General features: G+C 39.8%; 2 protein-coding genes across 4 annotated transcripts; both read left to right on the plus strand.

The window, feature by feature from the left end:
• Positions 1 to 60,722: 60,722 nt before the first annotated feature.
• LOC130605806 (protein NDNF-like) lies at positions 60,723 to 69,465 on the plus strand. Of its 2 annotated transcripts, none has more exons than XM_057421576.1 (4): positions 60,723 to 61,198; positions 63,330 to 63,525; positions 66,308 to 66,441; positions 67,436 to 69,465. In XM_057421576.1, exons 2-4 carry the CDS (start codon positions 63,338 to 63,340, stop codon positions 68,785 to 68,787), a joined length of 1,674 nt encoding a protein of 557 aa, XP_057277559.1. In that variant the 5' UTR covers positions 60,723 to 61,198; positions 63,330 to 63,337; the 3' UTR covers positions 68,788 to 69,465. The 2 variants fall into 2 exon arrangements, with proteins under 2 accessions (XP_057277559.1, XP_057277560.1); XM_057421577.1 differs by lacking the exon at positions 60,723 to 61,198 and adding an exon at positions 61,361 to 61,481.
• Positions 69,466 to 94,947: 25,482 nt separating this feature from the next.
• BICC1 (BicC family RNA binding protein 1) lies at positions 94,948 to 211,697 on the plus strand. 2 transcript variants are annotated; one of them, XM_057421540.1, is made up of 21 exons: positions 94,948 to 95,388; positions 132,162 to 132,208; positions 148,923 to 148,992; positions 182,538 to 182,617; positions 183,789 to 183,947; positions 184,882 to 184,935; positions 185,804 to 185,998; positions 186,962 to 187,213; positions 190,470 to 190,601; positions 192,166 to 192,349; positions 193,807 to 193,965; positions 194,358 to 194,554; positions 194,826 to 194,967; positions 196,046 to 196,202; positions 197,600 to 197,765; positions 199,772 to 199,811; positions 200,520 to 200,674; positions 202,560 to 202,716; positions 205,220 to 205,380; positions 207,256 to 207,355; positions 208,780 to 211,697. In XM_057421540.1, exons 1-21 carry the CDS (start codon positions 95,187 to 95,189, stop codon positions 208,908 to 208,910), a joined length of 2,940 nt encoding a protein of 979 aa, XP_057277523.1. In that variant the 5' UTR covers positions 94,948 to 95,186; the 3' UTR covers positions 208,911 to 211,697. The 2 variants fall into 2 exon arrangements, with proteins under 2 accessions (XP_057277523.1, XP_057277524.1); XM_057421541.1 differs by lacking the exons at positions 94,948 to 95,388; positions 132,162 to 132,208; positions 148,923 to 148,992 and adding an exon at positions 171,926 to 172,202.
• The last annotated feature ends 35,093 nt before the right edge of the window (positions 211,698 to 246,790 follow it).

Here is a 246,790-nt window from a genome sequence, read left to right on the forward strand (position 1 = left end):
TGATCTGCAGTCCTGTGTGACACTGCTAGTTCTGTGCTGATCTTCCAGGTACAAATTGTAGATTCAATATCAGTTTATAATATTTTTTTTCAAATATAATTTAAATTAATTCATTCTATAAATATGTTTTCTGTAGGTTCAGGATGGATATGCAAATGTTTACCATCCTCAAAAGCTTTTGCCTTAAGGACAATGAACCCACAGAATTATTTATGTTAATGTGGTCCCATAAATTTTTAACATTAGGATTTTGGTAAAGGATATACCGGAATATTTTTTATTTTTTTTTTCATTTCAAAAGACCTTTATTTAAAAAAAAAAACAACCACAAACAAACAAAAACAAAAAAAAAAAACCACCCTAATCTCTTACTACTGTTAAAGATCATAAAAATCACTCAGCTGCCTGCTTTCTTCACCAAGTTGTTGCCCAAAAGTATGTTGATACCACCTTACATACACCAAAATTTACTAAAGGGGGCCACAGCTCGTGGCAGACATCTAACAATACAAGTTAATTTGGGAGAAAAACAACCCACAGATATATTGATGAATCTTTTCAGATCGTTCCATGATTAGTAATTCAGTGGAGCATGATTTGGGCCTCTTACAAATTTAGGAAGCTATGATGATAAAGGTAAAAGATTAAGAAGCCTGAAAATTGAAATCCTGTATTTATACACAATTTAGGAACAGCTTTAAGGAATATATTGCCAACATTTTGCTACTCTAAGCTAAGAAATCCTCTACTAACATAACATTCAACTCTACAGACTAAAGGGCAGGTGGTCACAAGATAGTAATATTGATAACCACTGAGAATATGAGTTTTCACTGGAAGTTTAATCACTGTGAACTATACTAGGACTAAAACTTTCTCTGTTGCTCTTTCAATAGCCATCAGACCATGTTGTCTGTCAGAAATAATACAACATCTTCACTGAGATGTGACCCAGTTGGTGACTGTGAATTGAATCTCACTATACTCCCTTTACTGTTTCTTTGAGATAAAGACCTTATTATCCATTACCTCTGTCTTTGTAGAGCAGACACTCTTGTGTCTTCTTATGAAATTTACTAATTCAAAAGCTAATATAGAATCATAGAATCATAGAATAGTTAGGGTTGGAAAGGAGCTTAAGAACATCAAGTTCCAACCCCCCTGCCATGGGCAGGGACACCTTACGCTAAATCATATCACCCAAGGCCTCGTCCAACCTGGTCTTGAACACTGCCAGGGATGGAGCATTCACAACCTCCCTGGGCAACCTATTCCAGTGCCTCACCACCCTAACAGGAAAGAATTTCCTCCTTATATCCAATCTAAACTTCCCCTGTTTAAGTTTTAACCCATTACTCCTTGTCCTATCCCTACAGTCCCTAATAAAGAGTCCCTCTCCAGCATCCCTATAGGCCCCCTTCAGATACTGGAAGACTGCTATGAGGTCTCCACGCAGCCTTCTCTATTAGATGGTCTTTGGTTACTGGCAAGCAGGAATGAAACTAATGCAAAAAGTTCATCAATGTGTATAGTAAACAGAATAAAAACAGATTAGTGAGAATGGTTTACATTTGCTCTGCAGCACTGAGTTCTGTAAAGTAATATATACAAGCCAGGATACATTTCCATATCAAATGCCGTCAACAGCAAGAGGCTATATTTTTATTAGCATAGTAAATGCTTACAAATAAATTAAGGGGGAAGAATGAGAAGGAATGAATATACTGGTGTTCTGTCTACAGAGATGTTTCTTTTCTTACTGAGGGGAAAAAGTACCATTATTACAGGTCTGGTGCTTTCTTGTTTGTACTTAAGAATATAAACTAGATACATATTTTTGTTTTTATCCTTATTTGCATAAGCATATTACATAAGCTTCTGCCTTAATTTTTTACATCTATTTACACTTATATAAATATGTGTTGTATAGATTTATATGCATAGTTCTTGCCAGCTTGTTCTTAGAGGAATGAATTCAAGCACTCGGTCCCTTTGGCTACTCCCAGACTTGGCAGATATACACCATAGCTGAGCCATTTCAGTCATTGCTTTTCACTGCTGTGCAGATCATCAGCTTCAGGAAATGTTGAGACAAAATAAGTCATGTCTTGCAAACGGTGCTTTTTTAGTAAAGATGAGAGAATAAAAATAAGGCAAAGAAGGAAAAAGAGGACTTCCTAGATTTTGTTTGCTGGTACAGTTGAGACCACAATCTTAATATTCCTTATATCTGTTTTATCTAATCAATGTATATTTTTGGATTAGGCCCAGTAATGATGCAGTTTTGAGGAGGGTGAGGGGGGAAGCAGGTGGCCTTCTCCAAATCCCAGGGATACTAAAGATGGCAAAGATGACAGTAAAATTCCTTCCATTCTCCCAGCCTTTCTCCACAGCCACTTCCCACACTTTCTAATGGCTTTAAAACACATAAGGAGCAGAGTCATCCCCCCATTACCCTGCCAGCTAGTTAGTTCTAATTGCCAGCACATCAATTATGATCCATTAATTTCTGGTTCTGTTCCTCTCTTGTTTACCAGACGTAATGACAGTCCAGTCTGTGGGTTGTATCAGTAGATGGTTTTGTTTCCATCAGTTCAGTAAGCCATCCTCTCCACTATCTGTTTCAACAACTGTTGTTAGAGGCAAATAGAACATTTTATGAAATTTCTCTTACTTAAAAATCCAGTTTACAGGCTGGTTCAGCCCAAAAAGACCTTAGCGATGACAAAAGAAAATCTAGTGTGTGAGTGTCTCTTAAGAATTAATCAACTTTGCTCTATATAAATGCTAAAGCTAATTATCCTCCCCTCTAGACCTGCAATAACATTTCAGTAGGAAAAGTATTATGCTCTGTGTTCACTTTGACAACTGTGTCATTCCTGAGTGCTCCTGGTACCAGGAGTATTTCCACAAGGGCAATATTGGTTTTATTTACCCACTATGTGCAGGATGTCAAGTCATTCTTTTCACATTATGCACTAATTGAAAAATAAACATTTGGTATGACAAGTTAGATTCAAAAATCTCTGAAGGACAGACCTACATACAGCAAATCGGCTGATATTTTGTGCCCTTAACTATGACTTATTTCTGTTCTCTTAAATCACATTCTACTGGCTGATCAGTTCATAAAGTAAATGGGCAGCTGCAATAGAGAGCAGACATTTTAATAGTAGAGTGCTGTAGACATGGCTGACTGCCAAAGAACACATCATTAAAGCAAGTAGCATAAAATGAAAAATTAAGATATTGGCACCAAGGCCTACTGGTAAGAGCTGAGGGTCAGTAAAGGACACAGCAATAATCTAAAAGATTTTTTCCACTAGATTAAATTTAGGACAGGCAAAGCATCCTTGCTTTGGAGAAGTGTTCAGCAGTGCTGGGAACTGAGGTGAGTCTCAAAGCAAGCATAAAAGACCCTGTTGGCCATCCTGGCTACCACAGCTTCTCAGCAAATTAGCAATTTGGTACAATCCTCCTTTATAGCACAACTGTCGCAGCTGGACGTAACAACACTCAGATCAGTTCTGAAATGAACTTTGTTGGTAATCAAGACATATTTTAATGTATGTGCTTTATTTGATACTCTATCATGTTTATTTGGTAGACATTAACAATTTCATGAAATTGCCTTTTGCCTGAAACAAATGCTGAATAACAGCAGCAAGGCAAAACAGTATATTCAGATCCTGCTTCCTCAGTACCTGATGCCATTATCACCAGTTAACATACACTGCATATGAAAATGGTTTAGAGAGATTCTCTAGTGAAATGGCTGAGCATTCATTATTCAGAAAACTCCACATGTATGATTACATATCCCTTCCTCTGGCTACATACATTGTGCTCCAGTCTTTCCTTATTTACTACCATGTACAGTTACTCAAAGAGTGTGATGTTTTTTTTATTGCTGTCCTATACGATTACAACGTGGCCTGTGATGTTTTATTCCTCTCAGTAATTCTATTGTCACTATGACCTGATGCCTCTTTATTGACTCTGACTTTTTTACATAATATTTTACTCCACAGATGCTTTTAAATACTTTGTCAGCATCTGCATACCATCCCATTTATTTCTGTGCCTGAGAGTACTCCTTCCTTTGGAGCAACTGAAAGCTGAAGCAATTAGGCAAACAGCTGCAAATAGAGATGGTGAGACTATCAACTATGTCTTACAGGACCTGTGAATTAATATTACAGTATCTTTTTGCTTTTTTATGTGGAGTCTGATGATGAATATTCCCCATGGTCTGTGGAGAGAACAGCTCAGAATTAGGAGGAGGCTTCTCAACCTGTGGCTGTTCACAAGCAACAGAAAATCATAGCTACAGATTCCATTATTTGGAATCATTTAGCCAAAACTAAGGGTAAGAAATACAGCCTGTGTTTGTGCCAGGAAATGCTGTCAGCTCAACCTAGAGAGATTCTCTTTCAAGGTAGAGCAGCTCTGAAATTTCTAAGGTGAATCATGAAGAGTGTCCTTTTGTGAATTTTTATTATAAAGCAGGAGCATTATTCTTTCAATGATTTAAAAGCGTGTATGGATTGAGCCTGAACATCTTCAGCACAGTATTCATTATTCATCCATGTTAGTCAAGCATAGCTCAGCCTTCCCTATGTTGCATTGGGCAAGAAAGCAGCATGTCTCTTATTATCAGCAATGACAGAGCCAACCCTGACATGTGAGATGATAAGAGGGAAAGAGAAGGGGAGATCTACTCAACCGTGCAATGGCAAACATGTCACAAGGTATGGAAGGTTTTATGCCACATTCATGTGTGCTCACATGGGAGAAGGAGAAGTGCATGCCTCCATTGCTCCATTGGGGTTTTTTATCTTTCCTCTTCACCACACCTAAATCCATCATATTTACCTGTTGGCAGAGACTATAATTGCTATCTCACTGGACCAATTGCAATTCTTACACTTTAAGGTTAGGACTTTAATGTAAGGTATTTGTCTGACCTTGCTCCAGATTATTTTTAGACATCAGGAATGAATTACTGTTACGAATAATGGCACTTTCAGACATTTTGAATTGGGAAACTATGTAGAGGAGCTTGGGAAGCATTACTGATTTCTTTTCAGCAGCTTAATACAAGCAGTTGAAAACAATGGAAAAAACTTAGCCTTTTTCACATTACACATTTTAACTGGAATGTGAGTGACATTTGTACCATCCCCTAATTTCTCCTATGCAAATCATCTGAACAGGGTATGAAAAGTTGTAGAATCAGTCTAAGCTTCCTCGATAAAAGTGTCAGCTTGGATAACACTCTTTCTGACACCCTAATCAAAAGGTGTTTAGAAATGCAAGCCTTTAAGATACACAACCAGGCATAGGTATTTTGTAGCTGCATCCATATGGATATTTTGGGCTTATGCAGACTGGCCCTAATTGATTGTCACTGTGCACTCAGTTTATTTTAGAGCAGTCGGAGAGCCTGAGTTAATTTCTCATTAGAAAATGGAACTGCATTTGCATTATGTTAATACAAGATGAAGAAACAGGCTGAATATAAGGAAAGGTTAAAATCTAGTACAGAAAAATCAATCTGACCCTGCATATGCATGCCTGTGTTGTCTTGGGCTGTACCAATCAGGGCTGATACAAAGACAGTTATTAAGCTTCCTTCCATTTTAAGCAGCATTATTAAAAATACCTGAAAAGTGGGACAACTTAGCAGCCTAATATCACTTTAACACAATGTGGAGACTAATCTCTAATATCTTTATTCAGGACGTTCCTTCACTGGCTTCTCTGCCAAACCTCTTTCCCTTAGCCCTGTCTCAGCAAGGGAAGATCTAGGTCCTGGAGTGATTTGGGTCACTGGGACAGCCAGCCCCAGTGATATAATAACAAGACTGCAAACAACAGGCATATTTGAGTCTCCCATAGCTGACAAAATCAGCTACCAGCTGACCCACACTGGGGGAGAGAGGAGACCCAGACAGACTCACAGCTTAGCCAGCCATCAATACGGATACCCCAAAGCCCGCAAACAAACAGAATTTCTCACTGATCCTCAGTGTCTTTGAGAGCAGGAGTCATTTGTCACTAGGATTCCTGAACACAAAAACATCACTACTGGTAGTTAAGTGAATGTATTAAAAAGGATATAACAAAAGATTATTTTCTGAGGACTGTATGGAATAGTCTAATAATGGGCTGAAGATTGAAGGCTAATATGACTAATCTATCCTAATACTTCTAACACATATTATTGCTGATAAAGTTGAGTTACAAATACGAAACACAATTTTAAAGGAAAAAAAAACAAAACACAGGTATAAATTAGTGAAGCTAGAGCCAAATATAACAGTGACAATAATGAGTGCAATAAAGAATATCAATTTGTTGCACCTTCTAGAGATAAGACTCTCAGAGTAATAAAAGTAATGTACACACTAAGTATGTTCAAGGCTAAAGTAACACCAAGGCTCATTTACTTCAGTTCCTCTGCATTCTGAAACCCTTAGATTTTAAGGCTTCAGTGACATCTGCTGTTGAAGACCTATTTAATTAATTAGCTGTAATTTAACAGATATTCCCTCTAAGTGAATTCTTCCACAGAGTTTCTGATACTCAGTTCTATTCTTAAAGTTCCCTGCCACCATGGAAAACCTTTACACTGCTCAGAAAACCTCTTAAAGCATCAGAAATTTTCTCTCTGCCTTGTTTCTGCCCCCCCCCCCCCTTCCAATTTCAGTACGTGGAAATTGCATGAGCACATGTTTAACTGCCAATAAAGCTATCCCCAGTGTGTTCAAATCCATTGGTAGAATACCAAGATGTAGTTTGTGATCAAAAAGCAACCACAACAAAAGGCTCTGTGTAAAATGATCCTGAAACTTTGCAAATTCATACTTCTGTGCTCTCACAGAATACACTAATCATTACCTTCATTAATTAATCTGTGGTTCCCTTTCACATGTGACCTTAACACTCCTGAGAGCAGAACAGTAAGGCCAACAGGTTCTAATCAAGCCCCTAATCCAAACAGTTAAAGAAAGGTTAAAGTAAGGCTAAAAGTCTGATTATTTAGCTCAGAGCAGAGACAGAAGAATTCAGGATTAAACTCACTGCACTACTCAGACGACACTGCCAGTTAAGTGATATGGTGATTCATATCCATTAACAAGATATGCTACAGCAGTACACATTTGCATTTCTGGGGTATGACCAAGAAATGCAACTAACCAGAATCCTGCTGGTTAGTTGCATTTCTTCTCACTCTGGAAAAAACCCTCTTCACATTAGAATTAATGGCCAACGCTTTTTTGGTGCATTAGAGTTAAGGCCACAGAGTCAGGGTCGAGAATTTTACATCCTGTTTCTGCTATAAAATTGCTGTATCAACTTGAGTAAGCCACAAAGTTCAATATTAAGCATTCTACATTTCTACAAGGATAATCAGCTTTGTACACCAGATAAGTTTCTTGCAGAAGTACCTGGTACACCTATAGCAATAATGGAAGTGACTGGAACACACAAGTGTTTTGCACCCAGGAAGCCTTAGACCAAGGTCTACCAAGCTGCTTACCCAGAAATGGAAGCATTTAGCATTAAAGTGTCTCTTGGAAATACAGATCTCATGTCCCATTTCATAGAGTTTTTATGGTTGGTACATTAATTTCCCAGTGTTCAGGCTCTATTTATTACTGTTACTGTGAGGAGTCAATGAATAAAAAGTAAAATGTGATATAAAATCTAAACAAGAAAAATCCTGACTCCTGTCTTCAGTTGCTACTGAATATTAGACAAATATTAACGGCACATTGTCAGAGCTGCTTGCAGACAAGGCAAAAATTTACAGACCTGTGACACTTTAACATTTGAAGCCCATCGCAGGCAGTGACTTTTCAATTTTATTTCATTAAAACACTCAACATGTTAAAAGTCAGGTGAAGGAATGAAGAAGCCAAGGGAAAACTTACTATTGCCCCATCAAACTTTCAGTCCTCCACATCGTTATAAACCAACGGAATTTAAACAGTTACCAAATATAAGACTGTATTATTTATTTTGAATCTTTTTTTAAACTGTGGTTGTGACTGAAACATCCCTTCTCTTGAGCATTTTGATCTTGGGTACAACTGTAGTAAGCAGAACCAGTTCAATTTAATGGTTTTTCCTCACTGGAAGGGATACAGATCGAACTTTAGCAACCATTTGGAGATTCTTAAGAGTTTCTGTACAGCTGCCTAGGCAGGGCAGGGTCAAAGGGTATGAAAAATAATTGGGTGAGGAAGAAAGACCTCTCTACCAAAAAGAGGTAAGCATCAGCAATCCATAAACTTAAAGAACTACACTAAGTAGTAGGAAATCTAAATTCCATTTTAGCTAATCCTTTTAGGAGTAAATTGTTGCCGTGTAGAACTAAATAAGATTAAAAAAAAAAACAACAAACCCACCAAGAAAAGAGAATTCTGACTTTCCAAAATGTGTTTTCAACGTACTTTTAAGTTGGATACATTATGCATTGTTATATAGTATTACATTTTAAAACTGGTTGTCTCAAGACTTTTGCTGGTATTTATCAACTAATGAAAGCTGCTTTAATATGGAAAGCTTATTCCAAGGCTATTTCCCTATTTTTGGAATCGAAGCTGCACAAGTTAGTAAGTTTATTAGTAATAGTTAATGGTTAATATTTTTGTGAGCCATGTGACACATTACCTGAGAAATCCTCTTCCACATTTAGGCTTTATAACAAAGTCTTCCTTATCTGATTTATTTTTCCCATTCCAGAACACGTGGGATATGGATAATAATAACTACCTCTTTCAGATTTTTTTTCAGTAGAGATATATCTAGATGTTTTGCTTTTATTTGGTATACGGTGATTCTATTTTGCATAAGCTCTTACTGCTCATTTGCAATGCAAATATGATAGGCAGAAATCCAAAGCTGTACTGAAAGCAAGATGTTATGATTTTATCAATTAAAAGTTACACAGTCCAACCCCTGTAAGAGGCTAAAAATAGCACACTGCTGGAGCTCTCTCCCAGTGTGAAGCTTATGTTCTGGCAAACCTCCTGCACCAATGCAGCTTTCCTTAGGTGTGTCTCGCTTCCTCTGTGGGTCAAGTCACATGGGGGAGCATACGTTTATGCAAGAGGATTGCTGCTGTAAATAAAGTTCCTGAAGTCTGTCACAGGGGATTTGTCTTCTGCTACTTGGAATGCCAAGACTCTGAAAAAAAAAGACAAGAACTAGAATAATTAGGAAGGAGGAAAGGGGTCAGGATAGACAGTAATTAGGCTGCTGTATTTATTTGAGTAAAATCTTGGTTTTACTAACTGGATTAACATCATTTTTTGACCTTAAGTAGGTGCAGGACTGATTTTTTTTTTTTTTTTTGAGCTTCCTGATACCCAAACTAGCATTTAAATTCATAAAATAACAGTTTTCAGCATATATGAAAGTAGGGGTTTTTAATGGAATAATTTACAGTAAGTTTAAGTCAGGCTTCTGTTTATATATTCTTCCTGAAATAACTTCCATTAGAAATTAAGGACTTAATCCATAAATTAAATATTTTAAACACAAAGGCTATGATTATGTCTAAGACCTTGACTACTAATTGCACATTTAAATAAAAGTTAAACTCTCAGAGTTTAACTTGCAAAGGCTGCTGACAGACTGTAATACACTTAAATGCTTCCTTTCATTTTTTCAGGACCCTGTGGGACTCAAGCTCACAGCTAAGCACAAAAATCCTGAGACTGCTTTAGTCTTTGCTAAAAGATCAGTAGAACCCGAGTGCCAACTGTACACTATGTCCTGAAAACTGAATGGGCTAAATACAGGAGTGAGTAAAAATTCAAGTACCCTGTTTTCTCAGGTGTGTTGTGAACCTTTTCTCTGATTCATCCAGCTTTTTCAGACGTACCCTCCCTCTTCCCACATCTGCTGTAGTTGATGCAAAAAGCCTCCATGTGGTTTTCCATTACCTGGAAATTATGCTTCAGAACCTAAGCATCTCTTTTTAAATGGCTTCAACGCACTTTTTTAGTCCTTTGACTTGCACAAATGACCAGAAATATGAGAAAAAAAGGGAAGCTAATATGTTGATACCTGTTCAAGTCCAAAACATCACCCCAAACAATCATTTAGCTTGAGAAATGAAAACTCATGCATTCATCTGAATGAACTGGTAGCTTTGTTACTTGCAAGTGAATACGAAATATCTAAAATTCCCAGCTAACACAGTTATGACAGTTCCAAGTTTCCTGCCTCATGCTTGCAGATACACAAAATGCTGTGTCCTACTCAGATAAATCCAGTATATTTCAGTGGCTTTAATATAAAAATATGTAGCTCATAGGTAGCAATTGCCAGATAGCAGTCTAAATTCAATCATAGTGCTGGGAAATATGCTTCGATATCTTTTATTTAATTTGATTAATTATTTTATTAATTTTCATTTTAAATGAAAATTAATATTTCATTCGGTGAGATAAATTACATTTTAATTTCATTCGAGCTATGTAAGAATCTTAGAAGCTGTAAAAACAACAGCCAGTAACCCAATTGCTTGTTAGCTCTTTTCTATGATTTGCAAACCCACGGATGTCCCTAAAGTAAGGATGACCCGGTGATGGAGTTCATATTTTAATTTATAATCTACAGCTCTCAGGCCAGAAATGGCCAGTAGGTAGTCATCTTCTTGGCACCAATTCTGCCAGCATGATACAATTTTCCCAAACATTACAATGACTTAAATAAGAATTAAAGTGATTGCCCTCAAAAAGCGCAACTCATGAAAACACCAAAGCTTGAAACACAATAGTCCTAGAAACACCCTTGAGCATATTTCTTTTAAAGGCTGGAAGGAACAGATGGCTTTTGAACCTTGATGCTGTGGGCACTGTCTGCATAATGAAGCACTGTATTGTCATTTGTACTGATTGGGGTCAAATCAGCTCTAGCTTTTAATTCACCCTAAGCACTGAGTATTTCTTCTAATTAGAATATATGTCATTACCTATTCCTACAGTAATGATAACCTACTAAACTCTAATGGATCAATCCCATTTGCCTTGCTGTGCATATACTCAGCAATTTCACCACTCAGAATCAAAAGAATGCACCATGGCACACAAGCTAGGAATCACAAGTGCTGCTCCATGCACTGCAGTGTAATTTGAGCAGTTATTCTGGGTTGCACCATGATTTTCTGCAGTGTTTCATTACTGAAGAGTTTGGAAGGTCATTCCCATAGGAACCTTTGATAACCTGCAGAGCTAAACACAAAATACAAAAAACATGGAGAGTGTTCTTCAGCTTTTGTGAAGGACAGAAATAAAGGGTACCAAACAGATGTGGTCCATCTAAACACCAAATTTTAATGTCTGGTAGGAGTTCATACATTATAGATTGAATTCTGCTAACTTTGACACCTGGTTTAGACCAGAGGCACTTGAGCATCACCCCAATAGGTAACAGATGGGATCCTGGCATCTACTACAAAGCTGTATTTGGAGCACTAACAGATCTGTTGATGTCCTGAAATGCTGGTGCAATAGTTCATTTTATCCTACCAAAGATGCCTTCCAGGCAGGAAAGTCATGGAAGGCCCACGTGCCATGTGTTAAGCTCAAAAACAATTTAGAAACTGCTGCTTATTTAAAGAGGATTTAACTACTGATTCCAGCTCATTCTACCATAGAGAGGGATGTTTTGCAGGGGAAAGAGAAAAACAGGAGTTACATTAGTAACATTGCATCAGGTTTAAAAATAGTTTTACAGTCTACAGTTTTGGGGAAAATAAATTTGCTATTTCCCCCCTGTATCTGTCCACATTCAATATACTTTGTTGCCTTACATTTTTTCTCTTCATGCTTTTCTTCTTGCTTTCATGCCCAACTGACACTTTAGTTAGGCAATGTGTGGAAAAAAACTCAGTAACTAATAAAATTGATTTAAAATTACTAGAAACAATTGTATTTGATACATGAACTGACTACAATGCAAGAGGCTGAATTCACCTGGGAGGTCAAATTCCCTGCGCAGAGAAGTTCTGCTTGCCCCATTAGTTTGAACTAGATCATTATCAGCAGCCAGCAATGATGGAGTTTTAGGGAATATGGAGACCACGGCCATTTTATTTCAACCCAAACCAATGGCCCTGCCTTTGCCGGCCTAAACAATGGCAAAGGAAGCATTCGCATCCCTCAAACAGATGCCTTTAAATTTTTGCCCAGAAGTAGTATGTTAAACTGCACAGCAGCCATAGCTTAGCAGAGAAGCAACCTGAACTGGGAAAAGGATTCACAGACTGGGAAAATTTAGGCTGGCAAATACTAATCTTCATCCATTAACTCACAACAGATCCCAGGTGTCTGGATAAGTAGCAGCAGAGCTGCACAGAAGTTGCTTAGTTGGGCATACCAGCAGTGGCAGAAAATATCTGCTTTGATCAGCCCCACTAGACCTTTGAGGGAATATTCTTTTCTCACAAGGGTGTTTTTGACACACAGGCTAGTTATGCTGACAGAAAGGTTTGATCCCAAGATGGCTGCTCTGAGTCAGCCTGCAATTATACCAGAGGCTGAGAGGGAGGATTGATTAAATTGTTAAATTCTTTTGGGTAAAACACATTTGTGCTTACTTTATGCAAAGCTTGAATATGAAGAGACGTGTCTAGCTTTTCACGTCCATCCTAGATATCTCTATTGCTTTCCAAAGAAAATGCTTAGGAATATTTGGTTCAACATGCGAGATGCTTTCTGACCAATTTTGCTAAATTTTGGCAAGAAGCTCAAATTTAATTTCCAGAATCAGGTATTTGCTTCTGGAGCATGAAGAACTAAAGGCTTGTTTCTGGATTTCTCTACTGGCAGCCAGTTATCTGCCAATAAAATACAGATGCAGCAACACCTCCAGAGATTGCATCAGCATAAAACTGTTGCACAACAACCGGAAATCTGTACCATATTCTCACAGAAGGGCTGCACCAGGGATGAATTTCTACAGGGAGAGATGCTAGATCAGTATTGATGAGCTACCTGCTCTTAGCTGGCCTGGAGGGCCTCCTGGGGCCCCCAAGCCAAATGGTATCAGGAACACCAGTGTCCCATTAGTATTAATTATCAAAATAACAACTTGCTTTCTAACAGCAACTATACTATTTTCTTTCTAGTTTGGAATTAGCACAAAGAATAGATGCCAACTGCCAGCTTGGACAGAAAATGAAGATTACATGCTGTGTATCTGTGGAGGTGTATCAGTTCAGGAGAAGGATCGTACCACATGGTTACCTCCAGCACCAGGAAAGTAGACAGAACAGCCAGAAAGATCAGTTCTAGCCTCATGGCCTGGTATCATAGACTAGCCTGCTTTAGGCCTGAAACATCATGCTCTGTTAGCAAGTTTTTGATTGATCAAAGAAAGGATTAAATGGGTGCAATAGTCCATTAATGCGTTTTTTTCCTTATATATATATACTCTTCATGAGAGAGTATAAGTGGTCTTCCATAGGCAACATGAGCGCAGATATACAGCTCCTCAGAAAACTGCTCTAGAAAGGATTTTAAAGGTCATTTAGCAGTTTTTGGGGGGTTAGCAGGAAAAACAATCTAAAGTACTCCTGACAGGATGTGGGTCTGTGGAATTTGGATCAGGACCACAGCAGCTGTATTAGAATACATGAGATGGTATCTGGCGCAGCCTTATTCCATCTGAACTAACTGATCCTGGAGGCAGTACTCATCTACAGGATGAGCCTGCTAAATGGAAAAGTGGGATGTGACATCTGATTATGACATTACATCCTATGATGCAACTTCAGGCCAGGATGTGGTGATGTCTGTTTGCTTCTCACACAACTGAAGAGCAAGCTTAGCCTGGGACTTGAATCTTATGTTACTTTTTCTTTCCTTGGTTTCTCCGAGATTTTAAAAATGAGAATCTGTGCTTGACCATTAACTACATTAAAAACCAGTTCTAGTAAGTATGCCTTAAGAAAGTGCATTCATGTTCACAGAATAATTATCATATGATTTAAAATAAAGGTTGACCTATACCCAGTTAATCATATAATGGAAATCTCATTGTACTTGTACATCCATGTATTTATATTTTTTTGCTTTTCTGCTGTGTTGGCCCTGGCTGGACACCAGGAGCCCACCAAAGCTGCTCCATTGCTCCCCTTGTCAGATGGACAGGGAAGAGAAAATGCAACAAAAGGCTTGTGGGTTGCGATAAGGACAGGGACATCACTCAGCAGTTACTATCACAGGCAAAACAGACTCAACTTGGGAAAATTAGTTTAAAATATTACCAATCAAATCAGAGCAAGGTAATGAGAAATAAGCCCAAATTTTCAAATACCTTCCCCCCATCTCTCCCTTCTTCCCAACTCAACTTTGCTCAAGATTTTTACTACCTTAGGTCAGTTCACCACATGCTGTCTCTGCTGCTCCTTCCTCCTCTGGGCAGGACTCCTCACACTCTTTCCATGCTCTGCAAGGTTGCTCCCATGGGCTGCCGTCCTCCACAAACTTCCCCAACTTGAGTCCTTCACACAGTCTACTGTTCTTCACAAACTGCTCCAGCATGGGTCCCTTCCATGGGGTGCAGTCCTTCAGGACCAGACTTGCTCCAGCGTGGGTCCCTTCCATGGGTGCAGCCCTTCAGGAACAGACTGCTCCAGCGTGGGTCCCTTCCATGGATGCGGTCCTTCAGGAACAGTGTGGTCCCCTGCTGGGTCACCAGTCCTGTAGTAAACCTTCTCCAATGTGGGCTCCTCTCTCCATGGGGCCACAGGTCCTGCCAGGACCCTGCTCCAGTGTGGGGTCACAGCCTCCTTCAGGCATTCCCCTGCTCTGTCTTGAGGTCCTCCCTGGGCTGCAGGTGGAGTTCTGCTCCTCCATTAACCTCCATGGGCTGCAGGGGCACAGCTGCCTTTCCATGGCCTGCACCACACACTGCAGGGTAATCTCTGCTCTGGCACCTGGAGCACCTCCTGCCCTCCTTCTGCACTGACTCTGGTGTATGCAGAGCTGTTTCTCTCACATATCCTCACTCCTCTCTGGCTGAAGTTGGTTTTGTGCAGGTGTTTGCCCCTTCTGAAACCTGTTGTCCCAGAGGTGCTACCACTGTCACTGACGGGCTTGCCCTTGGCCAGAAGCAGGTCCACCTTGGAGCTGGCTGGCATGGGCTGTATTGGACCTGGGGGAAGCTTCTAGCAACTTCTCACAGAAGCCACTGCTGTATCATCCTCACTACCAGAACCTTGCCACACAAAACCAATATATCTTCATACCAGTAGCCACAGTCCTAGAAAAAATATTAGAAAAAGTGATTAAGCAGAGTATTTTTCTAGAATGTCTTGATTTTCTTCTATTGTTTTTTCTTTTTTCCCTAGGACTAAGCAAAATCTGTAAAGTCTTGAATATTTTTTTCATTAACAAGAATTAAAATAAACGCTTTGCAGCAACGGCTGGTTTCCTCTTTAGATTTTAGTTTGGAAAAATACTACCTTAATTGTTATAGTAAATATTGCATGTATTATTTACACTTATTTATCAATGGTAACACACCTATGCTCGTGTTGTACTTCTGCTTCATCTTGACAGACATGCAGATATACTAAACTAAATTCTTTGCATTCCTTTACTGACTTGAAGCCTATAATCACTAAACACATTTCAGTCAATAGGATGTTTGACAGCAATGCCGCATAGCATGGATTAAATCCAATTCAGTTAGTCACTCTTGAGAAAAAGATTCAAGTTGCTTTTGACAACTGTTCTTGCACCAAGACCAGAACAGGCCGATTACAATTTGGTCTTGAGGTAGGGATTGCATGATACATTGTTTCAAGCTGCCAAAGCAGAATACAAACAGCTTTCAGGGTATGCCCTCATAGTGTTAGAACAGCAGTAACAAGAGATGCTCTGATGTTTTGTCTACAATGTAGCCGCTGAGGTACAATTTTCCAAAGGACTCTATAAAACTAAAACATAATAGAATAGGTCTATGACCACTTGCTGAAATTCCTTGCAAAACCAAAGCTTTGGATAACAAATGAGATCAGGAAAAGCTTCCTACAAAAGTAAGAAATCCTGTCCCACTTCCTGCGCTACTGATTTCCAAATAGTTTGAAGCACCATAAAAAAGTTAGCATACTGTGGAGCTGCAAGTTTGATCAATGGCTTCTAGTATAAGCACAGACAAACATTTTGCAAGTAAACCCAGGAGCACATTTGTACTCCAAAAGCCTTTTCCTCCATCAGCTTCAGGAGTATTCCAAACATTTCCCACGAAGTAAATTCCAGTAAAGACTCCTTGTATTCACATTTTTCAATTAACATAGCTGCATATTACAGTGAAACAGAGCATAAACTTTTCTTTCTAGGCAATGACTAGTTACTGAAGGTCTAAACTATTATTTACAGTAGCATTCACTTATGCATGTGAAAACACAGATTAACTATACAAGGCCAAACTTTCAACTAGTATGAAAACTAGCTCTCTCCCATATAGACAAACAAAAGGTCTGATGAGCAGACCTTTTCTTTGCAGATAGCCTGAGTACAAAAGTCTTCTCCCTCAGACAAGTGAGGGAAAAGTCTTCTTGCCCTCAGAGGCAGAGAAATGTAGGAGAAAAGATGACAAGTAGTGGAAAAATTAGAGTAAGTGATATTCTAGCTGACATTGGGCCAGGACCAATCCTAGAGTAAAGACCTGATTCACTATCCCACACTGATGTTGAAAGCATTTAAAACAACAGCACTACTTCTAGTACATGTTAGTCAAGTGGCAGTGGGGTTACATGGTATCAGTATGGGTGATGCAGCAGCCATTCTCACATTGGTTTCATTTCTGATGTGATGTACTTTTTACTTTCATGGGACAACGTTTTACATATGTGCTAGGGGAAAGATTGATCCCACGTGTGATGTCTGACCATCCAGCTCTGCAATGCTGTCTTTGCATTGTTCACAATCATTAGGTCTTCTCCTCAGCAGAAAGCTCCTCTTGTTCTGTCATAAGAGCAGAATTTATCCATTACATGCTAAAGAAGAGCTCGGTATCAGAGCCACGTGGGTTAACAACTGAACAGGACAGAGAACTGATTTGTCCTCAGTGATACAGCAAAATGATGCATCACAGGATGATGCTGCAAAATGAGAGAGTAATATCCCAAGGGATCCAAGAGGAATTTTCCTTTCTGAGCACCATAGATAGGTATCTAAAATAAATTTTAATGTGCTCATGAGAATGAAATGGATCTGTGTAAGGACATCGAGCAAATTCTGCATCAATAAACAAAATGTTTACCACACAAGTGATAAACAAGCTTAACTTACAAACTCTACAGAATTTTCCTTATGTTTAATACGAGGGACAATAGTTACAGAACCTTGACGGAAAATTAATCAAACCTATTTTATTTCCTCACCCCCACAATTCAGTCTGTGACACTTTCCTGGCTGCAGGCTGGAATGCATTCAGCTCAACTCCCGTATGATCCGATTCATAAACCAGCTCTTCTTTTTCACTCCTGACTCTTGCTTGCTCTATAAGTAGCATGAAAATTCGAGAAGCTACATAAACTTGTATCAATGAGGTAATTTCTCAGACTTTTGGCTCTTGCTGTCATTCTAATTATGACAGTAATAAAAATCAGAACAGCAATAACAGTAATGTCTTCAAACCTTTATCCTGTGGCATCTATAAACCTCCTTGTTCCCAAGTGAGAGTCTTCCCAAGGCAGGCTGTGGAAAGGAAAGGACACAGCCATGCTCCAGGGACCCGGTCAGCTGTACAGCAAGGGACATTGATTTTTTTTGTCTTACTCATTTGTTATCAGTCTGGCAGCTTCAAGCCAGCACAGAACCAGGCCTCTTGTGCTAGAAGCCTAGCCTTACCCACTTCAGTATATGTATTACTTTCTTCATCTTGCTGGCAGGAGGGTCCTTTCTGAGGTGTACCATGTTCAGGAAGAACATAGAGTGGATAATGAATTTTCCTCCTGGCCATCTAAAGAAGAGCAAGGAGGGCAGTTGCTGCTCAGAAGCCCCAAGAGCTGGGTATATACTGAATATATGGTAACCCTGTGAAGGTACTCAGCCTCTCAAAGATCACTTTCCAAGGGCACTCTGCAACTCTGGAGGGCTGGAGGAGCACAGAGCATTGCTGTTGCTTCAACTGAGGGTACAAAGCAGATTAATGCTGCAGCTAACCTATTTTGTCATAGCACTATTGATTAATTTAAGCCTGTATATGCAGTATGGTGAATACATTTCAGGGTCAGTTCTGCCTGGATATGTGACAGTTAATAGGTGTTGCATGTAAATACCCCAAAATGCAAATCCAGCCTAAGTAAAAGGGAAGAGAAATATGCAGGATAAAAGGAAAACAAAATTTCAGCAGCTAGGATGTTGAACAGAGTATGCTGTGCATCTGCTCTTGAGTTACTGCAATAACACTCATAGCTAAATTGCTATATGTGAATGATGATGCTGTAATTATAGTTTAGGAGCCTTTTCTATTCAGAATAGCAATTTTTTTCCTTTATAACTGTCTCAAGCTGTATAATTGTCTGAAGTAGATCATGCATGTTCTAGCCAAGAAATACTAAATGCACAGCATAACTACTTTTAATTAGGTGAGTGAAAAACTACCTAATTTTAGGTACTAATTATTTTAAACTACCCAATACCAGACTTCTGTTGGTATATGCATCTACCTAACCCATCTCTGCTTCTTCCTAGCTCTTAAGCCTATTAATGACAGTACCTAGAAATGCAAGATTAATGCTTTCCATTGCATCCAAGCCCTTTCTCCTTGCACACAGGAAATCTTCAGTGCAGTCTAATCCATTTGGATCACAAACAGTAAGAGATGATGTAGGGCATTTTTATGGACTGCCTTACAAACATGGGAACACTGCAGAGCTGTTGAAGAAATCTCTTTCCAGTGTGTATTTACTGGGGTACTGATGCTCTGTGTCAGGTTTTGGAGATTTCTGGATGAGTCATCTCTTTCTATTCCAGTTTCAAGCGCATCAATGACAGGGATTTTTGCCTGAAGTAACAGATAAGATGCATCAATAACGTGGCACTTATGGCTTTATATGCAGGGGGTTGGCACACTTATAACCTTAGAGTGACAAGGCAGTCTTATGATTGGCGTATCCTGACACAGAGACTGCATCTGCAACAGCAGGGACAGAACCTGGGCTGTACTTCATAGAGACTTTACACAATGGGCACATGGGACTCACTGTGGGTGTGTGGACAACTGCCCAGCAGGACCTGGGAAAGTCCTGGGGTCAGGCCAAGTCCTGATAACAGCTTGTAGGTCCCTGGTTAGTCTGATACTATCCTGACAGGCCTGTAATTTGTAGGAGTTTTACCTGCTGGTGTACAGGCTAAGAGTAACAGCACTTCTTTATGCTAGAAGCTGCTATGGAGCCCCGTGAAGAGCCAAACACATCACCTTCACGTAGCCCTTGTGCTGGGAAGCACAAGGTGTCCATCCAACCATGCACGAGGAGATCAACATCTGGACCTCATTCCCACATTACTTTCAGGAAACCTACTCACTGAGACATACACACTGATGTACTCCTTTATTTCTTGACCTTTTTCAGTCACTTCTTCCAGCTCTACTACAATTACAAGCCCTACCCATGCTTCTTGAACTCAGTAGAAGATTCCTATTGAAGTAGTTCCTTTGAAGTTTTTTTTCCATAGTCAATTTAGATTTGAATTAACATTGCATATTTTCTACTGTGTTAATTTCATCATAAGTCCTTTTAAGCAGTTGAGTAATTAATTTCAATTCTCATTAAGGGCTTTCATTAAAGTATTGCTATTGTTGAAACCCTATTTCAGAAAAAAAATGGGGTGTTCTTTTCTGAACAAATATTTAAATTGTTGCTTAATTTTAGATAAAGTTACAGTGTGATTAAAATTACTCATTTTATATAATGTTCAGTTTAATTCTTGTGATGTTTCCAGGCCTATATCTAAAATTAAAATGAAAGCTAGCTTTTTTCACAAGTTGATACAGGAACTGCATTATTTCTGGCTCCTTGTTTTGATTTAAATTCACATAGCACATAGATATTTATAATAAAACAATTTAACAAACTAATATGCTCTACTAAGGAATTTCACTTTTTGAAATAAATGTAAAGTACAGGTGACAGCCTGCATTTTTTATTTATACATTGCCTCAGCAGCATGAGATTTAATTATTCTATTGAGTTTTATATAGAATTGAAATTTCTTTTCTTCCACTTTTCTTACATGCATATGAGGCATTAACCAGTGTTATGGCATTTGATGTACATGTATCAAAGACTGTAGGAAACCAGCATGAGAGATCCTAGTCCTCTAGGTACCACATGGGGAAAGGAGCAAGGAAGAGAGGTTGCCATGTAAAACCTTTGTGCTTTGAAGCTGTTTTTATAAACCTGGTAGTAATCCAGATTCTGCACAGCCAGTGCAAACTGGAAACAGCTTGGGGCATCTCAGCATCTACTCCACTCCTTTCATCCACTGAGGGATGAAGAACAGCAGTAGTTCAATGTTCTGACCTCCACCCTTCCTCCTGGATCTTCCACCCTGCCTTGCCAAAGCCAGGCTCAGAGAAGCCTGGTGCCTCAGTTGCAGCCCCAGAATGCCTCCCCGATAGGATGATTTCTGTGCTATTTCCAAATCCTTTATCCACTGCTAGATCAATGAGAGGGAGCCATTAAAAAAAAGCAAGCAACAACCCTGCCCAAATGTATGAAGCAGTTGACACAGGGGAGTTAACTGTCCCTCAGGGGAAAAAAAGGACCTGTTCCTAATGGGCGCTGCTGGGTGCTGTGAAGGCTGACCTCAGCTGCAGCACCATCTCAGTCTGCCTGCTCTTGGTGCTGGCTCTTACTGAGAGCTGTCAGAGCCTAGGGTTCTTCTTATGGGGCTCTGTGATGTTGGAGAATAAATATAGCATGGTACGGGGCGCTGTATAAAATTATATGATGTCTGAGCATTGACGCCCTACCTTGAAGCCTGAGAATAGGGCTTGACCTTTCCCTGCACACATGGTGGTTGCTTTGTTCAGGCTTTGGAGAACTGGGATAAATCTACATGCATATTATTTTACTTCCTGCATTGCTTTTTTCAGAAGCAAGCAATTTTTTTCATAAAGAGCGGAGCAGGTATTTATTCTGTGAGAACAAACATGATTTTTCTATGTTTTGAGAAGGAATGAAAGGACAGCAGTAAATAGCAAAGCTTCAGATTCAATAAGCTACTTAAAGCAGCTGTGCTGATGCCTCCAGCCAGCAATGTGCTCATTTCAACAGCTGCATAGCATAAATAGGAGCTGCTCACTTTTGTCTCTCAGCTAAACACAGGCCTATGTGCTTTAACCCCTGTAAAAATCCTGTACCATTCTTTCAAGGGAAAGCAATTGTTTCCTAGTTGCCCCTAACCACAAACAGCAAGTTAAATCACCAGGAGACCTGCTATAGCTTCTTCCTGTGTACATCCCGATAGTCCCTGAGGTCTGCTGAGACCCGAAATAAGGAAATCTGACCTGGTTACTTACCCCAATACGGACACTGTCAGAGTATTACATTTAACAAAATTACAGGTATTTAACTGTACACTTAGATTTCCTAAGCGTCAACAGCTGTTATGTGGTACCTTTCAACAAGATAGTTACAGACAAGGTTTTCCCATATTTACACTTTCTTGTTGCTTTAAGAGCACACCCAAGTCTCTTGCACACACGCTGTAGCAGAATCCTAGTCTATTAGCCACTTGCATGCCACAGTGGTCTGACGTTTGTGAAACATCTGACTTTGGCAAAATGAGCAATTCCAGTGTTCCTTGGTGCAACAAAGCCAACATAACAGCTTCACAGCACTGGGGCTCACTATTAGGGAAGCATTGGCAGCTCCTTCTCAAGCCCAAGTTTGTACTAGAGTAACACAGAGGCCACGACCCTCCCTAGCACAGAGCCTTGTTATACCAAGCACCAGACAAAACACATTTTATGTTGCTAGCCATCAGCAAAGGCAGTACAGTAAAAGACTGCATCACAAAAATCACAGTGTAAGTCTGCAGCCCACTGTCTCTCTTGCCATCTTTTAATTAATGTTAAATAAAGTATTTTAGATATAAGAAAACCACTTTGTAATTGTAATTCACACTTGTATCTCCCATATCTCTTATGGATTGCTTTCCAGTTTTTGTTAAATAAGAATGAAATAGTTTATTGGAACCCTAAATTTGTATTGTTTTTGAGAGTTTCCCGTTGAGGTTTACAGAAAAGAATACATGTAAAATGTAGAAGTGGCTATTGTGGAGTTATTGCCATTTCTTCCTAATGAAGGGAACTGTTTAACAGCATGCACTGTAATAGAAAGTTTTTGCATATATGAACAGTATCAAGTAGTACTTTAAGAGGACAGAATCTGCAGTGCGCCTGACACTACATCTTCAATATAGGAATAAGTTATTCTAATTATACAGAAGATAGACTGCAAGATGAAGAATTTTACATTAGAAAAATGAAAATGTGGTTTTGGGGGGCTTTTTTTCCACTCTCTGCTGAATTAATGATATTTCAGAGTATTTAATAATGCCTTGCAATCAAAAGTTGAGGCATGACCTGTGAAAGCTTCTTTTAACAGAAAAATCCCAAGGAGCTATTCATACATTATCTTCTCAGAACTGAGAAATGATAATTTAGCTATTGCTCTAAATACTGATTATGTTTTTCAAATTGAAAAATCATAGCAAAAATATAAAAGTACAACTACTTCCAGATGCAGCCTTTTAATTAACATAAACAGCTACTTAGTGCATTATGCTAATTATGTGACCCAAATACATGCAGATAATATGAAAAGGGGGAGAGGGGCCAGGGCATCCTTAGCTGACTTTACAGTATTGGGCAGTTACTCAGAGTAAAAGATGCCTCTAGGCTAATCCCTGCCTGGATGTTCAAGACAGCCAGGCATTGTTAGGAACATTACTGATTGTCTGGAAATGTAACTTATTTGTAAAACCACATGAAATTTAAAGTCAGAGCTGTAAGACCTCCCCATCCAGATAGGATGTGAGAGGTAGCTGTTAAAGAGAAAGATTTACCAGTAAGGAGAGCTGGTGAAACAGAAGTATCAGAGAATTTGTAACAGGATAGCACACTTTTTACCCTTATGTCACTGGTTCAAATCCAGTCCAGATGGGAAATTAAAGTAAATAGAGTCCTTAACAGCTGGCTAAATGGGTTTGTATTCTCAAACTAGTTTTAATGGGCAGTCTTTCTTTCAGTCTTTCCATTACTGCAGGCATGAGCACCTGCTTAGAGCACTGCAGTTATGATCTCTAATTACCAGTGCAAAGCACTTCAAGATACTAAAAAATGTTTTGCCGTGCATGGAAGAGATGCTGTATGGATCTCACCACACTAAACAGCTTCATTTCCTTTTTCTCACATTATCTCAGGAACTGAAATCACAGCTGAGGCGAAACTCACCAATTGCTGTCTCTGCCATCATTTTGATTTCATTATAATGGGAGCAGGACAGGACTGTTTCATGTTTCAGTTCCACCTCCTCAGACAGCAGACTAGCTGTAAAGTCTAGTCCAAACTGAAAAAAAAACCCAAGATTGGAGTAGCAGTATCAATTACAGAGCTGTCTGTGATTATGTGACACTAGATTAGATATCATTACTCCCTTCTCATCCTGTGCTCGTGGCACATGAAAGCTTCTAGTGTTGTGAGCTGAACTTTTCTGACATACCAGGCATATGCCATGGCCCTCAGAGTGCTTTACAATGAACCTTTATTTTGTATGTAGCTGTATTATACTGCACATGAGACTAAATAGCACAGCTGTTAAGATTTATGGCAGACTATGCATGGCTTTATGTTGCTGTTTCCTGGATGTACAGTTACACGTACAATTTCTGTCGTAGGATAGAAAGGGGTCATTTTCAGTGGTCTTATTAATCCTGAATAAATAATGATAATAGTTACACACTGCAAGCTCAGTTTATAGTTTAATTAGTCTGCATCTGCTCCCAAGAATCAAAGGCAGAAAAATATTGTTGAAGTATTAAGTAATAGCTTTGGTTACACTTTCAGGGCATTACACAGAATTGCAGTCATACAGCTGTTATTTTAGAGAGAATCACGTAGCTTAAATGCTATGTAAGGCTTTGAGAAATCTAGGAATTAGAAAAATCCATCTGACCTGCTCATGCTGAGCATTCAAGGGCACTAGTGAACACTTAGCACAAATAACTGATGGAAAACAGGTTTAAAACCAGGTTTAAAAAAAATATTGAAGCTCCTAATATGCACTGAAAGATTTGAGTTGTAGAGAGATGTCCAGAGAAGCCTCTGAAAGAAGCAAACTAAACTAGGAAATTCAATAATTATTCTAGAAAAAACTACAAGTCCTTAAGGAGGCATGTCACAGCTTAATACAAGTAATTAAGTAACAAACATAGATAAACACTCAGTGACTCAAGGCCTCACTCTGCAGGTGGGTTCTTACACAAGCTAATCATCTGTGTTATCAGAGCCAGAATGTGGCATAATGGTGCTGTTCTCTAAAGCAAGCACTGTTTTACTGTTCACTTTGTTAACCCACCTTTCAAACAGAGGGCTGTTCTATTCTAGACAGTGATGCAAAGTGGTGCAGATTATTTTCCCAATTCACACCTTGATGTACTATCTCCAGGGAGGTTGTGCTGCAAACAAGCAAAGGTAGTTACGGCTATAGAGGTTTATGGTAAGCTCCTTTGTTCTCATTTAGATGCTCATTTTATAAATAGTAGCCAGGTTCATTTATCCATTACTCTTGTGTTTTCTAGCTATCAGTTAGGCAGAAGTATAATGCAGCTAAAAACATTAAGCTATTCTGTCTGCCAGAGGGTTATATCTAGAAGAAAACAAGACATAAGTGACAGAGGTAAACATAGAAGTACAAAACAGCATTGCTCATTGTGACAGACAGTGATCTCAGACCACCAGCAGTATTGTCTAACTCTTAAACCTCTTCATTTGTTGTTGAGACAGAGGACAGTTTGGAAGAGATTCAGATAGAGATTAACATGGACACTTTTAGTGGAAGTTTTACTAATATTTCTTATGGAAAGCCCAGAGGAATCAAAGAAATCTGTTGTAGTGAAACAAAACATTTTGAGACCTCTGCAGCTAAGGGGAGGGTGAAAATTGCTGTTGTGGGCCAGTCAGAAGCAAGGTTTGATATCTTACTGCAAAGGGGTAAGAGGCACTAGACGGTGTTGAAGGAGAGACCAATAACACTTTACATGCTAGAACAGATAGTGGTGAAAGATGGGAGACTCAAAACAGACTTAAATCAAAACAAAGTCCTTGCCTCAGCATGTCATCAGGATGTAGGAAGGTTTGCTAAGGATAGAGAGGAACATGCTATAGTAAAGGAGATGTGAAAGGGTTACAATCTGAGGAAGGGGTTTAGTGTGGATGGAAAGAAAGGACTGTATCCCTTACAGCTTTCATTGAAGGTCAGCTTGTGAAATATAGACCCCTTTTGGATGTAAGGACATTTACAGAGGTCTAGATGATATCCACACTGTGGGTATTGCCCTGAGTCACAGCAAGACAGTGGTGATGCCTGCAGTAGTCAGAAAGAAAAAGCTCAAACACTGTGCTAAGGTGGACATTGACATGGTGCCAGCAAGACTTTCATTTTGAGGGAGGGATAACAGAATGAGGATGTTAAAGTGTGTGCATAAAGACACTTTTGTTTAAGGCTTTGTAGGCAAGGTTTCCCACAGCTAAGCTGTAGAGGAGGAAGAAAATGGCATCAAAATTCCTATGATCTTGGCAGAAGCTTCTCAGACCATTAGAGAAATATCTTCCAGCAAATACTGCTGAAGGGCAGACAAAGGGCTAGACAATAACAGCATCACAGAAAGAAAAAGATGGGTTTTGGGGAGGAAAAACATAGGGAGGGTTGTGAAAGGCCACTACCTGATCCAGAAGGATGAAGAGGGTGTGCTTGATATGAGCCTGAGGAGCTTTAGCAGCATGAGGAGAATTACTAGAGAGAAAAAAAAAAAAAAAAATAGAGAAAAAGAGCCCTAGAGAAAAACGCCAAGCTAGGAGGAAAGGGACTCCTGACAGCAAGGACAGACAGCAGTCACATCGCAGCAGTAAAGGGGAAAGCAGCCAGAAACAGAACAAGCAGATGGAGATCATAGGTAGGTTTCTAAAGACCATTCTTTCACATTTTATGTTACCAGCTAGCAGATGCAAGTTTCACCTTGTCAAGGTTGAGTTACAGCTTCTATTATAACACCTTTTTCACTCCTTCATCACTTTCTGAAACAAATTACTTAAGGTTTGTAGTTTTCCACATTTGGTTGCAGCATAGAGTGTGAAAGGTGCAGAGATCTGAGGCTCAGGATATGCATGCAAAGCTCATGGTCTCTCCCCATACTACATTTCTGCAGATGCATACATGTTTCACATGCTCTATACACAACTGGTAGCGATTGTTTGACAACATGCAATAGAGAGGTACTATCACATAAAATTAAAATAATTATTAAAATACTTTAAAAATTAATTATAAATTAAAAATTAGTTATAAAAATAAGTAAAAATTAATATAATTATAATTATAAAAATTTACAAAGTTCATCTGGGCTTTGACCCTGAGTTCTGCATTTTCAATCACATTGGATTTCAATGTTAAATTGTATTTCCTGATAAATGCTTGATTATTAATTTTACTAATCATATTAGAATTATCTATACAAAACATGAAAAAAGGGTAAGTACATTTATATATGAAATATACCTACAAAGTACCATTCTAGCACTAGATGGAAGAAAGTATTTCCCAGATGTAATGTAAAATTGCTTCAGATTTTATGCTGAAAAATGCCACCATTATTTCTTCCTAACCTGTTTTTTTCTAACAATGTATTCTGAAAGTCCTATTGTTTTCCTGGTAACAGCTATTTCACTTTTCCATATGTAGTTGCTCTCAAATAAGAACATGCGTTTGGGCTGGAGAAGTTAACAAAATAGCAATAAAGTATTTTCTTGAAAATATGAGTGCAGGTGACAGCTTTGCACTAAATACTGAAGTATTGACCTTCTTTTGCAGAAGGGTAAAAAAAATAAGATTCATGGGGAGGTGTCAAAATGAGCCAGCGTAGGCAGATTTGCTGCCTGCAGCCTTGTGCTCAACCCCCATTGTCACAACTCTTCAGACACCATCCAAGCTGCTTGCTGCAACAGCCCTGCACAGCAATGTGCTCAGCAGGAACACAGTACTGGTGGCACAGAAGCCCTTCTCAGGGCAGTCCATGGACTCTGATAACAACTCATGCACTATGCAAGTTCACCAGTAGTAACACTGTGCATAACTGCTGTAACAATCTTCATAAATAGCATATTAACTGGCCAATACTTCTATCCTCAGATCTGGGACAGCATAATACGGGGAGATTCTCCTGCTACAGGAAGCTGACAAGGACTGCAGCCTGCTCCAGGAAATGACCCGTACGTGTGGTATGTCCTCCCAGACAGGGACCTCTGGAGTGTCTACATGTTGAAATAGTGACTAACACAGTGAGGTCATGCCTATGGCTTATAGGAATAAGCAGCAAGAAGTCCGGAAACGCAGAGTCATCTTAATCCAAGCCTGTGCAAAATACCTGTCTGAAGAGGTGGAGTAAGAGAGACTAATACCCCTCCCAGCACAGGACAGACAACATCTGGCAATGAGAGGAGGATGTGACATAAGAGAAAGTGAAGTGGCAAGAGGATTAAAATAGTGGGTGAAAATTCCACATTAATCTTAGAGGATAAACATTTTTTATTGATGCTAAAAGCATCTAGCTTTAGATATATGTTCTTCAAAGTAATATTTTTCCAACTATGAAATCACTTTATGACTGCTTTTATGGCTTTGTTTTTACTAAAAACCTAATTATTAGCTTTTATTCATCTCTACAGAAAATGCCATCAAGGGTGTGAAACAACATACATTGTTAATGAATGCTAAATAAAACGAGTAGTCATTTACACCACTGTCAAGCTTTAAATTCAAATGTTTTAATCATAAAACAAAAAAAATTTGCACTGAAAGGTGGGGGTTTTTTGTTGATTTTTTTTTTTTTTTCCCCTGTCATAGGCCTCCTTGTCATCAGAAGCGCAGCTCTTCTCCCCCACTTTGAGCTCAGCCTGACAGCCAAACTTGTTTCGGTATTAACCTTTCATTTACTACCCTCTGCTGGCCAAAACAAGCATAGACAGGGAGCCAAAACCCCAGCCTCCAGTAATGAAAAAGATGCTGAAAACCATCAATGACCTTCAGCAGATATGACCTAATCTGTCACAGGGGAGAAGGCTAACAAGCACACTCAACCCAAAGTAGAAAAAATCAATACAACTCAATGCAATGCATCTCCCAAAGCCTAAGCAGATTTTCACAATGCAGGAAGTGACACAAGTGCTCTCAGATGTATCATCAGCTCTATTCACTTTCCTAGCATTAGCTTTTGTTAAAAATAAAATTGCTGCTTAGTCACCTGGAAGGAATGGTGAAAGCCCGGGGTATTTGTGTGCTCTTTCCTTCTCCTACTCAAGGAGGATTGTATGTGAATCGCATTGTAACTTGCTCTTCCCTTCCTCTCCCTTTCTACAGTGAAACCTTTCAGTGAGAATTTTTTCAGTAGCTATTATGTATGAAGATTTCCTGCCATGAACTGTACTGTCTACAGCTGAAGACAGTCACTGAGCAGGCAGGCAGGGAGCACCTCTGCACTCCTGCAGGCTCTCCTTCTAACTCATGAGGTGCTCTCCTTTGGGCATGCTTTCAGGCACAGGCCACCTTTGACCAGTGCCCTGCTTTGCACAGTGATTTGCAGCCCAGGACTCTTGGAGGCACATGCCTTTGCCTTCACTGATAAAGAGGCTGTACCTTGGCTATGTTCACATTCTGAACACACCTGGCTGACATACAGGGTTGACTCATCAGGGTATGCCTGCTCCGGGTTTTGCCATCAAATGACAGGAAGTCACCTCCATGCATAGCTGACTAAGAGCAGACTGAATAGCTAGCACTTATACAGCAGGCTCTCACACAACCCAAAACTATGGTCAAGGTAAACTCTGTGCACTTACCCTCAGCCTGTGCTCTTCTCAAATTTCACTGCTGCTTTTCAAGCCCAGGAAAAAGACTGCCTGCATCTTGTATTAATCCAGCTATCCTAGCCTTTACCTCTCCCTACAAGCTGCTTGAATGACAGGCTTGACTCAACAGAAAGTCACCAATCGAGCAGAGCAACACATTACTCTCAGCTCCTGACCCAGGGCTCCAGTGCAACGTAACTACTGGCCCTGGCAGCCAACATTGCAATAATGTATGCTTTCCTCTTGAAGTTGCCATCCCTGGCTCAAGTGGGTGAAGGCCAAGGCAGACCTCTCCTCTTGCATTTTCTTTCCCATTTCACGAAAAAGCTTTGCAGGCTCACAGAAAAAAGCAGCAAAGCTGCCAGGCACTCATGTCCAATAATGAATGCCAAGCAGAAGTGTGAAGTGTATGTGTGCATTCACAGGCCTGCCTCAGGTCAGGATGCAGCATGCAATTCAAACACCCCAGGGAAACCTGTCACTGTGGAACACTACCAGAAAGCTCTGCCTGCTCAGTGGCATGACATGAAATTCATTTTTGTCTACAGTTTATAATACAAAGCCAAAACACTACACCAAGAGTTAACCATCAGCACAGTAATAGGGGAAGGAGTGTCATAGGGAGATTTAACACAAAAAAAGACGAACCTTGCTTACTACTTCCTCATAACAACACCAGGGAAGTACGTTACTGGCAAGTATGTTACACAGTGGTCACCATGTCAGACAGTGGTTTTTAACTATGTCCTCCTCTTTAGGGTAAAACCCCAAAGATCTGGTTTTGGTTTCATATATAATCTTGCTAACCATGCTTTAAACTGTCATCAGACTGGCATTTTGTAACAAGGCCATGACCTTGGCAGTTGCTGAACTCCAAAGCAACCACTGGCTGAACTGGGCTCTTGAAAAGGTGCTGCCGTGACCAGGATCCACAGGGAGCCCTGAGCTGTGCTACCAGAGCCAGCAATGTGCCTGAAACAAGTCTCTGTCAGCAGAGAAGCTCTAGCAAGCAGCAAGGTGGGGGTCTTGTCACAGGCTTTGCCAGATGCAAACATTTATTCTTTTTTTTTCAACCCTTTATCCCCAGACAATGGAAGGCTTCCTGACCACCACAGGTAACTGTCAGCTCTCCAAATCTCATAGGATCCTCCACCAGAAGGACTTTGTTTTTCCTTCCCAGCATGTCTATGCCTGATTTTGAAAGGATAAGGCCCCCTAAGTAAAAGTACCTCATCTTTCCTATATCATCTTTGAGGGTGGCATGGAAAGAAGGAAAAACAGAAAGTAGGTACTGTGCATCACCTACTTAGAAGTGCCTAGAAAGACTGCCAGCAGGAGTAAGGTCAAGGAGGCTCAAGAAGTGTTAGCCCAGACAAGCAGTTCCCTATCTTTCTGCTACTGCTGTGTACCCAAGGAGGTGAACACCTCCTGACCAAGCCTGGCTCAGCAGAGGCAATGAATCAGCTCTCCTCATGCCTTCCAGGGTGGCTCTGTCCCAGTCAGGTAATGGTGATCAGTGGAGCAGACAAGCACTGCTCCACTGTGAGCTGGGCCAAAATCTGGCCAGGGCTCAAACAGCAAAGCTGTGCCCATCATTTTCCACAGAACTACTTCATCTCTAACAGCAATACAGCCACTTAAACTTCCCAGGACGATTACCAGGCCCAAATCATATCTGAGATGTACTTTAGGGTACTCAGGCAAGAAACCAGATTATAATAAATTAAAAAAAAAAGAGGGGCAGAAAAATATTCTTTCTTACTATAGTTCATCTTCTTGAAAACTCTCTTTCAATAACAGGTTCATTATGAGAGCTTCTGGAGTTCATTTCCTGCTTAAGTCCCTGGTTTCTAATTGCACTTCCCTGGTTGTTGAAGACCAAACATGGCATCACATAAGAGCACTCACATGCTGTGGGGTGCAGTCAGTCCTTTTTTCTGTCCTGTATATGCTAGTTGCTTGTCTTTTTCTTTCTCAAACACTATTTGCTGAGCAATAACCGACAATTTCCAGGCTTTTTCCTGAGTAATTACTTAATCAGTTAACAACTCTTCAGTACTGTTGCATGGTTTAAATTAATTCATTCTTCTCACTGGCATTATATAGCATTTATTGATTCTGTATTTAATTTGCAATTGGAAAGCATTGAAATCTGAAATCTCCTTAGAGTTCCTACCATCTCCATCTCACTTAACCTCAAAAACACTGTTCCTTGCATCTTGTGTAATTGAACCTGGGCTTAAAAAAAACCTTGATGTATGCCATAATTAACACACCTTTGTGCTGAAATTTAACTAAAAAGCTTTGAATCAGTTTTCAACCTGTATGTAAGCCAGGACATTGCTTAATCCATAATAGCTTAGTACTTTAATAAGCTCTTAAGAGCTGTATTGGCAACAGATATTTTTTGAGATCACAAGGAAAGTACGCCTTTGTCCACTGTATTGCTGGTGTACTTGAAGTTCAGCAAATTAGAGGAACACAATTTCCTTTGAAGAAGCCATTATCCAACCAAGTTTATAGAAGGACTTTAAAAGTAACTGTTTAACTACTATCGCAGCCAAAATGTGTGATGGTTGAAGCAAGACTTAAATCTCTGAACCTTTCTGTCGCTCTTACTTTCTCACATTTTAAAAAATACATACAATAGGCCTAAACTACCAGTATTACAAAAATGTTTTGATTCTCTAAGCTTATTCCTTCCTTCCCTTTTGGGAATATTGCAGTGAAGAACCCACACCTCAGAACATAACAGAAACCATAGATGTGGCCAGCAAAAACTGAAAAAAACATTATCTACACCTTCCCCTAGCATAGTATGCTGAAGCATTTTTCCACTAAAGCTTAAAGTGAAAATCCCCTCCTGTTAAAGAACAAACGTATCATTTCTATAAATTGGTCAGGCAGAAAGTTCTGCTTCCTCTTCCAGACGTGCTTCTCTGTTTTCACTCCTCTTAAATGCAATGTATTTTATTTTCAGGTGCATTATCTGAGACCCAGAGGATGTGAAGGTACCTCCTGAAGGTTGCATCTCTGAAGACCTCCCCAATCCTTTTCTAAGTATGGTGCTCAGCAGGCAGTAGTACCTCCTGGAACCTCAAGTTTAAGTAAAAATACAAGAGGGAACCTTCAGCTACACATTTCCTCAGTGAATCTCTGACTAGAAAGTCTGAGGAACTCAGAAAGGTCCAAACTGTTCCCTCTTCACCCTGCTGCAACCAAGATGATAAACTGTAAAAAAGGAAAATCAGGACAGCAGGGCTTAGAGGAAGCTTTGCGTTTGACAGAGAAACAGGATGTTACTAGTGGGAAGTCTAAGAAAGCTTTTTGCTGTTTTCCTCCGACTGTTGACCATAACCCCTGCCTGTTATCCATGCCTGCAATGTCTCAGTTTACATCATCCAACTAGAAGTAAGTGGAGCCCCATAAAAGTGAAACTCAAGACTCCAGTGAAGCAGAACATGCCAATACTCAATTCTGTGCACTGCTGGGCAGTCTTTGGCTATCCTGTCACCTGATATAGCTGCACTGCCACCCTGGGAGGGCATGGAGAACACTTTGAAATGTTTTGCTGTCCATGTTACAGGAAGGGATAACACAGCACTGACGCTAGAGAGTTTTACACAGCCACCCAGTTAGGTGCACAATGCTGGTAAACTAGATACTGGTTACTTATCCTGCCAAAACAGTATAGCACCTTCAAGTTTATGGATTGGACTCGCATCTCACTGAGCCAATTTTTCTAGTAGCTTTGGGGCAATGAAAGGTAGAGTACAAGATACGAAAAACAAGCTGGTGAGTTGCTTGTTAGGGTGGTGATATGCAGGTGTTCCTCAGAAGAGCCTGCTAAAAATACATAGTGCAGATAACATTACTGACAAACATTTGGCACAGTCTAATTTAGGCTCACAGCTCATATTACTATTGCTTTATTTCACTTTAGTGTTCAAATAGCATTCAAAGCCAACTTTATCCATGCTCGTTTAAAGCCATTCACAAGTTATCAGCTATCAGACACTAAATAAGATGGTATTTCCAATTTACAGCTCTAGAAGTTTGCCAGTCTCTGTAGGTATTGGTATGCTTCTCATTCCTCTGAAACTCTCAGATGCTGTAAACACTAATGACTTACCTCTCCCACTCCTGGGAGAGGCATACTGTTTCTGCTGAACAGATGCACCGAGGTCAGATTTGCCGAAGGTCATTCAGCGGGATAGTGGAGAAGCAAAATATTTTTCAAGCCTTAGTTCAGTCTCAACTTGGAAGCTTTTTAACCTACACCAGAGAAGATAAACTGAAAGATTAAACCTTGAGAACTATTCCAATCAACCAATAAGACAAAGTCTCATGTTTAGCACAGATGATCTCCCTTTTGGCCCTGCTGAGCCAGATTCATGAACTTTAAGACCAACTTTTCTCTAACAGCACAGGAGCCAGTATTATATTCTTGGCCAAATATCCATACTGGTAATATATTTCAGTCCCACAAATTCCAGCCTAGAAGTGAGGCCCCTTAAACTCTAGTCTCTTCTACACATTTCTGGAGATGAAAAGCAGAATCAATATTTTCTAGCACTGTGTATTTGAACCTAAGAAGGGGAGAAGCAGAAAAGAAGAGCAGAAGAAGGAACAGGAAAGGAATCTGGGAAACATATGAAAGAAACACCCATTGAAAAGTATGAATGGTGTAAGAATACTGTGTTTTCCCCCTCTCCTGTCTGTTTCTTCTCCATCACTCAGTTCCCTTCCATACACCATTTCTGTTACTTTCTGATTCATTCCTGGCACTGGCAAGTCTAAGCATTCCTAAATTGAAAGTCAGACCCCCAGAATTACTTGATTGACTTACAGATCACACAGATCTTGAAAACAGCCCTACTGTGATGTGCCTGCAAAGCTCATTTCTTCACACAGAGCATAGGCCCACAGGGAGCTTAGAGTAACAGCTGATACACTAAATGCCATTAAAGAAGAGAAAGAGCTCCTTATAGCTCCTGTTGGACCAGACCAAGGCCATCTATCAAAACCATAATGTTCTAGAAAGTTTTGCATTTAAACTCACACCTTAAAAGAACAGGCTTGCTTACCTGTACTAAACCATTTATTCTGGTTCCTGATTTCCAAGTTATTAGAATTTGCTCTGTTTATGTTTCTCTGCAGCCATGTGGACTTTTTTATACAGAAGCTGGAAATAAAAGCCATGAGAACTAAAAAGAAAGCCAGAGTTAGTAATACCCTGGCTGTCTTTCAAAAGTAAGCTTACTTTAATTGATATTTAGCTCAGAGGCGTGTTGCGAGCACTCAGGGCATTGCAGTGTTCCTACAATTCTTCAAAGAGAGCAAGTCTGTTATTTGCAATCCACTTTCAATCCTCTGAGTCCTGTGACACAGATGGGAACAAGAAGGTTACCCTGGATGAGTGGATCAGTTGTTTGGTAGATGGCTCACAAACCTTGTATGAGGATTTCACTTAAGTAGCAAATCCCTAAAATATTCTGTTAGCACGGGAATCAAATAAATAACCCCTGCTGGGACCTCTAGGTCAACCAAGTGCATCCTTGGAGTTTCAGTCTACAGGGTAAATTTCTTATACATATATTTAATTATCTCATAGCCAGAAGGCTATAACATTACTTGGTTGATAAGTTGCAGTTAAAACAAATAGCAGTTCATGGGCTCCCAGAAAACAGCCATTTTAAGTGTCAGCAGCACAAAGCAAAGAGAAACCGCATGGCATTAAAGAGTTATTTAGTACCCAGTAAACAAGCAGGTTGCTAAAATTGTGAAGGAGACCTTTAATTACGTGTAACATTTGTTGGAAACATTACCAGTTACATCTCTATAATAGATTTAAATTTACAAGTCATCACTGGAAGGCTGAAATCAATCCTGAATTTGTTTTGCAAGCCAGTTCAAAGAAAAGTTTAAGTATGGAAGCAAACACTATATCTTTTCCATGGAAAGAACAGAGTATTTTTTTATTTCTACCATCTCCACATTTCCATCAGATTATCTTTTAAAAAGCTTTTAAAATACAGATTCAATCATCAGGCTTGAGAGGTATTACAGAACATGGAAGCATGCAAAGGGATTAACTCCTAATATCATCCAGCTGAACAGCATCAGCTCATCTGGGCTTAACCTTCTGAATCCCTTCCATTTGTAAGACCCAAGCAAAACCAAGAAATCACAGCTAACAAGCAGGCAGGTTTTATTTAAAACATTAAGGAATAGATTACTTCCCTTGCATCTCCATTAAGGAACCAATTTTTTCCTGGAAAGGGCATATTTATCAATTCATGGCTGCTATGTTCCCATTAATGATAGGCAAATAACTCACAAGGGATCATATGAGACAGCACATCCCTTTCAGCTCACAGATTGGACACAAACATACTGTATTTCTCTCTAATTCATTTGTGAATACAGAACAAGGAGCACAGGACTGTCAGGTGGACTGCAATTCCCAGTTAGCACATGGACTTTGGGAAACAGCAATACACAGGGCACAGATCCTTTCTTGGCCCAAATGAGAGGAATTCATCAAATTGGTTGCAGTATATGATAGAGAATTAAACCCATCTCTCATTTGTACTTTAGCTTTCCTATTCATAATTCTATTGCTGTCATGTATATATATTATATATATAATTATATATACATAATTTTATATATATATATAAAAATTGTATTTCTATTCATAATTGCCTGGCCTGGCCTAGCCTAGCCTACGTGCCTGGTGTTGACCACAGGGCAGGACATGCTTCTCCGCGTAGCGTAGCCTAGCCTAGCCTAGCATTCATGCCTTGTGTTCACCACAGGTCAGGACACGCTCCTCCGCCGACCTTAGCCTAGCATATCCTACATGCCTTGTGTTCACCACAGGGCAGGATGTGCTCCTCTGCGTATCTTAGCCTTGCCTAGCCTAGCCTAGCCTGCTTGCCTTGTGCTCAACACAGGTCAGGACGCACTCATCCGCCTAGCCTAGCCTAGCCTAACTTAGCCTGCTTGTCTTGTGCTCAACACAGGGTGGGATGTGCTTCTCTGCCTAGCCTAGACTAGCCTGCTTCCCTTGTGCTCACCACAGGGATGGATGTGTTCCTCCGCCTAGCCTAGACTAGCCTGCTTGCCCTCTGCACAACACAGGGTTGGATGTGCTCTTCTGCCTAGCCTAGCCTAGTCCGCTTCCCTTGTGCTCACCACAGGGTTGGATGCGCTCCTCCGCCTAGCCTAGCCTAGCCTAGTCTGTGTGCCTTGTGTTCAACACAGGGGAGGATGGGCTCCTCAGCCTACCCTACCCTAGTCTGCATGCCTTGTGTTCAAAACAGGGCAGGACGCACTCCTCCACATATCCTAGCCTAGCCTGCTTGCCTTGTGTTCAACACAGGGCAGGACGCACTCCTCCATCTAGCCTAGCCCAGCCTAACTCATCCCAGCTCAGACTAGCCCAGCCTAGCCTAGCCCTTCACATCCCAGCCCAGCCCAGCCTATCCTGCTTGCTTTGTGCTCACCACAGGCTGGGATGTGCTCCTCCAACTAGCCTAGCCTAGGCTAGCCTGCTTGATTGATTAGATTTAGACCATTAGTTGCTGAAAAAGACACGAGACGCCCTTGACACCACATAACCAAAGGCTCCGTTTCAATTACAAGAGAGGGAAGTTGTGCATTTCCTAAGCCGCTAATAGACCGCTGTTGGAGTCACCAATTCCTATTGCACAGGCTTCCAGCTGGCAGAGGGTTGGCAACAACAGTTTTCAAACCCCGAACACCCTAGACAATTTCATGGAACCTGTATCAACTACTAACACTACGTTTGAAATCCTGGGTGGTTTCTTTGCTCTTTCTATCTACAGAGGAGCCCAGGACACCAGCATCCCACATACGCACACACCCCCCAGCTGCGGGGCAGGCGGCTGCCCAGCTCCCTCGCTCTTCCCAGGGCTCAAAGCCTCTCCTTCCCTCCCTCCGACAACCCAGCCCCAGCCTCGGCTTTGGGAAGCCTCCCGCCCCGCCAGGACCAGCACCCGCCGCCGGCTCACTCCCAGGGACCGTCTCTGCCCCTGCCCATCAGCACCCGTTAACAGTCTCCACGGACCGTTCCGCCTCAGCGGGGAAGGCCACCCCTGGGTAAAGGGCAGATGAAGCGCCCACCGCCCCAGAGGGGCTTTGCACGCCGTGTACCACGTCCCCCGCGCCGCACTCACTGACACCGCAGACCCCAGAAAGCAACTACTCCACTGCCAACAACAGCGCCACGTTACTGAGCTCGAAGGCCGGCGGGACGGGGGTGTGTGCGCCAGGCGTGCCGCTAGTGGCTGCGCGGCAGGGGCGTGATGAGGCGGGGCTCGGCGAGCAGGGGCCGGTGGGCGGGGAGCGGGAAGAGAAAGCGCGCCGGGAGGTGGGATGTGACGGGGAAAGGAGGTCCGAGGCGGGGCGGGAAATGGTGTGCTGTCTCCCGGGAAGGGGGTGTGTGAAAGAGCTATCGGGGGGGGGGGGGCAGACAGGGGGAGGGCTGCAGGGGTTGCATGACACAGAGAAACAGGGCAATAAAACGGCAGATCAAGTAGAATTCATATAAATGTGAAATGATGCATGCTGCAGGACTCCTGGCTTTATTTGTGGATGCCTGGGCTCAGAGCTGACTGTGTTCCCTCAGGAATGACATCCAGAGTGGTAATGGAGCAACAACATGAAACGGGAGGGTGATTGGGAAGTCCACAGGGATCCTCAAAGCTTGTAACATCCTATGCCCAGGCCCAACTCCCCAGCACAGAAGTGTGTCCTCTAAATGCAGGAGCACATCCCAGCCTGTGGTGAGCATAAGCCTAGGCTAGGCTAGTTGGAGGAGCACATCCCAGCCTGTGGTGAGCATAAGCCTAGGCTAGGCTAGTTGGAGGAGCACATCCCAGCCTGTGGTGAGCACAAAGCAAGCAGGATAGGCTGGGCTGGGCTGTGAAGGGCTAGGCTAGGCTGGGCTAAACCAGGCTGAGCTAGGATGGGATAGTCTGAGCTGGGCTGGGCTGGGCTGCAGTAGGCTGGGATGGGATGGGCTAGGCTGGGATAGGCTAGGGTGGGCTAGGCTACGTGGAGGAGTGCATCCTGCCCTGTGTTGAACACAAGGCACGCAGGCTAGGCTAGGCGGAGGAGCATGTCCAACCCTGCGGTGAACACAAGAAAAGCAGGCTAGGCTAGGCTAGGCTACGCTATGTTATGCTAGGCTAGGCGGAGGAGCACATCCCACCCTGTGTTGAGCACAGGGCAAGCAGGCTAGGCTAGGCTATGCTACGCTACACTACGCTAAGCTACATGGAGGAGAGTGTCCTGCCCTGTGGTGTACACAAGGCACGCAGGCTAGGCTAGGCTAGGCTAGGCTAGGCTAGGCGAAGCAGCATGTCCTGCCCTGTGTTGAACACAAAACAAGCAGGCTAGGCTAGGCTAGGCTAGGCTACGATACATGGAGGAGCACATCCTGCCCTGTGGTGAATACAAGGCACGCAGGATAGGCCAGGCTAGGCTAGGCTAGGCTAGGCAAGGCTAGGATACGCAGAGGAGCGTGTCCTGCCCTGTGGTGAACACAAGGAACGTAGGCTAGGCTTGGCTAGGCTATGCCACACTGTGCTATGCGGAGGAGCGCATCCTAACCTGTGGTGAACACAAGGCATGAATGCTAGGCTAGGCTAGGCTACGCTACACAGAGGAGCATGTCCTGCCCTGTGGTCAACACCAGGCACACAGGCTAGGCTAGGCCAGGCCAGGCAATTATGAATAGAAATAGGCTAGGTGGAGGAGCACATCCCGTCCTGTCGTGAGCACAAGGCAAGCAGGTTAGGCTAGGCTAGGCTAGGCTACGCTAGGCGGAGGAGCACATCCCACCCTCTGGTGAACACAAGGTAAGCGGGCTAGGCTGGGCTATGCTACGTTACGCTAGGCTAGGCGGAGGAGCATGTCCCGTGTCCCGCCGTGTGCTAAACACAATGCAAGCAGGCTATGCTACGCTAGGCTAGGATAGGCTAGGCGGAGGAGCACATCCCACCCTGTGGTGATCACAAGGCAAGCAGGCTAGGCTAGGCTAGGCTAGGCTAGGCGCTAGGCTAGGCTAGGCTAAGCACTAAGCTAGGCTAGGCTAGGCTAGGCTAGGCTAGGCTAGGGTAGGCTATTCTAGGCTAGGCTATTCTAGGCTAGGCTAGGCTAGGCTGGGCTAGGCTAGGCTAGGCAGAGGAGCACATCCCACCCTGGGGTGAGCACAAGGCAAGCAGGCTAGGCTAGGCTAGGCTAGGCAGAGGAGCACTTGCCACCCTCTGAAGAGCACAAGGCAGGCAGGCTAGGAGTGCACAATTCATATCAGTGAAAAACACTTATATGAATATCCGTCCCATGACACTTCAACTGCAAATATTCATGTGTGACTATGACATTCACTTGTTCAAAAAGCTTTCCTAGAAAGAACAGCTATGAGTTTATGGAGAAATCCTGGGGCATTCTGAACAAGCCTGGGAAAAAAAAAAAAAAAAAAGGTAGAAATTAAGGTAAAAGTCTAGTCAGAGGTGTTGTTACGCTCACAGCTGATAAGTGGCAGTGTTTTCCCTCCCAAACAACACTGAATGAACAATCCTGAACAGGCATAAACAGCTTCATGCGAAACACTATCCCAGTTGAAGAAAATTTCAAAGGCAACAAGCAAAAGGGACAACTGCCTTCAGTCAAGAGCCAGGCCTCTGGCCCTTCACTCCCAGTTACAAGGTAAATACCCAAAATGAGAAGCATACAACCAACAGTGTAAGGCAATGTAGCAGCAAGATTCACAAAAAATAAAAACCAGATAGATCTTTTTGAGCAGTAAGTAGTTCGAATTCACCTGCAGGACCACTGCTTGCTGCATATGTGCACAGTTGCTGCAAAATTACTTTCAGCTGAGGTAATTTGGCAAGTTGAATATCGAATTTAACTGCTATTTTGCTCTAACTAAGGCAGTACATATTCTCTGTGGAACTCTTCCTTACTGTTAGTTTTCACTGTTGATCCCACTGGAAATGGTGAGTGTCTAAGAGCAGAAGCTTGCTACAGGCCTTTTGGGAAAACAGCCTGCCAAGGTCATTGCCCTGCCTGCAGCCCTTCTGCCTGTTATTTATGTAACCTGTTGCACTGATAAGAAACACTAAGGCACGAAGGCCAAGCAGCAGACTCCAAATAGTTCTCACTCTATTGTGCGCCAAGTTTTAGGTGACAGAGGAAACATGCAGCGTTCACACACCTGCTGGACTGGCTCACAAAGCATATGTAGGTCTGCTGCTGAACAGAAACTTTCAGGAATTAGCTGTAAAGGCAGATTCAAAATGGATGTCTCTAGCTACGTCCGCACACTTCCACACACCTTTTCCATGCCTGAGCTGGAAGAGAGCCCAGCACAGCTGTAGTCATGATGGTTGAACTACATATTTGATTTTCCTTTTCTTGCTTTACTGAAAGAATTGTTAATTTCCTATTTTTCCTCAGCTATCAAACTGGGGCCCAGCAGTCTACCACATAACAGGCAGCCAGCAATGAGAAACTGAATCCACAGAAGCACAATCCATTCCCTCTTTACCATTAAGAAGAGGAGCCAGACCAAAAGTTAAGCACAACTGCTGAGACAGATGGCTCTAGCCATTTCATAGAGCCTCATCTTTCCCTGCTCCATGTCAACAGCTCTCCAAAGTTGTATGCCGTGCTCCTGGACAGTGCGTAGTTGATCACAAGTACAAAGCATTCTAAAATTGTAAACGTGGTTATACCCTACATGTCTTTCTGAAGGCATTGCAATAAGTCAGCACAAAATCCACCTTGTAGAATGCTGAAATCCAAACAGCATGTTCCAGCTTTAGCATCTACATGTGGCATGGGGATCTCAACTCCAGGCAGCCTCCTGGGGGAAGGAACATCCATAGGCTACCTCTTCAGACTCAAGCACCTTTTCCACCAATGCACAATGAAGCAGTTAGTGCTTGAGTGACAGAAACCATGTTGCTTTTATAGTTACATGCATCCTTAGCTTCAATGATCTGGGAGAAGGGGAAGTAATCCAAATTTTTAATGCTATCTGCACATTTATACTTTATTAATGGAGAGGAATTTCTTCCCAAAGCTTTCATTTGGAAAAATGTAACTGTCAGCACTAAAGATTGCCCTGGATGGTTGTTGAGCTTTGATCAGGAAGCAGCAAGGGCCATTTGCTGCCTAAGGGACAGGAAGGGAGGCAGGTACAGTGACAAGACTAGCAGGACAGGTGCCTTACCAGCCACAGCCCCATCTCATAGTACCTGAGCAGAGCAAGCTGGAGATAGCAGCCTAGATCACACAACTTCATAGTGATGAGGAAGGTCATGATTAAGCCAGTCCACAGGCATGAAGCAGTCCTGTCCACAGCCAGGCACAAGCATGGCTAACCTGGAGACCAGCATTTCTTCAACACAGCTCTGGTTAGAGCTGAAGGCCCAGGGCTGAACTTAAAAAGAGCTCCTGGGCCCATGAGCATGGGCTGTGGGTGTAGCCCCAAGGTGAGGCTGGTCAGGGCCATTAAGGCTTATTAGTGAGACTAGTAAAAACTAATTTTTCTATAAAAGGTTCGTAAAGGATTTTTATCCAACAAAAAGACAAGTGAACGATTCAGAGACTTTTTATGTGTGCCTCTTAACAGAACTGACAGAGAGATAATAGCAAAACAGGCCAAGGCATCTAACACACTGACTTATTATCTCCTGGTGCAGAGTGATTTTTCTCAACTCTAAAAATTAAGTGACTATTGATGAAAGTTATTGATTGACTGCTCTGCAGATAGATATCCTGTGCCCATCCACAAAGCAGCAACTACAAATAAAGACATGACAATATGACATCAACAGATGCAGCAAGACAGTGATGATTCTTTTTCTGTGCTGTCAGGCCTTAGAGTGGTTTCATCGTTACACAGTGCAAGCAGTGTGCTTGCTTAGGTTTTAGCCACTCAACACAATGGGACTGCATAGACTAACTACTTGAAAATCACTTTCAAAACTATTTAAAATGTTCATACAAGGTGATCCTTTCAGATCTCTCAGGGTAAGAAAGATTTCCATCCAGTTTGCATAACCTCCTTGTGCCCTTTCCCATTTCCCATGTGGCAGCAGGTTCTGCACAGTCTCTGAATCTGCTGGTGAAACATTTGTATACTCTCCTCATCAAAAGTACCAAAACCTGATTATAATGAGAGGTATATCTGTCTGGGGACAGGTGAGCAGTCAACAGAGAGTTTGTGGGCCAGGGTTAAAGGTAGAACAGCGACGGGAGACATTACTGTGGGGATCTGTTACAGACCGCTGGATCAAGAGGACTCTCTGAATGAAGCACTCTATAGATAGATAGGAACAGCCTCATGCTTGCAGGCCCTTGTCCTCATGAGGGACTTCAACCACCCTGATATCTGCTGGAGGGATGGTACGGCCCAGCACAAGCAATCCAGGAGGTTCCTCCATTGTGTGGAAGACAACTTCCTTCTGCAAGTAATAGAGGAGCCGACAAGGAGAGGTGCCATGCTTGACCTCGTGCTCACCAACAGGGAAGGGCTCGTTGGAAATGTGACGCTCCAGGGCAGCCTTGGTTGCAGCGATCATGAGATGGTTGAGTTCAAGATCCTTAGGACAGTGAGAAGAGCGTGCAGCAAGCCCACTGCCCTGGACTTCAAGAGAGCAGACTTTGGCCTCTTCAGGAACCTGCTTCGGAAGGTTCCATGGGATATAGCACTAGAGGGCAGGGGAGCCCAACACTGTTGATTGATATTCAAGGATCACCTGCTACAAGATCAGGAGAGTTGCATCCCAACTAGAAGGAAGTGCAGCAGGAGGGCCAGGAGACCTCCTTGGATGGATAAGGAGTTGCTGAGGAAAATTCGAAGGAAAAAAAGAGGCTTATAAAAGGTGGAAGGGAGGACAGGCGGCCTGGGAAGAATACAGGGATGTTGTCCGGGAAGCTCGGGACCAAGTTAGGAAAGCTAAGGCCCAGTTAGAATTAAACTTGGCTAGGGATGTTCAGGTTAACAGGAAGGGATTCTATAGGTGCATAGTGAATAAAAGACAGACTAGGGACAACGTGGGCCCTCTCTGGAAGCTGTCAGGAGAACTGGCTACTCTGGATTTGGAGAAGGCTGAGGTTCTTAATCACTTCTTTGCCTTGGTCTTCACTGGCAAATGCTGTGACCACACCACCCAAGTCTTGGAAGGCAGGCACAGGGACTGTGAGAATGAAGACCTTGCACCCACTGTAGGAGAGGATCTGGTTCGAGACCATCTTAAGAACCTGAACGTGCACAAGTCCATGGGACCTGATGAGATCCATCTGCAAGTCCTGTAAGAGTTGGCAAATGAAATTGCTAAGCCACTGTCCATCATATTTGAGAAATCATGGCAGTCAGGTGAAGTTCCTGATGACTGGAAAAAGGGTAATAAAACCCCCATTTTCAAGAAGGGGAAAATGGATGACCAGGGGAATTACAGACCAGTCAGTCTCACCTCTGTGCCTGGCAAAATCTTGGACCATATTCTCCTGGATGGCATGCTAAGGCACATGAAAATCAACAAGGTGCTTGGTGACAGACAGCATGGCTTCACTAAGGGGAAATCCTGCCTGATTTAGTGGCCTTCTATGATGGGGCTACAGAACTGATAGAGAGGGGTAGAGCAGTTGATGTCATCTACCTGGACTTGTGCAAAGCGTTCGACACTCCCACACGACATCCTTGTCTCTAAATCGGAGAGACATCAATTTGATGGATGGACCACTCGGTGGATAAAGAACTGGCTGGATGGCCACACACAAAGAGTTGTGGTCAATGGCTCAATGTCCAGCTGGAGACCAGTAATGAGTGGTGTCCCTCAGGGATCGGTGTTGGGACCGGTCTTGTTCAACATCTTTGTCGCTGACATGGACATTGGGATTGAGTGCGCCCTCAGCAAGTTTGCCGATGACACCAAGCTGTGTGGTTCAGTTGATACGCTGGAGGGAAGGAATGCCATCCAGAGGGACCTCGACACCCTTGTGAGGTGGGCTGATGCCAACCTCATGAAGTTTAACCATGACAAGTGCAAGATCTTACACCTGGGTCGAAGCAATCCCAGGCACAGCTACAGGTTGGGCAGAGAAGAGATTCAGAGCAGCCCTGTAGAGAAGGACTTGGGGATGTTGGTCAATGAGAAAATGAACATGAGCCAGCTTCAGTGTGCGCTTGCAGCCCAGAAAGCCAACTCTATCCTGGGCTGCGTCAAAAGAAGCACAACCAGCAGGTCAAAGGAGGTGATCCTGCCCCTCTACTCTGCTCTCATGAGACCTCACCTGGAATATTATGTGCAGTTCTGGTGTCCTCAACATACAAAGGACATGGAACTGTTGGAACAAGTCCAGAGGAGGGCCACGAGGATGATCAGGGGACTGGAGCACCTCCCGTATGAAGACAGGCTGAGGAAGTTGGGGCTGTTCAGCCTGGAGAAGAGAAGGCTGCGTGGAGACCTCATAGCAGCCTTCCAGTATCTGAAGGGGGCCTATAGGGATGCTGGGAATGGACTCTTCATTAGGGACTGTAGTGATAGGACAAGGGGTAACAGGTTAAAACTTAAACAGGGGAAGTTTAGATTGGATATAAGGAAGAAGTTCTTTCCTGTTAGGGTGGTGAGGCACTGGAATGGGTTGCCCAGGGAAGTTGTGAATGCTCCATCCCTGGCAGTGCTCAAGGCCAGGCTGGACAGAGCCTTGGGTGACATGGCTTAGTTGGAGATGTCCCTGCCCATGGCAGGGAGGTTGGAACTACATGATCTTAAGGTCCTTTCCAACCCTAACTATTCTATGATTCTATATCTTACCTGGAGAATAGGACCATCTCACAGAGGACAGTCATATCTCTCAATTACATTAGTAGATCCCAAGGTTACCTAGGGTGAAGAAGGTCCATATTCCATTACCAGAGATAAGGAAATTGAGATGTCATGTAATTTAACCCCTCACACAGTGGCATTTTGTCTCCTACTCAAATAACCCAGGTACTTGAAAAGTGCTGTTAAATCTTTGGAGTGATGCTAAACTACTGGCATTTTGCTGTTTCTACTACATACTGATTTTTTAATGATACTGCAATTCATCTTGCAAATCAATGCTTGAACTTGTGGGTTTATATTTTTATCAACTTGCATACTTTTAGAGAGATTATTTTGATGTAGTTCTTCACTGTACTATTAAAATCAAGTGGAATGGTGTTAAAAAACCCTAGCCATTATAGTCAGCTATTACTACTGAGGACAAGTACCCATCTGACTGCCTACACCTCCATTACCAAAGCTGCCCAGAGGCCCATCAACTTGTCCTTATTTAAATGAATGCCTTTCAGCTCTATTGAGAGGTCTATGAACTACATAAACACTCAACCATTCCTCTCCTACGCACCCAAAGGGAAATGAATGAGAGGGAAGAATGAAAGTTTTGGAACCTAAGGCCTGAATTTAAGACTTAGACTGCTCAGGCATTCCCCGAATAGGGATGTTACTCATGATCAGGTTGTTTATCCAAAGTCAGAAAAAAGACCTGAGAACTGAGGACCTGTTTGGAAACAGACAGCAAAAAAATTTGGGATTTCAGTGGAGGTCAGGAAATGGAAGACTTTTTTTTTTCTTTGGCATTATCTGATTTCTGAATGGCAGCATTGTCGTGTTAAAGTGAATCAATAACAAGAATAAAGGATGAAAACCTAAATGGACTGTCAACATTAAGCTGTTCCATATAAATCTGTCTACCAGTCCATCTCGGATGACACTGCATCTCGGATAACATTGATAAATACCCTGAAAGAAACCATAGGCAGGAATAGATTAACTGATTATCATTCATTTCAGAATGCAGCCACCTACTTGTAAATGCCAGTCTTAAGGAAATAGTCTTGCCTCCTACTTCATCTGCTCTCTTCTGAAAATCAAATCAGTGACTTAACTTTTCCGGTTGTGACTCCCCACAAAAAAGCACCATTCACAGTACTCTGGATCCCAAACAGATCTTCACACCACCCTGCTCCATTTAGCAATGCAGAAAGGCTGAAAGGGTCATGATCTGCAAACAGAAAATAGTTGACTTAAGTGTAGGAGGAGCTGCATACTCACATACTTGAAGTCTCAAGACTAATTCATGAGGGAGACAGGCAACCTGTGCTCTCGTTTATGTCCACTCTATGAAACAAGTGGCATCACTAAGTGTGCAAGTTCTCATTCCTGTCTAAAGTGAGGATTTTTTTCCATCTGTGGAGAAAAGCGCATGCTTCCCAAAGGCTCCAGAGTTGAAGACCCAAGTAAGAGGAATTCCTCCCTGAACGCCTCAGCGCAGAATTAGATGTTGCATATGATGTACTTTCTCAGGAGCTGTATTTTTATTTTGCATTTTCTGGAGGGGGCTGATATCCCTGTTTAAACTGGAGCTATTATTATTTCTTTCTATTACATTTATTTTTGATTCATTATGATGATGTATCTGTTATCCCCTAGCATGGCTCCTTTCCAGCATTATAAATACACCTTCAATCTGCAAGGGCACTGGCTGGGTAGATCACATATTACAAATTAAGTTGCTATTAATAAAGGTTCCCTCTTTCCTCATACCTGTGTCAGAGAGGCACAAGAGTCATGCTGTCTGGTATTCGTCTTTTGGTTAGCAGCAGCTCTGCAAGGAGAGAATCTTCTCCTAAAATACAGAGACACAGCAGGTGAGGCAAGAATCTAGGCTAAAATCTTTTGAATGACAGGCTGTCTGAATGACAGAATGAGAAGTACCAAATTTGTCACCAAGTATTAGTGCCAGTGTCCAAAAAGCCTACATGCCCTTCTCTTCTATTTTAATATTAAAGGCTGCTTTAGTTTAATGAGATTTCCCACATAGAAAGGGTTTCCCTCTGTCCACCCCTTTCTGCCTTACAGGGACTTTTTCTCATGAGGAATACCTCCACGTCTGGTGTAATACCGGCTTGAAATAAGCCTCATTTCTGACATTGCCCTCCACCGCTTATGTTCCCATCACTACACTGTACGTCTCATTCCTACACACAGAAAATGCTTGTAGATCTGTGCTGGGAGCTAAGAGAAGGGCCCAGCTGCAATAATCCTACTTGAAGGGTTCACACTGCAGAGCCAGGAATGGCTTCATCCATTGTCACAGGAGAGGGGAAAGGGTTATCACAGAAGAAATATGCATGTCACACAGGGATTTTGCTTCTAAAGTAAAAAATGTTATTCAAGTTTACCTAGTAACTAGATCTGATCATAGTCTTTATTTACTGTTACATTTCTTTATGTGCATGTTAAATACAAAGGCAGTACCCCCAGTAAAATATGGAGGATCATATATCTGGGCTCACACTACAGAGCATCCAGAGCCACCAGAACTTGAGCCATCTCCCAAAAAACTTTTCCTTGCTTCAGGCCAGATTGTTTTACATCCAAGGCTTGTACGTCAGTCAGTCAAGCTCTCATCATTGTCTGTCTGCCTGAAAATACCATCAGGGGCTGATGTAAAGTGTTAAAACTGAGTCTGACTGTATCATCTCCTGCCAAAGTAGTAGGGAAATATGCTGTCTCAGGACTCTCAAGGTTAAAGACAGAGGCCTAATCTGTGCTGCAGAAACTATATACATTACAATACAATTAAGAAGTTGATATACCATCTCTCACAGGTGCCTGCTGTCCATTACTGATGGACAGAAATAGAGCTAATGTCACCACACAGCAATTATCAATCGGCTTTTTAAGGTAGGCTTGATGGCAAAATTTTCAAGGGCAGCACAACCCGTCAAATGGCAGCCTAACTTCTCTACATATGGTCCAGAAATTGGTACTTTAATATAGGGAAAAGGTAGGCAGTTTCAGCCACACTATGATTATTATAAGTTATGCTTTTCTGTTGCTGTGAAACTATTGCTATTATTTTCAGATGGTTATTTAGTTGTTTTAATTTCTGGCACCTACAACAGTTTGTGGGTTTGCCAGGGTTTGCAAACATTTCTCAAACTTTCTTTAATCTTCCTGATGCTGGATTTAGTTAGAAGGCAAAAGTATTGTATTTCCCACGGAACAGAAAGGGCAGACCAAAGACACACACCTGCCCAGAATGACAGAATAGTAGTGGAGATAAAATTAGAAACAGGTAGAAAATAGGGAGAAACCTGGAAACTCCTGTACTGTACTCAGTGTTCTTCACAAGGAAGTTTCATCTTTACAAATGGTATCATAGGGCATCATGATCAGGACTGACCAAGGGGGTATGCTCTCACTTGCCAGGCACAGGGCCTGCTCACACTCAACTCAGTGCGAAGTCTCCCAGTGATGGGTATAAAAGGAAATTAATTGGAGTGGGACCATGTAGAGAGAATAGGAAAGTGGAAGAGTAAGAGAGAGGGCTCAAAGTAAATGTAACCAGCAAGGTTCCACATGTGACTTGCCTTCCTCTGTTTTGACCAGTGAATATTATGTTATCCCCATTGCTCATGGAAGGAAAATCCTGGGGAGGGCATCTAACAGAAAGTAGATTTTTCTTATTTAACCAAACAAAACACCACCATCAATAAAAGCTAAAACAGATTTTAATTAGATAGAGGACGTCTATAAGAGAATCTTAACAGCATGTACAGTTTGGAGCTTCTGCGTACTTAAATGCTTATATAAATTGTTGCTTGTGTAATAAAATAAGGGCACATCCCTCGTAAGTGCTTGGACTACATCAGCTAAAAGACCCTGAAAGAAACTGAGCTCTGGGTCTGCAGCAGCTTGGCAAGGGTTGGTGACTTCACAGAGAATTCACCAACTTTTCAGGAAAAAGAGTTTTTTTCCTTTTTTCAGGAGAAAGTTTTATCCTCTACTTCCAGAGAAGGCTCTTAGCATTCCTTGCAAAACACATTTGACATTCAACCTATCCTACAAGGAAAGAGAAGCTTCTGAACTGTTTCTTACCAGCTTCCATTCTTTTTTCTCCCTATTTAGCTGGAAGTAGTGTGGACACATCAGCAGAGCGCAGGCTGTTGTTTAGCAGGGGCAGTCAGGGAGGTAAGTTAAGACTACTGAGCCAGCCTTTGCCACCAGAAACCTCTTTCCAGTATTGTTTATGGTGAGGAGCTCAGAGGGGGCAGGTTTTCCATTAAGGTATCATAGCAATCTCTTTCTCTGAGCATTAATATAATCTGCACCTGTGATCCCTTTGCGTAGCCTTTAGACACCTCCAGCCAAGAACAAAGCTGTTCTCCAGGGCCATGCTAAGCCTCTGTGAGAATGCTCAGCATGCTCCTATTGTGGGGCTACCCAGAACACCCCAATGTTATGAGTGGCCTGATGGTTGTGACCCAGCATAACGGGCCTGGCACTTCTCCACTGTATCGCAATATACAGTGTGCACTTACATCCCTCAGGCTTTCTGGATAATGAAAGTAACTGCAGTCTCGGATCCTCTTGCAGGAGCTGCCAACATGGAAAAGGGTTTTCTGAGAAGTGGAAAATCTCAGGGAAATCTCTTATGTGGAAAGTTAATAGGTAGATACTCTCAAAGCAGCTTGGAGAAAAGGTTACACACATTTCATTTTAATAAGTGGAAACTATGTGGTCAAACTGCCAGATTTTTCAGCCTCTTTTGTGCATTAGCTATATAGAGATGATGAAGTTGTGGGGGGCTTCTGTCTCAAAGACAGGGGGCCTACCTGTGGTTAAACTGTGCTGTTTGCATCATTAATCATTTTTTAATTGGCTTTTTAAACCGTGCAATTACAAGCACACTCTTAGCACCTTTCTAAGCCAGAATGGGTTCTCTGGGCCAAAGACTCAGTTTTGTAACCACTCACCCCCATGCATAACTTCACTGGCAGGAGAAGACTTGTTAATAATTCATGAGTAATGCTTGCAGATTGAGACCCTTGAGCACTTTTACTCTTGTGAAGAAAGGAAAAAAGACTTCACTGTGTAAAGGCATGACATTTATATTAAAAAAAAAACAAAACTGAAACCCCAAAATTTGGAAAGATATTTTTGGCTTGCTCATCAGAGCACAATGGAGCTAGCTTGATCATCTGCTCTAAAGTTCAGAGAGCTCATGTGTGGGCTTCTGAAACCCAGGAACAAAGCCAGCTTGGCCCAAACAATGTCTCATTTGTCTTGATCATCTAGGCTGCTGACTTTCTTTAGCTGCCTGTTAGATTTCACATCTTCATATGAGTGCAATGTGCATTCTCTAGTTTAGCTTCCTTCTATGGCTGTACCAGATTGGCATGTTGGAGTGTGAAGGTGGATTTAATTTACTTGTGGTCTTGTAATGAGACATTATTCCTTTGAAAGCATTTCTCTGAAAACCTGCTTTGTATTTCAAAGTAGATTCTTTGAGGAAAATCTACTTTCTTTCTCCACCTTTCTCCCCAGCTCTCTTTTAGCATCTTTCTCTGAGCCAAGATGCTTTATCAGGCTTTTTCCCTTCATCATATAAATGAGTTAGGTGCATACTGCAGTGAAAAAAACATTTTTAATCAATTAACAGAAGTCCCCTGCTGGCAGCAGTGCAATCACTCAGCTAGTACGATAAAGATACTCATCAGAGGAGATTATGAAGAGATTAATTCCTTTAGGAATTGACTGTTATTTCCCTGACAATAGTGCTAGGAGCAGTTTTACCTAGAAAGGTATTCTCCCAGAGCAGACATTTATCAACGTCTGGTTTCCCAGCAGTTGCTTGTGTTTTGTCATAAGTTCCACTTATCTGATTCTTCCCATATTCCCCTGTGAAAAGGGGATTTATTAGCATAAATAGGGATTATAAATCTAGGATATAAATCTGGGATATCATGTGTCAGACAAAATCACCCCAGAAGCCAGGTGAGGGGGGACGTGTTTTTATTCTTTGGCCTGTGTAGTTCCAGGTTGTGGAAGCTAATAAAACACATCACACATTCACTCAAGTTGCTCCAGCCAAAAAATTCTGATAAGCCTGCACTGTAAAAATGCTCACCCCACCCACCAGCACCTAGCCTTTAGAGGCAATGACCTGTAGCTAAAATGGGGTGGTGGTTCCTGCTCCCTCCTCTCCCTGACCTCCTGGCTCTCTATTCATCAACTCATTCCCTTTGCTCCTCAGACAGCAGGTTCCCTCTCTTCCCTTCTGCTCCTCTTTATGGCAGAAGGAGAAGATACTGCTCCTGTGCTGCCCTTGCCATCTGGAGCAGCATACCTATTGCTTTGCACCTAATTGAATTTGAAGAGAAGCAGGGAGCTGATCTCGGGAAGAGACATTTCCTGACCCTGCCTTATGACTCCTCCAAACACAGCATCTGCTGGGAGAATTAAACACCTCCTGACACTCTGCTCCTTTCTGCCTTCACAAATTCAACAGTTGCCTGCTATTTACCCTGTGACACATCATATCTTGATTTTTTTCTCCTACAGCTGACTGGCACTATCGCTTCCTTCTAGGGTAGCCCTTTCTGTGACAGGAACATCTCGCCCTTGGCCCAGTCCCAGTCCTAGTCCTGCGTCTTCAGAAGAATTAAATCTGTTTTTTCCTATGTGGAAGGGTCAGACATAGCCCCCAGCTCCCCCCTCACTCTCCTGAGTTGTGTGCAACACAACAGACAGAAAAATGAGTTCCTAAGTTCCTAACAGCCTGGGGGAGAAACAGTACACAAACATTGAGGAACCCTCCACATGAAGCATTCAGCGCTGTAAATGTCAAAACCAAATGGTTTTGCACCCTATTGCACAAAGTAGGCCGTGCTGATAGATAACCTGTTTTACAAACCAACAGTTTCTAATCACTGCTCAAGGAAAGTAGGAAAAAGCATAAATTGACATGCAATCCAGATGCACGTACAGATGCCAAGGATCTGGGAACATCACGACATTAGGTAACTTATTCTTAGTGTCCATCCTAATATTCGACAGACATGAATTAGAATCAAGTCTGACTCAACCCAAAAGAATTCCATGCAGGGAACCAACAACGAGGCATTAAATTAAGTTTACAGAAGCTCACAGATAGAGAAGGAAAGCTCAAGAATTTCTGATGATTGTTCCTCTTTGACAACATGTTCTTCAGGCCCTTGAGAAAACTTCAGCCTGAAATGGTTTGGCATTACATTACCAGAACACCCAAAAGAAAACTGGACTTGGGAGCAAGAAACCAAGGGGTCGTCAGTGAGTGGGACTGGCAGTGTGGGCCACCACTTATGGAACAGGCTTCTGAGACCACCCCGTGCAGAAGTAGGCCCACTCTGAGCTGCTTCCTGGAAAGCTGTGCACTGGTGGGGAGCTCTAACAAGGTGGTGAAATTATATTTCATGCTGGAACCTAAGGACAAGACTCAGTAAGAAATGGCCCCTGGCCAAGTGGTAAAATAAATGAGGCCACTGTCAGGAATAAATCTGAAAAGCTGGGCAACACAAGAGCTAATCTAACGTCAGAAACAGTATTTTAACACAGACCAAGTCTGACACATAAGTAGCTGTGTCAATGAAGGGAGAATACCGAATGAGTCCCACCTGAATTTGTGGTTGAAATTTCTTTGCATACATTTGCCTTTGAATCAGTGCAAACCCAGTCCTAGTGAGCACCGTGTAAATGGTGGAATTTCCCCAAATCCTCTGCGGTCCTGCCTTTGCAGTGCCATCACTGCTTTTTCTCCTGTCATAAGGACTTTCCAGAGGCCTGTCCCTGTGTCTAGGAACTTGCCCGTGGGGACTAGGAGTCACATGAATACAGCAGAGGCTCAGAAAGGGCAGTATCTCTTATCCTTGCCGCAGATAGCTCATGTAATTCCCCAGAATGAATTTGGAGCTCTTCTGGTTTTCCCTAGTTCCCCCTGGAGCTGCAGAAGCCTCAAAGGGTGATTTGGCAGTCTTTTCCTCAGGGATGGAGATGAAGCCACATGGTTCTGGAGTCAGGACAGTGACACAGCTTCTACCCAGACCATGCTGAGGATCCAATGGATAAGCTGCTATCTGTAGAATGTGAGGACCAAACACTCAAAGGAAAAAAGGAACACAAGGAAAATGAGCTGAGAATATTGCAAAGGAAACCCTTCTTCCACCCAAGGGCTGAGCAGTGCTCAGTCACTGCTGTTAGAAACAGCCTGGAAGTGTAGGTGTTAATGCTATGCCAGATCCAGTGTAGAAACAGAGAGATTCATTCCATTTCATTATGAAATGATACAAGTACCATAAAGTATCAGCTTTCAAGTTCATCACTTATAAATTAAGTGTAAATAGCTCATATTCTGAGCTCTTCTCAAGCCAGTCATTTATCTTCCCCCTTGAAAAATTAATGAGTCTATAAAATAGCTTCTAAATTTAGATCAGTCCTTCAGCAGAGTGTTTTGATTTTTTTTTAAATCAGCAGTGTGATTTTCAGACACCCTGAAGCATTATCTGCCTCCAGTCACTGCTGTTAATCACTGCTCTTAGGTGTGCTACTATGCCACAGGAAAGCTTTTCCAGCTCCCGCTAAGATTCTTGCTGCAGACCAGTGCCAAAGACAAGATAAAGCATTCTGCAGTTATTAGGCTGTCATAGTACAGCAATCCCTGCTTTCAGCAGCCTGGCAGACTGTTTCCTTCGGGGGGTGCTTGAGGATTTAACATCTTATCCAAGACATCAGGAGAAGAATTAGCAAGACAATTTTTATAATAAAATTTTCTAAGTGGAAAATTCACCCCAGGCAAAACCTGTGGTCTGTGGGAAGGAATATGAGAAGAACCAGATCAGCTAGCTCTGTATTTCCACTAAGAGGATTCTCTAAGGGAACCTTTTAGGCTTGTCTCTGGACAAGAAGCCTTGTGGGTCATTTTCCAAGGCCCTCTGCAACTATACAAGGACCTGTATCTCTGCCCATTGGTGTGTGCTTTTACCAATCCCATGTAAAGATCAGAGAGTAGAGGATAATCAGAAGGGAGTAAGTAGGCTGAGGGAATGGGTGGAGCAGGCACAGCACTCCAGGTGTTGGGATCATGAAAGACCACAACAGAGGAGTGTAGAGAGCAGGCAACAGACTGGTCTGGAGGTGCCCATGTGGGTGTGAAGGCAGCTTTCCATACAGTTGAAGACATAATCCAGCCTACCTCCATTCTCTTCTACCACTTCTGGGGACTTTGCTCAATGCCTAAATAAATTCAAAATTCAAAACCAAAGATGTTCTTGTACAAAAACTCCATATCAAAATGAATTGTTGCTTGCTGGTCTGGGCTCACTCAGAGGTGCTGGAAGAGGGGGCAGGATTTCATGGCTGAAAATCACAGGAGGGGATGTTCTGTAGGAACATCCTGTAGGATTGTTCTGTAGGAACAGCTACTTATGTGTCAGACTTGGTCTGTGTTAAAATACTGTTTCTGACGTTAGATTAGCTCTTGTGTTGCCCAGCTTTTCAGATTTATTCCTGACAGTGGCCTCATTTATTTTACCACTTGGCCAGGGGCCATTTCTTACTGAGTTCCTACAGAACTCAGCAGGATTTCATGGCTGAAAATCACAGGAGGGGATGTTCTGTATCACAAGGGAGGGTGATATCAAGAGATGCAGGATGAGATGGCTGGAGGATGAGCGTCATGATTTTCTCTTAATTTTTATACTTACACTCAATATTTGTAGGGATTTGCTCAATAAATGATTTTGGCTTTTTTTTTTTTCCACAGAAATAAACTCTTACTGTTAAGTTTTCTCATGAATTATCCAGTTCTTTTTAATGGAACAGAAAAAAAACCAAACCAACAAAGCATATTAGAATAAACAAGGTGGAATAAACAAAGCACAGAGATTACTTTTCCCCTTCTGTATACGTATGCATGACCATGTTTTGTATTCCTTCTTCTCTACAATCATGAACAGCAAGTCACTGTGACAATTTATGACAAAAGTGGAAGATTTTATTGGATGTAATGATAACTTATTCATAAAATTCCTACAATCAAAGATTAAAATGGATATTATTCCTCTGGGGAGAAGTTGGAGAGGCAAACATAATAACTTCATCTCTGTTGCACGTAAAATATTTGTAATTGAGCAGAAAGCCTGATCCCAAATGCTTAAAAAGATAAGGCTGGGGGAGCAAATGTGATTGGATTTCTTATAATCTAATCATTTTACTCCATATGTGGCCCCCAATCTGTTTAGGATTGTTAAAATTCCTGGATATTACAGTGCCTTCCCCAGAGAATGCTGGGAAGAGCTATGGACAGCCTGGACCAGATGGGATGCCAGTGACTCCAGCCAGCAAAGGCAAAAAAGAGGACAGTGGTTAACTCCTTCTCTGCTGGCCTCCAAAGAGGAGGTCTGGACAGGAAATAAAATGCAGGCTGCTTTCCAGTACTGTAAAAGGCAATTTACAGTATAAAACTCCTGGGAGCAAACTGCTGCAGTCCATGGGGACAAAGAAACCAAGTACCGATAATCACATCCTTCTGAGAAATTGTTCAGCACTGTAGGTGGAAATTTTGGTTGCTTGCAGATTCCCCTGGGTATGTGAAGGAAGGAGGGCTCCAAGGAGCCCAAGAGGAAAATGAAATGCTGTAAGTGAAACCAGCATCCTCAAGATGAAAGGCCTCTTGATAAGATTGAGGGTGTTTTTAAAAAGCTTACAGAGTAGCACAGGATCAGAGAGTCTCTCTCCAGATGCATGGAATTTCACAAGCAAGTCTGGCTGCTCAGCATTCCCTTCCCCTAACTTGTCACTGAAAGGAGTTAAACTGGCACTTGAGAACTTCCACCGTAAGAAACACTTGGATGCTTGTCCACCAGGGTGGATTAATTCTGCTTATATGAGCTTAATCATTTGGCATATGAAACAAGCAACACTGTAGCTAAAACCAAAATATAGGATTACACTACTAAAATGGCACACTGATTACACACAATGCCACTTCTTTCCTTTCTGGGACTTTCTTAACTGAGATAATCAATAACTTTTAATTAAGCTGAAAACCTCACCTTATTGCTCCATACCTGCCTAAACTGTTATGCTGCTTTGATGCCTTGGAGGGAATTTTGTAGGTGTTTTCTAAGGCATTTTTTAACAGGACTTAACCTAAAATCCTGAAAGCCTAGGGGTATAGTAAAAGGAAAAGGAAATGAAAATAGCAGCTCAGGACCTTCAATATGTTTTCCTCTTTAATTCATAAAGAAGCTGTTAGTGTAATACTGTCTCCTGGCTGGGGACTTGAAGATTCTTCTGTTGCACTGAATGTTCTGTTGTACTGAAAGTACACTTATGGAGGAAAAAAAATCTGTCATTAAAAAAAATTAATTTTCCTGTAAGTTCAATATATTAACCTCAGAAGCAATCACTTATAACCCACGAGATCAGAGCTTTGCACAGGAAATCTCCCCTACATCACATCTATTATTTCTTGACAGACTTCTTAATTCTTAAAAATATGGAATACAGAAATAGTGAAAGGTGCTCATGTGTCCATAATGTCTCTACATTGTTGATTGCTAGAAGACCCTTCAAGTCTATCTTTAATTTCAACAGCATGAAAGAAAGGTAATCTTTAAGTGTAAAGGTGCCAGTGTCTGATCATGGAGAGGGACTGCTAAGCAAGAAACTCATGTAATTTTAGTAGATATAGCAAATACCACAATAATTCCCTGGAGAACTTCTCAGCATAGACATGCCATACCTGGGGCTATGGATCCAAAATGTAGAAGACCACTGACTTTTTACCCTATAAAACCAATAAGTGCTGCCAGGACAACCACCAGCTTCCAAAACAACCTATTCCTATACTCTCACCTGAATATATGCCGCAGGAAAATTTCAAGTCTGCTTTGGACTTATAAGCAATTCGCTGTCTCTCCTGCTTATTAATGCCTCTGAATAGGAACAGACTAGGGCTTTTCTTATCAGACAGTCCTTTGAGTGCTTGTGCATTGCCAGGATTTGACAAAACCTGGAAGAAATAGAAGCAGCTGCCCCACTACGGTACCCTCAATAGGTTTTAAGTGCCAGAATTTAGCTTAGACTTGTCTTTCACAGCTTCAAAGGAAAGTGTGATTCTTTCTGGAGCCCAGCTGTGTGTCTAAGAAGATGGTTTTTTTTCGCAGTAATACTAACCAGAAGTATGTGAACTTCTCAAGGACAACTAGCTCCAGTTGCTGTCAAGAAACGATTCAATCACTCCATTTGGGAGAGGATTTTTACAGAAATCTACTCCCACCTTCTCATAGACATAAGGACAAGTCAGAAGTTAGATTCTTTTGCCAAGAGGAAAATATTGTAACTTACAGCCATGAAAAATACAAAAAGTATTTGGATGCTGTAATTCCCCCTGCAGATCTGACATGGAACACATTTTCAAGATGTCAAACATCCATAGCCACTTCCACCCAGGGCTATGAAGATAGTTTATAAAAGCTAGTTAGTTAAGAAGGTATTTTGCAGGCAGAAAGATTAACAATTTCAATTCAGTTATTCATATGATATAAGTGTGCATGTGTAAAAGACAGAAAAGCAGAATATGACTTGCCTCATAACTGAAAGATTATATTTCTGTTTCCCCATGCATTTTTAATGTGCTTACAGAGTTTCATGGGCCAGAACTCCCTGGGCAGGGCTGGGAGTGCAGGAAAGTTGTCTGTGTTTGAGTAATTGCAGTTACAGCCAGGGCCTGATCCAGCTGGATGGTGGATGGGAAGACTGCGCAGTGCTGTTACTGCTCTCTTATGTGTCATACTAATCGGAGGGACTGGAGCTCTCTTCGCCCTTCACATAGATACAATTTCTTGATGAAGGTGACCTGACCATCTCAAGGTTGCCAGGTCAGGGGAACTGCCTCATCAGAAATGTGGTCAACTTTTTGCATCCCCCCTACCAAGTACAAAGCAGTGTGATACAGTTATCGGAGAACTGTGTGGGGCAAGCCAGGACCAGCTGCACAGCTCATAGAGGCACTCGGAGCATCTTTTTGTAAGGCATGCTGTGAAAGGAGCAGCCAAATGCTGCAGGCAGGGAGTGCTGTGGGACACTGTGCTGTCAGGAGTGCTGTCAGGACCATGGAATGCTCCTCTGACTTGCAGAATCCCTCACCTGAATACAGAAACTGGGACTGCAGTTCCAGAAGAACACATATCTGAATTGTCTTAGAGAGCTTCAAGCTAAATCCTTGATGGTTTGACTTCTTGCTGCCATTTCAACAAAGCTCCTTTGTTTTCAGACTTACTGATCTTTTAGCAGAGCAACTACATAACAGAATATAAACCAAACCTCTAGTGACAAAGGTGGTCATCTCTTGCATTTATGAAAGGTGTTGATGGCCAGCAGGGCTGGGACAAAAGTAATATCTCCTGAAGTCACTGACTGAGCTCTGAAGTGCAGCAGAGCCTATTCATTACAGATTACAGTTTTCTAGTGAAAAGTCTGCTGTATCAATTTTGTGCCAAACCGAGGGTTTGATATATCCCTGTTGTAACTCCAGTGAGTTCATTCAAGCTATATGAGTCATGAATTTAGCTCTTAACTTGCTCCATAGAGAATATTGTTTTTTCCTTTGATACTACTTCAGTGGAACTCTAAATTTATGAACAAGCATCCTGCTCCAGCAAAGCCTGTAAACACACAAGTGGGAAGTATGTGACAAACTATTGTGAGAAGAACTGGACTACTTCCATACTTAAACCATCTTGTCAGCCTCTTTCACCTGACAGCCTTGCTCATAGTTTACTCAGCAGGAGACAGAGTGCTTCTCCAAACATTTGGAGTAATGTAACTGAAATGATGGCCAACAGAAAGACTCCCGTTGCCTTCCCTAGAAGCTGAATTAGCTGAATTATGCCCTGGGAAATGGCTTGTCTTGATGTCAGTGGAGAGTTTCAGGGAGAATGAGGCACTGAGTACATCCATTCTCTAAAAAATGTGTCCACTGTGTCCATATTGACTAGGGATTTTACCAAACACGAGTGACATCTGCTCCTGAGCCCTAGCCAAAGATCTACTTTACAACACTGCTTACTTCCACCCACAGATCCCTCCAAATCTCAGAAAATCACACTGTAGTCCCTGCACTTGTGTTACCACCAATATCTTTTCTCTCATGCCCTGGTTTTAGTACACATTTTGGAAGCATCCTCTTCCGCCCTACATTTCCTTCCATCCAGGCCTGCTCTGGGAATTTACTGGACTTTACAGCACTTTTTCTCATGCTTCTCTTCTATTAGGAGAATCGTTTGCTTTTGGCTAGGTGCTTATATTTTCATTAGTTTCTATGTCTGTTACTCAGACACTACCTGTTCTGGACTTCACACCAGAATGACAGTTTAGCTGAAAGACCCTATTTGCTTACTACCCTACTTTCCCTAGTTGTCAGGCAAACATCTTGCAGTGTCCCTTCCTATCCTCACAGTGCCAACACTGTGACCGTACAGTGCCTGTATCAAAGCTCCCACACACTGTCCATTTTTAAAAAGCCCAATTGCTCAGCAAAGCTTTCCTGCAAACATTTTTAGCAGGTGTTTGGTGAACAAAATCATAATTACTCCTGCCATCTTCTGCAATGAGAGAAACAGTGCAAATATTTCTCCTCATTACATTAGCTGAGGAGAAAATTTACATTTTCATTAAAATCCGCTATGTAGAATCTGTTGAAGCCTCTTTCTACTTCTTCCTCACCTGCCCCTCTTCTTAGCAAGCTTTTCACCTCAGGAAATCTTACATAATACATCTCCAAATTCAGGGAGACAACAGCAACGGGATACTGCAATTCACTCAAACACTGAACAAGAGACTCTTGTTAAAAGCCCAGCCTCTCTCACATACTCTGTCTTTGCCCCCTGCAAAGTATCTGAATAGAAGCTCATGCAGCTTTCTGGGGCTTGCCTTTCTAAGCAGACTTGAGGCTGAGTAGACATCGCAACAGGGATGATCTCAGGGCTTCTTTCATGACATCTCAGGCCAAGAAGTACAAGCAGCACATGAACCCTGGCCATACACCATTCTCATTCAGCAGGAGCAGGCCTTTTCAGGACCATGGCTTATTACAACTGCTTTGTAACCCCAATTGTTTGCACTTGCTGTGAGCCATTTCCCATGCACACTTTTCGTGCCTGCTCCCTCAACCACAATACATTCACACCAGAAATACTGCCCCAGCCCATACGCTTTTGGAGTTTCTTTCTTACACAGCCTCTGCAAGCCAAGAAATCTGCTCAGCTCTATTCAGTAGGTTCCTGTCAGTCTTCAAAAAGTCACTAATTCCAGTCTGCTTAAAAAATGCCGAGCATTCCCTCCTTTGCAGCTTTTCAGCCTTTCCGTCTTTCTGTAAGCCAGCCAGCACCTGTTGGACCATAAAAGACACACCAGAAACACAATACACCTGAAACTACCAGAAACTTCTGCAATGCTGTGAGTGAGGAGATCTCATGGCTCCATGGAAGGGCCATCAAGCTGCTAATGCAGCACTAGTTTTCTGGAGGAGACTAGTGTGCCCCTGGCTGGTTCGTATTAAGGGCAAACAAGGGTTAACAGTGTTTGCTCTTTCCATCTCACCCCCTCCTCCTTTCTGCGCATTTCTGTCAAAGACCTGCTCTCTGGCCAGCCACCACTGGGATTAGGCTGCTCTAACAGTCTGGCTGACACTCTGTGCAGGAATAAAGTCCTGCTGTCTGGAGGCAGCACACTTGAACCTGCTTCACAGCCCTCCACAAGGAACTCTAGAACTGAAAAGGCAGAAATCAGGACTTTGAAGTTTTCAAATTTACACAAGTTTAAAATACCCTTTTAAAACACCCAACATAAGATAATACCAAAACTCTGTGTTGTTGGGTTGGTTTTTTTTCTGTTTTCTTTTCTTTTCTTGAAAAGCTGTAAGCATTTTAGTCACTATGTCTGCTCAGGAGCCATATGGAAAAATCAGTTCTGTCCTGTTAAACTGGTTGCACAGTTTTGGTTTTCATCTGCCTACAGAGATCTGAAAAGTCTATGTTGTTTTATTTCATACTTTTTCAGCAAAGAAAGAGAGCAGTCTGGGTATCATCTGGCCAGGAATACAATAGGTAAGCACAGCTTTTTTTTATGTAGCATATTTCCAAGTGTCTGAGAGTAAACTGTTTGTGTAATTGAGTGAAATCAGCCTTTAGGATGATGTTCTCTTTGGGATAAGCTGATTATAGGTTGGTTGCTTGCTTGGCTTGTTTGTTTTCCTGGTCAAGAAAAGCTGAGCAGCTGTGATATCAGCGCGGTTTGCAAGATCCTGTCATTTAAGCAGCAGAAAGGCTTTTTTTTTTTTTTTTTGAATCCTCTCTGAAGCACGGAGCAACTCAGATTCCACTGTCAAAGGTAAAACAAAATATTTGGGGTTATATTTTGAATCTGTAAGCTGTAATTAGACTACAAAAATAACAAAGTGGCAAAGTGACTCAGAGTTGTAAGTAAAGCTCTTTTAGAAGAACATTAAAAATGGAATTGATATAGTAATGTTAACTATTCTTTCAACTTGTTCAGATGGTTGTTTAATCTTGCATTTAGCCAGGGGATAAAAACATTACAATGAGGAAGATAATATCTTAACTTTATTAGGATGTCAAGTATTGAGACTTAGATAACCTGGTAGCGCTAATTTCAATAATAATCTCCCTGATACTAAAGATGTGATTTACTTTGGGAATCACAGATGAAAACAAATCTTGTAAGCAAAATCTTCAGATGTATTCAATGCTATGTTTAAATGTACATGTTTGAAATATTTATAAAAGAACTGGTCCTTTTATAAAATCACTTCAATTGTTATGGACAGCAGATCTGCTGAATTGTAGATATTTTGACTACCTAAGATCTTCTGCACATTTGCAGGCATAATGAGGAAAGGGCTGAGCTCAGAAACGAATAAAACTTACAAAGGATTGAGACTTTGTCTTTAATGTTCTCCTCTATCATTAACCAATAATCAGATTTAAACAGGATCTTTACTGCTTGCTGCTTGTAAGATGCCATGAGCTACTTTTTCCTCAAAAAAAGGATCTTGCTCACAGAGCTCCCTCTGCTTTCCAAATCCCTGAGCTACAGCTTGGCACCTGTGTTAAACGTCTATGCCTTTCTTCTCGCCTTTCTACTTTTGCACCTTACTCGCTTTCTGGAACTAGATGTGGCAGACAAAAAAGTTGTAAGGATAATAAATAATCTCACATAGTAGTGTACTGTGAAAATTTCTTGTCCTAACTGTCCTAACTATTGTGTAGCTCTGTGCAAAGTACACAGCAGTTTAAATAATGACAGCTGTGATGGTAGATGTAATGACAGAGATGATTTTTGAGACTGTACATTTCCTTCATAGATACAAAGCTAATAATAAAACCTCCTGTCAAAAGGAAGGGGCATACATGCTTTTTTAAATAAAATATCTCTTAACAGAGTGAATACAATAGAGCTGCTGTAGTTTCAGTGAGCAGCAAATGTTTAGATGGGCTGGAAGTGATGCAGGTGGGAAAGGCAAAACAAAAACCTCTAAATGATTTATCCAGCTGCCCTACAGCAATAAAGTCTTCTTTTACATGAGAAGAAGAGCTTAAAATATCCTAAATATCAGTTTAGGGATTCTTATCCAAGATTCTCCATTTTTCACCAAACAGTATCTTACACTGCTCTGAGTAAGTTATGTTGATCCCCCTCTCTATGCATACCTACAGTCACAATGGATGAAAAAAAAATAAATAATCTCTGACAGAACAGCAGAAGCAGTGTTTGGGATATAGTGACCTCCTTTGAGTCTGAAAGTGACAGTTCCATTACAAATAACCCAGCCTTGAAATTTAGCAAATTTGTTTGTAATTCAACATTATAAGCTAGGAAAAATATTTTAAATTTAATTCTTCACTCATTTTGTTAGCAGTGAAAGTAATTTTATAACTGTCATGTAATATTGCACTTGTGCTATATTGACTATATCTCTCTGTAATAAAAAACTTCATAGAAGCTTATGACATCAAATTTTCGCAGAGAAATTCTTTAAGAAATGTTTCTTTGCAAACTTCAAGCAATTTGGCAAACTGAAGACCGGCACTGTTTGAGTGTCTGGCTTGCTGTAATTATGATTCGTAGCAAGAAAAGAACAGAAAGAGAGGGTCACTGATTATTTTCACTGCTTCCCAGTCAGCCGTTTCCATTCACTTTTGCCATTTCACTTTGCAGTACTGAAGATGTCCTGGTTCTGGTTTTATCAGCCTCTCCACCTTCTCATGGTGGCTTGTTTGTGTCATTCCATAAAAGCACCCACCACCAGTTCCCACCAGAGCTTCAACACCAATCTCTTCAATTTCTACCACTCCCTGATACTGGCTGATGGTAAGGAAACTACAGTTCACCTGCTGAAGGACATACCTAAGAGGTAAGATCAAATCAATCACTTCTAGTCTCAGATACTTCTTATGACACTGATAGCTGCATGCTACCAGTACAAGAATTGCTCTGCACGTGCAAAGCTCTATCGGTGTACACTGAATTTCCAGAGAAATTCTCCACTGCTGTCATGCTTAAGCGTCATCCCATTGCCCAGAATCTGGAACGAGCCTCTGAGATGAAGTTTAGGTGCATGTACGCATTTCAGGCAGCTTTTTATGGTGTTTGTCAGAGCAGTAGCAGAGCTGACACAAAGTGGGTGGGCTCCAGCAGTAAACAGTTGTATCACAAACAGCCTGGCTTCAGAACTGCAGACATATCAGTAGTTATACGTTCACTGTAAAATACAGTAATTTTACCTAGCAAATTAACTATCCCCAAAATCAGTAGAATATCTGCCCAGGCTTCTTACTAAAAAACATCTGCCAATGTCCTGTATGCTGGAAGTGTTTAGTTGAATGGCACTAAAGCTTGCTAAAATCAAAAGAGTTTTGCATGCAGACATTCCGCAGATTCTTCACTTCCCCAAAATACCTACAATGTTTTCTGCCATATCTAGATATGTAGATGATCCAGATATTACAACTGGCACTGCATCTTGGGTAGCAAAGACCAATTTGCTTGTTTGGGAAGACACACACTTCAAGTGGTTTAATCAGACTCCGTTTTGGACAGTGACCAACATGTACAGATCCACACCCAAGTGGAGTGGCCATGGAGTAGAGGGTGAGCCAGATGGTTCAGTCTTGATATGCATTGCGCAGAAAGAAACCAGAACATGACACATGTTATATAATGTGACAATGCTCACCAGAGCAAAACCAGGAGCTCTCCTTGTTAAAAGAAAGTGAGTATTGAAATCTCAAAGAAAAGTTAATTTCACTGTGCTCTTGTGGCATAACATTAAGATTGAAATCAGGAAGCCAAACCCCCTTCAGTTTAGCATGATCAGGTAAGGACCTTTATGAACCCCAGAGCCACCCAAACAGGAAACCCAGAGATGACAAGTTTGGGCTTAAAGTAAAAGACTCAAGAATGTGAAAATGTTTCCAGTGAAGCTTGACTGTGGCCCAGTAGCCATACCCTGAAAGTAAGCCAGACCTCAAGGCTCACGTGATCTGTCCATAATGACTAGGCTTGTCTCACTACCGAATAAAACCCCTTGAATTGCCTTCATTTAACTGCAGAGTGAGTGACACAAGTGGAAACATTTCTGTGTCTGTATACAGTCCACATACACCAAAACAACAGAAATAAACAGAAAACCAAAGGAATGAGGCAGGAGGCTGGAATCAAAACCTAAGAGTAGACAGATGTCGCTTTGTACTGCTTACACGCAGCAGCTTCTGTCATGAAGGCAAGTAGTTTAGGACTGGCCCGTTCCAAAACTTCCATTGATGTCTGATAATGTTCAGGACTGGCTAAAACCATTCTGTTACACCCACTTTATCTGATACCCAGGAAGATCCAAGTATGTAAGCACATATGAGGGAAGATAGGCTCTAAGAGGTTTCACTGAACTCCAGTGAGGAAATCCTGGGGAAAAGCACACCAAATTCCCCAGAGTTAGCCAGCTGGTAGTTATCTAAAAGGTATACAGTTTAATCATATCCACCATCCAAAATAACCAGGTAAGTACTGAAATAATATATATAATATATAGAATCATAGAATTGTTAGGGTTGGAAAGGACCTTAAGATCATGTAGTTCCAACCCCCCTGTCATGGGCAGGGACACCTCACACTAAACCATGTCACCCGAGGCTTCATCCAACCTGGCCTTGAACACTGCCAGGGATGGAGCATTCACAACCTCCCTGGGCAACCCATTCCAGTGCCTCACCACCCTTACAGTAAATACCTTCTTCTTTATATCCAATCTAAACTTCCCCTGCTTCAGTTTGAACCCGTTACCCCTTGTCATATCACTACAGTCACTAATGAAGAGTCCATTCCCAGCATCCCTATAGGCCCCCTTCAGATACTGGAAGGCTGCTATGAGGTCTCCACGCAGCCTTCTCTTCTCCAGGCTGAACAGCCCCAACTTCCTCACCCTGTCTTCATACGGGAGGTGCTCCAGTCCCCTGATCATCCTCGTGGCCCTCCTCTGGACTTGTTCCAACACTTCCATGTCCTTTGTATGTTGAGGACACCAGAACTGCACATAATATTCCAGGTGAGGTCTCATGAGAGCAGAGTAGAGGGGCAGGATCACCTCCTTTGACCTGCTGGTCACGCTCCTTTTGATGCAGCCCAGGATACGGTTGGCTTTCTGGGCTGCAAGCGCACACTGAAGCTGGCTCATGTTCATTTTCTCATCGACCAACACCCCCAAGTCCTTCTCTGCATGGCTGCTCTGAATCTCTTCTCTGCCCAACCTGTAGCTGTGCCTGGGATTGCTCCGACCCAGGTGTAGGACCTTGCACTTGTCATGGTTAAACTTCATAAGGCTGGCATCAGCCCACTTTACAAGCATGTCAAGGTCCCTCTGGAATACAATAATATATCTTAAAGTGGGAAAAATATTGCCTATGGCAAGTGGATAAATATTTCAGCAAATATTTATGGATTAGAAGAAAGCCCACACTAAGTATTCTTCCCACAGTTGAAGATTTCAGACATTCATCATCCCCTTGTGTTGATGAACCTCAAGTGACAAGTAATTTCTACCTACAGTGGAGTGACCCACACCAGAATGGCTGATTCCAAGGAGTCTCAAGTAGACTTGAATTTCCTAACACTTTCCCTCTGGTTTTAATCTACATTTACAGGTATTACTTTGCTTTGGAGGAAGGCAGAGCTCTTGAACCTTTCACAATAACCGTGACCCCCTGTGATGTTCCCATCGAATGGAGCATACTTGTGCACAAGGCTTCAGCAAGTTTCCTTGGAAAAGCAGAACGAGGTAAGACCTTCAGTCTGCCTAAGGAGAGACAAAGAAAGCGTAAGCTATTCTTAAGGAGTTGTGTTACAGGAAATTCCCTGAAAGCTTAAACAACTCATGCTTTCTTCTCCTGTGAACTGACATGGGCTGAAGAGGACATCTCTGTCTCCATGAGTAAAGCATGGGGGGCCCATGGGATTTTGCAGTCGAGTCAAGTAAATTAAGGATTAAATGCCAAAGTCTAAAATTAATATTTGGGAGAAACCCTGTGTCTTCAGGGCTCCACAAAAACAGATCAGCTTCATAAACCGTTTGTACTGGCCCAGACTTCCCTTTGCTACCTCAGCTCTTTTTCTGTGGCTCAGGCCACTTCAACCTATCATTTTGCTCCCTACAGCAATGCAGAGAAGATTTGGCTGTTTATTTTTTTTGGAATGCTATCTACCATGGCACTGGGCATTAAGCTGCCTTTAGCCTAAAAGGAAATTCCATTCTCTTTCATGATTTTTTGAATTAACTTTTCAAACTAAAATCTGAAAGCTACCCTTAACAAGTTCTTACCTGTCAGGCAGGTACACCTTACTGAGGAGTTCAAATACGTTCCTTTGAAGTGATAAGTTTTCCTTCTTCACAAGAGATGATGACACAAAACTAAACCAAAGCAACCCCCTTTCACAGAAAGTATGAGTCTCCTTGAAGTAAAGTACATGAAGAGACAGCCATTGGAAGAAGAAAATTATAGGGACATCAGGGACAATGCAAGTCAAGCTTTTGCAAGTTGTGGTTTTATAATTATTGTCCTTTTGAAAACAGAATTCTACAACTGCACTGCTAAAATAAAAGCTATTCAATTTTTATTTTAATAAATTGCTAGTAGCAAAAAGAATTTTTAGTTATAATTGTCTTCAAGAAGAAAATATGATGTTCCCTGACATATGAACAATAGAAGCTATGCAGTGTGCTTCATTTCACATCTGTTTAAAAAAAAAGCTACAAGTCTGCTTTTTGCCTGCAGGTGATCATGGCACACAAGAGGTCTCAATGTTTCAGCAGGCTCCAAGCATGGTGACCACGATTTTTAACTATAAAGGAAATTCTGTAGAGACTTACATGGGTATGTCTTCTCATTCTGCCCTTTATATGCTAGAGTTCTTATCCACTGAGCGAGACACGCACATTACTGTGTACTTAACAACTGACACAACATCTGGGCACCTCTATCCAGAACTTCCAATGGATCCAAGGATAGATGTTATTGGCATTGGGCATACAACTGTGACTCTAACCTGGAAACACAGTCCCTCTGTCTTGCAACATAGAGATAACATTCAGTACTGTCTTCTGGTTAATGAAAAGCACAACTATAAGAGCTTATGTGCTGCTGAGACAGCAATCAGATCCTCTGGAATGAAACTGCCACCTACATTAGCTTTGTCTCTCTCTCCGTATCTTCTTGAACCGCAGCAGGTGATGATATTGTCCAAAAGCGAATTGAGCATCATCAACAAAGTGAGTAGTGGGGAAGTCAGGCAGATATGCATGGGTACCAAGAACACTTACACAGTGCCCAATCTCAGCCCCAGCACCCAGTATTACTTTGATGTTTTTGTTGTCAATCTCCTCACAAACGCCAGTGCTGCTTACACTGGGACATTTGCAAGAACCCTGGAAGAACCTGAACCTAAGGTGAGGGAGCTGAAAGATGGGAAAATGATTCAGGTTGTCCTAGATGGGAAAAAGCAGAAATTCTACAGCTTGCAGTACCAGGCAAGGCACAAGAAAATACAATTCACCTTTCAGTTGTGTCGTGGCCAAATACGGGTTCAGATAATTAAGAATGGTAAATCAGTGGCATCGGAAAACATCTCAGGGCTGAGGTATTTCTCACTGAAGGGAAAGCTGCTGGACACATATTTGGTGCAGCTTAGTTCCACAGAGGAGCTTAACTCTTCTGTGAAAGTACAGGTGTCAACCCATTCCCACAAGCCCTTATTCCCACTTCTTCCAGACAGCTTAAAAATCAAGTCCTTCAGTAAACTGAGGACCTGCAACTCTGTCACTATTGCCTGGCTAGGAACACAAGAGAAGAGCAAGTACTGTGTGTACAAGAAAAGGATTGAAGAACATCAGGTCTGGACGGAACTGCAGAGCGCGGACAGGTGCTCTGGGCCTGAATCTCGACCCAAGTCAGAGAAAGTGCTGTGCAAGCATTTCTATGATATAAATCTTCAGCGAGCTGTCACCACAGAGACCATCAAAGGGCTGGATGCAGGGACCCTTTACCTGTTTGATGTATATCTCTTTGGGCCATCTGGCTTCCCCATCAGATATCACAGCAAAATTGTGAAGACCAGAAAAAAATGTTGAAGGTTTTAAAGAAATGTTTTGCAGTGAATGAATGAAGACTATTATCAAAATATATGCCAATCAATGCCATAGCTTGTGCAGTTTAAATTATGCTGACACGCAAAAGATTTAAAGCTGTGAGATTCTAAGGAGGAAACCTCTTGTTTGTCTAGATTATTATGCTTACTTCTGCATCTTCTTTCCTGTTTAAGTTTTTTTTTTTCCTCTCAGCTGACTCATTCAGACATTGAAAACAGACCTGCAAGACAATTCTGTGCACATGGAAATAAAACACCCACAATGACACTCATGAGAAATGGATTGGTTACCTAAAAAGCTTCTGAAATCCAATACAGAAGTGACGGGAAATGCGTCTCAAGAAGCACACATCATTATTTTAAAGTCCCAGAGAGTTTTCTACCTTTTGTAACTGCATCTGCTAATGAGGAACTGAGTGACACCACAGTCAAGCTGCTTTTGAGAAGCTGAACTTCCCCACTGCTTGAACATGGATGGAGACAAAAAAGAAATTAATGAAAAGGAATGGAACTGGTATAGAGCTCCACGCCTTCAGTAAAGCAGGCTGAAATACATCTTCCTCTATCACCTGCATGCTTGCTTGGCTTTCATTTCCATAGAGAAAATGTGGTTGTTTAGAAACAGACAACATTCAGCCCAGGAACTAGCTCTGGATCCAGCTTTCCTGAGAAATATACACACTGCTATGCTGTTGTCCATTGAGGAAAGTAGCATGTAAGGAATCAGGCCACAGAAATGAGGTTTTTATCCATAGTCTCTGATATCAAACCCAGATCTATTACTGAGTGACTCCTGAGTGTAATATACTCACTTTTTAATCCTTAACCCAGCCTTTATCAATGAATGAATTGCTTTAGTAAAAATTAAATGTGGTTTTGTATTAAATATCATAGAAGGAAAATATTTGTAGTAAAAATCCTGACAAACACTTTTTTTGTTGTCTTTTTTCCTTTATTACCTTCCTCAGATGACAAGAGAGACACTATAAAGAAAATTTGAAAAAAAAAAAACAAACCAACAACTCTTAAAAGCCTCCTTATGCTCAATTTCAATTATCAGCAGAAAAACATTTTGAACATAAGCTCATGGCAGGACTGGAATTTACATATAAGGAGATATGATAGATCAACTGACCCAGAGGTTACCAAAGAACTCTTGCTTGCCATAATTTTCTTTCCTCTACAGTTACACTAAGCAAAGATACAGATGATTAATTCTATTAATGTATATTTCAGAAGTTCACTTGCAATTCTTTGTCATCAAGGTTCTGGTTTACTCTGAGGTAATAATTATTACCTCCCAGCATACTCAGATGCACTTCACAAGGACTGAGTCAGTCCTCTGTGCAGAGGATCATGCATTTCCTTCTCCAAAGCCTTCACAGAATTGTGCACTCTGTACAGTGCATGCTATATATTAGCAGACTCACTAGCCCAGAAGGGTTCTGGCCTTCACACAGGATCAGCTGCAATATCTGGGCTTTGGCTAGGCTTTACATTCCTGCAGGCACTACTCTGGATTGATCAGTGCCATGGCAGAAGCTGTGCACTTTGTGACCTCCCCTCCACACTCCGCAGGCCTTTTGGCTAATTACACAGGCTGGCAGCTGCACTGCCTTCTTTCCAAGCAAGCCTTCTCTTCACCACCCAATCACTCCTGCAAACTTCCTAATTTTCCTGCTTGTTGGTCTTTTTCTTAATTTGCATGAAATTTACTTCTTTAGGAAAGACTACAGAAAGAATATGAAGCCATCAAATATCCTGATGACCAACACTGGTCAGGGACTCCATTTTGCAGCCACCTCACAGGATGAGGACTGATGGCTACAGCCAAGTCACATGAGAAGTCATCATGCACTCACGTAGTCTGAGCTCAAAGAGCAACAGATGTCATCTGTGCTTGGAAATCTTCATGATTTATTCTGCTTTCCTTCTCGATTTCAAGCATCTCTATTCTGGATGAACTTCACTTAGACGCCCTACAAATGACTGTAGTAACAACAGACTAATGATAGAGGAGGAACAGGAAGATCTGTTTAACTGCAGATGCAATATATTCTTAATCCACTGCCCTCAGCTGGTCAGAGCATTAACCCTTGCTTTTGCCCTTTGTACACAAACGCCACAAAAATGTCACTTGGAAGAGGAAGATACATTGGCACCTTGCCTGATACCAGTGCCTCTAAGAAAATACATCTTTCATAACAGAACTGACTTTAGACTTCTCAGCAAAACTTTAGTTTAAGGTTGTAGGCAAGAGGTTCTCAGGAAGGGCAAAAAGGAGAGTCTGGAAGAGGGCAGGAGAGCTGAGCTGTCAGAGGCGAGCAGCAAAAGCTTGGTGTAGCACTGAGCTGACTGACAGTTAATATCTGGAGGGAAAAAAGGGCAGGTTTGGAGGTCAACAGATATTTCAGGAGGACTTTGGGAAGAGCCAAGAGATTCTCCTCCTCCTCCCAGCTTTACCAGCTCCCCTTCACCTCTCCCTCACTACTGCCACACATAGAGGACTGGCTGAGGCAGAGACCAGAGGGGAGCTTTGAAGACCGCGACTTCCCGCTCCTGCAGCCTGGGCTGTGACACGAGCAGAGCAGTGGCTGCTGCTGCTGCTGCTAGGAGAGCTGATGCTAGTCCCTCACTCACAGGAGAAGCTGCCACCCACACATACCAGCCTTTCCATCAGCAAAGGCCCCTGCGCATGGGAGGGAGAGCCTGGCTATAGGGAGGAACATGCTGTTCTGTCACAACCCATCGCCTCTAATATAAGCAGAGCAGGCAGCCTGCCCTCCAGGTATCAGCCCACTTCGCCTACGTGTGCAGTCAGCCATGGTCTGTGATACAGACCCCAGGAGCAGCAGAGAACATTCCTCTCTGTTGATATTTCTACTGTGTTTCTGCCTGTGTGCGCCAGACTGCAAACCTGTTTTCAATTCACTCATGCCCATACCCTGCTTATGAGGCAGCCTTTGTGTTAGAAGTTATTTTGAGTGCCACTTTGATGACTTCTGTCCTGGAAGTGAAGTTTCAGAGCTTTATCCACAACAAAACCATAGGCGCTGCATTATGACATTGGTGCTCTTCCTACCCCCTACCGACTGCACCTGTGTGGAGATGTGTCTTCAACAACCAGAAGTCCTTCTTCAAAGCAGTTTGGCATCTTTCCATCTTCTTGCCACCCCATTTGACTAGTGCTTGCCTGCTGCAGTCTGGTCATACATAGTTCCCAAGTCACATTTACCTTCTTTCTTAATGCTTTCTGCAGTCTTTCTTACTGGATTTCTAGGGAAGCCACTTTCTTCTGCCCAACCTGCCCTAAGCTGTCATCAGTTCTTCCCATCTGCTACCCATCCCCGTTGAATCTGAGTCACATAGAATGTGCAGATATCTTCATGAAGAACATTTCAAGAGCAATGTTTTGCTTTTGTGGATCATTTAAAGTTCTCAACATTGTTACCATCAGGCCAAAGTATTTTTCTTAGTGTTCAGTGGTAGGTGCCAGCTTTTGTGCGCTTCCAGCTATCATAGCTCTAGACCTGTCACAGCTGAGATCAAAGCCTGAGGCCATACATCTCTTCCCAGCATTTTTACAGAATTGCTCCATTGCTAAGCCACCTCTCCACATGGGAAAATGGGGTGTCAGGTACCAAAAATAAAGAGGGCAAGTAGTAAGAGAAAACAGGTTTCATATCCACATCCATTTTTGCTGTGCTCATCCTCACAAATCACTACTTACATTCTGGAAATGAGGTTCTGGTATCTGAAATAGTGAAACAGCAAAGCATGGGCTTCTAAGTTTGCCACTGTGTATGCCTGTAAGCTGCAAACCAGTACAAGGGGCTCCTCAGCATCTCCTTCCAGTATTTTATAAAACTGCTATTACTGGAAACCTTAAAATTAACTTAAGGCAGTAATTGATTGTTTAAGTTATACACTTTGAAAGATACTACTGCCTAAAACTGGTGTAGAGGTTTCTGACACTGAGTTCAAGGACTGGTAACATTTATGCGTTGATATTTAACTGACATTGAGAATCATCTGTTTCATCATTCCTTTTTCCTCCTGTATTTAACAGCCCATTTATTCATTCCCTATTACTTTTATTTTTCTAACAAATGTAAATAAACCCTTCAAAGTGGTTCTGTTAGCCTTTTAGGAATTGTTCCCTATGTGCCCACAAGTACATGCAGTGATGCAGCCACAGCTTTTCATTTATTTCATCTTTGCATGTTTTTTTCTGGCTAAAGCCTTCCCACTTGGAAGACTTGCTTCAAGCTTAAAGCAATATGTTGAAAATAGTCTTGCTACTTTAGCTGGACTGAAATCTTGCTCACTAACTGCTTTCAAAGACACAGAGATGATGTGTTTGTTTACATGTCTACACATCACCCCCATGTTGGGTTCATTACTATTAGTTGTTGGGTTTGGTGGGTAGAGTTTATGAGTTTATGACACTGCAGTCAAACATCCTGGCTACATGCAGCTTTGCACAAGGCTTAAAATCTAATTTTGAAAGTCAAATAATATTAGCACTGACAGCAAGCCCAAACCAGTGACCCCAAAATGCCAAAGGCTTTCAGGTGCTCTTAAAGCAGCTGAAGCTCTCTGGCATTTAGAAAAAAATGGATGACTTGGCAGGTGAAAATATTCAGCAAAATACAAACCCCAGGCAAAACAAAATAGATTATTGTATCTTTGGGGGTGAAGGTGAACCAAAGATGCACGGCTGCTCAGTGCTACCTATTTGGCACATGCTGGATTGAGAAATCAAAATGGTAACAAAGCACAGACAGGTGAATATATTTCTCTTGCAAAACAGCAGATTATTTCCTGGGCAAGTCTCTCAAGGAATATTATGAAATAACATCATAGAAAGCAGCTACATTTTCTAGAAGAGGCAAACAATATGCACGTCTCACTCCTGCATTGCATTCTTCTGCAAAGCAGCGTGGCACAACTCAAGGGTGAGCCCAGAGGACTCTGGGCTAACAAGCGCTGCTGGCACAAGCCACTGCCACTCCAGCAGGCAGTGCTGCCAAGATTTGGTTGAGCATCCCAGTCAGCACATAAAGTGTCGTGCTGCTGCCAGGCCTGCAAGAGGGCAGCATCAGGCTGCATGAGAGGCGGAAAGAGCTCATTTGATAAGGCTTATCAGGAGTAAATATTTCAGCAAATTGAAAAACCCAAGCGTGTTGCTGATAAGATTAAGGAAGAACAGATACAAGAAAAATCCAAGGAGCTTACATTTTATTTCTTTTAGTCTTTCAAATGTTCCAAATTCATGTGGTTGCTCTTGTTTAAAATTAAAAGTGACAGCCATAGAACAAAAGAAAATGGGCACTTGCTGAAAGCATTCTGACACCAGTATTTCCACTTCCTCCAAGATGCTCAAGACTGCCATCACTGATGGGGCCAAAACTCCTGCAAAAGAGAGAAACACAGTGGTGTCAAGGGCAGTCACAGATTTCACAAGGTTTAAGTGGGGAGTGGTAGTTCAGACACGATCTGCCTAGCAAGTTGTGATCTCAGGCATCCTCCTGACAACTCTGTATCTTCTCCTGTAGTGCCCTTGCCACAAAGGAGGTTCTTTGGAACATTACTTCCCTGCCTCACTGACAGCAACACCTGAGCAGCACCAGAGCTGGATGTCTCACCAGTCCTCTGGGACAGGGGCAAATAAACCCATTTCTCAGGGGTTTGTTCTTCAGGGAATTTGGTCACTGATCTTGAGCCCTCTGTGAGAGACTGAGGATTTGCTTACAGGGACTAAGAGCCATCCCCGAAAACTGTACTTCTGAGGAAGTTTCCATCCAATACTGCTCCTCTACCTCAAACTGATGAAAGTGTTTGAACAAAGATAGCCTTCCACTGGCTAGCAGCAGCACAGACTGAAGAAGCAAGCACCAGCTTGCTGTTTCTTTTTGCAGGTATTGGTCATGAGCGACACAGGCAGGGCTTCGCGAAGGTGACCTGGGACCTCAGTTTGAAATGCTGGTTTTTTTTCAGAGTCCTATGGTAATTTGCTCTAAAAGCAGAACCTGGTTGGAAAGAAGACCTTCAGAGGCCAGGGTGGGAACTGAAGCATGAAGAATCTGAAGGTAATGAGGTAAAATTTGAGTTTGTTAGAATCTTCTAAGGAAATGAAAGGCCCAGCCTGGATCCACATTTTGCACTGAGCTCCCATTTTTATAAGCTGCCTGCAACTCTGGGAGCCTTTTTGCGTGGAGAGAGATTTCACAAGAAGGGCATTAATTTTTCAGCAGGGCTCTGCAGGAGCCCTAATAAAGGCTGCCAGTGAGATACATCAGTCCTGACCCTTCTGTAGGATTTTCCAAGCACCAGCACCACAGTGATAACTATGATACTAATCACTTTTTCATTCTCTTTCCAGCAAAAGGAAGATTGTGCTAGATTGAGCTTCACTACTGATTCATTTCTGTCTCTGGAGATTCAGTGCCAGCATATAAACCCACTAAGCCCCTAGTATTCCTGTAGCTCGTGATTCACACAAATAGAAGAACTCAGCAGGCAGCATGTTGTCTGTACCGAGACCATGACTGTATGGAAATAATCTGAGAGTCCCCTTTAGAGGCCTCTGAAAATAACCACAGACAACACACTGTTAAGGTAATGTCCTATAAGATGAGGATTTCACATTTAACAGATTAGCTACATAAAAAACCCACAAAACCATAACTGTTCCTTGAAGCAAATAGTTAAAGTATAGCTCTTCTGCTTTCTACTTTCTTCTGGGAGGCGTAAGTTAAAACCAGCCTGGCAACAAAGTGACACTATACAGCGCAGCTGAGGTGGTGCCATGGTTGAGAAAAACATCAAATTTAAAGACAGAAAGTATTTGTGTGCGCTCCCATACTTTTCTGTGGAGACATGAAGAGCTTGGTGATGGCTTTAAACAGGTTAGATACATGTCCACTATGAGCTTAAGGCATGATCTGGCTCTTGTAAGGCCACAGAATTAACTAGAAAGTTTAATGTTGGCTATTTGAGTGGATCTTTCAGTTACAGGAGCGCAGACCTTCCTATCATGTCCAAGTGGAGAGTTTCACAGGTGTATCTCTCAGAAATGGCTGAGAAGCACAGCTACAACTTGACTGGTTTCCTAAGCCTCACTAATGAGGACTCAGGGCTCTTGAAGATGAGCACCGTCTCTTTGGAAAATTATTTCAAATCAATACTTATGCATGCACCTAACTGATAATATGATATACTAAGTACATTTGTAAGATGCATAGGTGAGAATCTGTAAAGCCTCTTCCTGAGCTCATCTTCATTTTCATAAAACCTATGCTTCAAACAACTTCATGTGAAGTTGGACAAGATATCAAGTCATCCCTGAGCAATGAGTGCTTTAGGAAATACTAAGGAACAGAGTTAAAACTGTCTCCACACATTCACCCAGCCACACACAAGCCTCCTTAACAAATAAATCCATTCTTTCAAATCGCATTGAACTTGTCTTGGAAGAAATTAACATGAGCAGGACTGGAAAAACTTGCCATAAATCATAACTCAGACGATCTTTCAGAAATGAAAAAAGTAAAGGAGACTGAAAAAAGTAGATGGTTGGAGTTTCCCATAATTTCAGGAGCTAAAGAAGCTACTGACAACATGCATAGCATTGCTTGTTCTCACTGTGTTTCCAGGATGTCTGCAACTTTGTCATATAATTAGTTGTGTGGGACACGCAGAGCTACTGCTGTTCACTGCAGTGGTACCAAGGGCTCATCTCCTAATGCTTCATCCACTGCACCCCTACAATTGTATTTAGTTAATTCCTTCCTTCACCTTTTCCCATTCTTGACATACAGGAAGTATTTGTATGCATGAGCTGCTTGGCTTAACAGTATCTCAATCTCATAACCTAGGCCCAGTTTAATGATTTTTAAGCATTTGGAGTTGAAAGTACTCTTGACTGAATTGTCAGCTGCAGATTCATGAAGAACCATGAAAGCAAGAACAGTTTGCTTACAATGTCAATCAGGAGGCCTCAGGATGCTTACTGTAAATGGTGGAAATTTTTAACTTGGAGGATTCTTTGCCCTTTTTGTCATAGAAGAATCCCAACCAAAGAGGGAACAATATTAAGCATTACTGTCAGTGACTAGTGCCTTTGAGGACAACAGCCATCCACCCACAGAAAAGGATTCCTTTCTTTATTGACAACACAGAGAAGGAAACACAATTTTATTACTCGGTTGACCTAAAAAAAAAAAATAAAAAAAAATTAAAGGTTTGTTTCAGGCAGTTAGTTTCATAAGTGGGCCAAACCCTCTGGGTTTGTAATGTGGCACAGTCCTCAAAACCAGATGCCCCAAAGCATATAGTGCCAGTTTCTCAGCTCAGACCGAGGACCCACAAATTGGCTAGACCATCAGAAGTGCTTTGCACATAATATCTCCTAGTGGGACAAAGTCTTTTCAAATCTGTCTGTAACTCAACAAAACCACAACAGTTACATCTGCAAACAATTTGGCCCATAATATTTTCCTCCCTAGTCATGCTTAAGCAAAGGAAAAAATGCTACTTTTATAACTACTTTATTCACCTTATACATAGGTACCAATTCTCAACTTTCTGGAATACTTGACAGAAAGAAGCAAGGTGTGGGTCTTTATTTTTCTCCCAGAATGGAATTTAATTAGCTACAAAGACAACTATTATCCAAAACACAGCTATTCTACAGCAAAAAGGCAGATGGTTTCACTTTGAAATGTAGCTACTCTACAAGTGATATCACAACTCTTATTCATGCAAAATAGTTTTTGTTGCAAGGGTAGCTATTCTTGAAGAAAAGATTCAAAGATAGAACTGAAAGGTGATTCAGAACATCCAGAAAACCCTGCAAGTTTATAGCTCAAAACAGGACATTAGAGTGGAAAACCACAGCTCACGTTGTGTTGTGCACAGTCAATTCTGACTACAGTAAATGACAATTCAGTTATTTAATAGTCTTTTGAGTTTCAGAAATTGGCAGCAAACCTAATATTTAAACTATTTGGATAAAACTGTTCCGTGTCTCTAGGGTATTGCTCTTTATTTGCCCCAACTCTATTAATTCCATCTTAACCAGGTATTCAGAAAATGTGTGATAGCAGAATTGATCAGTCAAAACATACTGAACATTCTTTTCCAGAGGATTGAGAAATCATTTAAGTAGAACCTTGCAACATCCTTTTGCTACTGTCCCTCCCACTAGCTTCTTGTAAGAATAAAGACTTGCATCTTTTTCTACAGACTTTAGCAAAATATGCACATACACTTTGGTACAGGAATTTATGCCCCCCCCCCCCCCCAATAGAATAGTTCCCCACCCACTCCCTAAGAAAAGTAAGTAAGTTGTCACAGCAAAACAGCATGACATCAAGAGTGTCTCAGCAAGCTTTGTAGAGTTTCCAGATCTGTTTTTGCTTGCTGGTCTTTTGCCTTGTACCAACCCTCACCTGCTACAAGTGGTCCCTTTGTATACTCGCCAGCACACTCTCTGCCCTGTGGAGTGTATTCATTATAGAGCTGCCAACTGTGCTCTGAAGCACTTAAGAGTCCATGAAGATGGTGCAAGTGAGTGGCATTATTGCCATCCATGCATCCATACTGTATTTCCCACATTCAAAGAGGCATCTTTCTGCTTCCTGGAAACCATGCAGGGCCAGGGGATAGCAACATTGTGGCAAGAACGCAGTAAAATAATCTAGACGCAAACACAGGATCCCTATCTGAATTTTGATCCCTATCTTTTGGTTCCCAATAGAGTAATGGTGAACAGCATATTGTGGTTTTTATTTGGTCTTTTACAAAATTGTGGGTTATTTTCAAAATGCAGCTTTGATTCAAATCTGAGTTGGTTTGGTTAAGGCTTGCATCCAAACCTTTTAAAAACCAGTTCAGTTAAAACAGTTAAAGGAAGTAGTATAGGGTTTACTGTACTTTTTCCTTTAACAGTAATGTTTTGACTGGAAGCAATTTGAGTCAGGAGATATTTTTTGTGCTATGTGTATTCAAGCCACAGCTCTGATCCTGACGGACCTACGTGCAATAATAAATGTAGTGAATACTTTAAAGCAAGAATAAACAATGGGTAACTGAATAATTTTACCATTAGGTGGCACCAGAGAATATTTTAACATTAATATGAAGCACCACTGGAACTGTAAACTGGAATAGTCTTAAAGCAGATGTAGCCACTATATTAAAAAAACAGTCATCTTTGCTATGCATATGAGCACTTCAATTATTTGTCTATAAGTGATAGCTTTACTCAGCTCATCAGAATGCAAGTTGCAGCTAAATCCACAATTTCTTTATTAGCAAGATTTTTTCTATTCTTAATCGCACAAGAAGTGTTCAGTATGAGATTGCCATGCAGTTTGATTTAACTAAGATGAACAGCTTTTCAGTGTTTTAATTGCCTTACTGGGGAGAGAGATATATCTCTGCTCAGAGGATTCCAAATGTAGGTAATTAAAAAAGACACTTTCAAGAGTCTCTGTGCATATCTGATACAATTCCAGCTACATCTATGAATATTTTACCCACTACTGAACTCTTTTCTGTTTATGAAACAATACTTTTAAGAACACAAAGGCAGGACCTAAGCAGTAGCCATATGTTTCTTCTCGAATTCCAGCCAGTCAAATGACCTGAAAATCGCTGTTGCAAGAACTTCTAAAACATATGGCTAAGTACAGGGAATTTGTTAACTTCTTGTGTCAGATCCAAGAGTTTCCAATTATCAACAAAAGATGGCATACCAACCCAATTACTCCCGATATATTCCCGTCGAGACAGATTCCATGTAACCATAGCTGTGTGGGTGTATGTGGTTTGAAATAACAGGAATCACTGAAAATTTAGTGTAAATAAAAAAAGTAGACCTTCTGCATATCACATCCAGACAAATGTGTCCCAGTGTGCTGAATGTGCTTTCAACAGGAAGCAGGAATTTTTAGGCATTCTACCAACGCTGATTTCAAGCCATCATAAACTATTAGAGGTACATTTACTTTCCAGCATTACAAAAAAGTCCTGAAACAGCTTATTTCATTTTTCAAAAGAGTGGAAAAAATACACGTTTCTTACATAAGAAAAAAAAACACAGCAAATAATTTTCTTCTTCAAAATTATTATTTGCAGATTGCTTTTTAATACATCATCCTTGTAGTGCTGGCTGAACATGAGGCTATAATTAACAGTCAGAACACTGGTACATTATGCACATTTCTGATATATCTGACTGAGCAACTGAGTCTGGTCCCATGGTCTTACTCACACAAGTGCTTAGACCCAGCCTCTGCAGACACAATGTGTTTCCATACCATGCTTGACTGAAGAATCTCTAGGCATTCTACTTGACAGCAAGATGAAAAAAAGATGATATATTCACAGTAATGAACCAGAATTCATAGAAACACTAAGAAAAAAGCATGAGGAACACATTTGTAAACTAAACAAAATTTCATATTTATGCAGTAAAATTTATTGCATCATCTAAAGAGCTATATAAACTGTTAAGGACTATTTCCACTTTACTATGTCACTGTGTTGATCCAGGTCAATGACTTTATATTCTTCACTAAGTATTTTTCTGGTTTAATTCTTGTTTTAATCACACATTCATCTTGCAAGGAAGATGCAGGTCCACAGGTCACTTCATGCTGCATTTCTATTTGAATTCAGCATGTCAAAAGCCACTGCATAGGTCCTTTATATTTAGCTTCCAACTACTGCAACTGTTCTAAGGTTTAAGGCATGGGTGGTGGCAAAACATAAGAAATGGCAATTATCCACAGGCAAGCCAGTTACTAAAACCCTTCTTTGCCTGCAGTCGCTTCTCAGACATAGGTCCCCTTGGGTCAAGCTGTGCAATCCCTACCAGAGCAGAATTCTCTTACTACAGTACGGACCTTTGGCTTTGCTCTAGTCAGAGTACAACCGGACTAAAGGCTGCAAAAAGAAACACATCTCGTGGGCCACTTGCTGAAGAAAAGGCCTGAAAGAATTCATGCCACTGGTGAACTGAGAGGAAAAAGCCCTACAAAGCCAGAGAACCTCATCTTCCTCAAGATTTCCAGCCAGAGAAGTTGATCATGAGGGGGACTGGTCTGTTCCAACCAAAGTAATCAAAACTAATGGAAAATGATCCCAAATATTAAGAACAGACTAAGCATTAAAATAACTGCACATACAAAATCCTTTTTAAGAGTCTAAAAATGCAATCGTCTCCTAATGTCTCAGTACTTATTTTCATGAGACTGATAATCACTCATTTAACTAACTGCTCATTTGTTGTACTGACTTTAAGAGTAGTACCTGAACTATTAGAGTAAAAAAAAGACAGATCTTTAAAAACACAACCTTAGTCTAATTAATGTGTCATGAGGAAGAAAACAAAGAGGTGAAAAATGGCATTCTGCACCTGCCTAAAGTTATCTAACTAAAGCAGGAAGGTTAAAAAAACAACCCCAGACAAAAGACCATTCTGAAATTTGCTACCTCTGTGCTATTCAAGTGTAGATGACTGATGCATTTCTCCCAAAAGATAAAAACTAAACTGTTGTTCCTTATCAGAACAAATAATATTTGGCACTGTTCATAAGAATTTCCAATATTAACCCACCTGTAAACCAAAGAAAACATTTTCTCATAGCTCAGGAATTACAGTGCCATGGCAGTTCATTTGTAAGACACAGGAATGTTGCTTGTGAAACTTAACCTGGTATGAACACATGGAGGTTTTTCAATGATTAGCTATTGTTTTATCAGTTTCATGATGCAAAAAGATGAATTTTCACCAGTGTCTTAATGGTATCTAACTGTCAATGTTCCCTCAGCACAATAAATGTTAGTAGTCAATAGGTTTTCCCAAGTGTCCTTACAGACCTTTTTTCCTACTAAACCATGGGGAAAGTGTTCAGAAGACTGTGCTGTGAATCAAAATACCTACTTTAAGTCAGCAAGAATCCACCTGCCAAAACACTAGCCCCCACTGCACAATATGATTCACTTGTCAAACTTGGGCTTTCTCAGACATATGCAACAACCAAATGCATATTTTTACCTCCTCCTTTCCATGATATTTTGTTGGGGATTGAACTTTCTCCCTGAAGCACATTGCTTCACATGCCACAGCTTAAAGTATGTGACTCCATTCCAGCAACACACTTGAGCAGACACATGAATTCAATCACATATGTAAGCCTGTTGATTTTGGTGAAGCTATTTGTACGCATAAAGCCAGAATTAAGCACCACAGTGAGTGACGGCTATTCTTTATAATCTTAATTGTCTAGAGTTACCTAGCTACCATGATGCCAAGAAATGTACGTGCAATCAATCAGCTTTAGCTATTTCAGAATAGTTATGTCCACATTTTTTACAGTATTAGCTAAACATTGATACTGTGGTACCACAGAGTGCCTACCCTACAGATCTAAATCCTTCTCACTCTCCTTCCTGAGGGACAAGATACTACAGGTGAGTCTCTTGACTACTATATTCTCAAAGGGGATTCAAGAAGTCTGTTTCTCTGCATCAACATTTGCAGTCTCTGCAGGAGCTATACATCTACCAGTGGATTATGTCTGTCATGCTTTATCTCTGGACTGTGTCTATATATAAATGATTACACATGTTTCATCTGCTCTTACCTCAAGACAGACCAACATGCCCTTTGCCACTCTACCACTATTCATTTTGTTATATGGAATGAGTTCAGGAAGGGTACAGGTTAGTTAAGTGAGCGTCATTCAGCATGCAGCATTTGTTCAGAAGCCCTAGCACTGCAACATTACATCCCATAAATGAGAACCCCCATCTCCCTGCTTTCTTACATTGCTCCAAAATTGTACCACTTTTCACTAACTCCACCAGCTCTTTCTTGTGCATGATGGCGGTTTGAAGGGCGCTGCTCTGGTTACTTGGAATCACTGCTGCACCTATTAAGATTAATTTGGTTCAGTGGTCTCAGCTAGTAGTTTTGTACTGGATATCAGAAGATTTATTTTATACATCCTGACAGAGTCAGATAAGACACACTCGGCCCATTTTAATATAAAATGCAAAACATTCTTAGAGCAAAACGTGAAAAACTCCCACAACTATTTCAGTTAATGATTAAAAGGCCTTCCCCTAGGGTTAACCAACTCAAGTTAGTGATTCATTTAATTTAAACATGTACATACTAGGACAAAAAGAGCAATGGAATACTGTTTGATTATTTTCCATTTCATCCATGCATAACTCCAGATTATTACTGCATACAGAAGTGCAATACACATCCAGGGAAGTAAAACATTATTACATACTTTAGTAGTTTTGACAGAGTGCAGCAAGCCACATACCTTGAAGCCATCCAAGCCTCTCACTGCCCCTCAGGTTGCTATAGAAGACATACCTGCATATCTGAAACTACTCCGGTGACTGCATCAGTTCAAACACTATAGCATTCACTCAGAATCTAGGAGACTTGTACATGTAAAAATACATTTGCAAAGTCACTTGTACTTTATACCTCCTGTATGGTCCATGATGACTTGTGACTGGTAATCTTAGCCAGTCACTACTCCGAACAATGCTTGAAAAGCAAATTTACTTTAATTCCAGTATTTTTTTATAGCTTTGCAGGCAGACTAAACCTTATGCAAGGAGAAGACAGCAATCAGGAAAAAACCAAACAAACGTTTCTGGGGGCACAAAAAGGCATTAGGATTGATTCCTACTGTAAATGAATCTAAATTGACTGCTAATTCCATTGGTTTTCTGAGAAACTTTTTAATGTACTCACCTACACCAACTAAATGCAGAAAGACAATAATTCCAGTAGCCCCCAGTTTGGCATTTTGTCTCTGCCTGCTGCCAGAAAATTCCTCAGCAGAAAAACAGTATCAGTGTGGTTTACCTTACACGAGTATTTACCTGATCCCAGCTGATAGTAACATGAAGCTCCAGGAAAGAGACTAGAAGCTGCCTCCATTAGACAATAAACAGTGCATTCATGCCAAACCTGACTCTCTCCCCACACCCCCCATCCACAGGAATCAAAGCATTGTGCAGAACAAGAGAAAACAAGCAGCTCCAGTTATCAAAGGTGCTGTATTTCCCAAAGGGGATATATAAAAAGAAAGTGCAGCACCAAATCCAAAAACAGAAAAAAAAAATGTAGAGACTGGAAAGAGAATCGATGATACTAGAACAAAGTATTAGTACGTGATTTTTTGAACACTAATGACAAAAAATGTCCAGATTTCTTATGAATATGTCATGGCTTCAACTAGCAGATATAGTGCATATTAATAGCAATGTAAGCCTTTAACAAAGTTCCACATATCATCCTTGTAAGTAAACTAGAAACTTGCGGTCTGGACAGAGTTTCTGGACTAAGAACATATAATGGTTTGAAATGTAAATTCAGAAAAAAACCCAGCATATTTCATATAAGAAAATAGAACCACAGACTCAATTAAAATAGAAGGTCATCAAACCCAGCCCAACAGTCAAAGCAGGGCCAATTAGATTGGGTTGCTCACAGCCTTGTCCAGTCAAGTTCTGGTATCTCCAATGATGGAAAACCCACACTCTCCCTATGTAACTGTTCCAATATCTGACCAACCTTAAGGTGTTCACATCCTAAATAAAATCTGTTCAGGACTTTGCGTGCTAACCTGTGTCCGGTACCTCCATTCTGTCATCAGCTGACTGCTGTTTCAAAGAAGAAGGAAGACTGGCTATCAATCAGGCAACCTTGTGATCTGCAGCCACAGTAGCAGTAGAGATTGTGCTGAGGACAACATCAACTGTTCAGAAAAAATACTGTTAAATCAATTGTTTGGAAATAAATACTAAGTTATGGTTTAATCCATTTTTCAGATGAATTCTCTGACAGCATACAATCTTAGTAATTACAGCAGAAGCCCAGGTTTGGCTTTGCTATTTGTAGCCCATTCATGCAGCAAGATAGCAAGCATTCCTACAAAATCAGTCTTGCTAATAATTGTGTTAAGAAGTATCTTTTTTGTTGTTGTTAAGAGCAATATATACTTTTGAAGTTTTCCAGGCAAATGACAGGATTTTTTTAAAAAGTAACATTTTAAAAGTTAGCATATTAGCAAATTGAGAGTCAGGTATTTATTAGGCAAACTAAAGAACATGCTTCGTGGTACCTCCAAAGAGTATTCATTACACTAAGATCTCTGGATCAAATCTTTATCTGTTACATGTGCAAATTCATTTACTCCAACATGGCCGTGTAATAATGTCCAAAAGCAAAATGTATTCTTTCACATCCATTGAAGTTCTTGGCCATTTACAGTTACCAACCTGATAAAACACTATTACAGACTTGTTTTAGGAATGTAATTCAGTCATTTCAGTGCTTCCTGTCTCTGCCTCTGTGGGCTAGTAAACTTGACTTCAACAGTTTGGTTACATTAACCTAGCTTTTCTTGCCATCACTATGATGTTTTTATTTCTTCTGAGTACTATGAGTCATTTCCTTAAATCTTTCCTGGTTTGGCTGTAGTGTTTAGGACAGTAGGAACTGCCAATGCTCCTCTTCCACTTCTAGCTTTAATTCCGCTGTGTGCTAAGAACCATTTCTTTATTACATTGGGTTTATCTAAGGTATTTTTGATGAAAAAATTAGATTTTCACCTGATACAAATCACTCAAGCTCAGCTGACAACATGGCTTCTTGGAAGCCACACAAGTTTAGAGTTGTGGAGGGTCTGAGCCCTATGTTTTATTATCATCCTGATAAAGCAGGTGACTAGCTTGTTTAGGAACATGGCTGTACCATTCCATTCTTTCATATCCCAATTTAGGCTGAATGAATAAATGGAAAGAAATTTTCATCCCTATGGAAAGTCTTCTGATGATTTTGATGGCTCAGGTAGTTTTTTATGTATTCCTAAGCCTTGGATAAAGGAAAACATAAAAAAAAAAGCACAAGAATATCAATACATATTTGATTTTTTTTTTTTTTATTCATCTATTTCCTTACTGGATCACACACAGAGTTCAAGCAAACTCTTAATAAATAAATTCAGATGGAGAGTACAGATTTTTTAAAAGATAACACCTCAAAATTATAGGTCTGGAAGAGTCCAGGTAAAGGTGATTTGCATCATCTTTGGACTGCTTGGGCTCAAGGCTGTTAACCATTACTGAAATGTTTTTTATTGATAGAGGACTTTAAAAGATTCCATAAAAGTATAAACTACCAAATAGCATTCCATAGGAAGTGTCTCTTTCACCAAAGTGTTACACAGATAAGGAAGAGAAAAAAGGATGACTGCCCAAAATACCTCTGTCCTCTAGTAACCTTCTTACTAGCACCAATGGGAATGGCGAACATGTCTAATATCGCAGGAGCCAGTAGGAGCTGCTGCTGCTCCTCTTTTCTCCCCTATTTAGATCATATCTGCATTAGCTTTAGACTGAAACACATTGGAAAAACTAAAGCCACTCTCTTCCCAGTCGTGGTCCATGTTTAATATGTGCATTGAAATAAGCTAGTTCTACAGAAAAATTGATCACAAAATAGTTCTTTACCATTGGTAGACAAAGCACCCCAAAAGGGAAGAAATTTTTTTGTCACTCCTAAATTAGATACTTAAATTAACAAATTGCACAGCAACTAATAAAGTGTAAGATCTGAAAGAAAACAAAAAAGGATGGCTCTCATGTATCCTTAGAATGTAATTTTTACAGCTTGGTACTGGTTTACACATACCTATATTTAACATTCAGAGAGGTATTATGCTGAATTTAAGGTAACCCCTATACAAATAGGAAATAGAGCATTAATATAGTCTCCTGAAAATTCTGCCTGTTCTGAATTACTACAACAAAACTAAGTTTCTGTAGTTCAGAGCTGAAAAAAATCATGCAAAAGAAAAGTTATTTTCAACTCTCAGCTTCCTTGTGCTTATGATGAGGCACTCTGCTTGCCTCCTGCTGAGAATTTGCATGCCTTCTCATAGGGACAAGAAATTTCTTGCTTTCACAGCCAGTTCTGTATTAAAAGAACATGGACTTCTTGTGTCCCTTCCTTTACCAGAGGTCATATGTTTATTTCGTCTTTGATAACTGAACAAAAAGTTCTTCAGGAATCATGCAAAACCAAGAACATCAAAGCTACTAGAAGTATTAGGAGGAAAATGGAACTGAACAAAAAGTAAAAGAAGATGTTTTCTAGACATCTTATTTTCACCTACAGTTCTATGATCCAAATAAATATCATGTCTGCCTAAGTCAAATTACTTTTGATAAAACAAATTAGACAAATTCAAGTTCTTCGATTTCCAAAAGGAAAGTTAATCACCCCTATTTTTCACGTGACTTTTTACTTCCTATATTTTGTTAAACTACTTATACCTACACAAAGTAGACATCAGTGTTACTTTGGCAGGAAACCACTGGAAATTCTGAAACAGTAGCACTTGACCCTGGCAGAGTAAGTAACTACACAGAGCAAATGGAATTGGAGAAACAGCTGCCTGAAGTTCAGACTACAGCTCCTAAGGTTCTTTCTTTTTTCTGATACCACATCCATACCAGTCTGTACTGCTGAAAAGCCTGATCTAAAACTGTGCGCAGCACCACCAGCAACACCTCTAACATTTCAATCACAGTTAAGCAATTCAAGTTTGCAGCATTGACACTTTCCTACTCCGAGTTGGGCTCCTTAAAAAAAAAAAAAAAAAAAAAAAGAAGCTGAAAAGAGACATTCTATGACAAGAGGAAGTTCCTACTAGGGAACTGCAAGAGCAGGGCTACTCCACAAGGCAGGAGACAAGCCAGGAATATGGGACAACAGTGCCTTACCAGCCCAGATGCAATTCCACACTACCTCAACAGATAAGGAAGAAAAGGGTGCTGATAACAAGTCCTATAAACAGTCCCAGACACCAGTCAGTAACAAGTCATTAAGACCCATGCAGGGAGCCCATGCAAGAACAGCAAGAGACAGAACAGTACATCAACTACCCGCAACACAGGCCCAATATTCAAATATGTCAGATAAGAGACAAGACAAAAACCTGAGCTCCAGCATAGGTTAAACCAAGAAAAGTTCTTTGAGGCCAAGCTTAAATAGAGCTTCTAGGACCCTGGGTGATGAGTTTAGGAGGTGCCCCATGTGAAACTGGTCAGGGAAATTAAAGCCTATTAGTGCACTCAGAGTCTTGACAACGCAAAAGTGTGTTTATGGAGGACTGCCAGATGAGTAGCTGTGTGGAATAAAAGCAAGCATGTTTTAATCACTAAATCTATGTTGGTGTTTTGTTGTTGGTTTTTTTGTAGGTTTTTTTTGGGGGGGTTTTTGTTTTTTGTTTTTTTTGCAGAATAGTGACTCACAAAGTGCAAGCAATTTTACAGTAAAGAAGTCAAGTATTGCTCTTTTATGATAAAACAAATAAACAAAATCTTCAATCCCATTTTTCTATTTGGTTTCTGCTAGACAACCAAAGGCTGATCTCAGTGGCTATTAGGTTTTACTATCGAAGTGGAGATGCGTTTTTGCACAATATGAAAGCTTTGAGTGACCGAGGGTCACCTGTGCAGTGTAAAGGAGATTTTTTCTTAGATGAGGGACTGCTACAATAACTTAGTAAGTCTTATTTGCCAATACAGATGAAATAATAGATTTTTAAAATGCATCATTGTTAAATGTGTTATTTTAGCTATGCAGGGTGCCAAGAATGTATGCTACATGTACAAATACTAGCAAAACAAAAATTACCAGAATATTGTTAATAAAGATAGTTGATCCATTTGGAACTTGACCCCAGAAAACACTTTAACCTTTCTTTAATTTTATTTGTATTAATTTGGGAATATAGAATAAAGCTGTTTAAGTATATATTTGACTTCACATGAACAATTAATTCCCCTCAGGGATAAAGTCAGAAATTATTAAAGATATCCTCTCCCTCTTCAATAGACATTTTTTACTGCCTGCCACCTTATTTAATCTTTTTTTTTTAATGAAATAGGAAGAATGTGAAATATCTAAAAATCACCTATGAAGATTACAGTGGCAAGAGGGCAGTTTGAGAACAGGAATAATTTTTCTTAATCCAGGAGGACCTTTTTCCAGTGCCTTCTAAAGAAGAGAGTCTTTCTTGCTCTTAAGTAACAAAACAACTTGGTTATCAAATTCAGGATCTAGTATTTCAACTCTAATTTACAGAAAACATTACAAAACAACTTTTCCTAATTTACAGATATGTAAAGCAGTTCCTTTGATAGCAATGCGGGATTTTACCTGACAAGACAAGGAGATTGACAGTGCAGTATTCATGTTCTCAGTCTTTCTGGTTCCTTATAATGCCATCTCCAATTCTAATTCATGCTATTATTTATTAATTACTCTTCTTACAAGTTAGACAATATCAATATGGTTATTTTTTTTCTAATTAGTAATATATAAATCTCTCTTTATAGTTGTTTTCTAATTAGATTTAGAATGCAAATTTATTATTTCGCTTCTGAGAGCCAAAAGAGACAGGTTGCACTCTTGCCAGAAACTGCCTGTACAATTTCCAAGAGTGGAAATTCCTGGGTTTCTGAGTCTTGTGCATTTGTTTCTAATTCTCCTAAACATTTCAGCAAAGACGAGGTTCACGAAGTCCATCTGTTGAAAAGTCTTGCAGAGATTAAGATGTTTAAAACTGCATGGCTATAATAAATAACAGTGTATATATAAGGTTATATAGCGCATTGAATGTTACCAAATGTTAACACCTTGTGTGTGATCAGTCAGACTTTTAAGCCTAGATCCTATGGTTTTCTGTCAGGTTCACCAAGGCTATATTAATTCCCCTGCTCTTTCTCACAACCATTAATGGTTTTCTTTAAAATTCTTTGTTGATGGGTAAGGTACCAGAAAAGGTCAACTATGGGTCAAATATAGTGGTGGTCTCTAAAAGAGGGCAGGAAAGGAGCCAAGAAATTTTAGCCTAGTCATTTAACTTCAGCTCCCAGAAATATTCTGGGGAAAAAAAGTGTCACGCAAATTGGAACAGGTGACTCACTCTAGCAGGTAACTTAAAAAGGAGATCTGTACACAGTCAGTACAGATCTGGCAAGATTAAATCCTATCAGACTAATACGCTACTATAATAGACCAGGAATGTCTGCAGATAGAGGAGTAGCAGCAGAGGCCATACTTCAGGACTTGAGCAGATTTTAGACCCTATTTCCTGTAACATTCCCACAAAGTATAACAAAAAATGTCAGCTGATGACATAAGCATCTCCACACAGGATTGTTATGATTGTTTCACTGTCAGAATGGAAGGATGTGATATATGACTGTGATATTCTTTTCTGGGCCCATATCTGTCCCATGTCTCACTGATGATCTGGATGAGGAAACTGAAAGTATGCTTCTTAGAGGCATAAATTGAACTGCAGAAGTGCAACATTAGTGCAAATACATGTTAAAAAGTAAGGAACACAGTCTTTAAGAAAACCAGGATGAAATTCAGTAGGGACAAGACCATGAGACTATGCTGAGCAAGAGTAATCAACACCAAAAATATACAAAAAGGAATAATTAGTTAGCGAGTAGTTGGGGTTTGTTTTCTGTTTTGTTTATTTGGGAGTGTTTTTTGTTTGTTTGTTTTATTTGGTTGGTTGGCTGGTTTTGTTTTTTATTGGTTTTGTTTTGTTGGGGCTTTTTTTGGTAGGGTTTTTTTCTGTTGTTGTTGAGGTTTGGTTGGGTTTTGGTTTTTGTTTTTTTTTTTGAGGGGGGGTGGTGTTTGTTTGTTTTCCAGAAGAGGACATAGGGATCATAGTACTTCAATATAAACCAGTAAGGTCATGGTGAAATGAATAAGCAGGAGTACAGATTGTGAGATGCCTGATAAGATCATGCAGTTCTGTTCAGCACTGGTAAGACGTCAGCTGGGGTACTCTCCAGTTTTGTTCTTTGTATTTTAAGGAGGATGTAGACTATTGTGGAAAGAGTCTGTTGGAGAACAGCAAGAAACATGACCTCTGAGAATGACCTAAAAGACTTAGGAGTGACTAGCTTAATGACAAGAACACTTAAGGATTGATCAGTGCTTGATAAAAGTATTCACAAGCATCAAAGTTTGATACAAAGAAGAAATAATCTGTTCACTGTGCCCATGGTGTACAGGGCAAGAACTAATGACTTTAAGTTACAGCAAGAATAATTCAAGTTACTTATTAAGGGGAAAAAGTACTTCTGGATGGTAACTGAAGCATAGGAATTTCCTGGAAAGGTCATGGAGACCTCATCTTTAGTAATTGTAAAGGAGTGGATAAACAAATATCTGTCAGGAATGAACTCAGCATAGTTAGGAGATGAATTAGATGACCTTTTTGAGATCTCTTTCTATCCTTTTTTTATGGTCCCATGATTCAGTATAGCTAAAAAGATGTTTCAGAATCTGTCTGCTCTTATGGTTAGAAAAAGAATTTATTTTGAGAATTTCTAGGGGTGGAAAAGTTTTTATAACAGCTGTGGAGGACCTTTTATTTATTTGCTGGTGGGCCTTAAGTTCACAGTACTTTAGTACAAAGAAGGCCACATTATACCATTCTGAGAAATTGGAGCTAATGGGACCTACTTGGGGAATATGGCACAACATCATGAAAGACAATATTACAGGCTCGCTCTTCTGCAAAATAAATGAATGCAATAAAGCCTTTCAAAACATCTCCAACATTAATTTTCACCAGTAATAAACCTCTCCTAAGCAACTAAAACCAAATTCACCACGATCCCCAGAAAAGCATTTCTAGATGCCACAGATCACTAAAGATTCCGTGTGCCTCCTTCCCTTTCCCCAATGTCACTTTGTAGCCTTCCAAGCTGATCTTTTTGCACATGGCTCCCACCTCAGAAAAATACAGATAAAAGCACTTTGATCATAATGGTGTTGTGAAGTAGGTAGATTTGAGACCAAGCATAAAAAATAAATGCAAGCTCTGGAATACAGACCATGCTGTATTAACAATAAGTTACACTGTGTCACTCTTCCATTTATAGGTAACGTCTACATCTTGCGCTCATGCAGGGCAGAGAGAGACAGCTATCACTTTAACACTTGAGCAGCAGCCCTCAGGCAGACCAGAAACCATCTAATGGCGCTCTCCATGCTGTCACTTCTTGTCTTCAGGCCCAAGGGCAGACCCACATTCTTCACAGGAGAGCTCCTATACTACTCTCAATTTGAGGGTTTTATGCAGTCCCAAAGAAATGTGACCTATTACAGTAGATCAACCAATTAATAAATCTTAAAATTCACAGGATTTGTTTCACCCCGATGAATTTTATACAATAGACTTTACATACAGGCTGAGTGTGAGAATAAAACACTTTTATATTCAGTTATGCTTTTTTCTGAGATTTGAAGATATTCTCTGTGTGTGAGGTGAGGAAAAGAGAACAGGATGAAAAAAAGGGGAGAAAATGTAGCAAAATAGGCATGGTATGCCACAATGAGAAAGATCCTGTTATTCTTTTCTTTGATCAAGCTACTGGCCACAGAAAAATGGCCAACATATATTTTATATGCCAAAGTCAACTTCAGCTGATGTTCTTTCTAGCCATTTGATCTTTTATCTGCCAACTTCCACCCAGTTTCCCCACTAGTATCCATGCTTAATATTATTTTAGCCATTAAAAATGTGGTTTTCTACTTAGTTCAAGTTTTCTGTGTAACAGTTTATTCTTCCACTGCAATATACTGGAGAAATACAATACCATTTATGCAACAGAAGTGATATTCTACTGAATATATACTACTAACTCCTAATTACTAAATTTGGGTGGATTTTTTTTTGACCATTTATATGTGTTTCAATAGGAAAACAAAGATTTTCCTTATTAGTTTTAGTCTAGAATGACACCATGAAAGTGTTATTTTCAATGAATAAAAACTAAACTGTGTACATCATTATTTTTAAGAGATCTTTGCTTTACTACATTGTTTGCATGACTACTACCAAAAAAAAAAACAAACCCAAACAAACAAACAAACAAAAAAACAACAAAAACCACTGGAAAGAGTGTTTCTGTGGCTATACTGCAGGAACTGATAAAATCCAAGGAAAGAGACCTCCTACATTGAGAATCTCTGACTGTAAATCTCACTAGTTTATGAGTGGAAAACATCCAAATAATTGTTTTCCTCAGCAGTACTAAGCACCTGTAGCTGCTGTGGACTGTAATTGGTGCTGAAAACACTCATAACATTTGGAATCTGTAACTCACTCATGGTCCTGGCATGTAGATGACAGACAACTCCAGCTGGTGCTCATCTGGGTTGAGGCAGCAGACTTTGCTGAATTTCAGGTTGTTTTGGTATGGACTGTACACTTTCCCATCTGTAAAAAAGAAACCAAAACCAGTGCTTGATAGCAGCTGTAGGGAAGAAGACTGCCAGTCTTTCCTCAGACTTCCCTGCACACCTGAAGTATTATCGTGCTACAAGCATGTTTACTACAAGCAAACTGAGATAAAGTGAGATTGCATGTTTTTTCATTACCTATATTCATATTTTGTTCTATTGGTTTTAACTTTGGTCATTTTATTTCCCATGGTCATAAGAAGTATCAGAGGATCTTGTGAGTTGTAGGTTGCCTGCAAGCCACTGTCTAGCATCTGCAGAGCCTGTGAGACCACAAAGAGAATGAAATACTACAATTGAAGACTAGACATTTCCACTAAGACTGCCTTCCTCCATGCACATAATGTTCAGTACAAAAGGAATCATGGGTGTTGTAGAATTCACACTGTCATGGCACTTAGTGTACTTAGGTAAAGATTCTGTAAGCCAAAATCTGAGCCTCTGTATAAAAGACTGCATATTGCAACTGGACATAGCTCAGTTTCCATCTACCTGAGGTTTCAGCACAGCTCCTGATGAATTTTAACACAGTCCTTCAAGCTGATGTTAGCTATGAGGTAGGTTCACCATCACCTAAATTAGCTGTAATTTCTGTATTGCTTTCCAGTGTGCATACAGCAACCTGGTTTGGCCATCATAAGAATATAGTTGCTTCAGTACTAGACAAATGACAGGAATCTGCAGTACTGCAGGTGTGGTGTGATGATCTCAGGGTGGGATACCTTGAAAGACTCCAGACACATTGTTGCTGGAGCATCTTGTAGTAGACTTCTTTTTCACTGGAAAGCTTTAATTGAAACAAAAAGCTTCTGTTGGAATGTGTGATTTGCAGCAGAACTTTTTTGTCAGAAACGATTTTTCACATTCAGGAGAAACAAGCTGACTGAGAGACCCAAAAGAGAGACGAGTGTGCATGCCTACCCTCACTGAACTGAGTCAGGCTGCCAAACTTTGGGCAGTGATGGCCTCCCGAGTGATGTGTCCGGCTGCAGGAATAGAGAAACAGCGCTGCTGCAACTGAACAAGCATGCCAGTGATTCCTCTACACTAGCGTGTGCTTTTGGCCTTAAAGTGTTTGTTTGCATAAGTGGTATAAACTGGGCAGTTGCAAAACCTAGCACTGGGATGCTGGGCGCAGAGTAACACAATTATGCCCGGAAGGCGAGGGATGCTTCACCCGGTTTCTTGCAGTACTGCGCAGCACGACGCACTTAGCCTTTCTGCGGCTCCGTACGGAGCTGAGCTGAAAGCCAGGGTCCCCATTGCCATGAAGAAATGCCTCAGCCACTCCAAGCGAGCTGTGTTTCCAGGACACGCCGGCGAAACCTTGTCTTGCTCGCTCCTGCCGCGCAGACAGGCACGTTTCGGGGAGATCGTTTTTGGTCAGGAATGTTTCTTTGGGGCCGTTTTCCAGGGCCTCCACGCCGCACGATCGCTGCCGACACTCACTGAGCCGGCGGAGGAGCGACGGCTGAGGGGGCCGAGGCAACCCCGCGCCTTCCGCCCGGGCACCGCTTACCTTACAGCGGGGCCCACCCCGAGCGCAGGGACGGGCTGGAGCCTTGCTGAGAAGCACCCCCCGCCCGCCGGCCCCTAGGCGGAGGCGGTGCCTCTGGGGGCGGCACCTCCCTACCCCGTCCCTCCGCCCGCCGCGGAGCGCTGCTGCCCCCTCCTCCCGGGCAGGGACCGGGGATATCCCGACCCCTCCCCGGCGGGCCGGTGGCGGCCCAATGGAGGTGGAGTTGTTGTGCGGGCTGCGGGCGGGCTGGGGGCGCCGCCGAGCCGCGGACGCCGCCGGCTGCCCGGGGACGCGCTCACTTGGTGGGGAGCCGGAGGCAGAGGCGGGCGCAGGCGGCGGCGCCGGGGCCGGGACTCTGGCAGGCGGCGGCTGGGATGAGCCGGGGGGGTGGCTGTGGGGGCAGATAGCGTCCCGCGGGGAGGCAGCCGAGTGGGGCTCGGAGCTGCGGCGGGGTCCGCACGGCAGCGCCATGGCGGCTCAGTGCGACCCGCTGAGCGGGTACCTGCAGCAGCCGCTCTCCGACCCAGGCTCCAACAGCGAGCGCAGCACAGACTCGCCCATGCCCGGCTCCGAGGAGGACTCGGCCGGACCGCCGAGGCCCCTGCACAGCCCTGAGTGGGGCGAGGAGCGATTCCGGGTGGACAGGAAGAAACTGGAGGCCATGCTCCAAGGTGAGGGCGGGGAGAGGCGACTGCGGTCCCGGGGGGCGTGGGGCGGCGGCCCGGGAGGGGAGGGGGCCGCATCCCCAGCCCACCATTCCCAGTCTTCTCCGTCGCCGTCGGGCCGCGGGTCCCCTGTCAGCCGGATGAAGCCTCCGGTGCCGCAAAGGGGATGGAGCCGGTGGTCGGCCGGGCGCTGGACGCGGCCGGGGTCGGCGGGAGCCCTGCGGGCTGGTCCCAGGCTGCCGGACGCTGTCGTGGCCTCCCGGGCTGGGGCTTTGAGAGGCGCGGGGAAGGAGGAGGAGGAGGAGGCTCCTTTCCTCCCTCACTTCAGACCAGAGCCGAGCTTCGCGATCCGGGCGACGGGGGTACCCCCGGGTAACAGGATGTCGCTTGGGCTTGGGGCGGTCCCGGCATTGCGGGTGGTGCCGATGCCCAGCCCCGGCGGGGCTCGTTCCCCTCTGGCAGCCGGCGCGCTGCGAGGCTGAGGCTTTGAAGGTCTTTTGAAAATCCCTCTTTACGAATCTAATATCCCGCTCAGGCACGGTGGTTCAGGCTCTCGGCTTTCGAGGAACAGCCGAGGCCGCCGCGTAGCGGGAAGGGAGCCTGTGGAGCCGGGCGTCCCGGCTGGGGAAGCAGAACCGCTGCGGGAGAGCTGACAGCGCAGCCGCTGCCTTAGGACTTGTTCAGCCTTTAGTTCTGCTTGCTTTTTATTTTGTTTTTGTTTTTTTTTTTTTTTTCTTTCCTTGAGACTACATATTTTGTACCAGTATGTTTTTAATTATCCATCGGTGGAAGTTACGTAGGCAACTTTTGACAAAATAGTGTAGGAGTATCAATTGCTGGTTTTGATGCTAAAGAGCACCTAAATACATTTAACCCAGTTGAGGGTGTTGCTGAGTGAAGCAGTTCCCTGGGGTGTTACCTGCTGTCTGATCTGAAGAGCCCATGAGAATAGAGGTGAATTTCAGGTCAAATCTCAGGGCATGTTTGGATCAACAAGGAAGGATGGTCGTGGTTTTGAGAAGGTGCTCTTGCTTTTGGGACTCCTGTAAACAGTCAGTGTTACTTGAGTTGCCTTCTTAAGTGTATTTATGTACATTTTCAACGCAAACCCTTTGCAAGTATTTAATTGTTGTTCATGTGGCATGTTACATGGAATGCGTTTCATTCACTTAGTGGAAACCGTAGGTAGTTGCTGCCTAAGCATCCCTTGTCAGAACACCTGCCTCCGGTGATGGGAGGCTGTGGGAATTGATGGAGGAACAGAAGCCAGTGCGTTGGGCTGGTCACGGAAGAGCTGCGGTTTGACTTGGTGACTGCAATGATTGGAATTCTTTTAATTGAGATTCTCTCTCCTGGGGGCGAGTTAATCTTTAATGAGTTAATACTTTAGTGCTAGTAGAAAAATCTCATTATGTAATGCAGTAAAGAGAAAGGAATTCAAAGAAACAGAGGTCTCATAAACAGCAGCAACTGTTTGTAAGATGGGCTCATCAAAAGTGTCTTAAAACCAAACCCACATGGGTATTGAAAAGAAAAAGCACTTTTGTGTATGAAGTGGTAGGAAAAAGAGTCAAAAGTTAAAGCACTCCAAGCAGATTGAAAGTGGCCTTAACGTTTTCCTGTAGTAACAATATAAATTTCCATTATCTAATCTCACGCATAGTCCTTACTTCTATTCCCTGTGCTGGTAAGCATGCAAGAGTAAACAGAAAGCTCCTAAGCGGAATCCAAATACTGTACAGGTAGTGTCATCCAGTAGTAGCAAGTGTCAAAATATGGTGGTTTTTTTATTCTCTCCTTTTAATTTTTCTTTCTTACCCTCATGAGAGAAGTAAAAAGTATATGATTGATAGAGCACAATGAGTAAATGCAAATGAATGCTGCCTGCTTTTTGATGAGAGGTTGCTATATGTCCAGTCTAGAATACACATGCTTCAGGCCATGGTTTGCAGAGTTTTTGCATCAGATAGTTATCCAAATGTGTTGGACTTTGTAGTAAGAGATTTTGTGTAGAAAACATGAACGTTCTGACTTACTGGTAATAAAAAACTACTTATTAGGAAACACAAAGCAAACATAATAGTCCTTTCTGTCTGAAAACTGTGAACCATTTGTTAAACATTATTGCTTTCATTCAGTTTCCTCTCCGTACTTTACAAGTATTTGTCTCATCTTTTGGCTTCCCCCAAGATAGGTTTTACTTACTTTTGTTTTGTTGTTGTTGTAGGAGAATACCTCAAGCACTGAGTAGCCATGCTGGGGTGTCACAGTGTTCTGAAGCCAGATCTGTAATGAGTACTCAGAAATTTGGAGTAAATTATACTGCTGTTAACAAGCTAAAGTCAGTTTTATTTTTAACGTTTTCTGTGCTCTCCTTTTTCACCCTCACTTCATAGGGTTGTGTTTCCTATTGTTTCTAATACCAGATCCTTCACTGGGAGATCTGAAGATATGCAAAAATTGCGTTGGAAAAGAAAGATCTCTGTAGTTTAAGTGGTGACAACTAGATTATTAATTCCAAAAAGTTATTAGATTTTTTTTCCTTTTTTTGAGCTGGCATAAATGCAGCTTCTTGTTCATAATAGATACTTGAAGGCTCTTCTTTAGCTTTTACCAGCTGCTATAGAGCATGTTTACTCTTGTGACTGTTACTTTTTAAATTATTTAAAAACTTAATGTCTCTTCTAGTGTTCACTATAGCTTTCTTATATTATGAGAAAGTGGGAATCCATCATCATCTTTAAGACAACATCAGTTGTCTTAAAAGCCAAGTTTGAAACAGCATCTGTTTAAGAAACCTGTCAGGAAATGTTCTCATTCTTGCTCGGGGATGCCTTATTTTTTGGGTTTTTTTTACTTCTTTTTTTTTTTCTAGTCAACATCTGTTGTTTACTGTACTAGTGATGAACTGGGGTAGGAAGAACATGAAGAAGCTCAGTTCTTCATATTCTTGTACAGAAGCTCAGTTCTGTAATTGTATTGTTGAATTTTATGTGTTTCACCATTGTTTTTCATCTTTCCTTCTCTTTATGTTTTGTAGATAGTTTTTTGAAGTACAGTACTGACTTCAGCAAGGCTCACCTGGGTATATCACAGTGTATAGCTCATGGGAGGACTGGGGTACCTTAGTGTTAAATACAGAGCCCACAGCTGGAGACAGTGGGTAGCTCTCTGTCAAGAAAGTTGATGTGGCAAGTTTGCTACGAGTTGTAACTGAAGCAGAAACCAAATCTGAAACAAGATGTAAAAAATCATTATAGCTTTGAAAGTGCTGCCGGTACTGCCCGCCCCCCCCCCCAGTTTGAAATAATTGGTTTAGTATTTTTGGTGTTTCAAAGCTTGGTTCTGAATAGCCTTAAGAGAAATATGTTAAATGAAAGGTAGGGGGAGCTTCTCTGAGAGCTTTGCTTTTTGTGCTTCGAATATCAGAAAATGCAAAAGCTGTGGTAAAACCCTTGAACATGTGGCATGTAAGCAATCTTATGCTGCATGTCTTCATCAGGTGTTTTTGTGAACAGATCTCTTTAGAATGATTGTGTTTTTTTTTTTTCCCTCCTCCCCAGGGAGCATATTTGAGTAAAATGGATCAGCTATTCTTTTCAGGTGATACCGCATAGTAGCTGTATTGATTATAGCTGCTCTGCACTAAATTCTTACGAATGCTTATGTGACTTAATACTGTGGAATGATTTACTTAATGCATATTTGAGTGCCTGTTACCATAGCAGCTGAGTATTATTACAAAAATGCAGAACACTAAACTTAGATTATGCTTTCTGGACAGCTTTTCTCAAAAAAAAAAAAAACCAACAGAAACCCAAACAAAAAACCTTCCACAACACAAAAAAAACCAAAACAACAACAACAAACCCAAAACAAACAAAAAAACATACTCAAACTCACCCCACCCCAAAACACCAGAGAAAACCCCCAACAAACAAGCCAACCAACAATAAAAAGAAGCAACAGCTTTTTCCATGGCATGTTTTATTCTTTGCTACAAAGTGTTAAGCTAGGCTTGCATTTCAAATAACTTTTTCTATTTTATGTTCCTTAACAGACATTGGGGGTTTTGATGGGATGTATGTACAGCACATGATTAAATACTTTGTGACTTTATAATGCAGTACCCCATACTACTACTTTAGTAAAAAACCAAACCCACACTGTTTTTAAATGGGTCTAACTCTAGCAGTGATGTGTGTGCCATATTATACATGGATCTTTCTTTTAAAAAAATAGCAGTGTGCCTGTTAAATTTTGTGTTTTTCTCTGTTCTGCTTTGTGGCTCTTTTTTTTTTGTGTGTGTGTGAATATTTGTGTGGGGTTTTGTTTTGTGGTTGGTTTCTTTTATGCACCGTCTTTCAGTTTGAGGACTCTTTGGGGTAATTTTAATTATGGGACCTGAAACTTTATGGGTGGTGTGTTGGATTTGTTTTGTTTTCCCCCTCATGAGATAATTCAGCAGTTATTTGACTGTTGATAAACACATGAAGAAAAGCACAGCCCCACATGCTCAGGAAACTCTGAAGAGTACTTGGCACCACAAGCACTCTGCTGTTCAGCTCGTCTTACAGAGCAGGTTGTGTTGATAGAGAGTGGGACTCTTGGAAAATAGCACTGTCCTGGGCTGGTTTTGTTCTGACTCATTAAGTGCTTTCCTATGTTGACTGGAGTAGGTTAGAAATATAGGACTCATGTGAATCTTTATCTATGGAATGTAGGCTTGGTTTCTAGAAGTAATGAAGGATCACTTATTATTTTTCAGGTGGTGAGGATAAAAGTACTGTAACTCAAATTTAGTATTGAACAGTCAGTATAAACAGTTCATTTAAATACCTTTGTGCAGCTCTCCCTCCTGCTATTGCAGTGCTGGGTGAGTGCTCCCCTGCCCTGCTCCTGCAGTTTTGGTGCTCTTTGCCTGTTATGGGGAGTTAGAGAAACGCTCAACCAGTAATTTTTCACCAAAAGAAGTGTTCCTTTTCTTAGAGGGGACGTGACATAAATACTTGGATAACTTTTTGCACAATTTAGTCCAGGTGAAACTTATTTACTTTAAATTTACTTAAAATCAATTGTTAATTCCTTTGCCTAAAGCTCACCCTTGAGGTTGTTGCCCAATCCTAAGACTGTACTTATGCAATGTCTAGTTCTGATGTTTGAATGATAATCAATTTAGTTTATTTATTGATCCATCGGATGAAACATGCTCTATATAAACAAGTATATTTTCCCCACTTAATGCATAACTATAGGGAAGTGTACTTAAAAATCTTTTCTTAGACTTCTCTACTAGTTTGTTTCAACCACAGAGGATAATAACTTGATAAGTGTGGGGTAGATGGAGAGAAGAACAGTTGTATTTGAATGTACTAAAGAAGATGGAGATATTCTAGGAAACCTGGGCCTCTGCTGAGATTTTGCTACAAACAATGGTTTCATTAGAGGCTAGACCCTGAAGACATGAGTTAATAGATTTTTGAGTTAGCTGCTTAATAGGCAATTATAACTTAGAGTGGCCCTGACTGTGTTGGGTTTTGTGTGGGGATAGCAGGCTCCGTGATAAATTTATTTTACATTTTTATGTTTAAATGGCTAACCAGGAATTGCAATTTCTCTTCTGGATTTTTTTTTTTTTTTTTTTGGTATGTGATGGTGGCAGGAATCCATATAATAAAACTAAATGTACTGTGATTCCTCAAATAATTAGTGTACCTTTCTTGCAAATGAAGTTAAAAATACTTGGTGTGCTGTTGATTTTTACTCCTGTTTAAAGTTCCTGTGTCCCTGTTGGAGCTTTAAGACATGTGAAGTATGTCTGTTGACCAGTTTCTCACTGAAATATCTTTTCAAACCCTATAGTTTATTAGGCCCCGAGCACAGTTTCTTTTCCTAGACAATACATTTTTCTTTTCTACTAAATTGTGAGATTGCTGTTGGTGTTTTTAGGTTTTATGTTTTTATTTTTGTTCATTGCAGTTTATCAGCATAACATGGACAAGGACATAGTTGTGGGGAAACTGGAATCTTTCTAATAGCATTTACATTTGGTGTTTAACTTGCATGTAGCAAAAAGAAAATAACATTCAAGTTCTTTGTGAGAGTTTCAAATCCCTAAAGTGCTGAATAGTCTATTTCTACAAAAATAAATATATGAAATGAATTTGTGTGACTTGTAGTTTAAAAATGTTCTTGCATTCCATTGTTAACAATTGTAATAATATCGCTTTCTCAAGTTTCAATAGATTTTAAGTAGTACAACGGACTATCATGGTTTGGCATGAACTGCTAAGTTAAGTATTGCTGGCTTGCACATTCCTGTTGGTTATATTGTAATCTTTACCTCCATTGGAAAATATGTCCTATTTTGAGTACTTATTTCAGTCTCTTGGCTTTATGCCTGTCAAACAATGAAACATGCTATTTTTTGTTAATTTCAGACCTTTGTGTTGAAGAACGAATAGCTTTTTTAAACTTTTTTTTTTATGGCAATATCCCGTACAGTGAAGCCTCAGTGGTGACTTTTGTAAACTTACACCAGAAAAACTAATATGATTACATATGACTTGGAGTTCAGATAGCTTGTTAGTTTTATGTACTTTCTGTGGCTGAAGGAATGAGAACTCTGTTTAAGGATTTCTTCTTTAACATGCTACCTGTTAATCAGTGGTAGTTTTTAAACTAATTTTGACTTAAGCAACTAAAAATATTCCTTGCACATATCTGCAACTTTTGTTCACTATCTGTTTCTGTTTATGACTAGGCTTTTTTGTCTGTGGTTCAGGTCAGTAATCAGTATGAATGTATTGCATTGGGCAGTGTAACTCTTCATGTTTTGGTGACTTTTGTAGCTGATTTATGTAAAAGATGTCTAGAGAGATATCCTCTTTACTGGAACAGGAATACATGATCAAAAAAAAGATAACTGTTTCCTGTTAAAGGCTCATTGTTGTGAGAGAACACTCAGGAGGATGGCAACCCCCTGCCAGGTCACTGTATATGTGGCACTATTGGGGTAACTAATCCTCAGAGTAACTCTAATCTTCAGAAAGCATAGGGCTGTATACTTTCTGTTGTTATCTCTCTAGCTCAAAGCCTTGTTGAACCTGGCATTGAACATTGCCAGGGATGTAGCATTCATAACTTCCTTGGGTAACCTGTTCCAGTGCCTTATCACCCTCACAATAAAGAATTTCTTCCTTATATCCAATCAAATATATCCTGTTTATGTTTGAACCCATTAACCCTTGTCCCTTCACAACAGTCTCTGATGATGAGTCCCTCTCCAGGAAAAGATGGGTGTGATGGGTAAGGGGTGGTAAAGAAAGAGAACAGACATAACACTAGGCGTCTGAATCGGTAAGTCACTTGCCTAGTAGCATAACTATGTTTAATTTTTCTGCTGCAAGCCAAATTTCATACAGGGGTTGATGAGCAGATAGCAGCATTGGTTTGTCCTAGCCATTGTCCTGGCTGTGTGGCTGTAGTGCAGTAGAAACCAAGGCATAGAAATCTGGAAGGCACATAATAACCATGTGTCTGCAGGACAGTTACAGGAGAGGCTCTCATACCTCTTTCTGGGAAATCCACGAGTGGATACCTCCCTGGAACACCTAATGCAGGTGGGTGTCAGGCCGGTGGAAATGGAGGTCTGCATGTAGTTGCAGGGTTATTATCTCACTGAGGTTGGAGAGTTGTGAAGGGTTATCTCTTGGGATGGGAGTCCTTCAGTGATTGGATTTAGGCTCTTTAGCATGAATAGGCTGGAATGCTGAGGAGGATGTTTTGCCCTTTAATGTGAGAGAGCAGTGGGTTGCATGGAGCTCTGCCTTGGGGCAGACAATGAGCCAGTTGAGATTGTATAGGTCAGAATTACCGGGTAGACCTATCTGGGTGGTACAGGTGTTTGCTACAGACCATCAGATTAGGAAGAAGTAGCAGATGAGGCCTTCACCCAACTGGAAGAAGCCTCGTGTCTGCAAGCCTCAGTCCCCATGGGAGACTTTATCCACCCTGCTCTCTGCTGGAGGAACAGCACAGCAGGGCACAAGCAACGTATGAGGCTTCTGGGGTGCATTCGTGACAAGTTTCAAATATAGGTGATCAAGAAGATGACAGCAGGAGGTTGTCTGCTGTACTTGCAAACAAGGAAAATGTGGTCAGGGATATGAAGATGGAGGGCAGCCATTCAGAGGGACTTTGATAGACTGGAAAACCAGGACAACGGGGAAGTCATTAGGTTCAACAAAGGAAACATGAAGTTCTGCACAAGGGGAGGAATTACTCTAGGTATCATCACAGGTTTGGGCCTGACAGGTTGGAGAACAACATCTCGGAAAAAGACCTGCAGGTCCTGATGCACAGTGATCATGAGCAAGCCCACAGTGTGGTGTTGTGACAAAGAAGCCCAACAGCATTCTGGGCTGCATGAGAAAGTGTTGCCAGTAGATTGAGGGTGGTCATCCTTGCGTGCTACTAGGCCTGGTGAAACACATCAGGATTGCTGTGTTCAGGCCTGGGTTCCCCAGTACAAGAGAGACTTGGGCATACTGGAACAAGTCTAGCAATGACCAAAAAGCTATTGAGGGGCTGGAGCATCTGACACAGGAGAGGCTGAGACATCTAGGACTGCTTTGTTGTGATCTTGAGAAGACACAGGGAAGACCTTATTAATTTTGCTTATGTGTGTCAAGGTGTATAAGCAGATGAAGCTGGACTCTTCTGTGCCAATGCATTGAGCACTGCTGCTTTGCTACCTTCAAACAGCTTTTAAAATGATCATCGTACAAGGTTATAATTTATCTCTAGTTAGTTTGTGTGCTGCCCAGCTGCTTGAGCTTAAACTGAGACATCAGGGTTCACTTATAGGAGCTGTATAAAGTATCAGGAGATTCAGCGGCCAAGTGGTGGGAGCTGGCTGTAGGTTGCAGTGGCCTTGCTGTTGCAGGTGCTGTAGTTGATGGACTGCTATGGTTTACACTATGTTCTGATGAGCTTTACATTCTTACTTGGTGGAGTGTTAGCAAGTTGAGAAAACAGGACTTCCTAATGCAGCTTAGATTGGAGCACAGTCCTGATATCTCTATCACTTGTTTTTTGTTGTGTAAACCACAAAAGAACTTGTTGCTCAATGTCCCCTTTCTAGTAGTCTCTTCCGTGCAGGTGTGAATGAAAACAAACAGGAGATAACTTGTTCCCTAGGTTTCTTTTCTTTCAAGGGTGATGGGCTGTTAAAAAATGCTTGTAAACTATTCACTTTTCGTGAGAAAGGCAATAATAGATGTTGCATTTAAAAGACATGAGATCTCCAGTCATTCTGACTACCTCCCAAATGGCCAACTGCCCACAGCTGTGTCTTTTGAGTTGATGGACAGTTTTATAAATGTTGTGGAATAAAGCTGCTATTTTTCATGCTTAGGGTTTTTGCTTTGTTTTTTTACAGTTTCCCAGGTTGATATCGCCTAGATCTTTAAAATGCAGATTTTTACTCATTATATTAGAGGCTGAGAACTGTTGCAGCACACTGTGGTGACTTGAGGAGGTGACTTGACAGGGCTTGTAAAATCTGTGGTCAACTGGAGATATTTTGAAGACATAGTTAGCACCTGATAAGTGATACATGTGTATCTAGTTAAATGCTTTAGCTGTTGCACTGTCTATAGAGAGGTACAAATGCGGCCTTGTAGAAATGTTGCTGGACTAGGAGCATTATCCTCCGTTGATCTGCCCTAAGACATCAATTAAGTTGTTTTTCTTTCTCCAGTCTTGTCTCTTGAGCCTTTTTCTAGAGGTAGGAAGCTGATCAGTATGGTGCCATCCACAATGTGGTCTCAAATTCCCTGTTCCTAACCAGTTGCAGTAGTTGTATGGTGTGTAAGGGTTCCTTATGTAGAAGAGTTGATAAACTTGTCTAGAGAAGCTTGCTCTCAAATATTAATTAAAATAAATAGTGACTTCCCATTTCTCTTTTGTCTTTTTGCTTGTTGGGAGCACTTTTAAATGCGAGTGAAGCATGAGCCACCCATTTTCCATTTGCTGATCCTCTGTGCAGGCCAGGCTTGGGAGGCTTGGCAAAATCTTAGTTATGTTTTCTGCTAAAACTATGTGATATGCATCAGGTCTCTAAGAATCGTTTTTGATTTAAAATAAGCAGCAATCTTTTTGCTTATATGGTTATTGTGAGGCTTGCAGTATGCAGATGCTGAAAAATTTCTTTGTAATCCTGTGTGTTTTATAGGTACTTTTTGCCTCTGTCCTACAGCAAAGTTTTTCTGATTTATTTATTTATTTATTTATCTGTGGGCCTGCTCAACATTTTATTTAAGAAGCTATGGGATAGTCAGTTTTTTAGGTCTTTCAGTCCTTCTCTAAAACTCGCAAAGGTAATGATCTTTATTTGTAAGAGTTACAGTGCCACAGGATGTTTCTGCTCTAGATGCAATAACATTAGAGCTTTTGAAAGCAAAAAATATTAATAAAAATGAATGCCAAGGAAATAAAAAAAGCAAAATGTCAATCCAGATCATTCAAATGAAATAGGTATATAATTTTAATATGGGTATATAAAAAAAAGATCAGGCTGGTTTTATTTCCTGATTACTTGGTGCAAAGTATCTGTAAAAGCTAGATTCATTGCCCATACTAGCAATAAGATGACAAGCAGAACAGAACAAAAATGCTGTTCTGCTGCTTGTAAAACAGGTCAGATCATGGCTTCATCTGATTAAAATTCATTCTTGGAAAGGAATTATATTTACTTGTAAGAAAAATTTGCAACATTTTTATAATGAAGTTCAGCTAAATGGTTTCTAGAATAACACATTTGGAAATATGCAGTAAGCCAAATAGATCTGGCCTGATAGAAACAATGATTATGGATAATTGGAGGTAGAAATTGGTGACACTAGTGATTTATCTTATTTTAAGAGAAAGTTGCATTTCAGTCCTTTTGAACATATGATATGTATATTTTTTTTCTTAATAGGTGCATACATAATCAGTCTGTTTTATGATCTACCTGTATGCTATTAGTATCTTGCTATATAAAGCTTTAAAATTTTAAATTGTATTGATATTCCAGAGTTTCATGGTGAGGTTACTAGATATTCAAAAGTTTTAATAATATTGTCACAATTTCCTTTTCTGTTTATAAAATTCTTTTTGGTTCTAATCACAGGTGAGGATATTTTTTTCCATTTAAGTGAAGACTGGTTTTAGGAATCTATGTTGCCACTTTGAATTAGCAGTTTAAACTAACCTTTAAATTTGCTTTTTTGCTTATTGCCAATTACTTTGTGTGAATGGAGGGCTTTGATTTTAATCTATTTTTATTGGCTCTGTTCTGTTCAGACTATGCTTGCAGTAAATTAGTGGCAGTTGAGTATATGTGATTGGTATTTGAAGACTAAGCATCTTGAGAATATAAAAAATCAAGTCTGTGATTCCAAAATAAATATTAGGTCAATTAAGTGATGTGGTGAAGCATTTCTATGTTAAAGAGAACTTGAGCAGATTGAAGTCTTGGGAAGATAATTCCCCATGACCTTTATGGTGAGATAATTGAGCTGCTCAAGGAAATATAATCTGTGATTTGTTTTTTTTGAAGTATAATTAAACCAGAAGCTATGATGTAAGGTAGCTCCTGTGCAGAATATTACACTGCACCACTAAAAGCCATGATGAGTGAAAGGTTAATTGCTGATGAAAAAACATCTGTGTTAAAAATGATCTTTCTCCATAATACATATGCTTAAACGATGGATGTTTGTATGTAACTCAAATGAAGGATGCATATGCATGTCACCCTTACTGTCATGTGGCAATACTTTGTTTGATCATGATCTGCTTCAGAGCTTGTAAGACTTGGTCTTACTCTCTCCAAATTTGTAAGTGCATCCATGGGTGAAAAGTGTTATAGAATGGTGAAATATTAAATGGCCTTTGCTTATATGCAATTAGAGCAGTTAAAATAGCATTGATTTAAAGAGTCTGGATATGGAATATGTGGGTTTCTTTTTTTTTTTAATACTAATTTATATAGTGGAAAAGAATCCTGGTACTTTTTTTTTTTTTTTTTTAATAAAACAAACATAAGTGCTGTCTTTCCTTAGTAATTTTACTTCTGGAGTGTGTGTAAAATAGTGGATAAGAGAGAATCTGTTTCTAATCTATTCCATGTGCAGAAACAGTGAATAAATTTGATCAAATCTTTAGTCCTTTATAAGCAATTGCTTTTTGAAATGCGAATGTATGCTGCAGAATTTTCTTTCCTCTCTCTGTGTGGAAGACATTACTGTCATGACAGTCCAGAATACATGGATTGTCAATATGTGTGAAATTCTTTAATGCGCTAAACAATTGAACATGTAAGGATGTTTTCTGGGTTGCTTAGCAGCAGTCAGGTTTTTTACTTTAAGTGGTCTTCAGTGACATCTTTAGATTGGCAGTGACATCAGAGATTTGGCAGAAATAAAAAAAATCATTCCAGTGTTTGAAACATAAGAATTGCTTAAGCCATGGAAAAAATAGGATTGGGTTATGGTAAAGTTGGTTGTTGTTTTTTTTTCATTTTCAAAGATTTACAAAACTTTGTATTCTGTGTTCTTGTAAATGTTTGGCAGAAGTGAATGCAAGAAGAGTCTTCTGCTGGATGTCAAGTGTAGCTTTAGGTGACTTACCCCCTGAAAGGTGCAAACTTAGATTACAGATCAATTGTGTCTGACTTTGGTTTGGTTTTGTTTTCTTTGTTTTGTTTGGTTTTGTTTGTTTGTTTGTTTTTTACTTGGTATATATCTAGTTGGAAGTATATTTTCAGTACTTATATGTAGATCTGAGTATTGCAGTGTTTTAAGAACAGAATTCAAACCAACTGAAATGTAAAATATCAAATACACCTTTTTTCATTTCCTGTATAGGATATCAAATACATATTTACAAGAATCTTTTAATTGAGTGGGTCTCCTGTATCACTGCAGAGCTTGTGTTGTCACTGCCTTCCACTGTGGCTTGGATAGCCAGCAAAGTTTGAGACTGGTTTAAATATGTGTTAAAAGGTTACGCTCTGTCAGCTTTGTGCTGCAGCTTCCTGCTGGCTTAGGATGCTTTTGGTGTGTCTCTTCCCTGCCACCTTCTTTTCTGCATTGCTCAAGTTAAAGGCATATTTATCATCTAAGTGGAGTAGTGGCTTGGGTCTACTACTGGACCAGGTAAGGTGTGGGAGAAGCAAGTGGCTGAGCTAAAGGAAAGATTTACATTGCTGCCTGTGCAGGTTAGCCAGACCAGAGTTTTAGTAGAAGTGTGTGAAGGCCAAGTTTTTGAGACGGATAAGAAATACTTTTAAAGTGGGAAATCTTGGGACCCAAGAGGCAAATGGAGATGTGACTAAGGATTATAGAAGTTCAGTAGCTTTGGGCAGGCACAGGGAAGATCTTCCCCATATGTTGCATGGTGGCCAGATGTACTATTATGAGAGGAGCTGCTCTTGGCACTTCTGGTGAGCTGCTCTTCCGCTCTGTTTCTGTTCGTACTGTTTTATGAGAGGAGAGGAGGAGAAACCACTCAACAGCTCTGTTCTGCCTCCTTCTAGCTGTGTGATGAATACAGATCAGTTGGAGCACTGGCATTTTTGCAGCTGGTACACAGACTTGGCAGCTCTTGCTGCCTAGTATGGGTGAGAGTAGATGAAGGGCAGATATGAGAAGCTGGGAACCCACAGGTGTTGGATAAGCATTCAACTTTCTTCCCTCCTCTCCTAACCTGCCATTTCAGAGGGAGTAGAGTTTTGGTGAACTCATTTTAGTGTAGACTTCAGAGTAAATACTTTCCTACTTAGCTGCCCAGGCTTGCCTTCTTCCCATGTCGTGTGTTGAGGAGAGGGACCTAGTGTGTCTGTTGTAAGAGTTACTCCAATTGATCAGATCTGCTTTACTGGAATGGAGGCAGTGGCAAGGCAGTTGGGATTAATGCATTTCCTATTTGCAGCAGTAAAGCAGATTCAGATATCTCAGTGCATATTGACTTCCATGTTAAAGACTTAAGCTGGAGGCCCATGATGTAGAACTGCCAGATGCGCTCCAGTTGTCACGGGTTTGCACCATTCTACTCTAAAGAGAAGAGCAGCAACTATTAAATATTTGTAATCTTCTAGATAATGGTAGAAAATTTAAGATTATAGCTTCGAGTACAGCCAAGTATTCAGTTGTAAGATATCAGTATTATGCTGTTTACTCATCTTCTTAATATCTCATAAATTATTGAAAATAATGTAGACAATAGAGGTATTTTTAAGGTAGATCAAATCTACCTACTAGTGTGATGGCAGTGGTAAACTTAGAGCTTCTTATTTTGAAACACTTTAAAGTCCTTAGTATTTAGCATTGTGTTGTAGTCTATCCTTTCTTACATCCTTCTAATAATTGAAGGAATAAGATTATTCATAACAATGTATCAATTTTATATCCTGCAAAGGAGTTTAGCATAAGCAAAAGTTAAAATATTATACTCTCTTCTGATTATAGAATAGAGAACTCTTTCATTGTGATCTCTTGTAATTACCAAGTGATGTAGTCTTCTCAAACTGCTCTTGGGCTCTATCTCTTGTTCAGGTTCAGAAGTAATGGAAAATGATAAACTGCCTCTGCAGTTTCTTTTATTTAAATTAGTCCTTGAGTTAACTTTACTGAATTTAAAGGAATAGTATTCCAATGTTTTTGAGGGCAGAAGAAATGAAGAGGCTGTTTTAGGAGGAAGACACCTTTTTACCCAAGTAACATAATTTTTAATTCAGTTGTTTAATGTGCTCTAATAACTCTTGTACTTTCTTTTGGTAATGGCAGTTACTGCCCCACAAGGACCACAGGTTCAAACCAGGATGTGACCAGCTTCTCTTGCTCAAATACCGGCTGGTTTGTGACTTTCTGGCAGGATCTAGTCAATTACTGCAAAGTAGGGATTGGCAGTTGACTGAGCGTCCAGACCAATTAAGGATTGATGCTTGAGCTACCTCCCTGATGCTATTTCTTCAGCAATGTAAGAATAGTTTTACTTTCTGGCGAAACCTCTCTAATCTGACCAAGCGGGCTCATGCAGGCACAGTTAGAGCTGGTAAAGGCTTCACTGTGACAGCTTAGGCAATAGAAGCCAATTTGTTTTCTAAAACAACATGCTTCTTCTGACACCTTAAATTTGATGATTATGTTTCAGCAAGTTAGAGAAGTTTTGTATCTATTTCTGCAGTTTGGCTTTCTCAAGGTTGTAGGTTCACAGTAGCCAAGTTGTCTCATGATTTCAGGGTAACAACATCCAGAAGTGAAAAGTATTTTATCGTTAAAGCCAGCTGAGCTGTAACAGGAACCCTGAATTCAACCAAAATCAAAATAAAAGGAAAAGAATGCAAACAGGAGATAGTGTCTTTTTGGCAGTCTTAATAATTACTTATGAACTCTAGAAATGAAGTAGACCATCCAAAGGTTCACCTCTATTAATTCTGTCTTATCATTATTATTAAACATGGACATTCAGAATTTTGTGAGCTTCTTTGACTTCTATTTATTCTGGTTCCTGCAGTGTTGTTTCTTCTATGTCAGGACAGCTTTGGGAGCTTTGCTGTGTATATGGAAAAATAATAATTTATAAGCATGACTTGTCCTTGCAGAGCAATCTACTAGTACCTATACAGCTTAATTACTCCTAATTCTACGTACTGCCTCATTGTTTTTAGTGATGTGCAAAAAAAAATCAAACTGGTTTAAAGGGACAGCTGGAATGGTTGAAGTAGTAATGGTAAAAATAGCATGAAGAAAGAAGTGTAAAAGCACAAATTAAGTAATAATTGCTTACGCAATAGAAAACACAGTACTGTCATCTTTATCTGAAGAACAGGTTCTAGAAAATTATTTTTCTCAGGTAATGGAACTGAATGAAGATTGGAGCTGTGTCTAATGTGTCCTACTTGTGCTATTGCATGCAGTTGATGGCTACACTTCTGTAATATTGTGATCTCAAGAATAAGTACTGATGGTGTTGAGTTTTGCATGTGGTCAAATAAATGTGCATATTGTTTTCTAATGTTTTTGTTAGAATACCTGAATTTCAGTTTTAGGAGATTATATTCTGAATATTGGGTTTGTGTTTCAGTACGTTTGTGGGCATGGAGTCTAACTAAGACACTGGGTAGTTCCTGTGAATTCCTATGAATTAATTGCAACTCCAAGAAGACCCAGTTAAAAAAGTCAATAGTAGAAGGTTCTGCTTGATACTTATGTGTGGATAGGGCTGTGTGTGCCATTTTTCTGGAGCAGCCATAATGTAGTTGTGTGCTTTTTACTCTAAGTGGGCACTCTTCCACTTTAGGGATAATTTTTCTTAATTTAAAATGCTCATTTTCTTTGTCTGCAATGTGACAGCAGAGCTGAGCATCCGCTCTGCTGCTAGTTTTCTGCAGTGACATGTCAGTTATCCTTTATTGATGCCTTTGATGTAAGATTACTGAATGAGGGCTTCTTTAAGATTTCAAGATTTTATGCAAATACCTCATTTCTGGAAGTGAAGTTCTGCTAGTATAACCTACAGTCTTATTAACCCTCCTCTTCAAGTTAAGCATTCTGCAGCCTTGAGATGCTGTTTACTCTGCTTAAAGAATCATGAAACATCACTTTTCGAACATTCAGTGGAGGAACTGGACCAGCAAGTCCTCACTTTCCCTTTCTGCTTAGTTTTAAAGCTAATCCATTTTAACTGCATGAGGAATGTACTTTTCCAGTTAGCTGTTTTGCACTGCATGAAGCTGCAGTTAATGTTGTGGAACATCTTAAAGTCTATATTATTGTAATGGAAGAGGAATGTTAGGAATCTTTTGTGGACAATTTACTTTCTTTTTTTTTTTTTTTACCACAGAGCTTTCTGCATCCTTGCTTTGGATGGTGAAGAGCAAAGATTGCAATTGGTCGTTTAATTTTTCTGTTCCTTAGTAGTTGCCATTTTCTGATGTGAGGGCTCCATGTTCTCCTTCCTGTCTTAGTTAAAAAACAAAACAAAACCAAAACCAAAACCCCAACAAAACTGTAGGATAGTTGTCCTTAAATTTCCCTTTTTCAGGTAGTGGTACACCCCTGTTTTTGTGTGTCCTGTCCCATCCTCTCCATGACTTGGTGTCATTATTCAGCATTGTTCTAAACTTTGCGTAGTTCTTGGAAACCTTTGAGAATACAGACCTGGCTTTCTCTATCCTCTGAGTTTTCTGTCTCTGAGTAGCTGTGTGTGAATAAGAAGTCTGGAATAGAGGTGAAGAGTTCAATGGCTTGAGAAGAACGCATAATTTAAGAGGGTGGTCAGTTGAGGGTTTGTTTTTTTTTTTTTTTGTTTCTTTGTGCTTTTTTGTGTGTGTTTTTTTGGGTTGTATTTTTTTGTTTGTGTTATTTATTTATTTATTTATTTTAATTAATTTATAAGAGGAAGGTGCATTAGGAGGTAAAGTTAAATGGCAGAACTTGCCAGAAGTGTAAATCTCACCCAACATAGAATCATAGGATGGTTTGGTTGGAAGGGACTTTTAAGATCACTTAGTTCCGACCCCCTTGGCTCAGGCAGGGACACCTCCCATTAGACCAGGTTGCTAAAAGCCATGTGCAACCTGGCCTTGAATGCTTTCAGGAACAGGGCAAGCATAACTTCTTCGGGGGACCTGTTCCGTTGCTTCATTGTCCTCATAGTAAAGGATTTCTTCCTTATATGTAGTCTAAATCTACCCTCTTTCAATTTAAAACCATTATACCTTGTCCTATCACTACATGCGCTTGTAGAAAGTCCCTCTCTAGATTACTTTAGGCCCCCTTAAGTTATTGGAAAGATGCTTTAAGGTCTTCCTTGAGCCTTCTTGCCAGGCTGAAAAAGCACAACTCTGTCTTCACAGGGGAGGCACTCCAGCCCTCTGATCATCTCTGTGGCTCTCCTCTGCACTTGCTCCGACAGGTCCATGTCCTTCTTGTGTTGGGGGCCCCAAAGGTGGATGCAGTATTCCAGGTGGGCTCTCATAAAAGGAGAGCAGGAGAATCACTTCCCTTGACCTGGAGCTGGCCATGCTCCTTTTTGCATCAAAGATGTGAGGCTTCTTTTATGAGTGCTCCAACAAGCCTGGAGGAAGTAATAGAGGACCTTAAAAATTTCAGATTTTTCTGATTGTGATACTTCCCTGTATGCATTGCAACTTGGTGTTGAAAAATCATGTATATGGTGTCTGGGAATGCTGACTTTGAGTTACTTTTCCCCTCTCTCAAGTGGACTCTATCTCCTTAGGAAGGTCCTTGGAAAGACCCTTGCCTGTTTGAAACAAAACTGTTATTGAATTGGAAATTACTCATTCATACTGTGTTCTTGTTTTCCCACATGTCAACTACAGATGGGATTATTGTGAATTAAAAGTAAGTAATTTTTATAACTGAATTGAAAATAGTTTCTATGTATATACTCACATTGTACAAATCAAACGCAATTAGGTACTTATCAAGAGCAAACATGGCTCCATAAATGAGTCCTTTTTCTCATACTACATACCTTTATCATTCTTAGGAAGCAAATCTCTTTTGGTATTCCCTAATTATGGCTGATTGCTGTGCTACTTTTTTAAAGGCTTTTTGGATAGTTTTCTTTTGCCAAGCTTACTTGATGTTGATAGTTTAGGTTAGTTATGTCTTGACCTATTTCAAAATGACTTTATCTGTATTTCTGCACCTGTTAAATAGAAGCATGCTTTCCTGTAGTCGGTGGTCTAACATCTGCTGCGATAGCAATCTAATATTTACATGTTCTTGGATAATACTTTATTAGTATTTGTTATGCAAGAAATACTAGTAAAGTATTTTATTTGCTATCAAGTCCTCAGAGTGACATTATGCTCCTTGATTATAAAACATATCTTAAAAAAAATAAGGCTTTTGTACTTTGTCAGCTCAGCTTCAACAGTTGGATCTGGAAGTGTGTGTGTGTGTGTGTGTGTGTGTTAATTATTTCAGTTAATTATGACTACTCCAAAGAACACAAATTGCAGGTATTAGGACAAATAAGGTTTCAAAGGAAACTTGATTTTCTTATGGGTTCACTGACATTCTTTCCAGACTAGTGGTATTTCCATTTCACTAAGAAAGCGAGTGTTTTGGCAAAAGCTTTATGCAGGCATGAAACACCTGGACAATATTTATTAAAACTGAAATGTTTTGCAAATACAACATATTAACAGATATTTTGCAATGTTTAGTACACAGGGCTTTATACTGATAGGTGGCAATGTCATTCTGTGTTTAGTGGTAAAGAATTAGGGGTTTTGTATTTGTCATCCTCTTAAAATCTACTCAAATTTGAAAGAGCTATAAGCCTTATCAGTTATATAGTGTATTGCACATAATTGCACTGTCTTTGAGTATTTTTTTTTTTTGAGGAGTAGGGTGGTATGCCACTTGAGAAAAGAGGCACTTATAACAGGACTTGGCACTAATTTTTCTTCTTTAATACTGGATATGCATACAAAAGTAAATGCAAATATAGACTTTAAGGGCACAGTTTATGCTGGTAAATGCCATGCTGGGATATGCTAAATGCTTGGTGTGATGTTTGCCATCCTTTTCTCATTAACTGTGAAATATGCCTTGTGCTGACCAGCACATACTAAAAAAAATGGGGATTTGAAATACTTCACCTTCAGTGTCACTTCTGAATGTGTATTATGATATATTCAAACTTTGTACTATAGATTACGTTTTGATTTTCTCCTATGTGCAAGTTATTTAATTACTCTAAATACTGAAAAAGAGTTGATAACTGACATAACACAGAAGAAAAAACGTGTATGAAGTCTTACTGAAAGGAGCTGGGTTGAATACTGCTGAGCAGAAATGGTAAGAATGTATTCCTGAAAACAGCATTGCATTAAGTCAGCTGCACTAACATCTTGCTACTTAATCCTGGTTTTGTTTGCAAAAATACACTTATTTTTTTTGAGCTAAATCTCCCACACAGGAACTGGAGGCAGAAGTAGGCCAAATATTAGTTCCTTACTCTATCATTTGTTTTTCTAGATTTTGGCAGAAATCACACATTCTTTGTTTTAATTTTTCACTTTCCCACACTTGACATTTTATATCTTTTAAGGTTACAAGTTTCTTTTCAGTTTATTTAGCATAAATTTAAGGGGTTTTGCTGTTGTATCATTTCTTCTAAGCAGGACCTCCTTGAGTCTTAAAAGTGGAAAAGAGGTTGTAATTTCAGAAACACTCAAGGTTACTAGATAAATCAGTTGCATAACTTAGAATTACAGTTGTCTAACCATGAAACAATGCTTTCTTGTTTACTTGTGGTCATTAATTTAGCTTAAGAATTTCCTGCACTGTATCACAAGGTTGTGTAGATGGAGTTTTGTAGAATTTCTCAGGCTTATATTTAATTCTTGTAAACAACAGTTTTAGAAACAGCTTTGTGTCCATAAAAATACAAATTAGCTAGCAGGGGGCTAGATACTTGGTTTTGAGCTCATGCACTGTAAGTAATGATTTGCTTGTGTGCAAAAAGGAGAGGAGTCTTATGATTTGAGTAACATATTTTGGGCCTGTTTGTGTAGGCAGCATAACTTCAAAACAACTCTCTGCTTCCTGACTATTTCTTAAAAGCCTCACTTTGGTTAATAAAGGTCAAATAAAAGGTTCACCAATCCACAAAGGCTGGCTTTTGCATCTTGTTATGCATACTTATAAGTCATGTTTATTTGCAGTTAGTCCGATACCTATAGCAGCTTTGTAATATTCACTTTGACTCCTCAGGCCTAGTAGAGACTTTGGTCCTCTGCAGGATTTCTTCCTAAACACTGAAAAGTGCAAATGAAGATATTTTTTTTTATTAATATTTTTTTTTCCACATCTTGCAAATGTGGCAGTTCAAAGGTGTTGCCAGGACTTTGCAGTCTCGGGGAGCATTTCAGCTATCCTGTGACAGGATCTTGCCTTCATTTAGGAGGTGGAAATCACAAGGAGTCTAATGGTTAGTAGATTTGGTTTTCTAAAGACCCATCTCTTCAGAGGGTTTGGATAAGCTTGGTATTTCTATACATCTCCCATGTAGCCGCAATAAATGGTTTGTAAAACAAGAAAACTTGATTTGAGTGCGTTTGTCTATATGAAAGTGTGGCCCAAAATACCTGGGGAGGTTTCACAGTTGGGCTACGAAGCTGGTGATAATTTTTATTCCTGTAACATGTTCATATATTTCTATTTGCTCAAGTACTTAAAGTTTTGCATCCTTGACTAATTTTTGTCATCTTGAGATCAGCTGAAATTTGTGAGCAGTCCCTGTGTTAAGATGGCTGACAGCCTAGATCTATGAATTAAGAAGAATAATGCATTTAAAACTTCTCATCAGCTTTCCACCACCTATATGTAGTCTGTGTGATACATGCATCCAGCATGTCTGCATTTAACTTCAAAGTGAGCTTCAGGATCTTTCTGTGAGACACATCTCAATAGTATTGAGCTATTTGAATATATATCATTGTATGTTCTGCCAAATAAGGTTTTGTTTTGTATTTTAACTTTTGGGTGATTAACTTACAGGCTCTTTGCTTTGACTGTCTGCAATACACAGCAGGAGCTCAACTTCATAATTCTTAACTGTCATGTATTCTTAGGAGTTACTTGGTTCCAAGGGAGTCTGGAGAAGCTTGTAAATGTACACCTAGCATTAAACTGAGCAGTTCTCAACAAAAAGATGATGAGTATGTTACTTTGCTACTTGTTTGCATAACTTGAAATTCTGCTTTTATATGCTACCCTTATAGTCAGTGTAGCAATAATATTTAGGTTTTCTGAAATAGTAATTAGTAAACTGAAGGCAGTTTACTCTATGCAAACCACTCTGAAAACATTTTATAGAAAACTTGCTTTAGAAAACATGTTGGCAGTAAAGAGGATACTCTACCAGCAGTGTGGAGCTGCATCTTTGTGTCCAGGTGAAGGCTTTCTTCTGATGCCAATTTATAGCAATTTTTTTCTGGGTATACGTGTCTACTGTGTTTTGGTCCAGTACTGTTTATCTGCAGCATTGCCTCATTGAAGATGCAGGTAGAATTTCCCAAATGAAGTAATTTAAATGAAGAGAGCAAAATAATGTAATTGTTTGTTTGTCTAACCCTCTAAAATCAGAATGCTTCTGCTTGTCTTAAGCTAAGCAATGCACAATGCTAAAGTAAAGCTAATAAATGATGCATAACAGCTGTTATGGATCCTAGCTAAATTCTACCACTGCAACGTAAACCAGTGCAGGCTTCTATCTTACGGTAAACTGTATCTAGAAATCCTAATTATACAACATGACATTGTTCACTCTCTGTGTGTGCTTGTATGTTTTTATTTATATGCATATGCATAAATGCAGTCATTTAATGCTTTGGCAGCTGTGTATAACAGTTGTGGCTCTTAATATGTAAACTGATCATAAGAAAAATATCATGTAGATTTTTGAAAATGTGGACATAGAACCAGCTGTGAAAATAAAAGTTTTTCACCTTTACACTGGGTCTAGACATCTGTTGTGCTTTGATCTCCTTACCTAAACAATTACTTCATTTCCTTAGTTTCTTAAAAGCAGAAAGATCTTGGTTTGTGAGTAAATTTTAGTTTGCCAAAAGAACTTAAATTGCTGTGGTTTTGTGCTGATACATAGTTTGAATTCTAGCAAATGTATAGGAAAATGGGTGACAAAGTAGTGCACATCTTGTTGTTATGATACATAGCTTTAAACTTGATGTATGGGTAAGTTTCTCATTTCCCCTACCTCCACCCTTTAGGGACCTCCATCCCACTCCCTCTTCTTTACACAACTAGTTTGCAATTTCCACATCAATGATATTTGCTCTGTATTTTGCAGTGCATGGAACTAATTGTATTTATTCCTGAGTGGAACAGATGAACTTGTTTTAGTCAAATGTCATCTAGATTAATGTGCTATCTAAGAATAAGCTAAACCGGGACAACTTTTTTTCTGTCTTTTAAGCTGTGAACAGTGTGAATTGAAGCAGACAATGCATTGCTGTAAGCTGGGTGACAGGTTACAATGTGATCTTTAGGTTGTTTTTTTTTTCCCATTTTTTTCAATTAACTAAACACTTTTAATACCTTGCCCCAGTGCTTATGCATGTACTTCTGTCCTGGGTTCAGCGGTAGCAGTCATTTTTCTCCTTGGTAGCTGGTGTAGTGCTGTGTTTTGACTTTCAGCCTGCGAACAGAGCTGATAACAATGATGTTTTGGTTTGGCCAAGGACTTTGTGAGCCTCATGCCCTGCCATGGAGGAGGGGAAGCTGGGAGGAAGCAGAGGCAGGGCACCTGACCCAAGCTAGCCAAAGAGGTATTCCATACCACAGCACATCATGCCCAGGATGTAACTGGGAGTTAGCCGGAAGGGCTGGGAGACTGCGGGGTTGAAGGAGGTATGGGTCGGTGCTTGGTTGGGCTGGGGGAGCGAGTTATCGGTCAGCTGGTGGTGAGGTGTTGTATTCTCTTCCCTTGTTATTTCCTTTATCATTATTATTATTATTGGTGGTAGCAACAGTGGTTTGTGTTATACCTTAGTTACTAAACTGCTCTTATCTCAACCTGTGGGAGTTGCATTCTTTTCAATTCTCCTCTCCATCCCTCTGGGAGTAGGGGGAGGGCAAGAAGGGGGGAAGTGAGTGAACAAGCTGTCTGTCTGTGTTTAAACCATGACAACTTCTTTAAATCTGTTTGCATGTTATGCTTTTCTTTTTTAAACTTTTTGTCCTTTGCTAGTTTAGACTACTTTAGAGACCGGTTATACTTTTCATGAACTATCTTCAGTGGGTTTATGTTTTCCTGCATGTAAACTTGGACTTCTGTTTTTTTTTGGTCAGCAGTAAAAGATACAAAAAGGATCTGAACTAGTTCTACCAAATACTCAAAGCAACGGTTGGTCAGTGCTTCAGAAGTAGTGTGAGTAGTGTAACATCTTATAAATTTAATCTAGAAGAATTGCTTGCAATCTTACCCTGAACTGGAAATCAGTTTGTTGAAATTTAACAGCTATCTTCTTCAGTTTTTCTATAGTCAAGTACCTAGAATCAGAATATACTAAAAATAAAACTGAATGGGATTTGATTAATACTTGAAATATTGGTAAAGGCATTTTATGCTTCTGCAAAAAGTAGATTTTTTTATAGGCTCATGTTACATATATATTATAAATAGTAGAGCCTATTTTTATTAAGACAATTACATTTAGTACAAGTAGGTATTGAACATTTACCTGAGTACTTTGTGAGGAGACTGGAGATGTGAAGCAAAAAGGCTAAAAGGTTCCGTGAATGGTATCTGAGAATTTACATCTGAGGTGATCTGTCAGTTTTTTCAAACTGGTTAACACAAAGTAGATAAAGGCAGATGCTCAGAATGCTCAGACTAAGTGGAAAAAAAATATGCCAAGCAGCCTGGATGTGTGGAGTTTGAGTGCACTTGTTTTGATACGAGGTGTTACCAGCTGTGTAGATGTGCAGAAACAGGAGCTCAGATGCCTAGAAAAGGATTTATAACATGTCCCCTTTTAAAAAATCTCTGAGGCTGTTTTTTTTTCCTTTTTTTATTCCAATAGACAGAAATGAAAAGAAAGTGGTTTTTTGGACAGAAAAAGGGAGCTGTTTGTGTTTTGCTCTCCAAATATTCTAATTGCATCCAGGAAGCTGGAGTGTGTGGGATTGGTTGGTTTTCAGAAAAGGAAGAAACCTCTGAATTCCAAATGAAGTTTTTTTTGTCCCTGTCTGTATGTAAACGCAGTGTCTCATTACTGTTTGAAAAGGCCTATTTTTTACTTTTCCTTGTAGCTCAGTATGTAACCTGCATTGCAACAGACTTAAACTGGTTTCCTGTGTAAAGCTTTGTCTTTGACTTAATCTTGGCTTCTCTCCTGTAACTCCACATCTGTGAATGACTCATAACAAGCAGGGCCATCAAAAAAATATTGTGTATGTTTTTTATCCAATTCTGTAGGGGTTTTGTTTCTAATTTTTTTACAGTCTTGCTACATTCTTCTCTTGCATGTAATGAATCATACAGTGTCTGTGTGCATACCTGACAAGAAACGTGGTTGTGCATTGAGAGGAAGTTGAATGCTAAGCAAATAGAAAGAATATCCCCAGCAGTCAATCTGCTGAGAGCAGAGCTTTTGTATTTGGCAGTTATCCTCTGTCAGCCCCTGGAGCACTTCTGATATTATGATTTTCTTTCCCCCTGTAAACAGCAAGTTCTGTTATAAATGGATGCTTTGGCTTGGGGGCAGAGTGAGATCTGTTGGGCACTGGCAGCAAGAGATATTCTGTCTCCTGAGGCAGTCAAAGGTTTTCTTTTGAAACTTCACAGCATCCAGTGACTCAAGAAGGCAGCCCTGCTACAGAGCTTTTTAGAAAAATGCCAGGCTTTACATCTCTTTTCTTACTTACATGAATGTTTTGACTCATTTCCAGATGTGTGATAGCATGGGGGGGGATGACTCAGCTGCTCTGTCCCTGCAGGACTGCTTGTGGTGGCTTCTCTCGCTAAATATCTTCCTAGGTGAACAACAGTAAATTCAAATTGTGTGAGTTAAGTGCATGTTTGCTCATACATAAATATCAGTAAGGGAGTCAACTGAGGTAGGCAGGATGAAAGTATGGCTGGAATGGCTTAAACCTACCACTTTTTGATCTCTTTGTGTCATGGAGTAAGTGTAAAGTAATGGAAAAGTCAGTTGCTGGCATAAATAAGTTTTCATTGCTGTACTGAGAAGTACTTTATAGCAGGAATAGGTCATATGGCATATTGGTGATACTTTCCTACAGCTACCAGAGCAGCCTTCTCCAGTTGTCTTCTCCAAAACTACCTCTCTTTGGATCATAGGTCAAGAGAATTGGTATTATCTAGACTGTGTTTCATGTGGGAGAGCACTCTTACTGGTTTTATGGCTGGCTGTTTACTGCTTCTGTCAGTTTTGTTCCTACGAAGGACATGGAACAAATTAATACAATGTGAAAATTACTTTTGGCTGGCCTGTTCTTTTGACCACAGGTTCCCAAATTTCCTGAAAAACTGAAATGCAGAAAGGCCCATTTGAAGGAAGGGAGGCAACTCCTGGGATAAAATAAAAGTTGAACCACTTTAGCTTTTCCTTCCTTGTCACCTCTTCCAAGACCCTTCTTGGGATGGGATTCCATTTTGCCTCTTTCTAGAGGGCAGCTTGGCCAAGAAGTGTAAGACGACTGAGGTAACAGATGCCCTGATTTTACAATTAGGTAACAAAAATGTCTTATGAACATCAGAATTAATTGTTCTTTCCTTTAGTACTGTATCCAATATATTCTCAAAAATATTTTTCTCAAAACTGGATGGGGGAAATACTGGGGTGAGCTACAGTGCATGGATGTACTTAACATTGTTATCAGGTTTCACTCGTGCTAATGACTTAGATCTTAATAAATTTCTCATTATGATTGACAGTATTTGATAGTTTCACTTTCTAAAAAGTGATTATCAGTAGCATGGATACAAGTTCTTTCTGTCTTACAAGGAAATAGAAATAGGTGGTTAAACTCAGCTACTACAATATTTAGATACTGGAAAGCTGCCTTCATCTGTTGATTGAAGTGGAAGAAAAATATTGCTTATCGTTAAATCTGACAATAGTAATCTGATAATCTCTTGGTGGAAAAAAATATCAAAATTTAGGTCTTTGTTCTTGGAAAGAAACCTCTTCACAAAGCAAAACCTCAGCCTGGCCATGTCAGCTATTTTCTCTACCTTTGTATAATATACTGGAACTCTAACAGTGCTATTTAAGTTCTCATGATAAAACAAGAAATAATTGAAGTCATAAGTTTAAATTTTTAGTTTATAAATACTTACAGTAATGTGCTGGCTCTTCTGGTTTAAGAAAATGCGTTATCTTCTATGACCAGCAGCCTTCTAGTTGAGATGTCCTATCTTGAATTCTTTGAGAATTGGCGGGGCTGTTGATTTAATCATCATTAAAATAAAGAATTCAGAAAGGTTTTTTCGAAGTGTAGGATATAGAGCAGCTTCCAAAGAGACTGTTAACTCTTTGATTTATCAAGTTACAGTTGAGCAGCTGAGTATTCTAAGGGAAAAGAGGTTTCTTTGGTTTCAAGCTACGTTTTGACAGTGAGAAAATTGAGAATAAGCATTAGAAATGCTCAAGTCAAACTAAAGAAGTTATAGAAACATGGATTAAGGAAGGGGAAGCTGAAAACTTCATTTTGAAGCATCAGCTGGCATGTCTACAGCTGGAAATGGCAGAAGTCCTTTAAAGCATCTGAAAGATGACATAGGAGGCTTCCAGTGATATTTTACCTGGTATCCTAAAGCAGAGTAGAAGGATTGACTTGTGCAGTGTTGGGATATTCTGCCAGTAATCTTTTCTGGTCTCTTCCTGATCTATGACTGCAATTCTACCAATAGCAATCCTTATCAACCTACAAAGGGGAAAGTTTTGTTACTGGGAACAAGTGTTGATCTGAGGCAGCTAATAGAGTAGTTTCTATCGGGTAATATGGTGCTGACAGCCAGGCAACTTTCCTTGTGTTGCTCTGAAGAGTAGCTGGCCGGAAGTAAAGCCTTCACTTCATTATCTTCATTAAAATCCTAAATCTTGTGTTATGAACTTGACTGTGCTCCAGTCACATAAGGAAGTGTTCTGTGGTTGTGCAGATAAGCTAGATCCATGTGTGCCTTTCAAAGGAGAGATTTCCAACAAGGAAAAAGGGGCTCCCAAAGCAACCCCAACTTCACAGCCTGCTTTCAAGCTGTGACTTCGCTATAAAAATAAATAAATAGACTTTCTCTATGCAGACATTTGGCAGACAGCTTTTTCCCTAGGATAAATTAGTTTTGCAAAATCAGAAAAATCTGTTGTTATATATCTAAAATTTACAGATTAGATTATTGGTTCTAGATAGACTTCTATGGTTTTGCAACTCTAAAATACTGATGGGGGGATTGACAAGGTAAGTAACCTCCAGTGTAATTATCTCCCCTTAACCCCCCCTCCCTGTCCCGTCCCCCCCCCCCATGGATGCTGTTAGCCACCAACTGCATGGAGTCCTCATGGAAACCAGAAGCAAATCTCTAGGAATGTTCGTTTAAAATCAATGTCTTTTTGGTCTTTAGAGTGTATGCGTTGTTTTTCCTTGCATTCTTTCTTGGCAATGTATGCAGAGGTAGTTGGAGTAAGCATAGTTTATTTTAAGCTTTCACTTGTTTGCTGTATTGTTTGTTCTTTTGTCCATTCATCACTTATGATGATAAAATTTTATGAATTCTAGTTGTAGGATGGTATTAGTTGTTTACCAATTATCTTAATTTTAATATAGTATGCAGGGGAAAGCAGGTTATTAAAAAGTAAATATTCTAATAAGTGAATATACATATATAGTCTTCATGATATTATATTTCATAAAACGTGGGCTAAAGAGAGAATGAAGAATATGGACATCTTACCTGTCTGTGTTTAATGTGTGTTCAGATGGCGTTGACCTTGATCCAAGAAAGCTCAACCATTTAGCAAGTAGTCTGAAAAGAGACCATAGATGCTGAACTTCAGGGGGCTCATAGACATTGAATTTCAGCAGCAGAGTAAAAGTAACCTCTACACAGTCTGCCTTTTTCCCAGAATTAACTATGTCTGTCAAAAGTTAGCTCACATCTGGCCTCTTTATGGGTAGCTTAGCAGTTTATGTATCAAGCTCCTTCTAACAGAAGCAGATAGTGGAACCCACCAAAAAATGTCCAGATATTTAATAGTCTCTTTATTATCTGTTCTGCCAGAGGAAGAGTGCTCCCATATAAACATTTTAGGTTTGTATCATGGGTATCTTTTTTCTGCATTGTTTTGTTGCGGTTTTTTTTTTCCTGATCTAATAAATGGTGGTACTCTAGTTCTCACCTCCAGTCCAAGGGTCCTTTTATCACAGAACATGTACACAGTGATTTTCATAATATTCCAGATATCATGTAGGTTCTGATTTGACAAATGTGTCATCATGTTATTTGGTCAGATATATTTTTTGCTCTTCTTAGTGTCAGTACTTTCTTGAATATTTTGGGGATTGTCTCCTTTTGCCCATCTCCCACTTCAAATGTTTCCTGTTGACTTTTTGGCTTTACTCTGACCTGTCTATGGTAAGCATCCTCAAAACCTAAAGGTTGCTGTATATGTGACTTAACAAAAGTTTAAATGCCTGATTTTCATTCATTGGCTCTGGAAACTTGATCATATGCATACAGCCTCTTGAGAACCTAAAATACTGAGGTTACTTTATGAAGTTTAGTATAATAAAATTAAAAGAATATGTAGTCTTACTAAAAAGCAGTATTCAAGATTATTATGCAGATTTCTTGTTAATTGTCTTGCCAGGCCCTTTTGTTTTAGCTGAGTTGTCTCTCTCTCTAACTTCCTAGTTTCTAAGCAGAAAACTGTGAGACTACTTTGGTAATTACAAGAAAAATGGAAAATTGTTTTGTTTGGATTTCAACAAATCAATTTAAGGTCAGGTTTTTCTTTTCTTTAACAATGTGTGCTCTATCTTCTTGTTCCTAAAAGCGTATTTTCAGCAATTTGGCTTGGGTCTGTGGCCACTGGGGAGGAATTCTTTATCTTGGCTTGATAGAAGCAAGCTTTCAGAGTATGTATGGGTTAGTGTCTGACTTTGTGCACAGGAAAACATAATCTTTTTGTCAGGTGGTTTCTGGTTCAATGAAAAAAGTTGATTTTTGTTTTTGTTTTTGTTTTTTTTTTGTGTAGGATAGCTGGGTAACTTCTGAGAAATAGCTCAGGTTTTCAGTATGAATAACTATCCATTTAATTTAAAAAATAATAATAAATACCATGCTACATAGCTAGCATGTTTCTGTGTCAGTTTCAGGGGAAAAAAGATGAAGTCTTAACACAAGGAAAATCTTGATGTAAATGAGTTTTCTCATTCAATTGATAGGGAAGGCAAAGGATAGCTGAATACTTCAGCTATATTATTCTAACATTTCTTGAAATCCTGTTAAAACTAAAATAATACCTTGTTATCACTGCGTTAGAGCACTTTGATGCTGAAACCTGAAGAGCTGAACATGCTTTTATGTTCTCTTACAAGTGTAGTCTTTCAATGCAGAGGAAGAAGTTTCAACAGTAATAAATATAAGGGCAAAATCACAAACATACATTATATTGTGTTTTGTAACCATTTCAAGAGTTTAGAAAATGAGACGCAAAGCTAATGTGTGAAATGAACACAGAGTTAGAATAATTCATTTAAACAAGACTTGATCGTGTATCTTGGGTTCAGTTCCTGTAAAATATGGCCTGTATTATAACAGGTTTTTTTCATAATTAAAATAATATTTGAAGTAGAAGTTCAAATTTATTTTTCCATGTGAACTGAGAAGAAACTACAATTGGGCTTTTTACGATTTGGTGATTAACTAGACAAGTGGTGTACTTCATGGGTACCATAATAGTTAACACCTGTTTCAACTGGTTTATATTTGTATTGGATGGAACTTTGGCAATCCAATATATCTTGAAAAGCAAAAATCTAATACAAAATATTTCATAGTATGGAAGAAATTACAATAAACAGAATTCAGCTTAAAATATAAAATGCTTATTATGCACATTTACATAGCCTTTCGTCTGTATTTCTGAAACTGTTACCAGTTTTGTAAAAGCAATCCTAGTTTTTGTGAAGGTCAGTTAAGTGATTATTCAATGTCATAAAATAAATACTGTTTCTAAGAAAAATATTTCCTGAGTAGCAGAGGTTGGCAGAAATGAATCAATTTTGTGAGAAGTCAGTACACTGTATTAATTACCATTTGGTTTGTGGCTTCTCTCAAATCTGATTTGGGAACAGAGACTATTGGTAAAAGAGTGGACTGGTCTCCTCAGGTGGGTAACCAGGCATGGTTTTTCAGAGCTCATCTTGAAATCCTGTCACACCACTTACGCTTTCCTATTTCTCAACAGAGATGCTGTTCAGTTGTCATTGTACACATTTAGTTTTGTTTAAGGAGTATTTTCATTGACTTGGTATCTCTTTTGGTGTAGAAAGTGCTGTTAGAAAGTTAGTGGCTCTTCTACTACTTGGGTCATATCTGTGGTGCCTGGTCCTGCTGGCAAAGGAGCCTGTGGTACTGGAGAAGACTTAAAGAAAGCTAATTTTGTCTGTTACTGCTTCTTAAGGCTGTCATTGCCTGAACACCTTCAGCTGGCATGTGCCAGAGCTGCCAGCTAAGTAAGCACCAAAAGAAAAAAAATCTTCCTTTTGCCCTTCACAGTTAAGTAAGTCTGGGGGGGCTATTCCAGTGTGTTACTTATTATACCAAATAGAGCTAGACCCGGTCCCCGCTGTTGCTGCACAGATAATTGTACTTTCAGACAAATGACAGCATCACAAGGTGGAAGTGAGCAGCAAAGGCTTTTTATTTTGGTGGCTGAAAGCTTTCTTATACAACAAAAACCTGTCTGTCTTCCACAAGTAATTACTTGGACTTGTCTTGTTAAAAACATTCCCACAGCAACTGAGGATAGTGGGGCTCTAGTGACCTGCATCTGTAGGAAAAAAGATCTAAAAGTAATTGTAAATTATTATTTGAAGTGGAATTTAGCAAGCCATTAAATAACTAAACTGCACTTGTTGACATAATATTTCCTAGATTAGGATTAGTGATGGTAGTTTAAGTGATAGGCGTTAGGGTCACTTTTTAATGTCGTTTGTTACTGATACAGTATTTTGAAATCATTAATTTCACTTAAAGTCAGAAAATGAACACTTTATTTAAATTTGAAAGCTTATTTCAAATTTAATGATGAGTGGGCTACATAGTGCCTTCCATGAATCACAGGGACAACACTGCTTGCCTCCGCAGTCTCCCACAAAAGACTTGTTCTCTTGGGTGTTCCTGAGCTTGGAAATTTACTGCTTTTTGAAAGAAGCTTAATTTGATATTTTAAGTGATACCAATAAAATTACTAAAATAATCTGCTATATATGTCAGATCTAAATTCTGGGAGCTTTTCAACATGGTATTTCAAAGATTAGTTTGGCTTGAGAATCAGGGTTAATACTCAGAGTTGTTTAGAAAAGTTGAGTTTAGGATGCAATGACCTAGTAGATGTTTTTCCTAAATACAAAGTAATCCTTGCTTTTGTTTCAGTTTATCTGATTTGAGGTAAACCTCAGCGACTTACTGAACTGCAGCTCATTGTAGTGAACACTGTAAATGGTTTCCATTTTTAATGACTTGTACATAAATTTCGTAGCTCCAAAATGCTTCTTTTGCTCATTTCTGTACAGGAGATAATAGAATCATAGATTAGTTAGGGTTGGAAAGGACCTTAAGGTCATGAAGTTCCAACTCCCCTGCCGTGGGCAGGGACACCTCACACTAAAACACCTCACCCAAGGCTCTGTCCAGCCTGGGCTTGAGCACTGCCAGGGATGGAGCATTCACAACTTCCCTGGGCAACCCATTCCAGTGCCTCACCACTCTCACAGTAAAGAACTTCCTCGTATTCAATCTAAACTTCTCCTGTTTAAGTTTTAACCCATTACCCCTTGTCCTATCACTACAGTCCCTAATGCAGGGTCCCTCCCCAGCATCCCTATAGGCCCCCTTCAGATACTGGAAGGTTGCTATTAGGTCTCCATGCAGCCTTCTCTTCTCCAGGCTGAACAGCCCCAACTTTCTCAGCCTGTCTTCATATGGGAGGTGCTCCAGTCCCCTGATCATCCTCATGGCCTTCCTCTGGACTTGTTCCAACAGTTCCATGTCCTTTTTATGTTGAGGACACCAGAACTGCACGCAATACTCCAGGTGAGGTCTCACAAGAGCAGAGTAGAGGGCCAGGATCACCTCCTTCGACCTGCTGGTCACGCTCCTTTTGATGCAGCCCAGGATACAGTTGGCTTTCTGGGCTGCGAGCACACACTGAAGCCTGCTCATGTTCAGTTTCTCATTGACCAACACTCCCAAGTCCTCCTCCGCAGGGCAGCTCTGAATCTCTTCTCTGCCCAACCTGTAGCTGTGCCTGGGATTGCTTCGACCCAGGTGTAGGACCTTGAACTTGGGATGGTTAAACTTCATGAGGTTGGCATCAGCCCACCTCACAGGCTTGTCAAGGTCTCTCCGGATAGCATTGCTTCCCTCCCAACCGAACCCCGCAGCTTGGTGTCATCGGCAAATTTGCTGAGGGCGCCTTCAATCCCACTGGTTTTGTCTTCTTTAAACAAAAATCGGTTTAGCCTTTCAATGATGAAAGAAATGGGTAGTTTCCCCTTGTGTTTGGCTACACTTAATGTTTCCGGAGGTGCTGGAACTATCTTTCCCTGCTTTGGAGAGGAAGAAAAGCTTTAAGATAATTTAATATGAATAGTAAATGTTTTGCACACATTGGAAACTTTCTTAAACATAGGTACTTAGATTAAAATGTATGTAATTGTGGTTAGCATCCCCAAATTCATACACTACTGATGAAATTTAATTTTTCTTAAATGTAATTTCTCCTCCTAGAAATAAGAAAGTAAAATTTAGGAAGCAAGTAGAATAAAAGGGAGTAGCTAACCTAAACGGAAGCATAATGTACTGCTTCATGTAGTTTGTCTTCAAATTTTTATGTTGGTGGTTTTTTTTTTTCTTTTTTAGTGGAAGATCCCATCCTAAGTGTGACTTAGTAAGTTAAGTGCGTAGTAGGGATGGTAACGATTAACATCACCTTGATATGCAAAAACTATTTTATATGAAAAATTATTAGAGGTGCATCTGTTCATGGATTAAATAGTGCTTCATCATGGAAGCAAAATGGCAAAATACTAATATGTCACAGTATGTTTTTAGTTACGTGAAAACCTTCAGTGTTTCTTTCCAAAAATGTCATACACTCTTCCCTGTCTTTTCATAGGTATCACCAGACCTGTCAAATAGGTTGTTGTAAAACATCTTACGTGCCAAAAATCTATAGTGAAAGACAATGTCTTTATAGTATGATGTCACAACTAAAACCACTGATTATTCACTCAAGATGTTTCAAAGCAGCATTTGCTCCAACTTCAGTGTTCTCTCCACTATTTTCTTATTTGGTTGTGTTTTTATTTTTGTGTGGTTTTGTTTTGGGTTGTTTGGTTTTTTTTTTCTATGTGAAGTCAGTTTAGGATGTTCTCATTCCCTTTTCTTTCTTATTTTGTCTGTGCTTGTTGGAGTCCATCTGTTGTACCGTACAGTTGTTGTTGGGGCCAAGCTGTAAATCAGTTCACCAGAATGATTCAGATTAAAAATAAGCCTACAATAAAAAGCTTGGAATTTGCTTTGTCAGCATTCTGTTTAAATGCCTTGCAGAGCATTACTGTTATTATCTAAGCCATCTCTTGTTTGTATTCAGTTTAGAAATATGTAGCTGTAGCTGGAACAAAATCTGTCTATTCTCAGAACTGTAACTTCAGCCTCACATCTGTCATGTTCTCATCTCCAGTTTATCTCCTCTGCTTTCCGATTAAAAGCACCTTGGTCCTGTGTTTCACTTGAAAAGTGTGGTGGTACTCCTTGATGCCCAAAAGTGTTTCATAGCAATTCCTGAGTCAATAGAAAACTTGTGAAACAACATGCATCTATGAAGTGCCTGCTGTCAAAAGAAAGTTGTGTTTTTCAAAAGAAGTTGTCTATTTCTGTGATATCAGTAGTTTGTAAATCTGAAAAACTGAGATCTTCCACAATTGTTTCCTCTGCTTCCAGAAAATTTTGTTCTGGTGGAAGTGCATCAGTTCACTCTTCTCTTAAAAGCACTTGCAGGTTTTGAGGGTGAGGAGGGCTTTGTTTTCTTCTCAGACTTGTGGAATTGTTGATTCTGGAATTGCTCTACAGCAAGATGACTGCTTGACAGACTTCATTCACTGCCTCTAGTCTGACTACAGTTGAGTTAAATAACAAACTTCTGAACTGTATGAGATAAAATTCTTGGTGTGTTCTTTTTCAATGGTATTCAAGTGTTGTTGATATTTTGAGAAGCCTGTTTCAAATGCAGTGCAGTCCTTCCTCTGCAGTGGAAAAAGTTGTCTTGTGCCTCTAGTTTGTATCTGCTCAGTTGCATTTGTTCTTAGATTGAGTTATCTGAGTTAACATTAAGTTTGGATTTGCTTGTGTAATTGAAAGAGTGGGGAGAGCTAAGTACCTGAAACAGTTTGGAAGACAGGGTGATGGGGCAAGCTAAGAATTTAGTTTGTACATGAGAAATAAAGAGAAATCACAATGACAGTGAGTTTCTTCAGAGATCCAGTACCATTCAGGAAACTTCATTTAAGACTTGAAGTTCTATTTGGAGGCATCCCTTTCTCTAAGGGAAATTGCCCTCTTCTTCATCAGCTTGAGCTACTGTATGTTGAATTGATTGCTAGGTCTCAGGTTGCTACATAGATAAGCTACAGTGTAAGCTATATGCGCTGTGGCTTACTAAAATCTATAATTTTAAGTGCTGCTATTTACATTAACTACATTTAAAATTATGGTTTTAAATACATGTGGGAGATAGGCAAATTCTTATTCTTGAAGTCACTGATTTATACAATTGCTACTAGGCTATGTTCTGCAATGATGTTTTGTTCTGCCATTGTGATTGTCTTAGCACTGTTCTTGAAAAGTACTCTGAAGGCTCTGTACTCCCTTTACAGCCACATGCAATTAGTTGTTACTCACTCTTCCTTTTGTTAGCGTTACCTGTCATGTAAATTCAAATGTTCCAGTATGACCAGTACAGCCCTACAGTAAAGGGAACAATTTGGTGTGCTGGCTAAATATGTACGTCTAGGTGTGTAGGTCTGTTTTCACAAAACCAAGATTTTACCTTTCCGCCTTTGATTTCCTATCCTAAGAGAATGGAAATCTTAATTTTCTCAAGTTTAATAAGTGTTTCTTACCCACAGTTGCCAAGCCCAACCAGTAGCCATGTTCATGCTGCTTTTAGCTTTGAGTCACCTGTCTTGAATGTCACTTTCAAGTGTTCAAATGCTCATATGTCTCTGGTTTGTACAATGGCACCATTTCTAGTGGAGCTATGTAGGGATACCTTTTGTCTTACAGCTGCTTTGAGTGTAATTGTTCATAAACATTGCCTGGTGGAAAGTACATGTTGCAAAATTTCACTGGATAACAAATGAGAGGAATACTTAACTGCAGTAATAACTGTTTAGATTTTTGTGGTATTTGCTCAGTCTCAGAAAACCAAATAGCAGTAGCTCTGTATTTCTCATCAATATAAAAACTAGCAGAATAGAGGAAAAATATTTTTAATGTGATTCTGGCTTACTGTAATGCTTATTCTTGTTTTGGTTCTAATTTTTAACTTCCATATAGCAAAACTTGTGCCCTCCTAGCTTTATTTTGATGCCTCTCTTGATGGTATTACACAGTGAAGCATGCAGTGTGAATATATCATTGGACTTAAATGTCTGTATTTACTCTAAGTAAAGTATGTATCAATATATTATAGCTCTAGGTTGCAGATATGAACATCTGCTTGGATTCTGTCCTGAGCAAGTGACTTGCAAAAGGTTGTTCTGGGTCTTAGTGGCTGACTAATATTTACTGTATGAGCAAAAATTACCGAGTTATAATTTTACATTAACATGTACTCACTGAAAACTTCTCTATGTAAACCTGTAAATTTCCTGCTTTATGTTTTGTAACCAGATTGCACTTTTGTTTTACAGCTGCTGCAGAGGGCAAAGGGAAAAGTGGGGAAGACTTTTTTCAGAAGGTAAGAAAGATATTTAATTCTATAACATCAGTTCATTAGAGAAGAAACTTACACCCATTGCTCATTCGTCAGCAACTTAATGAGCAGTTTCCACTGTATGGATCAAATTCCAAAAATGTTTTTGTCATTTAATGTGTCTACTAGCCGTCACTGTGCATGGAATGGGATGAGAAATGTTCTCTGGTGTATGCTGATGTCATGTATGCACAATAACTTAATTCTTCTTTAACTGAAATGTCAAAATGTATGTTATGAAAGTTAATTTTTCTTAATAGCGGGGGCTCATCCAAAAGAGGAGATGGTCTTGAGGTTTTTACGATATGTATAAACACTACATCCTGTTACTGAAAAACTGACATGAAACTTATTGTGATGTTGAAAGCGCAAATATTTGGTTGAGAAGTGTAGAGGCCTTTTAAGAGAGAAACGCACAATCCACAGAGTGATTCAATAAAGTTTGTGGTTAGAAAGAGGCATGGAAGGACTAGAAAAAATAGTCCTGCCGCAGCTAAGCTCCAAAGAGAAGCATGGTCAAGAGCAATGACTTCGAAATTAGTTTTACAAAGCAACATGGGTTGTTCTGTCGTGGGGTGTTTTTTTTCTCTTCTCCAAGGATAGTGTGTAAAATGTTATTCACAAGTTATCTGAATGAAGATCTGCATACAGTATGCTAATAAAAATGAGCTGCTTTGTCTGTCTTGCCTGTAGAGAAGTCATTATAAATGTTTGTGCTGTATACTAAAATGCCTTGAAACTCCTTTTTGATTGGTTGAGCATTAAGTAAGTTTTTCCATGTTTTCTTCATATTTGTAAGTGGTACTTCAAGAAAAGTCTCTCTTTAGATGTGAAAGAATACTTTGTCCTGTACATGGTTATCAGTTGCTTTGATGAAGGCTGGTGGGGAGGATTATGTATTTTGCTGAAATGTCTATTTTTTAATGTATTTTATATATATTTTTTGTTTATTTATATTCTTTTTATATGTATTTATAATGTATAATGTAAAAGTCTTCAGATGATGTTGCTTTTGAGTGACGTTGTTTTTCTGAGCATGATGCTTGTGTTCCACTAATATTAGTGTGTACAGAGAAGAACGTGTTAATTTTTTCTTAAGATTTTATGAAAACGCTTTTTTTTTTTTACTTGCTGAAACAATGCTAAGCCATAATAGTGCATACATCATTCTATGCATCATTTGTTTTACAACAACTTTTTCTCACACTTGTATAAATTTGCTTAGAGTTCTTGAAACTGTGGGTAAAATGTTTCCTCTGGGTGAGACTGAGTGACTCAAGTACTTGTGTATTTGAATACTTGATTGTTTACTGTAGGTATGATGCACCTGACAACTATGTACTTACTAGTGTAATAGCAAAAGATTTTGATTTTAGAGGGAAAGCAAAATGTGCTAAACTTCAAGTACATGAATAAGGGTATACTACTTGTCCGTATAGGTAATAGATGTAGTGGCTATTTTAGCATTAATATGTTGTCATTCATGTGCATAATTAGTGTAGGAGCACAGGGTGGATGCTGCGATAGGTTAAAGCTGATTAATTTTGACATTCTTTGTACAGTCTCAACAACTCAATAGTTTAGATTGCAGAAGTTTGAGTACATGTGCACAACGCTACAGCTAATAAAACCAGATGGAAACTATCTTCTTTGAGAGTTTCCTAGTTCAAAAAAAATCTTTGGACAGTTGCTCATAGCTTACTCACCGTCTCTGTCTGTGCAATTTCCTTTAATCAGAGTTAAGCTTTTTCCTTTCTCATGTGAAATGAGTAAGGCAGAATTTCTGGAGGTAGAATGAACACCCTTTTCATGTGTTTCAGATTGTCTAGTAAGGAAAAAAGTGATTTGTAGCATTAGAAACACATTGCAAACTGAGGCGGCAAGATACTTTCAGAAACTTAATATCAATTTGAAGCTGTAGTAAATGCATTTTTTAAATAGTTTTGAAAATGAGACTTCAGGGTAATATTTACAGTCTTTTGAGTGGAATGTGGAGGGAAAATGTATCATTTCAGAAGCACATCAAGGTCTGAGGGTGTAATTTGCATAAATAATGCCATGTTTATTATTTTTTGCCAAACTTTACTCTGTGTGGTGAAGGTACTATGTGGAAAGGGATGGGTGAGGTGAAGGAAGTTTACATGTGAATGCTTGAAATGGTGGAAATAACAAGGCAAAGATTCAGCAAGGTGATTCCATATGTCAAGACATGCAGACCAAGAGGGAGGATCCTGAGAGGAGGCTGGTACTGGAGGGAGTGAGACAAGGCTGACTTCTTGCAGATGGCTCTGTTAAGTGACTTCTGGGTCTTGGTGGCTGGTTAGTGGGGAACAGCACTCAGTTTTGTATTAGCTTGCCCTCAGGAGGAAGAAAAATTGTTCATATGTTCTCTGTTTTGGGCTCAAAATCAGGAACTCAGCCTAGATTGTTAAAATACATACAGTATGCTCTAATGAATCTGTCATGCTTTTGAAGAAGGGAAAGTTTAATACAAGGGTTTGGTGCTAAGTAGTCTTTTACTAGTCTTCTAACATGTGAGCAAGCAGCATTTGAATTTTCATAATCAAGCATACTCTCAGAACTGCTTCTATCAACTTCTATATTTTGGAATTTAATAATAACAATTTCAATTTCAAAATGCATTATTTCACTGAGTGTATCAGCAGAAACAAGCGCATGTTCTGTACTTGCTGGTGGAGTTGCAGAATAAGCCCCACTTCTTAGCTGCAAATGACAAATTAAGCTAATATTTCTGCCCTCTCATGGCAGGGAAAATCGAGTGAAGTACCCCTTCCTCTGCTCTTGAATTGAAGTGAAAAGTAGAAAAATTGGTTTTGGTAGCGTAACACTTAAAAAACAAACAAGCAAAAAAAAAAACAAAACAAAAAAAAACCAACAAAACAAAACCCCCCACCCAAACAAACCCTAAAGACTTTCTTCTAATATTTTTTAACTTTTAGTGTGGCTTCAAAGTGGGGAAAACCTAACACAATCTAATATGGATTTTTCAAGTCCCCTGGGAACTGCTAAGTATTTAGCAAGAAATAAGTAAATAATGTGATAGTTTTCTGTCTAAAGCTCTCCAATCTGCAGCTCAGTAACAGGTAATCCTTAAATAAACCTGGATTGGTTTGCTGATGTGTTATATGCTCTTTATGTAAAAGATCTTTGTGGACCTTCCTTTATATATTATTGTCCTAATTCATTCCATGTGAGTAATACATAATATGAAGCCATTACTACATCTTGAGGCAGCATCCATTTTCAGTTGATAGTGGAATATTTCCACTGAGTTCCATAACATCTGGTTCAAGCCTCATAAGCAAGCAAGGCCCTTCCCAGACAAAGCCAGGACATTGTTTCAAGGAACATGTAATTTATGTAGCCCTATAGATATGCATGGCAATCCTACATAAAATGTAAGAAGGTGCAGAGAGTAGTGTTTGGAACCGGTGCATGTGTGATGCTCTGCCAAAGTCCTTGACTCTAGGGCAGATGTAAACTCACTTCAGCATAATTCAGTGTGTGTGCTAGCCATGGGTGTTTTGAGTATTTCTGAAGGGCACGTTGGCTGCCCTTTCCTGGCTTTCAAGAGTACATTTTCAGAATTTGATTGAGAAGCACAGTATACTACCAGCCAGCTGTAACTTGTGGGCTTTATTGTTTCTGAATGTTTGAGATTTAGGTTTTATGGGGTTTTTGTTTGTTTCGCGGTGTTGTGGTTGTTGGGTTTTTTTTTTTTTTTATATATTATGGCTTTTATTACTTAAAGGGAAATGGTGTTTCTAGGAATATACCCATTTGCATAGTCACACATGCCTAAGGTTTTCTAAGGTATCGCTGGCTTTACTCAAAATGTATGTTTAAATGCCTGTGGTTCTCTTGACTGCAAGCTTTGTTATTCCCCAAAGGGGATGTAATCATGCTTGGAAGTATGAAGATGCAAATGGGCAAGTGTTGCATATGTGCACCAAAATCTCTTCCATTAAATATTAGGAGTTTAGGAATGTGAAGGAAGACTAAGGTTTTCTTAATTTCTTCTTCCTGTTGTTACAAATAACATGCTTCATCTGTAGCTTTGTGTTTTACTAAATGAATAGTAGCTTAAAAGATAGTGAGGTATCTTCCATTTTGGAAGCAATATTTGGTGGAACCGTCCTTTAAAATGAATTGTGTTTCCGGCATATATATTGGAAGCACTAGTAGTAAGAGGGTTAAAAATAAATAAAAATCCTGAAACAAAACAAAAAATGCAGTTATTTGGAGAAAAAGGTATATCTAATTGCATCTTTAACCAACTTTCTGTTAAATTGCTCCTCTATGCAGTAATTATAAATGGATGTGCATTATCTTTGTTTAGGAGGCTCAGTCATAAAAGGCAGCAAGGAAGGCTCCTCAAGCCCTGTTTGCTTATCTAAGACAGTGAAAGAGCTTGTTTTGCAACATCCTATTTCCACCTGTATCTTTCAAAAAGGTTTAAATTGATCTGCAGAAAACCTTGTAACTTTTGCAAAACCCTGTATGTGAATATAGTAATACAGTGTTTATATACAGGTGACTGGTTTTGTACATGTAGATAATACATACTGATGCAAATAAATGTAACAAATTATATTTCTGCCTTCAGTAGGTCAAAGCTGAAAGTTGGTCAGTCTTCCTTTTTAATCTCTGAACATGAAGCATGTAGCTAGAGCTTCAAATGTGAATGGCTTAGGGCGTTTTCAAGCATAAAACATTAATCATTGACTGGAGACTAAGATGTCTCAGGCTAATTATTATCCATGTTCAGCAGTAACTTCTGAAGTGCTTTCCATGTGTCTTCATCCATGACTTCTCTCGAACTGCCCATTTACAATTATAGTTTCCCTAAGGCTATATTCTTGTTTCTGATGGCAGCCACTCAGCTATCAGTTTCTTCCACTGCTATTTATCTTGCTAGTGACACATGGTGAGTTTGTGGTTATTATGCGTTATCGTGGGTTTTGTCTCTGTTTCAATCACGAGCAGTTTTGAACTGCAGAAACTGATTCCACACCTTCTACTTTTTCCAGGTAGAAATCAGTATCTACATTAACATTACAATAACCTCTTGATGTAGAGTTTGGCCCATAGTGTATGACAAGGATATATATGAAGGCCGTACGTTTCCTGAATTTATTTGAAATAGCTGGCTGTGCTAGGCTGTAGCGGGAATATTGGCATGCACTTCTAATTTAAATTTAGCTTCCTCTCATCTAGCTTTCTGGAAAGAGGAAGCTACTGCTCGGAGAGAATGGTATGGATTAGGGAGTTGAAAGAATATCAGTGGCACTCAACATTTGCAGGAAATCTTAGATTGGGAGGTTTGTCTCCCTTTTGGCAAAACCACACCCAGTGGAAGGAAAGAGACTGTTTAGGTTGGATTGATTTCTCTAAAAAGGTAAATCAAGAATGCTTACTTAACTTTTTGCTTAGTTCAGGCAGAGCTAAGTGGTAGGAAGGCTTCATTCTTGTAGAAAACTGCATTTATCACTCCTAGTATAGGAATCATTCTGTTAAGGGAATGGAGTAATTACAAGGCTGTTGTGTTTTCTCTTTTTATTTCATCTTTATTTTATTCTCTATTGTTATATATAATTGGGACAATCTTGAGAGTTTGTTGTATCTGTAACATGAAAATGTTCTCTGATGGACCTAATTCTTGTAGCTTCTTTCTTCTTCACACTGAAGGCAGATTAAAATGGCAACTGTCCTTGATGAGTTGCTTATGAATAATTCGCTTGGCCAGAAACAGTGGGAATTTTGATCACTAAAATTATTCTGAGTGACTCTGCATCACTGCTTAGAGGTTGGTCTGAGTTCCAAATGAATTGGAGTTTTAGGTGGTGAAGTTCCATTTTATACCACCTTGTTATACTTGACATTTTGTGCAAGATTTCTTGCATTGTAGAGCAATGGAGAAGGAGCAATTTGTCACCATGGTGTCTATCAAGATGCTTAAACCTTTTCACTCTGGAAGCAAAATCTTCTCAAAATAGCGGAGTGGTTGTGGGGTTTGTTTTTGTTTTGTTTTTTTGTACTTAAAAATGCTTGTACTCCTTCTGTTACCTCTGGAGGAAAAAAGAAAATGAAGAAAGTGGAGTTAAGTGTGAGAAGGGTACAAAATTAACAATACACTGGGTTCCTGATTTGTGGGGAGAAGACTTGCTGCTTCTAGTTTAGAGAGAAGTTTTCTGCATATTGGTGTCTCTAAAGATGTGCTGTGGGGTCCTCATTGTTAAGTAATTTTTTTTTCTTTAAGTTCCTCCTGTGTGGAATTAATTAATTCTGCATACACAGATTTATCGCTTATTTTCTTGCACGCTTAGATACTGCCTTCACATCTTTTGGTATCCTTTCAGTCATTTATTTAAAAAGAGAGTATTACCTGTGACCTTTCAATTAATATTTCCATTGAGGGTGAAGGAAGCATTCAAGTCAAGTAAAAGGAGGACTTCAATGTTTCTACATAGGTAAGGGCATTCGATAGTTCTCAACTGTATTTGCTGTATGTATAAATAAAGTACAGTTATATAAATGCTATTTTTCCCTCAGTGCAGGTTTTGGACACAGCAACAATACTAAAATACTTGCTTGCTTAAGACCCTTGTTTTAAAAATGATCTTTTCCAGTTCATTTCAGGTAAAGTGAAGGTTGAGAAAAGATGCAGTATGTGTGCATGCATGCATATGTTCTTTTCCCCTCTAAGCTTACTTACAAACTTATTAAATGGTTTTCTGTGTGTTATAGTTCTCTCTGTGCCACCACTCTGCACAGGAGATGGCTTTTCTGCCACTCGGGGAGCACAAACTACAAATTCTAAATGGTGTTTTAGTCTGGAATGTGTGGGTGCCTCGGGGCCATTTGCTGTTGCTGCTCCTGCTCAGAAATATCACCTTGCCATTACCTGCAGGAAGGTTGCATTAGTACTGTGGAGTCACACACACTGTACTGTCTTCTAAGAGTACTGGTTCTATTATAAATAGTAAATTCTACTTCTGAATTACATATGTAGACCACCTGAGGGGGGAGGAAACCTGAGAGGAGAGGAAACACCAGGGCTTGGGAAAGGAATACGTTGGTATACCCAAAATGTAGGCCAGACTTGTGAAAGAGCTAAATATTTGCACTGAGCTTTGGGCTACATTTTGTCATCTCCTCTCTTTTAACTTCTTACTTGCCCCATGTTTTCACACCAAACCCAGTAGTCCTTGACACTGTCCCATTGATGTGTTTGGCTTTGACATCTCAAGTGCTTACTGTGGTCCCAGCAGTTCTAGAGGCTGAATTCATGCTGTCAGTTCCTGGGTAACTTTACACGATTTCTTTTTGTGTCTTCATCTTCCTTTCCATCCTTGTTCGTCTGCTTTCTCTTCTTCCCCAACCCCCCAAAAGCAACAAACCATTAAATATAATACTTACTCTGGTTCTAGCTACACCCATTGCTCTGTTCTTGCTGCCAAAACTCATGTTTGGGGATTAGTCATCCTCTCAGATACTGCTTCTTCACCACTTCTGCATTAGGAGAAAAAATAAGTATTAGCCCATGTAGAATTTTGTCTACTGTGACTTTCAAGCTCAGGTCTTCTGCTCACATACAATTTTGTTGTTGTCTTGGGGTTCATACATACTGAGGGAGTCGCACTAATCAATTGCTCTGAATGCAGAAGATACAAGATGAGCACTTTGTGAAACAAAATATTCAGAGAAAAAATATTCAGAAACTGTTTTTGTTTTACAAGGCATTCTGACCTCTGGTTTTAAGCTTGTCACATGTCCCCATTTGGTTAATACTGAATTGGATTGTAAATATAATGGTTTCATTTTCCAAAACAAAATGCTCATTTGGATGTAAAGGTTTTATAATGAATGAAAACTGCAGTACTAAATTTTGACTCTTTTTGTGAGAGTTAGATAATTGGATAATGTCCTTTTGCCCTGGTACTCCTGCCTTGTTAGTTACAAGCAGATTTTGCATGAAAACTGTGACTGTCTTTATGTTGAGATTTTGTCTGTGCCTCTTTCTTCTTAGAAAAATGTTTTTTGTTATCAAATTTAGGGTAAAATTGATGTTCAAGTGGAACTTCAAACTTCCAAATATTTTATGCACAGCTCCAGTTTTCATTATGGTTCTTGAAGCTGAGTTCAGGATACAAGTTTGTGCTTTTCATATTCAGTTTGATTTAGAAATACTAGTTCAGTTGCCTTTTCGCTTCTTGTGGCTACTTTATTGAGTTAAAGCAGTTGGAGCACTTGATTTATGAAAACCAGACCTTTTAGCAGAAAGTGTTATGAAATGCAGCTTCTGTGTGTTTGTAAATGATGGTGGGTGAGGATCTGTATCTGTTAAAATGAGGATTTGTGTCTACCAACATGCCATTTTACAGATTAAGATAGTATTACATGTCAGTTCAATATTAAACAACTTTACTATTTATTTAAGATGGTCCTAGGCGTTAAGGGACATAGGCAGAAGATGAGAATGAAGGTGATCTTATAGTAAGATGAATGTGATCAGATCATTTGGATATTTCTAATGGCAATTGCAGTTACCTACTGAATTTTGTATTCTGAAGAATAATTTAGGTAATATTTGGAAAAACAAATGCTTACAAATCTGTAGGAGAACAATGGATGGCATAATGTAAAGTTCTATCATGTTTTGTCTCCTTTTTGTGAGAAAACTGGCTTTGGAGTGGTTTCGGTACTTTAAAAAAAATACCTGATGTTTTACAGCCTTTGTTTTTTGAGCTCACTTCATTATTCAAAACCATACATAAAACTTTTGCGGTTATGTCATCTCGAAGGTTATTCAGCCAGCATTGTGATTTAATCTTACTTCTTAAGTATTTTCTATTTTATCCTCGAAATAGTGTGATCCTGTGAATAATTAAGCGATTAAAATGTACCTGTGGAAAGCAAAAAGATATGTGGTAGGGTTCAGGAATTATTTGTGATGAGAGAAATCAGGGTGAGTGATGGCAGGAATCCTTCTGCTTGCGGAGTCTAGTAGGATATCGACATTATGCTTGGCTTCCTCTCTGCCACTGCAACAGCAAATGCTTTACTGTTTTAGACCTGCAAAAGTGTTACTTTTTTGATAGTGAGACTATCTTCCCATTAATACTCCATGTTTATGGAAAAATATATTAGTCACATTTTCAAAAGCCATTTACTATTGATATTCTCATGTTCCATTTTCTCTGCTGTCTTGCCCATCTTTTGTCTTTGTCATCTGTAAAACTGATGGAACAAATTTTCTTGAGGATTTGGATCGAAAATAGTCGCATTAAAAATGGGGATAGATACAGTGATGTAACAAAATCAGTCAGTCACCTTCCCTTCGGCAGCAGTGTGTGAAGTATTTCTTGGGGTTGAGTTATTCTCCATAAACATAACAAGCTATAGTGATTAATAAAGAATTGCTGGGTTTTCTTTAATCTGATGTAGATTCAACTTCAAAACAAGATTTATGAACATCTACTTGTAGAATTTCTATTATCATGACCTTTATATCAATAATACTTTCATTAATCCTTCCTCTCCTTCCATGTCCTCATCCTATATGGGAATTTCTTCTCTGGAGCATTTTTTGACTGTACGCAGTTACACTAGGAAACGCTTGTTTCTTAGTAATACATGTTGGGGGTTGTTTCTGGCTCCAGACACTTTATAGTCCTCAGGTCATTGAAGAAAGGGATATTCACTGATGCTGTGTTAAAATGGAGATTAGGAGCCATCTGGAACATGCAGATGGAATTGGTTTGGAAGTTCCAGATGGTCATGTTGTAGAAAATAGTTCTCTAGATGTGCCCTAATACTGACTGCTCCAAGGTATGCTTACAAAATATAAATGAACAGTGTCTATCCTGAATTTCCAGTTCCTCCACAATATCTGCTCGATGGGGAGCTTCATCCTTGCAATGGTTTTCTCAGGGCAGGGAGAGCTGCTGATATAACTTAGCTATCTATATTTTGTCTCTTACTTCAGTGTGTTTGTTTGTCTCATTGACGGTACTTTTCCCTTTTTCCCCATTTGCTTTTTCCCTTGTCTTGTTACATTAGCATTGCATCAAACTTTATTTGAATTTTAAACTTGATACAGCTTGGAGAAATTTCATCTTATTTGGTTATACCTCTTTGTCTTGCTGGAAGGCTATTCTAAGGAATAATCTGAGATGTGTAAACATAGGGTTGAAAATGACATAAGGAGTTTGGTTTTGGTCTGCAAACACATGCAGCTTCTGAGTTTAAAAAAAAAAAAATCTGTAAGGATATAGTGATTTTTTTCTTTTTTTCCTGTAGTGTCCTCTGTTGCTTTGTCACTTAGCCTCCTTAACTGCCCCCAGTATCTCAGGGCAAACTGGATCACTTTTAGACTGTTAAGTTAGAAGAAGCTCTGCTTGGTTGCCTCCCCTGCTTCTCATCCACCTCTCTTATGCTGCCTTAGAGACAGTAATGATTTTTATTTTTGTAGATATGATCACCTGTAGTTATTCACCTTAATCTTCATGTGTGTAATTTACCCAGCTGGTCTGCTAAAATACTTCGTGCACGATGTTCATTTCTCAGTGTTTGTCACCAGGGTCATGGACAGGATTTACAGTCGTCATACAAGAAATGGAGCATAGTCTCTAAAATATTCAGGAGTTAGGTGCTTTCTGAGGATTTACATTGTTTGATAGCTGAAAATAAGGTACCGTTCTGTACTGTGAATGTTTAAGTGTCTAGTCCCATTGTTGATGTTGATCTAAGGCTAGGTGTTTGTTTGTTGCACAGATGAAAGCCTAGGAAATCTCTCTGGAGACAAAACCTCAGCTGTTCAAAATAGGTTATGGACAGATAAATAAAAACAACTAGTGGGCATACAATTTCATTATTTTCTGGGGGTTTTAGTAGCATGAAAAATTCAGGGTACCTACAGAACCTTACTATTGTGTAATCTTAAAAAAAAGAGATCTTATCTACAGATGAAGATAAGCATCTAAAATTATCATTCAAATGTGTTAACAATTTTTTTCAATATGTACACTTATTTTCTTGGTACACTACATATTGAAGTGGTATATGTGTGCTCTGTTGTATTAAGGTTAAACTGAGGAAGCTAATTCTCCACACTGAAAGAAGGGTTTTTTCCACTGATCAAATAAAGAATTGGCTTTTTCTGACAGTTATTTTGTTATTCAGTTGGAATGAGCTTCTTCTTGTGCTGAAGTTGTGAAAATTAATTCTAGAAACATACTGGTAGATGCAGGTTCCTCTCCCATTGTTCTTTCCACTCTGAATAAGAACTGAGGCAGAAATGGCCAAGACACATGTATCCTAAAGGCAGAAAGATCAGAAATAGATAAGAACGCTAACTATAAGTAATAATACTTTAAAGTGCTTGTTTTAAATGGTGAAAGGTCTGTTTGGTATGTTGCTCTGTTTTTTACCTACTGCATGTAAAATACTTCCTTTGAATTCTGAAATGCTCATGGGCTTTTAGGGAATTTTTATTGGTTGCTTTTTTTTTTGCATTCAAAGCATTCCAATTTCCATCCAAAATCATCTAAACAAAAATTACAATGTATGTAAAAATAATACCTTCCTGTCTTAATAAAAAAACTCCCCAAAGTGCTTGAACTATATTTTCAAGCTGGAATACAAGGAAGCCAAAAGCTTTTCTTCCAGCTGCTAGATGTTTTCTGTTTGTTTTCTTCTTGAAGGCCCAATGATTTGCAACTGAGCCAGTTTTTTGGGGGTCAGGGCACAGTCTTATTTGTTTTGTTGACACAAGATACTGGAAGATACCACCTTCTCTATGTTCTCCACTGAGAATAGCTTACATATTTTGGCTGCATGAACACTACAGTTTCTCTTGGGGAAAGAGGAGGAAGGGAAGATGTAAATAGCTCATTTCTTAGGGTTTCCCTCATTTTGGGAAGAAGCATGAGATGATTTACTATGGGATTAAGTCTTGCTGCCAAATATGCCTGATACTTTTGGTCAGTTGATCCCTCAAGGCGAGTACTGATTAGTATAGACCCCATCACGCTGTATGAAAAGCAGGGAAGCCTAAGCAGAAGTGCTTGCACAGAGATCATGAACTCTGATTCAGTCATACGAATTTACTCAATGTTTTATAACTGAAGTATTAATGCAATTAAATGTGTATTATAACTGTATTACTTATAAAGTGAGTTTTGTTTTCCATTTTGTTCATTTGAGAGTGGCACTTCTGTTTTCAGGGTATGTGGCGTAACACTAAGTTTTCACTAATGAAATTGTTCCATTGCAACATGCAGTTGAGGTTTTTATGAAATGATTCCAAATCTGGTTTTGGGGAAAAAAAATAATCGTGGCACTGAAAACTGCCTGGGTTAGAATGGTAAAACAGAACTAAAAGTTGATGCTAGCAGTGATCTACTCTATGCAGAGTTTGTCACATAATTTTCAACATAACCTTTTCCTTCGAGTTTAACAACTACAGTAAAAAAAATCATGTTTTCTAGAACTTCGTGACACTCCTGCTGTTAGAGTAAATACAGAAATAAATAGCTTAAAAATAAACAACATAGTTGAAACTCTTCTTAAGGGTTCCTATGAAAGCCCTGATTTCTCAAAAATAAAACCAGAATTTACTTCCCCTTGAAACCTTTTTGGGCTGTTAAAATTCTCAAATTATGTTACAGGCAAGATAAATTATTTTCATTGGTGGAGAAAAAAGTGCTGTAGTAAAACTATTTTATTTATTTTCCTATATGATATGTGGGTTTCAAAATTGTGGAAAATATGGTTACTGCAATCAGCTTGGAATTTATCTTAAAGTTTACTGCCTGGAATTCACAGAATCATGGAATTGTGAGGGTTGGAAGGGACTTTTGAAGATCTTATAATCCAACCCCCAGCACATACTGTTAGCATTTTTGTATTTCAGTAAATGCATTTCATGTAAATGCATCCAGACTTTTTTTTCTTCCTGACTATCTAAGCCAGGAAATAAGCTTTTCTTTGTAGCAACCAAACCAAGTTGTTTTTTTTTTTCTCTAATCATAAATGTGGCTCTCAAAAGTGCTTAAGGATATTAGGTGACCAAATTTCAGTGGCTGGCAGTTTAGACTACTTTTCCTTTGAAGATCCTCATATGTATTTTTTATCATATGTCCCCAGAATGTGTGACTCTCTGAAGTTTTGGTTTGGTTTAGCATGAGAAATGTGGAAGGCTTAATGTCTTTAAGACAGAAGTCTCTAATATTGAGAAGTAAAAGACTGATGGGATGTAATACTTGTCTTGAATGACATTTGTCCACTCCTGTCTCCTGTCTTGTATTTCCTTTCATGCTGGATCTTAACCTCAGTCCTGCACCTTTCTTTGTTTTAGCATCTCTCTTCTTTTAGCTAATGTCTTCCTATTTTCTGTGTATTTCACTGCCTGTTGTGCAACTAATCTTGGCCGAAAGACCTCTATCAGACACAAGTGAATTTTTTTAAACGGATTTTTTTCACATCTGGATTGGAAAATTGTGAAAGTATGTATATGTCACTGATAGAATTTCACCCTTCTGGAAATGTCTTATTTCAGCTGTAACTTATTATCCAATAGTTGCTGAAACCAGAAATACAGTATCATGAAGGCTGGCTGACACTTTTAAGTTTTTCCACGTCGTGTACCAATCTGGCAGGTATTGTGATGTCCTAGGGATTTGGCTACAGAAGATAAGAATTAAGAAGTGTTAGAGAAGTCTGCCTTAGATCGGAATTGTACTGTTATGGGAAACTTACTGGTACTGTAACTGTTGTAACTGTTTTCTTAATGCATTCATTTTCTTCCTGGAAGTGGCTTTGCTAATTATATGAAAATATTTTTTTTTGTTATTGCTTATGTTTGTTGCAGATGATTGGGGTATAAAGATGTACTGCCTTGCTTAACCCCCTCCTCAGTTCTATTGAGGTGGCCTTTTTGGGTAGTGTCTGGGGTTTTGTATGATAATTCTCACTCGTATCAGCAATCAAAAGAACACATTTTTTTGTGCTGTTTAGTCCTTCTGAGGAAATTGAAGAAATAGTCCTTTAGAGGAGGAACCATACCCTGAGAGTTGCTATCTCTCCTCGCCTTTTCCTACCTTTTTCCTCCTTACAGCAATCAAATATTCTTTCAGTTTGTCCAATTTAAGGGTGGTTGGTTTGTTTGTTTGCTTTTCTCCTAGCTTAAAGGCTACATTTGCAGTTACCACTTGTTTACTTTTTTGTTATATGTATTAAATAATCTCCTTAATATTTAGTACTCACCCTATATATTTTTGTGTAGATTCAATATCTAAAATAGTATGACCCAGCAGATCAAGGGACATGGGTGCTCCTGTCTGCTCTCTTATTGTGAGGCTGCATATGGAATACTTTTGTCCAGTTGTGTCCCACTCAGCCCAGGAAAGATCCTGGCAAGTTAGAGTGACTTCAGTGGATGATAGCCAGGTTGATCAAGGGCCTGAAGTAATTGATGTACAAAAAGAAGCTGAGAGCAGCGCCTATTCAACATGGAGAGGTTGAGGTAAAAGTCATCCAATAGCATTCTTCAGCTTCCCTACAGGTGGTTAGAAGATAGGCTGAGTCAGGCTCCTCCTAAAAATGTACAGGTAACAGGCAAAGGTTGAGCAAAGGAAAACTCGAGATAATGAGAAAATAATTTCTCAGTGAAGGTAGCTGCACACTGGAATAAGGGTGCAGCGGTGCTGTGGAATCTCCTTCCTTAGAGGTAATGAAAGCTCAGTGGGTAAGGCCCAGGGCAACCTGACCTGCACTTGGTCCGGCTGTGAGGTTGGACTTGAATGACTTCCAAATTCCTTTTCTTCCAAACTTGTTCTGTGATTCTAGGACACTTTGTAATTGAGATAGTCAAACTGATCACTCTTAATCTCGTTTATAATGAGCTACTGAAATTTTCAAAGGAGTGGGGACCCTTTTGCTCTGCTGTACAAAATCTTGTCCATGTCTGAACAGAATTGGACAATTTGTTCCAGGTGAAAATTCATCAGGGCATTCTAGAATTAACATTTATATTGAGAAATGCCTTGTCTGTTGCAGCCCAGAATGATTTTTTAATAGATACATTCTCTCAGTATCCTAAAACCATTTAGATGCATTTTCTTTGCATCCTACAGCCATCTTGTCATTGGCTAATATGGGCAGATCATACTCATTTCTGCAGGTCCTCATTTTTTCTTCAGGTCCCTGGTTTTTTTCTTCAGGTCCATTCATTTTTTCCCTGTTAGGTACTTGGAGATTTACAGATAGGTTGCACACTGTGTTGTAATAAATGCTGTCAAATCTCCACTCTCAACTGCTTAATCAGTCTGGATATGCTTACAATGAAAAGTTGCTTTCAGGTAAAGGTGAAGCAAAAAAAAAATCAACCCATGAAGGCAAACCTGTGTATCTTGGCTTATGGAGACTTAAAAGGACTTGATTTAAATTAAGTACGCTTTACTTAGAAGTCATTTTACGATACTAAAATAAATATTTTTATTGAATTGTAAAGCTTTGAAGTGCCCTCTGAGGTGGACCTAGAGCTTGCTGTACCTAGCAGCAGTCACTTGGACTTTGTGGAAACTGTTGAGCATCTTGGTTTGCTCTTTGGATTTGTTTTGAATAGTCAGAACTCAGCTCCACCTATAACCAGACAAGAATTCTTCTCAAGAAAACAAAGTAGAATCGTAGAATCATAGAATAGTTAGGGTTGGAAGGGACCTTAAGATCATCTAGTTCCAACCCCCCTGCCATGGGCAGGGACACCTCACACTAAACCATGTTGCCCAAGGTTCTGTTCCGACCTGGCCTTGAACACTGCCAGGAATGGAGCATTCACAACTTCCCTGAGCGACCCATTCCAGTGCCTCACCGACTTGTTCCAACAGTTCTGGTGTCCTCAGCATAAAAAGGACATGGAACTGTACACAATACTCTAAGTGAGGTCTCATGAGAGCAGAGTAGAGGGGCAGGATCGCCTCCTTTGACCTGCTGGTCACACTCCTTTTGATGCAGCCCAGGATACAGCTGGCTTTCTGGGCTGCAAGCACACACTGAAGCTGGCTCACGTTCATTTTCTCATCAACCAACACCCCCAAGTCCTTCTCCACAGGGCTGCTCTGAATCTCTTCTCTGCCCAACCTGTAGCTGTGCCTGGGATTGCTCCGACCCAGGTGTAGGACCTTGCACTTGTTATGGTTAAACTTCATGAGGTTGGCATCAGCCCACCTCACAAGTGTGTCAAGATCCCTCTGGATGGCATTCCTTCCCTCCAGTGTATCAACTGAACCACACAGCTTGGTGTCATCGGCAAACTTGCTGAGGGCGCACTCAATCCCACTGTCCATGTCAGCGACGAAGATGTTGAACAAGACCGGTCCCAACACCGATCCCTGAGGGACACCACTCGTTACTGGTCTCCAGCCGGACACTGAGCCATTGACCACAACTCTTTGTGTGCGGCCATCCAGCCAGTTCTTTATCTACCAATTGGTCCATCTATCAAATTGATGCCTTGTCAATTTAGAGACAAAAGTAGTTAATGACTTGTGTTATTTTTAAGTAATAACAGTCAACATTTTAAAATGATAAATGTAATGTTTTCCAAAAATGACCTGTTGACTTTACAGGAAAACAATAAAAATGTAATTATTCATATATATGTTCTTTTTAACAGATTATGGAAGAAACAAATACACAGATTGCTTGGCCATCAAAGTTGAAGATTGGAGCAAAATCAAAGAAAGGTATTTTGGTTTTTGTTGGGTTTTGGGTTTGGTTTTAGGGTTTTTGTTTGTTTGTCTTCAGGGGTTTTGGTTGGTTGGGGTTTTTTTGAATGGGGTGACATTGGCAGTAATAAAACCAGGAAGTAAACAATTCTCTTTAGAGTCACCTTATAAATACTGGGCACATGAAGTATTTTCATTTCAGTCTATTGTTTGTGTAAGAATTTCTTGTTAAAGTTCTCTCAGCTTTATGTAGGTATTTGACATACAAACCTACTGTAAGTAGCTTGTACTTCTACAAGTACTTTAATATCAATACTATTCTACTTACTGTCTTTTAGCATGTGTGCTTTCTTCTGTATAATGCTACATCTAATCTGAACAATTTATTTTGCAGCTTTCAGAAGTTAGTCTTCCTGGTAACATTGTAGATTAGTTCTGTGGGGTTTTATAGAGAGTACAAAGTACTATATAGAGAGTACAAAGGTAGGTGTTGGTTAAGCCCAATTAGAACTATACATACTCATCATGTCTCTGATAGAGACAGTCTGCATGCTTTTTTGGTTCCTTTAAGAAATGTAAGTAGACCTATTTCTTAGGAATGGCCAGTATTATTGGGGATTTTTAAAATTGTCCTTCTTTGGAAGTACAGCCTATTAAAGTTAACCAAGTACATAATCTGGAACATCTCTTTTGATATAAGCCTTCTGGTTTCTTTCTTAAAGACTCATAATTGTAACTGAATTAAACTAAAACTTAATTTCTCTTCTGCAGGAGAAATTAAATTGGGAGGGATTTTTAACATTGCCTGTATTTCTGTTCAGGCTGATACACATTAAAAACCAAGAAAGTGGAGTTTAATAATTTCTCTGTACATTATATTTAGGATGCATAGGTGAAGATGTGGGTAAACAACCTTTGTAAATGAAGGTCTCATGGGAAGAGAAATAATCTATTTAGAAAGGTGCAGGATTAATAACATTTTTATGGTGTAAAGTGGTATTCAGTCTGTTAGGTGCTTCTCCATGTGGTATTGAAGTACAAACTGATTTATTTTTTTCCACACTTACATGGAAGAAAATCTCACTTGAGGGGGAGAAGTGGGTAAGGAATTCAGACTGGAAAAATATGTAGGTGTTGTATGTGTATATTTGTATGTGGAACTAATATGAATAGGTATTAGTAAAATACGGGAGTATTTAAGTAATATGGGAGTGACAAGGTCTCTGTTCAGACTTTTGGTCTACCTGTAGTGTTCTACATGCTTTTTGCCTGAGGTGCTGTGAATTGATATATATCTAAAGCTTCTCAGGAAATTGAGGTAGGAGCTGTTTTTTTTTTTTCTTTTGAGGGGATAAGAGAAAAAATAAGTTAGTATCTACATTTAGGTCAAATTTAAATGAGCCTAGTTCTGAAGATGAAAAGCATGGATGAAAGCCCATGAACAGAGGGCTAAGAAGGGTGGCTGGCTGGTTTTCTGGATTGGCACCTAGGGATGCATCTTTATGTGTAAATTAATTTAACCTCTTTATTAGTGATTTCAAAAATAATGTTAGATTTGTGGTGAAGCTTCATCAGTATGTGGAATGAATTTGAGTACCATGGGAAATAAACCAGCTGAAAATTATGAGCTGATAATAAAACTAAAAATTGAGGGGAGAGAACACAATACAGCTGGGCATCCTAAGTGCATCTGCAGTGGGAGTTATTATCTTGGAAACTCTTTATGCCAAAAGAAACTTTAAGTAATGATTGGCTGCAAATTAGGCATTTTAGCAATATACTGTACTTTTAAGAAAATGTTTGAAATGCCTGTGGGCTGCAGAGTACATCTAGAATTAAGCTTTTTACTGTCTGGATAGCTTTGCTCTAGGAAGTTGTGTATGTATACACCTGAGATAGATAGTAAATTACAATATGTGTACAAAGAACCCTTTAACTTAGAGGTTGCTATTTCTTGAGAAATAAAGTGTAGTTTATAAATTGTTTACACGTGGTATCAATTGTTTGCATTTCTCTAACTTCCCATTTGCAGCTACAGCAGATGTTTATATAGGGAAAATAATCTAAAGTGTTTAACATACTCTAGCTTCACTTAATGACATATTATGATTAAGAAGAGTCTGCAACAAATAATTGGCTAGCTGTCTGGGGACTTGAACTCAGAACATGCTATCTTTCTGCATCCTGTTGGCTGGGAGCAGAGTGCCTGATAAACAGTCATTCAGTGAGGGAGAAGCAGTTACAGATGGATAGTCTTATGCCCTAACAATACACTGTACCCTATTGTAATCATGTGATACCAGATTTGTCATATCTTTCCAGTATTATTTGCCAGTTTCAGTAGCTTTACATTCTGTGGATGTATGTTGTGACCTCTTGTCATTCACAGCTCTCCTCCCAAAACACAAGGGATAAAAAATAATTAGGAAGACATCTCTAGCTGTAGTGTTTCTGTCATGTTGTTTAGTCTGTTATCAAATATCTAGGGCCTAATATAGTGTTCTTACTGCTTAAAAATTGATTTTAACATCTTTGATACTAAATCAGTAAAGTCAGAGTAGGTATTTTCTTTCTAACTCATAGGTATTGAAATTTACAGACAAGGTGTGCATAATAATTTTCAGATCCTTGCTGAACCTTAAATTCTGTTCAAGACCTAGAATCTTCTTATAATTTTGTGGGGGGAAAGAAAAAAAACTTACTGTGAAGCTGAAGCACCAAGCGTAAGTGACCTGCAAGTTCACAGAATCATAGAATGGTTTGGGTTGGAAGAGACCTTAAAGATCTTAGTTCCAACCCCCCTGACATGGGCAGGGACACCTTCCCCTGGACCAGGGTGCTCAAAGCCTTATCCAACCTAAATCTACCCTCTTTCAGTTCCCCCTTATCCTTTCAGTACATGGCCTTGGAGAAAGTACTTCTCCAGCTTTCTGGTAGGCCTTCTTTAAGTTGCTAAATCAGGTGGGGTTTTTTTCCAAGTTATATAGATTATAACTTTTTAATTGATGACTGTGAGATACTACATATTAGAGTGTCATTATGATAATTCATCAACTCAAATTCGATAAATACTGTCTGAAGTTTTTTGAATTACAGAAGACTGATGTCTGGATTTAGCATATGCGGAATTTAAAAGAAATCGCTGACTAAAATTTGTTAAATATGAAATTTATAAAACAGCTCTTTGCAAAGGCTAGAATTAAAAATCAATTATCAACTCTCAACAGTTTCATAAAGAGCAAACCAGGAATTTCCTGGCTTTAATGAACACCAGATGCTGCAGTCTTTCTCTAGCAATGAGGGATGATGAGGGTTAAAGTATTTTGAAAGACATGTTCAGAAAATGCACAAACAAATATAAATCTTCCAGTAGCATCTTTAAGCAAGCCATTTGTTCAGGTCAACAAAGAAATCCCATAACATTAAGGTTTCAGAGAGAGAAGTGAAACAATTTAAAGCACTTCTGTAATGACTGATTCCTGTCCAGCCATAATGAAACAATTGGCACTGGCATGGTCTGCCCTGTTTGCATGGGTGCTGAAGTGTTCAGGGCATAACAAAACATCATTTCTGGAGATCTCAGATCTGTGGTCTAGCGAGTTAATGATTAAACTCAGAGACACTAACTTTTCTGTGCATTCCCCTTTTGCTCTCAAATACTCTTTCATTCCGTTACGGTTACTGTTCCTTAGGAATGCTATTAATTGTCCTTAAAATATATATATTCAGCAGTATCAAAGTTTAGATTAGATTGCCAAATCCTAAATGGTCAGATGCTACAGTTCCACAGACTTTCAAAGCAGGCATAAGCTAATGTGTTTTTTTTTCCCCACTCCTTTTGCCAAAATACTGACCTGTCCTGCTGTCCTTCTCTTGTTGTCCAGCCCCTTCTGCTGTGCTATTACTGTTGCTTATATTGTTGCATAGGGAACCAGGGTGGCTTAAACTTAATCATAGATAATTTTTACTATTGAAGAGGGGATTTTTGTGCATTTGCTAGCTACTTTAACCCTGTTTTAACCCAAACTGTATCCTCAGTCTGCTTCACCATATGGGTGTATGAATATATAGTGTTTAATGCATTGGGAGCAGGCAAATGCCGTGTTATTCGGCAGCAGTGCAGAGTAATCAAAGGAGTTCTTTAGGAAGCTTAGAAAATGGATATATGTGAGTTTATTTTGCCTATATTCCTTATTCTTTTTCCTTCTTTTACACCTTCTGTTCCCTCCTTCAGTATAGGTATGTGTGTCTTTGTATTTCAGCAGTCATAAAGAAGTTGGGGAATATGCATGTGCTCAGAATGCAGACAACCTTGAAATAGGATTTGGGTAATAAGCAACATAAGAATAAAAAAAAAAACCAAAAAACAAAAAACACACCTGCTTTTACTGCACTTCTGTTGCTCTTTTTTCTAGGTGTTTTTTCCCATATCTTCATGTTATTTCTGCTTTCTCTAGAGTACACTCCCCAGCTCTTTTTGATCTATGATATGTGTTATCTGTTAAGTTACCCACTTGTTTCTCATCTGTCTTTCCTAGGCTGCTCTTATTTCACTTACCTGTTCTTTCAGTTGCCAGTTCTGGCCCCCCCGTTACTGGTGCATTTTAAGGTGGTTAAGAAAAAAATCCAGTCCATGTTCTGTTTGCATATTTTTTTCTCACCTGATTTTATTCTTTAATCTTATATTTAAAAACTCAAGCCTCAGTAACCTTCAAATCTAAACTAGTTTGCTATTAAAATAATTGACATGTTATTTTGCATTAGCATCTCTCAAAGGCAAGTCAAGTACATAGCATGTCAAATTCATATCTAAGGAGAATGACAGGATGGGAGGAAACATAATGGCATTGAAGGCTTTAGAAGGAAGGCAGCAATAAATAGCAATGGGCACTGCTGGCATTCATTGCTTGGCATTTTAGTTTCACACTTTTTCCTTAAAGTTTGTCTTTTGCAAGCCATCTTGCAAGCAGAGTCCAGGATTTTCTTCTTTGCATCTTCAGCTGCTGAGACTATAAAAAATAAAGTTAGGAACTGTAATGCCATAATTGAGGCAAATTTATGAGGGATTTCAATCAAATTAGTGAAATATTTATATAAATGTTGGTTAAACACAAGGGAAGAGCGTTGCACATTCTAGGAGGCATTATGATAAAAACTAGGGAATTTTGTTAAAACAGAAATGTCATTATGTGGTGAACTTAAGGCCAAACGTGCATGCGTTTCTGCTATAAATATTAAGAGTAAGCTAAAAATGTAGTCTCTGTATATTTCTTTATACCTTTAAGTCAATTTTTAATTATTTCCCAACATTGTAATAAAAGAGGAAGTTTACATTTTGAGAGGAAGAAGGGAGGGAGAGAAGATGGGTTGTCAGGCTGCGCAGCCTTTGAATGTGTGCGAATACATTTGCTAGGCTATTTATTCTTTTGTCATAGGTTTTCTGATAAATTTTCAATCTGAGTTTTTGATTTTCAGTTAATTTTTTTCTTTTTAGAAATACTTAATGTTCCTAAATCAGTTTGTCAACCAAACCTTTAAAAGAGAATGAAAACTTACTTCGATGCTAAATCTTGGTGACATACCATGCATGAACTGGTTAACTTAAGAGCGGTTCAGCACTGTACTTGTCAGTTTTTGTCCCATGTGCAGAACTTCAAAATTTAAACATTTGTTCCATGGAGAGATATCATTTCTTAAAACATGAACGCATCCCTGACTGTTATGCAATATTGCTTTCAGTCTTGGAATTGAGCAGAGTCCCACACTTGTACAAAGGAGAGACTGCTTTACCCAAGTAAAAATTTCATGGCAAAAAAACTATGGATAACACTTCATTTTGTTTGTTCCAGTATATTAATGAATACAAATGAGACATTGTCAATGGTTATGTTCAAACCCAATAATTGATGTTAAAATACCAGCAAAAATAGGAAAGTTAATAATTCCGTGCAGCAACATTCTGTAGGAGTTACATGAGCTTTAAAACAGTACCATAAACTCTTCCAGTGTGCCTACAGGTCCTGCAATGAAAAGTGTCTGTGTGGAATAAAATAGTCTTGAACCCTCACTTAAGGAGATTCTCATTACTTTGATATTTTGTAATAAATGCAAAGTTTAGGGAAATGAATAAATTTCTCTGCTTTCAACTATTGCTGGGATTGCTGGAATACTGAAAGGATTTCAGTATATACTACTAAACTAAGTTGCATATTTCATCTTTTTCTAAATACCAGGTGGCTTGGCATATTTCAGGGGCTGTCACGTCTGCAAAGTGCAATTATATAATCTGAAATTTTCCCCAAGAAACTGGCCAAGTCTGAGTTTAGTCAAACAAGCAAGCAAACAAGTCAAAAAAAGTAAATAAAAATTACCTAATTAGCTTATTTTACTCCTTTCGTCATGTAACTCCTTGAGTTGAAAGCTGTAGAGTGTTTCCAGCAGTTTGGCATCTCCAAGACTGAAGATCTTGTAGTTTAGATATGTAATGCTATGCTATATACATGTGTGTATGTGTAGAACAAGACTGTTAGGATTGCTGTAGTTTGAAGTCTTCAGTGTTGCCCTTTTCTCAGGCTTTATATGTACACGGTGCCCGACTCAATATAGTTGCAGCCAGAATACAGCTTTGTAATTCTGGTTTTCTTTAATGACTTCATTGATTAGTTTGTTGTCCTTTTTCACAATGCATATATATTATGCCTGCTTTTAATGTTGTTAAAAAGTAATTTAAAATTGGCTGTATGTGGAAAACTGGCAATTGTTGGCCAGCACAGCCTCTATTAATTAGCCAAAACCGGGACACCCTGTTAAGCTTGAAGGTCACTTTCTCATTTTGGCTGTGGGTGAGGAGGTATGTTTCTTGTTTGCTTGGCTTCCTTGGATATAAAAACAACCCCAAAACCTGTCCCAAGAAACATAAAAGCCAACCACCAAAACAAAAAGAAACCCTGCAGCCTTCCCACAACCCAAACCCCAGTCCAGGGCTGTGAAAACCTATGATTTAAACACCAAGAGCTGTTCTGTAATAAATTCTGTCCCTGTATGTTGCTTTCAGTATTGGCTTCATTCTGTATGATATCATAAGATGCTTTCTAAAAGTGTTTCTAAATGTAAATGGTAAGGAGAAATTGGTTGGGGTTTTTTTGTTTCGTTTTAATTATCTCTGTCTATATAAGTGGCATCTCAAAACATGACTAGAAAAAAAAAAATAACCAACCTGTTGTGATACTCCATTAAAGTCAAGTTGATCATGTCAGCCGAACCTGGCTGTGTAGGAACCTTTTATGCTGTTTGCACAATGCAGTGAGGGAGTATAATATTAGCTTTTTTAACATTTGGATTGCTGAATTATTCAAGGAGAAGATCAGTAGAGCCTGGAAAGTTAAAATAAAGGTATATATGAAGGTATGCGTATATTTTTATATATAATGGAGGAAATTAACCATGCCAAGTGCAAGGTCCTACACCTGGGTCAGAGCAATCCCAGGCACAACTACAGGTTGGGAAGAGAAGTGATTCAGAGCAGCCCTGCAGAGAAGGACTTTGGGGGTGTTGGTCAATGAGAAAATGAACATGCGCCAGCTTCAGTGTGCACTTGCAGCCCCAAAAGCCAACCGTATCCTAGGCTGCATCAAAAGGAGTGTGACCAGCAGGTCGAAGGAGGTGATCCTGCCCCTCTGCTCTGCTCTTGTGAGACCCCACTTGGAGTATTGTGTGCAGTTCTGGTGCTCTCAACATGAAAAGGACATGGAACTGTTGGAACAAGTCCAGAGAAGGGCCACGAGGATGATCAGGGGACTGGAGCACCTCCTGTATGAAGACAGGCTGAGAAAGTTGGGGTTGTTCAGCCTGGAGAAGGCTGTGTGGAGACCTCATAGCAGCCTTCCAGTATCTGAAGGGGGCCTATAATGATGCTGGAGAGGGACTCTTCATTAGGGACTGTAGTGATAGGACAAGGGGTATTGGGTTCAGATTTAAACAGGGGAACTTTAGATTGGGTATGAGGAAGAAGTTCTTTCCTGTAAGGTTGGTGAGGCACTGGAATGGGTTGCCCAGGGAAACTGTGAATGCTCCATCCCTGGCGGTGTTCAAGGCCAGGTTGGACAGAACCTTGGGCAACATGGTTTAGTGTGAGGTGTCCCTGCCCGTGGCAGGGGGGTTGGAACTAGATGATCTTAAGGTCCTTTCCAACCCTAAATATTCTGTGATTCTATATAAGCAATTCTCTTCCGTGAATATAGATTCTGAGGCTAGGAATATTCTCAGACTTCTTTATATCAGTTTAGACAGATTGGGGATGCAACCTAGCCATAGAAATGTTTCAAATCGATATTTATTCTCTACACTCAGTTTGTCAAATTGAGACTTAAATATTAGGGAAGGGGAGTTTATATCTGTATGCAACCTTGAGTGACTGTATCACAGACTAGCTGAGGTTGGAAAGGACCTCTGGAAGTCATCTTCAGTGCATGTTTTTTTTTTTTTGAGGGGGAGAGAGGTTTGGATTTTTTGGAGGCATTGGGGTGTTTTGGGGGTGTGGGATTTTTTGTTTCTGTGGGGGTTTTCTTGGTTTTGGTGTTTTTTGGTGTTTTTTTTGGTGGTTTTCTTTTTTTAAAGAAATTAAAGGTTATGTTTTTGAGAGATGGTTTAGGTTTCATGAAAACCTTTTCTTACAAAGGTTAGATTTCTTAATTACACTTGATTTGATCTTAATTTTTTAATATAGAAAGAATCCAGCTACTTTTCTAAAGAATACGCCCAGGTAAATTGTGTGTTGAAAGTCTTCATATGCGTATATTCTAGAAGTCTGCTTATAATTTCATTCAGCTTTAAAATGACAATCCCTTCATTCATAACCATATGTAACCTTTAGAACTGCATAAAAATGTGATGAATTAAGGAAAATAGTACTTACTGTGCTGAAATTGCTTGTATGCTTGCCAGTACATATCTGTGTAGGTATCTTATCAGTCTTTAAGCTTAATAAGAATACTGTTTACTGTAAATTGCTGTAAAAAGTTAAAAGTTTACATTTCTGTAAATGTAATAATGCATTGAGTTACAAAAAAAACAACAAACTCAAACCACAAAAACAAAAAAACCCCACAAACCCAACCAAATGGAGTGGAAGAGAGTGAACATGGGATATAATCAACTAATTTTCCTATCCTAAATTCAATACTATGAAAAGTCACTTGATTATCTTAAAGCCTTAAGATTCAATTAAAAAAACCCAAAAGATTATGAGGCCCTTGGATACCTGCAGTGGTATAAGGAGCTTTAGGACAGAATTCAGCTTCTAATCCACTAGGGTGCTTTTGAAATTTGTACTAACTGTCCTGCAGGGCTGTATCGTAACTCTTGATAGGAACTGAAAACATATGGAGTCATGTCCACTTGTGAGCAACCACAGCCTGTTCTATCAGCTTTAACTAGGATGTAAAGTGGCGTAGAAAAGAGAGTGCCTAAGCCCCTTGAAATGTGTAGATGTGCTTAAGTGCTTGAGAGCGAAGGTAACTTTGGTTCATGATCAAGTTGTAATTCTATTGTCTCAGCATTGATTTTGGTGCAGTTGAATAGAGATACAGGTTTAACTGCCTAACACCCTGCTGCTTCTTACAAAGAATCTAACATACCAGCATACCAGAAGGAACTCTGCCGGCAGCAATGTTACTGCTGCTGATCTGAGGATTGGTTTAGGCTCTTGCAGTGCTGTTGGGTACCTCCCCATATCCATGTGAATTGCCACTTTTACAGGGCAAGGAAAACAGTCCTCTGTCAATAATGGATCTGGTAAGATGGGTGGAGCTGATGCTTTGATGACTGCTGTAGGTACCTGTTTCCTCAGAAGAGGATCTCTCCATCTGGTTACATAGGGGTCAAGGAAAAGGTACTGTTAAGATGAGCTTTGGAAGTTACTCCACAAATCTTTCCCAACCATAAGTGGAAACAGGATCCTAGTGCATCAGTTTGAGACACTTCATGTAATAGTAGTAGACACAATAGATTTTTGATTGGTGAATCCCTAGGACAACCTTATTCTGTATGTTATGAATAATGATAAAGGTGCACCTAGTGAATCATTATCATTAGTGAATCATTTATCATTATTATCATGAATAGTGATAAAGGCGCACTGCATTTTCCAAGTACTTGTAAAGGGAATGCTGGTAACCACTTACACAAAAATAGATGAAATCGGGGGAGACAACAGTTTTTACAGCCGCTAAACAGTGCAGTTTTGGTCTTGTCTCTCCTGCCTTACTGCATGTTTAAGGTCTGTCCCTCTGCCTCCATAGCTACCTGCTAGGCAGCCTAGCCCTGCAGCCTGGCATGCTCTCATGTCAAACCCACTGACGGAGAGGGAATTCAGGACTACTGGTTTATTGAGCCCTGTGCTCTTTTGTCAGCAGAATTTTTCTTAACACTATTTAATTTTGGTTCCTGAGGTATAAAGTTGTAGGTCAGACAATACCAGTTCAGTAAAGGTTTTCTCAAAAATCTTAGCATTTAAATGCCTTTTCCTTGTTGGTGCCCATGACAACAGAACCCTTGGTTTGAGTATTCTGTGCCAATTCTCTATGCATGGAGCGAAATTCTTTGCAGCTTTTAGTTGACCTCACTAAAAACAAGAAAAAAGATTCATGCTGTTATGCAGTTGTTCAGCTGGTAACTGTGTAGATGAGTAGAGTTTTTTAAAGTATGCTAGTGTTGTAGAAGCACCTGAATTTCACAATGGTATGTTTCTCCATATTCAGTAGTAGTAGTCAGAGCAGATGAAAAAGGTTGCTCTGTAATGTTTCTTGAAACTGCTAACAAGACCTGAGGGGAGTGGAAGATAATTTCTTCTATCTGCAGTTTCTTCACAAAATAAAACTTCCATCAGATCTGCCACATGATCTGGGAAATTGCAATTTTTTTTTTCCTGTTTGTTAGAATTGCATTAAACTTATTTTTGTGCTTTACCTTTCTACAGTGAAAGTAATGCCTTTTTGCATTTCCCCATAGGTAAGCATGAAATAACGATCAATGGGGTATCTTAAGTAGCTTTTTTTTGCTTGTTTTTTTTGGGGGGTGGCAGGAGAGGGGTGAATCATGCAATTTAGGTGAAATAAAACTGGATAGCTACCTAATCTGAAATGCAGAATTCCTTCATTTTGGAAATTATTTGTAAGAGTACTTCCTCAATTATTTTATGCTTTTCTCTAATAAGTCTGGAATGACTTGTGTCCTGTGAATTGCTTAAAATTTGTTTATCTGTCTTGATCTGTGTCCTGGGTTCAGCAGTAGCAGTCATTTTTCTCCTTCTTGGTAGCTGGTGTAGTGCAGTGTTTTGACTTTCAGCTCGGGAACAGAGCTGATAACAATGATGTTTTGGTTTGGCCAAGGACTTTGTGAGCCTCATGCTCTGCCAGGGAGGAGGGGAAGCCAGGAGGAAGCAGAGACAGGACACCTGACCCAAACTGACCAAAGAGGTATTCCATACCACAGCACGTCATGCCCAGGATGTAACTGGGATTTAGCTGGGAGGGCTGGGAGTCTGCAGGGTTGGAGGAAGTATGGGTCGGTGCTTGGTCGGGCTGAGGGGGGCAAGTTATCGGTCGGCTGGTGGTGAGGTGTTGTATTCTCTTCCCTTGTTATTTCCTTTATCATTATTATTATTGGTGGTAGCAGTAGTGATTTGTGTTATACCTTAGTTACTAAACTGTTCTTATCTCAACCCATGGGAGTTGCATTCTTGTTGATTCTCCTCTCCGTCCCTCTGGGAGTAGGGGGAGGGCAAGAAGGGGGGGGTGAGTGAACGAGTTACCTGACTGGGTTTAAACCACGACAATCTGATATAAATCAGCAGGCATTTTCAAAAGAAACAAGGTTGCAAAAATGTATGAATAGCCTCGCATCATCAGTGGCAATCATCAGAATACAGAAAATGCTGGTCAGATGATTCCCATCAATCACTTAAGTATTTTGGTCTGTCAAGTTTTTGAATGTAGCTCTTGGGGAGGCTACAGTCATCTGCTTGTAGTACTACATGTTATCTGCCTGTTAGCTATCACTACTTTAATACTTTCCTTTTGCAAAGGGTTTATTTGTACTGTTTAGTATTTTTCATGAGAGAAGATAAACTTTTAGTGCTAAATGTCATTTGAAGCCCACAGTATATTTTAGCTTTTGTCTTTCAGCGTGTGCTTTTTTTCCTGGGTTTGGTTGGAGAACTATTGAGAAAGGGAAAGTGTCATGTTTCATCTTTCTTAGGTATAACTCACTCCTGCTTCTGGGTATTTAAATCATAATAGTTCAGAAGGCTTCAAGGGATGTTGAGAAGTTCTGGATGCTAACCTAATACATTATTGTACACAAATGGCTGACACTAGTATGAAAATGTTATTGTAAGCCTAGTTGAGGATGCTAATTTAAACACATCAGTTATGCAATAAGAGTGAATAGTAATGATGTATTAGGTTTGTAAACATGATTAAATTTTTGTTTGATTTGGAACAAAAATGGCTTGAGTGGCGGAGGCCAGAACTCCAAAACAGCCTTCAAAAGCACAGAGAAACCAGCATGCATAACAGAAATTCACTTAAGGATCTTGTCACAGGTTAAAAAAAGCATAAGGGGGTGGCAAAAAAAGCCTACATGCAAACTAAAACAACATATACCCCAGTGTTACTGGGGAGAGCGCTGCATTTTTATACTCTGAAGGAATAATACTTAATGTGTGATATTCTGTAGCTGAAAGAAATAAGTCTTTCAGTTTTCTTACTATGGTATTTCTGTAACTACCATCCAAAGATCAGTCTTCCCTAAAGAAAGCCAGTGTCCCACCTGATGTTCCAGGTTTCATTGAAGACAGTAGCGCTTGTAGGTAGGGCTGATTACTGTATTCCCCTCTTCAAACCTGTGGAACTCCTATAAACTGTCTAGAATTACAGTGTAAGTGAAAATCATCCCATCTCTGCAAATCTTTGTGTTATAAATGAAGTTCTGACTGGTTTTTTGGTTTTAAATTTCTTTGGTTTCAAACATTCTCTCTACTGTGCATTCTAAATATAGACTGAGTCTGTGCCAAAGACCAAGTGCAAACATACAAAACCATCATTGATAGAAAGTCTCCTTAATGACTTCCTCTGGAAACTATAATTTGAATCATATGATTCTTCTGGAGTAGCTGTAGGAGGGAATATCTGAAAAATATAATATGGTTTTCAGAATTTTAAGCTTTTCATCTGTACAAACTTAACTTTGCATAAAGTGTGCTAGTTATTTTATTCCTTGATTATTTGGCAAGACTAACATTTCCTGCACACCACGTCAGATCTAAAGAGAGCAAAATTCAGGGCATAAATAGTCTTCTGGTGATTTTTTTTTTTTTTTTTTTGCCCCCTTCCCCCTTTTAGTAGTTACAGAATAGTTATTTTCTGGTAAATGCTTGTCAGGAAATCTGGTGGTAGCCTGTAGCTTTGGCTGTGTAGCCGCAACTGAAGCTGCTGAATTGGTGTAATCTAACTAGTGAGACTACTCCATCTGGCCAATGTTCATCAACCAAGCCTAGTCACTGAGGACTGCTGGCAATATACACTCCCTGTATTAACTTCTGTGAAAGAGGAAGGCAGATAATCTCTTGTTAATGGGAGGAGAGCTGTGGGAAAGGAAAAAGTTGGGAATGAAGTGGAATGGGGGAAGTTAGAGACACAGACAGGAAATGAAAGTGATTGATGAAGAGAATGAAGGCAGTTGGGAAGAGGTAGATGTCATTCAGCAAATGAATGGCAGGAAATGTGAGTTTAGAGTGGGAGTCCTAAAGAAATTAGGCTTTTGAAAGAGTAGAATAACAAAGAGCAAGTGACAAAGATGGCATAAAGATAATGGGAAAAGAGATGGAAGGTGGAAAGAAGATGATGTGGTGGGAAATAGTGCATGAAAATGTGTATGTCAAAAAGTGGAGAGGAGGATTACAGCCCAGTGTTCATAAGTGTCTAGATTTCTAATACTTACCCTTGTCTTGGAAATGAGATTCAACACAATTCAGAGGTTCCTACTTGCGAATATCATGGGGGAAAAGCTGGTCTACACCACTATATTGATGCAGACTTTCATTACTGTCCTTGCGCAGTGATTAGATATCTAACATATTACCATTCTCATCTCTAATGTCTTTGTGCTACTTCCATAAAGATGTTTAGATGACTGCAACTTCAATCTGTTAAACATTTAACAGATGTCTTGTCTTGCATCAAAACATATGTATGATTTAAAATACTGAGAACACAAAACATTTGTAGTCCGTGGGAGTTGAGGATATTGGCACTTTCTACTAAAAATCACAAAACAGTTAGAATGTGTGCAAGTAAACCAAAATGGCAATAAAGAGGATTACATTTGAATGCAACTGTCATCCAGCTAATTAGATTTGTGTCCACTGCAATGTCAAATAATGTAAACTGCTTGGTTTAACAATGTCGGAGGAGAGTGGCAGTCAAGAAAGTAAGCTGAGAAAATACTGTGTTTGAAGAAAATGCAAGCTGTTCTGTGGAACTTGCTTGAAATATTGCAATGCCAAAAAGTTCATACCAAGATTTTTAGCAATAAATTTACAGGCTTATACTAAGCTATACATGTGCAAAATACATTCCTGTGTATGTTCCTCATCTCCTTTTCTGTTGTAGTGGTGTGCAGTGAGATGTTAAACTTGTTAGCTTTTCTGCCTGGAGAGAGTAAAAAATATGAATAGACTTTCTTATAGATACATATTTTGTCACTTCAGAGAAAACTTAAACTTTCAGAATGAGCATATGCTTTCTGGGGGAGGAAAGGGGGAAAACATAACTATTTGGGTGCAGTATTTGTTGTTTACTGCTTGCAGGAAATTTGCCTGAAACCTAAGGAGGTCCTGTGGCTTCCCATCTTTAAGATGATTGAAATGTAGCATCTTTCCTTCTTTTTGGTCTGATATAGTGCTCCATACTGGACAGTGTTTTCATTGATCATTAATTGATGGGATAATATGTATTTATATAGTTTGCAACTGGCAGCAAGTTGGCAGAACAGAATTTACACTCAGAACAAAATGGAGAAACAATGCAAAATTAGTACCAACACAGTCTCCTTGGGGGAGAAAGATAAGGTGCACAGCAGTGAAGAGGTTTAAATGTCCTTGTGCATGACAGATTAAATAGGTGCAGAGTATGATGCTGTTCCCCAGAATAAAGCAAACTGGGATCTATATTCAGACTCATGGTTTGTAAATGAGTACTTATTTTGTGCAACCTGGTACTGCTGAGGTTTCACCTGTGAAATCATAACCATTACTAGTGCTGATCTTCAGAGTTGGGACAACGTTAAGAAAATCTGGGGGAAAGAAAAGGAGATGTTTGAAAACAAGAATTGGGAAGAATTTAAAGAAAATGTCATGTTGTCTATAACTAAAAAACAAAACAAAACACCCCCCCCAAAAAAAACAAATATCAAAACCACTATGTGCGAATAGGAAAAAGGTAATTGTTACCAGTGTCTATTTAGGATTAAAAGCAAAGATTTGTGTGGGAGTTTTCCCTTGGATTTTAGGGAAGACAAGGATAGCTAATTACTAGTAGTAGTTTGCATAGGCCTTGGGGTCCCTACTAGTGGAGATTCTTTGGGACAGATTAAATAACTATCAACAGTGCTGTAGCATGTTAAATCCTGCCACAAAGGTGGCTTAAATGACCATGTGTAGTAGTTCAGTTGTTGACTTCTGAGACTTCTTAAAAAGAGCTCATCCCAGTTTAGATGCTTATTGAAGAATGGTGAAAGAATAAATCCAAGTGAAAGCCATGGCAGTGTGCAAGGAGGGGAGCAGGCTGTCATCTTCTGTAAGTAAAGATGAGGTTCGTTCCACAGTGTGAGGGGGTTAGAAGAAAAATAGTCAAAATATTACTGTAGAGAAAGGCATTTGTAGCATGAATTATTGGCAAAATGCAGGATAAAGAGATAGACTTTTTATCTCTAAAGAGATAAATGCTTTTCATCAGCTGACTCATTATATTAAAAAATATTAGCAGCATAAATAGCATATCAGCACAAAGGCAACATTTTCAAGTATAAGATACTCTTGAAAATTAACTTTCTCCCCATCCCCCCAATATACAAAATATACAATTGGACATCTTTTTGCCTTCTTTCTTTTTCTTTTTCCTCTTTTTTAAAAAATTTATTTTTCATAAGTAAAACTTAAACCACAGTCATAGCTGACTTCAGCAGCAGCTGAAAATGAACATCTGGTATCACAGTATCACAGTATGCTAGAGATTGGAAGGGACCTCGAAAGATCATCTAGTCCAATCCCCCTGCCGGAGCAGGAACACCTAGATAATTCTACACAGGAATGTGTCCAGGCGGGTTTTGAATGTCTTCAGGGAAGGAGACTCCACAACCTCCCTGAGCAGCCTGTTCCAGTGTTCTGTCACCCTCACTGAGAAGAAGTTTCTTCTCAAGTTTAAGTGGAACCTCTTGTGTTCCAGTTTGTACCCATTACCCCTTGTCCTATCATTGTTTGCCACCGAGTAGAGCCTGGCTCCATCCTCGTGACACTCCCCCTTTATATATTTATAGACACTTATAAGGTCACCCCTCAGTCTCCTCTTCTCCAAACTATAGAGACCCAACTCCCTCAGTCTTTCCTCATAAGGGAGATGCTCCACTCCCTTAATCATCTTCGTTGCCCTGCGCTGGACTCTCTCCAGCAGCTCCCTGTCCTTCTTGAACTGAGGGGCCCAGAACTGGACACAATATTCCAGATGGGGTCTCACCAGGGCAGAGTAGAGGGGAAGGAGGACCTCTCTCGACCTACTAACCACCCCCCTTCTAATACACCCCAGGATGCTATTGGCCTTCTTAGCCACAAGGGCACAGTGTTGGCTCATGGTCATCCTGTCATCCACTAGGACCCCCAGGTCCCTCTCCCCTACAATTTTGAGTGCCTAAATTTATGTTCCTAAATCTGTATCTGCAGGCGGTGCTGCGTACTGTTCTGTCCCTGTTGGCTGGTAGGGAAAAGATGTGATCACACAGGTAGGGTAGGAGTTGGTGCCAGGGGTAGGAGGGGGCATTCCTGATGGGTGAGAAGTAGCAGTCTTTGGCTTTTTTTTTCTGTTTACTTCCTGCACAGCCTCAACCATGCATAGTGATGGTATTTCACAACCAGTATTCTGTCATTAGCAGTGCTCAGGTATTTAAAGCCAACTGGTGAATATTGTGCTGTCCCAGCCAGTTTTTCTCCCAGATGGCAGGGGACCCAGGTTTGTTGTGTCTTTTGAATCAATATTATGTGCAGCACCTCAGCCATACCTCCCCTGGCCCTTCATTATGTTAGTAGGTGGAGAAAAGCCCATCAGGTACAGAGCAAACATTTAGAGTAGGTTAGTGAGTGGTTATAGAGGGGCATATGACAGCTCTGTATGTCCATGCTTCACCATGGATGGGTAAATTGGGGCTTTGGGGAGACAGAGGGTTTGTGTTTGTGCCACTGAAGAGTTTTGTTCTGAAAACATTGCAAACCTCTGCTTCCTGTATTAAAATGGAGTTCTTCCTCTCTCTTGCTGACTTTCTTCAGTTGCCACTGGCTTTATCACCTCAATGACAGCTTTTTCTTTTTCTTTTTTTCTTCCTTGGCATGGACAGGTTAAAGGTTATCTAGACAGTGAGGTATGTAAGGCAAAGCCACTAATTAAGGTGTTGACATAATCTTATGCCCAGCATTGACATTCAGGAGTTAAGCTGGCATGGTAGCATATGGGCAGTGCGAAGTTATATTTTTTAGTTTCCCTCAAGCAGTGTCTTTGTTTTCTAAGTCTTGTGTTTGGAGGTAATTTTTTGAGAGACTCTCATGCACAGTAGTAGCAGTAAACAAAAGCAAGTATTAGCAATAACTATTTGTTTAATTTTGGTTGAAATTTGTCAGAGTAAAATCTGAGTTTGAAGGCAACTTTTATTATATGATATAAATTTATTATTGAATTATCTATTTTTACTTAATGGAAAATGTATCTTCACTTACAAATATTTAGACAGCTAAAATGTAGGGACAATTTTCAGCTGTCCTATCTTGTTTGTCCACAGCAAAACTTAGCACAGGGATTTTTCTTTAAACTGAATATAGAACTTGAAATAAAAATATGACTTCCTTTTAATTTCTCAGCCTCTCAAAGCAAATGCCACTGCCACCATTCTAAGGCCCAAGTTTTCCATACTTCACTATATTCTACTCCAATTTTGGTATGCTTTGCCAAGATGGCCGACATTTGCATATTTAACAGTCTGAAATATCCAGTCTGTCTTTTGTGAGTGGCTGCTCTCCTCAGGTTGAGAGATAAAGCAGGAAGAACTGTATTCTTTGTTTATGATGTTTGGCTTGTGAATATGTCAAGGAAAAGAATCTTTGTTGTTTTAATAGTTCTCCACATATTCACTTTAAGTACTCACTGCTAAGCTTCATAATTAACCTAGAGACTACCTGTTGCAATTTTTTAACTATTGCTTATCTTAATACAACTTGTAAGCGGCAAATATCTTCTGTACCATGTCCTTAAGGCAATCAGTACGTAATTGACTTAAAGATCTAAAGCAACTATCTTGCTGACATTGTGTTTACTGTTTGGAAAGCCAGATTAATTGTAGTATGTATTGCAGTTGTTGTATTATGTGCTACATCTGCTTTTAGTGAACGTTCTGTGTAAACGAGCAGCTGTCATTGCATACTGTTTCTCATACTCTGAAGAAAAATTCCCCAAACTTGTAATTGTGTACTTTAAAAATTAAAGAACTGTTGTCTTTAGATCACAAGTTCGTTTATTTCTTTTGTTTCTGGAGGAGCTGACTCAAGCATAGATGTCTCCTCCCTGTTTTGCAATAAGTAAATGAACAGAAGAGACTGTCCCAGGCCAATTGAAACTTGGCCACTGGAGTTCATGTTAATTCTCTTCAATCTGAGCAGCTAGACACGCACAAATCCACAGCATCCTGTGTGCCAGCAGCTAGCAGCAAATACTTCATTTACTGGAATTATTTGTACAAGCCTCCAGACTGCTACCATTTCAGAAACTGGGCAGATCAATTCTTTCCTTTTTGTGTGCGGTGTAGGTGACAACTGAGAAGGCTTTTAAAGGAAGTAACGTTTGCTTGAGCCTTTTCTCTTGTTTGCAGTTAGTTTGTAGTTTCTTCTGTGCTTACTGTGTGTGTGGGGGCATACAGCAGTGAATGCCAGCCCTACACAAAAATGTAAAATCATTAATTTATATTGGCTCAGGGAAAGGTTCAATATATCTGTGGTCACATTTGTGAATGATTTTAGGAAACGAATTCTAGGTAGCAAAGGAAGCCAGCAGGTGAGCATGGTACTTTAAATTTACAAAAGAGTGAAACTGCTTATTCCTGTAAGAAGAGTGGGAACAAGGGTTGGAGCTTTTGTATTTTTGATTAGGGCTTGTCATGCTTTCTGTAAAGAACAGTGATTTACTTACTCAGGCAGATAGCAAAGAGACAAAATACAAAAGCAGTTGTAATATGAAGGGAATTAGCAAGAGGCTCAACATCCAGTAAGTGTGCTTGGCAGTTAACTGTAGTAAAAACTGACATTTTGGGCCCTGGAATGTAATAAAATAGACTCTTATCATTGCAATTTAAATTACTTGTGAGTACAAACTTTTACAGTGAAAACTGGAATTAGCTGATGTATTGCGTTTGGATTTTTAGGAGCTTCTATCCATTAGTAGACACCTTGCAATGTCCCCCGTATTGTGTTTACATGTAAGCTGGAGACTGATGTAGTGTTCCATTCAGACTCCCATCCTTCTAGTTAAACTCAAGTTTGGGGCATACAAAAAAAAACCAAACATTTTATCAAGATGAGTGCTGAAATTTGCATCACACAGATGTTCAAGAGGCAATTAATTTTCCAAAGGTAAGTTTTGCTGTTGGTCTAGTACTGGAGAGAGACAGATGGAAATTAATCTGGAAATAGCTCAAGGATGATTTGTTTTGTTTTGTTTTTTTTCTTTAAAAGCCAATACTTGACATCTATCAGGTGTTTTTTTTAAGTATATCACAAATCAGTTTTCCTGCAGAGGAACAGTATGGGCAGCATTTTGTTCACTTGCTGTGAACCCCTCCCTAAAAAGGAAAGTGGAACCTTTAAGTAGGTTACTGATCTTCAGGAGAGGAAGTTCATTTCCCAGGTGAGCTGCAAAGTACCTGTCACTCTGGAGAAAATAATTTAATAACTGTGAATAAGAATAACCTTTCAGTGTAAAATAGATAAAGTGTTACAGTGCCATATGCTAATAGCCAAGCAACGGTAGATTATTATATTATTAAAATGTTTAATTCAGTATTCACATCAAAAACTCACATAAAAATCAAGATGCTGTATAAAAGCATCTTGAAGTTTTTATTCATCATAAATAATAACCACTAGGTGACTAATTCTTTTATTAGGTGCATCACACATGGATTTAGAAGGAAGGTGGAATATCACTTCCTTTATTTGCCTATTTGCATCCTGGAGACTACAGCTTGCACAGCAGTGATGCATGGAAAAAGCTATAACATTGCCATGCTGGCTTAAAAAAAAAAACAAACAACTGTGCACTTTTGCTCTTACAAAGTATGAAAAGAAATAGTCTTGTTCAGTGAATGGCAGAAACGAGTTTATAATATAACAATTTTAGAGTCAAATTTCATATGCTTATTATCATAACGTTAAAATATATATGGATAGTTCAAGTCCAAGATGTAGAAATGTTGTGTATGTAACAAGGATCTTTCTGTATCAGAAAATGGCTGCCTTCTGATAGCCTCAAAAAAGATTTATGTGCTTTTCTTCCTTAGTATCTTTCTCTTGTAGGCAATGTTATTTGTATGAGGTACATGGAAAGACAAAACAGGCAGTGCATGTGATTTGCTTCCACTTGAGTTCTCTTTCATAAGAGACTAATAAGCCATTAACTTAGTGTTAGACTATGGACCTTTAGACTAAAGTTTTACTGGATTGTCAGTAGTATAAGAAAACCCCTGTATTGCGCCCTTGTGAGTCTTTTGTTTGCATGCTCTGTGTACCAGCACCACACAGGTAGCTGGTGCAGACGTCATGCACTAGATTTTATGAACAATAAGCTGATGAATTTTCTAAATACTCAGATCTTATTTTTATTAGAAGTAAGGAAAAGTAAGTACTGTCACTAATGTGTGTTCTGTTAGAGCTCTACACTCAGTCTTTAACAATAGTTCACTATAATGCAAATAGTAAACCACCTAACAGGGCTTTTTATGCTTGGTGTTTTCAATATTTTGCTTGGTGTTTCCAGTATTTGCCCAAAACTGTTTTCCAGTGGCAACTACTGCAGCTGCTGGGCTTCTGACCTCAGCAGGCACCAGTCTGTGTTTTGCCTTGGCTCACAAACGTCCTGTTCCAGCTTTTGAGCTGCTTGTTGCTCTGCCTCCAGTATTAGCTCCTTGAGACCTGCCTGTAATCTGTTCTTGCAGAGGCTGTTTGCTGATGAGGATCTCTTCTCTTGGCATGGTCTGATTCTCTGTGGGATGTTGCATCTTGTCGCTGCGCTCAAGATCTTTACTTTGTATCTGATTATATGCTTAATGTTGTGCATTTGTATCCCCTGTGTTTGGGTTGGGGTGGGAAGCTTAGTACTCTCTGAAAGGCAGATAGACTCACAATGCATGATCTGACTATGCCTTGCTATAATTTGAAATAAGAATAATTTTTATGCACTTCATGTAATTGTTGCTACATGGTTAGCTCTCAAGAAAACATTTTTTTTTTATTATTGGACTTTCAGTTTTTCTCTTAAGAAAAAAAAAACACCAAAAAAAACCCATTCACTATGTTCATTAGGAATACAGTTCAAATAAGAACCTCTAAAAACATAATCCAGGAAAGGGCAATTTTTCTGGGGAGAACCCATTTCCCTCTGTAGAAGTGTGATACTAAAGCAGAGAATGTGGTAGACTACTTGTAATCATAACCAAAATTACCATATCTAGCTGTCTTTGGCTTTAGTCAACAGGTGTGATGTCCTGTCAGAAACCAGTTATTTCCATCTTTCTGAGAACATTTCTTTTCATACCAGTTCTCAAGAGGACAGTTTTGTCCTGTTCACTCAGGGGTACCTAGTACAGTAGTCTTTGCTAGAGACCAGCTGCATCCTCCTGTTCCAACCACATTATTAATACTTTCCCATAGTTGTATAAAAATCAGCTCACATATTGGAATGCAGTCAGTTACAGCAATCAGATATTAAAATGTGCAGCACTAATCAGGAAGCATGGAGGTGTGAAGTAAGTTTAGTTGGATTTGGATGTGGGAGAATTTGCAAAGAAGGTTCAGCCTGAGGCATGAACCTTTTCTCATTTGGGCTATGAGTCAGATGTTGTGATGTTTTTTATTTAGCAAAACGCAGCCGCAGTGATTTTTTTGCAAATGTGTAAGAAACTAAAATTACCTTGAGGCTTATGCATCAAAACTGTAACCTTGAATATGACTCTGTGTATGGTGAAGATGGTACTATTATTTATAGGATTGTTTTGGGTTGTTTTATGTCTTCTACTGAGTTGATCTTATAATACTATAGCTTTTTTCTTCACTTTATTTCATAGTTTTTTCCCCAGACATTGTGGTTCTGTGTTTGTGCTTTGAGGTGCAATGGTAACAGGCAGTTAAGTAATGAACTGTGAATTCATTGGTTCCATGCTGAAAAAATAAGACATAACGGACTTTGTGTCCCGCTGAGAGATTGCCTTGCGTTGAGTGGTTGCTTAGGCTAAAGGCTGAAGAACAACTGCCCAAGAAGTAGCAGAATTGCAGCATTACATGTGTCTTTTAGTTTCTGAATGCATTTATATAATATTTCTAATGACCTTTTTTAGAAAAAGTAAAATAAGGAATTTAAGCTGATTATGGTGATGAGAAACTGAAATTTTGTAACTGAAATGAAGTCTCTGACTACAATTAATTAATTCTTGTTTCTTCTTTTCAGGTTTTCTTCTTCTCCACCTTGGCCTTCTCCTTTCAAATCTGGTTATTTTTCCTGTTTAAGTTGCATATGTTCTGTTACTTTTTCCTTGCCTTACCTCTTTGCTTATGATTCAAGAAGTCTTTTCAACTTCATTTCCTCTGTCACTGGGTCCAAAATGAAGTCATCAATAGCTTATTTCTCCAAAACTAATAAGTTGTACAGGTAATCTATTTTTCTAAAGCTTATCTGATGCTTCTGGCTAATTTTCACTTAATTCTGGGCATTCTGAACCTTAATTTTCACTGCTCTGCTGGCATGTTTCAAGGCTATTGAGTGACCCAAATGTGGGATTCAGCTATGATTTGATGTACAAGTACACGTCATCTTATTTCTTTTCATTTGTGAGGCTACACCAAACAGATATTTCACTTTAAATAGCCATTTTACTTAAAGTAGCCTGTTACAGTTTTAGAGTTTTCTTTTAAGCTATACTGAAGTCTTTGAGAAACAAGATTCTTTGCTCTACCAAATGTTGAACAGCTTTTCTTCAGTTTTGTGTGTGTAAGGTTGGTGTTTTACCCAGTCTCTGATCCATGAATATTTGTGTGTGTGTCTGTATATGTGTCTATACATGCATTTTTATAAATGGTGCAAAGAAGTAAAGAGGAGATTGTAGGCTTCACTGTCCTGCAGTTGCTACAGTGCAAAATTGAAAAGCAATGCTTTGATGTGTCAGCAGCATGGACAGTGGGATTGAGTGCACCCTCGGGTAGTTTGGTGATGACACCAACCTGTGTGGTAGGGTCAACGCAGTGGGAAGAAGCAATGTGAAATTAATGATGTTCAAGGTCAAGTGCAAGGTCCTTCACATGGATCAGGGCAATCCCAAGCACAACTCCAGGCTGGGCAGAGAAAGGGTGAGAGCAGCCCTGATTACAAGGGCTTGAGGGTGTTGGTTGATGAGAAGCTCAACAGTAACCAGGAAGCCAACAGTACACTGGGTTGCATTGAAAGAAGCGTGACCAGCAGGTCAAGGGAAGTGATCTCCCCCTCTACTCCTGTGAATCCTCCAGTACTGCACACAGCTCTGGGACCCCCAACACAAGAGGTACGTGGACCTGTTGGAGTGAGTCCAGAGGAGGACCGCGAAGATGATCAGAGGGCTGGAGCACCTCTGCTAAGAAGACAGACTGAGAGAGTTGGGCTTATTCAGCCTGGAGGGGTGAAGGCTCCAGGGAGGCCTTAGAGGAGCTTTCAGTGCCTAAAGGGGGCCCACAGTAAAGCTGGAGTGGGACTTTTTTCAAGGGCATGTAGTGACGGGACAAACAGGAATAGCTTTAAACTGAAAGATGGGAGATTTAGGTTAGACATTGGGAAGTTCTTCACTATGAGGATGATGAGGCACTAACAGAGGTTGCCCCGAGAAACTATGGCTCCATCCCTAGTAGTGTTCAAGGCCAGGTTGGATGGGGCTTGGATCAACCTAGTCTAATGGGAGATGTCGCTACCCGTGGCATGGAGTTTGGAGCTAGATGGTCTTTAAGGTCTTTTCCAACTCAAACCTTGATGATCCTGTATTTACTGCTCCTCAGATGACTATGTAACAGCAACAAAAATGTAAAAAGAACAAAGGGTTACGTGGAAACTGCTTTCCCTGGTGCTGTGGCAGAAGCAGTGCAATAAACATCTACCCTTTCTCAGCCTCCTTGTTGTATTCTGCATAGAACAGAAATTCTTCTAAAAATGGCTTGAATTTAGATGCTAGTAAAATGGAAATTTGAGCTAAAGTTCTGAGAAGACAGTCTTTCAAATATGTGTGCAGATATAGGCAGTGATTCTAGCTCTTCCCAAGGATGTTTTGTAATCAGCCGTTTGTCCACAACAAACAAATCCCCTGGAATGCCCAGAGCCTCAGGATATGTCTCCTCTGAAGACACCGTTAATTGCTTGCAGCCATGTTGAGTTTTGTGATGCTTTGAGTAGGCTTTTGATCATGCCTAAGTTAACTAGTTGAAATCTCATTCAGAGATGATGACGCTGCAGTCCAAACTACAAAATAACAACAACAACAAAAAAAAACCCACAAGCTAAAACCACCACCTATGTTGTTGAGTATGTCGGAGGATACACAAAGAGTCAGCAGTGGTAAATGGCCCACAGCATTCTGCTTTAATACATGAGTAGCTTTTTTTTTCTCCTGTGGTTTGGATACCAGGAGGTGAAGGATGTACACTGAGCTGCATTGGAGAGAAGGTGAGAAGGCCTTTAAACTGATAAGCCAACAGCAAGAAGTGTCTGAGTAACAAATCTCCTTTTTTTTATTCAGTTGAGTTACTTTGCATATCCCTTTAATCATGAGCATTTGTTGCATGCTTTTAGCCTTAATGTTTCTTCTCCATGGGAACAAATTGAGGCTATTTCAAGACTATCTTGGCTATCATGAATCTAGTTTGGTCAATGGATATCCACTCTAACAGCTATATATGTAGTATTTCCTAATTTATTTTAAAATATTAAATTGATTCAATTCAGTTACCCATTTTTCCACATCAATAAGAAGTCCTTGACCTTTTTGATTAGCTCACTTGTTTTATAGACCTGTGTTTCATCTTGTTGTAGGATGAATGATGAACTCACATTTTCATTTGAGAACTTAGTGTGTTCTTTTGACTTTCTCTTTTTATTTTAACTTCTCATAAAGTTTAGTGTGGTTTTGCCAGTAATTTTGGGGCAAGTATTTTCACAGTTTGTCCTTAAAAATGTCAGGCCTGTTTGTGTCTTTATTTTAATTTGAGTTGTGCAAGTTCAGTAATACTCATGGGCTATTCAGATCCTAATCAGCTTCTTACTAAGAATGACTGTCATCTGCTTTGGTGTTGCCCAGTTGTCTAGCTATTTTTAGGATATTGTTATTTCTGTAACCTAAGTAAAGTCTGTTCATCCTGTAAACAAGCTAGATGCATAGCTGTGGTCTGAAGAGCTTACCCAGATGTTAAATGTGATGTCTGAATTGCAGGAGAGGCCTGCACAGTTAAATGGTTTAATTATTTTAAATACTTTTTGCCTGGCAAAAATCAGTGTAGATGCATTTGCACTGGCACAAACATATCTTTGCTTGGAGGAGTTTTGTTTTGTTTACTGAAATTTTGCACACAATAGTAGCAAAAGCTGGAGGCTTGCTTGTATAGCTGTGGACAAAGACAGAGGAGGTGGAAACTGCCAAAGTGCAGAGTGAGGAATTTGAGGGTAGGAGCAATAAAAGACCACTTGAAGACAGGAGTCTGCCAAATGAAGACTGTTGAGAAAAATTTCCAGCATTTTCTGTTGTGTAACTTGAGTTTTCTGTTTTATGTAAATATTCCCCCATTCTTGAGAAGGGGGGTGAGATCCGTTAAAATTAGTTTTACCTTTTCTATTCTTGGGGAAAATGATACTTCCCATCAAAGTCATTAAAAGATCGGTTACTGTGCAATGGCATGGGTTTTATATTTTGCAAGACACTAATCATGTTGTTTCTTATGAATCAAAATCTTTTCCAGTTTCTGATACTACACTTCTGTTTAAAGCACTAGAGCCTTACATGCTTTTAGCACACAGACCTCTTCTGAAGCCTTTGTTCTGTGTTTATAAGCTTTGATGTCTTATTTCTTCATTCATGCTAGGCATCTGTGCATTGCTGTAGCTCTAGTTTTATTTAAAGTATATTGCTGGCTGTATTCAAAACCTTAAAAATAAAAAAGGGGGAGGGGGAGAGGAGGAAGGGTGGGCAGGGAAATGGGATTTTCCCCCCAACCCACGGTAAAAATACATACCAGTGTTCCTTAGGGATGAAATATGGCACAACATCTTGATGATCGGATGGACACCTGGACAAAACTGGCATTGTTATGGCCCAAGCTGCAGCAAGAGCCATTTCTGTGGGAATTGGTTGATCTTGTTCAGTGGGTGGTCTCATGCTAGTTAAGGCTATGTGCAGGTGCTGTGGTCTGTTCAGATACTGACTTGGAGCGTGACTTTATGCTTGTCTGTAGTGACAGTACTATATATACATTACACCTGCTATACCTTTAAGTCTGGCAATCCTTGTCGTGCTTTTAATAGTGCCATTTATCTTGTTTTGGACTTTGTTGAGAATGCGTTGCAACAGTTGCACTCTGTGGGTGTTTCAAATATACGTAGAGCTTTGTCCAACAAATATTTTTGTCTTAATACTGAGGCAAGGTGGTATTTCTTGTTTCTAAATAAAAAAAAAAAATATATATATAGCTGTTAATCCATGGAATAAATAGTTCCACCTGTAAAATAGGTGGCAGGGAGAAGTTTTATGTTCAGCCCCATCTAATCTAAATACAACAGCAAACATATATCACTTGTCATATGCAAGTACTGAACACCCTAAGTTTGTGGTTCCAAGAAGTAATAAATTGTCTGCAATCGTTTTGAATGTATTTGGCTCCTTATTGGTGGCAACAGCTAAGTCAGCTGTTTTAATTACTCCCGTGTATTGATGCTCAAAGACCTTACATGTTTGTTTCATCCCTACTTGGGTAGGAATTCTAAAAACAGTTTTCAGATAGGAACGCTAAAAGCAGTTTTCAGGTACTGCCCAGTTTCGGGCTTTTCCACACAATACTTTGGATTATAACCAGAGAGCTGAAAATAAAGGTAAATGCTGATTCCATTAGTAATAGATTTTCTGTATTTAACAGACAGTTGTTTGAGGTCAAATGCAGCCTGATCTGCACTGGGTTTGCAAGAAGCTTGGGAGAAACTTGCCTTTTATTTCCTGGTAAATGTGCTTGTGGTGTAGTGCTTTAAAAACTGAAACAGAAAGTCCTGTACTTTGAAAATAACTAACTTAGCCAGGAAAAAAAAAAAACACAACCAGAAAAACAGGCAGCTTCTCTAGCTCATTTTTCTTAATGATTGGTCCAATGAGAGAGTGTTTAGAGTTGTGATCAAAAGGAGAGTTTATATAATGATAGGTAATTTAATAAGTGTATCTTGCCAGACCTTCACTGGAAGACACTATTGAAACTAAGGGTTATTTAATCTCAGGGAGGGAAAAAAAGGTAGAACAAGAACCAGTGAACTTAAGTGTTAGAAAGCAGGCACGTATCTGGGAGGCCGAAATGGAGGAACCATTAGAGCAGACAGTTCTCTGCTTTTCCACGCTTTCTAGAGGAAACTGTACAAGCAGACTAATTGATTACACAGAGAGGTATGTTTAAGAAATTTAAAGGTCTGTAATGTACAGAAAATCGGGTTACGCAATCTACTTGCCTCTATATATTTTTAATGAATTACTAAACTGATCTATTTTTTCGGTGTTTTAATATTATTTAGGTACTGTTGGTTTACCTGCAGAGCCTACATAATTTCAATGCACTTTCAACTCCTGCAAAGCCAGTTCAAAGAATTCAAAATCTGTTAGTTGCAGCTGACTCTTCTCATGGAGAATCATAGAATCATAGAATAGTTAGGGTTGGAAAGGACCTTAAGATCATCTAGTTCCAACCCCCCTCCCATAGGCAGGGACACCTCCTACTAAACCATGTCGCCCAAGGCCTCATCCAACCTGGTCTTGAACACTGCCAGGGATGGAGCATTCACAACCTCCCTGGGCAACCCATTCCAGTGCCTCACCACCCTAACAGGAAAGAATTTCCTGCTTATATCCAATCTAAACTTCCCCTGTTTGTTTTAACCCATTACCCCTTGTCCTGTCACTACAGTCCCTAATGAAGAGTCCCTCCCCAACATCCCTATAGGCTCCTTCAGATACTGGAAGGCTGCTACGAGGTCTCCACGCAGCCTTCTCTTCTCCAGGCTGAACAGCCCCAACTTCCTCAGCCCGTATTCATACAGGAGGTGCTCCAGTCCCCTGATCATCCTTGTGGCCCTTCTCTGGACTTCTTCCAACAGTTCCATGTCCTTTTTATGTTGAGGACCCCAGAACTGCACACAATACTCCAGGTGAGGTCTCATGAGAGCAGAGTAGAGGGGCAGGATCACCTCCGTCAACCTGCTGGTCACACTCCTTTTGATGCAGCCCAGGATACGGTTGGCTTTCTGGGCTGCGAGCGCACACTGAAGCTGGCTCATGTTCATTTTCTCATCGGCCACCACCCCCAAGTCCTTCTCTGCAGGGCAGCTCTGAATCTCTTCTCTGCCCAACCTGTAGCTGTGCCTGGGATTGCTCCGACCCAGGTGTAGGACCTTGCACTTGGCATGGTTAAACTTCATGAGGTTGGCATCAGCCCACCTCACAAGTGTGTCAAGGTCCCTCTGGATGGCATTCCTTCCCTCCAGCCTATCAACCGAACCACACAGCTTGGTGTCATTGGCAAACTTGCTGAGGGCGCACTCAATCCCACTGTCCATGTCACCAACAAAGATGTTAAACAAGACCGGTCCCAAGACCGGTCCCAACACCGATCCCTGAGGGACACCACTCATTACTGGTCTCCAGCTGGACATTGAGCCATTGACCACAACTGTTTGTGTGCAGCCATCCAGCCAGTTCTTTATCCGCCAAGTGTGGTTCATCCATGAAATTGATGTCTCTCCAATTTAGAGACAAGGATGTTGTGTGGGACAGTGTCGAACGCTTTGCACAAGTCCAGATAGATGACATCAACTGCTCTACCCCTGTCCATCAGTTCTGTACCCCAATCATAGAAGGCCACCAAATTGGTCAGGCAGGATTTCCCCTTAGTGAAGCCATGCTGGCTGTCACCAAGCACCTTGTTGATTTTCATGTGCCTTAGCATGCCTTCCAGGAGAACCGGCTCCAAGATTTTGCCAGGCACAGAGGTGAGACTGACTGGTCTGTAATTCCCTGGTCATCCATTTTCCCCTTCTTGAAAATGAGGGTTATATTCCCCTGTTTCCAGTTGTTGTGAAGTTCACCTGACTGCCATCAGGACCCATGGACTTGTGCACATTCAGATTTTTAAGATGGTCTCGAACCAGATCCTCTCCTACAGTGGGTATAAGGTCTTCATTCTCACAGTCCCTGTATCTGCCTTCCAAGACTTTGGTGGTTTGGTCAGAGCATTTGCCAGTGAAGACCGAGGCAAAGAAGTCATTCAGAACCTCAGCCTTCTCCAAATCCAGAGTAGCCAGTTCTCCTAAGAGCTTTCTGAGGGGGGCCTACATTGTCCCTAGTCTGTTTTTTATTTGCTATATACCTATAGAATCCCTTCCTGTTATCTTTAACATCCCTAGCCAAGTTTAATTCTAACTGGGCCTTAGCTTTCCTAACCTGGTCCCGAGCTTCCCAGACAACATCCCTGTACTCTTCCCAGGCTGCTTGTCCTTGCTTCCACCTTTTATAAGCCTCTTTTTTCATTTGAATTTTCCTCAGCAGCTCCTTATCCATCCAAGGAGGTCTCCTGGCCCTCCTGCTGCACTTCCTTCTAGTTAGGAAGCAACTCTCCTGATCTTGTAGCAGGTGATCCTTGAATATCAACCAAGAGTCTTGGGCCCCCCTGCCCTCTAGGGCTATATCCCATGGAACCTTACTAATCAGGTTCCTGAAGAGGCCAAAGTCTGCTCTTTTGAAGTCCAGGGCAGTGAGCTTACTGCATGCTCTTCTCACTGTCCTGAGGATCTCAAATTCGAGCATCTCGTGATCGCTGCATCCAAGGCTGCCCTGGAATGTCACATTTCCAACGAGCCCTTCCCTGTTGGTGAGCACGAGGTCAAGCATGGCACCTCTCCTTGTCGGCTCCTCTATTACTTGCAGAAGGAAGTTGTCTTCCACACAATGGAGGAACCTCCTGGATTGCTTGTGCTGGGCTGTACCATCCCTCCAACAGATGTCAGGGTGGTTGAAGTCCCCCATGAGAACAAGGGCCTGTGAACCTGAGGCTTTTCCTCTCTGTCTATGGAGTGCTTCATCCGCAGGTTCTCCTTGATCTGGCAGTCTGTAACAGATCCCCACAGTAATGTCTCCCATAGCTATATTCCCTTTAATCCTGACCCACAAACTCTCATTGGACTGAAGAGCCTGTAACCTTCCATTCCAACACTCCAGTCATAGGAGCCATCCCACCATGTTTCTGTGATGCCTATTATATCATACCCCTGTAGACGTGCACACATCTCTAATTCCTCTTGTTTGTTCCCCATGCTACGGCATTTATATAGAGGCATCTGAGCCGAGCTCCAACTGAAGCCGACTCATTGGCTGGAGCAGCTGGGATATCTCTACATTGCTCCAAGCATTTATTATAGGTGCTAAAGAAGTCTGAGCAGATGTCATATCAAAATTTTGCTTCCTTGAAGAGCGAGCAAGTCTCAAAAGAAGAGTGCTTAACTTAAAAATGAGTTGGCTCATATCCAGTATCAACCACTGTGTCATTGAGAAATTATTTTTTCAAAGATTTTGTAGTATATTTCAGAATTGTAACTTGCATCAGTGGATTCTTTTTTTACTTAGTGGCTGCTGCTTTACTTTTGTTTTGAGCTTTTTTTTGTGCAAAAAGAACACAGAAAGGTAAATGTAGAAAGACAGAGGGTTTTTTGCTGAAGCTGTCAGTATCGGCAAGAAAGGAATTCTGCTGAGATGAGAAATAGGTAAAATAAGTATTCTAAAATGTCTTTTCAGCCATGGCTAAACAAATAGTATTATGGAATGGTAATCATCATCTTTGTTACTAAGAAGATGACAGGCTTGATTTCAGATATTTTTCATACTTGTAACCAAATGTGTATTAAAATGTAATGTTCACAAATATGTGAAAAATCAGCCCCAAGGTGGTGGTGGTTGGATTTTGTTTTTTTCCTGGTTGCTTCTAAAAAGTGCTTTAGGCATACATAGTGTGCTAGAATCTGCTCCTGGGAATTTCTGCCTGTGACATCCACTTCAAATATCATTCACAGCTTAAACATATTAGAACCACATGGCTCACTGTCAACTTAGAAAATAATTGCTCTTAAGGCTATTTTGTTTGGGGATTGGGTTGTTGTTGTTAATTTTAGGCTTTTTTTACTTTGCTACATTGTGTAAAGGCTGAAGCAGCAGATTTTTGGAGCTTCTGTAGATGCAGTGTGCATACCATGTTTTTGCAACTACAGTTGTTCAGTTTTGTAAAATTAAATATGTTTCTCAGAACTCAAAATGCTGCATTTTTCTTGACTTTTATGAAACTTAGCAGAGAATCCTGTGTTCCTTCAGTGTTTCTGTATCTTCAGCCTAATGTGCTCAGAACTTCCCAGTGGTAAAGACTAGAGATTTTTTTTCTTCTTGGAACAAAAAGAGTATCCAGACATGGCTTAAACAGTTTCAATTTTCAATTGAATACCAGGTTTACAATCTAAAGCTGTATTTTTTGACATTTCTTTAGTAAAGTGATTTTTCAATCATTGAGATGATGGGAAAGGCAGACACATTGTGTTACAGCTATTGAGAGTATATTTATTTTCACATACCCTGACATGTGTGTATCTGCCTAGCATAATGAATTAAATGAGTTCATTAGCAGGAATAGGTTTTAGATTTTTATGGGGTTGAGAACAGTTCATCCCATCACAGGCGAAAAAGCACTGTTACACTGAAAAAGGGCAGAGGACTCAAGAACTGGGGAAAGAAATTGGCATTACCTGCAAAATTATACCCTTGATTCTAATACTTAAATATTTTTTTTGTTTGCTTTAATTGAAGCTGTATGTAATGTTTTGACAGTAATTTTGCATTGTGGCACTTTATGCTTCTGGACACCAGATGGTGCTGCTAAACTATCTCATGTGTAATTTTCACACTTTTTAGAGTAATTGATACTTGATCTAGTTCCAGAGTCAGTTCTGTACTATCCAACCAGGTGTTTATGCCAGGATGCAGAACTGTACCTGATAGCTCAGCACACTACCACCTACTGTTTAATGACAGTGGTCTGAAAATTACAATGTAAACAAATATGTTGTAGAATTAATATTTTGGATCTGGCTGTGCAAAAACTGCTATCAGCTGGTGTTCCTCCTGGTATATAGCTTAGTAGCAAATCTTAATTTTTATGAACTTGACGATTCAAATTATTAAAGTGTCATTTAAATTTGATTTAGTAAACTTCAATCAGAAAACTTCTGGTGGAGCCACCTTTGTTGAGAGGTTAAAGCTGCAAATTTCCAGAGGCTAAATATAATGATATGATGATGAGGGTTGATTTGAGTTTGCATTTTTTTCATAGACATTGTTTTTGTTAATCTTGAGTGAGGCCATGAAAAAGCTTTCAGTTGTCCTCTGTTAATATTTGTTTGGAAGACATGATGGTTTAGGTACATAATTTCATTGCAGAGAACATTTTTAGTACTGTGATGTATATTTAGCATTTGATTTTATTTTAAGTTGGTTATCATGTTTGATAAACTCATCTGGGAATCCTAATCGTGGGGCTGAAGGGATGGAACAATACATTTGGTGCTGAATACAAAAGATTGGTGGTACAGTTTATCACTGAGCTATAAATAATGCATTCAAAGTTATTTAGGCAATTAGAAAGATTTTTAGATATTTTTCTTTATTTTCCTTATGTGTCTGTCTGTCTTTTATAGATCCTCATATTAAAGTCTCTGGAAAAAAGGAAAATGTTAAAGAAGCTAAAGAGAAAATCATGTCTGTCTTGGACACAAAAGTAAGAAAGAACTTCTTTAGAATGACACCTTATCCCCCTGTTTTGTGATGACATTGTTCTCTTTAATGGGCTCATTTAAACAGAAGTTACTTATGGATGTTCTGAAACCAAGACTCCAATATATTTTTCCTGGATGTTGACATTTGATGTATACACATATATTTAAACATGCTACAACAGAATACTTGCTTAATGCATTTTTTCCAGAACAGAACTATATAGAAATAATATTTCCAGCCATATGACTAAAAGCATGCACAGTATCATCACTGGATTGCGTTTTTTTACTTCAAAATCTGAAATACAGTTTCACTGCAAACAGTAGATAATGCAGCAATTTCAGCAAAACTATAATTTTGTTTCTGTTTGAAGTTCAATTTCAGGAGCATTTATGCAGTTCTGTTTCTAACTGTTACTGCATTTTTATTCTCTGAAACATTAGGACCAGAATCATCTAGATTTTGTTCAGGGGTTTCATATATTAACCAGATTTTCTTTTCATCGAATAGCAAGACTTTTGTGGCAGTGTGTATGGCTTCTGCATAGTTGTATGCCAACTTTCTGTTTCTCTGAACAGATTGCCAAAAGGAACTCTCCAGTGATAAGCACCATTTTTTCTTAACAGCTATTAACAACATTATCATGGACTGTTAACAGTACAGTTTCTAATAACAGCTGTTGGCAGTGTTTGTGTGTTTTAAAAACTGATGTACCAGTAAAATCTGGTATGTTTGTTAACGGAGAAGAAAACCCTGTTATTTTAGGTCCCATGGCTTTGATTTGCCAGACTGCCTCATATGATGCTGTGATAGATCAGACACAAGTGAGTGACTGCAATTGAAAGAACATAGAATTAAAAAAAGTTAGAATGGATTGCCAAAGGACATGTAAACCCCAGTTGATAAAAGCGAGTATATGTTTTAAAAGCCTTAGACATTTTTTTGAAGATATATTTTGGGGTATGTATTTTTGTTATTTTCTCACTGGAAAGAAAATGTGAATGGTTTAGCATCTAAGATCTATATTAAAAACATCTTACTTGAGTAGAAACTAAGCCATAGCAAAAAATACTTTGGAAATACAATTTTGGATGTCATCCTTGAAGTTACATTACTCTAAAATACTCGGGTTCTGCTGTGAACAAATCTAATCATGGGTACTTGATTTCCAGAGCAATCGGGTAACCTTGAAGATGGATGTTTCGCATACAGAACATTCTCATGTGATAGGTAAAGGTGGCAATAATATTAAAAAGGTGATGGAGGAAACAGGATGCCATATCCATTTTCCAGACTCAAATAGGAATAATCAAGCAGAGAAAAGCAACCAAGTAAGTACTGTTTACTATTTAACTCATTTATACTGTATTCCTGAAAGTATAAAAAAAAATCTCTACATACTACTACTTTCGTCAATTTGGGCTTTTTGGCTGGGAAATAGATTTTTGGTATTTACACTCTGTGGAAAGCACGGGACTTCCAAAGTGAGCAAATCTCTAAAAACAGATGGAAACAATTTGTGAAGGCTCACAAATCATTTAAATTTTTTTAAATTAACATTATTTTGAGCATATGGAAGTCAACAACTTAGTGCAAATGGTAGAGAAGTGGTATGAAGATCACTGGTTTGTAAATGTTTTGCCTGTTCAACACCTGACATATTTAGAATATTGATTAAGTTGGTGCTTTTGGTTTATAATGTAACTTAGTTGAAAAACTAATCTTGGTGGATAGTCAATAAAATTGGATGCCCTATTATAAGACTTCAGCTTTCTTGGAATAAGCCATTGCACCAGGTTTTTACTGTTTTTTTTTTCTAATGCTGATACTACTAGAATGTTCAAGTCTTTCACTGTATTTAGAATTTCCTTTTGTGCATCTGAGTGGGTGCTGAGCAAAATGCAGCAATTTCAAAACATTCAAGAAAACCTGCTGTTGTTGAACATTAGCACTGAGCACATGTATACACAGTAGTAATTCTTCATTTGATCCAAACTACTGCTTAGTTTGCTGTATCTTTTTTTTTTGTTATTTAAGCCTATGTAACCTAATATGCTATAATATTACTTGATTACTTTTTAAACTGATTTTGGTTTTCAGCTACTGTTTAGAGAACGCTTAAGATGCCAGTGGGTGTAAAAGAAGTGTTGGGGTTTTTTTTTAATCTTATTTTTATTTTTTAAGAGAACACAGATACCTGAATAACATTTCCAATGCCTCATTTGAAAATGTGATGCTCTATTTTCTATATTCTTGCTCTTCCAGGTGTCTATTGCAGGACAGCCAGCTGGAGTGGAGTCCGCAAGAGTTAGAATTCGGGTAATAGTCTATTTCAGTATAGTGTTCCCTTGAAAACACCTGAAAGGGGAAAAAAATATAGTTTTGAAAAACCTAGGGTTTTCTGGCTCTGGCTTATGACAGCAGTAGTAGGATAACATGTGAGTATCCATATGAGTAAAATGTAAAGAGCATTGTAAAAGCAGTGATTTGCATACTGGCCAAACTTAACTAGCTCAAGGTGGACCTTGAACACAAAGTCTACAGTATAAACAAGATGTAATAAAGAATCCCACACAGTGTTTTGAATTACGTTTTAATTTAGCCTCCACAGATGGCCTGTAGACAGTCAGGCATTCTGTGTGGATTTATGACTTGAAAAAGGCAATTACTGCCTTTTGAATTTAACCAATTTTATGTATAATTTGTGTAAATAATTTGGTGGAATTTAGTTCCATTCTCTACTTGTAGCACTTTTTAATCTTTACCTTCTAGTTTTGACATGTATGTGTATTCTGCTATGGATAATTATAAATCTAATTATTAAAACTTGCAGTTGTTGTAGTCGGGTATGTCACTTGCAAAACCTTGGTCTTGACAGATATTAAAGCTGATTTGATGTTTATGTAGCTTTGTAGTTGACTTCAGGATGGGTGAAGGGGAACACAGGAAACCAACCTGTGCAGGAGAAAAGCCTGTACAAGCCAAAAAACTCTCTTCCCTGTAAGAATTGGTGACTTTTTCCAACTCAAGACATGAATAATTAATATTTTTATTAATGAACCCTGAACAGAGGATCTCTTATGTCGGAGTAATCATCATTTACTGATACATTATAATTCAGTAATAAAATTGTTGTAGTTTTAGTGAGTATGACTTGATTTTCAATATTTGCTCATCATTGTTGTAGGAGCTGCTTCCATTGGTACTCATGTTTGAATTGCCTATTGCTGGAATTCTCCAACCAATCCCAGATCCTAATTCTCCCACAATTCAGCATATATGCCAGACATATAATATTTCAGTTTCCTTTAAACAACGCTCTCGAATGTATGGTGCTACAGTCATTGTCAGAGGGTCACAGAACAACACTAGTGCTGTGAAGGTAATATGTCTTCTTAAGTAGGTTTCTGCATGTCATAAATAGATCCATAGTTTAGATACTTAGGAACTATATTGGTGTTACATCCTGCCTCATCAGTACATGTTATTGTATGGTCACTTTGGAAGCCTGAGGGTTTGGGGTTTGGGGGGTTTTTAAATAACTGGTGTAGGTGATGTCTAAAAATGCATAGAAAATAGTTTTACGTTTAGGATTTATCATTATTTGTGCTAAGCTTTCAGTCTGTTTTTCATCTCTTGTACACCTGTTCAGGTTGTGCAAAATTGACCCAAAAGATGGGTCTTACCCATATTTTAATAAAAAAAAAACAACCAAACAAAAACAACAACAAGAATAAACTACCACAAGACAAGCCCACCCAGACCATTAATTCCTCATGCTTTGATCTTCGCAATGTGCACTGAAGTATATAACCTTGAAAATTGCCCTAACATTCAATAAAACTTGTCTTGTGAAACTAGGATTGGGAGATACAAATTTAACAGTTGAGGAAAGGAACTTCCATGAGCCTATTTACCTTGATAAAATAAATTTTCTTAAGAACTGGAAGTGTGACAGATTGATACAGTCTTGGATGGGTGTATCTCAAGCCAGTAAGAACATCTTGGGCTAAAATTAAAAGACACATTTTGCAAGTATATCTACCCAAATCTCAGTCGCCTTTCTTATTGCTGTATGTGGGCACAGAAGGTCTATTAGGATCAAACCGTTTGACATTGCCTTATTGCTTACAATGATAATTAAATGCTGCGTTTGGTCACGAAATAGGAATAGCAGGTAGAGTTTAGTCCATCTGTTACCTTTAACAAATCAAATAGGTTTTTAAACAAAACAGTTTTATTTTTCTTGAATGTGGAATGTAGGAGAAATGTGGAAACATTCTGTAATGGTGGTTTGTTATGCCTGTGAGTGTTGTTTTACCACTTTCTTGCATTTCCCCCACAGGAAGGAACAGCCATGCTTTTAGAACACCTAGCTGGGAGCCTGGCCTCTGCAATCCCTGTGAGCACACAACTAGACATTGCAGCACAGCATCATCTCTTTATGATGGGTCGAAATGGCAGTAACATCAAACATATCATGCAGAGGACTGGTGCTCAGATCCACTTCCCTGACCCTAGTAACCCACAGAAGAAATCCACTGTCTACCTCCAGGGCACAATTGAGTCTGTCTGTCTTGCTAGGCAATATCTCATGGTAAATGCTTTCAGTGAAACTTCCTTGAAAAAATGCCAGATTAAAGCAAATATGCTCATTCTGCACTTATTTATGGGTCAAATATAAGTTAGATGCTTAGAGAGGAAGTATCACTACTCAAATTGCAAAAAGCTGATTCAGCAGAGTGCTCTATTTTTGTCAGTGACTTGTGAATGTTTGCAGTTAGCTAAAGTATTTCTAATACCTGGTGTCACGATTTGAAAATGACCTTGTAAAATAAATACAACATAAGTAATTCACATCTACACTAACAATATGCTTCTGGGTGAAAGGCAGATTTTTGGAGGGTTTTGTTGTTGGGTAGTGGGCTGTTTGTTTTGCCAACCTGCCTTTCCATGTTTGTCAGATAAGTAGGTTTCTTTTGGGAGGAAGTAGCAGGAATTTCTTAGTTCCTATGTAGGTGAGTTTTCAAGGAAACTGGGGAACCATAGTAAATAAGTACTCATCCTGTAGTCTTAAATTCTTACTAGTACCATAGTCTCCATATTACAAGACCTGTTATAAAAAATAGCTCTGGTGATAAATGTTATTAGTACAGATTTTTCTTCTATTGGTCATTAGGCTTCACAGGAGCCTTTAGGCATTGTTGTAGTACTAATGTTTGTACATGGATTTTTATATACATGGATATTTACAAATAACACATGAGAGGATTGGACTCAAATCTAATTCAAAGCTGGTATCAGGATAAACCACAATACCATTAAAATCCAGAAGTCCGTATCTTTTACATTGCACTGTGCCATGCTTAAGGGTGGAAAACAAAAGCATAGTGTTTATATAGTTATATTCATTATTACTATTTTCTAGAGTACAGTTGTCTGAAAATGGTAAGAGGCCCTTATTCTATGCATTTCCTTAGTGAGATTTAAATAGCATTTTTCTGGAGGGTCATGAAGTAGAAGGAAATGCAAACAAGCAATCATATGAACATCAAAGTACACCTTTACTCTAGAAACTTAGAATTATACAAGGGCTGGTTTGTTTTTTTTTTTGATGTTGAAGCTTGATTTAATCCCAGACACATCAGGACAACTTAGTATCCCCTATCTCATCCACTGTACCACCCTTAAACTGTACTGACCGGGAGACTGTCTGTTTCAACTTACAGGCATTATATGACCTGAAGCTGTTGTTTCCAGCTCTGTTTGTAAAACAAGTATTAAAAGCAAATTTTGCAAATGAGGGAATATGTATTTTTAAATCATAAAAATTTGAAAATCTGAGGGAATTGACTGATCTGATAAGAACTTGCTTTAAATTTCCAACTTAGTTAAAAAAGCAGTATTTTTCTGCTTCGGATAAAGATATGCCAGCCATGCCAATACCTACATGCTGCAGCCATTGTCAACTGCTTTTGAAGTTAATTTCACTTTTTAATTCTTGAGCATTATTCAGGGGAATGAGATTTTTTTTGTGTTCTGAAGTGATTTACTGCAAGGTGGGACTGTATATACTGCGCTTCTTGCCGTGGTCACCATTGTTGTTGCCTCCTGCCAACTCCTCTGATGCAATCAGAATAATACCTGATGCTATTTCACAGCTAGGTAACACAAGTGTTCTATGGAATCAGAGAGGGGTTTTAAAAATGGTGATTTCATCTCTACAAAGTTCTTAGAAACAGCTATCTAGAAGAGTCTGAACATCAATACCAAGGAAAGAAACAACGTTTTTTCTGAACTTCTAAGTTGTGATTGTAATTCTCATAAAAGATGAAATCTGAGCCAGAGTTTACAATGGTAACCGAGAATACAATGCAGTGCAGTATTGCACTTGTACAGTAGGACAAGTGATGTTTTAGTGCTGTCTTCAAAAATTGCTTAGCAGTATGTCTAAATGGAAACTTCTAATATCAACCAGTAACTAATTTCATTGAGAAAGCTATGAATTCTATGATGTATGAACTGTGAATAGCCCTTATTGGTGATAATCATTGCAAGTCTCTGCTTCTAATCATCAGCATATTGCTTGCAGGAGTATATTCAATGTTGTGATTAAGGCAGTACTTATAGCAGCGATCAGGGCAAGTTGTAAAAGGAAGAAAGACAACATAGTGATTTAAACTTAATACTTATTTAAGCAATAGGAGTTTGGAGTCATGTTTAAAATGTTCTATATCTAAGGCTTTGTTGGAGGAGGCTTTGGGCAACCTTGTCTAGTAGACATATCGGGTTTTGGAACCAGGTGATCTTTCAGGTCCCTTCCAAATCAAACCATTCTATGATTCTGTGGAGGTGCCTTGCTCTAATTTTCCTTAAAATTATATTTAAATTTGGGAAGTAACCATATAGCTGTAGGTGGTACTGTTGAGAAGTCCTATTTAAATATAAAATAATAGTGAAGTAGTGATCTGAAGAATAAATACTCCCATTTGTTGCTTTTCATTCTGAAGCAAAAGCAGGCAACTGATTAAACAAGACCACTTTCATGAATGTATCTTACTGCGTTTTGTTCCTGTAATACATACAATATTGTTTACTTCATTGTGAATCTAAAATCACAAAAGGTAGGATTTATTATTCACTGACTGTACCCTCTATTTTTGTTGTTTTATTAGAAGTAGCAACTTAATAATTTCTAGGTATCCTGTGACCATTGAGTTTTAGTTTTTTCTTTGGTTGGGTTTCTTTTTTTAGGGACTCTTTTGTATTATTTATAGTATCAATATTTCAAGCATTTCAGAGATGTCATCTGTATCACTGGAAAATACTTATCTAGCTGATCTAGGACTGGGGAAGAGAAAAGTGGAAGACTTGAGCAATGGTGACTTACAGAGACATTTTCTCAGAATCGTGTTTCCTTATCTCAACCATAGTTTAAAGTGAGCCATTGGAGTATATGAGAGTCCTGCTATCAATTCCTGACACCGTTTTGTTCGGATTTAATAGACAATAGTGGTTTCTGAATTTGAACCATGTGGACTCTCTGAGTCTGTATAAATAGATAATGCAGACTGCATATAGACTGATTGGAATGTCAAATGTTCAAGAAATCATTTTGCCCTTATACTGTCAAACTGTGTGTTCAGAATGCCAGAGCAGAAATATACACCTGTATTCCTGTATACAAGGAAATACCTCTACTTAGAATTTCATCTTTGATATTTTTTCAGAGCTTGCTGTATTATGATGTATTGTGTTATAATCTGTTTCACCTTACTGCTAGCATTTTCATGGGAAATGGGCAGATTACAAGTTTTATGATTTTTTTTTTTTTTTTTTTTGTACCTTTTCAGGGTTGCCTCCCACTTGTGCTCATGTTTGATATGAAGGAAGAAATTGAAGTAGAACCACAGTTTATAACACAGCTAATGGAGCAGTTAGATGTCTTCATAAGCATTAAGCCAAAGCCAAAGCAACCAAGCAAGGTTGGTGAAAAGCTAATATATTCTTTTTAGGCTTTCCTGTCAACTTTTCAGAGCTGGTGAGCTTGACACGTGTGATCCTCCTCCCTACTTTAATGGATCATAAACTTGGAAAAGATATATATTTTCTGCTTGAAATGCCAGTTTAAATGTTACAACAGCTCTCCTTAATGGCAATTTGACTTTCATTAAATATCTGACAATACAGATATTAGCTGTTATATGGAACATACTGATAAAAGAAAGAAATTATGAGGGGACAAACTGTGTCTCATTAGAACTACTCTTGAATTCTTTGTAAAGAAATTAGTCTTAAATTGCAGCTCCCCATGTAACTGCGCTGTTCTTTAGCGGTCAGAATTAAACACAAAAAAAAAAACAAAGCCCCAAAAAACACAAAACGAAAACCCCTAAATAATATGACTGAGAAGTCTGACTCTGTTCTATGCAAGATGTTGAAAAGAGCCATGTAATGCTTTTATGTAATGCTGTAACAGACAAAAGGTTCAAAATATTAAGACTGTTCCATTCTGTGAATAAGTAAGCTTCTGTGTGTAAGGATATATGAAATCGATGCAGAGAAACATTGTGTAGAGAATGTACAAGACGGACATAATGGCTTTTGCAATTTAATTTTGCAGGCGTTTTTCCTCGGATAGCTATGAATTTCGTAGCTGAATTTAATATGAACAACTTTTTGCCCACTTTGAGCTATACGCTTCAGATAGAAGATAAGATTTTAAATGGTGATTCACCTCTCTTGATCTTGGGCATCTGGAGTATTGTGTCCAGTTCTGGGCCCCTCAGTTCAAGAAGGACAGGGAGCTGCTGGAGAGAGTCCAGCGCAGGGCAACAAAGATGATTAGGGGAGTGGAGCATCTCCCTTATGAGGAAAGACTGAGGGAGCTGGGTCTCTATAGTTTGGAGAAGAGGAGACTGAGGGGTGACCTTATAAGTGTCTATAAATATATAAAGGGGGAGTGTCACGAGGATGGAGCCAGGCTCTACTCGGTGGCAAACAATGATAGGACAAGGGGTAATGGGTACAAACTGGAACACAAGAGGTTCCACTTAAACTTGAGAAGAAACTTCTTCTCAGTGAGGGTGACAGAACACTGGAACAGGCTGCCCAGGGAGGTTGTGGAGTCTCCTTCCCTGGAGACATTCAAAACCCGCCTGGACACATTCCTGTGTAACATTATCTAGGTGTTCCTGCTCCGGCAGGGGGATTGGACTAGATGATCTTTTGAGGTCCCTTCCAATCTCTAGCATACTGTGATACTGTGATTTACAATTAAGTATATTGGATAGCACCAAGGTGCAGTAATTACTTTTGTTATACAGAAAGGTCTTTCATCATTCTCAGTCAGGTGCACACAAAATCCTTAAACCAGCTATCAAAGCCAACTAATGGACATTATCTTATGCTGTCTCATACTGCTATATTACCAATAGCCATGAAGGGAGTATGAAGGAGAGTTGTGTGTTGCAGATCTATGTCATGTAGTTGTTACTCATTGGTTTCAATTTTTTGTTATTTTATTGTTTGTTTTTTCTCTCCCTACAGTCTGTGATTGTAAAAAGTGTTGAACGAAATGCCTTAAATATGTATGAGGCACGGAAATGTCTCTTGGGACTTGAAAGTAGTGGAGTCACCATAGCATCAAATCCCTCTGTCTCATGCCCTGTTGGTCTGTCTTGTCCTGGCTTGGATATCTTGTCCTCAGCAGGACTAGGACTCACTGGGCTTGGTATGCATTATAGTCTCTCTTTCTCTCTCTCTGTATATATATATTTTTTTTATCTTGTTTGAAACTCAGATCAGTTGTACTAGAAAAAAGAACCAGATGTGTGTTTTACTTAAGGAATCATGTTAAAGTATTGGAGAATTCCAAAAGCATCTGGCCTTTCAAGGGCTTGTTGCTATAAAACTTCCTCCAAGACTTTTGTCATCAGGTGTCACTCATCTCTGGAAAATCTTATAAAAGCTTGTAAAGAGTTCAGCTGAAAGTGAGAGGGAAGGTACAGTTGGAGTAGGATACTGCTTTTACAACTTTGGGAAGCATAATTTTCAAATTAAATATATGTCTTCATTAATATTGTGATGTCTTAGACTGCCCTGAATTTGGGTAGGTACTTAAGCCTGTTAACAGTACTATGAAAGTTAAGATGGCTAGCACACATTTCAGTTCTGGCAGTATCTTGCTGTAATGGGGAGATGCGCATGCCAGTAGTATAGACCTTACTTACCAGTATGAAATTTAGGACAGAAATGTGTAAGCTTTCTATCTTAATGTAATTTTACAGAACAAATGTATAGTCCAGACTTGGAATTAGACTTTCAATTTCAAGCTCCGGAAGAACCCTATTGACAGAAATGTATAGAGAAACCAAGCAGTCCCAGAGGAACTTAGTCACAAATCTTGACACTGGTTCTCATGTAACTCAAGAGTTCTCATGTAACCACTGTGCTCCTTTGTGATCTGACATCCAGGAGTGCTGTGTAATTCCATATCACATGCGTTCCTGGGAGTCACACAGGGCAAGTGTTTGTGCCATTTGACTGTGTTTTTTAATGCTGCTTTTGTGAATGTTTTTGTCATGCCTGCACTGTGGAGTTGTTTTTTCAACCTCTTCAAAGTATGGGTGCTGACCTGCCTTGTGAACGCTCGTACATGAAGAGCAGGTTTGAGGAAGTGCGTTGGGAATAAGCAATGCATTTGAGGGATGATTTACGGTCATTTTTGAAGATGCAAAAAGGAATTTAATAGTTCTTAGTATGGAAGTACTGTTTCATTCATATGCGCTTCTGAGAAAAAGATTGTCTGAAATAAAAGTAAGGTTCTGTAGTGCAGTTGCTTTCTTTTCTCTGATGCTTCTTCTGAGATAAATTGACAGAAGTAATAGAGGGGATACAAAGAGATGGTGAAGCTGAGAAGCAGCTGGTGCAGACTCTGTTATGACAATATTTGGAGTCCAGTAGAAGGACTGGATGTTCCAGTTCTTCTTCAATATGTAATTCCTAGTTTAAGAATAAGCATTCTTAATGTGCTTTGTGTACCAAGTTAACAGCAGGTTTAATGTTAAAATTTGTTTGTAAAATACATGCTGGTGCAATTTAGTGGGGTTTTGTTTGGTTTTAATTGGTACTTTTGTGAAATGTGCTCTTCAAGTTTTAGCTAAATTTGATTTGCACAATTTTTTGCAGGACTTCTAGGTCCAACAGCCCTGTCAGTCAACACCTCAACTGCTCCGAACTCTCTGTTGAATGCCCTTAATAGCTCTGTGAGTCCCTTGCAAAGTCCAAGTTCAGGCACACCTAGTCCCACGTTATGGGCAACATCTCTTGCTAACCCAAGTACCACAGGTTGGTAGATGTTAAATGTGAATTAAAGGAACTGGTCAACACTAAGTCATTAGAATGACAATTGAAAAGTTTGGAATCATTCATTCTTTAGAACTGTAATAATTCCAAAATTTATCTTAAAACAGATGAATAAATATTTATATTTAAGTTATAACTTAATATAAACTTACAACATGCTGTCACATGCAATGCTTTCATCTTATATAATATAGAAAACTGTTAACCGACAAAGTAATGGTTAGATAAAGCATTATGGTTTTAGCAGTTCTAATGGAACCTTGTTTAGTATTGTATCAAGGCTATATAAAGATAGAGATTTTATATAAAGTCCTATAATGCCTGAGAAATTTAAATGAGAAACTTAATCAGAATATGACCAAATTTTGTTACAGGTTTTTCTGCTGTTCCACACCTAATGATACCATCCACTGCCCAAGCAACCTTAACGAGTATTCTGTTGTCCGGAGTACCTAATTATAGTCAAAATACTCCATCTCCACCACCAGGCTTGACTCCTGTTGAAGTCCATGTTAATGGCATGCAATCAGAGAGTAAAAAAGGCTCACCTTCTTTAAATGGTCATGTGAAGGTAAGTGGTATTATCTCTGGAGAACCAGATTTGTTTGCTAGTACTCTACTATGAAAATCTCAGAGAAAACCAGCTATATTAGTAGATTTGTAAACCTGCTAAGTTTAGAAATAAACAGTTCTGATGTCAAAATAGGACTTAAAGATGGATAAATGAAACATTCAAACATATCATTCTCCTCTGGTGGGAATGAATTTCTTCTTTTCCTGCTTTTCTTTCAATGTTTCCTTAAGCAAAACAATCACATTCGTAATTTTGACAGTCATTTCAGACCTCAAATATCAAGTATGCTGCACTGTCTGCCACATCGCTGGGAGAGAATATGTTAAGCACAAACCACAGTGATCCAGTAAGACAAAAAAGTACTCATGGTGCCTCAGAACAAGTAGCTTCCAAGTCAAATAGTGCAGAAGGTAAGATTTTGACATTTTGTTTTTCTGTGTTTGTGGAGTCTGTGTACAGTTCATGAAACAAACGTAAATGTATTGCTTGTACATTGGTTTTGCAGCAGTGTTGAAGGAAAATATCACTGGATCTCCCAGATTTGTTGTCAAAGGAGTAAACAGAAGTTGTAGTAGCTGAGCTGTACTGTTAATAGAAACACCTTAAATAGAGTAACTGCACCTGTAGCATTCATTTGTTGGGTTGTTGTTTTTTTTTTTTGTAATTCCCTAAGAGTAGAGAGAGATAATCTTTGAAAACTTTAATGTGTTTTACATCAGCTTAACTTCATTGCTTTAAACAGTCTCTACTGATTCAAATAATGTTGTAACTATTTATTTCTATTTTTTTAACAAAAGGAAAGAATGCCTTTGAAAAGGTTATGCAAAAAGTTGTGTAGATCAAACTTGGATGACACTGGCAGATGGAATATATTTGCATGTTTTATAACAGCATTTAAGTTATGTTGCATTTTAGAAGCTAAAGGAACTAACAAATTGTCTCCGTCATTCTTGGAGGGAGGGAAAGCAAGTTCCCCTTCAAACTTGAGCAAGGGCCTTGTTACCTTCAAATACTGTTCAACAAGGAGAAGCTCTTTTATTAAGGATTGTGGTCATTTGAAATGCTGATTTGAATAAAAGGCACATTTCCCAATTACAGTGACAAATACTTGTAAAAACATACTGAAAAGATATTTGAACGTTAAGTGGGGAGCTTTTATTCCATCAAAAGTTGTCTGAGCACCTGGCGCCGTTTATTAAAACTAGATATAAAATCAAATTTGTTCAAAATACTTAGTCACTTCTAATTCTCAGTCTTCAGAAAAGGAAAATAGTATGTCTGCTATATTTATGAACACTAACACCTTTTTTTATGCATCTGAACTTACATTTCTAATGACTTAACCTTGACCAAGTTGTTATGCCTAATGACTACAATAATTCTATAAGGAGAAAGAGTAGGTTTTGTTCTTTAGTTGTCATTCCTTCAGCAAGTTCACTAGAACATAATAAGTTTTTTGTTTAACTGTTCTCTTTATTGGTCTTGTAGGTTGCAATGATGCTTTTGTAGAAGTGGGCATGCCAAGAAGTCCGTCTCATTCAGCAAATACCAGTGATCTGAAGCAGATGATGAGCTCTTCCAAACAGGCCTGTGCTAAGAGACAAACAGTTGAATTACTGCAAGGCACCAAAAACTCTCACTTACAGTAAGTTAAATATACAAATAACAGACCTTTTGTCATGCAAATATACTCAACACCTTTTTGTAGGTAGAAGGGGTGGTTCAGACATAAGATAAAGAACTGATTTAAATTGGGCTTGATTGTTAATCATATTAGGCATTAATATGCTTCCTCCAGTTTGTCTGATGACTGGAAATTTTGAATGCTTTTTGTATATTTTTCTTTGATTTAAAAAAAAATAAGTCTTTCCTCTTCCACAAAAGAGTGGAGATGTTTTTTCAGATGCACTTTCATTACCTGTTTCTAAAGGATACATTTTTGCACTTTTCTTATTGATTGCTTTAAGAACAATTCCTGACTAACAGCCTTTTCCCTTTTGTGTGTACCTGAGGCTGTTTTCTTCTTAGAAAAACGACATTCAGGACATAACAGAATGTTCTCAAAAACTTGTCTCAATGATTTTTGCTTGTTTGTTTTGGATTTTTTTTAATGAGACAGCATTGGGAAAGGCTCTTTTGAGTCATAATATGTCTTGGCAACACAGGTTTTGAGCTCAACGCAATGTTTTTCTCTAATCTACTTTAAGCAGTGTTTTTATTATTCCTTTTGGGAACTGTTTATCGTCACTCATTTGAGATGCATATTTTCTCTTACCTCATTTACACTGTTGAAACTGTGATATCTCTCTCATTAATTCTGCTCTCATCGTTTAGAAATCCAAGGATTCCTGCTAACCAGACTCAATTGTTTATATGTCAGTCAGTTGTTTGTATGTCTTGCTCTTTTTGTTGAGGCTATAGTGCTTAAAGTTTCCTTAGAGCATTTTTCTGGGTTACTGTACATCATCAAAATATGATCATTTTGCTTTGAACTAAGAGCTTATACTGTAGTTGTAGAGTAGGCATAAAATGTGGCTGGGTTTTTTTTCTTATTTTGAAAGAAAAGATTACATTAAGATGTACTTTGGCATGTAGTACTGCAATTATTGAAGCTTTAAAAGCCTTTAGAACCCCTGTTAACTTTCTTAGTCCGCATTATGCGTTTCTCTTTATCCTGCTACTATCAGTCTGGGTAGAACTGCTGAACTGCAGGCCTGAGCAAAGCTAAACAGTATGAAGTCACTGTAGGGATTGCTTGTGGTAATTCCACATACCAGACAGCTCAAATCTCTGTCTATATGCCTTATACTTGGTAATACAGGAAGCAGCAATACATGCTTTGTTTCCCTGGTGGAGAAACAGGTAAAGGGAAAGTTGACACTTTGGAAATATTTCTAGAAACACTGAGATGCTTGTGTACTGGCATTTCTTGAATTTTGCTGCCAAACTTCTCAAGATAGAGCTTCATTTTCAAAATGGCATTGAATGTTTACTGCTTTATGAGAAAGCAAGCTGGAGTTAACACCAACTTTGCTTCCGCAGTACCGCAGAGAGACTGCTCTCAGATGCAGAGTTAAGCACTTCTGAAAGTCCCATGGCTGATAAAAAGGCTCCTGGGAGTGAACGGGCAGCAGAGCGAGCAGCAGCTGCCCAGCAGAACTCTGAAAGAGCACGCCTAGCTCCACAGCCATCATATGTAAACATGCAGGTAAGCTTCTCTGAATAAAGCCAAATCTAGAGCAAAACTTGATAAATGCAAAGTGAAATTACCACAGAATGCAAAGGTGACTGTTGACTAGTAGACTGACGTGACATTACCATTTCAGTAACAGCATTTCTCAGTAAAGTTGTTAACACTTTCAACTGAAAAGACAGTTGTAAACTATAGGTCTTGAAGAAGACAAAAAAGCCCTTATGCTTGTGTTGAATAAGAAAAATATAAGTACAGAATAAATTGGATATCTATATCAATCAACACAAGCATCATTTGTATGTAAAAAAAAAAATATACTGTATCATTGCTTTGAGAACAGCAGATTAGATCTACAGAAGAATTATTTTTTTTTAACTTTTCATAAACAGTGTCAACAATTTTTTTCCAATAGCTTCAGGTTCATATATGGGGGGGGGAGGGGAGGTTACTGGAGTAACTACATTGTTTTTGCTTTACACTACATATTTGTGTCCCTGCCTGTGGCAGGGGGGTTGAAACTAGATGATTAGGGCCCTTTCCAACCCTAACTATTCTATGGCTATATATATTTTTTTTTCTTGTACTGATCCTACTCTAACTACAGCTTACTATAGACTAAGTCCATGTTACTGCATATGGACCCTAGAGAGACCTCTTTGTTTGCAAGCAGAAGGTTCAGAGTAGTTTTCAATATAAATTTATCAGTGTGTGGGCTAACTAGACTGCATGGAGTAGTGGAACAAGATTAGGGTTAGTGTTTTGCAGCCTTTTTCCTTAGTTATTCATCTAGTTGTTTTAAGTAGTGAATTAAACTTAGGCTACGCTTCAGGCCAAGTACTGCTTTTTTGTAGTGTTGTATTTGTTTAGGCTTGTTAGTCTGTCATTTAAAGAAGTGTAAGTTTTTTAACCAGGGCTAATTAAACGTCAAATTTTTTGTTTTTATAGGTAGTGCACATAATAAGGGATTTTAATTCTCTCAAAACTGAAATCCTTTTTCTTTCAGAAGATGACTGCATGGGGAACTAAACTTGAAAGATTATTAAACATAACTCTGGTGACTAGAGTTGCTGGTTAAGATAGTATATATTATGTACTTTTGAGGAATGTTTAAATGTGGCATAGTTTAAAACCAGGCAGAGGGCTCCTTCACTCCCCCCCCCCTTGCCCTCCCCCTACTCCCAGAGGGATGGAGAGGAGAATCGAAAAGAATGCAACTCCCATGGGTTGAAATAAGAGCAGTTTAGTAACTAAGGTATAACACAGATCACTGCTGCTACCACCAATAATAACAATGATAAAGGAAATAACAAGGGAAGAGAATACAACACCTCACCACCAGCTGACCGATAACTCGCCCCCCCAGCCTGACCAAGCACTGACCCATACCTCCTTCAACCCCGCAGTCTCCCAGCCCTTCCGGCTAACTCCCAGTTACATCCTGGGCATGATGTGCTGTGGTATGGAATATCTCTTTGGCTAGCTTGGGTCAGGTGTCCTGTCTCTGCTTCCTCCTGGCTTCCCCTCCTCCCTGGCAGAGCATGAGGCTCACAAAGTCCTTGGCCAAACCGAAACATCATTGTTATCAGCTCTGTTCGCAGGCTGAAAGTCAAAACACTGCACCGCACCAGCTACCAAGAAGGAGAAAAATAACTGCTACTGCTGAACCCAAAACAAAATGCTAAGACCAGATGATCAAGGAAGGGGAAATATGCTTGGAAAATGTCTTACTAAAAAAAAATCAAAGCAAAATTCTGCCTAAAAAGTTTGTAAATACTGCTGCAGCCTCACTCAAATGGATATCAGATAGATAGTTAAATTAAAATCTGTTACCTATTGTTGAGTGAACACTTTTACTAAGTCTCTAACAGGACTACTGTCAAATTATTGTTGTAGTACTTCAGATTTCTCCTAGGTATATTCATTGGCCACTTTCAAAACCTATGTTTTTACAAGATCTGAGTACTGGAATGACATTTATTCAGAATGGCAATTAAGGTGTCTTCTGCATGTTTACTTTCTAGGCATTTGACTATGAACAGAAGAAGCTACTAGCGACCAAAGGTATGTGGATGAACAGTGACTTCTGAAAAGTTTAGTATATGGCTGCAAGAATTTTCTGAATTTTCAGTTTTGCAATAGATTATTAAGCAAATCTCAAGCTTACATTTGTGTTACAGTTTTCATGTTTTCAAAAGTTTCTTAATGCCAACATAGTATAAAATACAGTAAAAACTTGTGGATGGAATGCTCTCTGTGCAAGTGTATCCATATGGAAATGATCTATGTTAGGATTGGGGTTTGTTTTTGGTTTTGTGGGTTTGGGATTTTTTTTTGGTTTGTTTTTTTTTTTTTCCAGAAGCCTCATAGCTGTAATATTTGATTTTATTTGGATGCAAATTAAGTTTGAAGATGTTTGTCATATTGCCAAAGTTACTCCTTATGTCAGGGATAAATTCAGTTACAAAATTGGTAAGGGACTTAACCATAGCTTTGGTCCAAAATAAAACCTGGAGCTCCCCTTTTTGAAACAGATAATTCATTTGGCTTCCTTGCAGCCCTATGGGGTTTAACTGTCTTCTCACAGAGTAAATTGCCTTAAGGATAGGATTCAAGCTGTGGAAGTTTTTAGCTGTAGCAGGTGGAAGTTTTTAGAATTTACTCTTTGGTGGATTGAAGTCAGTTTACATACGTGACTTTGGGATGATCATCTCAGTACCTTTTTTTAAGGTTGAGATTTACTAATTTGTCTCTTTTTTTTGTTTGTTTTAGCTATGTTGAAGAAGCCTGTTGTAACAGAAGTGAGGACTCCAACAAATACGTGGAGTGGTTTGGGGTTCTCTAAATCTATGCCTGCAGAAACTATCAAGGAACTAAGAAGAGCGAATCATGTATCTTACAAGCCATCTATGACAACTACATATGAGGTATAAAAAACTATACTGAGTGGAAATTTACTTCAAGTGAATGGCCCAGTTGTTTCTCTTGAGAGATATCTAACTTTTTTAAAAACAAGTCTTGCAGATAGGATTTTTAGCTTTCTTCCTTGTAAGTGAAAAAATGTTTGTTATGTAAATATTAAGGCATATCTAGCACATTCAGCTCAACACACAATTATGTCTGCTTTTCAAGTCTTACACTAGCTTTATTAAGAGTCTGCTCCTGATAATATTTGCTTACAGAAACTTAAAACAACATATAGGACCAAATGTCTCAATTGTTGTAGACAAGTGGTAGAAATTTTGTAACCTAATTAAAACATTGTGTATATATAGATAAACTATATAATGTGAATCACTGCATGATGGAGCAGAATGTTAGAATAAGAAATGGGTGTAGCTCATCTTATTTTCTGTTGATAAAGCTGTAGAAGTGGAAGAGTTTTCTCTGTTTGCACTATTCACTGGGCCCAGAAATTTCATAGAGAGAAGGCAGCCACAGGTCCAGCAAGTCTCTCTAGAGTGCCACCATAGGAATCTTGCAGGAAATTTCTTACTTTCTTTTTCAAAGGTGCTCTGAATTGCTTTATGGTGCTTTTACTTGCCGCAATCTTTCCCAGATCCATAGAGACACCTTTTTCTTCTGTTCTACTTATATAAAATGTAAATAGTATGTTTCTTCAGGAATGGGACTTCATACAACTCTTCTCTAGGATGTATCTAACTTTTAATGCAAAAGAAATATTCAACCATATTAACACTATGCCTTGGTGTTCCCCATTTGACATCTGATTTTTTTGTCATTCAACTATATGTAATAGGTTTGAATACACATAATATATGCAAATTATTTAAATATATATAATGAGGTTTCAGGAGTAACCAGGAGGAGAGAAAAAGCTACAACCAAAATCTGTGAATCATTGTGGGGTTTTGTTTGGTTTTTTTGTTTAATTTTACATGCTTTTCTATACTGACTGACTTGGGGTGGGGTTTTCCCCCAGACCGTGATGGTCTTCTGTAAGACTTGTAGTCAATTCCTGCTTTTCTTAATTTGTTGAGTTGTAAAAAACATAGCTCACATCTTCAGGTCTTGGCAATGATAAGGGGCTTTTGCCTTCTTACTTCAGTGGTGTCAATTTTCCTGAATAGCAGAGAAGATTGCTGCCTCCTAAGTTGTGCTTTTTTTTTTTTTCAAATTGGAATCTGATGCAAGTGTATAAAATTAACTTGCTCATTTGGTTACACAATTTTAACTCGTGTAAGTGTGTGGTATCAATAATGTTAATCTCCTTTCGGGTATGTTCCCACCCAATTCCATAGTTAAAAGCTGCTGTCAGGGAATACAATTCCCTTGTTTTGGAACATTCAGAACTGATAATTAGTACTTTATAAGAATATTAAAATGTGTTAAAAAATAATCTGAATTTACAAACCAGTGTGAAATTGTTGTTGTACTGCATACAGTAGTTTTGTCAATTATTGTGTACTTCATCCAGTTGCCTTCAGATAGATATTCTATTGTGTTCTCTTCCCTCTGAAGGGGTGTAGTTGGTAGACTGCTTTGTCTAGAATTTGTGTGGGAATTTGATAGGATGGAATGTTTCGGAAACAAACTTGGAAATACTGAGCAAATTATTTTGAAGCATGGTCTTTAAATAACTTCTGCTTAAAATCTGTAAACTGCAAATGTTTTAAGTGCACCTGCTGTTTTTGTGTCCAGTTTGTGATTACTTGGCTATTGATCAACTGCCAAAAGAATGTTTGCAAGTATTAAAGGCTGGATTTTCTTAACTAAGCTGCTTCAAAGAAAACATCTGAGTCACAATGAAACTTTTGTTTACTGCCCACATTCTGTTTTTGTGAATTGCAGGGTTCATCAATATCTCTCTCTCGGTCCAACAGTCGGGAGCACCTGGGAAATGGCAGTGAATCTGATAACTGGAGAGACCGTAATGGTCTTGGACCCGCAGCTCATAATGAATTTGTCTCTTCAATTGGCAGCCCCAAGCGAAAACAAAATAAATCAGGTGAATTTCTTAACATCTTATTAAAAAAAAATCATATTGATATCAATGAATATCTAGTTGAATGTTTCTTGGCATCACTAGGGATTCAAATTTCCAACAACTATGAAGTAAACTAGTTTTACAAATTGAAAAGTGAAAGCATATGCAGGATTATATAACATGATATACAAATAATGGTCCAAAGGAAAACTTTTAAGGAAGTCCTTTAAATGTTAAGACATGCTTGCTGAAAGCTATTTGCTGTTTTGGAAAGGGATTTTCAAAGCTTACTGAAAACAGACCTATATAAAAACTTATTTCTAGACTATCATTGTTCTGTTACCAATACAACAGGTAGGTCTTTACTGGGCTATTTGCTGCTCCCTGGTGAAGTCGTAATCTGTGCTGACACTGAATTTTAAAGCATAATTCTCTTTATGGTGATAAAAAAAGACTATCCATATGTTTGGCATGGCCTAGCACATTATTTTAAAAACCGGTTTGTGTGGTCATAGGCTATAAATTTTGTAATTACTTTTTAAATAATTGAAACTTAAATTTTTACTTCAGTTGACTTTTTTGAATTTTTTTTTTTTTTTTTAAAGCCTAAATATATACATTTCTGAAAGAGAGAAATGGAGGTAGAGAATACTAGACTATACTGAGTGCACTATGGGGAAATAATTACTATGGATGTTTTTCCTTTTTTTTATTATTTTTCTTACAAATGTGAATTAAACCTAAAGGTGAGATTAGCTGCAAAGTACACAGATAGTATAAAGTGGACATCCAAAGAAAAGATAGCTTCAATTAGAGAAAATATTCATAGTTAGTATACTTGCTTTTTAAAATCAGGAATAATAACATATTAGTTCAGCTATGAATGGCTGCATACCATATTCTGCATACCTCAGAACAAAAGAGATAAAATGTTTATTTGAAATCGATCCATTGGGGCTTCCAGATTAATTGGACAAAAATAGAAGCTCTAGGTTAATCAAAATAAATAAGGATTAAAAATGTATTTACATATGCATTAGAAGAAAATTAGAAAAGTGAATACATTTGCTGTAGGGGAAGCAGTTCTATAGCAGCTGTAGCTTTCCCAGAGTATGAAATGCATGGAGGAGGGACAAAAGAAACAGCTATGAGTTTCTCATACAAATGTATTTACCTTAACGTATAGGTGCCAGGGTACTAAAATGTAAGTCTTCATTGCCACAGTTGCATAATAATGTTGAATGTCTTTGTTTTAAAATAAAGCTTCCTGAGTGCACCAGTAAGTAGTTCTTAATATTCAGTTTTCAATTCATGACCTTGTATTGTCTGCCCTGAATTTCTGTTTGGGCTTTTTTGTTATTATCTTAATGTGATAGCAGAAAAAGTGAAACACTGCTGTTTAAAGTCTAAAAAATCATTTTAGTTATTGCTTCATTTCTCAAACTTAATGTTCACATTTTCAACATTGAATGGCTAACTGTATTTTAAAACTTTTTCCAAAATGGAACTAAGGTTGATAGAAATTCTCCAAACTCTGTAAATCTTATCCCAAATGCTTCTATCCAGTTTCTGCCCAGAAAATAAGAAATGTAGCATAACCACTTGGGAAATAGTGGTGGTTTTCACATCTTGTTAGTGCTTGATAGTGAAGGCCATAGCAGAAGTCTCTGGGGCAATCTTAATTTTACTCACCTGGGAAAGTATCCTCTGCCTCCTGCAAGCCTCTTATGTATCCACTGTTGTTCTTTCTTGTATCTGTAATGACAGAGGGAGCACTCACAGCAGCCCCGTTTGCACAAATGCCTGATACGCTCCCTGGCAGCTATCCTTTTGTTACAGCATGAGGAAAAATAATTAAGAACTATGTGTTTGTGTACTATCAGTATGTACACACCTAGGAAAGGGATTGCACTGCTAAATCAGGTTTCTTGGGGTTTTTGAGGAAACTTTTTTTTTTTTGAAGATGTACCTTTTAGACATGCAATTTAAGTTTATATGGTGATCCTATTTCTAGTTTTAGTCTTTTATAAAACTATTGCATTTATTATTTTTGTCTGTATTATACTAAAATGCTAGCCAAATGATGTAGCTGCTATGTAGCTCCTTTACCAGGAATTGCTCCGGCATGGTTTTCTCTTCATCCAGACCAAAAAAGTCTGGTTGTATTTGTGTGCAGTGGTGTTTTCCAAAATATTCACCAGAAAAGAGGAGAGGCCTTAAAAGGAGGAAAAGCAACAGCATCTCTTGCAGTTCTTTCCCCTGTATGGGTTCCTGACTTGTATCCGTGTGACATTTTAATAATGTGATTTTATTGCTTAAAAGACTTACCTGATTATCTTTTCATAGAAAACAAAAACTTTGACTTTATGCTGTTTGTTCTCTCAGACCACTGAGAGGCTTTTTTTTCTGAATAATAAACATTTAAATGTTTTGTCCATTTAAAGATCTAACTAATACAATATTGATATGACAGAAAATTGTGCACTTCTGTGATGTGTCTTAAATTGCACTTCTTCTCTTTCAGCTGAACACTATCTCAGTAGCAGTAATTACATGGACTGCATTTCCTCGCTGACAGGAAGCAATGGCTGTAACCTGAACAGTTTGTTCAAGGGATCTGATCTGCCTGAGCTGTTCAGCAAACTTGGCTTGGGCAAATACACAGATGTATTCCAACAGCAAGAGGTTAGTGTTCATTCAGAAGACACCTTTGTGTTTGTAGCATGTTTTCCAGCAGTATTCTCTTGACCAAAGACACTAAGAAGTCTGCTTTGTGACAGCATTCTCATGAGCTGTTCTTTCAAAGCTGTATCATACATCTTTCAATTTCCAGACAGCCAGCCTGGACATGAGTACTATAAACTTCCCCTGTGTGCCAGTTGACTGACTTTGACTTCCACAGTTGGCTTCCGCTCCCAACTGAGAGATATGGTCAGTCACCTGTGTGATTTCCTCCTCTGCACCAACTAATTTCAATTTAGTCAAAGTGATAGTATTTCATATCCGCAGAATACAATATAGCTAGAGTCAACTTGGTTATCCGCAGATAATTTATGCCAGTGACAAATTCAACTGCGTCACAAAAGTACAGCAAGCCCAGCCACAAGACTTGCAGGCTTAGACGTAGAGTCCCTGAGCTTGTTCTGAAAGCACTGTTGTATGTGGGAAGTGTATGTGTCACACTGCTAGAATGGGGCCTACTAAGGAGCAAAACAGAGGTCTGTGTGGGTTGTGTCCATATCTCATGTTGTACAGGGAGAGGACCATAGTTAGATTTGGCATATTCCCGTGTTCTGGACCCGTATGTCTGCTTTTTGCACCTTTATCAGCAGTGGGGTGTGCACCAGTTTCTGGTCTCATATTTTCACCTGTGTTTTTTCCTAACAGACCACACAAAGTTGGTTTTTGTACAGATTGACATGTCATTGAGCTTCATGAACATGTTCATGAAGTGCAAACTCCAAGAGAATCTTCTATTTGTATTGCTTGAGCTGCTTTGGTGTGTCAGTATTTAGCTTCAGATTTGCTTCCATGAGACAAAAAGTCTGCACACCAGGGCACATTCAAGTGTGTACTAAGCTATTTCAGGGATAGACATGAAGCAAGCTTGTACCTTCTCCTGCACACTAAGTCACATATGTATATGCTCTTACAGAATTGTCCTGAGTCCATTCAAGTGTATTGCTGCTGTCTCAGCCTGGGGGCAGTTTCCTGCTAGCGTTTCCTGTCTCTAATCATGCTGCTTAAGTGTTGTGGGGTCAATCTTCAATCTGAACAAATCCAGCTGTGTCTCAATTCTGTGTATGAATCATCAGGTTTATCTTCTTTCACCCTTGCATTTTCCATAATACCCATATTGTCCAATCATTAATCCTTTCCTGTCATCTTAGCCACTGTAGTAAAAAGGCGAGATGTCAGTTGATTTCTAACACATGATGGCTTTTGTTTGATAGGTGTCTTTTTGTTTTGGTTTTTCTTACCACAAGAGTTGCTGATTACATGTGAGATGAGTTAAGTAGTTTGGCCAGAGTGAATTTTCTATTATGTTTCTGAATTGGTTTTTTATTTTGTTTTGTTTTTTTGCAAAAACTCATAACATACATGGTTAGCATGCACTTTGGAACACTTGGTGCTGTAACTCAACTGTGTCACCAGTAGTTGAGCAGTCATCTCTCTGCTAACCTACTATAGTCTCAAGCACCTACCATATCTACAGGCACACATACCTGGCTATTCCGAGGTACGTTGTAGCAATTGTTGTGAACACTTGAAATCTCAAGTCACAGCGAAAAAAACATTATTGATCTTCAGTGCTTTTCTTAAACTGCTCACTTTTTAGTTTCTTTTTATCTGCCAGAAGTGTGGAGTCGCAAATTGAGTAACTACGTGAAGAAGCCACTAGAAAGCAACGACTGCAGTATACATGCAAAGAAAAAGTTGGCAAAGAAACTGTAAAATGCAGTAGGAAAAAACCTGAAAGTATTCTGAACCACATTTATGGCTTACTACTTTTGAGGAGAGACTTGTTTTGCATAATTTTCGTATTTCTTTTTACTCTAGATTGATCTGCAGACATTCCTTACTCTTACTGACCAAGATTTGAAAGAGTTGGGAATTACCACTTTTGGTGCCAGAAGAAAAATGCTGCTTGCAATCTCTGGTAAATAACACATTCATTGGTTTTAAGTATTGCTTGTATTCTTTTCACCTGAGTTGTGTGTTTATCGTTGGCAAAGGATCTTGGAAAGACTGAAATATAAGAGTCTAGTGCACAGAGGTCATTTTGGCTTGACCCTCATCAGAAGGTGCTTAAAACCACATTACATAGAGCTTTCACATTACCAATAATAAAATTTCAGTAAGAATTGTAAGATTTCAGTAATATTTCAGTTGCATAGTCCTATGTCCCCTTCTAAAGTTAGACCTTGGTAGAAAGTTTGTTTCACAGCAGATTGTGAACTTTGTTTTATGTCCCAAAACTATAGGTTGCAGAAGCTCTGGGATTACAGGCTCTGCAGAGTCTCAGTGGCACTGGATATCACTCAGGGCTGGCATTTTTAAGCTTTATTGATTACCAGAGTAATCATCTTACTGGGAAAAACAGCCTGATTGGGTGGGGTCTTTGGTTTTGGTTTTAGGGTTTTTGGGGTTGATTTTTTTTTGCTTGGTTTTGTAAATTTAAGCAATGCATAACTAGACTTTTTTCCCAGTTATAATAGATAGGATGAGATTCATATTATGTAGAAGTGCTCTGTCATCATTGTATAGGCAACGAATCTGTAGCAGAGGAAGAATTTTCCGGATACTTCATTGTAAACACTAGATCACTTTTCTCCCAACTGCGTCTCCTACTGATGCTGTTAGTGAAGATTTTTAATAAGTTTAAAATAGTGGCATAAAGAGCTTAAAATACAAAGTATGTAGTTCAATAGCAATCATGAAAATTATGTAATCTTTCAATGATTTCTGTTTATCATGGAGCTTGTTTACAAGAATAGAAAAGTGGGGAAAGGAAAAACATTTTGGATGAACAATTGCTAATACAAGCTTAGGGTGCATGTGTGCGTGAGAGGTGAGCATCTGTTTTTTTTTCTAGCAGTCCTTATTAAAACATTTTTCTAGTGTTGTTAAAATAAAGAATTGTGCTTTGTGAAATAAGATGCTAAAAAGCTTTTCTGTCACCTCAGTTTACATCACATGGTTGTGCTGCAGCCATATGGTCTGTGTGCCTCTTCAGGAGGATTGCAGCCTTTGAATACTATAACAGAACCTTTTTAAAGTGTTTTAGTCAGATCAATTTGATCTAAAGCAATGCTGCAAAATATTATCTACTCCACACTGTATCAGTGCCAAATGAGAATTGCACCAAATAGAGGTGCATCCCAAGCAGCTTCTGTGGGTCTTAAGCTGGCACTCTTGCTATGCTGTTGAACTTATTAAATTGAACGAGGACTTCAGAAATCTTCAGTTCCTACTGTTCTGCCTGAAATATCTTGTTTAAACAGAAGGTTTGGTTTTGGCTTAGATCAAAATATTAAAATTCATTTCTGATGAGAGCTTTTTGTGTGTGTGTGACCTTTATAGAACTGAATAAAAACCGAAGAAAGCTCTTTGACCCATCAAATATACGTGCCTCATTCCTGGAAGGTGGAGCTAGTGGAAGACTACCGCGTCAGTATCATTCGGACATTGCTAGTGTCAGCGGTCGCTGGTAGCGGTTAAATCGTGGCTCAGAAAGTCAGCTGTAAAGATGGGCATGGCAATCCTGTGGACAGCCTTCACTGCACACCACCTCTGCACTTTGGGAGTTTGGGTGTCAAGGACCAAAGCATTTTGTCTGCACAGTTCTGTGCCAAAAGAACAGAGAAAACACATTTTGTCTGTTGTCTTTCAAACACCAAATGTGGGTTACTTGTTACTCATGTAGATTGGACAGAATTTGCAATAATAATAATATAGGGTTCTTTGTTTAGTATTTTATTACCTATAACTATAATGTATGCACTGAATTTTTACCTTGTTGAATGAAGGAAAAATGAAGAGCTGGGATGCCAGAGAGCATAGATTTTGGTTTTATCAAGATGGATTTTTCTGGTACTGCTTAAAATAATTATTGAGGTCTTTCTGCACTTTACATCTTCTGATTTCTTGTCCTGTGGAAATCTACTTCTTTCATTTCCATATCAATTTTTATATTGGCACTAATCGAATTTTTTTCAGGTGTTCCTACATTAAGTCACATCTCACTATAATGGTACTAGAAACTGGTTCTTCTCCAGATTTTTCCCTTCTGTCTGTCTCCCAATAGTTATCTGAAGAGATTGTTCCAAAATCAAACCACTTGGTAGTGGACCAGTCCTATTATGCTGTTATGAAGCAGTGTAATGCTGCTTGCAATAATACTCACTGTAAGAGATGCAATGAAAGACCAAAATGGACTTTGCAATATTAACCCTTTGTAGTCATCATATTTAACTGCTACCTGTTATGCTAAAAACTGTTTTTAATGGTTGTCTCAAAGAAAAGGGCTATTTTTAGTACCTTGCCACTAAAGGACGCTTATTTATATCAGACTTTTATTTTTAGATTCTATACATCTACAGTACATAACAGATTAAACTGATCTACTGCAGATTTATGGTAGAGAATGAAAGGCATTCATCAAACTAGAGCTTTGGGCTGTCAGTTTGATTAAATGGACAACTAATCTAATTTGACAAGACAGCACTGTTGCCATTTAATAAATGACACATATTACTTACATGACTATGCATGCAGCAATTAAGTGACCTACATAAAATAGGTGCGATAGCATCTGTTTTGTTCAATCTAGATTTGTAATTGTCAGCTGCAGAAGTGTTTGAAACCCTTGAGATGAACTATTTCTGAAACAAGTTATGTTCAACAGAAAGAGTCCGTATTATAAGTGGCTAGAGCTAAGTATTGCATTCTTATACTGTGAAAGTCCAAATAATTTGGCAATATTTTCTGTCTTTACAAATGTCTTGTTATGAATTTATGAAGGATTCTGATATAATGAAGGGATTCATAAAGTGCCTCTTTCTGCAATGCAATATGAAGTTTCCAAGCATTAATTTGTTGAAAAGCATTCCCATGAGAAATATTGTGAATTACCTCTACTGTAATGTATTATTTATGTTCAGTGTACAAGCCTTTTGAGATGGACATAAACCACTGTCAAGTGCTCTTAACAGAAGGCATTAGAGTAACAATTACAGTAGTTGGGTTTTATGCAAAAATGGTGTGAAAACTAATTTTGACACTTTCCATGGATTATTCTTTCTTGTAAGGTGAAAATACAAAATGATGTCTAGAGAAATTTGCACACAGAAAGGGAATTTAAAGGAACTATTACTTGAGGGCATAGATGATCAAGCAATAATATAAAGTCTTGTTGTGATTAGCAAAAAATAACTGCTCAGTACTCATTTCAGCCATATCTACTTAATGGTGTACAACTGGGTGACTTTCCCTGTAGATCAAGTAGCAGTTAGCTTCCTGTGGTTTTAAAGTTGTCCTACAGATCTGAATGGATAAAGCTGCATCTTCTATGCACACAGTTGTTCACAGCAAAGTTACTCTGCTCAAATGCCAAAAGTCGGTATCCACATATCTCTGAAATATTTGTGTGTATGTGTGTTACACGGGTAAGAGCAACTTCATGGAAATCCTTGTGGAAGCCACAACTTCTAATTCTAAAACTACTTACACTTGTGCTTATTCCTAAGCATGTAGGTAGTTCCATGCAGATGGCCTACTTATGTGCTTACAGATAAGCTGTCATTTAAATGTTTGCATTTGCAAGACCAGTGTTTGCAAATTGAATTATATTCAGTCATGTTATTTTTATAAAATATTTTTAATAATTTCATAATAGTGAAATAAATATTCAGCAACACTTTGTACAGAATTTTCTGCAACCCCTTCTTGCTTATTTTGCCTAAACTTAAAAGCATCAAAACCCCTTTACACTCTTAGATTTATTTTTTTGTTTTTAGTCTTTTATAAGTACATACTATGTATCCAGACAGTACTATACTCGGAAACTGATTTTATTACAGTATTAAGTTGATGTGGTCTTTTGCTGAGCAGTGCTTTTATCATCTATACCAATGTGAAGAATTTCCCATTAACAACATTATTTCTCAATAGGGCTTCACACAAGAGAAGAGCACACTGGAAAAATAAAATTTCTCACTTATTCTGATTCCACAAAGGGAATATGACAGTACAGTGTACCGTATTGTTAGTGTTATATTATGCACAACTATTTGACTTGCTACATAAAAATGTTAGTTTTAAATCTGTGCCTTAATAGTGACCAGTTATCTGTAAATATAGAGCAGATACAGATTGTATTTTTGTGGGTTGTGTCCTTTTTAGGGATTTTTTTTAATAAAAGATGAAATTAAAACATTAAAAATGGGAATTTTCAAAACTAATCGATGTTGCATAAAATAAATTTATATAACTCCCTTGTATTCTGATTGGTCAATGAAATACTTTTTATATAGACCCAGTTCCAGGGATGCTTGCTTTGTTAATAAAATATAAAAAGCAGTATTTGACATAATTGCAACATGTTTCTTTCACGTGCTAAAGCTCTGTGTGTTTTACTGTTCTTCGTATATCACATACAGTGTGTTTGGCTTTTAAATAAGAATGCTTTTTTGAGATACATCTGAAAAATTAGCATGAAAGGAGCTAAAGTATCCCAGGTTCAATTCATAGCAGGTTTTAATGGCTTGGCTTACATGAGTTTTATTCTTTCTTTGGTCTTCCCATTTTCATTACTATATGTTTTGTTCTAGTTAGCAGGACAGTTATGTTTTCTGTCATAATTGTCATTATACTATCACTGCCAGTGTGGAAGTGAGAAAGAAACACCAATAGGAATTCTTTATTTGGGATGCTGGCCATGTGACCAGTCAGAATTTAGTGGGAGGCAAGGCTTTCACACTGAGGTAATATGTACATAATGTTACATTAGTCCTGTCTGTTTCCTTGACATGCAGTGGTACAAGTTTAATATTACTTACTACCTCCTTCAGTGAATTCGGGCATTTCTTTATTCCATGTGTCTTTGTTAACTATGTTATACACACAGGCCTCCACTCTAAATTACAGTATTCCTGGCTCACTGGCCTTTTAAAAACTTGTGAGTTATTTTTCTGAATACCTCCTGAGAAGTGCAGGTGCAGAAACAAGTCTGGGAAGGGATCAACAAACTCTTCTGTTGAGGGCAATTGAAGGCTCTGGTGCCGACTACCAACTTACAAGGCGTTGGCATAATATAAGTGGAAAATGCACAGGCAGGTAGACTTGCAAACTGTGTAATGTTTTTGGTGGCTGAGCAATAGTGAATTAGAGAGGTCTGAAAAAAAAGATACTTTCCTTTGTGGACTATTTTGAGAATACTGCTTCCACCTTGTGTCTTCAGTCAGCAGAGTGATAAAGATGGTGTGGAAAAGAGGAGCAATGGTGATGGAGTGTCAGAGCTAAATAGCCACTCTCCTTGTGGTGCCAGTGGCATTCTGAGCAGCTGGCATGGCACAGCATGAACAGGCTTGCTCTCTGGGCAAAGAGGTTTCACCATCCAGGTACTCATCACCTCTCTCTGCTACCAGTCAGAAGAGCAAAACTGGTGATTTCCAGTCTAAAGAGAAAGATGTCTATGAAGAAGTGTTGTCAATACCCAAAACAGATGGATTCTTCTAGCTGTGTAAAGGTTAAAAGTGTGACATCTGTCCTTACTGTTTGACCCCACTCCAAACAAATGCTTGGTGGAGGAGACTTTTTTTTCCAAACCTCTGGAAACCATGGTTGCAAAAGGTATATGAGTACCCTTGCTGGCTGGTCAGGAAAGGTGTGGTACTCAAGGATGTTCAGAAATATGTGCTTGTACTGTGAAGTAAGCTAAGAAGTATTTGATTCCAGACAAGTCTGGACACTGCTGGAGTTACCTTTTAATCTTGAAGAACCAGCTTGCTTTGTATCACAGACATGTCTGAGTAAAAGAGAAGTTTGGCTTTTGTTTGGAGCTGCTGCATTTGGAGGACTTGAGAAGATAGAAAAAAACAAATTAACTAGAAAATTTTGCAATATGGATCACTGGTGTTTTGCAGCTTTTTTGAAAGTGGAGATCTGTAGGGACATGCAGGCAGCTAGGGAGAATGTTTACAGAATGCTTCAAGTGGTTAAAAGATAAATGAGCTCTTATTTTGAGTCGGGGTAGTTGTGAGCAAGGAATATATTGTAACCTGAAAAGCATAAAATTCCTTTGATTTGCATTGTATTAAAAATATTTGGATTTTATCTTTCTGAGGGGCTTTTTATAGGGTAACCAGTTTTAATATGTTACATGCTATCATGAATCAACGAAACAAATTTTATAAATCAAAATAAAGCTGTAGAACAGTCATTTTTGCCATTTTTGAATCTTGACACTGCTGTTAAGAGGAGCTGATGGTTAATTAAGAAGATTTATTCCCGTCACTTTGAATAAAGCATACTGAGGGACATATGTATTAAGGAACACACTCGAATGTTAACTTACTGTGATAAGGTTTAACAGCGAATGATAAGGAAAAGCATAAACAACTCATAACTTCACATCAAAAAGCAAGTTTTCAATCTCAAAGGAAAAAAAGTCAAATTCTCAAGTTGGTTGGTTGGTTTTGTTTTTTAAATAGTCCAGAAAACTTTTTCTGAAATTCTTGGAGTTACATAGATGTATATTGACAATGTATCATTTTGTTACTCCTAGTATTCTTTAGAATATCTTCAGCTGTAATTATGAGAAGTATTCTATGAAGTTCTTCTGGCATGGAATTGAATCAGAGTAAGTACGAATTATGTTGGGAAATGAGGATAGTTATGAAGATACAGAACCTTGCGCACTAGTCAAAGCATCATCTAGTGTCAAGTTTCTCCACTGTTCTAAGGAGTAAGATTTGGGCCATATTTGCTCTACTGAGAAATGCAGAATGATTCCAGATGTTTGACAAAAATATGAAGATGAATATGTTGTGATGGGAATTAACTAGTTTGTGCCAAAACTGTGTTGCAACTTCATAGTAACTAACAGATGGAAAAAGCAAAACATAATATGAGAAAAAGAACCAATTATATAATGAAATAAAAATTTGTCACTTCTATAACAATGAATGATGAATATTTTAAGAAATAATGTTGCCACTAATAACCCTAGGACCATGAATTGATGTGGATGTTCTTACACTCTTTTGCTGTGATAAAAATCACTGTTTGTCATCTGTGAAAGACAGAAGATTTGAAGAAGCCTGAAATGCACATGGCACTAAGTTTTGTGGTTCCCGCAATTAAAAACACCCATGGAAAATGCAATCTCATACTGTATATATCAACTATGTAGAAGAGAAGTGGAAAAGATGTAAGATTTGGGGATTAAGGATAACATAAGAGATCTTCAGTAGACAGTAGATCTTGCTGTAAGGTCCATGTGAATGTACTAATAGAAAAGGAGAATGGAACCCATGAGTTAATCCATTTTAAAGCAAAAAAAATTATATATCTTTTAAAAGATAATAACAAAATATTCACACCCTCTTCCTCTAGCAGAAGTCTTTCCACCATGCAGCAGAATCTCAAGAGTAAACCTCTACTTTCATGCCAAAGCATGAAAGTGTGAAGATATTATTGCATGGTACCAGAAAAATCCTTACTCTGAAATAGCATGAGTGCAGCACTGGATGCTTAGCAATGACAATTCACTAATAAAAATACTGGTTCTTTTAGTACAGTAACATATTTTTGATGTAATCCAGTATCTAGATATCAGTACAAAGATAACACGGTGAGGAGAAATTGCTACATGTTTGATTTTTGTTTGGAAGCTGAATGGGAGACAACTAGCTAACTAGCTAATCCCTACTGGCCAAGAGAGATTTTTGTGCAGTTGTACTAAAATTGCTGTCCCAGCAGTGTTTCTCCTTGCACCGAGTGGGGACAATAGCCAGCAAGTTGGAATGCTGAATGCATCTGTCATGTAGGAAGGCTCCTCCTGAGCATGCCTCCAGCAGTGGTTTATCTTCCATCTTCACCGAAAGTGGTTGCAGATGCTCCACAGTTGACTCGGTGCTTTCCTTCTATTATACTTTTGGACTCCAAATGCTAGAAGGGGCTAACTTTCAGATTCTACATGCAATTTCATGAGCTTTTTTCTTGCACAGGCACAATGTTCACAATCTTCTTTTCCTAGGAGTCAATGTGGAGAGTATCCAGAACCGTAAGTGTGGATGAGAGCTTTGAAGATTTTTATTTTTTTTTTATAGTGATTTAAAAGTCATGACTGAAGACTGGAAATGACACTTCTGGCACAGCTGCCTTTCTTGGCTGCTGGTGGCGTCTGCTCACCTCTCCTAGATCTTGGCTTTCCCATACTTGGCTTGAGTTTCTGCTCTTTCCTGGTGAGAAGTCAAGTTTCAAACAAGTACTGTTGGGAAGTTTTGAAGCGTTTTAAATTTACAGGCAGACTTTGCTTTTTGTGTTGGATTTAAAAACTGTGGCAGTGAAGGTACAGATGCTGATGATCATCCTTGGCCACTGAGGAATGAAATTTCTAAGCACAACATAAAGAGTACATTGTGATTACAAGGCCAGTTTAGATGAGGGCATAGTTTTTTCACATGGGCAGCTGTTCGTGAAGAACAAGAAAAGGAATAATTTATTTACTTTGGTTTTTTTTATATATATACATTCATGTGTATGATATGTGTGTATATATATAAAGGGGCATCTGTAAGGATGCATCTGTCCTTTTTCATGGTGTTCTTATTACAGTTAAAATTATTATACAAAGTGACTCCAGGGCACTTCCTGTAACCAGTAATAAATACATAATTATTCACAGACAGACTCTCTAATGTCCACCCACTTTCTCTGCAACATTAGTTATTGGAGTACAACAGAACTCCTTGCTTTCCATCTGTCTGTAATACTTCTCCTGAGGCCAATGATCCATGCCTTTCAGCTGCATATTAATATGTGGTTATTCTCTGCCCTGGAGCTGCTGCAGAGACAATATAATGAAAACCCTGAACCAGAATTGCTTATGATCTCATTCCTAGTGCATCTTCTTGCTGTGTAAACATATTCTACCTCTCATATCAGGAGCTATGAGAGAATTTGTGGGCTAAATAGATGTGTTGGTTGTCTGAAAACTTTGAAACTCAGTATTTTCAAGTCCTCTCCCTGTTTAATCCTTACGTGATGAATTTCTAAGCTTCAAGATGTTTTACTTCTGGTTTTGTTTGTCAAATCCCTTTCAAGTGTATAGTTTTTTGTGATTATACCATTTATGATAAAACAGGCATTAAATTGGATACATCAATACATGAAAATGCATTGTATTTTCAAGGTTGTACTAGATACTGAATTTTGCAGAGGCTTTGTACCCTTGGTCTATTTTGGGTTTAAGTGGAATTTTACAGACATCTCAGAATTTGTGTGTATACATAAAACCCCAGAATGTTATGACAAAGAATCGTTGAGATTCTGTCCTTTCCACCTCCTTTCCCAATACCAGATAACAGTTAGTGTTTCATCTTACATAATTTTTAATTTTTTTATTTTTTTTAATCAAATTGAGATTTTCCAAGTGCACAAAATTTGGCAGGAGACAAATCGGTTCCTGAAGGCAAATACTTTTCTGATAAACATTCTGGTGTGTTTTTCGTGTGCTATTCAACATGGGAGGTGTGCAGAAATATGAAAGAGGTCTTGAAAGCTTTCCTGCTTGACCTTTCATTCTTCACCAGGTCAGCTTTTCCTTTTGCAATGGTTTTGTGTTTAAGGACAGAAAAGAAATCCATGGTAGAGCAGTACTTCCTTTGTCTGTGCATACTGTAATCTTGCCTACATTTTTTTGAAAACAAATTCTTCAGGCTTTTAGTCCTGGTAATATGTTGTAAGAAATCTTTAGGTGCTGCATGTTCACCTACTCAGAGATAAAAGCTTGTGCTTCATGATGAACAGGCTCTGAATTTGTGTACTCAAGGGAACAGATTTATGCCCGCATTTCACACTTAATAATGAAAAGGCAGAACTCCAAGACAGTATAAATTTTCAGGTCTTGTTTTTCCCATGTAAGCTACCTCTTGCTAAGCTGATGCAAGTAGAGCTCTTTCAATTCCTGTTAAATGCACTGCCCCCTGGTAAGAAGTTATTTGTCAAAACAACTGTTACGGTGTATCTCCTGGTGGCTACTCAAGCCTTCATAAGTAAGTTTTAATTCATTGGGTCCCAAAACTGAAACCAGTTATGGTGAATGCTTGGTTAATGTTTTTTTTTCCTTTTGCAGCATTCACAACTTTCATTATGTAATATTCTAATGAAGAACTTTTCCAGCACAATTTTCTTCTCATTGTCAAGGTATAATATTGCCATATTATAAACAAAGTGAGAAGTCAGGTAGTCAAAGATTAATGTGAACAGCTATTAGGAAAACTGTGGATGAAATATTCCCATATTTGACTTTGGGAAGAGGTGCTGCAACAGCTCTTGAAGGAACAAAAAACAGTGCAGACCTTTGCTTTGCCATTGCTCATTAGCTGCAATGATAGTGATTAATGGTTAGAGGAGGAAACCAACTGCATGGTTCACGGTGCATTTCCAGGAGCTTTATCTCAGCTGAAAATGGTCAAAGGGAGCATGATGCACCTTATAAGAAACCTAACCAAAGCACTGCTCTGGAGAGAGAGAGGTAGAGTTTCATGAAAGTTTTCAATATCTCATCGTGAAGTTATAAGCCCTTTTTTTGACCAGTGTTCATACCTCTACTGAGAAAGTCTTTGAAAGTTTTCAATTATTGACAACAACAACAACAACACAATCACTCTTTGTTGTCGTTGATTTGCCAGTTTTTAGCAGGGGTTTCAGTGGTGGTTTCCCTAACCTGACTTTAAATGTAGATGAAGTCAGAATATACTTCCAGCCACTTCTTAACATTTGCCATAGAAATTAAATTAAATCCTACCTCGGATTTCCATAAGGAGATGCTTAGGTTGCAATCAAATCATGCTTTGATTTTGTTGAGGGTTTTGTTGTTGTTGTTTTTGTTGTTGTTGTTGGTTTTGTTTTTTTGTCCCTATAAGTTGTTAAAGGTTTTGGGATGTCTGTAACCTACTTTCCACTTTTTTCATGGGTTGCCATTTAGTTCTTCAGCATCCCTCTGGAAGCGGATACACACTGCTGCAGGAGCACAGGTGCTACCTAAGACAGCTCTGAGGGCAGCTTTGCTGCTTCCTTGTGTAGGTGCCTCTCCACCAGCATCACTGTGGAGCTCCTTCTCTGCTGATTCACCTTGCCTCTCACTACTCACCTTTGTCAGTGCTTCCAAATAATCTGTCTGGATCACAGTCCCAAGCTGGGTATCTCACAGGACAATGCTACGCACTGGTTCTATTGCTGTAATTGGTATTATTAAGTAGGCAAGAAGCACCCTTGTGGTGGGTCAGCAGTGGCCATGTGTCAGGTGCCAACCCAGCTGCTCTCACTCACCCACCTCAGCAGGGCAGGGTGAAATAAGGTGAAAAATCTCATGGGTGGACATAAGGCTAAGGACAACCTTACTGATGGCTGTCACAGGTGAAATGGTCTCAACTTGGGGAAAATATCTTTCATTTATTGACAATTCAAATAAGTTTGGGTGGTGAGCAACAAAGACAAATTAAGCCCCTCTTTACCCCCTTTGCCCACCTCAACCTCCTTCCTTTTGTCCTGACTCCACCTCTCCCTGCTCCTGATGGCCAGGCAGTGTTTTCCTGCCCCTCATCTCTGTCTTGGGAAGCACCCGTGTGGGGCTGAGGGTAGCTGGAACCTGCTGTAACTGGCCATGTCCCACCTGAGGCAGCCCTAGCCTCTCTTCACAAGAGTCTCCTCAGCCCTGCAACTGACCCAGGGTGTGGGTACCTGCCCCAAATCACTCCCTGGCCCATCCTAGATTCCTCTTCTCAAGGTGGGTTTGGGAGCAGCCCCAGACAGCATTTACAGGAAGGTGCTGTCTTGGTGACGATGTTGCCTCCAGCCTGCAACCACCCTCTCCGCCTCACCTCAGCACCAGCAGGCCATGGAGCCAAGGCCAGTTGTGCTGGTTTAACACACTAAGGTAAGGGTGCCCCAGCTGCAGGGAGCCATTTAGGAATGATGGGGTTGGTGCACCTGGAGGGGCTACTGGTGAGCAGGTGGGGGCCATTGCTGATAACAAGCTGCCCCGGAGCCCTTCCTTCCCCAGGCACTGGCTTCATAAGGGCAGGATGAGGCTCCTCAGCATTGTGGTTTGGGTTTGTGGGTACTGCATGGAGAAGATGGCTTCATCGCCAGAAGCTCCTGCCTGAGACACTCTGAAATGAGGAACACTAGTAAGCAGAGAGGTGACGCAAGGCAGGAGGAGTGGTGAACTGGGGATGCTCATAAAGGTAATTTACTTCTTAAAATCTGGTAGAAGCAGCAAGTTGATTGTAAAGCTGCCTGTGGCACAGCTGTGACCAGGCAGCATGTTCCCTCTCTTTGCAGTTTGTTGTATTTATGATGGGGTGCTTCATAGCAGGGACTTGGGTCTGCTGTCCCTTTAGGAGATATGTTGTCGGCATGTTGTGTCATCCTAAAAGCCTTTGGTGTTTGCCTGAGTGGTTTAGTATCTGTATTTGAATCACAGAAGGATTGTGGGGGATGCTTTAGTCTCCAAATGCTTGTTGTCCCTTGTTTTAAAATGCTCTTTGCAGCCAGGTGTACTTTGATTGACATGTTTAGCCTCATCCAGGGCTTGGTTTGTGAGGCATAGGTGTAAGTACTTACATTAAATCTAATAGTAACACCCTGAGGAGGATCCCCTCCACTGTTGCATGCCTGGACTCCAGCTGTGGGTGTTGCATGGGCTGAGACAGTGTGTTTCTGTGTACAGCACTACATGTTTTTAAACTGCATTCCAATGGGATAAGTTTTGTGATGAATTCAGGGTTTGGCTTTGGGAGAAAGTCATGCGTTATACACACAGGTCAAAAGTCATCCAAATCACACTTTAAAGTAAGCTGTTTTGTAAGAAATAAGTTTGGGGAAGTCGGCTGAATGTATTTAGTACTTTAATATCCATACAAATCTGACCTTGCATATTTACTCCTTAATCTGTGCTGATTTGTTATGTTTGTGTGAATATAAAAGCAATCAAAAAACAGCCACGATTCATATGCGCGATATTTTTAAACATCTGACAAAGGAATTGCTTTCCATTTAGAGTCACCAATGTTTTTGTGAGGCATGGGAGTAAGCGTGATAGCAGATGGCAAAAGCTTCCAGCAACAGGCAGTGTGACATCTAAGCAGAGCTTTCCCAAAACCCCTGCTGTGGCAGCAGATGGGGAGATTGGCAAGTAGGGAGGACGCTACTTTTATAGCGTGCAGTGCTTCGAAAGATGGGCTTTGCCGGGTGAGCTGGGGCTGGCAGAGCTCAGCGAGCTGCGAAAGCCAGGGCTGAGGGAAGAGTAACAAATGCTAAGAAAGGGGATGCCAAAGGCACCACAAAAATGTAGCAGAGCTCCTAATGGTGTTTTGAGGTTTTCCTTGCTTTTGACCTTTCATGACTTTTCCTAAGGCGAAATATTACAACTTTTTCTAAGGCAAAATTGCAGCTTTTCATCAGTCTGCGCATGTGTGCGCACGGACAAGGGCATTTCAGCATTTTGTCAACATTTGCAACACTTGGAAACTTCAAAATCTTTTTCTTGTTTCTCAAACAAATAGAACTTAAATACATGAGCACGTTGTTCAGATAGTTGCTGTCATCTGCACTTGCTGTCATCTGCGCTTGCTATCATAAGTGTTTAAAACAATACCTCATTGTGCTAGAAAATGAATCCACCTTCTTTCTGCTACAACTTTAATTTTTCAGACATGGTAGAATATTAATTTTATGAAAACGTGTAATTTGTTGTTTTGTATCATGCATTATCCACACCATTATGGGGTTTTTTTACAACCTATTTTCACTCAACCCATTCAAAATGATAAAACTTTACCATATCTCTGTAAGCAGTCCCTGCAGAGCTGCTGTTTGCACTGCAGTTCTAGTGGCCAGATTAGTACATTAAAATCTTCAGTTCTGGGGCTTCTGTTTACCCAGTTATTATTTTTAAGGTGCTTTAAAATGATATCCTCGTGTAATTAAAGATATACCTGGGGTTTGCAGCGGGGTTGGACTAGATGACCGTTGAAGATCACATTTCAACCCAAACCATTCTGTGACTTCCTTAACAACCAAGAAGCACAAATTCCCAAAGACTCCCAAATAAACAATTTTTAAAATTGAGGGGTTTTAAGGACCTGTTGATTGATTGCTGAATAATGAATATTAAAGGAAAACCACATACTGCATTTTCTTATCTGCTTCTCAGGATTTGCCACCAGCTTGTGGAAATAAAAAATGTTTCTTCCGGTAGCTATGGGGCTTGCATTATGAATAGACATGGATCTCCTAATGCAGCTTCAGAGAAGTGTGCTGGGACTTCACAGTTGCTCTGGTATGGTGCAATGAGAACTGCAGAGCCACTGTGCTGTTAGACTGGTATATGGGAGGCTAAAGAGTTCCTGGTGTCAAAAAGGAGCACAAAGACAGCTGCAGCTCAAATTTAAGTCAGAGGCAATAAAAGAAACCTCCCTGTGAGTTGAGTAATCATTAAAGTGAAAGATTTTTTTTCCTTTGCATGTAAAGCTAGAGTATTGCACTCTGTGGGTTGTTAGCACGATACGCTTATATCTAGCTGAAGCTTTTGTCTGAGGACAGTGACCTATGAATTGTATTTTTAAATCTGCCACTGAGCTTTGATGTGCCCAGAGGCACCGTCTGGTTTCATCAGGAATCATGAAGCAGCTGTATTTCATAAGAGTCTGGAAACTTGACAAGTAATAGGCTCACAAAACAACATCATTCTGGCTGAAATGATAAACTTCATTAGGCCAATATAACTACACATACTAAAGAATTTAAAACAGACTTTTACAAGATTACATAAAAATATCACATGCTCACAGGCCTTATAACCAGTGAAGTCTGAGGGAAAATTACCTAGTGCTTACTAATCTTTCTTCCATCCTCTGTAGCCAAAGAACATCAGTGCTGTTGACTGTTACTCTCTTACTTTTTAACCAAAGAGAACATGTTAATATGTTTTAATTGCTTAGACACTTCAATATTACAGAACTCTGTGTTTTTTATATGGTTTCTGGAATTGCGGTAACTTTTTATTTATTTTTTTATTTGAGCATATGATTTATATAACTTCAGGAAGGTAGGTAGAAGACTTGAGACAAAGTTAAGGAGTAAATGACAAGTATTTCTGTGAAGGTTGTATTGTATTCTAAATAACTAGCTCTAGAGAAGCAGCTTTTTGAGAAGTCGCAGGGAGTTGATGGTGATGGTGTTCTGAGTATATTTATTCGTTCTTTTATGAGTAGATAATTTTGAATCAAATGTAGTACTGGAAATCATAGAATAGTTAGGGTTGGAAAGGACCTTAAGATCATCTAGTTCCAACCCCCCCTGCCGTGGGCAGGGACACCTCACACTAAAACATCTCACCCAAGGCTTTGTCCAGCCTGGTCTTGAACAACGCCAGGGATGGAGCATTCACAACCTCCCTGGGCAACCCATTCCAGTGCCTCACCACCCTCACAGTAAAGAATTTCCTCCTTATATCCAGTCTAAACTTCCCCCATTTAAGTTTTAACTCATTACCCCTTGTCCTATCACTACAGTCCCTAATGAAGAGTCCCTCCACAGCATCCCTATAGGCCTCCTTCAGATACTGGAAGGTTGCTATGAGGTCTCCACGCAGCCTTCTCTTCTCCAGGCTGAACAGCCTCAACTTCCTCAGCCTGTCTTCATATGGGAGGTGCTCCAGTCCCCTGATCATCCTTGTGGCCCTCCTCTGGATTTGTTCCAACAGTTCCATGGCCTTTTTACGTTGAGGACACCAGAACTGCACATAATACTCCAGGTGAGGTCTCACGAGAGCCTACTTCTCAAGCATGTCGAGGTCCCTCTGGATGGCATTCCTTCCCTCCAGCGTATCAACTGAACCACACAGCTTGGTGTCATTGGCAGACTTGCTGAGGGTGCACTCAATCCCACTGTCCATGTCAGCAACAAAGATGTTAAACAAGACCGGTCCCAGCACTGATCCCTGAGGGACACCACTTGTTATTGGTCTCCAGCTGGACATTGCGCCATTGACCACAACTCTTCACTTGCAGCCATCCACCCAGTTCTTTATTCACCAAGTGGTCCATCCATCAAACTGATGTAGCTCCAATTTAGAGACAAGGATGTCATGTGGGACAGTGATGACCCCTTTGCACAAGTCCAGGTAGATGACATCAACTGCTCTACCCCTGTCCATCAGTTCCGTAGCCCCATCATAGAAGGCCACCAAACTGGTCAGGCAGGATTTCCCCTTAGTGAAGCCATGCTGGCTGTCACCAAGCACCTTGTTGTTTTTCATGTGCCTTAGCATGCCTTCCAGGGGAATCTGCTCCAAGATTTTGCCAGGCACAGAGGTGAGACTGACTGGTCTGTAATTCCCCTGGTCATCCATTTTCCCCTTCTTGAAAATGGGGGTTATATTTCCCTTTTTCCAGTCGCCGGGAACTTTACCTGACTGCCATGATTTCTCAAATATGATGGACAGTGGCTTAGCAACTTCATTTGCCAGCTCCTACAGGACCTGCAGATGGATCTCATCAGGTCCCCTGGACTTGTGCATGTTCAGGTTTTTAAGATGGTCTCGAACCAGTTCCTTTCCTACAGTAGGTGCAAGGTCTTCATTCTCACAGTCCCTGCATCTGCCTTCCAAGACTTGGGTGGTGTGGTCACAGCATTTGCCAGTGAAGACCAAGGCAAAGAAGTCATTCAGAACCTCAGCCTTCTCCAAATCCTGTGTAGCCAGAGCTTCCTGAGGGGGCCTACATTCTCCCTAGTCTGTTTTTTATTTGCTATGTACCTGTAGAATCCCTTCCTGTTATCCTTAATACCCCTAGCTAAGTTTAATTCTAACTGGGCCTTAGCTTTCCTAACCTGGTCCCTAGCTTCCCAGACAACATCCCTGTACTCTTCCCAGGCCGCCTGTCCTTGCTTCCACCTTTTATAAGCCTCTTTTTTTCAACTGAATTTTCCTCAGGAGCTCCTTATCCATCCAAGGAGGTCTCCTGGCCCTCCTGCTGTACTTCCTTCTAGTTGGGATGGAACACTCCTGAGCTTGCAGCAGGTGATCCTTGAATATCAACCAACAATGTTGGGCCCCCCTGCCCTCTAGGGCTGTATCCCATAGAACCTTACTAAGCAGCTTCCTGAAGAGGCCAAAATCTGCTCTCTTGAAGTCCAGGGCAGTGAGCTTGCTGCACACTCTTCTCACTGTCCTGAGGATCTCAAACTCAAGCATCTCGTGATCGCTGCATCCAAGGCTGCCCTGGAATGTCACATTTCCAATGAGCCCTTCCCTGTTGGTGAGCATGAGATCAAGCATGGCACCTCTCCTTGTTGGCTCCTCTGTTACTTGCAGAAGGAAGTTGTCTTCTATACAATCGAGGAGCCTCCTGGATTGCTTGTGCTGGGCTGTACCATCCCTCCAACAGATGTCAGGGTGGTTGAAGTCCCCCATGAGAACAAGGGCCTGCAAGAGTGAGGCTTTTCCTATCTGTCTGTAGAGTGCTTCATCCGCAGGTTCTCCTTGATCCGGCAGTCTGTAACAGATCCCCACAGTAATGTCTCCCGTTGCTGTTCTCCCTTTAACCCTGACCCACAAACTCTCTGTGGACTGCTCACCTGTCCCCAGACAGAGTTCCATACTCTCCAGCCTATCCCTAACATAAAGGGCAACTCCCCCTCCCCGCCTGCCAGGCCTGTCTTTCCTGAAGAGCCTGTAACCTTCCATTCCAACACTCCAGTCATAGGAACCATCCCACCGTGTTTCTGTGATGCCTATTATATCATACCCCTGTAGACATGCACACATCTCTAATTCCTCTTGTTTGTTCCCCATGCCACGGGCGTTTGTATAGAGGCATCTGAGCCAAGCTCCAAATGAAGCCGGCTCAATGGCTGGAGGGGCTGGGATATCTCTACATTGCTCTGAGCATTTATTATAGGTTCTGGCAACTGACTGGGTGTGTTGGGATGGAATGATGCTCCCCTCCCCAAACACATCTAGTTTAAAGCCTCCTTGACCAGTCTGGCAAGCCTCCTACCAAAACTGCTCAGACCAGCTCCACCAGCCCCCACTAGACCTGGCCTACAAACTTGGGTCCTGTGTTCAAGACACCCAAACCCCTGACTATGACACCACCCTTTTAACCATTTATTAACCTGGCCAATCCTCCTAGCTTTTTTTAGGTCCTCCCCTGCATCCTGGAGAATTGATGAAAAGACCACCCGAGCTCCAGAGCCCCTAACCACCTTCGCCAGGGCTCTGTAGTCCTTCTTTATGTTCCCCAGGCTACTGCTATCTATATCCCTAGCACCCACATGGATCACTAGAAGAATTGGGAGATTTAGTGCATCTCTTATTGTTTGCACAACAGCTTAAGGTAGATCAAGTGTTTTGGCTAAACCTGATTGCAGGAGTTAAGTGTGAGTGAGGTTCTTTTGGGGGCTGTTGTTTTGTTTTTAAACCACAGAACAGTATTCTCTGTATGCATCTGTGAAATAGGGATTCCAATGCAGGTTTCTTTAGCATGCTACCCTTTGACCTGTTGCATGTTGAAATGTAAGCTGACCATTCATTTTTAGACGTCCTGAAGTTGCAGAGGGGAATATCTTCCTGGTACTATATGATAAACATATTTGTACTCCACAAGCAAGGCAAAGAGGGAGGGGTAAATCTTTTATAACTCCAGTGTACTGCACAAATACTTCAGCTGTATGTACTAAAGAAAGCTTTGTAAAGCACTGCTAGGCTGAAGCAGGCAATGGCATACCTGAAAACAGCTTCACTGGAGTAGGTCAAGGTCCATCTTCTCCAGGACTGTGTTGCTAAAAGCCATGAATATCTCTTAGGATTTCCTCTTGGGCTCCACCAGGTTACTTGGAGGCTTTGATACAACAGCTTTCATTTTGATAGTTATATTGAGAACATGGAAAAAAGGTCCACCATTTCATTTTCTAAATGCCTTATTTTGTGTGTGTATGGGGAGAACAGTCTGGGTACTCACCTGGGGCAGCCCAACCCTTTTGGGGGTGTCTGTCCCTCCCTGCCTGCTTTTCAGGTGGGGCAAATCTCCATTGCTGCTGCAACCTTAACCTAGCTTCTGCAAACTTGTGACTTCTTAGGGTTTTAGGGCTTGGAATGGAGTTTTGGGGCTTTGGATTTTTTTAATGCATTTGAAAATGTTACTTCTTGATCTACCTTAATATTGTCTGAGTTTACATGAGTGAATGTGTTATTTAGGGGAGGTAATGTTATCAACATGTTTCTATGTTGTAAAAAAAGAGGTGAAATAAGCTCTTTAGTGGCTCAGGCCATGTTCATCCCTTGATGATACAGGTTGCAACACATTCATCATGATGCTCCCTTGGTACAATGCTGGGAAAAGAATGCTCTCTTTTGCCCCCCCCCCTTTTTTTTTTTTAAGGAGAATGTTGGTTCTGTTCTTAAACTCTACAAGTTTCCTTTCAAGTTCTCAAGAAATCTCCAGAGCTTCCCCTTCCCAAACAACACTGCCCTTGATTTGCTGTTGAACTCTGTGGGATGAAGTCATCAAGAGAAAGTTCTTGTTTTCCTGTATCTGTTTTCCTACACAACCTTGTTGCTTTATTATTTTCACCACAGAAGGCATGTGTTTTAAGTCTGATGACTTGTATTATGTTAGGAAATCCTCCCACAGCACAGACCTTTCTAAACATTGTTTGTTGACTTACCGGAACAAGATCATTCCTGTTGCTCCATGCTGACCTTTGGAAAGGGGCTGACATTTGTGTGTGGTAGCCACAAGCTCTGGGAGATGGGGAAAGCTCAGTCCCCTTTCTGTCTCCAGAGCCAAACAAACAACAACAAAATAACAATGCCATTGTCTGAAAAGGGCCTTTCTGTGTTGAAATGCATAGCAAGACAGCTTTGAAGAGGCATCACCTCTACTAAATAGGTGTTTGCAGCCAGGAGGCTCCTGAGAGTCTCTCATGCAAGCGTTTAGGGGGTAGGCAGTATGTATCTGTCGGCCTGCCGGAAAGAATCAGGGCAGGAGTATCTGATTGAAAAACAAACAGGAACCGACTTCCTCTCATCCTAATCCCCATCCACAAAAAAGAAGCAAAAAACTGGGGAGGGGGGAGGATCTGGCATCTCCCCAAGGAATGCAATAATCCCAAACGTGGTGCTAGAGCACTTTATGATCACACACTGGCTCTTGCTCCCTGCGGCTGCTGCCAGCTCCCCTCCTACGCATGCTGGGTCTCGGAGGTAATGTGAGTCTGGATGCTAGACAGTTAATCAACTGCAGGAAAATTAACATTTTGGAGATCTCTGTTCTGTTGCGAGGTGCTTGCTGTTTAATGAAATGCAGGACGCTGCCACGTATTGCATACTTACAGGACGCTGCTGGCTGCCTGCTCGCTTGGCTTTTGGTTTTGGCTGGGGTTTAGCATTTCTCAGTGTTGGATTTCTCTCTTCTGTAGCTATTGCCAAAGGGAGGATGGGCTGCGCAACACTGGCAAAGGCAGCTGAAGTCCAGCCCTGACCGCCCTGTGTTTCCTCCAGGGTTAAGTGCCCTCGAGAGCAGCATCCTGTTGTCCCTGGGTGCCTGCGTGCAACTGGGAGAGGTTTGAACAGTGCTTGTGAGACTGCTTTAAGGAGAGGATGGTGCAGGAGAGATGAAGGGCCATCTGCTAAGGTGTGCACAGGTGTTTCTTATAGCGATTTCTGTGTGATGAGAGGCTGCAAAAGCTTTTTTCCAGCAATGGCTGTAAACTTGCAGATGTGGAGCCAAAATGCCCTCCCGTGGCAGTCTCCTCCTTTAAGGACAAGGATGTTTGGAAGATGTGGGGAGGCTTTCCAAAACAAACCTGACAGCAATGGTGGGGTGGTGGGGTTGCTGCTAAGAACAGAGCTGTGGAACAAACACAGGCCAGCCATGTAGAAGAGAGGAGGTTTGGACACAAACCTAGTACTTTAGGCTGTCTGCACTTGTCAGTGGTCAGGACCCTGGCATATGAAAGTCAAGTCATCCATAAAAATGTCTTGGAGTCATTCTTCTGCTATGATGAAATATATGAAAAATATTTGATGTGAAAAATAACTCCATTGAGATACGGAGATACACGTGAAGTGTTTTGTCATTTACTAATAATCACTGGGAGTAGGGGGAGGGAAAGAAGGGGGGGAGTGAGTGAACCAGTTACCTGACTGGGTTTAAACCACGACAACTACCTAGAGTTTGGGTAACAGTAGTGGCTTTATGTTCCATTTAGGGAGTGGTATGTAAGTGATGTATATGAATTCTATCAGCAGTATATGCTCTGGGGGGGGGGGGGTGTTGTTGCCCAGCATGGTCCTATACACAGCTGGTCTGTGACAGGACCGGCTCATGTGTTTTGATCTGGAAGGTCTCAGTTTGCCGTGTCCCACTGTCCTATAAATGTGTACAACTGATGTAACATTTTTTTCTTGAGCTTTAGCATTGATTCACTTCTATAATTTATTTAAATGTATGGAATGTGATAAAGAATAGAATAACAAGTGTCCTGCGATATAATATCCAAAGGAGAATGCAAGCAACATACCCTGACTCTTAAGGGGGATCTTTAACATTGGCTTTGCTTAGACAGAAATCTCTATTACTTTACCTTTTTATAAGTCATTTAAATAGTCTCTTTTCCATCTCCATGGCATTTGAAAAATGTAATGGTAATCTTGTTTGCTCCTTTTCAGTTTCTTACAGGGCTTGGCAGCTCTGCCAGCCTTCGTTCTCTCAGGCACTGATCTCTGTCTCGGTAAACACCCACAAATCCATCATTGGAAATGTAATGGACTAAAGCTGCTCTTGTGAAAGGTTTTGTTGTGATTTTGGGGTTTTGTTTTCTTTTCTAGTATTTAGAGTGATTCTAGGAACATAAGGCAAAAATATTCGCATAACATATAATTTCATTGACCTTCACCTTCAGGAGGGTCCTTTTTGTGCATACTGGTGGAACAGCTGGAGAAGCTCTCACCAGCCAAAAAGCTGCTTGATGTCGAGCAGTTGGGATGGCACAGGCAGTGTGCTGTGCCCTGGGGTTATACTCGCAGACCAGAATAGGAAGCCGCAGTCCAGAAAAGAGCAGAGGCATGTAGCTGGAAGAGAGATGTGATTTTAGGCTTGTCCAGTAACAACTGAAGTAAGTTTTTAGAGGGGTGATTTTGCAAAAGGAAAACACTCTCCTCCCACCCATTGCACGCAGGCAGGCAGATGCAGGGAGGGGTGGCCAGACAGAGGCAGAGAAGGAGAGGATGTTTTGTACCAACACAGCAATGCAGCTGTCTGAAGAGCAGCAGAGACTGTCACTGTTTCAAAATAAACAGATGACTTTGGACACAGGAGAAAATAGAGCAGCTCCTCAAGAAGACATTCACCGCTACTGTCAGGAGAGCTGCATGTTCCCACGACTGGAACAGCAAAGCTTTACCCCATCTTTAGATGAGGGCTGTGAAGAGAAACTGTTTTCTGGCATTGACTGGCTGTCCAGGCAAGAAAGAAGCCTCTGGGGTCCAAGCTAGTACCTATTTGGTCTGTTCAGTCTCCTGGGGCCGCTTGCTTTTCTAGACAAAAGCATCAAGGTGCCTCTTGAGGAAGGATAGCATGTGACTTCTTGCTCCTATGTTCTAGAAGACAAATCATTATGAAGACACAGTTATTTCCACCATCAAGGAGCAAATGGAAAATATCATCATGGGAAAAATGTTAATTGTTAGGGTGTTAGCCTTCCCTCACCGATGAAACTGGTTCCAGCATGTGTCGACGCTTGTCATGGAGCCAAAATACAGTCCCTGTTCAATTTAAGCTGTAATGCTTTGTTTTATTAGGTACTTTTATACCTTAATATTTGTCTTAGGTGCCTGTCTCAAGTTCTGTTAGTAAAGCAGATGTTATTGCAGCCACCTGAGAGGCACAGGGTAAGTGTGTTCCCATAAGCTTAGCAGGGCTGCTCCTGCCTTAGGAAAGTGCTCTCCATGATGCTACTCCTCAGCAGTGCTGGTCTGAGATCGCTTCCCTGGTGCTGGGTGCTGAGATTTGTCACTGTTTGGCCTCTCTCAAAGTAAAGCTTCTTGCTGAGCCGGGTGACCCCTCTGCTCATTGCCAAAATGTAAATTTTGCATGGTGGCTCCTGTGTTTGAGCTCTGCTTCCTGCCCCTATTCTCCAGCAGACAAGGGGCCTCCCCAGGGTCCGCTAGGCTATTGATTTTATTTCTTTTTACATATTTTTCCATTGCAAGGCTGCAGGCACAGCATTGCTTGGTGTTGATTTCTGACAGCATCGCAATGGGTGCACAAGATGTTGCGTTTGCAGGGCCAACTAGTCCATGGAAGACAGCTGAGCCCCTGTGCTGCAGAGCTGCTCACCTGTGTGTCCCCAGGCCCAAAGGGGAAAGCACAGGGGGAAAGGGCTGATGTGAGAGGGGAAAGGCAGCACCTGTTGAGTGGCTGGGTTTATCAGTGGGGCCATCCTGGCTTCTGCCTGCAAAAACTTGGAATTTTCAGAATCTGAGAAAACCTACACCAAGAAAAATACCCTGCTGCTCCAGGAACGCAATAGGGGCTGGGTTTGTTCAGCACCTAAATAGCAACAAAGCGAAAGTGAATTGTTTGGCACATCACAGAGCATGTCATTTCCAAAGGATTTGACCCGAATTGATTGGGTCACACAAGGGTCTGTTTGCCTTTGACCATTATATCCCATCTAACTAAAACTGCAGTCACAGTTCTAGTATTTGTCTGCCTAAATAATTTCTCATTGGCCTAGGACTTCTGTAGCTAGGACTGGTACTCCAACTGCAGTGCTGTGTGCTCCTGCTGTCCGCATTGGAATCAGAGATCACTACAGCTTTGCAAAGCATTTGATCTAGATCTGAACATGAAATTTAGCATTTCAGAGGGTTTTTTTCAGCCCATTGGGATGCATAGAGCACAACATTGATGCAGGATTTTAACTGACTTTAAAATATCTAGGAGTTCAGTCCTGTGAGCTCTCTGAAATGTTTTCAGTTCCAGCTGCATCCCAGGGCTGTAAACAGACTCGCAGATTGTGCAGCATCAAGAGCAGACTTTTTAGCTTATAGAAAGTAACAGCAGTGCAGTCAAGAGCTTACCAGTGGCTCTTGTGTCTCCAGCAAATACAAAGGTTTTGTCCGAAGATGATGATGTGTGGTAAAGCTAACATCAAAAGGAACAGACTTTCCCTGCTGCTCTCCTCTTCTCCTTCCTTATGCCCTTTCCATGTGCCATTGTAGCTGCTTTTGTTGCAGAAGTGCAAGACAGGGTTTTTGTTACAGGACCTGTGTGCTTTTATAAAGGCACAGAGGCTGTCAGGGACCACACAGCTGCTGTTCGCTTGGGGATGGGGGAAATCCTCCAGTGTTCTTTAAATCCCATGGTGCAACGAGTCCCCTTCCAAAATTTATGGCTTGAAGAATGTTTAAAACCTAGGACCTATTCAAACATTTATTCAAGTCCTTCCAGCAAAAGTCAAATGTATTCTTCCTTCCTTCTTGTATCCCTATTACAACAATTCAAGGTCCCCATATAATAAAAGACAAATTAGTTCACCAAGTCTCAGGGAACACCCACATGTATAACACACCCCACCCCCACCTTGTTACTTTTAATATATCTCAAATGCCACTTACACCACTGTTTTCCCCACCTTCCTGGTGGCCTTCTTCCAAAGCAGATTTACCTGAAAATAAATGAGACAAGCTGTGTGACTGATGGCTGTAAGGATGGAGGGGTATTTTTCTGTAAAACAGGAAAAAAAATCTGTTCTCAGTTCCTCTGCTTAGGTGTGAAACTTGCCAGACAGCTTTCAAACCATGTAGGTACTTAATTCCCAGGGAGAAGGGGGATTTGTCTCCACTGTAATGAACTTGCTTCTTTTTAGAAGGTGTTGGTGCTAATAAGAGGGTTTCTCATCAAAGCGAGCATTTTCATTGCTTTATCATCTTATCATAAAGTAAACTAAGAGGCACAGAATGAAATTTAATGGAATAAATTGATACATTTTAATAAACTATCAAAAAAATTTATATAAAGATGACCCCTGAATAAACCCCCCAAAAAATATTGCTCTCGGTAAATCCAAGAGTAGCTTGGACATTTTTTTTCCCCTCCCTTCACCTCATTCTGAGCTTCCCTGTGTCCGTTCCAAAAAGTTTGGTCAGCGAGTGACTGGAGAATAAAATATTGACTAAACCATTGACATGACCATTTACGGGTTAAAACTTAAACAGGGGAAGTTTAGATTGCATATAAGGAAGAAGTTCTTTCCTGTTAGGGTGGTGAGGCACTGGAATGGGTTGCCCAGGGAAGCTGTGAATGCTCCATCCCTGGCAGTGTTCAAGCCCAGGCTGGACAGAGCTTGGGTGACGTGGTTTAGTGGGAGGTGTCCCTGCCCATGGCAGGGGGTTGGAACTAGATGATCTTAAGGTCCTTTCCAACCCTAACAGTTCTATGATTCTATGAAATTTCAGCAACCCTGTATGTTACTGCTGTTTGCAGAATCTATTATTTTGAACATAAAGGCATTGCAGAACTATTTGGTGGTTTGTGTTTGTTTCTTATTTTGAGTCATGCATGCAAATTTATATATTGTTTTGAAATTAAAATCAAACTATTTGGTGGTTTGTGTTTGTTTCTTATTTTGAGTCATGCATGCAAATTTATATATTGTTTTGAAATTAAAATCAAACAGTCACTATGAGAGAGGTGAGGCACTGGCACAGGTTGCCCAAAGAAGCTGTGGCTGTCCCATCTCTGGCAGTGCTCAAGGCCAGGTTGGATGGGGCTTTGAGCAACCTGGGCTAGTGGAAGGTGTCCCTGCCCGTGGCAGGGGGTTGGAACCAGTTGGTCTTTAAGATCCCTTCCAAACCAACTCGTCCTATGAAAACTTGGGAACTGGGGCATATAAATGCTTTTCTCTACTTAAAATATCTACCAAGTGTCTCTTCACTAGTTTCTGTCTACGTGTGAGCTGAGAAGGGGCTCTTACTAGGCAGTTTCTTGCCTGTGGAACAGTATAATCAAAATGCTTGCGTTCACCCTTCAGTCTGAGTCACTTAGATAAATAGAAGCTTCATTAACCAGAACTACTTGTTCCTTGCACAACTATTTTAAAATTGCTGAGCCCTGTAAAGACATAGCAAGTTCAGAAAAGGTTTTTTCTCCTACTAGAGTAAGGATGTGAGGAACTTGAAACTGGCTACAGAGATCTCGGTGTATTTTCTTGGAGTTGCCCTTCTGTGGGTGTGCCAGTTTTTTCCACCCTAGCCTTGAGCAGCAGCAGCTCCTGAGCAGACAGGCGATTAACAGCAACTTAAGCTTACTTGTTTATAAGCAAGCATGCTTTGGAGGATCTGCATCCAATGTGGTATCACTGTAATAGCTTCACTGGGCATGAGTCAGTGTGAGCCGTGCTGCAGGACCATGGGGACTGGTGCACTTCTCAGCCCATTTCTGAGGGTAGAGGTGGTGGTGGTAGTTGTGAAGCCGCAGAGCAACTCTGAAATGAGACCTCTTCTTGCTTGAGATGTTTGCCAATTGTGTACCGCAGTATTGTCTTAATCTCACAGCTTCTAAAAAACTTTTACTATGAACAATGAAAGCATGTTGGTCTTTGAGGGAAACATGCTGCACTTCCAGATATTATGTCAAGGATGGAACAAATTTACATGAGCAGGTTTCCATGTTATCAGCCAAGACAGTTTTATTGTCATTCATAATATTGCTGAGAGTGCAAAATGCTGTGTTTCATCAGGACTTTGTTTCTATAGTGCATTTACCTTCCTTTGGAATATTCTGTGCAATTGAAATTGCACAAGTCTTTTTTGTAAAAAGGAAAAAGTCCATCTCTCTATGATATTCACATTTAGTTTTTATTTGCAAACTTTTTCACACACACAAAAAGTTTCTGGTCTGTTTGGGTTTTATCCATTTTTTTCCAGACACTGGGAAGCTTTCATGGACCTGACGCCACATTCCTGCATGCACTAGGATAAGAAATAAGCTATTTATAGATGTCTTAATAGCAATTGTTTCTCTGTTCTGATGAAAGGCCATTTGAGGTATTTAGAACTTTTTTAAGTGTTCTGGTTTATATTATTTACAACCTTAGAGAAACAAGGGAGTGAAATTAATCTTGTAATCAGAGTCAAAATCACCAAAGTATAAATCCCTCAGTGGAGGGAGCTGATGGCCACAGCCTTGGTTGCTGTCATGGTCCTAGTGGAGGGGGCCAGGGAGGCTGTGGCTGCCTGGAGGACCTGCTTTGCCTTTTTGCCTTCCTCCTTGTTGTGGTTTAAACCCAGTTGGGTAACTTGTTCACTCACTCCCCCCCTTCTTGCACACACACACACACACCCCCCCCGTCCCCCCCGAGGGAGGGAGAGGATAATCGAAAAGAATGCAACTCCCACAGGTTGAGATAAGAACAGTTTAGTAACTAAGGTATAACACAAATCACTGCAGCTACCACCAATAATAATAATGATAAAGGAAATAACAAGGGAAGAGAATACAACACCTCACCACCAGCCAACCGATAACTCGCCCCCCAGCCTGACCAAGCACTGACCGATACCTCCTCCAACCCCACAGCCCTCCCAGCCCTTCCGGCTAACTCCCAGTTACATCCTGGGCATGACGTGCTGTGGTATGGAATACCTCTTTGGCTAGCTTGGGTCAGGTGTCCTGTCTCTGCTTCCTCCTGGCTTCCTCTCCTCCCTGGCAGAGCATGAGGCTCACAAAGTCCTTGGCCAAACCAAAACATCATTGTTATCAGCTCTGTTCCCGAGCTGAAAGTCAAAACAGTGCACCGCACCAGCTACCAAGGAGGAGGAAAATGACTGCTACTGCTGAACCCAGGACACTCCTCTGTCACCAGGGTTATTGGGGAAAAGCCTTCTAAGGGTGAAATTGGCTTCTGTGATTGTCCCCTCAGGCAGCTACAGGGATCTGGGCAATTTTGCAGCCCAGTCAGTTTCTCCTTCAACTGTAAAGTGAAAATTCCCTATTATAACGTTTGCACAAAGCAGAAATTGCTGCCCTTTACAGAAAGGTCCTTTTCCTGAAACACAGAAACTAGCCCAAAGTCCTCTACAGCTTTGGATTCTGTGGGTATGGCCATCACTGGTTTGCTTGGGAGATGAAGGGCTGCAGTGGTCCAGAGCAATAGTTTCCAGCAGAGGATTCATCTGCATGGCGAGAAGTCCTGTAGGCGACTGAATGAAGTACAGAGAAGGGCAGAGGGCATGCAAATTCATATCACTCTGGCAATGTGCTGGGAATCTGGTATCAAAGGCTTTAGAGCATAGGTAAAGAACACAAAACACATCATTTGGAGCAGAATTGTGCGACTTCACTCAGAAAAAATCTTTGTGTTAAATGCATGTTCAGATGGAGTATATGCTAGCACAGGCCTTTCTCATAACCATGGAAAATATATTTTAAAGTGAGGGGAGAAAACATAAGTGTTCATTTCCCATTTACCTGTTTCTGTATTTCTCCGTTTTCTCTGAGCTACAGAATAAAGTCCCCAAATGACAAAAATAGTTGTTCTTCCTCTTCTGTGACTACACAACTGAAGTTCTGCTACTCTGATAGGAAATCTGTTCTCATGGACTTGCAAATCTATACCCAGCTCAGGCACTAACTTGGCTTTACTTCAGCAATACATCAGTCTAGATGTTTGGGGTTGGTACTAATAGCTAAGTTCACCATTTGTTCCTCAGTTATATGTCTTATGGGCTGTAGAGCATTCTTTGACTGACAGCAGAATATTGGCAACCTGACTGCTGACTGTGAGGTCAATGACAGCTGCATGGGCTCAAACTCATAAATCCATATTTTAGAGATATGCATGCATGTACCAGAGGAAGTTTTAGACCTTGGATACACAAATCAGTAAAATTCAGCAATATTAGCTGGTGACCTTGGACACACAAATCATTAAAATAAGGCAACAGTAGCTGCCCAGTTTCTCAGTTACTTGGCTGTAGCATTATCCCGTGCACTGCAATGTAATTTGCTCTCTGCTGTCACAGCCAGATTGTCTTTGCTGTCAGTGTTTCTGGAGATTGACAGTGTACCAGTTAGATTTCCTGTTTTCCGGACACATTAGCGTAGGCAATGTACCACGCAGACCTTGCTTCCCTAGCTTTGCCATCTCGAGGTCTCTCTCTCATTTTATGTAACTCTTAGGTATTTAGCAGAAGCGTTTCCCAACTTGGCTTTTCAGGTCTCTTGCTGAGTTAGGAAGACCTAACCTTGATCTGTGGAAGCTCTGGTAGATGCTAGGAGGACTCTGGTTTATGACTACACTTTTTTTCAGAATCTTTTTGGCCTGCTTTCTATCAATATAACTGCATTTCAAAGCCAGCCAACTTAATGGCTTCCCTCAGAATATCACATAGCAGTATATCAGATTTCTTACTGAAATCTATAAACATTAAATTATCTCAAATTCATTGCTTTAGTCTTGAACATTTTCAGTTTCTTTTTAAAAAATACAACGAAATTTGTTTGGCAATGTTTTCCGTTAATGAACATATGTTGTTTGACAGTCAAGATGTGAGTCACCTTGACCTTGTTTTCAATTAGCATTTCACGCTCAGTAATGAGGAAGATGACACATCATCTGTTGAAAATCCACTTTTTGTGTGAGACTTTAGAAACTTTCATTCCAAATTGCTAAATAACCAGTTTTAGTCCTTCCTCACGACAGCCCTCTCTCAAGGAGCCTACTAAGCAGGGAAGGCTTGCCCTTAGATCCCTTAAGAATAATGATTTACTGCTGAAAAATACTTTGCTCCAATTTTCCTGTCTGCTGTTGCTATGCCAGCAATTTCCTAGATCAAGGAAGCTTCATCTTTGTTTGTTTGTTTGTTCATATTGGTTTTTTTAACCTCACGGTTATGAAAGCATCTAAGGGTTTGACTGTGTTTCCATTTCCACCTATGAAAATCGTGTTGCTGAGGCAGAGGGGAGGAGTGCAGTGCAGGGGAGGGAGAAGGGCTGGGCATACTGGTCACATTGACAGCTGCACCATCATACTGAGGGTGCTCTCGCAAACACACTCAGGATGTGACTGACTGCAAAGACAAGGCCAAGAAGTAAAGTGGGATACCTAGTTGAAAAGGTAACACTGGGATGCATAGATTTCTTAGGAAGTGAGACAGCTTTGGAGTAAGTGTACACAGGAAAGATGGGCTTCACCTAAGCTGAGCCTGCTTGGTTATGTTTGTTCTGGTGTCCTTATATATCCCTAAGACCATCACTATTTTTTTTCAAATTGGAAAAGCCACTGTGCATGGAAAACTCTAAAAATCTGCGTGACTCACCACAAGCATATGAAATAATGAAAATCCTGTATTCCAGGAATAGAGTACAATAAAACTTGTGAAGGAATAACAAGAATGTTACAAGTAATGCCCCCTGATAATAGCACAAAAAAAAAAACAGACAAGAAACAAATGTACATGCATTTTATCAGCAAATGTTTCAGTTCTAAACACCACCCCCCCCCCCCCCCCCCCCCAAACAACAAACCGGCTACAGTGTATGAAAAGAAATGCTTGGTTTAAATCAGAATATAGGTATAAAAGATATGTCAAAAGCCTGGTACAAGTGGAATGCTGTAATAAAAAGAAACAAATCCTATAAGCATGACAGCTCCCACCATGACAAGTCATACCAAACTATCATGTTTTAAAAGTGTTGTCAAGAACAAAACAGCCTACTTCGTATAGTGTCTTTGAATGTGTAGAAAAGTTGTTTTAAGTGCTTCAGCACATGTTCCTATGGATACTAAGATGTTATAGGATAAGAAGGATTTTTTTAATTTTTTTTTAATGGATTAATACATGCAAATAAATAAAGTGAAAAAGAGAAGAACAAATGGCTAGTCTTGACATGGGAAGAAAGTCTCCACTGAGAATCCAGAAAAATCCACTGTTCAATGAATTCATAGTTATGCGGGACCACGTCAAACCATTTGGATGCTTCAAGCAGATGTTACTTGGAGTTTTTCAGAGTGGTGGAATGTGGTTCTTACCAGTTCTGAGCAGCTAGATGAGAAGAGGGCACAGACTTTGTATTGCTAGAAACTGAATTTTAAGTTAAATAGCAGCAGGAGACAGCTCCGACAGTGCTAACCCAGGGACAGGCTTCAAATGAGCTACTATTTTTTTAGAAAACAGTTGATAAGGTCTTTATGGAAACATGTCTGAAAATGTCTGCTTAGACCCATTAATGAATATATCCAATGAAGTTTTCCTCCCTTATGACCAACAAGTAGGGTTTTCTTTATAAGATGTCTCTTGTTTCAAGTAAAGAATCCTCCTATTGTTATCATCTTAAGTAAATGAAGTGTTTTCCACCTGTTTCACTTTTCAATTTAATCTTCTGGCATTTGTGAGTGTGTGTGTGTGCATTCATACCTCAAAATATGCTATCTTCTTGTGGGTCGAGCCTAATGTAAAGGCTCTGTAAAGTGCTTTTAGTGTAGAGGTTTTGCTTTGAATTTTCTCAAAAGCTCTCTGTCACATTTTCTTTAAATAAGTTTGCATGGAGTTTTCTTAGTGTAAAAAATCCTTGCTTCCTCTACAGCAAGGATTTACTTAAGTCAGTGGAGATCTAGCACAGGTTAGGATTTTATACTGTTGAGGAGATCTATAGTTAGTAAACTCCATGGCATTGTAGATTTTCTTGAAATAGTTTTCCTTTTTGTTTTATAAGCAGTAGTTGCCTATAGTAGATATTTAGAACTTCTGTTTGCTTGGTTTTCTCTTGCCTTTAGGAGGTTTGAATGCTGTTTGAGAATTATACTAGAAACAGTTATTTAATAAGTACAGTAAACCAATTTCATAAAAGTTTAATTTCTGAAGGATTAGGTCTTTATGAGCTCTCATTCAGAGGTTGACTGCATAGTGTTTAAAATGAACTTCTCTTAAATAATAAAAAAAGAACGTTATGGCGTAAAAACCTCTTACTCTCCCTTGGGACTTTCGCCATTTCTTTTATTTAAAAAGTACATTCCAGTTTTTGCAGTATTGTAATCTGGATATGAATATTTACACTGTGTTTGGATTGCTGACCAAGAGCAGAATATATTCCAGAACAGTCTTTTGCATTCAATGAACTAAGAATTGTATAGGAAAATAATCAAAACATAGTAAATCTCCATGGTCTTTTTCTGGATCATTACATATGGAGTGAAACTCACTCCCCTCACATTCAAGCTCACTTTGGCTAACCCAGGCTGCTGCATTAGAAACTGCTTTTGGGACTTGTGCCCAAGAGAAGCCGACCATGCGCTTGAGGTGGGGGGCCCACCACAGTGCAGAGAGCTCCAGGGAGTAGATTGTTTGCTTTATGAAATTTAAGCAGCAAAATGAACAGTAAAAGTTTTTTCACGATTGAATGAAGGGTCTATCTGCATATAGGAGTATTTATATTCAAATCTATTCCATACAGAACTATTATACCACATACAAGCTTTTCTTTCTTGCTGCTGAGGTACTAGTTCAGCAGATTTGTTTCCTGCAAATTTGTTCACTCCATTGACCACACAGATGCATTTTCTATTCCTCAGAGGGCTTTTCACTGTTGTTGCTTTTCATTAATGCTTTGCTGATAATATATTCAGGAAGATGGAAAGAAATAATTCATTTATTGTTTCATTTGAAGAAGTCACTTAGGATTAATAAGATTATTCATTTTTCTTTTTTTTTTCATGGAAAGTGTAATAGCCAACATTTTAGAAGAGTGCACTTACTGTTCTGACAAGATAGTGAAGTCCATTTTTAAATGGATATTGTCTTTCTAAGCTTCACATTCTTAAATGAGAAAACATAAATTATTACATTGCTCATGATTACTAATGCCACACCACTGAAATCATAAACAAGAATTTAATTGGAAGAAAGATTAGTGGCTGCTTCTCTGGTCCTTTCTTCTCTACCCCCATCTCCTCCAAGTCTGGTACAACTATGAGTGCAAGCTGTAAATAAGATCTTTTAGAAATGAGTGTTTATTGATTGCACTGGAGTTCAACCAAGTTTCAAACCTAGAACACAGATACAGAATTATCACTATATGTTAATTGCTAATTACTCAGATCTAAGATGAAGAATGCTTGTCATGAATATTTTCTGTAATATCTTTTAAAATTAAATTGCTTTCCAGAGTGTATAAATACTGGTGAGAATCATATTGGTTCAACTGAATTACAGACAGCTTTTCAGAAAGATAAGCTCAGTACCCTGCAGCAATTTATTTTCTTTTAATTAAAAGATCATACATTGTCCTATTTTATAACCCTCTGAAAATATCTCAAGTGTCCATTAGTCTGAGCTGATGTCCACTTTCTCTTTCCCTACCACTTAGATGGGAAGATTGATGTAGTGCCTTGCTTTCAAGTAGGAATCAAGTCATAGGATCTCACATAGGGGAATTTGGGTTTCATGCCATACAGTGCACCTTCTTCCATCTGGCACATGCCCAGATATTGTCCCATTGCCTGCTGTCTCCAGAAAAGAGAGCAAGGAAAGAAAATGCCTTTCCCTGAACATTTATTGCACAAACAAGAAGGGTTTTGTAGGTGGGCCTGTAGCCCATTGTGAAGACCTCTGTTTTACCAAGCCAGGGAAGGGATGTGCATCCTCATCTTGGCCTGCGTTTTTCACCTTTTTCCTCTCTGTGTTGTGTGGTACCAGAGAGGAATAGCATTTTTCTGCAAGGAGATGATGGTTAGCAATGAAGTTATTGCTTGGAAAAAGCAGCTGAACATGAATAGAAATGGCTCCAGCATCAGAAACAGCATCCCACCACGTCCTCCCAAAGCTTAAAACAAAGAACAATTGCCTTAGAAGAAATATAAAATTGTGTATAACAAATCCCACCCTCATCATGCTGCTCACAGAGGCAGTGACAGCTCTGTTTCCCTCCCAGCTTGCTTTCTCCATTCATGGTTTCAGGTTCCTGCATGAAACTTTTCAATCCCACTGCAGTGGAGCTGTGGAGATCCCTGGAGAGTGAGAGTGCTCCCCTTTCTCCTTGACTTTGCCCCACACTTAATAGGAGTTATTTCTTATTTCCATTGGTGTAAATAAAGGGCTATGCAACAAAAATGTTTATTTTAGCCTCTCAAAGAAATTCTTACAATGATCCACTATGTGCTGCCTACTGCTGGACTCCATTGATCTGCAAGAAGAGCAAAGATGAGCCTGGGGGCAGGAGGAGAAACATCACAAGAAAATATTTTTTTTTCCTGAATCTTCCCTCCCCCTGTTACTGATATAGCATTGATCCTCTGCTGCCTCTGTGGTCTGTGACTTTTGACTCCATGTTTTATAATGCACAGAAGTCTTGCAAAGAGAGTACGTGGTCTCTGTGCCTGGAAAGTACCTACTGCATTTGAGACAGCAGGGTAAATAAGTAAATAAGAGTTTACCTTTCTGGAGACCTGCACAGCCTGCCTCATTTCAGGCTCCTAATTAACCTATCTTTTGTTTGGTTTACCTACTTGGAAAGGAGACCAACCCTATCATTTCTTGAGCACCGCCCTTTCGAGTTGGCTGAACTGTGTATATTTTTTACTTACATGTGTGTATATAAGTACGTATTAGTTTTGGGTAAGCTAATGCAATTGTGAGAACTTTTCAGTTACTTTTTTTTATTGCCATTGGCAGAGTTTGAAACCGTTTGAAATGCAGCCACATTGGCTTGTGCTCTGTAAGAAACAGGGGGAAGGAATCTGCATCTGCCAAATGGAAAAGGATAAAACTGGTGTAATGGTATGTTGCAATTGCACTGAAAAACCTACCACAGTAAATTACTGCTGTAACAACCTCCTTCCTGTTGTGAAAGGCTCCAGCCCAGGTTGTTTTGTGTCTCTCTTCTTGATATTTCAGTTCTGAAGAGAAAGTTATCTTAGCGCTGAATGACTGCTAAGCTTCTCAGAGTACAAACTGAAAGCAAAGATGGAAGTCAGGAGGGCAGGTGCCTGATTTTTGCCTAGGTGATGGTGCTAGACTTGAGCATCAGTCCATGGCGGCAGGCCCACAGTGCTGTGGCAAGGCTTTATGTGATGTGTTGGTCTTTGCTGCGCAGTCTTTTTTCCCCTTCTTCCCCACCTTCTGCTGGTGGTTGGTATCGCTGTCCATAAGTCACCTGAAGTTTCCATGGCATTGCCTGCACAACCCAGTCACTGGGGTGCTCTGCCTTGTGCTCGCAGCAGCAGTTTGGCTGTGCTCGGTGGCCCAGGGGGAGTGCTGTTCTCTGAGGTGGCTTGTAGGAAATGACCTGCAGCTCCTTTCATCCATCCCAGATGCATCTCCTCTCCACAGACTGCGCTGTGTTTGGCACACAATCGTGTTTTGTTAACACTGAATAAAGGAGGAAGAAGGGAGAGAGCCAGAAAACCAGATTACTCTCTCGGTTTCAGAGTGATCCTCCTAAAGGGAGGGGAGAAGGTGACAAACCTCAGTGTGGGAAAGTTTTTCAAGCTGCTCTCTAAGTTGTTTGTGTTCTGTGGAGAGAGCTGTTTGGGTCTCCTGAATCCAACTGCATGTTTGAAAAAGAGTTATTCATCTGTTTAAGGAGAGGAGGAAAGAAAGCCTCCTCATCAAGGGGAAAGCAATGAGATCCTGGTGTTTTCAGAGGTGTAAGGGTGATGGCCCTTTGACAGTGCTTTCCAGAAAAGCATCATACAAAACTGCATGTGACGGTTAGCACTAAGACAGGAAAACACTGGGAGGAACCCAGAGCTGCCTTGTACTTAAAATGTGCAAGCCACCCAGTGTGATCCAGGATCCAGGCTGTCAGGCCAGTGGCCAGGCAGCATCTCTTCATAGGGATTTCACTTCCTGCTAGGATGGATGATGAGAATTGAGATTGCTGGGAAATATACAGAGAGAAATCTAGGAGTCCTTATAAGCTCAGTGGAATGGAAACTACCTTTTCTGCAGGCACTTTCTAGACTGGCGATCAATGGGGCTTCCAGCATCCCCTGCCTCTGTGCATGGTTTGCTGGGTCTTGGGCTTTCCACAGCTGAGCCTGTGTTGTTTCCTCTAGATGTGAATGAACTTCTACTTTCTCTTCTGTGGTGCTCATACAATTAAATGTCTTTTTTTTTTTCTTTTTTTTTAATAAAATATTAGAAAAATCAGTACCTTTCTGTACTTGAATTGCACCACCACTTCCTTGCACTCCCCAAGCCCCCAGCCTCTGTTGCTTCCAATAATAATAATAAAACCTGAAAAATCTTGTCCTCTTTTACAGCTTCAGCAAAATGGATGTAGATTTAGCTGCGCTTTTCCCCTCAGATATCTGGCAGCACTCCCTTCCTCTCTCTCCAAGTCTTCTCCGTGAGGAATGAACGCAGCTGATCATGGGGATAGGGATCAGCTCAGGGGAGTATGTGCTGGCCAGGGAAATTTTTTCCCTTTCATGCCCATTGCTCCCCACCTCTGATGTCTCATAAGCATTTCACATTCTCCAAGCCCGAAGTCATCTAAAGTCACAGGACAGAAGCAGCTTTTCTCCCCCTGGCTGCACAGACCAGATCACCCCAAGGGATTTTCCCTTGTTAAAGTTGCCAGCAAAATATTTTGCAGGGCTTAAGTTGAGGTATCAAACTATTTCCCAGCTATGGCCAGTTTGAACCAAAGGCTGTTATGAAGAAATGCTGTCTGTTATGTTAAAGTGAGTGGTCAAGAAAAAGCCCCAAATAAAAGCTCTGAATAGATAGATTCCAGCTGGCAAATTTCTTTCTCTTTCTTTTCTCTTGTGAGTTTAAGGAGACTTTCTCTCTTAAATTGAAACCCGATATTTATGGGAATATCTTATTCTCTGTAAAGCTAGTGAACAGACCAAATACTACATATAAACTGCATGGAACAGATACGTTGCAATGTGTTTAAAAGAAGTGGACTTTTTTTTTATGTAACAGAAGTGGGTGTATTGTTCTTTCATGCACTGGATGCTTTCTATGGAAAATCCATAAAACAAAATGGGAAATAAGAAACCATTTTTTTGATGCTGATGTAAGGTGACAGAGAGGAAAGGAAGTTTCTGAGTTATAACTGGTCAAGCAAAAATACCTCCCTGACTACTCTTTCCAAAAGAAAACTGAACGAGCCAGAAATCCTGCATACCAGTAGGATCAGTTTGATCTATTTGGTCTGGTTTTGCATCAAGGGAGTTTGGTTGTATTACTTGTGATATTAAATTCTCTTAGCCATAAGTACCTTTAATCATCAATGTCAAAGAGTATCTATTTCAAACCATGTTTGGGTAATTACTCAAAGTAGAAAGCAAAGGGAACTGAGTGTGGTTTGGGGTTAGACTGGAAAGGTGTGGCACGTCTCAAGCATGGGGTTTTGTTTTGGTGCTGTGAGGACCAGGCATCAGGAAAACGAGAGCGGATGGAAGCAAGCAGGAGGCTGGGCTGGGGCCTTGCTGCCTGGGACTGTGCCACCAGGGGTGTATTTCTGCTTCTTCAGTAGTGCCAGGAGTCACCGTCTCACCTCCGTTGTTCCAAAGAGAATGTGTTGGGAAACGTGGTGGTGGTGGCTGCTAGCACCCTGAATCCTCATGGCAGGTAGGGAGTAAGGGAGGTGCCTGGGCACTGCTCCCTTGAAGTCACCTTGGCTGGGGCTGGTTTTGCTTTTTCCCCATCCTTTACTCCTTGAAAATCCCTGAGAAGTCCAGCTGACAGTGAAGGAGAGAAAGGCCAGGCACTACTGCCCCATCACCCTGAATTGCTGTAATTGTGATAGGGAGGAAAATCATGGCAGTGAATGCCCCATGGAAACATGTAATTCACTGCACTTGAAAGCTGACACTCCAGAGGGTTTTAGTTTATTATTTCTGTGTGCTACTCCAATAACACTGGCTGTCAGGCCTGCATTCAGTGAACAAGGATTTGAGTTCTAGGAAGCTGTTTTGTTGCTGTCACAGCTAATGAGTTGTCAGTTTCCAAGGCAATTCTGATATTTCAGTAGGCCATTTTCTCGATTGTTTCAAATTGCAGGGACCTTAGTCCTGCAGCAGCCTAAAGCATACACTTCTTTATACACCTTTTTCTTTTGAGCATGCAAATCAACTTTTCTTGTTTGCTTTGTCTGCTTTTTTTAAAGCTTTTAGAGCAGTCTGCAGCCTGCCATAGGGTTTGTCTCTGCCCTTACCCTGCTCGTGGCCCGCTGGGCAGAGCTGTGGATGGATGAGGACTCAGTGGGGACGCATCCCTGCCAGATGCAACCCCACCGCCAGCTGCCGGAGGAAGAGTGGCATTTTTACTCTGCTGGACCACTAGATGGGGAAATTGTATTTACATTTTTGGGTTGCAAAATGGATCCTGGCAGCAGGCTGGAGCTCATGATAGTAATGAAGCATATCAAGCCTGTTATCTGCAATAGGTGTGTGGTGATGACTCAGACTTTGCCCCCCTCTTTGGCAATGATGCTGCAGCTCCTCTGCAAGGAATCGGGCTCTGCTGAGCTGCTCTGTGCCCTGATGGGCTTTTTGGGGAGGTACTCTGAAAAATCGACCTTTATTGATGTCCCCTCTTTCAAAAGGTTTCTGTGGTGTAGGGTAGCAGAGAGGCTGCTCCTTGGGGCCAGTGAGTGCCTGCCCCACTGCCAGCCCCTGCATGGCCCTGCAGCTTCACATGGAAAATGCGGAGAGGTCATAAATATTACAATGAATTTCTGAACAGGGAGCAATCAAGGCCAGGAAATTATCTGGGTATTCAAGAACTCATGTCAGGATCAAGGCAGAAACACAAGGTAGTATGCACTCAGGGCCTTCTTTTGTTTTCAGTAGTCTGCTGCTGCTAAGCCACTGGCTTTTTCATGATGAAAGTGTTTCTGCACAGAGTGGCAAAAGTGACAGCTGTATGGTGACACTGGGTCTGACAGGATTGCAGGTAGGAGACCAGTGTTTATGGGCAGGCTAATTCATAGGACGAGCTTGAAGAGGAAGATTTGGTAGGCACAGGAATATTTCAAAGTCAGGTATTAAAGATCTTTGCCTAAAACATGGTGAGTATCAATTCTCAACCATTAGACCACTTGCTTTAAAGCAAATATTCTAGGACATAGTGAACCCTTTTTCTTGTAAGAGAGCATTAAGGCTGGTTATAGGCTGTGTCACAGGGATGATTTTCCTTGCTGCAGGGTGTGAATGATGGGATCACAGCCTGATGCAGTGCTTTTGACTCAATGTTATTCTAATTTAGAACTAGCTTTCTTTATGCAGTGCTACATACAGAGCAGATGTGCCTTCTGCTAAGTGTGTAAAGTTTTTCAAG

The sequence above is a fragment of the Pezoporus wallicus genome, unplaced genomic scaffold, assembly GCF_028554395.1.
Source record: "Pezoporus wallicus isolate ANWC-B61680 ecotype Strahan unplaced genomic scaffold, APGP_CSIRO_Pwel_v1 contig_4816, whole genome shotgun sequence".
Taxonomy (NCBI): Eukaryota; Metazoa; Chordata; class Aves; order Psittaciformes; family Psittacidae; genus Pezoporus; species Pezoporus wallicus.

What these genes read in the sequence shown, in the direction of transcription:
- BICC1 (XM_057421540.1), top strand. Translation starts at nt 95,187, where the DNA reads ATGGCGGCTCAGTGCGACCCGCTGAGCGGGTACCTGCAGCAGCCGCTC. An exon ending in TGGAGCAAAATCAAAGAAAG is followed by an intron (nt 148,993 to 182,537) that starts GTATTTTGGTTT and finishes TGTCTTTTATAG; the next exon opens with ATCCTCATATTAAAGTCTCT. An exon ending in ACAACACTAGTGCTGTGAAG is followed by an intron (nt 185,999 to 186,961) that starts GTAATATGTCTT and finishes TTTCCCCCACAG; the next exon opens with GAAGGAACAGCCATGCTTTT.
- LOC130605806 (XM_057421576.1), top strand. Translation starts at nt 63,338, where the DNA reads ATGTCCTGGTTCTGGTTTTATCAGCCTCTCCACCTTCTCATGGTGGCT. An exon ending in CTGAAGGACATACCTAAGAG is followed by an intron (nt 63,526 to 66,307) that starts GTAAGATCAAAT and finishes CTACATTTACAG; the next exon opens with GTATTACTTTGCTTTGGAGG. An exon ending in CCTTGGAAAAGCAGAACGAG is followed by an intron (nt 66,442 to 67,435) that starts GTAAGACCTTCA and finishes TTTTGCCTGCAG; the next exon opens with GTGATCATGGCACACAAGAG.